This window comes from Macaca mulatta, chromosome 8, assembly GCF_049350105.2.
Source record: "Macaca mulatta isolate MMU2019108-1 chromosome 8, T2T-MMU8v2.0, whole genome shotgun sequence".
Lineage (NCBI taxonomy): Eukaryota > Metazoa > Chordata > Mammalia > Primates > Cercopithecidae > Macaca > Macaca mulatta.
Window position 1 is genome coordinate 118,145,960 of NC_133413.1, and position 288,358 is coordinate 118,434,317.

Sequence of the window (288,358 nt, forward strand, 5' to 3'; positions counted from 1 at the left end):
AGGGCTATTGGTCTGTAGTTTTCTTTTTTGTTATGTTCTTTCCTAGTTTTAGTATTAGGGTGATGCTGGCTTCATAGAATGATTTAGGGAGAATTCCCTCTTTCTCTATCTTTTGAAATAGTTTCAGCAGGATTGGTACCAGTTCTTCTTTGAATGTCTGATAGAATTCAGCTATTAATTCATCTGGTTCTGAACTGTTTTTGTTGGCAATTTGTCTTATTACTGTTTCAATCTTGCTACTTGTTATTGTTCAGAGTTCCTATTTCTTCTTGATTTAATCTAGGAGTGTTTTATATTTTCAGGAATTTATTGATGTCCTCTAGATTTCCTAGTTTGTGTGCATGAAGGTGTTAGTAATAGCCTTGTGTATTAGCCTGTTATTACGTGCTAATAAAGACATATCCAGTACTGGGTAATTTATAAAGGAAAGAGGCTTAAGTTACAGTTCAGCATGGTTGGGAAGGCCTCAGGACACTTACAATCATCGTGGAAGGGGAAGCAACCACATCCTCCTTCATATGGCGGCAGCAAAAAGGAGTGCAGAGTGAAGGTGCGGGGAAGCCCCTTATAAAGCTACCAGATCTCATGGAAAACTCATTCACTATCACAAGAACAGCATGGAGGTAACTTACCCCATGATCCAATTACCTCCCACCGGGTCCCTCCCACACCTGTCAATTCTGGAAAATACAATTCAACAGGAGAGTTGGGTGGGGACACAGCCAAGTCGTACCACCTTGAATGATATTTTGTATTTCTGTGGTATCAGTTGTAATTGTAATATCTCCCATTTCATTTCTAAACAAGCTTCTATGGATATTCTCTTATTTTCTTGGTTAATCTCACTAATGGTCTATGCATTTGCGAGTTGGTTGGCCTCCAAAACATAACCAGCATTTTGTTTCTTTTGTTGTTTGTAGTTTTTTGTTTGTCCCAATTTTATTTAGTTCTGCTCCGATCCTTGTTATTTCTTTTATTCTGCTGGGTTTGGGTTTGGTTTGTTATGTGTTTTCTAGTTCCTTGGCATGTGATCTTAGATTGTCTATCTGTGTTCTTTCAGATTTTTTGATGTAGGCAGTTAATACTCTGAACTTTTCTCTTAGCACCACTTTTGCTGTATCCCAGAGGTTTCAATAAGTTGTGTCACTGTTATTCTGTTCAAGGGATTTTTAAATTTCCATCTTGATGTAATCATTGACCCAAAGATCATTCAAGAGTAGATTATTTAATTTCCATATATTTTGTATAGTTTTGAGTGTTCCTTTTGGAGTTAATTTCCAGTTTCATTCCACTATGGTCTGAGAGGATATTTGTTTATAGGTGCCTCCACGCTGGATTCCTGTGGAGGAGGCCCCAGCTGTGTCTGCCATGGAGTGCCAGAGGAGAATAAGGACCCCTTCCCCAAGGCCCTTCACAATCACAGAGGCTGCCTGCCTGTTGGAGTATAGGTGCAGACTTTCCCTACTGCTTCCAGTGCTACAATTGTGTCTCTGCTATGAGAAACTACCCACTAGTGGAAAGATATGGAACTCAGGGCCTGCTGTTCAGATTCTGTTGTCCCACAGGGTGATCCCTTGAAGTGGTGCTCTCATCCTTCCCCACTATGGATGGGGCTTCCTGAGAGCCAGACTGCAGTGATTATTATTGCTTTTCTGGGTATAGCCATCCCGTGGGGCTGCCAGGCTCCAGGTTGGTGTTGGGGATTGTCTACAAAGAGTCCTGTGATGTGATCTGACCCATCTTCAGGTCTTTCAACCATAAATACCAGCACCTGCTCTGGTGGTGGTGGGAGGGGAATGAAGTAGATTCTCTGAGAATCCTTGATTGTAGGTATGTTTATGGTGCTGGCTTTCTTAACTGCTGTTTATGCTAGCAGTGAAGTTGTCACATGGACAGACTCAGGACCTCTGGTTAGCAAGGATGTTGCAGGCAGTGGTATTAGTTGCTGTTTTCTCCTTCCTAGGGGCATGGCTATTCTGTCATGAGTTGCTGTAATGGCCTGGGTTGGTTGGCCTACAGCCAGAAGGTGGCACTTGCAAGACAGCATCAGCTGTGCTATTAGCAGTGGGATATAAGCTTGCCCTAATTTGGCCAAGAAAGGTATTCTGGTTTCTCTGGTGATGGACAGAGCCATAAAGCTCCCAAGAGTGTATGACTCTTGTGTTCAGCTACAAGAGTTGGTAGAGAAATACCATCAGGCTGGGGCAGGGTATGCAGGTCTGAGCTCAGACTCCCCTTGGGCCAAGCTTGCCATGGCCACTGTGGAGGATGAGGAGATAGTTCTCACGTCAATGGGGTTATGTTCCAGAGAGGATTATATCTGCTTCTCCTGTGCCATATAGTTCACCAGAGAAGTTAGGGATAGCTGATAGCAAGAGATCTCACCCAGCTCCCACTCAATTGGTAAGGCCAGTCTCACTCCCACAGTGCCCCACTAACAGCACTGAGTTGAGATCCAGGTAGCCTGAACGGCTGGCAGGCAGAACTCAGGCCTTGTCTCAGGTTATGGGCTTCCCTGCTGAGCAAGCAAACTCGGTTTTCAGGCCTTACCTCTCCTGCATCTGCCCACAGTGTTGGCTGTGGCTCCTGTCCCTACCTGAAGCAGTTCTTGTTTCCTCCGCTGCTCCTCCCAACCCACTTGTGCCCAATCAAAATTATTGTAAAATTTAGTTTGAAATATCTTATACCCTCTGACCCCTCCCTAATTCCACTGCCTGCCTTCCCCAAGGGCCCCTGTTTCATACATTCAGGAATGGCTTCCCTGGGCTCCAGCTGGAGAATGGGAGTGCCTATAAGTGCTACTGCTTTTACTTCTATATTTCATCCATTTCAGCTCCAGGTAAGGTTAAAACCTTCTGCTGTGATCTGGATTTTCAGATTTCCCAGTGGGAATGTGTGTTTGGAGGCAGCTTCTCCCACCGCTCACACTTTGGGAGCTCTCCATTTTTCACTTGTCTCATGGAATTTGCAGTGGCATGCAGCTTCTTTCAAAGGATCTGTGAATTCTTCTGGTTTTCCCGGTGTGTTCCTGTGCTGGTTCTTGGAGCAAAGGATCGCACTGTGACTCTCTACACACTGGTCTGTCCACCCAAGTGGGAACTCGCTGCACATTAGCCCTGTCTCCTATCCACCGTCTGTTCCCAGGATCTGCATTCGTTGTTTACAAAGTGATATGTGGACTAAAAAATGGCAGTGAAGTTTGTGCTTCATTTAACCTTTCACAGTTAACATACTGTGGTTACTAAAATTTGAACTGTGTTGTTAAGGTAGTGATATTATTTAATTAAACATGATCATTGAAATCCATATATCTCAGCACTATGAAAAATGAGGACTGTAGGTACATTGGTTGTCCAGTTTGCCTTGGAGGACAGATGACCTAAGGTATAGATTGGTAGTGATCCTTAGGCACAGTTTGGACATACAGAGACTCAGAAGGAAGGATTTTTGCACATTAGTGAGAAAGAGATTTGGGGAAGGTTCATGTGGATAGCCCCTTCAGAATAGGCCCAGGATGAAAGAATAATATGTGTGAATGTTCACTGAAGCTTCCCTCTGTAGAACAGTCTCTCAATAACAGGAACAGGATGATTCATCCCATGTATATTAAGTCATTCTTTTTATTTTATTTTTTTTGTGGTTTGTTGAGATTTAGGATTTTATTATTATTTATTTTTAGAAAAAGAAAATTTACAAGATGCAAAGGTCTCACACAATACATTATCACTGATGATTGCTCTCTTGACACTTCAACAAGGGCCCTGGATTATGAATCAGCAATAAGAAGAACATGGACAGTGTGAGTGTGTTGGAGAACCCCCGCCCTGGAAAAGCAGAATACACCACAGTGGACTTGATGACAAATGATGCTAGGCCAGCCTGTTCCAAAAGCAAGCCAAGATGTGGTAGAAACCAACAAAGCCTTTCTGTGAGGAGGCACAAGCGCATGCCTTCTACCACGTGCGCACTCACCCCCGGCCCACCAGCAGTGCCCACTGCCTCATTCCACACAGCAACAACAGAAAATGACAAAACGGCCCTTTGGTGTTTTTTGCAGAGTTATTCAGGTTCCCAACTTCTTATTTCTGTCTTCCTCTTCATGTTTCAGTTCCAAATTCTTAAAGTAGTGTAGGTGCTTAGCATCTTGAATTTTTCAGGATCCAGTTCTGCCCAATGATAACACACTGAATTCTGCCTCCTGAGCTGCAGTTCCCATTCAGAGGACACGTCACCCTCGGCCCCGCTGCTGGCACTGCGGTCTTCTTTTCGGGGAGTGTTTCTTTCCTTGGTTGATTCAGAAGGTCCCTTAGCTCTGGTCTTTTCTTTTCTCTGCTGCTGTTTTTCAGGCTTTGACAGCTGCTTTGGATCAGAGGTAGCAGTGCCGGGAGCTGGCGATTCCAGCTCTGTGGTCACAGGCCCATCATTCTGAATGTACACCTGCATGTAGGCCCCAAACGTGCCATCTTTGATAAGCCCCGGCCTGTATGTTTTAGGCAGCTGCTCCAGGAAGCTGTTGTAAAAGCCCTCTGCCTGCTCCGTGGGCATTGCTAGGTAGAAATCAGGCTTGTTTCCCTTCAGGACACACTGGAGGGTAAACTGGCTGACACACAGAATCTCGTACTGTTTGTCCATCACACTCTTAGACCAGTGCTTCCCGCTGTCATCGTCAAACACACGCAGGTTTAGAATCTTTCGGACCATGTGCTCCAGTTTCTTCTGCGTATCCTCCAGGGAAATACTCAGCAACACACATATGCCCCTTCCAATAGCACTAATCTGCTCTCCTCCAACTGTGACGCTGGCCCGGGTGACGCGCTGCAACACGGCCTTCATGGCGGCTGGGCCGAGTGGGGCGGTGCCGCGCTGCGTCCGGCCTCAGGACTCTGAGGGCGGCTCCGCCAAGTCATTCTTTTTCCCAGTCTCCCTAATGCTTGATCAGTAGATTAATGAACAATGTGGTCACAAAAGCAGAAATGTGTTTTATGCAACATAGATTGCTCTCACCAAGGCTGGTCAGATTGTTCCTTCTTCTGGGTAGTCAATATTCTGTAGAAACCAGCACTGAATCCCTGGAGTGCCAGCCAGCTATCTGGTAGAATGCTGATTATGTTGCAGTCCTACCTTCATAAAAGAAACCATGATTTGTCTTTATGAAATACATACGTAGGCATTTGGGTTTGCCTTACCTCACCACCCAAGACTTCTGCTGAAAATAACATGCCTAACTTCTTCTGTTAAGAGTTTTCTGCATGACATACCTTGAGCAAGACACCCATCTTTCACCAAAAGAAGTGGGCCAGTGGGCTGGTCCTCATGGAGCTCACTATTCTAACCATGTAGGTCATTGCCCACATAAAACGAGATTCATCAAAGAATTAATTATGGTGCCAGCTGATGGTTAAGACCTTACAAGGTTGGGGCACAGCATAAACTCTGAGAGGGACTGATATGAGATGCTACTTCTCCCAGAGAACACATGGGTCTGGAAACCAAGGGGTTGATATAGAGGTGACATCTTCCATTATTATACCTTATTACCTACTTGCAAAAATTCATTCCTGTTTCCAAAATTCTGCGTGTTGCTGGTTGGAGAATTTAGCACCCTAAGAATTGCTTTCACAATGGGACATAGCAACCGTTGCATTGAATTGGGAGCTGAGACCGATCCCTTGCCATATGGGGCCTCTTATGCTACTTGACAAACAGAAAGAAAAGGTTATCCCACTGCTGCCTGGGTGATTGATCCAGATCAAGGATCTGCAATCGTTTTTTATAAAAGGACAGATAGTGGAATGTTTTGTGGCTTTGTGGGCCATATGTTCTCTGTCACAATGGCTGCTGTTGCAATCTGAAAGCAACCACAGTTAATACTTAAATGAACAGACATAGCCATGTCTTTTCCAGATAGGATCAAGGAACAGAATCAGAAAATGAAAGGGGTCTCTTCCTCCTTCTGAGTCAGCCTCATTTGATCATATGAGTGTGGGAGAAGACATCCCTTCCAATTATCTGCATTTCTGCATGGGCCAATAAAACAAGAATTCCTATCCCCTCAGATGAATTGGGAAGAAATGTTCTACCATTTCTTTACCCATTCTTCATTCATACTTCTCCCCAAAGCTTGAGGAATGTCTCAGCACTGTGTGTGTGAATGTCAGCTCCATCTGGCCTCTTTCAGAGAGTTTCATACCTGTACATTCCTCCAAACACACGTTTTTCTGCTCTGGTCTCTTGTCTGTAGAAATTTAGAGAGTCTCAGAACTTGCAAGGGCAGGTAGTTGTGAAAGCGAGGAAGTCTGCAATTTTGCAGCTGCTTTTGTCTGCAACCTTGGGTAAACTCAGTTTCTCATTAATGTTTGTGTATACCCATTTCTGTTTTATTCCCCGATTTCTCTCTCTTAAACCTCTGCCACATGCCAGGCTAGCCAAGAACAAACTTAAGACTCCTCAAATGATAGTTATCTACAATACCTAAAGTGTCTTGCTATTCTGAACAATAATTGTTTATATAATTTCTAAATCTCAAGATCAGGAGCATCCCTTAGAGCAACAACGAGAGAAAATAAATCTCCCATGTAATAAGAAGGTCAGGAATTCTGGCAGGCCAGAAACCCAGTAATAATTGTTTTGGTTTTTATTCATTGTTCTAGCCAATGAGCCTGAGTACTTTAGATGCATTATTTCATTTAATTCTTATAACAACCTGACAAATTAAATATTACATTCTCACTTTAGATGAAAATTGAGTAATCAGACATGTTAAGTAATTTAGTATTGTTCACAGAAACTAGCAAGCAGCAAAACCAGAATTTACACACGGATGTCTTTGACTCCCAAGCCCATGCTCTTAATCACTGTGCTATATCAATATTAGCCAGAAGAGAAACTGTAAATGTAAGCCATGAGATTTTTGTCCATCTCCTTTCCCAAGACAGGAAATACTTCAAAGTAGCAGAAACTATCCAAGAAGATAGATTGTTTGTGGCCATTCCTACATGAGGATGGAAGATTCTGGTGATCAAATATCTTCTGCTTTATAGAAACATAAACCCAGGAATATATAAATCATTCCTTACCAGGGATGCAGTTCCTGGCTTTACACAGTATAGTGATCCATTCATGGCTAGCATAACCTATTAATGAACTGACAGGATAAAAGAACAATAGATGGGATTTTGGTATGAAGAAACCTGAGAAGGGAAAGCTTTCATGGTTCAACAGTTCAGTTTCACATCCTACATACTCTCTACAATGTCTGCTTAACTGGCCCCCTGAAAATCCATGACATGTACAGTTTAGCTGATATTCCACCATCTTTTTATACATCTTTTGCTGGCTTAAGTACCTTCCTCCATAGACACTATACCAAACCTTCACTTTCCTCAATAATTTCAAACCGAACAAATAACTTCACCTACTCTTACTGAGAACTGAGCCATGTGATGTATTTCTTTCTTTGTCCTCTTCAAAATATCTCTGTCTGAATATCATATCATTGGAGAATTTGCTTTGTAAATCTAGAATATTTACCTTATAAAATAAAAAGACAGGGGGCGTACACATTAGATAATTACAATGATTTAAGTTACTTTTGTTTATACAGCTAAAAATTTATGTAACAGTTCAGCCATCTGGCTCACACATGGAAGAGAGTAGACTAACTGAATTGGCTGAGAACACAGGAAGAACCATCTGGTCATCTAGCTAACATTGCCTGAGTGCCTACTCTGTGCCAGCAGCTGAAATCAAGGTCAAAGATAATAGTTTGTTCATATCAGGCTCAGTACAAGAAAGGCTTTTCCCAATTGTTTGAATTATCAGACAGTGAATTAGGCTACCTTAAAAACATACAAATACTTCATTTGTTAACCAAATACTTAACAACCACGGCAGATATAAAGTTTTACTTTTTTCCAATTGCAGAAGAGATTAAAATAATTTAGTTACCTTAAACTCAGTGCTTCTACGGAATGACAATCCTACGTCCTTTTCCCAGTGTTTATTTTCTGCTCAGCATTTCTTCCATGTATTTTTAAAAATGTATCTACTCACAGACTCACCTTTTTGATGATGATGACTCATAAGCAAATGACTCCTAAGTATGACTGCAAGCCAGTCATACTTAGCATACCTATTGGTCATTTCCATTTGGATGTCCTGCTGCCTTCCCAAAATTATTTATTCAAACTTGTCCTTAACTTAAAACTAAGTATCAGTAGCACTATTTTATTCTCTCCGTAATTTTGGCATAAAATCTTGTAGCCTCCATTGATGCACAATGTCTCTCAAGCATTTAGAATTGGTCAATCATCAAATCAGTTGCCTTGATATTTCTAATGATCTCTTATAGAGAGCCCAGAAATAAGGCCACACCCCTACAATCATCTGACCTTTGACAAAGCTGTCAAAAATAAGCAGTGGGGAAAGGAGTCCCTATTCAAAAATGGGATAACCAGCTAACCATATGTAGAAGACTGAAACTGGACCTCTTCCTTACACCATATACAAAAATCAACTCAAGATAGATAAAAGACTTAAATGTAAAACCCCAAACTATAAAAACCCTGGAAAACAATCTAGGCAATATCATTCTGGATGTAGGGGCTGGCAAGGATTTCATACAAAGACTCCAAAAGCAATGGAAACAAAAGCAAAAATTGACAAATGGGATCTAATTAAACTTAAGAGCTTCTGAAGAGCAAAAGAAACTATCAACAGTTAACAGAGAACTTACAGAATCGCAGAAAGTATTTGCAAACTATGTACCTGACAAACGTCAAACATCCAGCCTCTATAAGGAACTTAAACAAATTTGTAAGAAAAAAAACAACCCCATTAAAAAGTGGGCAAAGAACATGAACAGATGCTTTTCAAGAAAAGACATACAATGCAGCCAACAAGCAAATGAAAAAAAGCTCAATATCACTGATCATTAGAGAAATGCAAGTCAAAACCTTAGTAAGATACCATCTCACACCAGTCAGAATGGCTATTAGTAAAAAGTCGGATAATAACAGATGTTGGCAAGGTTTCAGGGGAAAAGAAATGCTTATACACTCTTGGTGAGAGTGTAAATAAATTCAACCATTGTGAAAAACAATGTGACAATTTCTCAAAGAACTAAAAACAGAAGTACCATTTGACCCAGCAATCCCATTAGTGGGTATATACTCAAAGGAATATACGTTGTTTTGTCATAAAGACACATGAACATGTATGTTTATTGCAATGCTATTCACAATAGCAAAGACATGGAATCAACCTAAATGTTCATCAGTGGTAGACTGAATAAAGAAAAAGTGGCACATATACCGTGGAATACAATACAGCCATAAAAAGGAATGAAATCATCTCCCTTGTGGAAACATGGGTGGAGCTAGAGGCCATCATCCTTAGCAACTAACACAGGAACAGAAAACCAAATACCATACGATCTCACTTATAAGTGGGAGCTTAATGATAAGAACACATGGATACAAAAAGATAAACAACAGACCCTGGAGTCTACTTGAGGGTGGAGGGTGGGAGGAGGCAGAGGATCAGAAAAATAACTATTGGGTACTAGGGTTAGTATCTGGTTGATGAAATAATCTGTACAACAAGCCCCCATGACACAGAATGTTGCGTTGAGTAAATTTGTTCGATAAAGAAATCCTAATCTTTTGCTGTGAAGGCATTGCTACAAGAATGAAAAGACAAGCCACAGATGGGGAGAGTAGAGTGGCAAATGACATATCTTATTAAGCAATTGTGTCCAGACTACATAAAGAACTCTTACAACTAATAGAAAACAAACAATCCAGTTTTTTAAATAGGCAAAATATTTGAACAGATACTTCACCAAAGGTGACATAATAGCAAATAAGAGATAAAAATATGCTAACAGCATACAAATTAAAACATGATCATATATCCTACATATATATTAGAATGTCTACAATTAAAAGGACTGACTATATCACATGTTAGTGAGGATGTGAATAAACTGGAACTCATATTTCTGGCATGGATGTAAAATGGTACCATCACTTTGGAAAATAGCTTGTCAGTCTGTAAAAATCCTTAACATACATCTACCATGCAACTTAATCCTTCCACTCCTAGGAATCTCCCCAAGAGAAAGGAAAGCATATGTCCTCTCAAAGACTTATACACACATGTTCATAGCAGCTTTTTTAAGAAGTCCAAAACCGGAAATGACCCAAATGCCCCTAAACTGGTGAATAGATAAACAAATTGTGGTATATTCAAATGTGGAATACTATACAGCAATAAAAAGTAATGAACTAATTATACATATGACAACATAGATAAGTATTATTTAAAAATTGGGGTTTTTTTTTCTTCTAAAAAGAAAAACGGATACATGTGCAGAACGTGCAGGTTTATTACATAGGTGTATATGTGCCATGATGGTTTGCTGCATCTGTTGACCTGTCCTCTAAGTTCCCTCCACTCACCACCACCCAATAGGCTCTGGTGTATGTTGTTCCCCTAGTGTCCATGTGTTCTCGTTGTTCAACTCCCACTTATGAGTGAGAACATGTGGTGTTTGTTTTTCTGTTCCTGTGTTAGTTTGCTGAGGATTATGGCTTCCAGGTTCATCCATGTCCCTGCAAAGGACATGATCTCATTCCTTTTTGTGGCTGCATATTATTCCATGGTGTATATGTACCACATTTTATTTATCCAGTCTACCATTGATGGGCATTTGGGTTGGTTCCATGTCTTTGCTACTGTAAATAGTGCTGCAATAAACATACATGTACGTGTGTCTTTATGATACAATGATTTTTGTTACTTTGGGTATATACCCAGTAATGGGATTTCTGGGTCAAATAGTATTTTTGGTTCTAGATCCTTGAGGAATTGCCATACTGTCTTCCACAATGGTTAAACTAATTTACACTCCCACCAACAGTGTAAAAGCATTTGTATTACTCCACAGCCTCACCAGCATCTATTGTTTCCTGACTTTTTAATAATTGCCATTCTGACTGGTGTGAGATGTTATCTCATTATGGTTTTGATTTGCATTTCTCTGATTATCAGTGATGTTGAGCTTCTTTTCACATGTTTATTGGCCATGTAAATGTTTTCTTTTGAGAAATATCTGTTCACATTCTTTGCCCACTTTTTGATGGGGTTGTCTTTTTTTGCAAATATGTTTAAGTTTCTTATAGATTCTGGATATTAGACCTTTGTCAGATGGGTAAATTGCAAAAAATATTTCCCATTCTGTAGGTTTCCTGTTCACTCTGATAGTTTCTTTTGCTGTGCAAATTTTATTTAGTTTAATTAGATCCCATTTGTCAATTTTGGCTTTTGTTGCAATTGCTTTTAGCGTTTTTGTCATGAAATATTTGCCCATCCCTGTGTCCTGAATGATGTTGCCTAGGTTTTCTTCTAGGGGTTTCATGGTTTTGGGTTTTACATTTAAGTCTTTAATCCATCTTGAGTTAATTTTTGTATACAGTGCAAGGAAGAGATCCAGTTTCAGTTTCTGCATATGGCTAGCCAGTTTTCCCAGGACCATTTACGGAATAGGAGATCTTTCCCCCATTGTTTGTTTTTGTCAGGTTTGTCAAAGATCAGATGGTTGTAGATGTGTGATGTTATTTCTGAGGTCTCTGTTCTGCTCCATTGTTCTATATGTCTGTCTTGGTACCAGTACCATGCTGTTTTCCTTACTGCAGCCTTGAAGTATAGTTTGAAGTCAGGTAGCATGATGCCTCCAGCTTTGTTCTTTTTGCTTAGGATTGTCTTGGCTATACAGGGTCTTCTTTGATTCCATATGAAATTTAAAATAGATTTTTCTAATTCTGTGAAGAATGTCAATGGTAGTTTGATGAGAATAGCATTGAATCAATAAATTACTTTGGGCAGTATAGCCATTTTCACGATATTAATTCTTCCTATCTGTGAGGATGGAATGTTTTTCCATTTATTTGTTTCCTCTCTTATTTCCCTGAGCAGTGGTTTGTAGTTCTCCTTGAAAGAGTTTCACATTCCTTGTTAGTTGTATTCCTAGGTATTTCATTCTCATTGTAGTGATTATGAATGGGAGTTCATTCATGATTTGGCTCTCTGCTTGTCTATTGTTGGTGTAAAGGAATGCTTATAATTTTTGTACATTGATTTTGTATCCTGAGACTTTGCTGAAGTTGGTTATCAGTTCAAGAAGTTTTGGGGCTGAGATGATGGGGTTTTCTAAATATAAAATCATTTAGATTTTCTATTTGTCATCTGCAAACAGAGACAAATTGACTTCCTCTCTTCCTATTTGAACACCCTTTCTTTCTATTGCCTGATTGTCTAAGCCAGAACTTCCAATACTATGTTGAATAGGAGTGGTGGGAGGAGGGCTTCCTTGTCTTATACCGGTTTTCAGAAGGAATACTTCCAGCTTTGTCCATTCAATATTATATTGACTATAGGTTTGTCATAAACAGCTCTTATTATTTTGAGACATGTTACATCAATACCTAGTTTATTGAGAATTTTTAAGATAAAGGGGTGTTGAATTTTATCAAAGGCCTTTTCCACATCTATTGTAATCATAAATCATGTGATTTTTGTCACTGGTTCTGTTTATATGATGGATTACGTTTGTTGATTCACGTATGTTGAACCAGCCTTACATCCCAGGGATGAAGCCAACTTGATTGTGGTGGATAAGATTTTTGATGTGCTGCTGGATTTGGTTTGCCAGTATTTATTGTCTATTGATAAGTCTTAATTATGTTGAGTGAAAGAAGACAGATATAAAGAGTATATACCATATGTTTCCATTTATATAAAATTCTAGAAATGGAAACTAATCTGTATTGTCAGAAAGCAGATGAGTGTTTGCCTAAGGACAGATGGGGTACTAGGAAAGTTTACAAGGGGCTACAAGGAAATTTTTGGAGGTGATGGATATGTTCAATATTTTGATTGTAGTGATGATTTTATGGGTGTTTACGTATGTTAAACTTTACCAAAATACATTTTAAATATATGCAGTTCTTTGTATGTCAACTATATCTCAATATAGCTGTAAAAAAAGTAAGCAAGAGAAAGGAAGGAGGGAAGAGAAGAAATCCCTCCTGTTCGCTATATTTGAATACACTGATCATGTGAATTAATACAGTCTTAGAGGAAGTCTTGCATATTTCAAATTAAAAATCTGGCTAAGGATTATTGCCATGAATGTAATATGGAATTAATTATTCATTCATTTATTCAACATATATTTATTTGAAACTTATTATCATCTAGGCACTATTACAGGTCCTAGGAATATATCTGTGAACAATGCAGGTGAAGTTCCCATCCCTTATAGAGATGAGGGAGTCAACAACTGTCCATAGATTAAATTTTATGAAGAGAGGGGAAGACGTGCTTACCAAAGAGATAAATTGATTCTATGTGATTGTCAGGAAGAGTAAAGCAGAAAAACGAGATAGACAGGAATATTGGGGGAAGGGTTGCTATTTTAGATCAGATGGTCAGGGAAGACCTGGCAGGTGATATTTTAGCAGAAAACCCTTTTTATAATGTTAATGTTTTTATTTTATATGTTTTAATAATTTTATCTTTTTACGATTTTGGATAACAAATAATGATCTGAATAGTAGCTGGTAATTCTTGGACTTTATGTGACTCACCTCCTCGATCTCAAAGAATTTGAGGGGTTTGTTGGTGGTTGGGGTGAGCTATGAAGAGTTAAGCAAAATATACGTAAATTAAAGGCCTGTGAGATTTCTGAAAGCCAAACACCAATTAGAAAACTAGTTTCTAATTAGAATCATCTCCCGTAATTATCACTTTGAAGGGAATTACCTTAACTCCTGTAATCAAATATGTAACTCCCTTTCATTTTGCAGCTGAGCCCAAGTATTCTATTTTTGATTTACCTTTTCTTGTCTGTGCTGATTTTTACATGTTGAAATCAATACAGTCATAGCAATGAATAATGAGGTCATCTCTATATTATCATATTGCCCCATCTATGTTGTTATCTGTTCATTCACTCACCCAGAGTGTATTCAGCACCCACTATGTGATGAACACTGACCACAGCATGAGGCTAGGACAATGAATCACACATAGACTTTGAATACCTGAATAGCTTATTGTCCACTGATCATGGACAACCATGAAAATGAATAAGAAAGGAAATTGCAAGAGGTGATAACTTACAATGTAAAGCAGAAGGAGGAAAGCTTGTCAGGACCTTTATTATGGCGTGTCCTCAATAATTGTTTCTGGGAACTGGAGCTTTTTTTCTTCTTTTTGGAATCCTGGGTCTAGTTCTTCAGAACCAATTAGACTTGGCCAAACCCCTCTTGTATCTTATACTTCAAAGTCTTAGAAAAAATTATGAAATATTTCAGAAACAAAAAAAGTGTAAATAATAAAACAATAAACCCAGCTTCAGAAATGAAACATTATCAACAACAGTTGACATATGCTGTGTACCTGATGCTTATATCTCCCACCTAGCCATATCGGTTTCCCAAAGAAGTAAATTCCATCTTGACTTTGGCTTCTATCAATCCCATGCATTTCTTTCTAATTTATGTATACACACACACACACACACACACACACATACTACATATGTATACAATGTTGGTTTTTGTTTTTAAACTTTATATAAATGATGTCATACTCTAGGTATTCTGGAAACCAGATTTTCCTACAAGTATATAAGATTCTTCCTTGTTGATAACTATAAAGCTAGTTTGGTCACTCCTCTGTTCATGTTCTTCCATCATGTGAGCATCCCATGACTTATTTCTGCTGTGGTTGTTAGACTTTTAACAATGACGCTTCAATAACACCACTGTAAACATTCCTATACAGACTGCCACATGTACATGTGTGAGAGGCTCTCAGGAGTATCCTTGGAAATGGAATTATTGTATCATCAAATAGGCAAAATTTCCATTTTATAGATGTCACCAAATAGCTCCCCCAAAACTTTATAGCAATGTAAATTTCCACCAGCAGCATATAAATTCCTATCTTCCACATTGATTCTTTTCTCACTAATTCCTGGCATAATCATATATAAAAATGCTTTCAAATGAAAGGGTGTGAAATAGTACTTCAATATGGTTTGAATTTATGTTTTCCTTATTACCAGTGGAGTTGAGCATCTTTTCACATGTTTAGTGGTCACTTGGGTTTCCTCTTCTATGAATAATTTTTGCTCATTTCCTCAAAGCATTTTCACATCAGAGTAACTCGCGTTTTTATCTTCTCCAATTTTAAATGTATTAAAGTTTTGATAGGATATACTTGAGCTTTTCTGAAATCTTAAATAAAATTTTTCTTACCGCCCTCATTCCCAAACACCTTGTTTTCCTCTTTGTCATTAACTTTTCTTCAAATCTGAAAACTGAGAGCAATTCATGGAGTAGTTTTTCCTTAATTATGGCTGTGCATTGAGGAAGAGTATAATAGGAAGAGTAAAATTTAGGGTCTTGTGGAAGTTTTTGAAGAGAGAGATCAGAACCAATCAAGAAGTTTTATTACCCTTGAGCAGGCAAAAAAAGATAGTTGATGCTGGGAGGTTGCAGAGAAAATTGAGAATGGATGGTTTCAGTCACAGAATGGGTCAGGCTAGGGCTGTTCTTCCATACAGCTGTCTCAGGAGCCACGGTCTTATGAGGTGAACCTGTCTGTCATCATATGGGGTCCTGAACATAAGCTTTACAGAGATGAGGGAGTCAGGACCTGCCCACTAAAAATGTCTTATGAAGCCTGATCAGTCACGCATAATGCTGGACATTGCTTTAAGGTTCTCTGACATTATAATATACAATATACTGTATTGTAAAAGTATTTATTCCTTTATTTATATTTATTAAATGTTTGCTATGTAGAAATTACTTTACACATTAACTCATTGCATTTCTCAACACTCCCAACAGGTTTTTAAACCATTTCACAGATGAGAAGCCTGAGGTTCATCGTGGGAATAACTTACTTATAACCAGAGTCCCCTATGCCATCATCCTCAGCCATTCTCCTCTAGATCTTGGTAGGGAGAAAAAGTCGCTTTTAAATAGCAACCCTCTGTGTTTATCACAGAAACAGTAAAGCTAAAGATTTAGGTAATTTGTGAGCAAGCACTTTTCATTTCCTCAAGAAACAAAGAAAAAAAGCTAGGTCTGGAATCCTAGCTTTTCGTTGTTAGCCAAAAGAAGTGTCTCCAGTATTTTCTTCCAGAGCTTCCTAAAATATCCCCAGCTTTTCCAAGGTCTCCACTCTCAGAGGCCATGAGTAGTTTCATGTAACTTCAAATGGCCTAACTCCCAGTGCTTGAAGGTAAATTGCTCCTGCCCCTTGAAGAAGTTTCTCAGATGAAAAACTCAATGTCTTTTATAAAGGAATTAAGCATTTGTTTTAAAAGGTGGTATGTTCCCCCTGAAACCCTTTGTACTTTCAGCAAAATTAGTCCAAGTCAGTTTTTATTTTATTCCAGTCAAGTGTTTTATTCAACCTTAAAACTCCTATGGCCACTAATCCACAGAAGCTGTTTATTCCTTTGAAGTTTCCTTTTGCTCAGACTTGACACAATTTTCGCCAAAGTTAGTCTTCAGGAGACCTTTGGAGATTGTTCTCTCACCAGGTTATGTCCTGTTTGTATGGTGGTTGAGACTGTGGCTTAAGTTTCATAGGGAGCACTGAGTTGCTCAAGTTCAAGGAAGAGTGGATAAGTACTTCCAGCACAGGGAAAGGTTAGTGAGAGGGTTGTATATGTGTGTGTGTATGCTTGTGTGTGTGTGTGTGTGTGTGTGTGTGTGTGTTTGTGTGTTTGATTTGCTTTGGTTTTGCTGAAATGAGCCCATGAGATGCATATTGAAAAAGTTAAATTGTATTTAGTGTGTTCTAAACATTTATATTTATCAGATCTAGAAACAACTGTGTTTCAAAATAGTCACAACTATACAATGGTTATGCTCTCTATATCATTATTTTCCAGTGTAATTATTAACTAACTTGAGATAATGATGAAATGATCTTAGTAAATGGTCTAATAAAAAAAATCGTGTCTGCCAAATTGACTGTGAGCGGCAATGAAAAAGTAGCACATGAAAGTGGTTAAGTGTATTACCCAAAGTTCCCATTACTGTATTCAGCCATCTCGCCTTACGATGCACTAATATTTCTCTTAAATAGGGTCATGGACCATTAATTTCCTGGCCTTGAAATCTCTTATTATTAAAAGTGTTACTTAGCAACTTTTAGACATTGAAGTTAATCCAAATAAGAAAAGCCAAAAGGTCTGTTGGTCTGTTCACTCTTATTGTAAAAAACGATTGATGTCCTGTGCTGGAATATTTTTCATTTGCTTTCTTAGAATTATATTGTCTTGTGTGGGTTAGGGGAAAAGAAGTACAATGTGAGTTTCCTTGGCTCCCATAAATTAGGGAACAAAATTACAAACATTTGGTGTTCATCCCCTATGTCTGCCTCACTATTCTTCATATATGAAAATGACTCTCTTCTCTCCTCCAAATGTTGGATTCAGTCTCTGAAACAATACTTGCTACCTATTACCTGGCTAGAGGGTATAGCAGGCCCAAATAAGTCTATTTCTTTTTTTTTTTTTTTGCAATTAAGTCTATTTTTTAAAGTCATTGTCTGCATTTTTTTGCTAAAAGGAGTCAGGTTTATCTTGATCATGCAAATTGGCAGAGCTGCTTGAACTGTCAAGATGGAAGTACCAGTTCCATTGTGTTCCTATTATAATTTAATACACAACTTCCATTGAGGCATTTACCGTCTTGTACTGACTTACATTAGGCTTACGTTCAGGACTGGCTTCCTGGATTGGTGACCCTTGCATTTGCACAAGGCCTATGCTTCACAGGGCTCCAGTCTTGATTTTATTGCATGCTGTGGCTGTCTTGAATTTCCTAATTTTTGAAGAAGGGGCTCGCTATGCATTTTTACTTTGTACTGAGCTCCACAAATTATATAGTTGGTCCCGTTTACATGTTTATCTTCTCTACTGGAGATGAGTTATTTAAGGGAAGGAATTATATTCCAGGTCCGGTTTGGTGCATGGATTGATTAAGCTACACGGACACTTAACAGAAAAACATTGGAATCAGTTTAAGTATGTAAGAAATGAATGATTTATTTTAAAATACTATTCTTTATTTTAAAATACTATCTACACGTTAATAATATTGGTAAATGTCTGATACAATATGTTTTCTAAATAATTATAAATTGTATCTAAATCAGTATGATCTCTATTTTTAATGCATTAAAAAGTAAAAATAAACACATGAAAATGTTAAAAGTAATGGCCTTTTGGAAGAAGACAGTATAGATACATTTTTTAGCATTTCTGTATTTTAAAATCATAAAATGTCAAAATACTAGTTTTTGATAATTTTAAGAACACTTTCACCTTTATTAAAGATATTAACCTCAAATTGCATGCATGTATATCAAAGATTGCATTTGATCTGTAAAACCTCTTGAATTGTATTTGAAATTTCCAAGAAGAGTTGTAATGATACATGAATCTTCAAAAGCAGTGATGTTGAACATGTTATATGCTTCCTATACTACAGCAGTCTTTCAAAAAATATAGCTTGGGAATCCATATTGTGGGCAAACAATATCGATGCAGCTCTGCAAACCACATTGCACCACCTTGGAGTGTGGTAAAACAACAAATCTTCCCTAGAAGGAGGGTGTGAGAATGGCAAATCCTGCAAAAGTACATTTGTAAGACTGTGACTACTGAATTGATAAAAACTGACAATAGAAATGGTAGCAGAATATTTTGTTCATAGCTCTATTTTAGCATTTTGTGTTCCAAGTGCCCAAGTATGCCTTTGCAGCTCTGTTTCAGTTACTTTGATGCTGCTTGAGGGCATGGACTATGTATTTTTTTTGGAATCTCTCCTCCAAATGCATGGTAAGACCTGGTATACAGTAAGACACTGTAAGTGTTTTGAAAATGAATAAGGAATGTACAAAGTCATGTCTTATTTATCTTAATTAGGGTCATATTGCTTGACATTCAAAGTAGAATATGTTTTATAAGTGTTTTTGATGAAATTATTTAAATTAAGCAGAACCACATTTTGGTGTCAAAACATTGAATGAGACGATAGAAACATGCCTTCCATTTAGTTATGATAGTAATTTAGTCCCAGAGGAAACACATTGTGAGGCCTTTTCACAGACCATTTGGCCACCCATTTCAGGTTCAGTTATTGTTGAGCAAACACTAATTTATATATAGCCTTGTATAAAGAAAACTGTAGAACTAGAATAAACTCACTCACTCAACCTCAATTGCCTGTTGTGTAAAATGTAATAACACTGCTTGCTTGTTATACCTCACAATTTGTATAGAGGCCAAGTTACCAAAAAACATCCATTAGACACTGTAAATCACTATAGAAATAGTACTTATTATATGCAAAATACTATATTAAGTGATCTGGGAAAACTGATTTAAACCAAAGAGCCCTGTCTTCAGAGAATTTATCATATAATCTATATATGAATTCTTCAGTCTAGTAAAAGGAGCAACCAACGGTTTTTTGAACCGCAGAGCAGAAGTACCACCATCATGAATTTACCAATGCTCCCAGCCTGTTGTAGACTTGATGCAACTGCACCTTTAGCTGCTGGGACTTTCAAACACTTTAAAACTTTAATTTTGGTTATTTCACACATTTACCACAGTGACAAGGGGCAAGGAGTTTTATTGTTCTTTTTAGTTTGTTCTACTGTGAATAACATATCATTTCCAATAAAAATCATGGAGCCTTACTTTCCCTAAATTGTATTTCTCAAGTTGAAACTGCCTATGTGCAAGCAAAAAGTGAAAGAAAAGGAGAGAAGCAGGGACTAGAGCATTTGGAGGGAAAGAGAATAGAGCCAGGACCCTATGAAAAGGCCCCTTTAGCAACTCACTTTCCCCTTTTTCCCTAGGTTACAACAGTATTCACCACTCAGTTTATTTCCTGGATGAGGACATTTATTAAAGATTTCAGTATCTTTGTACAAAAGGGGAATAAAAGTTATAATAATAATCTCTCCCCAAATCATCATCAGCAGCAGCAGCAGCAGCATCAATACCAACCAAAAAGAAATGGTGAGATTATATTTAAAAGGTCCACACAGTAATATAGAATGGACACAGCTAAGAAATCCTGCCATTCTGGGTAAACTCAAACATGTCCAAGATGTAAATTAAGTCTGCCTTGATCTTGGACAATTTGAGTTTTACCTGGAAGAACACAGAAGAAATTGCTCAGGTAATAACAGCCTGGGGATTTATGCAGGGCAGATGTGGGATGTGAGGTAGAGAGTGAATCACTCCTACCCTTCTTTTATCTGGGCCCCAGTGCCCTGTAGCTCCATTGTCTGGGGAGTCCAGACCAAATTGTGGACTTGCTGTAAACTTTACCCAGCGTTCAGCTATACTCATTTTTATGTAGTTTCATATTAAATCATCTAAGGCCCTCACAGAATCACAGGGTGAGTTTGTGGTAGCTTTTCCCCCAAATTATTCTGGGATGTGTTTAGATTGGCATTTGAGTACCAGTTTTATTTGTTACTGAATATAAATCAAAGAAATAATTTCTGGATAGATTCAGACCCAAATATCTCCAGTACAGCACAAGCATATATATATATATAGCCAGTAGAATGTTATATATTTCAGTTCACTTTGATAAAATATTGTTTGTTCTAACATCAAGAACATGTTTTAAAACAAACCATTTCAGCACTAAACTCAATCAGTATTGTGGAGCCAAAAAAATCATATAATCAGAGAAAATATATTTAATAATTGGTGCCAATTTTTAGATGGTGGTCTTTTGAATTTTCTAAATTTCCTAATTAGGGTGTAGCAATTTTAATGACAAAGAACTACACACAAGCACCTAATTACAGTGGAACACCACTGATATTGAGGAGGTAAAGAAAGGGTAACTAACATACCATCCATTTTGTCTGTTACTATCCCACAAAACACATCAGAGTTCAAAACTATAAGATGAAACACATTCAGCCAGCCTATTTTCAAAAGCTCAACTGTCTGTTTTTGAAATGCACTAATTTAAATTTAAAGACACATATTTAATGTTTTCCCTTTGTAGGTTTTCAGCAGCATACACACATGGAGTCACCATCTGTTTTCAGCCTGGTTCATTACCAATTCATCCTCCTGCTCTGTATTATCAGATCAAGAGGGTGGACATAAATTTGGCCACCTGGGCACTGGTGCCATTAACGTGTACCCCAGCCACACACTCATAAAGTGGTTTTGCTTGGAGCTGTAACGTGGTGGTGCTTCCTTTTTCCATTTGATCAATGTTGAGATTTGTTCAGTAAGCTCTTAATAACATAATTTCAGAACAAAGTGGAGGACACTAAGAACTTTCAGGAGTATTTTGCCTAGAAATCCAGGAGAAAACATCTTCTGTTTTCAGGAACAGACACAGGATGGCAGGACCAAAGGGGCAGGGATAGAATCAGAGAAGGGAGAAGAGAAAGGCAGAAGGAGATACATGAAGACATAAACACAGAATTAAAGGAATACACATAGGATAATTTACTTATTTTAATGAATGCATGTATGAAAGAGCTTAGAGTGGCTCAGTATCATTTTGAGTATAGCTCATCATTAAATGTGGGTGAGCCCACTTTTTTTCCTCTTTGTGAGGGAAAACGTATATCGATTCATCCCAAGTCCTTTAGTTAGTTGCAAAATTGAAGTGTTTTTAAAATTAAAACAGAAGTTTTACTTCCCTAATTAAAACATTAACTGACCATGTGTCACCTTGCAAACTGCACTGGATTGAGAACTCATCTGATAAATATGAAGTACATTCAAACAAATTGCCTTCGTTCCTTTTTACTATCCCTTTTAAACATTGAGCAAGACCAGATAAGTACAGTTAGGTTATAAAAATAATAGGAAGCAATTTATTGTGTAGTAGTCATATATTTTAGAAAAATTTAATATTATAACTGAAAAATCATATAAAAATATAAAAATTATCTCAGCTGACTCTCAAAAACTTTCTTCTTGGGATTCTGGGCTGATTCAGATTTTAGAATAAAAAAAAAAGGTCTTATTATGGTATTAAAGCCATACTACCCTGAACGTGCCTGATCTCACCTGCTCTCAGAAGCTAAGCAGGGTTGGGCCTATTAGTACTTCCATGGCAGACTGCCTGGAAATAGCAGGTGCTATAGGTTTAACCCAGGAGGCAGAGCCGAGATCACGCCACCGCACTCCAGCCTGAGCGACAGAGGGAGACTCTGTCTCAAAAAAAAAAAAAAAAAAAAAAAAAAGGAAAAGAAATCAGGCCAGGCACAGTAGCTCATGACTGTAATTCCAGCACTTTGGGAGGCCAAGGCAGGTGGATTACCTGAGGTCAGGAGTTCAAGAATAGCCTGGCCAACATGGTGAAACCCCGTCTCTACTAATAATATAAAAATTAGTAGAGCTGAGTGTGGTGGAACACACCTGTAATCCCAGCTATTTGGGAGGCTGAGGCAGGAGAATCACTTGAACCCGGGAGGCAGAGGTTGCAGTGAGCTGAGATCGTGCCACTACACTCCAGCCTTGACGAAAAGAGTGAAACTCAGTCTCCATAAATATATAAATAAATAAATTGTTTAAAAATCCAGAAGCAAATATTGAACGATTAACATCCTTTCAATTAACCAATAAGCAAACCTTTACTGAATTGCTACAATATTTGCAATTCTGAAGAAGAAAAAGATAGAACATAAAGCATACAGCTCTCACTTTAAAGGGTTTACAGCTTATGTTGGTGAGATAAGATTATTGAATATAAAAGCTGAAGCATTTTATTTAAAAGTTTTACTAGGTATCAAATTATATTCACTGCAGAAATTCAGAGGAAGATATCAATGATGATAAGTCAGAGCAGTAAGACCACATGAAGGAGGTGATGATTCTGGGGAACCTTGTGAAGGATGGTGCATTAGTTTGCCAAGGCTTCCATAACAGAAGACCACAGATTGGGTGGCATAAACAACAGAAATTTATTTCTCATAATTCTGAATGCTGCAAGATCAAGCTGTCAGCAGGTTAATTTCTCTAGAGGCCTCTCTCCCTGATTGTGGATGACCATCTACTCACTGTGTTCTCATAAGGCCTTTTCTCCATGCACCCGTGCTCGTGGTGTCTCTCTTCCTCTTTTCAAAAGAACAAGTCTTATTGGAAGAGGACCCCATCCTTACGACCTACTTCAGCCTTAATCATTTCCTTAAAGGTCCTATCTCCAAACACAATTGCGCTGGGAGTTAGGGCTTCAACAATGGGTTTTGGAGGGTGAAGAAGACAAATCAGTCCATGATGGATGGAATCTGGGTGAGGCTATGTTTCGTAGGGAGGGTGGGCAGTGATATGCTATTAGAGAATACAAAGATAAGCCTCATTAACAAAATGATTATCAGCCATCACTAATACAATTTTGTAGGTTGCCTACATCTGTTGCATAGAATAGGCACATGGAAAAAACAGAAATCATGTGTTCCCTTGGTCATCTAATGATATATGAATCTTTAAAGAAGTTTGACAACAGATTATTATATCACCATTATTGGAATATTTGTCTATGTCTTGTATCAAAATTAGATACTTCATTAAAAATAAATGTCCTTCTTCAAATTCTTTTATGCACATTGTTTATTCTGGTGAAATATCCTTTGACTCTTCTTTTCTAGATCTACTGATCAGATTTTAACTATAAGTCATATAGTTTCTTGATCCCAAGAAAAAGCAAACTGAAAAACTGTAATACAGAGAATGCCAAGAACTGTACTGGGTTATTAGTTACAAAGGTAACTAATTACTCCAGAATTTTGGTGATTTGAAGTGATAAGCGTTTATTTTTTTGCTCAGAGTTCTATTTGAATTGGGCAACCATTCAAGACAACATTTTCCCCTGTAGTAACTTAGAGATCCAAGCTGCTCTCACCCTGTGGTTCTGTCTTTGTGGTCACAGCCAAAGGAGAAAAGAAATCATGTAGAACATGTCCCTGCTCTTAAGTATCCCAGCCCCGAAGTGACACACGTGGTTTCCCATCAAATCCCATTGGTTAAAATCGGTCACAAAGACCCATCTAATTGCAAAGGGATTGAGAAATGAGATGTTTCTCTGTGGTCAGAGAGGAGAGAAGAGAATGTAAACAAGTACAAGAAGTGTCTACCATATTTAGTTTTCCCAGATAGTATACATAGGAGAGAGAGAGGAAACTCAGGTGAAGCATGTGTGATGGGGAAAAAGATTAGCAACATGTTTATTTAATTTAAAAACAAAATGGAAGTACTCAAAGCTTTAGTTGTCCTATTTTAAACAAACACTGAGAAAGATACTTTACCACGATCTTGCTTTCCAGTTAAATACCACGATTGCATGTGTATACAATATCTAACTCTTCGAACTTGTATGCCCTCACATCAGAGAGCTGCTACCTAAGTACCCCAGTAATTACAAGTTTTAAAAAAGTCCTTGTGTTGAAAATTACAAACCCAAGGACCTGTAATTCGCAGAATGTTGTTTTGTTGTTCACTTGATATATTTTATTAAATTTGAAAGAAAACAATTTGTAGGGTCATTACATAATTATTTCATCATAAATATAGATGACATTGGCAGGTGATATGGTAACCTTAAATTAAGTATCATTAGCACATTTATACAAAGAGCCATTTCTAAAGTTTTTGAACATTGACTTATTTTATGTTCTTTCTACCTCAAAACCATTTTCAAGGAGATTATAAACTATTGTTAAGTTTCACTCCTGCAGTGTACAATGAGGAAATGAATTTGAGAAGACCAAAACCTGAAGTCATTATAATTTTTTCCTAATTGTTTTTCACATCTTCTGATATTTTTATTGTAAAATAAAGGGGAAGGCAACTATGTAAGCCTTGAGTCCCAGATCTTAGTCACTCTTAGTGACTCCTGGCTCCTGGTTTTTTCCTCTCTAGACACTTTTTCAACTTCTTTACTAGTGCCTCATTTGCTGGCTGATGTCTAAGCTTTGAGTGTCCCTAAGTCTCTCTCTTGAATATTCTCTCTCTCAGTCATTCCATAAACTTCCATGGTTCTAAGTGCTATCTACACACTGCTTTATCCCAAAGTCATATCTGTAGCCCTGATCTTTTTCCCTAAACTCCAGATTTATATCCAGCTGCCTTCTTGATATCTCCACATAGATATCCAACAGGCATCTCAAACTTAGCATGTGAAAAACGGGTGTATTATTATCCTGTCATTCCTGTGTCCCCTATATACCCTGTTGCTCAGGACAAGAAGCATAGGAAACTTCTTTAGTCCCTTGTCTTTCTTTACCCTACATCTAGCTCATCAGCAAGTCTCATGGGCTCTTCTACCAAACTAGGTCCTGAATCCAACCACTTCTTTCCTTCTTTATCACCATCTACCAGCTCATGTCACACTAATTCTCATCTGATTATTGCAATAACCTGCCAACTTGTGTTTCTGCCTTCATTCTGAAAACCCACCTTCCACACAGCAGCCAAAGTAAACACAGCACGGGAATCAGCACATTGCTCCCCTGCTTAAAATCCTCCCATACTTCTCCAAGCCCGTAGATCAAATCCACGTTTTCACGACAGCTTTCATGACCCTTCATGACCTTGGTTTTGTTTACTTCTGACCTCATGTTGGTCCCATTCTCCTCCTAACTATGCTCTAGTAACTCTTCCTTTTTGCCTGTACGTTGGTCTTGCTGACCCTGTTTGCACTTTGGGACCTTCACACAGGTTGTTTCCAGTGTCTGGACTGTTCTTAGACTTTTATACATTCATTATTCAGGCTTCATGCAAAATCACACTTCCCCAGAGATGCCTTCCTTGATGCCTCCTCCATTATCACATCACTTATTCTACTGTCTCTGTAGTAGAAGGGCTCAAGATGACACAAAACATCGGCCTAAAAATTACTTAGCAGATGAAATGAACAAGCTAGAGAATGGGGGTACTGCTACCATTGTTTACAAGGTTTTACTCCTAAAAGGCATTCAGCACATGCTCAATTTTCATAGGTTAGGCATAAAATGAGGACCAGACTCTAATAAGGAAAAGATAATGGGAAAAAACAGGTAAGGAATTACAGATTCCAGAGCAAGTAAGGAAGCCAGAAAGGGCATTCAAATAGTTATTTTTTAAAAGCGTTTTCCTGGCTGTTGTATGAGTCCATAACCTTAATTCATGTAAATTGGGCTACGAGAGCACGGAAAGACTGCATCACTGACACATATTACAGAAAGGATGGAGTGGTCTTAATGAAAAAGAGACAGAAGCTATTCTCTTATTGGAATGCAGGGGTAGGGTACACTAAAAGGCAGTGGTACTACTTAAATCAATGAAGAAAAAGTTAGGAGATAACTTATCCAGAAAAGAAAATTCACTTTTTAAATTTTTAACATTTCACTTAAGGTTTGGGCCCAAAAGAAATATCATATCCTATGGCCAGGAAGAATCAAAATAAGAACTAGAGACTTCGAGAATGGCATTATAAAGTTGGAAATTATTTCCATACATAGGGTAGTTAAAATGGCATCTGCATTCAACACAGTTATTGGGCTCCTACCAGAAGCAGAGTGTATGTAGCTGAGACAGAGTTAGAGATAGATAGGCTTTCATAGTTTGCAAAGACATTTCATGAGCCACCGAGTTATCTTGTATACCAGGGGTCAAGAAATCCAGTCTGTGGGCCAAATCCAGCCTGGCCACCTATTTTTGCATGGCTGACGAGCTAACAATTTTACACTTTTTAAGTGGTTGCCAAGAGTCAAAAGAGTATATTATGACATGTGATAACTATGAAATTCACATTTAAGTTTGTATAAAGTTGTATTGCAACATTGTCATGCCCATTCATTTACGTACTGAAAATGGCTGCTTTTCTGCTATAACAGCTGAGTAGCTGCCACTGAGATAGTGTGGTCCACAAAGCCTAAAATGTTTACTCTCTGGCCCTTTACAGAAAAAGATTACTACTTCTTTTCTCGAAAACAGACATAGGGAAGGCAGCTGATGGCTGAATCATAACTAAAGTAGAAAGGAGGAGAAAGGAAGCCAGTAGAAAAAGAATCAAATTAAAGTGGAATGTGCACCTGGGGAGTCTGAGGTCATAAAACCCAAGGAGGAGTTAGTTGGTAAAGCCATTTGTGAACACTACCAAAGAACTACTGTTCAGCTTCTTAAATGAAGATATGCGTTTTTCTAGGGACAAGGAACTACTTGCCAAGGAGTATGCAAAACCCAGGACTGAATAAACATGGAACATCTTCCTGAAATGTGATTTTGCTCCAAGGTTTTTGGAGGGAATGTCAAAGGATAGGGGAATAATTTTGTATTTAAAAATAGCCCTTTTATTGAGTAGAATACAAAATTTGCATGAATTATTTTAAAATCAGGATTAAAATGAGGCTGCTTCAGGTTATAATTCCAGGGTTATTAATTTGCTCTTCTCTGCCTGTAAGGGTACTAGCGGAAAGGTTTGAAAAATACGTCATGGAGTGCTCCAAAGAGTGTGTCTGGGTGAAGTCACTCTCTAGGACATTAAGTTGAACCTGGAAAGCAAAAAGTTGTAACTCCCCTGTCAATTCCAATCTATTGGTAATGTTTTCTTGGAACACCTTTGTTGGGAAGGATTCTGAATCTGTGTCCTGCTCAGAGGTAGAGAGTGAGTGAGTAACAACGTCTGCTAGGGCAGGAGAAAATGGCACATGGCAGTTTTCAGTAATGATTCATCGGAGATGAATATGGAAATCCATCAAAATCTTTATTCATCACACATTTTTCAGCTTCTTCAACCTCTCAGTCAAGGGTATGCTAGAAGGTAGTGGTGCTACCCACATAAATGAGACTGTATGTAGAAAAAATATTTGCTTTTTGAATATTTAATATTTCACTTTAGGTTTGGGCCCAAAATAAAGATCTATTTTGTTTTAATAAGAAGTAAAACAAGAATTGGAGATTTCAAGATTTAATGTTTATCACCTACTTTTTTTTTAAATTGGAAACCAACATGTGCTAATATCATCTACTTTTAAAGCCATGTCAGTCCTTGCATTTCTGTCTTTGTGATTCAAGGGGTATCAACTAATACAGTGAGCATGTCCAAGTTTACCATCAAGGAACCCTTGAAGATTTTATAACACTCATCCACGCCATCCAGTCTTTTGTTGATCTCTGTAAGATACATGGGTGAAGACAACATTAAAAGGGCACTGAAGAATTGTAAAATTTTATTCTATAGGGAATGGGAAAGTATTTTTTTGAAAAGGAAGAAAAAAAATGTTAATAGAAAAATAAGTGGTAGAAATACAAAGGAATAATTGGAGTGAGTGAAGCTGGGGACAAGAATGATGTCTAAGAAGAGTGGAACAGTCCAGAAAAAGAGACAAAGAGGACCAGGCCTTGGGCAAAGAAAGTAAAGGGGTAGGGAGAAAATCAAGAGATATTTCCAAAGTAAACTCGTTAGATAATAGTAACTGACTAGATGTAGGGAACAAAGGAAGTAAATAACAAATACAAGAGCCTTTAATCAACTAGCTAAAGAATTAACTGTCCAATAGGGAAAGCAGGAAAGGGAACAGTTGAAGGCAGGTGTCAGTGATTATGCAGATCATTTGTTTGTTTGCTCTTAGATCTACCCGCTGCCCTTCCCTCAGGCTCTTCTGCACCACAGAAAACTGTGTTACCCAGACTCCCTTGCCTGCTGGCTTCTGGGAAGCTTTGGGCAATAGCGGGCACTGGTGGAAGACTGGAGGTTGTGAGATAGGGAGAAGCCAGGGTATTTCCTCCTCTATGAATTTGCCTCAAGCAACATTTCTCACAGCGACCAGATCATCTCCAATATTTCGGCTCCTACCAAACCAGCTTTCTGTCCTCAGTTCCAGCTCCTTCTGTGGTTATAGCTCTAGCCTTAGCTATGGTTCTAAGTCTAGCTGGGCACCTGTGGCTTCTAGATTCTGGAAACTCCACCTCTTCATGTAATCCCTCTTGCATTAGGGGTAAAATAGTGTCTCCTGCTGTAGCTAATCTCTGGGTCATCTTGGCAACATATTTTGGCTCCGTGTCTCCTTTATCACCTGTATAACCAATTTCTGGTGTTAAATTCCCTGTTTGAAATACCCTAACTGGTTTATTTCCTTGGTTGTACCCTTATTGATACAGGAATGAATTCCATTTTGTGTGTATCTGTGTATGTATGCTGCTTATATCAGGGAGACTCAAGCAGATGTAAACGTTTTAGCAAATAATGCCCAGGCATCAAACAATAGATCAATACTTTTCATAAATGTTCTAGTTTGTTAATAAGGAGAAATCAAAAGAATCTATCCAATGAAAAATGTAATAGATGACCAACTTGTATAGTACTTAGTATATAGAATGCTGTGCTGACCATACTTTACACATTTTACCTAATCATATCCTTAAAGTACAACCTTGTATATATTTTCATTTGGTCCTTAAAACATAACCCTTGGAGGCAGATGATAAAGTGATCCCCATTTCACAGATAGATAAGGAAACAGAGTGGAGGGATTCGGTAATTTTCACAGGCCACTCTCAGTTTGGATTAGAACTCGGGCACTTGGACTCTAATTTATAGTTATCTAGAAAACCAGTTAGTGTTCTAGATGTAGTTACCAACATAGGTTTTTAAAGATTTGTCTTTTTTAAAGGACTGTTATATTTTGGGGGTAGAACAAAGTACTAAGTTATTTCTAAATGTATCTCTAAAGTAAAACAAACTCTACAAAATATAATTTTGAAGTTTTTAATGCACAAAAAAGAACATCCCAGGAACAACAGGTATTGACTTATTAACGATGAAGCACTATATAAGGAGACCCCTCCCCACTTAGTAAATGGGAAAATAGTGTAAATAGACATGAAAGGAGGTAACACTTCAGGATTAAATGCAAACCCTAAAGTTGTATACAACATTCATATATGGCTTATTATCTCATAGCAATATTTTCATAATGATGTATATGATATTTATCCTTATCGGTAAGACGCTTTTGAATCAAAAGTTAAACAAAAACACTGAAGAGGTAGTTTTGCCAATGCAAGGTGAAAAAAATATGGCTTTACCTTGCTTTGTTTAGAAATCCACAACCATTATTTTTCTGTTCTAATTTTCTCCTGGATCTGCCAAGAAGATAATAATGTTTTGAGAAAAAGCCAATTCACAACCTTCTAAAAACTGGTTCCCCCAAGTGAACAATAATGCGTTCGAAACAACTGCTCTGAAAGTCACCTGGGAAGTTTCCATAGTGTTCCTCTCCATCTTGGATCTGAAACAGATTCTGGCTCAATAGAGACTTGTTAAGATCTGACCAGCAGTCACAGAAATTCATCCATTTATCTCCTAAAATTCTATGCACAGGCTCATGTTAGTAACTTCTTCAGTGACCCAAGAACATTGGCAGGTGCCCTGTCATTGAAAGTCAGGGATTGCTTTAAATTTGGGGGCAGGGAAAAAGGCAGTCAGAAATAATGTTTGGACAATTCTGTAGCTGGCCTGTGAAATTGGCTACAAGTGACTGGATATAGTCCCTCATGTTTTCAGTTGTGTTTCTTCAAAGTCATCACATCTTAGACTCAAAGACAGTTTGGGCTTCTGATTGCCAGATGCCACCTGCTGCTTTTTCAATGTGTGGGACATGTGGAGTGGGGAAGGTCTATACAATATGCAAACTCTTTGACACTGGTCATTTGACTCTATATACAAAAACTAGCTTATCCTACCCTTACAATGAGAAATAAGCCCACAATGAGGGGAAAAAAAGTTTCAAGAGACAACAAAACGTGTCAATTCTCCAAACTAGAAAAGTCATTTACCAGACAATGGGTTAGGAACCACTAGAAACAAAGTGACATATTAATCAGGTATGACTCTTTACGCACAAGAAAGCATAAATATACAGTAAATAAGAGCTTTATATGTAGCCCCTGCAGAATATGTACATATTAGGGCTGCTGTGAAACTGAGCAGGAATTTCCAGAGCGTATCCTCAGCTAAAAGCAGTTTCATCGCACAACAGTGTGAAGGTGACAGATGCTGAGAATACCATGTGGTAACCACTAAGCAGATATCCACATAAACATATCCTTGAAAATGCACAACGTGAGAAATAAATGTCACGAGTGAATAGCGCATTGCCTGCCAAGCATCTTCTTTCACATAAATAGGCAGAAGTCCGTCCTCCAACGGTGGTCTGCAGCCTCACACCACTAGCGTGTCCGTGGTGCCGGGGACGGATTCTCTCAGCACATACTGAGCCAAGTCATGGGCTGTGCACTTACTCCTGCCTTCACAGTCTCCAGATTCAAACCAAAGCATAAATAACACAGGGGCCATGCTGGTGGTGCTTCCTTTCACCATGTTACTGGGAACAGATACTGGGCAGAGCAGCACAAAGGCTGCACACCAGAGTGCAGGAGTGGAGAGTAGCTTTGTGCACGTTTGCAAAAACAAAAACCCCTAAAAATCTACCAGATGTGTCTCTTGTTTTATTGGTTGGCTCTGTCTGTAGCTAGGAAGACGCTGTGTTGCTCCTGGGCTCTTTCTATCAGCTTCCTTTTCTTTTTCTTGTTCCTCTTCTCCTTCGCCTTTGGTGTTCTCTTCCCTACAATGAAGGAAAGAAATGAAGAGATGTCAGAAATGGCCCTTTCTCTAGGAAAGAAAACACAAAAACATTGGGAGTTTTGCACAAAGCCCATCTGGAAAACATCACCTATGGAAAAAGCCTCAAAGAGAAAATTGTTCACATTAATTTTGACAGAATAATAATAATTTACTAAATTGGATATGCTGTCTAAAACAGAGACTGATCTTCCTGTTACAGGGAACTGGCATATTGAAAAACCTCCCAGTGGCCTGATCTGTCTTTCAAATATCATCCTGCCACAAAAATTCCATTTATTCCCTCCTACTTTTAACAATGCTACCCTTTACTACACATCTTTACATCTTATTACTGCTCCACATGTCAGTGGGTCAAAAGAAAATAAGCATCTATCTATAGCAAACATACCAGAAGTTTCAAACTCCTCTCTCCCTTCCCCATGGGGGAAAAAGTCTTGCTTTTAACATTATTTCCTCCATATTCCAAATACCAATGTATAAAATGACATATGTGCAATCCTTTATTTTCTATAAAAATTCATGAGGACATCATTCATTATATACCTTATGCTTCTTATCCAAATCCCCTGGACAAGTTGTTGTTATTAATGGAGAACAAGAAGAATGCTTATTTGTTCTGATGAACTGGTGGTATGTGTCTGACTACCAGATGATCATACTAAGTTATCCTATTTCTCTTCTTTGCCTTAGCCACTAGGAAGCCCAGGCTACAAGCTAACTAGTTGAGGTTTTCCTCCATCGGGAATTTTTTAAATGCTGTTTTCCCCTTTGCCTCTGGTATATTTTATTTCCTCCATCTGTGGTTATAGTTTTATAGTCTTACTTTATAAGGTCTCAATGTTTCTAAGTATGTATACATAAGATTTTGAGAAAAAAGAATAAAGAACATGAGACATGTGTCTTAGGTCCATCACCCTCTTTGAGTTCTAAACACACAGAAATCAGGATTTTTAGAACAGAAAAGGGCTTTAAAGGCCTCCTGCATTTTACAGAAAGTAAGTCACCCCTAGACACCTTCAGTACAGGAAGACTTTTGTCTAAATGAACGAGAAAGAATCCTGTTGGCTGTTCTTCCTCTCTTACTTTCCCTACTTCAAATTTTATCTTGTAGTTCTACAAAACCTAACTTTTCTCTTCCGTGTAAGGTGTAGCTATTTGACAGCACAGTGATCAGTACTACGAATAGGGAACAGAACATTAAGTTTTGTGCTCTTCATCCTTCCCATACCTGTAAAATTACATAACCCAGACCCTTTCATTCCAGGCATATAGCTGGCCAATTTTTCAATCTAGCCTATGGAGAAGTAGGCTGATGTCAAAAATGAAAAGGAAACAGACCAGAGTCTAGGGAGATACATGTATTTGGAAACCAGAGTCATACAAGGTTAAGGCAGGCCATGAGATTTCTAAATAAGGTAGATGTTTCTTATTTCTGTTCCTTCTGATCAGACAGGATCTGTTTTAAGGATGGAAAACAGGCTTACTCTTCAAGACCCTAGCACAGTGACTGGCACTTAGTCGATAGTCAATAAACATTTGCTGAGCAAATGTTTTTACATCTTTTTATCACAAGAAAAAAAGATTTAAAAGAATAACTTATGTTTAATAGGACATTGCATTAAAACAATGAGAACATGATCATGCCCCCATATTAAATTATAAAGGTCCTTAAAGCTAACTTCTGCTTCTCATTAAATTCTGGCATTAATGTTATAATGGCATTTTGCCATCTTGAAATGTAGTTAATCCTACGCAATGAAACCTTAGTTCAAGCCATCATTAATCAAAGCAGCTGTAAAGTTACAACTATTTAGTAACATTATCTCTAATGATGAGACACACCAAAGGAGGGCAGAAAAATGAAATACTTAATACAAAATAGCATATTTTAAAAGCTTCAGTTATAAGCGTTATGAAGAAGTTTTTGTTCTGTATTTTCTCTAAATAAACAACAAAATCCTTAGTTTAAAAAATCATTACTGACTACATTTTAAATTCATCTGGTTTATGCTTAATTGATATAAAGCCTGGAGTTTCTTTTAAAAGCAAATTGAAACTAAGTGAATGGAAAAATAAAGCTTATCTTACTAGATTTTAAAAATGTGTTCTGCCAGAATAAAGATATACTGAATATATGTTAAAGAAAGCTTTTCACATTCACAAGAAAGCTTCGTGTAAATTATGTAGTTGCGAGTTAAATATGTACTACTTTCACTAACAGCAAATCCATGCAAAATGACGGGAAAAGCTCATTTTAAGATGGTCAATTTCGTGTCATTTACCCAATATATTATTCTGAAGCAACTGTCAATATTAAATGGTTTTGGGTTTGCTCGCTGATATGATATTGTGTAATAGCGAAGTTACTCAATACTTGCATAAAACATTTGGTATCCTGGCCAAAAATTCAGCAATGCTTCTGAAAGCTTATTTATGTAAAATAATTTTTTAACTTGTACAATTACTCTGTTGGCAATAAGCTATATGGTACCAATTCCAACAAGTAATGTTTTGGGGGCCCTAATTACAACCCTAAAGATTCTCCTCAGAAGTCTCTCTTGAATGACACACCTCTTTGCTATTGTTTGGTTGGTTGGTTTTGCTTTTGGCCCGTCCCATTTCTCACATAAGATATATTGCAAATACCGAGGAATTAAGATGGTTAGCCAAGATTTGACCACAGACAGGCCTAAATTAACTGAAAATATTTTGTGGTCCATACTACATTGTTCTGACTTCAAGCCCAGCTCAAAGTAGTAAAAGAATACTAAAATACAACATAACATACAGAAAGGGTCTTTCATACATATTCTTTTTTCACATTCTAAGATTTTCAAACGTGAGAAAAGAAATTGGTAAGATTAAAGCTAACAAAAATCCTTGTTTTTATCTCTATATTTGAAAATAAGTTATATTAGACATACAAATGTGCTAATTTCTGTTTCCACTTAATTTCTTTTCCTCTGTGGATATGGGATTAGACTTGGAGAATGATTTCTAGACTTCAATTGCTGCACATTCCCAAGCACATATATGCTATACGGGAAGTATTTAAAGGCAAATATGATGCCAGTCACCCAATGCACAATTCAAGTCACGAATTTAACTTTACTTTTTAGCTCATGAGAGAAGACCTGGAATAGATACTGCCCAGGATTTAAACAAACAAAAAAAAAAGGTTTGAGTTTTATGAGAGGATTGTCAACATCCAACATATCCAGTTCTAATGATAAATTTTGCATATCTTTATCCCTAGTGTCTTGAGAATGCAGTGGCCTTAACACATCATAACTAAGGGAATCTCTTCAAAATCAGGTAGAATCAGGTCTACAGGGCAGATCTTTTTAGCACTGTTATGCAGATGCAAGGAGATGACTGGTCCCAATTATTACCATTTTTAAGGGAGGCAATGCAGTGTGGTTTAGAGAAAGGCTACTTCTGGGAAGAAGAAAACCTGGTAGCTAAGCACAGTCTTGTAACTGAGATGTCTGGTAAGGCATATGCCTGACTCTTAGTCTCTCTGTTTATAGAATGAAAATACTACAGTCATCATTCACTAGAAAGTTATGAGACACTGTGAAAAAGTTGTGTCCCTAGGATGAAAGGAAGATGTGTAGAATATCACTGGCAAGACAAGATTATCCTCAAAATGAACAAAATTAGAAAGATACTATCAAAGCCACATTCTAACGTAATTACATTGACTTGCTCACATGTGGAAATGGTCCAAGAGCATAACCTATCAACTCTTCTGCAGAGAAATATGAACAATTCCTTACAGAAATACTGCTACCATCCAGCTGTGAATTGCTGCTATTAGAATTAGAAATAGGGTAGATTATTTTGAACCAAGATATAGGCAGACTCACAAATTACATGAAGCTGTGCAAATGCCAAGTCCACTGCCAGTCAGACAGTGATTTCATTCTTTCATAAACTCTCAAAGTCAAGGAAGGTCTTCAAATGCTTTCTCCTCTCACTGGGTATACGTAAGAATCTTTCCATCACCAGGAAAATGTTTCTTGTACATCCCTCAGAGTAAGGCACAGAGGCTGTCTAGAGTTTCCATAATGCAAGGTATTTTAAGAAAGGCTTTAAGGGTAAATATAATGGAAGAAAACTAAAGAAAAATTTCAGTAGCTTTGACTATAAAAGAGATAAAAGCTTCTCTCTCTCTATGCATATATGTATAAGTAATACGTGCACATACCTACATACATAAACACACAAGCTGCAGAAAGTAAGCGATAATTATGACAAATGTAATTAACTGTAATTACTGTTGTAGCCACAACTGGGACAAAACTAGGACTGAGTTTTACTGATTTTTAAGTTTGTAATGCTCTAACTTGAAACCTGGGCTTCAGTGCATTATAAAATTCATCATGGAGATTTTGAAATCACCTCAGAGAGATTCAGTCATTCTTCAAAGCCGCTAACACTTAGGGACAAGAAGCCTGTGTAACCACCAACCTGGCAGATATTGTCATATTTCATAGAACACTCTGGAACATGAAATGTTCCTTTCACATATAAAGTCAGAAGGACTGAGTTGTAACTGATGAATAGTACTGGACCATTGATTTTTTTTCCATATGGGCAACCTGATTTTGCCCAAGAATGAGTAGCAAGAGAGATTTATATAAGATTAGTGATTGTGTAGAAAACACCAACTGGTTTCTAAAATATTTTTTTAAAAGTTCATTTAAAAATAGACGAGACCTAAACAATTCATAAAGGAAATAAATATATTTAAATAATCAAATCTCACAATTAAAACTTCCAAACAAGATGAGATGCCACTACAAAGATCCTTAAAAGTAAAAATACCTAACACTTGTAAGAATGTCATGAGACAGGCAACAGGATGCACTGACAATATAAAATTGATACAGCCTTTCTGAAAAGCCATCTGCCAATATGCACAGAAGTATGAAAGATATTCTTAACTTTTGACTCAGATCTAGGACTCTATCCTCAGAACATAATCTAAACTTGGACAAAGATTTATGCACAGAGATCTTAAGTGCGTTACAATTTTTTCAGTACTAAAATGTCCTGACTACATTTTTCATGACCTTTTCTTTTTGTGATTACTGAGGGAATAAAGTATATTTTCAACTACAAATGCAAGTATTTTATATTTTAAGTAATAGCAATTAACTTTATATCCAGGAATACTACTGTTGGATATCACTAAAACTTATCATAAATGGCTCTAAGAAAAAGCCTGTAATACAAAAGCATTCCTCCTGTGATGGAAATGACAGTAAGCAGATCCTTTTGTAGAGTGATCACTCGTAATTAGACCTGAGATATAAAAACTTAATAACTATTGACCTAAACCCTTCAGACATTAAGAATGGAGATTTGTTAGTTCTTGAAGCTTTTTTCCCTCTAGAAAGCAGTCCAGGTGGGCAAATATGATGAGCAGGACTGGGATCTACCACACTATGTCCTATGTAGCCTAAGATAATCTTTCTGCTGTCCATATAGTTCAGAATAACACATTTATTTTAGTTGACAAATCAAATTTGTATAGTGTATAACATGGTATTGTGATGTACGTATATAATGTGAAATGGTTAAGCTAATAATCAAGCTAATTAACACGCCCATCACCTAATATGCTTTTTTCTTGTGTGAGAACATTTTAAATCTACTCTTTGCAATTTTCAAGTATAAGAGTTATATAAGTGCCAGGCGTGGTGGCTTACGCCTGTTATCCCAGCACTTTGGGAGGCCGAGGAGGGTGGATCACGAGGTCAGGGGATCCACACCATCCTGGCTAACACGGTGAAACCCTGTCTCTACTAAAAATACAAAAAATCATCCGAGCGTGGTGGCAGATGCCTGTAGTCCCAACTACTCGGAAGGCTGAGGCAGGAGAATGGCATGAACCCAGGAGGCAGAGCGTGCAGTGAACCGAGATTGTGCCATTGCACTCCAGCCTGGGCGACAGAGCGAGACTCCGCCTCAAAAAAAAAATTTTTATATAAGTAAAATGTACAACAAATACATATTATAAATAAGTAAAATGTATATGTATTAAATATATGTATTAAAATGGAAATTAAACTTTTATTAAATTTATTTAAAAATAAATTTACATTTTACTTGTTTAAGTAAGGTAAATCGACATATTTTAATTATTTTTATTTTACGTATTTACATAACATAAAATGTAAATAAAATAAGAGTTACTTATTTACATCAGCTGAGGAGTCAGAAGTGAGAGTAAGGTGGAAAGAGTAAAGGAAATGAATCAACTGTGGCTCTTTACTGACAGTACAAAGTTCCTTAAAAGGCTTTTTTAGTAACAATCATTTGGTTATCTAGAAATGCACCTCTTCTTTTCACTAAAAAGATTCCACAGATAGCTGTGTTTTGAAAGGACTGGCAACATCTAATCCTTCAATAATGGTTTGCTATCATTTTCTTCAAGAAAAAATAATCTAGAGACAAAGCAATAAACATTAAAGTGTTGAAAATAATAACAAGTCACTTACTAAGGAGAGCTTACTTGAATGTCAAGTAGTAACTTAGAAGATTTTTCAAAGGGTCACTTAGTCATTTCATCTTCATAAAAGAGCATGTGCATTTAAAATCTACACACAATCTAGAGGTAACTTATAAGGGTTGTTCTTCTTGCAAGACTATTGATAAAGAGTGACAACTGTCCAAAGTAAATAACGGACAAAATTAAATGTGACAATCATTCAGAATATCAGGATTCAGAATACTTACTACCTTCACAGGTTTACACTAATTTGTAAAAGCTATTTCAATCAGCCAATCTAAATGGGAAGCCTCTATTACTATTCTTTCATCTGTAAAAATATACCATATTTTTGATCTAAAATAGTATGAAATGGCTTCAAGACTTCAATTTTTCTTATAGAAGACATTTTATTAGGAGTCAGATCTGTTACCCATTTTTGTTGACAGGAAGTCCTATTTCGTTTTCAAATTTTATTTCATGTTCAAAACGATGGAAATGGAAGAAAAGCTAACCCTGAAGAAGATCACCTGAACCTTTATAAATGAACTGTATTACCACTATGGTTTCCTGCACATGGTATTTCAAAACTTCTCAGAAGTTCCTCATTTTACAGCTCTGAAGAAAATCTGTTCTTCGAGTCTATGACATGGCTTTTAAAGGGGCAGTAAGAATATTCCACAACCTCATTCAGCTTTCTTGAAGCAATAAGGACTATAATCTGAATGAGATTTGGTCTTGTTTCTTAAATCCCTAGTCCGTGAAAGAGAAACACAAGACAGGATTCTGTGGTATGTCACATAGGTAAGCACAAACAAGAAGAGATAGTTTTAAAACTATCTAAAATTATTTTCATAAATACTTTAGGTTAATTGTAAAGGACAAAGTTTTCAGATTAGTAGAAACTAAAATACCACTCTACTATTTGTGTGAAGAAAGTAAATGAACAATTCTACCACAAGGGGGCAATAATTCACTTTTACAGTAAGAGTACTGGTTAGGAGATGGTTTTTTAAAACAACGTACAGGGCAACTTGGGGACTCTAATTTCTTAAATACTTTTTGTTGAACCCCCATTGGAGGCTTTTTCTTTCTTGCTAACCATAGGTAATCTCTTTAGTGGACTAAAGATTAACAAGACCCAAGTACTGCACAAGGTAAAAATATAATTGTACTGCTGTTAAAAAGATATTTGGGCTAATCAGAGAAAAAAAGAAACTTAAGAAGGAAAATCTGCTATTCAAATACTGATTTAGGAAAAGGCATTATTCACAAATTCTGGTTGTCACTTTCTTATGGGAAAGTTAAACTACCTGAAAAGAACAGGTTCTTATCTTGGATTCCTTATTTGTAAGAATAGAGATGTAAAACTGCAAATGATCTTCAGAGTCTTCTGGTGCAGAAAGTCATAGATTTGACATCAAGGGTGAAAGCTGTTTGGTGGTGATTCCTGACAATTTGGCACGATGAGTTGGCTGCACTGGTGAGGGTGGAAAGACAGCAAATATACTAGGCATTTGCTAGGCCCTGCTGTAGTCCACTTCTGCAAGGTGGTTTAGATAATGAAGCAACTGAAGCACAGAAGATCTACAGTGACCCCTACCCATGCTCCTACAGCTAATTAGAAGGGGAAACCTGTGCTCTGAGCCTAGTTCTGCTACTCTCTCATATACTTTCCCAGCTTTTTTTTTTTTTTTTTTTTTTTTTTTTGAGACGGAGTCTCGCTCTGTCACCCAGGCTGGAGTGCAGTGGCACGATCTTGGTTCACTGCAAGCTCCACTTCCTGGCTTCAAGCGATTCTCCTGCCTCAGCCTCCTGAGTAGCTGGGATTATAGGCACATGCCACCATGCCTGGCTACTTTTTGTATTTTTAGTAGAGACGGGTTTTCACCATGTTGGTCAGGCTGCTCTCAAACTCCTGACCTCATGATCCTCCTGCCTCGGCCTCCCGATGTGCTGGGATTACAGGCATGAACCACCGCACCTGGCCACTTTCCCAGCTTTAAAGGTCAATGGATAAGGATAGAGAGTCATTTTTCAAGTTACTGAGTCATTTTGCAAGGAAGGCAAAGAAGCACTGAAGACAATATTACCCTGACTGAGTTACACACACACACACACACACACACAAAGTCATTGATGTCATCCTAGCTATGAAACCTTGTATGAACTGGTAAATTCTGCATAAATAACAACTTCTCTGTAACATAGATTTTCTGTAAATTTATACTGCATTGATTCATTGCTTATTCTTTTTCTTACATTTTAGCAAGATGCAGGCTATAAAGTTTCCTAAGTAAGGTGAGATGGTGAACATTCCTACTTTGCACCAGGCCCTGTAAGTGCTTTACATGCATTTTCATTTAATTGAATGTTTTTGGGGAAAAGGTAAGTACTCACACTGTGCTGCCAGGATGCTGTACAGGTGCCTGCCCTAAATTTACTCAAAATAAATGCAGATAAATACCAAGCTCATTTGGCACTCGTAAATTAAGTCAGAAAAACCATCAGGTTTGTAGAGAAAATGATTCAGCTGTTTTCATTTGATTAGGAACTATGGGATAACCAGAAAAGCATTAAGTTCCTCCATAGCTGACTTCATACTATAAGGGAAGGTACATTTAAGATAATTCCATTAGAACAAGAAGATGTAATACCTTGCTCTTGGTCTTAAATCAATAACCATTAACTAAATGAAAAACAAAAAGCAGTAGCCCAAGAAATGACATTTAAGACCGTCATCATATGGCAAGCATTTATTTAATCTGGATTCAACACAATTTCTATGGAACTTGACACACAAGTGAAAAGAAAGTAATGGTTTATACATGGCATCTATATAAGATAATGAGACTGGGCATGATGCACACCTGTAGTCCCAGCCACTCAGGAGCCTAAGGCAGGAGGATTGCTTGAGCCTAGGATTTTCAGGCCTGCAGTGAGTTATCCTGATGCCACTGTACTCCAGCCTGGGTGACAAAGCAATATCCTATATCTTAAAGAAAGAAAAGGGTATAGGTTATTGGTCCAAGCCAACAGCTCAGTTAAGTGGCAGGTCTTACATGAACACAGTTAACACAAGATAACATGAGGGGATGTATGCTCCACAAAGGATCATAAATACATTCCCCACTCTGTGCCCTGTAGCACTTTGAACCTCCCTCATTGTAATATTTGCCACCTTCTATTGCAATTTTGTTTGGCTGTATATCATGGCTACTAGTTTGTAAATAATTAAAAATAGGTTGGGCGTGGTGGCTCATGCCTGTAATCCCAGCACTTTGGGAGGCTGAGGTGAGAGGATCGCTTGAGGCCAGGAGTTCAAGACCAGACTGGACAATATAGGGAGATCCCATCTCTATTTTAAAACTTTTTAAAACTATAATTAAAAATAGCTACAATTTAATGTGCCATAGCATCCTGGTTAGAGCCTTTCCAACAGTCAAGTTACAGATATTCACTTACACTCATGTCACCTGAGAGTTGGAGTAAAGATATAAGGGCTACATCTAAACACTGACAGTGGTCAGGAACCAAAGCCATACTTTGTCATCTACTGTAAAATGAACTCTCCTGTTCTTCCCAGGATCCCCCATGGCTTCTGGTCTCAACTTCAGCTTTGTACATGGTCTATGTAGGCTATACTGCATCCCTGATAAATTCTGACTTTTTGCCTTACCTCCCTCTTATAATAGCCTCAGTCCTCTTTTGTTTGAATTGCATATTCTCTAGAGAGGAATTCAATATGTCTTAGTCGCTACAGAGCCATGGATGCCTGAACAGCTCTTGGGTGGATCACTCCCAGGTCTAACCTGGAGAAGTAGCAGGGTACAACATGATACTAGCCTTGGCAGGCATCTAGAATACAAGGTTAAGAACATGAATCTGGGGAGTCAGACGGCCCTACATTCAAAGCAGAGTTACGCCGCTTAGAAACTAGAGATCTTGAACTAGACACTTTCTCTAAACCTTAGTTTTCTCAATTCTAAATTGGTAGTAGCAATGATGTCTGCTCCAGCATCTGTATAAGAAGTGAAAGAGAATATGTATAAAATTTCACATACACCTGGCACACAAACACTAAATAAACTATAGTGCTATATAAGGTGCCTTACTTGTATTATTTCTAATCCTTACAGCAACTCGCAAAGCAAGCATTATATCCATTTTGCCGATGAGGAAATAGGTTTCGAGAAGTTAAGTAAATAGCACAAAATCACATAGCTCAGCAGTGATTCAAACTAAAATCTGGCAGATTCTAAAACCTGAAACCTGTACTCTTTCCACTATAGTCTTTGGATCCCTTGTGTCCAGCAAAATGCCTTGATCTCATAATCATTTAAATGGCTGCTAAACAAACAAACTAATAAGTAAATACTAGGCTGGAGAAAGGCATCAGCTTCCCTGCTCAGTCCCACACAATATCAGGGTTCCCTTAGGTCCCATTAGATCCCTGATAGGCCTGGCCTACAACCCATCTTTCTCAAATCAGTTATTCCCTGGGGTTAAGACATTCAAAGCCTCAGTTTCCCAGGGTCAAGCAACACATTTAGCAGCTCCAACTCAGTATCAACAGTGTGCCTATGGCAAAACTCAAGAAAAAATTTTAAAAAAAAACACAGGATGCTTATTTTTCAGCTGAGTTGGAAAAAGTTTAAACCTGTGGTTCTAAAAACCAGTTCACAGGCCAGAGGTAAAAGATTCCTCCAGGGAACTTAAAAAAGATTCCCTAGTCATGCACCAACTCCTGAAAAGCCCAGAATATTTTTTAAGCGTCACAGATGACTTAGTGCGAAGTTAACTGCATGCGATTCTAGAGCATAAAGTACTGCTGAAAGAGTGTGCAAACCTCTTTCTGCCTGGACTCCCTTCCCTGGGATCTATATGTAGGCAATCCCCCAAGAAGCAAGCAAGCAGAAATTAAGCTTCCAGTGTGGGGAGGCACACCCAGGGGTAGGGCCCTTATCTTTATGTTCTGGCCAAGGTGGGGCAGGTCACTTGTGCTATAGCAGATTTCTCTCTCCTGTGGACATATTCCAGAAACTGGAGTTACTCTACTCTATTCATGAAGAGGTTCTTTTTGAAAGGCTTAGTTCATTTGCAAAAATTCTAAAGAGACCAAGAAAATTGCAGTTGAAAAAAAATCAAATTTATAATCAAGTTTGGGGCTTCTGCCTAACTAGGGGATGCAGAGTTGGCACTTCAAAAACTAAAAAGATGAGAAAAGTACCTCTCAGTCTAGGTGACACAAATACCGGTGGTATCAAGATATTTGTGGGATTACAGAAAAAAGGTTAGAAAGTTTTTCTTTTCTTTTAGAAAGATGGCGAGTTTCTTCCAAAATATTAAAATCAAATAAGTGTAAGTAGTGTGCCGAGTACCAAGTGCTGAGCATAACAACTCATTTCACATTAAAAAATATCCCTTTTTCATTTTGTAAAGTTTTCTTATTGATACATAAGAGCTGCACATATTTTCATGGTACACATGATAATTTAAGATTCATATAATCAAAGAAAGGAAATTGGGATAAATACTTAAGGTGAAGGATATCCCAACTTTTCAGAAGAACCTGAGGATCAGAGAGGTAAAGTAAACCTAAGATGCCACAGGCAGTAAGTGGTAGAGTTGAGATTTGAACTCATGTAGTCTGGTACCAAAGCTTACCCTCTTGTCCATTATAAGACTTACATAAGTATAAGCCTGAGTGGGAGGAGAGGAAGGAAATGGTCAATGTTACTTTCTTCCCTTCTGTTATAAACTTCTGCAAACCCCATGAACTGGTCATTCCTTTAAGTGGCTGAATCTTTAAATTCATAAAATGAAGCCTGGGGCCATTATTGGTTTGATACAAGACGAGGATAACCAGTAGTATATTTTGTTATTCTTACAGGACAAAGAAAGTAACAAATATTTGCCAAAATAGTCTCTATCCACAAGACCAGACAAATATTTTGGTCACTTTAGAATCTTGGTCAACTACCCAAGTAGAGGCAATGGATTTCAATTAGGGGAAAAATATTTTGAGAAGGAACTCTAACATGTTTGGCATACCTCATGATTACTAGAGACATCTACAACCTTGACAGATTATCTTGATACTAAATAACTTTGTCTATAACTACCAAATATTAAAACAGGAGAACATAGTTAATTATCTTTTACAAACAGCCTAATATTTAATGAAATGAGTTCATGTCTCCTCAACTGAAAATGGCATTCTACTCTCCAGAAAAAGTATAGAGACTGTTAAACACACAATATAAACTAAAATCAAAAGAAGCTACTACACATATATACACACATATAAATGCAACAAATATCTGTAATAAGTTTTCCAAGTATTGCTTATTGTCATGCTTCTATCAGTATGTTCTTGTCAGTCTTACTTAACTCAAGTGTTAAAGCATGAGAAACCAAAAGTTTAGCATGTAGAAATTTTAAATGTAATGAAAATTATTTAAAATGAATCACCAGTGAATCAGAGGTATCCAAGAAGAGATTCACATTCCAAACTACCATAATTTTAGTAAAAGACATTACCTGGAGATTGACATATAAACAGTATCAGTGACTTAGGATGAATACAAAACAAACCTTCCATGATCTTAGCAGGACAGGCTCAAGGACCTGTACTGAAACTTGAGCTAAATTGGTCAGTGCCTTTGAGTTAAAGTCTATGCCAGTAACAGTGAACAAGAACAGTAAACATAAGATGGCCACTGAATATTTACTGTGCTCAAATACTGCATTCTATTTGGCTTTTGATTATTTAAGGCAGCAGATCCAAATAAGAGTTTCAAAAAATCAAAATAATCATAGGTACTTTGAGAAGACTACAGAGAATGCATTGTCAAGAAATTTAAAAAGATGTCAATGCTCACAGAATAGGTAAAAAAAATTACCTTTTAATATTACTATTATAAAAATATAAGTGTTTTCTACTGTTTACTATGTCACTAATCAAAAGCAGAATTGCAACTACAAAGCTATAACACAGTAATAATAATGCCTTTATGTATTAGGAAAGCTGGAGACTGAGTTACTGAGAACAGATGTGAAAAAAGCTTCCTCCTTTAGAATTTTCAAAAATTAGGTATCTATTTTCATTACATTCAAATCAGAAGGAATGAATTAATTAAGAAACTTCTGGAAATTGCTTCCAATCAGATTGATTCTAATATAAAACAGAATTTGTGGGTAATAACTTGTAAAGAAGATCAATATATAAATTTTAGTGCCTTTATGTGTTTTCCTAATCTTCCTGTAGAAAAAAAATTTTAATTCCAGTAATACAATGCCCAGGGCTCATCATCTAAATGTTTTATTAATAGACAAATTGGTTCTAACATATATCTTTCTTTGAAAGACAATTATATCTATTTTAATGACCTTTCATTGAATCTTAAATTCTGGGTCACTGACAATTTCGATGCAATGAAATAGGCCACCTGAAAAATTATGGAGACTATGCACAATTTCCCTGAGATGTGTTTTTGTGTATTCATATGTGCATGTGTATCTAAAATATACTTTTCCATAGAACACATCTAGGCATATTGGTGAGAAGACAGTTTACTTCTACATAAATATGTGTTTATCTTATAGTACAGAATTATATTTTTAGGATTATGACTAACAAATTGAAAATATCCTTAAATATAAGGCCAAAAAATCTGGAGATTTAAAAATTATGGGAGACATCCCATAACTGTAGCCCTATTAAAGGGAGTTTGTCTGTAGCTCCATTTTGGGGTGTGTGGGTTGGTGAGTATTCTAGGCTCTGCCAACACCTTCTTCCTTCTCCCGACTGGTTCTGTAGCACTGTGGTGGGGTGCTACACCACACAGTGTTGCACCACACAGTGTTGTGTTGGTTTGTCTCCTGGGAGGTCTCAGTTGGCTCTCCCTAACTAGTAGAAAGAGTCTTGGTTTGGGAGACTTCTCAAACAGGAAGATTTCAGGGAGATTTCTCAGATGGAGAATAGGAGGATAATTTGGAAGGTATACTCTTGGAGTTCTTGGTTAGGGATCTGATTAGGAAGGCCTTCTGTCCTTCTCGTCTTTGTGTGTGTATGTGGAGTGGATCGCAGAAGGAATTGCTCACGGTCCAGCGGGTCTAACTCAGAGAATCCCTCCTTATTTGTCTAGTCACATTCGGTGAGCCCTGAAGAGAATTCAATAGGCCTGTCTCAGGATGACTATCCACTCTTTGCTGGTAACTAGTGTGTGTTTTGTTATGTGTATTTTGCTGCGATGAAAAATGTTAATTTGGTTCCCCATGTGGCCCATTGGGCAACACCTTGCAAAATTGAGAATCTTTTGCCTATGGTTCCATAAAACAGAAAAGGGTGGGTTTATCTTTAGGGATCTGTCTTTGCCCTACAGCTGTGTCTATTTATTAGGCCCTAGAAACTGCATGCTTTCCTGGCCCTGTTCTCCAAGAGCTTCACCCTGAAGCCAGGAATCCAACTAAGAAACTGGCAAATGAAAAATATAACTACTATATCTTCTGTCTATTTATATGTGTTGTATATGTGATGCTTATATATAAAAGAGCTCTGATTAATTGGCTTAGAAAAGTAAGTTCTTAAATCAAGTATTTTGTCAGAAAAACAGAAACTTTAATGACTTTTTCTTCATGTGACTTCAAAATGTAGATATTTGGTCTAAATTAACGTCAGATATCAGATTTGCTAAATGCTTTAAGGTCATAAACTGCCTGACTTTAAAAAAAAATTGTTCAATTTACCTACTTTGGAGCACTAGATTCTAGATGACACCTGGGGACATGTGGAGTTAGCCATGCCCCACCTAGTTACTATGCTGGGAAGAGTCAGACTTTATCTGCCTGAGGGCCTAGACTTCACACCTAGTACTTATAATTAAAATCACTTACTTATCAGGTTTTCACCGAAAATAAAGGTTGCTAGCAGTTAACGTTGTAACATGTAATTGAGACTAATGAAGAAACAGTTTTACATACAAAGTGCATAAGAAAAGTAGAATATGTTTTTGGTAAAAGATTATAAGAAGGCATGGGAATATGGCTTTTGTTAAAGGAAGTGTAATGCTGTCTAGTTCAGACAAACAGAGTAACGGAGTAACAGAGTAATGGGACAAAACTGAAGACTTAAGCAAGAGAAAAGGGTTGGTCTTGTAAAGAAAGTTCTATGGGTATGAGCAAGTTGGCTACGATTTGAAGGGAATTATTTGTTTTTTCATAGGTTAAACATTGAAATAAAAGCACACTAATGAGGGGCCAGAATCTCAGTCTATGTGCCCAAATAACATGATTTTCTTAGAAAATTAATCTGTTGTTTAACAGAAAATTGCAAAGCATCCTAAAAAGTTTATGAAAATGTTACCTTATGGTCAAACTAATTAAAAGTGGATAGATTTGTAAAATTTTATTTTAAAACTAGCTTTATCATTAAAGATGCACTAATGCAAAACTGCAATTTTGTTTTCTCTTTTGAAAGATTTTTATGGAATATTAAAAGATAACAAAAGGTTTTAGTTTGTTTGTCCTTTTGGGTAAATAATATGGGGAAAGAAAGGAGACAGAAGAGACAGATTCCACTGGCCTCATGCTATCTTCATTGGGTCTTGTTTGGAAAGCCAAGTTTCTTCTATCAGAGTAAAGGTTTATGCCTTTAAACATTTTTTGAGGCCAGGCAGGTGGTTCATGCCTGTAATCCCAGCACTTTGGGAGGCCAAGGCAGGCAGATCAGCTGAGGTCAGGAGTTTGAGACCAGCCTGGCCAACATGGTGAATCCCCATCTCTACTAAAAATACAAAAATTAGATGGGCATGGTGGTGGGTGCCTGTAATCCCAGCTACTTGGGAGGCTGAGGCAGGAGAATCACTTGAACCCAGAAGGTGGAGGTTGCTGTAAGCCAAGATCATACCATTTCACTCCAGCCAAAAATAAATAAATAAATAAATTGAGTTACCATTTCAGATAAATGAATAATCTGTGATCCTATTTTGTGATAGCCAGTGTTTTAAACCTTTGATATTTGACAAACTTTCCAGTATCAAATTATTAAGTATGTCATTTTCTGGCCTACCTAATCCTTTAGACATTAGGTCCCCCGAAGTCTAAAATTATGTGTTTGGCTTACTTGATATAAAAGTCATACAGGAAGCATTGTCAAATATGAAATGGTGCTTGGCTTTCTTTGGACTATATTTGTATAAATGTGTTACTAGTATATGTTCCAAAATGATGAGGAACTCCCATAATTCTGATGACTTAGTGTATGTTATTAATAGTTATAATTGTTATGTAAAATTGTTGTATGCCACAGAAGTAACCAAAATTCCTAGTCAATTGTGACTTTAATAATGGCTATTCTAAGACTTTTCGTCCTCCACAGTTGTTATCTTGTTGTGTTCCTCTTCAAAAGGTGATTTAGAATCAGCTATAGGACTTTTTACAGGTGCTATTGAATGCAAGTTTCTAATAATTTTAGAGAATGTGACATTAGAATAGAGAAAACGACTTTTGGGGCTCTCATGGAGAGCTGAAATCTTCATAAATATCAAGCATAACAGGAGTTAATTGAATGGACTGAACTAATAGACAAGTAATCTTGTTTTAAAACTTTTTTACTTAAAACGCTGTTGATCCTTTTTGTTTTCCAGGGCCAAGAAAATGTCTTTTGAGCTATGTACAGCTTTTTAAACAATTGAGTAAAATATACTCCTATAAACAAAATTTTGAGCATATTTATTTTTCTCTACCTGATTCTTCCAGAATTTGGAAACTATTTGTGAGTATTCTCAATTTATGGCAGTGTAGTTGTTTGCATAAGTGCAATAAGAATGTTTTCTTTGTAATGGGGCACAATTGGAGAAACTAGTTATTTTACCAAGGCTTTGACTGGAATGGTATGCCTTCTTTAAAGAATCAAAGTTGACTCAGAGTCAATAAGAGCCTCTTGATAAATCAGGCCTCATATCTTGTCTGTATAGTCCCTGTCCAAGGTTCCTGACCCGTGGTAACTAAAGGATATCACTTTCTAACAGACCCAGGAGCCCCAAGTTATCTTAGGACCTCCAGAGGAGAGGAATTTACCCAATTCATAAGTATCTGAGGATACAAACCCATGGCTGGCCTCAGCTTTTAAAAAGTCTTATCTGAGATTCCTTATGGAACACAGTCCCATCAAAGCCAATTTGAAAAGCCTATGTGAAAAAATAATTATTCTTGCTGTACTTCATGCACATAATCAGGCCAAGCACAATAAGACTACAGTTTATTTTTTAAACAAATCAGTTCTGTCGTGGTTTGTTTTTAATAGAAAATGGGGACTGGAGAGAGAAAAAAATATGCTTCAAAAGAAAAACTATAGTATATCTGTTGTTAGCTGTTCTTGAATTTTTTCTGCAGTTTGGAGTAAATCCTAAATTCTTTGTGGGCTACAAGTCCCCAGACTAATGCTTTCAAATATTTACTTTTAAAACTGGGAATTGCACTTCTTACCCTACTTGGTGCTAAAATTATAGATAACAATACTAACACCTTTGCCATGGAAGCTTTGGAACCCCAGCCAGGCTTGCATGGGTAGGCTCAGACAGTTGCAAAGCAGTTTCACTCCTCTTACCTTGGGGTCAACACCTTCCCCCACTATTCCCCTGATCAGCAGGAAGAAGTTGGAGCAGTTGTCACCCTGTTTCCACCTTCTTTAGCCAATATATTAAGATTTAAGGTGTTATAAAAACCCAAAGGAAGGGATTGAAACTCCTATGGCAAAATTATAACTGAGATAGTGAAAGAGATTTGACTTAACCAGCTCTGATTTGCTTTTAACCTCCAAGCTGTCTTTGTTTATTCCTGGGCCTAGGCTGAACTAACTTTGGGATGAACTTAGTTTATAGTTTAAAACAAAGATGGTAACAACCCTTTCACAAAACAAACCTCCCTCTTGACTGGGGACTAGACTGCCTTTGTAGGACTAAGAAATTAGCCACAAGATTGGAAATTATGATTTAGGAGTCATGCAGCTGAAAGCTACAAGATTCTGACCCTCTGTAAACTGCTCCTAAGATCAGTGCTTGAGATATTTTGCAGACCCTGCACTTGACAGATCAGCTGGCACCAACCAGATTGATAAACTGGCTCATCTGACCTTGTGTCCCCCACCCAAGAACTGACTCAGCACAAGATGTCAGCTTCAGCTCCCTATTATTTCATCTCTGACCTGACCAATCAGCACTCCCGGTTCACTGGCTTCCCCCACCCACCAAGTTGTCCTTAAAAACTCTGATCCCTGAATACTCAGGGAGACTGATTTGAGAAATAAAAAAACTCCACTCTTCTGGAAAAAAAAGTTACAAAAATTATGGGTTAGAGTCAAAACGAATCACTGCTACTTTTCTGGCTGTGATGAACATTTTTCACCGAACAGCAAAGCTTCAAGGGTCCAGTTTTTTATGCCACAAAATAAGGTGAAATAAAGCCTATTAGCTAGGGATGGGGCAAGACTGACCTCTCTCCAAGTTTATATATGAACAAGATATGGAAATGACCAAAAATCTGGGTAAGGCGGGTTATGTGTTAGGAAAAGAGAGAGAAGGAGGGAAGAAGGAAGAAGGAGGGAAGAATGAAGCCTGCCAGATGTGAAGAGTTGATTCTCTTTCTTAAGGATGAGACTTTAATTACTATGGCTACCACTTAAACACATAGTGGCTTGGGGATCATTTTATAAAAACCTTCTAATTTAATAATAATTCACTGAGATCACAAATATGGCAGGTAAACATTTTATTCATGATAGGATATGATTTTTGAAGCTACTTGTTAGAGCTTATAAATTGGTATTAAGATTGCTTTGTCATTGATCCTGTCCAAAATGTTTCCATAATGCCAACTCCAAAAAACTAAATCATAAGGAGGTTCTAAAAACATGATCCTCTATGGAAGTCTGCAATGGAAACGTTAAATGTGGTAAAATTTGGATCATATGCCATTTTAAGTCATTAAAGTAAAAAGAAAAGTAGGACTCAAGCATAAATCCCCTTCCATATTTATTCCATATACTCCATAAATGGTGTATTTCACAATTTGAGTACATTGATTGATTGAAATACTGTGGTTCTTCCATTAAAATAATGAGTGTTTCCCAGTGCCAGAAAGATTTCATTTTAGAAGTAGAAATTAGACAAGTTCCCATAGGGTTATATAAATGTATAATGTTATTCAGGTAAAGAGTTTCTTCCCCAAATGCCACTATGGGAATTTTATATATTATCAATTACAACCAGTACAGAGCTGTATATGTATACATTCAAACTTAAGTGCAAGAAGTTAAAATGTAAAGTATATTAAAAATAATGAAGTGTTCACGTATACATCCGGTTTAAGTGTAAAATGGTACAACCTGTCTGGAATGCAAGAGACAGCTGTTTTAAACTTCTTCAAAAAGTATGTAACTTTTGATTCTTTTAATGCAGTTAGAGGACTAACATGAAAAAAATAGTTGAAAGGCGGAAAAGGATTTTAGCACAGATAATCACTGCAGATTTATGTATATAATTAGACATGGACTCAACCTAGAGGTTAAACACTGAAGGAATTGTTTGGTGGGTACATTATACCCTAAATAGATTATGCAGCTATTAATGTTGTCTGTAGTGACTTTTTAATGACTAGAAAACACAATTCTGATAGAAAATAAGTTTTGAAACGTTTCTAAAACTATAGAAAATTGTTTCGATTAGCAGATTTTATACACACACACACTCCCCTTTAGAAAAAAAGAAGAGAAGAAAAACGTGTTATTTATTGCCATGGTGAGATAAGAGGCAGTGGTGAGTTTTTCAATTTCTGTACTGTCTAGATTTGTGTCACATCACCTATAAAAGTTATTCTTACATGGATTACTGAATTTTCAACAGCAGAGGTCCCAAAATCTAAGTACTGAAAGTAATTATCAACTTAGTTTAGTATAACCAGCAAAACTATCTTTTAGGAGTGAAGGTAACATTCCTATTGAAACCATTCCAAACAATTGAAGAGGAGAGACTGACTCCTCTCCAACTAATTCTGTGAGGCCAGCACCATCTTGATAACAAAACCTCACAACAACAAAAAAAAAAAAGAGAGAGAAAACTTCAGGCCAATATCCTTGAGGAACATTGATGCAAAAATCCTCAACAAAATACTGACAAACTGAATCCAAAGCATATCAGAAAGCTTATCCACCACGACCAAGTAAGTTTTATCATTGCGATACAAGGTTGGTTCAACATATGCAAATCAGTAACAGTGATCCATACATAAATGGAACTAAATACAAAAAAACACATGATTACCTCAATAGATACAGAAAGGGCTTTTAATAAAATTCATTCCTTTACAATAAAAACTCAATAAAGTAGGCATTGAAGGAACATAATTCAAAATAATAAGAGCCATGTATGACAAATCCACAGCCAACATCATACTAAATGGGCAAAAATTGGAAGCATTCCCCCTGAAAACTGGCACGAAACAAGGATGTCCCCTCTCACCACTTTTATTCAACATAGTATTGGAAGTCCTGGCCAGAACAATCAGGCAAACAAAAGAAATATAGGGCATCCAAATAAAAAGAGAGGAAGTCAAACTATCCCTATTTGCAGATGGCATGATTCTACACCTAGAAAACCCCATAGCCTCAGTCCTAAAGCTCTTTCACCTGATAAACAACTTTAGAAAAGTCTCAGGATTTAAAAAAAAAAATCAATGTACAAAAGTCACTAGTATTCCTATATACCAACAGTCAAGCTGAGTGCCCAATCAGGAACACAATCTCATTTACAATAGCCACAAGAAGAATAAAATATCTAGGAATACAGCTAACCAGGGAGGTGAAAGATCTTTCTACAAGCAGAACTACAAAACACTGCTCAAAGAAGTCAGAGATGACAGAAACAAATGGAAAAATATTCCATGTTCATGGGTAGAATAGATAGGAAGAATCAATATCATTAAAATGGCCATATTGCCCAAATCCGTTTATAGATTCAATGCTATTCCTATCAAACTACCAGTGACAGTTTCCATAGAACTAGAAAAAACTATTTTAAAATTCATACAAAACCAAAAACAGAGCCCAAGTAGACAAGGCAATCCTAAGCAAAAAGAACAAAGCTGGAGGCATCACACTACCTGACTTCAAACTACATACTATATACTACAGGGCTGCAAACAACATGGTACTGGTACAAAAACATACATGGAAAATGGAACAGAGAGCCCCAAAATAAGACTATACCTACAACCATCTGATTTTTTTATGAAGCTGACAAAAACAAGCAATGGGGTCAGAACTCTAGTCAATACGTAGAATAACTGGCTAAGCATATGCAGAAGATTGAAACTGGACTCCTTCCTAACAGCATATACAAAAATCAACTCAAGATAGATTGAAGTCTTAAATGTAAAACTATAAACTACAAAAACCCTGGAAGACAACCTAGACAATACCATTCTGGACATAGGAACAGGCAAAGATTTCATGAAAAAGACATAAAACGCAATTACAACAAAAGTAAAAATTGACAAATGGGATCTAATGAAACTTAGGAGCTTCTGCACAGCAAAAGAAACCATCAACAGAGTAAAACAGACAACCTACATAATGGCAGGAAATATTTGCAAACAGCATCTGACAAAGGTCTAATATCCAGCATCTATAAGGAACTTAAATTTGTAAGGAAAAAAACACCACCATTAAAAAGTGGGCAAAGGACATGAACAGACGCTTTTCAAAAGATGAAACGCATGTGGCCAACAAGCATATGAGAAAAAGCTCAGCATCACTGATTAGAGAAATGCAAATCAAAACCACAATGAGATACCATCTCACACCAGTTAGAATGGCTTTTACTAAAAGGTTAAAAAATGTCAGATGCTGGTGAGGTTGTGGAGAAAAGGAAACACTTATACACTGTTGGTGGGAGTATAAATTAATTCAACCATTGTGGAAAGCAGTGTAATGATTCCTCAAAGAGCTAAAAACAAAATTACCCTTCAACCCAGCAATCCCATTACTGGGTATATCCCAAATAATATAAGTTGTTTCATCATAAAGACACATGCACTCATATGTTTGTTGCAGCACTATTCACAACAGCCAAGACATGGAATCACCCTAAATGCCCATCAATGATAGACTGGATAAAGAAAATGTAGTACATATATGCCATGGAATACTATGCAGCCATAAAAAGAACAAGAGCATGTCCTTTGCAAGAACATGGATGACACTGGAGGCCATTATCCTTACCAACTTCAGCAGGAACAGAAAACCAAATACCCCATGTTCTCACCTATAAGTGGGAGCTAAATGATGAGCACACATGGACACATAGAGGGCAACAGCCGACCCTGGGGCCTATCAGAGGGTTGAGAGTAGAAGGAAGGAGAGAGTCAGGAAAAATAACTAATGGGTACTAGGCTAAGTACCTGGGTGATGAAATAATCTGTACAAGCAACCCTCTTGATACAAGTTTACCCATATAACAAAGTCACACGTGTACCCCTGAACATATGATATTAAAAAAAAAAAGACAAAAAAGAGTGAATGTAGCCAAGATACTTTAAGACATACAAAAACTGAGGTTACTACAGACAAACCCTCACTAAAGGGAACATCTGAAGATGTGCTTCAGAAAGTAGAAAATCAGCCACAGAAATAAATTGAGACACAAAAAGGAATGCTGGTGGGGAGGGAGACTTGAACATATGGATAAATCAAAACAAGCATTGCATATATCAAACAATAAAAAATGTCTAATTATGAGGTAAAACGTAAGGTGGAACTTCGTAGTGCACAATATTAACATATTCTTTGAAAAGAGAGGAGGGGATCAGTATTAAAAACTCTTTGAAAGTCTGTGTATTGTCTGGGAAATGGATGCAATTCCAATAAAAATTCCTAAAGGCTTTTGTGTACCTCTATTGGTTTTAACATTTTTTAAGATCAAGGAGTCAAAATGGCCAACACAACTCTGAATTAAAACAAGGTGTGGAATCTTGTTCTACAAAATTTTAAATGTATTATTATAAATGCATAGTAATTAAGAGCAGTAGGGTATTGATGAAGGGATTGATGAACAGACAAACTGAACAGAAAAGAGAACATACCCATACATATATAGAAACCTCATATGACAGAGCAGTGGAAAAAGAATAGGATCTTAAATCAGTCATGCAAGGATGTCTGGTTTTCCAAAAAGGAAAGCAAACAAATTGTATCCCCAGCTCTCACCTAACACGCGCACACACACACACACACACACACACACACACACACACACAGAAAATCAGTTCTCAAGTAGATTTATGGTTTATGCATGCAAAAAATGAAAGCTTTTAGCACAAAATACAGGAGAACATAGAGGTAGGGAAGTATTCTTTAAATCTCCATAAAATACTAGTATATACAATTATAATAAGATTACTATCCTACACTCAGATAAACTTCATAGCTATCTCCCATTTATAAGGGAGAACATATGATTTTTTTTATTCTTCAGTTACAAAGTTGTCTTTTCTGAATGCATTTTTGAATGAATTCAGAGTGATATGATGGATTTAGAGGCTTGGCAAGGGGTGAAGGTTGAGGGGGGAGGGGTCAGAGGTAGAAGAAAACATATTGGGTACAGTGTACACTGCTCAGGTAACAGGTGCACTAAAATCTCAGAAGTCACCACTCAAGAACTCATCCACGTAACCAAAAACCACCTGTACCCCAAAAACGATTGGAATAAGAAACAACTTTAAAAGAGGTATAAAACAAACTGTGAGAAGGTATTTGAAACACACAAAACTGACAAAGGATTTGTATCCAGAATATTTTTTATCAAAAGTCCGTATCACTCAATTTATACAGAACTGAAAATATATAAAACTAAAGAGTATATTGTTTATGCATATAATAAATGTCCTCAAAACTATAAAGAAAAAGGAATTACAGAACTATTAGGACAGTGTTTATACAGCACCCCACCATACTGTGAGGAAACCCAAGCTAACCACAAGGAGAGACTATGTGGATAAAGGAATACCCAGTCAACACCCAGTCGTTCCTTCTACACCAGCTCTGGAGCCAAACATGAGCCTATGAAGCCTTCAGATTTATTCATCTTCAGCAGTCAACAAGCAACAGGATGGGTGCCCCCAAGTGAGCACCTCACACCTGTAGCTCATCAATTCTCAGATGCATGCAAATGATGATAAAATTGGGGTTTTTTTTTTTTGAGTCAGTGTCTTGATCTATTGCCCAGACTGAAGCACAGTGGTGGGATCTCCGCTCACTGCAACCTCCACCTCCTGGGTTCAAGCGATTCCCCTGCCTCAGCCTCCCTAGTAGCTGGGATTACAGGCATGCACCACCATGCCAGCTAATTGTTGCATTTTTAGTAGAGACAGGGTTTCACCATGTCCAGGCTGGTCTCGAACTCCTGACTTCAAGCTGATTCTCCTGCCTCGGCCTCCCAAAGTGCTGGGATTAAAGGTATGAGCCACCAAGCCAAGCCTAAAATTGGTGATTTTAAGCTACTATATTTTGGGATGTTTGTCATGCAGTGATAGACAACCACAATAGATGCTATCCTGCACATCCTCTTTCTTGTGCTTGCGCTCTATTTAAATGTTTTTGCTGATGAGTGCACGTGAACCCATTATGGTAGGATTTGAATAATAAATCTGGAATAAATTTTTTTGCAGGCTATTACAGCACATATTGCAACAGCAACAATTCATGCAGCATGGAACAGCAGTAAAGGTAACTTAATTGGATACAAGATTATAGAGTTGCATTCTTCATCTTTCAACACTTAGATGCTACTCCACTACAATTTGTTTTTCTTTCATTGAACGCTAAAGCTAGAAGTCTGAGGACAGCTTAATTTTGACTTTTATTCTTTGGCTATAGAATGTTGTCCTTCTATATGCTGGCAGGATTTTCTCTTTATCCTTTTCAGTCAGTTGTTTTGCCAGACTCTGGTCTCTATATAGACACCTCTTTCACATTTGAATTCTTGGATTCTATAAACACAGGGCATTTTTAAAAATAAGACATTTTACTAAAATGTTTTAAAAGAAATCTTTTAAGTAGTTTTAAGTTCATGGCAAAATTGAGAAGGTATAGAGATTTCCCACATACCCCTGCAGGGCATTTTTCAAATCAAGTATTGTTTGTTATTAATATCTATCATCTTTTCCATCATTTTTATGACTATCTTCTAAAATTATATTTGACTTTCCCAAGTTTTTCTTCCATATTGTTATTCAATTTTTCAAATGATCAATTCTGTCCTTGACACTCCTCAAATTTAATTTGGCTCCTCTATGTTTAGGCTTATTTCAATTCTTTCTTTCACCTGGCCTCAACTAATTTGATCAGAATGTCCCTTTATATCTCAGCCTATTCACTATTGCTTCCCACGTACTTTGTATATATTATGCCATCCCTGCATTCTATTGGGGACAAACGTTTTCCCCCTGCAGTTTTCTTCTGTTCCTATATATATCATATGCAAAAATAATAGAAATCTACGCTTTGCCAAATTTTTGAATGATTTTCTTATTCTGCAATAATTACTCCTTAATTTTCTTTCCTTCCTCAATAAAAGGTCTGCTCATATCCAACCAATCAATTGTGAGCACTGCCCTGTCCTTTTGTTTATCTAGGTATTGATTATATTCTGTTTTCATTCTAACAGATGAGTAGCCTTCTAACAGATGACTTGCCTAGCCCCCTACTGAGTCCAATGTTTAGGTAGTTTTCTCTACTGTGTCTATGGCTAAACTAGTCTTACTTACTCTCGGAATCTCTAACTCACTAAAGGGAAATAAATTATTGTTTTTAGCATTCACTCCCACCAGGGTTCCTTCCATCATCACCCTGATTTACAGTATTCAGTGGAACCACATGTTCCAAGACACAATGTGCCATCCTCTTCTTATGTGTTTCTTTTCTGAGAGTGGGTTAATATTTGTAGGTAGACGAATACTACTAGGCTTCAGAGAGACACATGTAATAAAGATGAATACAACTTCATAGGCAGTTTATTCTAGTCATTTGGAGCACTCGCTCTGAAGCCAAACTGTCCGGATTCAAATCCTGGCTCCATTCCTTAACTTGCTCAAACCACACAGCTAATACTGATCATCTCTGTGCCCCTATTTCCTCAACTGGAAATCAGGAATAATAATATTACCTACCCTATGCAATTGATTAAGTTAACTATACACTTAATACAATGTCTGGAATATTATCAATATTCACTATTAGTTATATTTATCATTCTGTGGTGGTTACAAATCAGAGGCCATCCAACAAAAATTACCTTGTCTAGTTTTCTAATTGATTTAGAGTTTTCATTTTAACCCAGGGGACAGTTGACTAGGAGTGAAGAAAGCCATTTTTCGACTCCTCAAACTAAGTTCTCTAAGTCCTCAGCAGCATAGCAAATAACCCTCCACTTATGTTTTTCAATTTGGTTCTTTCAGTATTTAGTTGTTGGGCTTCTGGATTCTGACAATAAGTTGGGATTGGTTTTAGTTTACAGTGTTGCCCATTGCATCCTTACAAATATTTCCAAGTCAGAAAAGTTATGGCAAAGGCAAATCCATCTAGATACCACCCTAGATCAGAGGCCAGTGATCATTAATCCTATGTTCAAATACTCTGTATTACAGTACAACTAAGGTTTATATAATGGAGAGCAACTCACAAGTCCAATTCTGTTTTGTTTACACCAGTGGTAAATGGCAAATTCTAAAATTCCTAACTAATCAGAAATATTATAGACCAAAAAAATAAATCACTGTGCAATTAGATGTAGAGGGGTCATCTAATCTCTATATATGCCTTAAAATGTGTCTACATGCATTTATCCTGGAAAAAGTATTTTAGAGGCCCATGAGAATATCTAAGTATTCTTAATAACCTTAAGTGCTAAGGAGTTCTTGATTATTTGAACTCTGAACCCCTTCTGTGGTTACTTCGGTAGTTTCTTAGAGAGAAAAATAGTCGGCCACCAGGTTCCATATAATTTCTATGTTCCTTAAACCTTATTAGATCATCCTTTACCCTTTTAAAAAGTATATAGTTAACAGATGCACTGCTTAGCTGACAAAGTTTGAATAATCAGCTTTTTATATAAACACATACTGCCTATTCTTCTTTTGAAATGTCATATTTATTTTAAACAAAAGACTAAAAATTTAGTCTTGCCAAAGTATTCCAGATTACACTGTAAAGAATTCTCCAACACTGTGCTTCTAGCCTGACCTTTTGATTCCCTTTAGTAAAGGTACTTAGATTATATAAAAGTAACAGAACTGGGGAAAAATGCCATTCCAAATTTTGATGTATGGAACATTTAAAAGTGAGGAGTTCCTAAAGTGGATGCTTTCCAACAATCATCTTAGTTCAGGAGAGCAATATAACAGACAAGTTAAGAACATGCTCTTTGGAGACTGAGCCTTCATTTCAGCCTCAGCTCTGCCACTGTAACTTATCCAAAGGTTCATAGCTGGTATCTTCCCTATGGCTTCAGTTTCTCATCTGTAAAGTGTGGGAAACAGTAGTTCCTACCAGATAAAGTTGGCCTCATGATTAAATAAGGAAATTAAGTAAAAGTTTAGTCCAGTTCATGGCACACTGTGAGCATCAGTACACGTTAGTGGTGGCGATGAGTGCGGTTGGTGGTGATAATAACAATGACAGTGATGGAGAATGTCAATGAGACCAAAAGAAAAAGAATAGATTTTCTTAGCCTTCCTTAAACCAACCATATAAAACAATCTAACTCAGAGCCAAACCACAAGAAAGGCTGGACCACACGCCCTGACACTGTTGCAAGGCCAATGCCACAGCTGCAGCCACAGCTCAGTCACACCATGGACTGTGAGTTGTCTAACTGGTAGAAGTCTCTCTTCCTACCTCTGATGGATGGTAATGGTTGCTTTGGATGGGATCCATTTTACATCCTCTGACTTAAACAGCTTTGCAAAAGTAATTTTTCATTGTTTTGAGAGAATAAGTAACACAACAGAAGTACTCATGTCCAACAAAGTGAGGATCATGCAACAAAAGGAAAACACCCAAAGGAAAACAAATGTGTAGAGGAGATAAATTCACTTCAGGATGGATGTTTACCAAAAAGAAATTACATCCACAGTTCTCTCAGTTGGGGACCAATGGCAAGTTACTTGCCCCCTGTTTAGCAGCTGAAAGCCAGCCAAATCCTGTGGCTTGGCTGTCTCACAAGCTTTAAATACAAGAACTTGCAGAACAGCACCCAAGCAAGCAAATAATATGCACACTGCTCTTGGCTAAGAATAGAGAGAGAGAGAGGACAGAGAACTTTTTCAATAACTACAAGCTTGGAGAGCTTATACAGATAAATGGGTTCAGTTTCTGCTGAGGAAGAAAACATTCAATTAAGACTTCAAAATCTCTGAAGGATACTTCAACAGTGTCAGTGTCTGTCTCTCTGTCACCTTAGAACTACCTAGGATACATTACAGAAAACTTAGAACAGATAGAGATTTTAGTTTTTCCGTAACTGCTTTTCTTCTATTTCTTCCACCTATCCAAATAAGTTTTCTATCATGAAGAAAAATGCAAAGCAATTCCGTCTGTATTTATTAACTCTGATTTTTAAAGAAGTAACATACAAGGCATAATGTCTGCCAGAGTGGATTACTCACCCCAATTCAGTTCTAGTATTCATAGAAAAAAATCTGTGCATCTACTTGCCTACTTATTTTAAGATCTTCAGGTGATTCTGATGTTCTCCTTGGTTTAAGAACTACTTCTCTAGATCAGTACCATTAAGACCATTTTATTTATATTCCTTAGTGGACTGACATTATCGACATCATTACTAATTGCCATTAATATGTGCCCATGTACAACATCAAGCATTTCACATGTATTGGCTTACTTGGTATTCATTACAAGTGTTGAGGTAGGTATTATTTTACAAATGAGGAAACTTTTGGGTTTGTGAAGGGTTGGTGAAGTCACTTAATCGCAAAGATCACAAAGCTACTAAGTAAAGAAGCTTAGGAACCCCCAAAGATTTCACTCTTTAACAATGTGTTGTATTTCCTTGGTTATATAAGAGCTGAAAGGGTTAGGAATAAAGTAGAAATGGAATATAGGGAACTAGGTTTGCAATAAGGTTGAAGATAAAGACAAATTAAACTTCACAGGCTCTATTAACCAGATCTCTGTCACTCTGATTTTCCCTACTTCCAGTTCTGAAGCTGCAAGGCTTCATCAACTGCTGAATGACTGATGAATGTTGTAGGTTTACTCATTCATCTAACCTTTGTTACACCATATGGCTACTAGGATTTTTCACGATATGCAGATACCTTCTGAACCACAAAGCTGAATAACACACCAGTGCAATAAAATTATATAGTCATGGTTTTGCAATGATTTCAAAGTACGTTGTTTCATCCCTAAATAAGTCATCTAACTCATGATGGGCACTCAATAAAGCCTTATTAAATACACAACTATGATCTCACACTTGGAGAAACTGGATTATTGTCAGAAAGGCACACATACCACCCCCAGATCAACAGCAGAGCCAGGCTTGAGATTTGCCCAATTACCAGACACTTGGCTTAACCACTGTGTGTCATTTTTCATCTCATGACCATATAATATGGTTCGAATCCTTACTTAACTGACATCCTAAACTATCAAGTAGGATTTTATAATCCGATTTGCTTCTCATCATTTAGGCAGCTGTTTTAACCAAACTGTGCTAATTTGTTTCAGGGAATACATAAAATCCAGTGTTTTTCTACCCAGGCTGGAAAAATAATATACTTTGCTAGTGAATTTAGAAGTGTACATTACTGCCATAAAACCTATGATATGAAATTGAACTAATTACAAGACATAAAACTTAAGGTTTAAACTGCTTAATAAATTATTATTAATCTTGCACTAAAAATTGATACCAACAACAGACAAGAGTTACTTTGTATAAACTAGCTCTCCTCAAATTAGTGCTATTTCTTTTCTAGTAAAAAGAAGTATTAATACAAAGTGTGTCTTTATTCTCGCCATATCCTCCAAATCATATCAATAGCTTTGGAGTACTTCTGGCTCCAAGATAGCCAAAGTCCAGTAAAGCCCTTGGTAATTTGAGACCTGAAGTACACATTTGACAGAAGCCCCCTTTATTTTCCTTTCTGTCAAAACACATGAATGTTATCACTACATATTACTTCATGTTTGGATACTTAGTGCTCACAAAATTAACTGAATCATTTGTATCAAGGCACAGGAAGAATTATTGTACTAAAACAATAGAAAAATAAAATCACGTAAAATAGAATAAAGTCTGTGGATGTCCAATTACACAAAACTAGGAACAAGCAACATGAAACAACCAACGGATGTATGTTTCAGAGTATTTAATGGCACTCACTACATAGTAGTTCTGTACCATAAGAGCAAGGAAAATCCTAGGAAAAAGTTGTCAAAAGTGCATTCATCTAATTTTTATTATCAAGCAGAGAAATTTCCATATAGCCAGATATTCAATTTGAAGTCCAACTCTGACATTCCTAAGTATTAAAAAGAGCGTATTATACACACAAATGTAAGCTGTTCCTTGTGTATGTATGGGGTATATTTAATGGAGAGGGGATTGAGAATAACAAAAGATGATATTATACATTAACATCTGCATCTGCCACCACTTTGGTTTACTTCATTAACAAGAAATTAACAAGTTACCTGAAAATTTACAGTGAAGTGACTACCATAATAGAATAAATGCAATATATGTTTTTTTAAAAGACTATCACCAAAATACAGTTAATGCTTAAGATTTTGGCAACATGATAAACATAGGTGCATAATTGATTGTTTCAAGGTAATACCAGGATGAATTTAAAGATTTTGCATAATAAATACCTACTCTTCTAGAGTTGGTCTTAGAAAAAAGATCACTTAAGAGACCACTAACGTAGTCAAGGTAGGCAAAGAAGGAGTAGAGCTGGGTTAAGAGAAGAAGCAGCCACCAAGTTGTGAAGGTGGTAGAATCCAGTGGAACTGGCGACCAAATGTATATGGGAAATAAGGATAATACAGGAGTTTTGGGTGACTTTTAGGTTGTGGCTAAAGTGAGTAGGGAGGTAATGCCACCTTCTAAAATAGGGCATAGTAGGCTGAAGAGCCCATTTGAGCAGATAATTAGATGTCATTTTAGATATTGTGAATTCGAAATACATGTGGAATAACCAGGTGGAAATGTGAAGATTAGGCACTGGAGTAATGATGGCATGCAGAAAGAGCTGGTAGAGAAAACGAGGAAAAGATAATAAAGAGAAGGTCATAACAGGTAAATAAGATCCTCTTGGAAAAGAAGAGCTAAGGCCTAAGAATGCTTGGGGTAACCTTAAAAGAAAAAAGTTTGTCTCTTTCACAAGAAAATACAAGTTGGTACAATGTTTTGGGTTTTTTTTGAGATGGAGTCTCGCTCTGTCCCCCAGGCTGGAACGCAGAGCACAGTGGACAGATCTTGGCTCACTGCAAGCTCTGCCTCCTGGGTTTATGCCATTCTCCTGACTCAGCCTCCCGAGTAGCTGGGACTACAGGCGCCCGCCACCATGCCTGGCTAGTTTTTTTTGTTTGTTTGTTTATATTTTAGTAGAGACCGGGTTTCACCGTGTTAGCCAGGATGGTCTCGATCTCCTGACCTCGTGATCTGCCTGTCTCGGCCTCCCAAAGTGCTGGGATTACAGGCTTGAGCCACCGCACCCGGCCAAATTGGTACAATGCTTAAAGATACAGATGGGAAGAAAGATGAGGGGGCTGACTTCCAATTGTCTGTCATAAAGAGAAAACAACATTATCTACTGAAAAGAAACAGTCGAGCTTAGGAATAACTACTGTGCCAAATGAGAAAGAGAGATAGCAAGGTAACCGATTGTTAAGCTGGCCTGAGGGATCAGCTGAGATTGTAAGGACACTCATCCACACAGTCCATGATTTCTGAAACCTTACACTAAATCTGCATTGGAAATCTTTGATGTACTAGAAGGGGATGGGATAAGAAAGTGGCAAGAAGATAGAGAAATTAGTATGCTTTTCATGTCTACTTTATGTGGGTGGCTGAAGGGACAGATCCTGGAGAGCCTTCTCTCTATCCCTACAGAACACCAAAGCACCAGCCTATCTTCCTTAGCCTGCTTATGTTATTTTATCATAGAAAGGCTAATAGCCATGATGCAACTTTCTCATTAACACTGCCTAATAGAGTCTTTCCTTATACATACATACACCTCTCCAATCTGATGTGAGTTTAAATTAACCGTGTCACTATCAGCGTCAGAAATCAGATGGCATCATTTTTCTAGCATTACAACCTAGTCCATGCACATGTTGAGCCTGCTATAAAAGTAAAAGAACACAAAAATAGTCAACTTTTGAAAAGTAACTGGCCAAAAGGATTGCATACGAAATATACACATATCTAAATTATCCATTCTCTTTCATTTACTTCTATGCTCATAAAAATGTTGGTCTTAAATTTATCACCCATTTATATATATAAACTTATCACTCTCTCTATATATGTGTGTGTTTATGTAAAAAAAAAATGTTTTAAGTACCACCACATTAACAACGCTAAAAAATGATGAAACCCATGAACAGATTTCTCATGGAGCACATATGCCAAGTTTTACCTCAGGAATATTTTAAAATTCATTTTCTTACAGCAATTTTTCAAAAACAAGTTGACATGTCCTCAATTCTGTTTGCCTTAGCTGGCAACACTCAAGACTTAGAAAGCTTAGAACTCAAGAACAGAAGCTAAAACTATCATTGTACAACACAACAGGCTATAAATTCAGCATTTTTAGTATAACTTTGGACTTGTTTCAATCCATCTAAAAATTAAAGACCTTGTACTTGGACCCAATAATCTAGTTTTAAATTATCCAACTCTGAAAAGTTCAAAGTTCTTTGTCATTGTGGAAGTCTTGGACACTCATCTTAAAAAATAAAATAACCACATTTTAAATATATTTTTAAACCTATTAAGGAATGCATGTTCTTTGCCTATGGTGGGCAAGGGTTCCAAAGACAATTCACAAAAGAGGAAGTGCAACTGCTAAAGTAATGAAAGAGGAATCCTCCTCATTAATAAATATAACTGAAACAGATCAAGTATTGTTTTATAAAATTATGTTTTACAATACAAAATTTAGTTCTGGAAAGATGTCTTAAGGCTAGTACTCATGCTGGTAGCATAATAACAAATACCAGCTTTTTGGAAAGTCATTTGGCAATATAAATATGTTGGCAAAAAAAAAATCCTTTTATACAGTAATTCTACTATTCAATCTATTGTAGAAAATAATCCAAAATACAGAATGTACTAAAATCTTTAAAAATTTTAGGTATGGCTTAAAAAAAAAAAAAAAAAAAAAAAAAAAAAAAAGACTCATTACATACAAAGCATCTTCTCATTTCTTTCTTTCTTTTTCTTTCTTTTTTTTTTTTTTGAGACTGAGTTTCACTCTTGTTGCCCAGGCTGGAGTGCAATGGCATGATCTTGGCTCACTGCAACCTCCACCTCCCAGGTTCAAGTCATTCTCCTGCCTCAGCCTCCCAAGTAGCTGGGATTACAGGCATGTGCCACCACACCTAGCTAATTTTATATTTTTAGTAGAGACAGGGTTTCTTCATGTTGGTCAGGCTGGTCTCCAACACCTGAACTCAGGTGATCTACCCACCTCGACCTCCCAAAGTGCTTGAATTACAGGCATGAGCCACTGTGCCTGGCCCTGTTGCGGGAAGTCAGGCACCCTGAATAGAGGGACCGGCCGAAGACATGGCAGAAGATCATAAATTATGAACATTTCAAGGACATTTACTAGTTCCCCAAATTAATACTTTTATAATTTCTTATGCCTATCTTTACTGCAATCTCTGAACATAAATTGTGAAGATTTCATGGACATTTATCACTTCCTCAATCAATATTCTTATAATTTCCTATGCCTGTCTTTACTTAAATCTCTTAATCCCGTCATCTTCGTAAGCTGATGATGTATGTCGCCTCAGGATCCTGTGATGATTGCGTTATCTGTGCAAGTTGTTTGTAGAGCATGTGTGTTTGAACAATATGAAATCTGGGCACCCAAAAGGAATAGGACGGCTGTGATTTTCAGGGAACAAGGGAGATAACCACTGGGGCTGACTGCCTGCAGGGCCAGACAGAACAGGGTCATATTTTTCTTCTTAAAAAAGCGAATAGGAGAAATATCACTGAATTCCTTTCCTCAGCAAGGAACAGCCCTGAGAAAGAGAATGCATTCCCAGGGGGAGTTCTGTAAAATGGCCGCTCTGGGAGTGTCTGTCTTACATGGTTGTAGATAAAAATTACATACGACTGTAAATCTTCAAGCTAATTTTTGAACTTCTTTCAGAAGATACATATTAATAACCCAATAGGTATGCATTATGAGATAAGAATAAAATGGATATAATATAAATATTTACCTTAGAATTTTGCAACCTCATGGCTTCCTACTGGGTCCTGTAAAAAAATCTTATCCTCCTGGGAGGACTGTCAAGTATTGGGGAAACCATGGCCAGGTCTCTAATAGAAATTAGAGATAACTGCCCAAGCCAATGGGGACAGTAAATCAAGCAGATAGGAAGAATACGAAGACATGAAGGCTCAGGACGGATGCACCGAAGCCACAAAATCGTGCTCTACTGGGTAAAATGGTGCCCTTCGTACTTCATGAATAAAGAACCTAGGTTCACTTGTCTAACTGAGGAGCTAGGAATCTGGAACAATACTACTTTATGGAAACTGAAGAGCTCTAGTGTCTTAGCAAGCCACCCAGGGTCAGCTGAAAGAGTTACCACACACTAATTAAATAGCTGGAGACATTCAGGAAATGTTAGCCATGTGCAGGCACCATTTTTTTTTAATCAATAACAAAATATTTTACCTATCTATGGGTACATCTGAATATTTGTTACACGCATAGACTGTGTAATGATCAACTCAGGGTATTTGGGGTATCCAACAACTTGAGTATTTATCAATTCTATGCATTGCTAACACTTCAACCATCTCTTCTAGCTTCTTTGAAATATACATGTTGTTACCTATAGCCACCCTACTCTGCTATCAAATATTGGAGTTTATTTATTCTACCTATGTATATTTTTATACCCATCAATCAAACTCTGTATCTCCCTTCCCACCCACACTTCCTTCCCATCCTCTGGTATCCCATCATTCTATTCTCTATCTCCATGAGATCAATTTTTTAGCTTCTACATATGAGAACATGTGATATTTGTCTTTCTGTGCCTGGCTTATTTTACTTAACATAATGATCTCGGTTTTAACCATGTTACTCAAAATGATATGATTTCACTTTTATAGCCAAATAGTATTTCATTGTGTTTATATACCACATTTCCTTTCATCCATCCATCCATCCTTGGGCACTTGGTTTGATTCCATCTTTTTGCTATTGTGAATAGTGCTGCAATAAACACATGAGTGCAGGTGTCCTGTTGATATTCTGATTTTTCTTTGGATAAATACCAGCAGTGGGATTGCTGGTAATATGGTAGTTTCAGTTTTTTGAGAAATCTCCATACCGTTTTCCATAGCTATTGTATTAATTTACATTTCCACCAGTGGTATAGAAGCATTCCCTTTCTCCACATCCTCACCAGCATCTGGTATTGTCTTTTTAACAATAATCATTCTAACTAGGGTTACATCATATCTCGTTTGGGATTTTTTATATTTTTACATGTTTTTAACTTGTAAATTCAGAGGTACAAGTACAGGTTTGATTTGTATTTTTCTGATGAGTAATGTTGGTATTTTTTCATATACCTGTTGGGCATTTGTCTGTCATCTTTTGAGAAACGTCTATTCATGTTCTTTGTCCATTTTCTAATGGGATTGTTTATTGTTGTTTGAGATCTTTGCATATTCTGGATATTCATGTCTTATTGGACAAATAATTTGCAAATATTTTCTCCCTTTCAACAGATCATCTCTTTACTTTGTCATTTCCTTGGCTGTGCAGAAGCTTTTTGGTTTAACGTAGTCCTGTTTGTCTATTTTTGTTATAGTTGCCTGTACTTTTGAGACCTTAGTCATGAAACCTTTACCTAGACCAATGTCTTGAAGTGTTTTCCCTATTTTTTTCCTAGTAGTTTTATGGTTTCAGGCCTTAGTTTAAGTCTTTAATCCATCTCGAGTTGTTTTTGTATATGGGGAGAGACAAGGTCCTGTTTCATTCTTCTGCATATGGATTCTCAATTTTCCCAGCACCATTTATTGAAGGGGCTCTCCTCTCCCCAGGGTATGTTGTTAGCACTTGTACTGAAAATCAGTTATCTGTAAGTCTGTGGATTTATTTCTGGACTATTTTGTTCCATTGGTCTATGTGTCTGTTTTTACAGCAATACATACTGTTAGGATTACCATGGACTTGTAACATATTTTGAAGTCAGGTAATGTTAAACCTCACGAGCCTGCAATGTCAGTTCCATAATCAGCCTCCACAGAATCAGAGATGTGTCCAAGTCCACATACTTACTAAGTGGTAGCCCTGGGGAGAAAATCTGAAGACATTTTTTTTTCCTCTCTGTACACTGCTTTGCTGCCCTTGCTCTTTTTATTTCTTTGCTATTACACTTTCCATCATTTGAAGGATATATATATCTCTCTCAACAGAAGAAAGTGGCCAGAAGTGGAGCCCCAAGGTGGTGTCAAGATTGGAACAGATTAGCATCAACCACAGATGCCAAATCATCAAGGAACTGATCGCAAAAGAATCACCATAATTCTTACCCCAAATATCTAAATTTGCAATTCTACATTATGGCTTTTCTATAAAGTTATTCTCACCAAAACTTTTAGTAACTGGATGCTTCACCAAATGAATTTGATCCATATACAGGTAGTGCTCCCTGTCAATATTTTCAGCAGACCAGTTATGAAAATATATAATTTGCTCATATACACACACTCTGAACAAATGGGGTATATATATTTTTTGTTAGTCTACTGACAATCCTAAACCTGTCCACAATAATATCCTTGAAACGAAATTGCAGCATAGAAGTGCTGTATCAAATAACACTCTGATAACATAAAAACTTAGTGACATTAGAGTTTAAATTTCAAGTTAGGATAAAACATTCAATCAAATTAGGAGTCTTATTGCCACATTAAGCTAAAAATTTTAGTTTTGCTATATTTCTTGGCATGCTTATCAAATATTTTGCCTCTTTTTAAAGTCTTTGTGAATTTAGAGTTTTTAAAACATTAATTAAAATTAACCCAGAAATACGCATGTAATTTCAGTCTTGTGATAGTTCCTAACTATCCACCTTTTCCCAGGCAAATGCTTCAGCCTCCCTCCTTCAAATACTTTATCTTAAATCTTTCATTTATGAATTCCAACAAGAATTATTTAACATATTGAAATAAAAGCTTTTCTTGTCAAAATATACATTCTCTCTGCTCACAACACAAAAGGTCATTTATTAAAGCTGTAATATCCCACCCACTTAGTGAAAATAAATAAGTACAATAAAACAGACTGTAATTCCCCAGTTCATCAACCAAGTAGATTAAAAATTGGGTGGCTCACCTGGTGGTGGCTATAGAAACATGTAAAGTATCTGGAAGCTAAACATAAAGCACAGATTCAGTAAAAAGGAGTCCCTCCCGAGAGGCATATAACCTCTGAGGAGACAGGTGACAGATGTGCCTTTGGACCAAAATAAAATAAAGATCTGGCCAGCCAAGCTGGGAAGAAATTTAAACACAACAAAAGCTCAAGTTAGCACATGTTGGTGCCAAATGCGTTCTGCAACCATAAAGAGTAAAGCATTTTGATGAACTGAGGCAGTTAAGTCCTGGAATTAAAATGAAAACCTTCCAAACATCTACCTTGGACCGCCTACTACGAATGCTACCCACATTTTGCCATAGCACAGGCTAACTGCGGCAAGAAAAACGAGATTTTTCTGTTATTGTATTTTTAATGAATAGTAGGAATCAAAATAAAGCCTTGACTCAGCACAAAATACATTTTGAACATCCCTCCAAGAGTGAAGCCAGGTGTCAGGAGAGACTCACGTATCTACAAAAGATGAGGAAAGGGATTGTGAAGAAAGGAAACATGTTTATGAGCAAAAATAAGATAATTTTTGCTTGTTATTAACTCCAGCCAAATCTAAACAAACATTTTTTTTCCTTCCAGTTATTACTGAGTCATATGGCCGCCGGCAGGAACTGTTATCACTTCATTTTCTGCAGAATGTTTCAGAAACTTGAAACCTCCCACACTTTCCCCATGTGAATACTCTGGATTTTTAAACAACCATGAAATGTTTTCTTCCAAAATTGAATACATTTGATGGCCTGGTGGTATAGCTGATTTACCACAAGCTGAGAGAACAAGGGAAAAAAATATAGAAAAGTAACTAGACCAAAGGGCTCAATGATGGAAAAGTTATTATGGGACAGTTATACTAAACGACAATTTAAATAAATTATTTTTTTTTTTACATTAAAGCTGTCTCTACTGTGCTTGTGCCTCTGGTTCTACTGTTCAATAACTTAAAAATGAAGAATATTTGCAAGAGCACAGCTTGAATTCCTGAGAGCAAAATAGTAACAGTTCAGAAGTTTGTTTTAACATTTGCATTACTGACCCCCATTAAAGCATTTTCTCAACTTGTATAGAACCATAGGCAGAAGACGGCAAGTTAAATGCCAAGCATTTTGCCTGCATTCTGACAACATAACAAGAAAAAAAACATATAGAATCTCAAAGTCTAGTATGTGCTACTAGTTTGGTATTAAAAAAAAAAAAAAATCAATCCTTGATTTTTCTGGGACTGCCTGGCAAGTAAAATGCCTATTTTAAATAAGTGTGGTTTAAACAGTATCTCTCCTAAAAAATTATAGTTGCTTAATATTAATATCATCTTTGAACTAGAGGTAACATGAAGGAAATATCTAATACCAACAGATCCAAACTGACACCCTATAAGTCAACAGAGCAGAACACAGCTTCTCCAAAGTTATAGACTGCAGCCACCCTAGAACCCTTTGATTTTGCTATTATACTATCATCATCAATTTCACCAACCAACAATTTGAAGAAAGTTCTGCCTTTTGCCACTGAACTGGCTAAGGGCTTCGTCTCAAGTGGATTTCCTCTCAAACTAGTCTACTTCTTCCTGTGGTAAGGGCTAGTTCTTAAATTTTCTCAGAGGTGGTCATTTCTGCTTAGCAGATAAAGTGTTGGATTTTGCCTTAAAGGAACTCAAAATGTAAAACACCAGGTTTCATAACTCCAGTCAAGTTAAGTATGTGTGTTTTATAACAGACACTAGCCAGAAATGCAAATTATTTCTACAAAGTTCTAATCCTGTTATCAACCCCTTGAGACATACCCCCTTACCCTTCATCCCTCCCCTGGCTATGGTTCTACATTTTTATTGCATGTTTTAAAAAAGAAAAACACTAGTAAAGCTACCCTAGATTCTGGTTTAGGAGTCCCAAGAGATGACACTGAGGTGTGGACTGGAGCAGTTTTCTAATTAAAAAGTCAGATGGTCTGTTTCTCTAAGGAAAGTTTCAACTCCCAGTGAATGCTTGGCTCATAGCTTCTTGGCCCAAGGCCATTTAGCATCTGCCTCAACAAACCCCTTCGTGAAGTAGAGTCTAGCAAGCAATGGAGATTCAAGTCCTCAAAAACCAAAGAACTTGGAAAGCTAAAGAACCCTTCCCAAGCACAATTTTGAAAGAAAATTAATTTAATAGAAACAGCTATTTGCAAAATTTTAACCAATAGATGAATGAGGAAAAATTGGAAAAATGGAACCATTTTAGCCATTGATGAAAACATCAATCACAGCTCCCTTCTGATACAGGTTTTTTGTTTTAGAAAGACTTATTATATTTCCCCTTTATGAACTCCCAAACAATTGGAATCAGCAGTTTGAGTTCCCTACTGTCAGCATTTGGTTCTTTTTTTAATCTCTGTTGTAGCAGTTTATATACCTTTGCAAATCTTGAATCACTTCATTATCACAGCTCATGGTTTTAAAATATTTGCTATAATGTAAAACCACACATCTTACCCCACCAAAAAAAAAAAAAAAATGTATAGTTCACTGATTTTTTCAGCCTGGTAGATCGGTAGGGACCTTATACCAATCATATCCAGGCTCTGAAATAATTACTTGAGATTCATCTGGGGCTGTGACACAGTCAGAATCCAGAAATGAGGCTCAGAACAGAGCTGTTAGAAATCACTTTCCTACATTCTTCATTTAGAAATTATCTTCTGTGGTGGCCGCCTTCCTCTAAGTCAAACTGCAAGAAGGTCTAGGAACCTGGGTGTTACAATAGACTCATCAGATGCTTTGTCTAGATTACAATGATAACAGACTAATAAATGTGTGCCAAAAAAAAAATAGATGATTGCAAAATGTAAATACTGAAGTTATTTATGTAAAAGCAATTTCTACACTCTATACACAATAAATGTAGACCATTTTTAATTTTTTATTTTGGGGCTTCTTCTGTAAAATCCATTAAGATAGCCCCCAGCTAGATATTTACTTAAACATGAATCAAAACTATCATGAATTACTTAAGATATAAAATAAAATGAAATTTATATCACCATAAGAGACCACTCTGACCACGAATAAATCTAACCACTGAGAGTCAGCATGTTGCTGATCCCGTTCTGCCCACACGCAGAAAGCTGCTTGGTTTCACAGTAAGCAGACTTGGTAATGGTGTAATTCTGAAGTGCTTCTTGATTGAACACTCTGTAAACAATGTAGTAAAACTGTGAAGTGAATTCTTTATAGTTAGTGATTCATAAATCAGGTTAGACCCACTGAAAACTGACAAAGGAAAAAACATGAAAAGGGAAAGATTTGAATTAGGTTCTAGAAAGCCTCGTGATTGTGTAGAAATCTATATAACTTTCCCCCAAGGCCACAGCACTGCCACCAATTATCTGCCTTCAATTAAACTGCCACCATCTGTAGGAGTTTTAGAGTGGGGATGTTCTGTGCCAGCCTTTGAGGGTCAAGATTTGACAGTAACTTACGAGAATCAACTCAAACCAGAAAACTGAGATAAGCAGAGAATAATCTCAAAGTGTACAGACAACAGCCCTGGTCTCCCCAAGAACCTCCAAGGGTGGCTAAACTGCCCATGGTTACCCTAAAAGTAGGGTCTCTCTTCCAATTCCAACCCCAGGACAAATCTGATTTAGAAGCCCTGGGGAAAGGAGAAGGTTGCCGACTTCCTATATTAGGAGAGTAAAATGTGCTGGCTGAACACCTAAATATCTTATTTCTGCCTATGTTAACATTTTCAAAACCATTTGCAGTGCTATGATCTAATGTCAGCCTCTTGAAATTGTCACAATGATCTCCTAAGAGATAATGACCTGTGTCACAATGATCTCCTAAGAGATACAGTGTTATCACATAGTTTCATTACATAAAACTTCAGTAAGCTCAATTTCTTCTACATCTTAAGTATCTGAAATAAAGACCTAAGTTTGGGATATTTTGATTCTCTTATAGTACTGACTTTGTAGCTGGAAATAGCACTAGAAAGTAAAAATTTTAAACTAAATTTCTTTGTTCATAAAATGAAGAATCTTGAATTTTAGTATAAAATACTAAAATCATGTTTGCTCCTCTTAGGAAAATCCAGAAAACAGGACAGTAAAGCTTTTTTTCTGGTCAACAGGAACTACACATTTGCTTTTTCTGGTTGTTTATGGGTGAAGATACTTTTGGCTAATAACTAATCCTGATTATTGTTGTTGTTAAAAGAAACAGATGCTAAAACATAAAAAAAAAAGAAGTTTGTTTCAAAGCTAGCTTGTCCATGCATTCAAAGGTATAAAATGAACTTAAATTATGGTTGTTGTTTTTATTTGACTATCTTTGTTTCTTTCTGGGCTTCCAACTCCAGTAGTGGACAAATGCACTAATTTTCCCAATATGGAAAATGCCAGCATTAAAGCCAAATAAAGTTGGGTTTAAGATGATTACAGTAGATTTCATCAAAGCAACTTGGCACTCATCAAAATTCAGTCCCAGTTAGCTGATGAGATTTCATCAGGCTGCTTAAGCAGCAGGGAAATAAACAAAAGTGGAGAGACAATGAAAACAATGTGACAACTGTCAAACAAAATGCTGATCCCAACATTGAACATTTCCTTAAATGCAGTGCTGAAAATACTAATTCCCTCTCCTCCCCACAACATGCACACATGCACACACGCGCACGTGCTTGCGCACACACACACACACAATAAGTGATCGCATATTTTCAAATTTTCAATCTTTATGCGTTCATTGCATAATACTGATTGTGGAATAATGTTACTAAGTACTGAAAGTTACATAAAATATCAACATTTTGAGAACTGTATGGTTAAAAAAAAAACTTTTGAAATATGGGTGTTTAAGAGGTCACCACCCTTGCTTGAACTCCTTTTAGCAAGTTCTTAATAAATGTAAGCTATTTTAAAAGGAATGGTTCAAATTAGGCTACTACTGATGTTATAGTTTTGCAACTAGACATGCTCTCATGCCATCCGCCTGGTGGAGAAATTTCACATAGCGGTTCTTGGGATATCCAGGTCTTATGTTTCTGATAAAGTAGAAGCAAACTGGTAACGGCAACATAGAGTACACTGCTTCAAACAGAGCTACAGAAGCAACCCAAATAACTCTTAATTCAAAGCATATTTGATGACTATATTAAGTCAATCTGTGCACTTAGAGTTGACAATTATACCAAATAGAGGAAGATCTGAAATGCAACAGACACTTGACATTTGAGGCCAAAATTACTTTAAATTACTCAAGTTAGCAATACCACTCTCACCATGTAAAAGACAAGACTACTACAAGGAATCTGTGCACAGATGCAAGATACAGGCATGTGGTTTTCTTCCACAGGTTTTGACGTAAGATGAAAAGAAGAGAGGGAGAGGGGGATGGGAGCCTACACAATACACATCTTACCTGGATTAATATTCAATTGCTTTTACCATTTCATTTATTTAGAGGTTCATTTCCTTTAGAGTTTTCAAGAAAGAGGTGGAAGCACTCAGTATTTTGCAAAATAGACTCTTTAAATAAGCCAAAGTCTTTTGTATATTTTCTAAGTTTATGGTGATAATCAGACTTATAATTCAAGTCTCTGGTTTATTATCTTGGAATAGACATTCTAATAACTAAATTAAGATTGCATCAATGACTAATAGGATTGTATTATGAAAAAGTGAGCAGAAAATCTGTGAAAATGTTCTCCTAGGACTAAGGAAAGATAATAACTGCTGAATAAAATGTTATAGGGCAATTCAAGATTAAAAAATTTTATTGAGGTATATATCATGTGCTTATCCACTTTATACTATATTTAAGTATATATAATTTGTATATCCAAATGAAAGATTGTAAGCCACTTAAAAAGGTAACTTTTTATTGGTCTATCATAGAATCTTGCAGAATCCACCGCAAATAGGAGACATGTTATTGAATCCAGTCCATGCCAAGTTTCATACTGCTCTTTTGAGAGGAAACACTGCAAAAATAATAGCCCAATCACCACAGTGGTTCTATACCATAACACAAAAAATCTTAATTGCATTACATCTGAGCAATTCTCAGGGATTATTATGGGTTGAAAGACAAAGAAGCCGTATGGGAGAAAGTGCTCTAGGTTTAACATCAAAGCAAGAATTAAGCTTTGCTTCATCATCTACCATCATCATGGGGAATTCACTCTCTCACCTCTCAGCACTTTAGTTTCCAGTCTATAAAGGAAGGGATGCAAATGAGTGCATCTTGAAGTTCTGTTTTTATAGGAAGACATGCTCTTTTTACTCATGCATACAGAATTCCTGAAATGCCAAAGAGAGGAAAAAAACAGAACTACCTTATTCAACCAAGGATGAGAGTCCAGATACCTACTTGCCAGGTCTCTCTCCAAACCCTGAGAAAAACCCATACACAATGATATCTTGTACAGAATCTAGTTTTATCACTTCTGAATCTAGGCCTAGAGTTTCCTTCTCTTCTACAAGCTCCATGCTGTCTGTAAGATTGAATTACTAATATATAATGGTTTAAGGAATTAAATTTCCAAAGGAAAAATATCCTTGTCAATGAATCATCACAAATGGGCAATAACTTTTTCTTCCCTGTGTGAATTCTGCAAACCTCAAATTCTTCTGGGATGGCCAATCTATGAGATTCAATTTGGTAACCAACTGTTACAGATTTTGATTTATCTCCTGAGTTCATTGTTTTTCCTTATTTCTATTATTTGCCCCAATTTTTATTCTTTTGCTACCTAACACATGCATTGTTTCAACAGGCTCTCCATATTTAAGTAAATGTTAGGCTGTATACATCCCATATTTTCACATTTTTGCCCAGTTTATCTTTTTCCTTCACCCTCCTTTTCATTTATTCAGTTGTCCCATACTCCAGGTCTATATTCTGGAGTCTCACCTCCTCAGCCACCATTAGCCTGCCCTGTTCATCCTGCAACCCTCATTCTTTCAATATTTGAGGCTTCCTCTGTTCCAGGCCCTACGCTAATCAGGAGACTCAGTGCCTGTTCCTACCATTTTTAAAATTTAATGTTTCAATTTTACTGCCTATATTACACTGTAGATGAAGTGAAACGAGTTCACCTTTGTATATGTTGACACACCTGTTCGCTGAAATGCAAATTAACATTTGCTCCCTCTGCCCAACAAAAGTTATAGCAACATTCTAGGTAAAGAGAATTAACAGTCTTTGAGTAGAGATGATAAAAATGAAGATGTGTGGAGCATTGAGATGTAAGACTGGGTGGGTAGTTATTTAAAGAACTCACACTTTCTGATCCTTCACCTTGTGCTAGGCAAAGTATGAATGATGTCCTTTAATCCTCATAACAGCCCTGTGAAGCAAGCATCTGTTATCCCTGTAACATAGATGCTGACACTGAAGTTTAGAGAGATTAAGTAAACTTCTCTAGTTCATACATTTTTAGGTGGTTGGGCAGAGCTTCGTCTCCTAATCTGTCTGAATGTGAGGAAAAGATTCAAAGATAGGACTGCGAATCTGCATAACTGGAAGACTAGTGATGCCTTTGTAAAGGGGGGCTGTCCAGTAGAAACGAGGTTTTGCAAAGACAGTTACACTTTTAGCTATGCTTGGTTGCGCACGCTGGCAGGACACCTAGGGAAAAGTGCTCACGAACGGACAAATCTGTGGGACTGGGACACAGAGGAAGGTGCATGTCTGAATGATAGTTGAAGCCACAAGGTAGGCCAAATTTAAAGGAGAGTGAAGAGGCAAAAACAGGCCAGCTATAACAAAGATGAAAAATATTGTATAATGTACAATAGGACTACAACAAAATGTAGCAGAATAGTAACAGCTCACCTGTTTGCATGCATGTCCCTTTACTGCTCTCAAGAATCTTGTTGAGATTACATGTCATACATGACTAAGCTTTGGGAAATAAAGTGACTTGTCATTCAACCCATAAGTGGTCAAGACCAGCCATACACCAAATTTAAAACCCCATTTCAATTTCTCAATTCTGTTTTTTCCAACATACAAACACATCCACCATCACTGAAGGTGAAAAATAAAAGCTAGACGATTATTTGTCAAAGATGTCCAAGTGTGTCCTATAGGTATGCCTGGAGAGTAGGCAGCAGGAAGAGTTGTAAGCAGAACAGGTCAAGGGATTAGAATTCAGAGGAATGAACACAAAATACATTGCTTCCCACTTCGCGCCACAAACTTCAAATTGATTAGCTACATGGTTTTCTCCTGAACACAGCATTTAACTCAGAATCCTTTTTAACTCAATGTTCCAGGACACTGCTTTTGCTAGTCAGCAACATGCTAGATAAAACCATGTTAGATTATACAATTCAAATTGAACTTTGTAGGAACATTTTCATCCTTGACCTGAATAATATTTGATTTGTGTACTTTAAATTTTCAGAGTACTCCAAGCTGGCTGGTATGGGAAACCCATTAGAAGGTTAACATGGCAAGCTAGAAAATAGAAAATACTACATCCAAGGACCTTGGTAAATGGCAGATGAAAGTAGTAGTTAGAAACAAATATAGTTCATTTAGGGTGAAAGCAAATTGTGCCTAGATTTCAAAAAAAGAAAAAGAAAAAACTGCACAAATACAAACTAGGGAATCGCTTGGCTTAGAAAGTTGGCAAAAAGAGATACAGGGGTTACAATGGACCGCAAGCCAAGGCAAAAATCCTCCGCTCTTTAGAAAAGCAAACAACAGAAAAACGCATAAACATCAGAACCCGTAAGTATTCTCTGCTAATTCTCTCATCAGACTCAGACTCTGTTTAATGCTCTGCTGTAAATCAGGGATGTACAGTTGATTCTCTTCCTAACACTTTACCAACACCATTTCAGTCACTTCCGTCTTCAGTCGGCTTTCTACTGAAACACCTTCACACTCAAATGTCTCATGGCTCTCCACAGTGTACAAGGTAAAATTTCAAACTCCTTGTCTTCTCCATGGACACACTTCAGTCAGGCTGCAACTTATATTTTTTGCTGTGAGCTTCTGTGACTGCCATTCACAAATTCTGCATTTCAGCCAGGTTCATTTGCTCACCCTCCCTTGGGTGCATGAGGCACATTTTTGGTGTATCTTTCCTCACAGTGTTCTCTCTGTCTAAAATGATCCCCCTTTTTAAACATGGTTTCTACCCACTCCTCCTAATATAAGTTTTCCTCTTCAGGGACTATTCCTATTCCCTGACAATGGCAGCTAAAAACTCCCTTTTTGTTCTACAGTATCAGAGTCTGTAACAATGTCATACTTACCTGACACTCAAGAATTTAAAAATTAAGCTTTGCCTTTTAGTTTTAATGTGCATTTTCTTATTCCACAACCTGGCTATAAACTCTCTTGTTTGTATCAATCCTTCCTCCCAATTCTCCCATTTCTTTAGAACAGAGGAAGTAACGGATGCTTAGTCAATTGATTCGATGGACCTACAGACATGGCAATAGAAAAATCACAGATTGCTTAAAATCCCAACTCCAACACTGGATTATCTTGGGGAAGTAGGTTGGAAGAGAAATTGGAAGGCATCCTGTAACGTATTTTTTTAAAAGTCAATGCAACTCGGTAAACAGTTACTCAAAATCTACTTGGTTCTCTCATAACAAATAGCTTTGACACAGATTAAGATGATCAAAGGCCAGCCTTGGAGAGGAAAAAAAAAAAATGCAAAAGGTTATCTAAAAATACAAATGCAGGCCTTGAGATAATCACCAGAAACAACTCTGCACCTAAATATGCAACTCCTGACCTTATTTAAGAATATCTTAAGGCCGAGGCGGGCAGATCACGAGGTCAGGAGATCAAGACCATCCTGGTTAGCACGGTGAAACACCGTCTCTACTGAAAATACAAAAACAATTACCCAGGTGTGGTGGCGGGTGCCTGTAGTCCCAGTTACTCAGGAGTCTGAGGCAGGAGAATGGCGCGAACCCGGGAGGCGGAGCTTGCAGTGTGCTGATATCACGCCACTGCGCTCCAGCCTGGGCAACAGAGCAAGACTCCGTCTCAGGGAAAAAAAAAAAAAAAGAATATCTTTTTAGAAAATACATGTTTACTGACAAGTTTGAAGAGTAACTGCCCCCACAATATAACATGTCTGCACCTTTTTTGGTTCAAATTTTGTTGCATATTAGAAACACCTGGGGAGGTTTTTTTTTCCAATAGTTTTTGGGGAACAGGTGGTTTTTGGTCACATAAGTAAGTTATTTAGTAGTGATTTCTGACTGTCACCCAAGAAGTGTACACTGTACTCAATGTGTAGTCTTTTTTCCCTCACCCCCTTCCCCGCAAGTCCCCAAAGTTCATTATTTCATTCTTATGACTTTGTGTCCCCATAGCTTAGCTCCTACTTATAAATGAGAACACACAAAATCTGTTTTTTTGTTCCTGAGTTACTTCACTTGGAATAATAGTCTCTAACTCCACCCAGGTTGCTGCAAATGCCATTATTTCATTGTTTTTTTCTGGCTGAGTGGTATTCCATGGTGCATATATACCTTTTCTTTATCCACTCTTTGATGGGCATTTAGGTTGGTTCCATATTTTTACAATTTTGAATTGTACTGATATAAATGTAGATCTGCACGTTTCCTACATTAACAGATACCATGAAGTTCCAAAGGCATACCATATTCATTAAAATAGCCTACTGGGTGATTACTGCAAAAAACAACTGATAAGTCAAAACATTTTGATTCCATGGAACTGGAGGCCACTATCCTAAGTTAAATATCTCAAACAGAAAACTCTTATGTTCTCACTTATAAACGGGAGCTAAATAAGAGGTAGACATGGACGTACAGTATGGAATAATAGAAACTGGAGACTCAGAATCTGGGAAGCTGAGAGGAGAATAAGCAATAGGAAACTACTTAATGAATACAATGTACATCATTTGGGCGATGGTTACACTAAAAGCCTAACCTTCACCATTATGCAATACACCAACAAACCTGCACTTGTACCCTTTAAATTTATACAATTTTTTTAAAGTCCTGAATCAGTATTACTCATGCCACTATTGAGTCAAGTTCAAAATCACACCTTCAGCTTTCATCCAAGGATAAACACCAAGCTGCTTTCTACCTTTTGGAAGGATGTATGTGATGTGGGTGGTGTGATGACATCATCCACCATGTGATTTCCCACTTGAGAAGTCTAATACTGCAGAAATGTGTTTAGCGTTTGCCTCCCTACTGAGCTATATTCTTATTTTTGTGAGAATTTCCTCAATTCCGTAAGTCCTACTACCTCCCCGAACACACATGCACACTTTAATGTGTCTGAAATTGGAATAAGTATTTGTATATATGTGCATGCATACATGTACCATACATGTGTAAATATGTGTTGTGTATATACATACATATGTGATTTTCCCCTCCAAAAGCTGCTACTAAATTGATATTTTAAAATTAATCATTTATTTTAAATCAACCTAAAACCACATCTACTTTTTCCCTTTGCCTGGTAGCAAACCTAAAGTCAAATTTTTGGCTCAATTACTTCAACCGACATAGATTCAAATAGCCTATTTTTTTCTTTTATTCGGGCCTGAGCTCTTATTCTAATTTAAATTATTCCTAGTTTTAATAGTTTACTTTTTTTTTTACCATGTTATCTCATGTCTTTGTACATTAAGTTCTTACTAAATCTTTTGAGTAATGGGCAGGATATATGGACACAGCATCAATTATTAAATGTCTCTTGACAAGCTCAATTATTTTGCTCCTAGTTTCCAAAGTCCTCAAACACAAGACAATAATATTAATACAAAGTAACATTAGGTCTGAGTATCATATTAACAGGTCAATTGTAAAGCAAAAACTACTGCCTTTACATTTTTAGGTTAATTAATGGTAAAAAATTTACACCTCTGTTACACAAAGTAATTTTATCATCTCAACTACTTCTGTACGATGACATGAATCATGCTGATATTTTAGTAAAATTCGGTCATTCTTTTCAGTAAAATGTTTGTCTTCTGATAGTGAAGGATATCTACACATACAGCTCTAGGTTAATCTACTAGCTAGAGAAGTATTACAGGAAGTCTAAATGAGCAAACTGACCGCTCTTTTTATCAACACCATTTAAAGATCCCAGAAAAGTATCTGATGAGGTGATGGGCAGAATAATTTTTTTTTTTTTTGAGGAGTCTTGCTCTGTCCCCCAGGCTAGAGTGCAGCAGCACAAATTCAGCTCAATGTAACCTCCACTGCCTGGGTTCAAGAGATTCTTCTGCCTCAGCCTCCCAAGTAGCTGGGATTACAGGCATGTACCACCACACCCAGATAATGTTTGTATTTTTAGTACAAACAGGGTTTCACCACATGTTGGCCAGGCTGGTCTCAAACTTTTGACCTCAGGGGATCTGCCCCCTTGTCCTCCCATAGTGCTGGGATTACAGATGTGAGCCACCAGGCCCAGCTGAGAATAAGTTGTTTCAAGAAATGATTAGGGCATTTATACTTAAGACTTTCCTATCTTATAAAAGGGAAAAATGAGTCTCCTGTACAGAGGGGGAAAAAAATCTACCACTGACACCATGTGTGTCCTATTAAAGTTGTTTTTATTTTGGAATATTGTAAAAATTGTTTTACATATATTACCAAAAGAGTAGCTTACTGCATAGAACTTTGGGTCTTCAGTGGCATATGTAGTTGAGCAATTCTTTTTACAAGTATCCATAAAAGAAACTAGTATGTGATGCCCCAGACTACATTGAAATGGGGCTCGTAGAGATTCCAGATGGGAAGCTGTGGAGAATAGCACAAAGGTGTGTCTTCCTCCACTAGTTCACTCACTGCCTGCCCCGCAGGCAAGCAAGGCCAGCACTCGGATTGTCTCAAAATGAAACTGAGAAAAGTTGTCTCATGCCCACCCCCTCATCCTCCACATTCTGAGTGTTTTGCACCCCCTTATATTTATGTCTATGGCCATGTCTATGCCCAAGACTGTGTCTAATTTAGAGACCCCTTTTCTGCCCCCCTCATTTCCTCAGACCCTTACCCTCCAATATGTGAAAATTAGTCAATCTGAAAGAAATTATTCCCTGAAAAGAAAAACTACCACCACCATCACCAGGTGCCACTGGCTATCCTCTGCCCACTTTCAGAAAATGAGCAAAAATATTTTTAAAAGCGAGGGTGGGCTGGGGATACGAAAGGGATTAATCTTAAGATTCTGTTAAGACCCCTGAAGCAGGAATTTCAGACACTTTAGCTAGTGAAAGGAATGTTTGGAGGCAAGTGGATCTTTGTTTAATACCAACTTAATAATTATATGTTAACATTTTCAAAGTGGCTACTTAAGGGTTACCCTCCCAGTTCATAATCCCTTCACACACACACACACACACACACACACACACAACTATTAGCTTCCATGTAGCCAGAGTACCTGGAAAATAGTATCACTTGCTTAATTTAAAATGACTAACACAAATCATTGATTTCTCAGAGAGACATAACACTTTTAGCATAGCAAACAGAAAGGCAATAAGAATTTCCTTTTAGATGCTCTCTTCTTCACATAAAAATTTTAATATCGACATTCTTGACAAACTCTAAAAGAAAAGAGGTTGTCTCTTATCTCTTCTCTTCCAAGCTACTCTTTAGGGTCACATGTACAAAGCAGACCACATAAATTGTGACTCAAATGTAAACAAAATATAGAGAAATAAAGAACATATGTCCATAGCATATTTTCTTGACCCCGTCCCATTGAAAAATGTGCTTATTTCCTGCTCTGGGGTTAATCTATCACAATCTACAACCATCTTTAGTTATATTATCTAATACCCAGTCCACATGTTGCTGTCAGTTTATACACACACACAAAAAAACATAGGTTTGGAGAAGTCTTACTACTACCACCTTTTAAAAAGTAGATTTTTGCAGAGATTAAAGTTCTAAGCGGCTAATTCTTTTGTTTCCTACCAAGAACCACTTTTGAAGAAAGAAAGAATATTCCAAAATTAAAATAGTATATGGTAGCAGATTTCATACTTACATTTTATCAGAGTACTAAGAAAATGTGACTGGAGTTTAAAGAACTACTGTGTGGTTACTAAAACCTGCACTATGGTGAGTTGAGGCCGCCATGAGCAAAAGAGGCAGAAGGCTATCCCAGCATATTATAAAGCATCACCTTAATTACTCTAAGAGTCTGATATTTGAAATGTGTCAAAAAGCAAAAAACATGCTGGGCACAGAGCCTTCTGATGTGGAGATGGGTATCAGGTTACCCAGGGCTTCTGTGTAGGCCAAGGAGCAATGGTCAGAGATGAATGTCGGATGTGGCTCCACACGAGGCAGTCTTCTCTAGAGGGCTGGCTTTGAAAGATTAAGAATGGCAACGACAATCTTGAAGCCACATTTTCCCCCCACCAACCAAGGACCAATGACTCTAAAGGAGAGTAGGGCCTTCACAGGGGAAGCTGAATCAAAACAAAGCCAGTGGCTCAACACTTTAGCTCTTACGCAATGATCATTGGGATATGTTTCACCAGTGATTCCAAATTGGAAGGGATGGCGATGGCAGGGTTGTTTAAAAGCATTTGTGGGGCAAAAGTGAAATGATATTTCTGCATCAAGGGAGAAATGGTTAAAAGTTGGGGAATTTAATGTTGGACAACCATGGCTTTATCTTTGGTCTTTATCATAAAGACCAAGGAAAAAGCACAGGAAAACAGGTTTCCTAAGCAGCAGGATGACGGTCCTACTCTCGGTTCTACCACTAGTAACTTGTTATGTAACACCTTGTACCAGTTAGAGCCTCCATGGAGCTCAGTTCTTTCCTCTTCCCTAAAATATGGCAGGAGAATCAAGGATGCTCCAAAAATAATTTCCCTTAAAGCTTCAAAGTATATCCTTCATTTAGATCTCTGATCAAATGTAACTTCCTCAATTTTCCTGATCACCCTACATAACATAGTATACCCTGACCCATTCACTAGCTCCCTGTCCTACTTGTCTCCACAGCCCTTGTCTCCACATGAGATTATGTACACTCGCCCACTTCTTTATTGCAGCTATTCCTGCTAGAAAAAGCTAAGGACTCTTTGAGCAATCCCATGCCTAGACTTATGATTGGCACATAGCAGTGCTCAACAAATATCTGATGAAATAAATTAACAAAATGAGTTGTGATGAGGCTTGACAAAAAAAGCAGGGAGTCTTATACAGAGAGAACAGAATATTTCTGATTGAGATCATGATGTTGGTCAATCCTCTTGTGAAAGGGTAGAAGACCATAGCCACCTACAGATGACATTTTGTCCTGTACATGAGCATCCTCCAACATAATACCTTAGCAACCACAATTTGTTCTTTCATGTGTCATTTAAATATAGGACAAAAGGCATGTTCATACTTTTGTATTAAGATATTCCCTAATGTACAACATGGTCCAGACTTGAAATTCTTTCTACTTAAAGCTTTAGGTTATTCATAAATTGGTCCCAACATGATTTTCTTAATTAGTATACTCAGGGAGAGGGCAAAGGGAGTGGAGACAGTTATATCTGCAATGAAGTACAGCTTTCATTTTCAAGTTATTCACTCTTTCTTTCACTTGTTTCCTATACTCAGTGTTCAATATTTTTTTTCTCACAGTATCCATCTTTTTTTTTTTTTTTCGAGATGGAGTCTTGCTCTGTCACCAGGTGGGAGTGCAATGGCGCGATCTTGGCTCACTGCACCTTCCACTTCCCAGGTTCAAGCCTGTGACACTCTCCTGTGTCAGCCTCCCGAGTAGCTGGGACTATAGGCACCTGCCACCATGCCCAGCTAATTTTTATATTTTTAGTAGAGGCGGGGTTTCACCATGTTGGCCAGGATGGTCTCGATCTCTTGACCTTGTGATCTGCCTGCCTTGGTCTCCCAAAGTGATGGGATTACAGGCATGAGCCATCACGCCCAGCCTCTTTTTTTTCCATGGTCTTTTATGCTCCCTTTTCTCTTCTGTCATTCTCCATAAATCAGTCTGCTATGTTGGTAGCTAATTCACAGGTCATGTACAGATTTAAAAATAATCTTGGTTAGTCTTTGAAGGACTAAGCAGAGTCCTCCCTGAAGTAGGAAGCTGAAAGCTGCTGGATGTGGAAAATTTGGCAAATGCAGGGGGCAGCTAGCTACTGGGAAAGTGTTCAGATCCTTTGTTGTGAAACTATGCTACTGGCCTTCCAAGTCTCTTCCTTAACTTCATATGACAGCCACAGAACTTGCCTGCATCTTTTGGCAATTAATCCTAGTATATCAGATTTTGGAACAGAACAGGACCTCAGAGATCACCTAACCCCCGCCCCCAAACCCTCAATTTTGCAAACGAGGAAATGGAGGCCAAGAGAGGTTAAGTGACTTGTCAGGGCTCATGGAATTAACAAGTTGACACGATGTAGGGACCCAGATAGCTCCAGACCAGGACCCTGAAGAATGATTGTTGGAAAAGCCCAAGAAACCTTACAGGTTCTGCTATCAAAAATGAAAAAGCAAGATAACTGATCTAAAGGAAAAGTTTGGGAATGAAGACTGAGTGTTTCAAGTGTAAATTGATCTACTACTTAAGACATTTCCAGATATTCTTTGATTTTTTTTTAAAAAAAAGGAAAGCAAATAAGCATATAACAGTTAAGGAAAAAACTAGGCTAAGCATTACACTTAAAAAAAACCAAACTCTTAAAGCCATTTATGTTTTCATATTTAATAGTTTTCAATGTAATATCTTATATGCATAGTGATGACTATACCATTACACTGACCTCTAACTTGTGCCTTTCAGTAATCAAAAGCAGCTGATTTTAATGTGCTGCCACTTTAGTGTGAAGGAGCTTAAGGCTGCGTTTGTGTGCAATCAGGTTAAGATTGGCTCCAACAGGAGAAAAATCCATACATATGTTGCAAAGATCTTAAAAATGCCTGTATTCCCAACCTGATTACAACTTACATTTTTGCATGGTTTGTCAAAGCAGATCACTGAAATCAAATCAAGATGTAAAAAGGGATAAAGTGGCTTTCTTCTCCATTCTTCCATTAGTTGCCGTGACCTATTGAAGAAAGGAACTTTTCCCTCTCTCACCTGAGGCAAGGTGGGATACTCCCCTGGAAGTTACGCCAATTTTTATCAATCGGTGCTCAAGTTACAGAGCTAATTTTCTAATTTTCATTTCCTACATTTGTAAATATAAGTTACTTTATTACAGAATAATTTGCCATTTCGCTCAGCAATTATATTTAGCTTCCTTTTAATGAAACAGTAAACAAATTGATATAACTTTGAAAACCTATTTAAAGGTTATATAAAATTGATTTTATTAAACTGAAAATGTAGATACAAGAATTAGAGCTATAGCTAGTCTTTCCTAATAAGTAAAACTTGGTAAAATGTCAATAAGAATTAAATCAGTCTGTTACTGGTTTGTCAAAAAGAGAATATTAGCAGATGATACATAAGCATTTATTTTGGCATCATTTAAATTGCTGACAGTATCAAGTTGTATTCGACTAAGACAGTATGTTGTTGTTAACATGAAAAATACAAATGAAATAAATATCATGGTTAACAGTCTAGCTGTTATCTAGAAAATTCTCAAGTCAGACTGTGGCTAGGTCAAAATAAAGAGTTTTGGAGAGGAGGGAAATGTGTTGCCTCTTTTACACACAAGCATGTTTGTTACAGGAGCATTTTCAGTTTAATTTTTGCTATTAATGTAAACCACAATTGGGGGACCACATTGCTGGAAGAGGAATGGGGGAGGGGCTAGTTATATAAACAATATACAACAAAGAAAGTCTTTATTTCCAATACCTGAATACATCAGGTTTGTTTTTAGGGAGAAGGTTGCAGGTTAAATGCTTTCAGCTATCCAAGAAGTGGCTTATTAGTTTTGTAAGAAAATATTTTCTTATATTTTGACTGAAAAATACCTAGTTTAAGTGAACAAAACCATCCTTGTTAGTGAAAAGCAGACCCACAAAAACTTTGTTTCAAAGATCCAGTAAGGAAAAGCAAAACTAATTCAAGAGGAAAAGCTGCTTTCCTAATAGTAGCTTCTGAATCTGGATCCAATAGTTCTCAAAGGTCGACTGGAGTCTTCGAGTCTTAAAAGTTTTGTCTTTCTCCATGGATCATAGACATTCTCTATGAGGCAGCATAACACGGATATAAACCTGTTTTAAGCAGTTATATATTCTCTTTCTGGGCTATGGTCATAAAGCTGAAAAGTTATGCACCCACAGAAAGAATGAAGGCAAGCAAAAGTTATGATTATTTTACAGAGCAGTTTTCCAAACACAACTTTCTTTTTTGCTCTTCTATTTTGAGCGAATGGCAATGTAGCATCCGCCCGTGATAAAATAAATGTAACCCAGTGATTACTGCTTTAGGGACAAGCACAGTGACAGGGCTCAGACCCGCACTTCAACTTACTGATTCTGTGTCGGCCAGCTCCTCAGCTATGTGCTCTTCCAATTTCTAAATGGGCCTAATCCTGTTATTACAGAATAATTACTGCAAATCAGCACAATTACTACAAAGATTTGAGTAAACACACACATACCAGTAGCTGTTTTCTACAAATTATTATCAAAACAAAGAGAAACGGCTAATTGTGGTAACATTAAGACAATGTTTATTCCTCCCAGTGTTTGGGCAAGTTTATTTTAAGTTGTCATCTTCAACTAGTAACGATGCAGATGATTTTACAGACTCCATAAACCTTTCTAATCTAAACTCTTCTCAACTGAAAGTTGGCCGCTTCCCTCAGAGCAACATCTGCAAAGGCCTGATTTCATAAGAACCCGCTTTTATGGTACATTTGCAGAAAAAGCCACCAAAACACATTTAGAAACCTCATTTTAGAAAGCTCATTACTAAGGTACTCTCCTAAGTTATGTTTAAGGTATTATGAAAGTAATAAAATATGCCCTTCATATTTTTCACAACTGAAGCATTTGTTTTTAAGTAAGTACAACAAAACTTTATCCCCTCACCAATATTATCGGATTTCCTTCAAAGATAAATACTTATTTTTGGAAGGGAGGGTGGTTAGGAAGCAGGAGAATTCAGAAAGCACACAGCACACAGTAGTGATTATATCGAGACCTACCTCCTGGACAGTGCCTCATTGCCATCTTGCATCTCCTGGATTCAGCAATGGTTGGACACGGTATTGTGTCTTTCGCTGGCTTTTTAACAATTTGCCGTGTTCTGGTTTCCAGACCCCATTTAAATCCACATGTGCGATTATTTCTGCTACAAGTTCCCCATTCGCTCCAATGACCAACTTCACATCCTTCTAGTAAAGATTTTTAGAAAAAGAAAAAAACACAAGCACATAAGTTAGTATCTATTTGCTTTACTGTCATCAAATTTACATAGCAGTGTTCCTTCACTGGCCCCACCTTGGGATATCAAAAATTAAGTGGTACAGTCTTGAAGACCTATACTCGCCTTTTGGGAACTTTAATTTTTTGAACCATAGAATACTTCTATCAAAAAAAAAAATACCCCTTAAGTAATTCATAAGCTGTTACTTTCCATTTGTCTTAGTTCAGTTTTCAAAGGATGCTATTGGTCAGTTCTGTTTTTTCCTTCAACTTTTAAGTTCAGGAGTACATGTGCAGGATGTACAGGTTTGTTACATAGGTAAATGTGTGCCATGGTGGTTTGCTGCACAGATCAACCCATCACCCAGGTATTAAGCCCAGCATCCATTAGTTATTCTTCCTGATGCTCTCCCTCCCTGCATTGCCCCCATCCTGATAGGCCCTAGTGTGTGTTGTTTCCCACCATGTGCCTATGTGTTCCCATCATTCACATGTGAGAACGTGTGGTGTTTGGTTTTCTCTTCCTGCATTAGTTTGCTGAGCATAATGGCTTCCAATTCCAACCATGTCCCTGCAGAGGACTTGATCTCGTTCTTGTTTATGGCTGCACAGTATTAGATGGTATATATGTACCACATTTTCTTTATCCAGTCTATCAGTGATGAACATTTAGGTTGATCCCATGTCTTTGCTATTATGAATAGTTCTAATGATACTAAAATGTGTAATCTTTAAAGAGTCAACAGTTAAAACCTAAAGTAGAAGACACTATTTCCTACCATGACAGAAGACAACATTTTACAGGCTGGTTCTGAATGTGCCTCCACCAAACCCATAAATGTGTTTTAGTTTGGAAGCACTTGGTGAAAAAAATGGGGAGCTTGCTTTGTATTTTCTGGCTTTTTCTTTTCTTTCAGCAGGTGTCTGGAGACCACAGTTCTTATTCCCCATATTGGTGTACATTACTATAGTTTGAAAAGTAAACAAATGTGATCAATCATTTGAAAATGTATGTTTTTACTACATACGTAAAAGCCTTTAGCATCCCCTATGTTAAGTCCACGTAGTGGAAAACAGGCTATCCCTCAACTCCCAGGGGAGGGAGAGGAGGAAATAAAAGGATAAGCATATACAAAGCTAGACCTCCTCATTAACTTCACCATTAAAACTCCTCTTCACACTAGTGGATGAAGGCTGAGGTCCAGAGTCTGCATAAAATTAATATTTCCATCTTCTAGACATCAGTGGGTATCATAGCTGCTTCTTAGACTTTTCAAAGACATTTAAGATTTTTTATTCAGAGAATGCATAAGACTCTATTTATAATATGCTTATAGTTAAGGATTTCAGCGTTTCCACTGAACATTTGTAATGTGTGTGTCCTGCCTCTCAAAAGAAAATTCAACATTCTGAATATGTTCTTCTAGTGACTTTCTTATTTTAATAGTGGTGCCTATATAAATGTGTTAATTCACACATAAGTAGAAACACAAATGCACATATTTCTTCAAAAACCACTTATTTAAATGTCTTCTCTGCAAGCTCTCAAATACACAATTACAGACTATTTCAGCAATATTTTCATAGAAAAATTTCAAATTTTCTTCTAAGTCTCCATTTTAAGGGATGTAAAGTCTAATACATAGCTGTGTTATATATCATATCAGATATATAACAGCAAATGAAATTCTGGGGAGGCAGCATGTCAATACATCCATGATTAGATTAAGAGATTCATCATAATGCAGCCACTGACAGATCTTTACCTTTCAATCAGTGGTATAAGAATGTCAAGGTATTTTACGAACACGCAGAAGATATAAAATTTATAAAATATGTTACTATTTTCACAGATAGAACATATATATCAAATTATGCATTCTAGGTGTATAAATTTGGTAATCATTTTAATGCATTTGTAACATATAATCAACAAAATATGGCACAAATAATTTCTTTTCAAGTTTTTTTTTTATTTTACACAAACAGCTAAACAAGCAGTTCTGTAATTCTACACATAGCAAAAGTAATAGAGTAGTTAGCTGATGTGGTAGTGCTTAAAACTTCTCTTCTGAACAAAATGTTTTTGTCTAACAGTTACTAATAATTTATTAAGAAATAGATGTATTACAGATGATTAAGAAAAAACTTTGTCAGCACTTAAGTAGATTAACGTAGCAAATGCACAACTAGCAAATTTTACAGCAAGATATGAGACTATCCAATTGTCATGATACTTAAAGTCAGCAAAGAACTTAATTTTCAGTTCTACTGAACAAGAGAACCAATTTGTTTCTTAGTTTAAATATATCTAGCATGCATATTTTTAAGAAACAGGTGTTAAAATAAAAGTTGCAGTTTGAGAGTCACATTAAAAACTACTCACCCACACATTCCATGGTTTCTTCTAATGGTGCAAAACCATCTGGACATTCATCAAAGCAACGGCCTCTATGCAAATAAAAGCCTACTTTGCACTTGGTACAAAAGTCTTTGCTAAAGCAAGAATCGCAGTTTTCTATTCTGCATCCTAAAAATAATTTTAAAGAGAAAAAAGAAAATTTCAGTCAAAGAAAGGTACTTGTTTTACAAACAAAACTTTTGTAAACTCATATGTTAGCCCATTTGAAATTCTCATCATCAGAGAAATATTGTTTAACTCATTTGTTTCCTAGAGCCATCTCATTCTAAATCATTCCCGTCTCTTCCAACAGCTTACTACATCAATAACCCAAGAGAGAATGCCAGCCCAGGGTCCCACGCGCCATGAGAACTTTCGGAAATGTTAGTAATCTCCAGATGGGATTAAAACAAAAAATTCAAAAGAAAACGAAAACACTCCCTCTGCAAATTACTTGCTGCCAGTATTGAAATCTGTCCTGCCCTCAAAAGGCCTCCAATGGGAACACTGTAATAAGCATTTGTGTATAGGAAATGAGTTAAGAATTTTAATTTTTAAAATGTTTTCAAATGCATGGTCTATTTTATAGGGCACTGGTCAACACTAGCACCTACATTCATCAGAGGGTGACCTGGGTGGGGCTGGGGGCGGGGTGGAAGTTTAGGTCATTTTGTTGAAAACCTACAATGTGTCAAAGGTTTTACACATATTTCCATTGAATCTTCACAATAATCCTACATGTGGACATTAGAAACTCCATTTGGCATATAAGAAACCTGGGACTAACAGAGTAGCAGCTGAATTGGTTCTGAAAGCCGCCAAAACCATCTGTCTTTTAAATCCATTCTCTTTCTCTCTATAGCTCACTCACTGAAGTCCGCTAGGAGTTTGTGAAACAGATGTGCTTTCAGGTCTGTTACATCTGGGTGTGAATACCAAGCTCTGCCCTTACCAGCTCTGTAACTTTAGATAACTATATGCCTCTCTGAGCTTCTATTTCCTCCTGTATTAAACAGGGGCATCACTGACCTTACAAAACTATTGTAAGGTTTTGTAATAATATATGTAAATTTACAGGCTCATAATAGGTAGTCTGCAGATAGAAGCCACAGTGAATTAGAAACATGTATTTTTCCACTAAACCACATACATTACAATAAGGTATAAAAAGCAGCAATAATTTATGAGCTTGTATTCTAGATCAGATTCCCTGATAGGCCAGTAACATCTGGGTCAGAAATCCTTGGCACGCACAGGTGAAAATAAATACACTCTCTTAACTACTCCTCAAGGAAAGGAGAGAAGTTTGGAGGACTGGTAAATTCCAAGGTCAAGTTTTCAACAGACTGTAGTACATTATTACTTGTAACAGTTTTAACTGATGCAATTGACAGCACGTAAAGTCCTATGAAAACTCTGTGACATCACATGTATTCATTTAACAAGCCTCCAGAACTATACTTCCTGCTTTAAGCATTCAGGAAGCTTTAAGACATATAGTTCCCATAAGCAAAGAGATAAAGGGATAAAAAAACAACAACAACAACAACAAAAAAACGCAGCCAAGATGTTAAATCACTGAAGATTTCAGTGCTTTAAAGGCTACATTTAAAGGCTAAAAATAACTTTCATTAAAATAGATCACATAAGAAATGACTGTGTCTAGACCTATTAAAAATGGCAACTCTTTGCCTTTCAATTTTGAGTCTAAACAGGCTTCTGTGTATTAAATGACCAGTATGAAGCAGCTAATGCAACTTCTAAAATGTTACCAAATTTATAAACAGAACACCAAATATGTGTGGGTTAAAGTCCACATACAAATCTACACTACTGCGCCTTTGGTGGGGAGGGAAATGGTCAGCACAGAAGAACAGTTTATCACCCCATAAAAGGTTCATTTGTAGTCTTAAATGCTTTAACCTATATTTGAATAAAATCATGGTCCATAGCTGGTCGATAACCTCTTAATCATGGTCAAAATACATGACCATTATGTCCACAAATTGTTAGTTTTCTTGCTATATTTTTTTAAAAAACAAGCAGCCCTTCCTGCCGTAGTTATTTTCCAAGAAATAGTAATGAGCATTCCAAAGGATAAAACAGAACTAAAGGGTGAAGAGAAAAAAAAAAGAGCACTTATACTTAAAGAGCAAAAGAGGACTTTACACTTTGTAAATCAGCTATCATCTGCAAGGTCTGACTTCTCTTTAAAATAAAGCCACACCAATAAGCTTTTTGGCCAAAAAGTTATAGCATTTGGAATTAATTTTACCAGGCCCTTTGCTGATCTTTACTGTTACTTGTAGCTCCCTTCCCTCATTTCATTCCATGCTCCTAATACCAGTTCATAGAATATGGAATTGCTGAAATACCTATCATTCTCTGTAAAGTCCCTGAGGACTTCTTCAGGTAAAAATCCTGTTGGATGAAAGCTTAATTATTTGTTCTTGAATTCAAGTAGAATATAAATATGGTATGTTCAAACTGTAGAAAATGATAACCATTTAAAAGTACAAGGTGAATTATAAGTAATGACCTGGAAAACCCATTGTTAAGTTAAAAAAAAGAGACAAGTTGGCTGGCCATGGTGGCTCACATCTGTAACTCCAACACTTTGGGAGGCCAAGGTGGATGGATCACTTGAGCTCAGGAGTTCAAGTTCAACCTAGGCAACATGGTAAAACCCCATCTCTAAGAAATCAGCTGGGTATGGTGGTGTGTGCCTGCAGTCCCAGCTACCTGGGGGGCTGAAGCAGGAGGATCACTTGAGCCTAGAAGGTCAAGGCTGCAGTGAGCTGTGTTTGTGCCACTGCACGGTAGCTTAGGCAACAAAGTAAGACCCTATCCCCGCCCCCCCCAAAAAAAGGTACGTTGCGAGATATATATAGTATAACACAAAACTACGTATGCGTGCATGTGTTCATCTGTATGAAGTAGCTCAGGGAAGTTAATTTAGGGAGGGGATAGAATTTTCAAGTATGTTAGAGTTATTTTTCTGACTCATATCCTTTAATTACATTTATGTAATTAGTATCATAGAAAGGGTTATTACAATATGTATTTGTGACCTACTTAAGTTTATTCAAAAAGTGCCACTCCATTAACATTGTAAAATTAAGCTCTTTTGATTTTAACAGGCAAGAATAAAGGCATCTATCCCATCTAAAACTTTTTCAGATTTGAGTGCATGAATTATACCCCTGATTTAATAATGTTGAACCTGCAATAACCTTCAACAAATACCTTCATTTAGCCATCTCTTGCCAGTATCCTTTGTTTTCACATGTTCAATAGTGTTGCTTTTCCTTCACTCAAATTTTAAGGGGAAAAAACTAAATAAAATATTGTCTGTGTAATAAAGCATTTTTAAAAAAGCTTTGATCAGTGCCAAGTCCTAGCACCTGAAGCTGTGCTGACCATCCTGGCCTCATTTGCTCTTTGCCACTACATAAAACCAACGCAGGCGGCCCATGCATTTGGCAGCCTGCACTGACAGAGCTCATCTGCTCACAAACACCTACGAACCCAATACTTTTTATTCTTTTATTTTTATTTATTTAGAGACAGACTTTCACTCTTGTTGCCCAGGCTGGAGTGCAATGGCACAATCTTGGCTCACTGCAATCTCCGCCTCCTGGGTTCAAGTGATTCTCCGGCCTCAGCCTCCAAGTTGCTGGGATTACAGACATGCACCACCACGCCCTGCTAATTTTGTATTTTTAGTAGAGACGGGGTTTCTCCATGTTGGTCAGGCTGGTCTCAAAGTCCCGACCTCAGGTGATCCGCCCGCCTCGGCCTCCCAAAGTGCTGGATTACAGGCGTGAGCCACCATGCCTGGCCAAACCCAATAGTTTTGAAAGCAAGCAGCACCACAAGCCACCTAATCCAGGAGGTCTCCTGCTTGACGTGCTTCACAGTCCTTGATGACCTTTCCTCAGCAGCTCCAGATCCAACCACAGCCCCCTGCTCTGTTCAGCCATTTCTCCAGGAGGTAACTCTTCTGCTTTGTGGGGGTCGGAGGGAATTCCTGTGTAGTCTCATAGTCCTATATTTTCTCCACCGGCTTGTAGCCATTTCCCAAAAACTACTTAAGCATTTTATCCTTAATTGGGATTCATATCAACTCTATTAACTCATTTTTATATAAAAGTAAAACATTCTCATTATAAGTAAAAACTCAAAGCAGTACAGAAGGTTTACAGGAAAAAATAGAAATCCTTTTTCCCACCTGAATGGCACATCAGGCCTACTCCCCAGAAATAGCCACTGTGTTAACGGTTTCTTCCATACACTTTAGAAAACCTCTATGTAAATCTTATAAATGAGTTAGTCACCATTGAAACACCAGTAGGATCATACAATAGATTGTTAAACCTTAGAAAACTGTATACTACATAATAGGTGTATTAAAATTTATTAAACATAGGCCTTTTCTATAAAAATATGGGCTTTAAGTCCTCGTTCAAATAAAAGATCCTAGTTTAGCCAACTTACATGCTTCTAAATTACAGTGCCTCCTCAAAAATGTAACCCACCAAATGAGGACTGCCAACATTGGTTTAAGTAAAATTACTGTCCAAGTGAAACTGCATCCAAATGCAGTCTGTTGGGGCTGCCATTTGGCAAGAAGGGCTTACCCCTGGCCAAGAAACAGAAAAATAGGCTGAATACCCTCTCTCCTATCCTCCCACAGTACCCTGTACAGGCTTTAATAAAACATTTTTCAAATTACACCATAGTCCAGCTTAACAGTTCATTCCCAGCATTCTCAAGGAACACAGTATGTGCCAGACCCTAAGAACCTAAACCCATTCCCTATCCTGGAGGTGCTAAGCCAGAGGGGTCCATGTGGCACTAACAGTGCACCACAATGTAACAGGAGATATAGAGTCATATCTTGGGTACATTAGAGACAGAAAAGGGACCCATTTCTGTCCTGCCATTCAAGTTTTTTTTTTCAATCTGTGAATTCCCCATTCCTAACACAGTATAGGAAACATGGTGGAGTTTCAATGCTTGCTAAATAAATGAGCATGAATGTCATTTAAAGTTCAATTTCTGTAATATTTGCATGCTTAGTGAGAGATTGACTGCACATGTACTATGTATTAAAAAGCCATAGTTGTTGTAAAGAACTGCAAATCATATGGAAGAATCAACAGTTAAACACCTGCAAACAATTATACTGGAGAATGTAACTATCAAAGGAAGGCGGGTGATGTGTGCTATGAGTCGGAACCTCAGATGAGCAAGTTTTAGGGAGACAAGGAGAAGCAGAGTCCTGGCAAGGGTAGCTGCCCTCATGACGAGGCAATAGAGAAAATCCACATGGCAAGTTGACGGGCCCAGTGAGCAGTGGCTTGGAGGAAGAGGAGGTTAGGTGATGGGATGGTTACTTGGGTTTAGAGGCTGTGGGTGAGGATTATAAATTATTCATACTTTGAGTGGCTTTAAGTATTTAAGTAATAATTAGTATTAAAAATGAAGCTCGGTTCAAGATTAGGGGCTTGGTCTGACTAGCAGTGAGTAGTCCCTGTAGATTCTGGCCATGAGCATAGCATCACCATGTTTCCTCATTGAGACAGGTAACAGTCCCTAAGGGCCAACCATCCTGACAGGTACATAGAAGCACAGATGAGAAAACAGTCCTTACACCTCAGGATCTTCAGTCTACTGAGGGGAAAGCTCCACAGAAAGGCAATTAGGGAATAAAGTGACTACCCTAAGCTAGATGTATAGACAGAGTGAGCTGGGGAGTGAACATTTTCAGAAAGTTAACCTTCCTGAAAGCAGAAGAGAGTAGAGGTCAGGAAAACCACTGGGAGGCTCAACACTCTAAGAGGTAACAGTACCAGGGAGAGGAGTTATAATGAATCCATAAAAGTGACAAACCAAGTGGAAGAGAAGATGAAAAACTGAGAGAAGCCAAAGATCACACAACTATCCTCTCTTCCTTTGGTCTCAACAGGGCTCTTAGGGCACTCGGCAAATGGACAGAGTTCCTTTTGTTTCTCTTCCCAGCTAAATTAAGATGGCAAGAACCATCTCTTAATTGAATATCTCAGCATAGTCAATCAGATAAATGAGAAAAGTAAATCCTTAACAGCAGAGAAACATCAACCTTTGTTAAATCTAGCTGTCAAAATGTAATTATATATATAATGATCAATTATTGGAGAAAGGGAAGAAGTCAATAAAGTAGAGGGAACCTCAAATACCCCTAGGAATCTATGTTCTTATTTCTTCATGCCCATCAGGGTTGTGAATGTCAGATTGCCTTAGCACACCATGAAAATCCAATTGCTTGTTGCTCCAACTACTCTTACTTTAAACTAGCATCTCTGTTCAGAATGTGGCAGTCACTGACAACAATAGGGCATTTATTTAGTCCTCAAGTAGCAGATGCAAGGATCAAAGAACATCAAGCCAACCTCTAGAAATCTCTAGAGATTTCTATGCCTATTACGTGCTAAAATTTGAATAGAAATTAAAGGCACAGTTTGTTCCCAAAACACTCAAAATTAGACTTTTAGCAAATTTTCACATGGAAAGCACTAGACTATGGAACTTAATATAAGGTTTTTAAAATTAGTTTTAGTTTAAAAATCTAACAATTTCAAGTACTATTTAACATTTCTTCTCAAAATTTGCAATGGGGTTATAAATATTCCTAAGTTTTCAAAATCATGCATTTCTAATATGTACCATTGCAGTAATTCCATTAGACTATGTATTGATAAAAATTACCTAAAAGCTAAAATTACATTTTTTTGTAATACAGTCAAGTAACATGCAACTCATTAGAACTTCATTATATTTCAATCTAAATAAAAGATGGATCCAGAAGTTTCAGGACTAGATGTTTTATATTTACAATTAAACTATTTGAGTGATGACATAGAGAACCAGCATTACTAAATTAACAGAAGATCAGAAGATCCAGGGTTAAAGTCTGTTTATAACCCAGTAGAATGAGTTTAAGTCAAGATTGCCTTAATTAGGATAGTTGGTATAGGATGAAATTCAACTATGTCAAATGCAGAACAGGACACTTAGAATTAAGAGCAAGGGGCGGGAATAAGAACTATGCTGAGAATATAGTGGCCACTCATAGTACAGTGGTTAGCAGATCTGAGGTTAGAGTCTTGGACCACTTACTATTGTGTGACTGTGGTCAAGTCAGTGAAGCTTTCTCTGTCTTAATGTCCTCATGTATTTTTTTTTTTAAGAAAAGGTATTATCAGTCTCTATCTCACAGGCTTTTTGAGAGGATTCAGAGGCTTAATCAGTGCAAAGATCTCAGCATAGTACCTGCTGTGTAATTAGTTATCAAAAAGTGAGATTTTATGAGTATAAAAATTTATTACCATGCGATCCAGCAATCCCACTGCTGAGTATATATCCAAAAGAAGGGGAAATCAATATATCAGAGAGAGATCTGCACTTTCATACTTATTGCAGCACTATTTATAATAGCCAAGATATGGAATTAACCTGAGTACCCACCAATGAATGAAAGGATATTTTATGTATATACACACAGTAGAATGTTATTCAGTTATAAAACTAGAATGAAGTCCTGTCATTTCCCACTACATGGATGGAACTGGGGGACATTATATTAAGTGAAATAAGCCAGGCACAGAAAGACAAACATCAAATATTCTCATTTACCTGTGGAAACTAAAAAAAGTAGATCTCATGGAGATAGAGAGTAGAATGGTGGTTACCAGAGACTGGGAACGGAAGGGGATGAAGAGAACTTAGTCAAGGGCTACAAACATATAGTTAGATGGAAGGAATAAGTTCTAGCATTCAATAGTACTGTAGGAAAAACTACAGTTAGCAATCATTTATTATACATTTCAAAATAGAAGAGAAGAACTGTAATGTTCCCAACACAAAAGATAACTGTTTGAGGTGATGGATATCCTAACTACTCTGATTTAATCATTTCATGTGGTATTCAGATATCAAAATATCACATGTACTCCTAAAAATAAGTGCAACTATTAAATATGAATAATAAAATAAATTTTAATCTAACAACTAGGACAAAAGAATTGCAGTCCAAGATGGCGAATGGAAGGAAGCTCAAATAGGATACTCCATATGGAAAAAAAGATATAATTTTAATAAACTGTATAGATGTAGTTATAATAAAATACATATATATGCACTACTCAAATAAAGGGCATTACCCACTGTCTAGAGTAAACTTAGTGACTTCACCCTTGTTTGGGTCACACAGCTTAACCAACTGATCACAATCATTTGTTGGGCACCTACATGGAAAATCACCTGCCTTGAACATTAGGAACCAGGAGTTAAGAAACCAAGATCTAAGGGCAATTTTGACCTGGGGTGGGGGGACAGATGGTAGAAATCACATTCTCTTTGTGCCTTACTCCCTTAACCATCAGATAAGAAGGCAGAAATACCTGACTTACCTATATCATACAATAAAATCCTGACCTAGGCTGTGATTTAAATCCTCAAGTTCCCATTAGGTACAATGAATTTCTATCTAGAAATTTACATGCTGTTCCTTTAGATAGCTATAGAGTTCTATCTTATATGCCATAGTATCTTTTATTTGAACTTCTGAGGATATATATGCTGTCAAAAAACATACCAGGAAAAAATATTTAACTTGAAATATTGTAACAGTTCACTCTTTAAAAACTCCAAATTCACACTTTGCAATATGCTGCTAGTAGCTTCACTGTAATCTTTTAATGTTTAAATGTTATATCTTGCCCATCCACATAGAAAAAATATGAAGAAATATTGAGGCTTGTGTAAAATTATGTGGTCAAATAATGAACTCTGAAAATATTGGCTTTATTTCTCATATATTCAAGTGATGCATACTTGAAATCATTCTCAAAACAAATGAAATCAAAATAAACACATTTGCTAAGAATGTTAAAGCTTAAAGAGAATTTTTTTTCCCATGGTGGAGGTAGGAAACAGTGGGAGAAGGACAACTACCTCAAAATAAAATAGGAAAGGAATGTGATAGTAATTAAAAGTTTCAAAGATTGTAAACCAAATTAGTATCTCATATCAGATTTTAAATTCCTGCCACTATTAGAACTCTCATCTTGGTTACTTCTTGTGCTTTTCCTTTTTTGGTAACTTGTCACCCTTTTATATTAAGGTAGAACTAGAGCAGTTTAATCAACTTCAGACCTGCATCTTAGTTGGATTTTTCCAAATGTTGGAAAATGCAGATCTCTCCACCCAACTAAATGGAAAAGCATATGTAAGCCAATATATGTGTTGCCCTCCACTCAACCCTCATCCAAGGAAAACAAGAAGAATCTCTTAATCCCTTTACACTCTAAATAGGCTACAGCAAACTTTTCCTATAACGAGCCAGATAATAAATATTTTAGGCTTTGCAGACCATACGGTCTCTGTCTAAACAACTCATCTCTGTCGTTACACAAAATGAAGCCATAGACAATATGTAAATGATTCAACATGGCTGTTTTCCAATGAAACTTTATGAACATTGACATTTAAAAGTTAGTATCATTTTCATGTGTCACAAAATATTGTTCTTTTGTCTTAAAATCTCAATGACTTAAAAATCTAAAAGCTATTCTTGGCTTAAGGGCCCTACTGAAAAGATAGCAGTCCAAATTTTGCCCCTGGGTCATAGTTTGCTAACCCTTAGGCTAGAAAATTACTGAAATCCCTGGGGTACCTTGATAGAAAAAAGGAAAAAAAATAAAGAGTTTTATTTTGAAAACACCAAATGGTAGCATTTAAGCTTGGGGAGGCATAGTGATGTCTTCCATATACCATCTGGCTGTGGGCATAAGACAAATATCAGATGAACATAAGGATGCTGGAATTCAGTTATCTTGACATAGGAATACTTTTATTTCAATATTTTTAATTTTATTCACACTGTATTGATAAATCAAGAATGACAACTCCTGATCAGTTGTCAGTGGGTCAATATTCCATTCTATTTTAATAAGTTTCTAATTTTTTTCTTGCTGTGGCACTGACTTTTGAACGAAGTTGCTGGTTGGAAAGAAAGGAAGAGAGAAGAACTTTACAAAGCCATGTGTTTGGGCTGCAACTAGCTTGACATTTATGTCCAGTCCTATAGTTTATGTCCAGTCCTATAGTCCAGTATAGCAAGATATTTTAATTGCTCTGTTTGTGAGCATGGCTTTGTCATGTATGCCAATTCAGTTTGATGATAAAAGTAGATACAGTCTTGATTGTACCATGCAGTGGCAGGCAACCCTTGGGCCAGTTAGTGGACTTAACAGAACGCCTGTTATCTGCTCTGTAAATGAGGATATTAACTGCCTCGCAGGATTTCCAGATGTGATTTAAAAGATGCAGGTCAAAGTGTTTTTAAAACTAAAGCATTAGGCATATGCTTTATTTATGTAAAAACAGCACAAGGTGGCATCCGCCTTGGAAATGTAATAATAGAATGGTGTTGCCAAACTTGGGTCTATATTGAAATAATAGGCTCACTTACAAGGACTACCAAATCCACAAGAAACAAACGTAAGTTTGAAAAATACAATTACCTCTATTAAATGGAAAGTCAGGACTTTTACTTTCCAACCATTAGGACTGTTACTAAAAACAAAAGTAAAATCTTTTGTAAAGAGTATCGAAAATGATATAGCCATCTTTCTCACAGAGAGAAAAATGTTTATTCTAGCTTTTAGAATATCTATTTGATATAATCTATCTTCCAGGACAAATTAGGAGAAAAGAGTGCCCTTTGAGTTTTCCATAAAGGGTAATGGAATAGAAATAAAACAGGGTCTACATCTCACAACAGGCAGCTACTGCATTGCAACTGTGGACAAGTACATTAAACAGTGCACTGTGCAGGTGAATAACCATTACTGAAGTTGTTAATATCATCCCTGATCTGGCCTACTGAAATCTTTGATGGTTTATCCATACAGGTGCTACAGATCACAATGACAAAATTAAGATTGCTTTATTGCAGCTACAAAAGGAACACTGTGATCTTGCAAAAACACACATTTTTCATGTCATTTCCCTACTTTAAAATGCTTCAATGGCTCACTTTCACGTGCAGAATCAAGTACAAACCCTTGATTTTAAAACACAAGATCTTTCTTGCTAGGCATGTCTATCTACCTTCCTAGCCTCATCTCCACATGTACCTTTCACCTTAGCCATGTTCAATTACATGTGTGAAGTTTCTTGAAAACATCCCCTGCCCTCCCAGCATCCAGCTACCTATGATAGTTCTTCCCTCATGGTTTTACCAACTCTGTCCATCATAATCCCCCTATTAAATGTAGAAAACAGAGCCTGTCTTATGCTAGTCTATATTCTTAGGTCCCAGCATGGGGGCCTGGCATGGTAGATGTATCTGCTGAATGATTAACAAATTTAATGCTAAATATCTATCAGTTTAGAATAAACACATTTTTTTTTTTTTTTGGAGACAGAGTCTCTCTGTCACCCAGGATGGAGTGCAGTGGTACAATCTCAGCTTACTGCAACCTCTGCCTCCCAGGTTGAAGTGATACTCATGCCTCAGCCTCCCAAGTAGCTGCGATAACGGGTGCCTGCCACCATGTCTAGCTAATTTTTTTCCTTTTTGTAGAGATGGAGTTTCATCACTTTGGCCAGGCAGTTCTCGAACTCCTGACCTCCAGTGATCCACCCTCCTTGACCTCCCAAAGTGCTAGGATTATAGATGTGAGCCAGTGTGCCCAGGCCATTTTTTATATTTTAGTGTAATAGCATAATATTGTAACAAACAAAAATATTTCAGATTATACAGAGGTACATTTTCAAATTAGGCACCAAATTACTAAATATCTTATTAAAGTTTTTATGTCTCATGTTTTGTCTTTAAGAAACAAAGGTATGCACAGTCCTTAACCATAAGCCAAGCAGAAATAAGAGTGGGAGGGAGAGACTGAACAATAAACTAGACTTAAAATACACAGAAGGTCATAACATGACCAATACTGTAAAAAGAAACTGCCAACATCAGATATTAATCCTTTACTGAGATGTTTCCATAGACCCAAGTTACTAGGATGCTATTATTCCAGAGTGTGTTACATACTTTGTCTAAGCTTACAGAGCTAGTTACTGTCGGAGCTCAAATCGGAGCCCACCATTTCTTCCAATCCAGTGTTCTTTTAGAGACAAGATTTACCATAAACTGATTTCTCTTTTTAGAAGATAAAATTGAATGTTTTGATATTTTTAATGGGATTTGAAACACTTAAACTGACCATTTGCTTAAGAAAGAACTAGGCAACAAAATTCAGATTTTTCTAATACTTGCATTTATAACTGCATAACAATTTTGTCTGTATTACATCATTTAAGGTACAGTTGACCCTTGCACAATGCAGGTTTGACCTACATGGGTCCACTTTATGAAAGAAAAAATAAATTGACAAATGTTTTGTTTTATCCCAGTCATAGGTACATCCAAATATAGCCAGTTGTCTTGCAAAGATGGATTTTCTTCAGAAGAAAGCATAAAAGACCTGAGAGACTCAGCATGTAAGAGTATCCAGCTATCTTCTAATAAGCGGATAGTAGGGTGTCCACCTCACCAAGTGATGTCCAGTGTATTAACCAGCCGGTAGCACCTCCTGCATAGTGATGTAAAGCCACTTCAGGGCAATGAGCTTTCTCCAGCTGGCAGGACCCTGTTAACCCATGGAGTGCCTTCTGCAGACTGGGCTGTAGGCAAGGTCCCTTTCAATTTGGGAAAGAAACCAGCACAAAAGAATGCTGAAAGTGTACCACTTCAAAGTGAAGACCTACCTCTCCCACCTTCTGCCAAAGGGGAACAAATCCTAACCCTATCCAATGATGTATTTCTTTTTTATGATAGGCAGTTGAACAGGGACCAAATGATGCATTTTTTATTTTGTTTTCTCCAAGAGAAGCTGCATGGTTTAATTAAAGAAACATGGGCATTAGAGTTAGAGAGAATCCTAGATCCTATTCTTAGCTCTCCATACTTGTGTGTCCTTGGGGTAGGTTTGCAAAACTCTCTGAGCTTGTCAGATTCAGGTTTAACCATATATTAGCATCCTGGTAAGCATTTAAAGCATAATAAATATTCCTGGTAATATCTGCACCTGTGATCAGTAGTTGTGATCAGTATTAATAGGATCATCAGATGTGACAGGATAGCAAGGAGATACTAGATCCTAAGTGGCTTGTATCTAAAACAGACTCAGGTACCCGACTCTCCAATGCACATCCCTACACAAGTCAACATTTCTAAACCTGAACTCCTTTTGCTATCTATCAATCAAAACCAAAATCAATAATATCCAATAATACCAATAAATCAATAATATCTAATAATCCAATAATAATAATATCCAATAAACCAGTATTTGTACAATTCTTTAAAGCAGAAACCTGATTGGGCATGGTAGCTTACGCCTGCAATCCAGCACTTTGGGAGGCCGAAGCAGGCAGATCACCCCAGGTCAGGAGTTTGAGACCAGCCTGGCCAACATAGTGAAACCCCGTCTCTAATAAAAATACAAAAATTAGCCAGGCGTGGTGGCAGGCATCTGTAATCCCAGCTACTTGGGAGACTGAGGCGGGAGAATTGCTTGAACCCAGAGGGTGGAGATTGCAGTGAGCCAAGATCGTGCCATTGCACTCCAGCCTGGGCGACTAGAGTGAGACTCTGTCTAAAAAAATACAATACAATACAGTACAATACAATACAATACAATACAATACAATACAATACAATAAGCAGAAACCTGTGAGTCATTGAGGTCTCTTCCCTCTCTGTTACCCTTGTGTCCAGTGAACCACCTTCTGCTGGTTCTATCTTCTAATCTCTTGAATCTGTCTCTTCTTCCCTACCTCAAGTACCACTGCCTTAGCTGAAGTCCTCGTTTCTGGCCTGGGATTAGAGCAACAGCTTCCTAATCGGTCTCTGTGCCTCCTCTCTGGCTCTGCTCAACCTATTTCCTCTGCTGACAACAGACGATATTCTACAACAAGGGCATTATATGTCTTCCCAGCTTACAAATCCTCCATCCTCAGCTTCCAAGATTTCATTTCTCACACTTTGCATTCCAACGCTCAAGTAACTCTCTGCTATGAGTACCCTTTACCCTCTTGCTGTTACTCACCCTACTCCTCCTTCAAGATAGTTTTATAACACATTCTCTGGGAAATCTGAAGACTCACCCATCTCCAAGGGCAAGTCACTGATGCCCCATGGGTTCCCTGAGCAGCCGATGTGTCACCCTCACAGTTCTTAGCACATTCAATTCCCTTCCATTTTGTTTTTTATAAAAACACACATTGGCCCTGCCTAGTATATAAGCAGTAAATGTTTGCTCAATGTGTACGCTATATCAAGCAGCCTAAGACATCCCCTAAATTATAGTCTTCCCCTCTCTTTCCTCAGCAGATAAATACCTACTAATACTGTTGGGAAAACCATGCAAGTGGCTGTTTTCATCAGGCTTCCTTAATTCTACCACTGCCTGTATTCCAAAATTAAAGAATATTATAGGCTTCTAAAATGTAGTCCTTATCCATGTGCTGGTTTCATAAAGATTAAACTAAAGTAAAATAACTCTAACACATTATTTAGAACATTTCTGGTTTAAGTGTAATCAGAATACAGTCCCTGAATTTGAATCCTATTACCTTTAGTTGGTCAACATTAATCACTCATCTCCAGGTCATCTATCAGGTCTTGTCACTGGTCCTTTCACCCCTCATGCTCATGCATTTCCTCTAAACCTAGAATGCCCCTAACTCTTCACAGCCTCACCACCCAGGTTAGATGGTGAAGGAAGGGAAGGATACAGCTGAGCCCCACAATTTTTCATGACTGTTCTAACCTAACCACTAACTTGTCCCTTCCGTGATCCCTTCTATAACTGTGCAACACACTGACCCCACTGGCCGATTGGGCTTCAGCATCACTTTATGTAATGATGTTATCTAATACTGTTGTCTAATTCTGTATCAGTTTCATATGCAACCTGATGGTCTCCAACCTAATGGTCCAAGTATCTTCCAAATAAAGACATTTGTTATTTTTATTTCTCATGTAATCCCAAACATACTGGGGTTCCATCAATATATTTGGAGGTCTGCATCTTTATAGATCTTCAAACACATTATATAGAATTTATGGTACTTAGAGTAATTATATGTGTGTCCACAGTTGTCCAGATTTGACTAAAGACATTTCAAAGACATTTATGTTAATTCTAAATACCTAGACTTTTTTTATCCCCAAATGCATCATTAAATTACATTATTCAAGAATGACAGGCCGGGTGAAGTGGCTCATGACTGTAATCCTAGCACTTTCGGAGGCCAAGATCGGTGGATTTCCTGAGCTCAGGAGTTTGAGGCCCGCCTGGGCCACGGGCAAAACTTCATCTCCACTAAAAATACAAAAAATTAGCCAGGAGTGGTGGCGCATGCCTGTAGTCCCAGCTACTCGGGGGGGCTGAGGCACAAGAATTGCTTGAACCCAGGAGGTAGAGGTTACAGTGAGCTGAGATCATACCACTGCACTTCAGCCTGGGAGACAAAAAAAAAAAAGAAAGAAAACAGGTGTTTCTAAAGGCACTCAAACTTGATGACATGTAGTAATTCTTTAAAAACACCTAAATAGTGATCTTGGAGTTCACAAATTAAAAGATGATTATATTTAACTTTGGATTTTCTTATATGTTAAAAATGACTAGTTTTTAAAACCTGTGTCATTTTATTTCAAAAGCAAAATGTAGCAGCTCACACCCGTGATCTCAGCTACCTGAGAGGCTGAAGTGGGAGGACTGTTTCAGGCCAGGAGTTAGAAACCGGCCAACATGGCAAGACCTCATCTCTAAAAATATTTAAATAAATAACAGCCAGGCATCTCTAAAAATATATTTTTTAAAAAATTAGCTGGCTATGGTGGCGCATGCCTGTAGTCTTAGCTACTGGGGAGGCTGTAGGGGGAGGATCCCTTCAGCACAGAAGGGATTGAGGCTTCAGTGAGCTATGACTGTGCCACAACAACAAAAACAACAAAAAGGAAGCAAAGAAAGAAAAACAGGAAACAAAACGTAGTGTTCTCTTAGCCTAAATACCTATTTCACAAAATGTCAAAACAAGGATAGAATCATAAAACGTAGCAGAAATAGCTGAAATGTAGCAAATTCATGGATCCAGAATTATAAAAGAAGTCATTTCCGTATTTGTTTACAGATGATTTTTCAAAATACTACTTCTGGCAAAAGTATATTGTTTTCTTATACATAAATTTGGAGGTTAAAAAAAGTTGACTGCTCCTTTTTCCTTAATTTCAGCATATTTCTGATACCTTCCTGGTACTTGACATAAAAGAATCCCTAACCTTGATTGACAGGAGGTAGATACTTCATAAATTGCTGAATAAATGTTTTCCAAGGCTAATTTCCTCACCTATGTTTTAGACTCTATCCTCTTCTGTCCCTTCAGTGATCTTGTTTCTTCATTTTTTTTTTTGTCTATCCTCCTCAGCTGGCTCTTTCCTAGTTATGTCTCCTGTCACTCACAGACACACACACACACTCACACACACACACCCCAACTTCCCCATCTGTGTAAGCCTTCTAGTGATCAGATACTCTTTTTAAATATACTTAGAGGAAGAAGAGAACGAGTGGTATAATCACTGGCTGCTTTCCTATGACTCCATGTGCTCCCCAAAACCATAGCAATCAGGATAGTGCCCCAACAAAAACAATGAAATGGCTCACATGAAGGTCAGCACTCTATTGTTTAAACAGTGCAACGTTAACATTGACCACTTTCTTCTTCTCAAATCTTCCCACTTCTGCTTCTGGGACATCATCCTCTCTGTTTTCCTAGTGACTTGGTCATAGCCTCCTCCCCTGGCTTTTCTTTGCTTTCTGTTCAATGTCAATATTAATATACTGTATTTTTTAGGTATTATACTGTTTGGACATTTGAGTTGTTTCCAAGCTGTAATTAGAATAAATAGTGTTGCCATGAATAATGTTTTATATGTGTTTTGTTTACAAGTCAAGATAGTAGTTATGCCAAAGGAGAAGACAGTAAGTGAATGGGAAGTTAGTGAGTGGGTAGTACTAACATTCTTTCTTGACATCAGTGGGAGTTAAATGTATCTATTTTGTAATAGTTCATTAAACACTCCATTTATTATTTGTGAATTTATTTCTGCATGATACATCAAAAAGTTTATTTTTTAATAACTAAAAACATGACAGTTGTGCAAATAGAAAAAAAGGGGGGCAGTGACTCTGGTAAACATCCTACAATGCCAATATTTAAGTGACAAATACATGTTCAGCTTCATTTGTATCAAAGAAAAAGCATATTAAGAAAAAAATGCAGTTTTATCCTTGTTATTAATAACCAGAGAGATGCAAGCAAAAATGTCCACTGTTAGTGAAGATGTAAACTGATACAACTTTTCTAGAAATTCATTTGTCAATATATATCTTTAAAACATGTATGTTTAAACGTTCATCTTATAAAAATAAACCAGGCAAATGTGTAAAAATGTGTATGAGAGAGCAAGAATTTATGTATAAGGATATTTTTCACAGAACTGCTTATAATTATGAAAAATTAAAACCAAAATTTCAATAGGCAATTAACTAAATGTAATCATTCAGTAGAATATTTGCAGCCATATTTAATGGCATGAAAATATGTTCATAATTCATTAAAACAAGTTACAAAACACAATGACACATTTGTAAGGTGAGGAAAACAACAAATACTCATAGAAACAAAAATGTCAAGAACAGAAGATGAAACGGTTTTTGTTATCTTTTGTTAACTGTTGTTATCTCTTGTTAACTGTTGTTATCTTTGAGAGACGTGTTTGCTTTTGCGTTTTTTAGGCCTAGGTACTCTTCTAAGCTTTCTGCAAGGACTATGTAGAACAATTTAAAAAACAAAGTTTTATGTAAATGGTTTCATTAATGAATGAGAAAAACATGAATGAAATAACATCTAACATAGTATCAGGGACAATGGCAGCTTCTAGTGTCTGTTAGTACATGTATTTACAGAATTACTCAGATAGTTGTTGGATTGGTTTCCGTAAGTGTGGTTGAAGTTTATAAGCTTCATACTATGTGTACCAAGAAGCCAACCTCAGACAACTTTTCAGAGAGCAAATCTTCCTTCAAAAGAAGGAGATTAATTTACATTGGAAATCACACTCTAGTGATTAGGAAACAGATGAGCAAGTTTCACTTATAAGATTTTTTAGGCTACTATTGCTAAAAGTATAATTTTCTTCTCTACTATTGAGGAATAATCTTTTAAGGAAGTGAAAAGTAGATATGATCTCAAATTCTAAGTCTGTGACAGCTTTTCCAATTTAAATCTTTCTCATCCCCTAAACAAAATACAAACATCAATGCAATATATGCAAAATAGTCATGAAAAAGAGCAAATAATTGGTATGAAAGAAACATGATTATCCAAAGTCATATACTGATAAGAAATAATTTTCCATTTTTCACTTTGCTCCAATGGGGTCTTGTTAATAGCACTTCCCGCTTGTACCAGGTAACGATTTCCTCTAGGTCAGTAAACTCCAACATTGATTGTATTCACTTACAAGAAGTCTATCCATAGCAAAGCCTTTCTCATATGCAGATTTTCTTTCTAAGGCTGATTTACAGTCACTGCTCTCCTTTCCATTTCTGAGAAAAGAAAACTAAGCCAAAATGTGCTATTAACTCCTGCCTGAGAGTATCTCTCTAAGGAAGACTCCACTCATATACTACAAAGTATTGCTGAGGTGACCATTCACACCAGTTTGCACAGGATGGTCCTGGTTTACATCCAATCTCCCTGCATAGTTGTTAATGACAGCCTCTTTCACTTCCCAGTGTCCCACATTTAGTAATATATTATATGGCCAGCCTCTTATCCATATACAGTACATACAATGCCAGCTCTAGAACTTGGAATAAATGCCTCTATCCACCTACACTCTTGCCTTGTCTTCCTTGTGCACTGGTAGTCCAGAATGAAAAGCATAAAGAATAAAGTTGTGGACTCAAACCATCCCCCGATAGGTAGTCTAAAGCAATCTGAACAGGAATCCTTTCCAAGGTGGACCCAATCTCCTTCTGGAAGTTTATAAACTATGAGAGATAAACTATCAGGTAGCCTAAACCATATGCCTTAAGAACAAAATTCATATTTGCAAACAATTTGCAAGCCAGTCTATTAACTGGTGGGGAGTTGTTTCCTTTAAATGTTAATCCAAACAATTCCATGAAATGAAGGTAGATCCAAGTTTCCTGTAAGCCTAAATATTTCTAACTCTGCTAATGACATAACCTCATCCAGTACCTCAGCTAGAAAACCTTACGATCAAGTTTGATTGTTTCTCTTAGCCCTGTCCAGGTAGTTACCAGGCCCCATTGTTTCTATTTTTAAAGCCTCTGCAATTCATTACCCACAAAAAAAATCATCAGAACAAGATTTCTAATCTGTATTCATTACAATAGCCTTCCTCTACTTTTTGTTCCTCTCCAGTTCATCTCCCTCACTTCTGCTAGAATTATCTTAAAGCAATATCTTTAGTTCACTGCCTACTCAGTACCTCAGATAATAGCAAGACTTCTTAGCCTGGCAGGCAACACGTTTATCAGTTACACTGCAGCCTCCTTTTCCATCCTCAATTTCAACCACACCTCCCACTAGGCATAGGCTCTTCAATGGATTTCATCCAGCTACCGTACTGCTCTTCCAGGAAGTGTTTAAAAATGTTTGGGGACACGTTTGCTTATAACAGTAGTTTGAAGACACAAAGGACATTTAATGGGCAGGGACCAAGGACACTAAATGTCCAGCAATGTAGGACAGGTCCCAAGAAACAGAGAACTGCATTGCCAAAATGCCAAGTAACACTCCAGGTTCTTGTTCTTGTTCCCCAAACACATTATTTTTACATATATGTGGATCCTTCTTTCTAAATTTATTTAACCAGCCCCCACTAGTTCTGCCACCTTCCAAAATAATATTGTCCTTGGATGATGTAATTCAAACTCTTCTCACCTAAAGACTGTCTTGCCTGAATAGTCACATACACAGTGTGTTAGTGGGAGATCATTAAATCACTCTCAGAAATATGAGATTTAATTATCTCACATATATACATATATATGAGAGTGATTTAATGATTACTGACACAGCACTTAATATATTAAATTATGAATAACCTGCTTACCATTTGTCATTTTATTCTGTGGTCCCCTTGTTCTTATCCCTTCTATCCCCTAAAATTTGAGTTCCTTAAACAAAGGGATGTTCCTTTGGTATCTCATTTATTTTTTTAAACCACAATTTCTATGGCTGACCTAGAAGATGAGACTCATTCTAAGTGACTTTTGGATTAAAAGATGAAAAACTGCACCCTCATTCCTATGTAAAAAAAATGCCATTCCTTAAACTTTTTAAAATAGTTGTTAAACTTATACCTCAGATTACTTTAAAATAACCTAAACATTTTAGTTACATCAGTAATGCTACTTAAAGAAACCACCTTTACCATATGTTTAATTGCAGGTTAGACTAGCGAAGATTGCCAACTCACATAAAAAGAGAAAAAGAAGCTATAGAAATTGGTAAACCAGAGAGATTGTTCTCAGCATAAAGTACTTAAATTCCTTTGTGGTTTGTTCTTTTATAAGCACTAAGTACTCTTTACAAAAATCTGTCAAACAAGATTGTGCTTGAGATCCTTATGATTAAAAAACTACTTACATAATCTAAAATAAAGTGTGTATGTGTGATTGTGTCTTACAGTTCTATACAAAACAAAGTAAAAGTGCTCTTATCCTACCACACTCATTTTTTGCAAGTTTGAGCTTAGACCTTTTTTTTTTTTTTTAGATGACATCTCACTCTGTTGCCCATGCTAGAGCACAGCGGTGCTACCGCAGCTCACTGCAACCTCTACCTCCCAGGTTCAAGTGATTCTGGTACCTCAGCCATCCCAGTAGCTGGGATTACAGGTGTACACCATCATGCCTAGCTAATTTTTGTATTTGTATAGAGATGGGTTTTCCCCATGTTGGCCAGACTGGTCTCCAACTCCTGGCCTCAAGTGATCCACCCACCTTGGCCTCCCAAAGTGCTGGGATTACAGGCATGACCCACCACACCCAGCAAGCTTAAACTATTTCTATCACCTATTACATTTTTTTAAAAAAAAATCAGTCAAGATCTTCAACTTAGCTCCTCTCCTAAGTTACATATCCAGCAATACAGGATAGACAAAGCCAAATGCTCACTTGCGCATCTGTTCATATCTGGGGCTCGGTGTCCATAGTACCCAGATGGGCAGGAATGCAGGCACTCTCCATACTGGCGCATCCCTTCTCTTCGAAGGAAGAAGAACAACTTCTGTTGACATCGGCTGCACCCATTGTCCTTTGAACAAGACAAACAACCCTTGCAAATGGGATTTGATACATAACTAGCTGTAAAAGAAAAACAAAAATTGTGTTTAATTGTGAGTATAATCAGACTTTTGATAAATACACCCTGCTGAAAATGTTTCTTTTCTTTCTGCTATACTTACATAGAAGAAATACTAAATAAAATATCCCTGCCCTTCGTGTCTCTACCTCCCCCACCCAAAAAGTGGTTAATACACAACCAAACTTAGAAACAAAGAGGAAACTCAGAGGCAGAGTTGAGTCCAGAAGCTAAAGCTGAATGGCTCATGGGAATGTCAGACCAGCCAGAGGTAAAATTTAGGGCAAGGTCCTCAACCCAGGCCAAGAAATATTTATGTGAAGATCTGGCACTTAGCTCCTTTTATGTAGACGGAGTCAAGAGGGCTGTTTGTCCATGACCCCCTGCCCTAACTGGACAGAGCAGAGAATTCTGACCCTAGCTTGGGAGGACACAGCAGGTAAGCACAAGAGAAAATATAATTCATGAGACATAAGAACACCAAGTCCACAAGGCTGGGATCCAAATTAAAATTATCATTGTAGTATGATGTTAACAAGTTAAAATAAGAATTTGTCCAGATCCAGGAAAACCCAGAAAGAAAAAATAAACATAGAACTACTCTCTAGACATTTTCTACAATCCTGAGACCTGGACTTCCATGAAATGCTACCTTAACATCAAAATGAACAAATCACATGAGCAAGTAAACCTTCATGAGAAACAGTCATCAATATCAGCAACAAGAAAACTTCACACCTAAAAAACCAGAAATAAGGACACTCTGAAGGAGCCTTTAAAATAAGTATTTAGAGATTATCTGAAGAGATAAAGGGATAACTAGAAATCACATGGGAAAAAGCAAGAATATGCACATTACAATGAAATGAAAATTCTAAAACTTCACAAAAAAATTCTATGAACAACTTGTATGGTAGAAGAAAATGACATAACCAAAAACACTTTTAAAGAACTGTATCACAAAACAAGATAAAAAGGTACTAAGCATGTAAGAAAAAAACAGAAACATTCAAATACATGATTAGTAGTTACTACAGAAGGAAAGAGTAAAGAGAATGAATAAAACACACCTTAAACAGAGAGGCAACTTCAGCAAAGTCTCAGGATACAAAATCAACATACAAAAATCACTAGCACTCCTACACATCAACAACAGTCAAGCCAAGAGTCAAATCACAAACAAACTCTCATTCACGATTGCCACAAAAAGAATAAAATAACCAGGAATACAGGTAACTAACGAGATGAAAGATCTCTATAAAGAGAACAACATAACACTACCCAAGAAATCAGAGATGACACAAACAAATAGAAAAACATTCCATGCTCATGAATAGAAGAATCAACTGTATTAAAATAGCCATACTGCCCAAAACAATTTGTAGATTTAATGCTATTTCCATTAAACTACCATTGACATTTTTCACATAACTGGAAAAAACTATGTTAAAATTCACATGGAACCAAAATAGAGCCCAAAGAGCTAAGGCAATAAGAAGTAAAAATAACAAAGCTGGAGGCATCATGCTACCTGACTTCAAACTATACTACAGAGCTACAGTAGCCAAAACAGCATGGTACTGCTCCAAGAACAGATAGGCCAATGGAACAGAATAGAGTACCCAGAAGTAAGACCACACATCTACAACTGTCTGATCTTTGACAAACCTGACAAAAATAAGCAATGGAGGGCTGGGTGTGGTGGCTCATGCCTGTAATCCTAGCACTTTGGGAGCCCAAGGCAGGTGGATCTCCTGAGGTCAGGAGTTCAAAATCAGCCTGACCCACATGGAGAAACCACATCTCTACAAAAACTAAATAAACAAACAAACAAACAAACAAAATACAAAATTAGCTAGGCATGGTGACGAATGCCTGTAATCCCAGCTACCTGGGAGTCTGAGGCAGGAGAATTGCCTGTACTTGGGAGGCAGAAGTTGTGGTGAGCCAAGATTGCACCATTGCACTCCAGACTGTGCAACAAAAACGAAACTCCATCTCAAAAAAAAAAAAAAAAGAGGAGAGAAAGAAAGAAAGGAAGGAAAGAAAGCAAAGCAAAGCAAAGGAAAGGAAAGGAAAGGAAAGGAAGAAAGAAGGAAAGAAAGACACACACACGCACATACACAAACACACACAAGCAATGGGGAAAAGATTCACTATTCAATAAATGATGCTGAGATAACTGGCTAGCCATATGCAAAAGATTGAAACTGGACCCCTTCCTTATACTATATATAAAAGTTAACTCAAGATGCATTAAAGACATAAATGTAAAACCCAGAACTATAAAAACTCTGCAAGAAAACCTAGGTAATACCATTTAGGATATAGGCACAGGCAAAAATTTCATAACAAAGATGCCAAAAGCAATTGCAACAAAAGCAAAAATTGACAAGTGGGATGTAATTAAGAGCTTCTGTACAACAAAAGAAACTATCGTCAGACTGAACAGGTAACCTACAGAATGGCAGAAAACATTTGCAAACTATGCATCTGACAAAGGTCTAATGTTTAGCATCTATAAAGATCTTAAATTCACAAGGAAAAAAATCATTGACAAGTGGGCAAAGGAAATGAACAGACACTTCTCAAAGGAAGACACACAAGTGGCCAACAATCATGAAAAACTCAACATCACTGAATATTAAAGAAATGCAAATAAAAATCACAATGAGATACCATCTCACACCAGTCAGAATGGCTATCATCAGAAAGTCAAAAAATAACAGATGCTGGTGAGGTTGTGGAGAAAAAGACACGCTTATATACTCTTTGTGATAGTGTAAATTAGTTCAACCATTATGGAAGATGGTGTGGCAATTCCACAAAAACCTAAAGACAGAAATACCATTCAACCCAGTATCCCACACATACACACATATGTTCATTGCAGCACTATTCTCAATAGCAAAGACATGGAATCAACCTAGATACCCATCAACAACTGACTGGATAAAGAAAATGTGATACATATATTATATATATATAAAATATATTATATTCAATGCTATTACTTATATATTATACTTATATATTACCTATAATATTACTTTAACATATAACATATATATTACTTATATATTATAATGTATATAATATATAATATACATGATATATCATATCATATATGGTATATAAAATATGATATATATGTATCATATGCTATATTATATATTATATATCATATATTTTATATATTATATATGATTATGTGATATAGTTTATATATATTTTATATAGATTATTATGTTTTATATATATTACACACACACACACACACACACACACCATGGAATACTATACAGTCTTAAAAAAGAATAAGATCATGTCCTTTGCAGGGACATGAATGGAGCTGGAGGCCATTATTCTTAGCAAACTAACAGAAACAGAACAAAATACCTCATGTTCTCACTTATAAGTGGGAGCTTAGTGATGAGAACACATGGACACACAGAGGGAAACAACAGACCCTGGTGCCTATTGGAGGGCAGAGGATGGGAGGAAGAAGAGGATGAGGAAAAATAACTAATGGGTACTAACCTTAATACCTAGGTGATGAAATCATCTGTACAGAAAACCCCCATGACACAAGTTTACCTATGTAACAAACCAGCACTTGTACCCCTGAACTTAAAAGCATATGTTAAAAAAGGAATAAAGCACACTATTCAATGAGATAATGGCTAATTTCCAGAATTAAAGACATGAGTTCTTAGATTAAAAATTAGGAGACTGAACAAAACAAATAAGTCTACATCTAAATACAGTACATTTCCATATCATGAGAATAAAGTCAAGCCAGAGAGAAATAGCAGATTATCTAGAAAGGGATAAAACTTTGACTGACAGCAGACTTAGAAAAAAATAAAGTTAGATAGCCGAGATACTATCCTCAACATGTTGAGGAAAAATTATCAAACTATAATTCTATAAGCAGTTATAGTTTAACAATGTGAGCAAAATGAAGATATTTTAGCCAAAGTAAAGGCAAAGAACTTAATTTTTTAAAGCATTAGCTAAAATATTAAACTCTGAATATTGGAGAAAATAAAATAGAACCCAGAGGAAGTAGATTGCAAGAAGCAATAGTGATCACACCAATTGAAAAATACGTTCATGTCTGTATGCAACAGAATACCATGTAGAAAACATATGATTTTCAAGTTTTGAAAATAAATATCTTATATTCACAAAAATAACACAGAAGACTTGAGAAGGAAACCAAAGTTAAAACATTCAGAGTTTCCGCATTATCAGTGAGGAAGACCAATGTAAATTAAAATGTCATTACTATAACTTTAAGGTCCCAACTACAAAAACAATAACAGAATCTGTAACTTCTAAACCAGTGACAGCTACAAAAGATGTAATATATGTCTAAAATATGAGTAGGAAGAAACAATCTGAGTATCTATGAAAAAATGATGGTATATTCTATAGACAATATCTATAGACAAATGATGGTATATTCAAGCTATTTGAGTTTCACTCAGTAATAAAAAGGATAATACAGATACACATGACATGAAATTCACATACATTATGCTGATCAAAAGAATCCAAACAGATACAAAAAGAACATGCTCCAGATAATTTCATTTATATTAAGGTCAAAGGCAGGCACAGCTAATCCATGGTGATAGAAATAAGCAAACTACATGCCTTTGAGGATTGAGGACTGACTGGAAAGGGGCATAACAGAATTTTCAAGGGATGGAGGAGGTATATTAGTTTCCTTGGGCTGCTGTAACAAACGACCACAATTTGGTGACTTAAACAACAGGAACTTATTCTCTCAATTCTAGAGACTAGAAGTTTGAAATCCCAATATCGTATCAGCAGGGCATGCTTCCTCTCAAGGAGTCTGGCAAATCCTTTTCTGCCTCTTTCACCTTTGGTTGTCCAAGTCATTCTTTGGATCATAGTTACATAAAGTTAATCCCTGCCTCCATTGTCTTATGCCTTCTTCTCTTGTATCTCTGGGTCTTTTTCTGTCTCTTACGGTGACACTCCCATTGGATTTAAGGCCTACCTTTATCCCATAGAACCTCATCATCATCCTTATCTTCGCTGCATCTGCAAAGACCCTTTTTCCGAAAAAGGTCAGCTTCTAAGTTTTGAGGAGGACATGAGTTGGGGTGGTGGGGTGGGAGTGCACTAGTCAATTTGCTAAAGGGGGTGGTGGAGATATGCTATATCTTGCCTGGATATTGGTTACACAAATGTATACATTTGCAAAACTCAAAACTAGGCATTTATCTAAGTATACTTGTATATTTTTACAATTAATGCGAACAATTTACAAGTAAATTATATCTCATTTTTAAAAAGTAAAGCATATAGAGGCTATGTGCTAATTTCAGTACAATGTACTTACTTATAATTACATCTCTTTTGAAGATTCCATAAATTATATTACTCATCAATAAGATATCATTTACTTTTTTTTTCAAACTAAAATATCCTACTGATGGGACAAGGTGGGAGAAGACAGTACTAAGCAAATGTTGAAATAGCATCTAGGATAAGTTAATACCTGAACCATATGAAGTTTACTGAATCTGATGGGGACAATGGTACCTTAAAAGAAAAGACATAAAATACTCTTTCCTATAGCTGGTATAACATGTAGAAATGATACAATCTGAAATATTATAATTTCTAAAATATGAAAAAGTCATGTAACTTTTAGTTTTCACTACACCAAGCAAGGTCATAAATACAACAGAATACACGAGGTCACAATGACTTCATTTTATTGAGTTAACCCAAAAAATAATTAAGAGAGAATAGAAAACTCATCAATTATTGAAACTTTCAGCTTTGAGACTACCTATTGCTTGCCCTCCATATAATCATTCTTGTGTATAAAACTAATATAAAGCAATAAATGGTCAGACTGGCAGCTATACAGAGTACATTGTATACCATGTCATTCCTTTATTTATAATAATTTAATGGCCATTATATTTATAGCAACTTGTAGCAAATCTATATAGATTTTAGATCCACAAGAGTCTTCCTTCTTCCCCCAAGCTCCCACAGCCCTGATTTGGTCTTACAGCCTCTCATCCAGGGAAGTCCCAAAACCAGGGCTTACTCTACCAAAAGGGCCAAACAAGAAACAAGGTCCTTCAGGATCAGGAATCAAGGCCAATATAACCCCTTGAATTGGCCAGAAAGATCTACTTCTTCACATCTATTCTAGGACTCTTTTCTATCAACTGTTCTCTTTTATCTGTATGTTGAATCTATTTCACGGACGTTCTCTCACTTGAAAAACTATCTATGCTTTCCAAATAATTTCTCATTTAATACTTTATTTCCCTAAATCTGCAATTGTTGGGGGGCAGAGCTAGGGAACCAATTCAGATGAAAAATCATCCCCTCAGATAGTTACCAATAAAATTCTGGCAAACAACTTTCCAAATATTCATATATATATATGCATGTATATAATTTGTGTTTTTCATACACATCATACTGTACCTGTTAGGTCATAACTTGTTCAATTTCAGCTAAGTGGTTAGCATCTTTCCGTAACAATCAACCAAACCAATGTCACCGTCACATTGCTTGAAAACGTCAGTTAAACCTGTTGCCTCTACTTACCACCATCCTCTGCTGCGTTATCTCCAAAACTGCTTTTATGAAGACCACAACCAGTTTTCTCATCCTTCAAGATCTCATTCTCAATTTCTGATCCTCACAATTCCAATAGCCTAGGTTGCTGAAGGTTTTCTTCCTCCTTTAGCTTCTATGATAATATCTTCTCCTACAGATTTGATTCTGACCCTCACCCTTGTCATTTCCATGAATCTTCTCACAATTCAAGCCTTTATCACTTCTCATTTGGATAGTTATGAAGTCCCAACCCTAGACCTACCTCTCCCTACTTCACTCTACATTCTATTGCTGAGTTAATTTTCCTGCTTTTATACTCACTATAGTATTTTGTTACACCTTAATATTGCCAGATAATTATGATTTGTAAATCACTTTGCATAGCTGATCAAAAATAGGCTTATACTATCTACAATTTCTCCAGCTGCCTTCCAAAGAGGTTTTATTCTGGTATCATTCTTAGTATCGTGAGTAGGGTGTGAGTGAGGTTCAAAACATTAGGATATCATTCAACTTCTCTGTGCCAGAAAGGGTAAAAAATTGAGGGGGATGGGAAAAGCTGGAGAAGAGACATAGAAACTGGGAATACTGACAGGTTGTGTGAGGAAATGGCTATGGTGGAGGAAAAGGTAGCCAGAGAGAATCCAATTCTTTTTCATTTTCAGGGTTGTCCAACATTGTAACCCACCTTAAGCACAAAGACCCTACGGAATGATATTTAGAGAAACAATTTATGACTCTTTCATGAAAAAGCCATCCCGTTAACATGAACAACTGAGACACTAAGACAACGGCAGGGGTTGTTGAATGGAGCTACATCAGAAGTAGCCCCACACTACGGAGCCCTCTGAAACATATTGACAACCTTCTGCTCTAGAATTTATACACAGATTTGAAAAACCAAGATCAAGCAATTACCCAAGGAAATATCCAACCCAACCCTAGCTTTATAAATAAAAGGAGATTCTGGAAGGTTTACAAGTACACAGCAGAATGGTTCAAGGAGGAGGTTCACTGTTCCACAGTCATCACATGCTAAAGTTGAAGCTATACTTTCAGTTCAAAAGTTAAACCAGAGCTCTTTATCACCATAAATCACGCTCCACAGTAAGAAGTGTAGAGAAAAGAGAATTACAGAACCAAGAGAATCAACACAAATTAAAGGCTTTGTTTTGTTTTTATGTATCAGAAGCCAACTTTCATCTTGACCACAAAGATCTCAGAGTCAACAAATTGTGCCCTAAATTTTTTTAAAAAGGTATTATTAAAAGCATTGCTTTATTTACTTGAACCTCAACAGACTTAAACAATGAAAATGAATTAGGGAATACTTACCCAAGTCCTTATCTTAGGTATCTTTATAACCCTACACACGAGGAATTCTCTTAAAGCAAAAGTGATGTGAGCCACACCTAACCTGAGTACTCTCTCCCCCCTTTCTCCAATCTTCAGTCATGATGCTGCTCAATGCTGAAGGACAAGAGTCCATGTGATTTTTACAATTTGAAGCTTCTTGCCCCAAACCTCAAACAGACTTTTACATTTAATTCACCATTGTCCACTATTTTAGTGGCCTTCTCCCTGTTATAAATCAATAGTTTAGTAATTCCACAAGAACTTCTCCATCTACCATATGGTCACTACACCCACCTCTGTGTCTAAACACAGGCAAAAAATAGACGTTTAAACATGCCTAGAGTAATTTATTTTGTCAGGATCTTCATAAGTCAAATGGCTCTGCCCATTGCTATGAGATTTAATTCAAGTGTGCAGGTGGATAAACAGATCTTAATTCTCAGCTTTGATGACCATGTTTATTTGCTCTCTCTGTGAGCTTCAACTTTTCCAACCCTAAAGCCCGCTGAGATCCAGAGCCTCATCATTCCAACCAAAACAGTTTTCTAAATCTAGACCCACCCAAAATTCTAAAGATGAAATATATCTCATAAAACATGGAAAATCCTGAAAACAGTCATAAACAGTGATTCTAGCACAAACCCACACATATCCCCTTGATGGGAAAAGGAATATTTCAGGGATTTGGCAAACAGGAATTTAGCAAACAAGAAAAACCATGAGGCTGAAACAAGTTAACAGTATCTCGATCACAGTTATTTCAAGAAAGAAAAAAGCAGCATAAGTATTACTCTTTATTATTAATTCTAATTAGTTGATTTGTGTTCCCCTTAAATTACAAAGTAAGTTTAGCCTTTTTATGAATTCTGGTATTTTAAAGTCTAGCCCTTTGTTAAATACAGTTATTCACATTTATCTCATAGAGCATTTTATGTAGGTGTTGAATGCCCATGTATTTCTAATGGACTCCTGACTTTTAAAAAATGTGTTCCCTTGTTTCTGCAGTTAGCCCTTGCCAAAAAGGAAGAAATCTGAATTCCTTCTAGGTGAAGGCATCCATCCTGACAAAGGTACAGATTTCTAATTCTGAAAATAATAAGACTGAACAGTGGGCTGTTGGCATCTTAGCCTCACTCTATATTTGCTGGTCAAATAATGTTGCAAGTTCAACAAATTTTTTAAATGAATTAATATTAACTTCATCAATTAATATCACAAAATTGCTAATGTATGCCTCTTCTTAACCTCAAGTTCAAGATATGTATTTAAGGAAGAAAAACTCATAGCAGGAGCAGGATTGAGAGAGGTGGTGGGAGAACCCACCTCTGGCACCATTAACAGGGAACTTGCATGTTGGATGCTATACAAATCAAGTTGGATACATTCTCCCCACTAGAGCTTGGCAGCAGTGGTATAAAAATCCTGTAATCATGTATACTACACCAAGCTCAAACTCAATTAATCAATCAACATAATAAATGTATGTGCCACACAAGATTTGACCAAAATGGAAAATGCCTGTCTTAAGATACTTTGCTTAGTTTTCTATAAAATTATAAATATTTAAATATCAAACCCAGTAGTCTAATTGTGAATGTAAAGACAACAAATTTTAATGCTAGACCATCACCATTATAAGCATTACGCCTTAGATAGAAAATAAATACCACAATTAAAAATGTTAATAAAGCTTAAAGGTAAATTTCTAAATTTACTTTAAAATTTTAGAAGGGCTATATTAACATAAATTTAATCTAGAAATAAATGATAATCAAGAGCAAAGCTTGTATCAAAAATTTCAAAATTCTAGAACTCCTAGAATTAAACTGTATTTATGGCTGGGCAACGGTGGCTCACGTCTGTAATCCCAGCATTTTGGGAGACTGAGGAGGGCAGATCACCTAGAGGTCGGAAGTTCAAGACCAGCCTGGCTAACATGGTGAAACACCATCTCTACTAAAAATACAAAATTAGCTGGGCATGGTGGCACATGCCTGTAATCCCAGCTACTCAGGAGGCTGAGACAGGAGAATTGCTTGAGCCCGGGAAGCAGAGGTTGCAGTGAGTTGGGATCGTGTGCCACTGCACTCCAGTCAGTAAGACTCCATCTCCAAAAAAGAAGCAAAAATTAAACCATATTTTCTCAGAATCTTATCTTTTCTTGAGTTCTTTAATAGAGAATGATTTATTTTTAGGTACAAGGCTTACAAAGCTTTGACTTCCCAAGAAGCATTAGCTTTGAGAAAGTCATATTGTTACCTAACAATATTATTTAAAAATTAATAAATCATATCAATTAGGAATGAAAGATTGGAGATATAATTGTCTAGCAGTATTTCCTTGGGAAAGTGGTATTTCTAAACATTTGTAAGCCCCTCAAATATGGAAATCATCTCTACAAATGAATATCATTAATGACATCAGGATTAAAGGTCTTTAATCAGATCATTTGGTTTCTCCTATTAAAATATGTATTTCACTGTACAAAAACTCAAAGCTAGGAGAAACTAGGAGTTTTTGTTTGTTTTGAGACAAAGTCTTACTGTGTCACCCAGGTTGGAGTGCAGTGGCATAATCTTGGCTCACTGCAACCTCCACTTCCAGGGTTCAAGTGATTCTCGTGCCTCAGCCTCCTGAGTAGTTGGTACTACAGGCTTGTGCCACCACACCCAGCTAATTTTTGTATTTTTAGTAGAGACGAAATTTCATCATGTTGGCCTGGCTGGTCTTGAACTCCTGGCCTCAAGTGATCCGCCTGCCTCAGCCTCCCAAAGTGCTGAAATTACAGGCATGAGCCACCATGTCCAACCAAACCTAGGAGTTTTTAAGTATTGGAGGAGAGAGTTAGAGTCACAGATCTATTTTTAACACATGAAGTGCTAATATATTCCAAAAAAAAAAAATGAAGAAAATTACCAGAACTATTAGTCCTTAAATACTCTCCAGTGCCAGCACCGTTCCAGTTGTAATTCTCATACATTGGCACCTCTGAAGGACATTCACAACCTGAATTAACTATGGCCATAGCGTGGGTCACTGGAAAAATATATGTATTTAACACAGCACAAAAAAACAGAAAGGATCTATGAGGTACGTGTCATGAATCTTCAAAGTCTGATTTAATTAAGATGTCATAGGGCAGCTCAGAATACTTAATAACTATGGTTCAAGGAAAGACGATGAACTGAGGTATGGTTGCAAAACAAATGTGGAGTCTTAGATGGTTCTGTTTGAGGGCACAACGAACCTGCCCAGAACATGATAAACACATTCTCATTCTGACCATGTACAGACATTATCAACGCTCAAGATAATCTACCAAACTGGAGGAGATTGAAAGGATACAGACCAAAGCAAATAATCACGATGGTCATCAGAAGAAAAATAACTTTGGTTTAATACATTTTACCTTGAAACAAAGCAGTGTCCCTTCAACATTTCTCACCCAAAACATAAGCAGTACATGCGGCTTGTGCATCTGGTGGGGGAGTCAGAGAAGATACTCCAAAGGAGCAGCTGATGCATATCAATAGTAATGAAAGGTACTTTTGAGAAAAAATTTTGGTGGGGGCACATCAATAGCAATGCAAGATACTTTTGAGACTTTTGTGGTTTTTTTTCTTTTTTCTTTTTTTTTTTTTTTTTTAAATCATGGGCTTGGCACCACAGAGAGAGTCTCAAGGAAAGCGAAATTTAGCACTTTGCCTGGCCAACTGAGAACCAGTCAGAGTGAGAAGTTCAAGTAGAACAGGATTCAATTGAAATAAGTGGAACTTAGAAATTCTCCAGGGAACTGCCGGGCACGGTGGCTCACGCCTGTAATCCCAGCACTTTGGGAGGCCGAGGCGGGCAGATTACCAGGTTAGGAGATTGAGACCATCTTGGCTAACACAGTGAAACCCCGTCTCTACTAAAAATACAAAAAAAATTAGTCAGGCATGGTGGTGGGCGCCTGTAGTCCCAGCTACTCAGGAGGCTGAGGCAGGAGAATAGCGTGAACCACGGAGGCGGAGCTTGCAGTGAGCCGAGATCGCGCCACTGCACTCCAGCCTGGGCGGCAGAGCGAGACTTCCTCTCGATAGACAGACAGACAGACAGACAGACAGACAGACAGACAGACAGATAGATAGATAGATAGATAGATAGATAGATAGATAGATAGATAGATAGATAGATGGATGGATGGATGGATGGATGGATGGATGGATGGATGGATGGATGGATGGAAGGAAGAAAAAAATTCTCCATGGAACATTTCCAAAAACAGTCATGAATACCCCAAATCAAGAAAAAAGACAAAACACAAGAAAAAAGTAATCTATAGGCCCCAATAAGAAATTAAAATCGTGAGACCTCAATTTAGCATAAACAATTCCCCCAAATAATGATGCCCTTCCCATAATTAACACTTTGGGAAACCAAGCCCTATAAGAATTACTCCCCTTTTTCCCCCTAGAAACTCTTTTGACACAAAAATCTTAATGCATATCCCTACAATAGACGAAAATTTTCACAGGTAATGAAAAAAGTGTACAATTAAGGATCACAACACATGCATCAGCAAACTAAACTATTTAAGTGGGAAAATGTGCCACCGGAATCACGAGCTCCTCAATTTGTACGACTGCTAACACCAATAATATTAATTAGTTGATGAATTAGAAGCAAAACATAGGATGGTTGGGTGTTGCTTATTTTTCCAGAAAGAGATGATGTTTTTGAAACAAGGGAAGAATCACATCCTAAGTTCTATAAAATAAACCACCTGCTTGAATCAGTGAGAGAAAAAAATGTACTCCATAAAATTCTTCTAATACCAAAAGAAAAGTATGCTTAAAGTTAGCATGTGTGCATTGAACAACGAGAACACCGGGACACAGGGAGGAAAACATCACACACCAGGGCCTGTCCCGCAGGTGGCGGGGGCGAGGGAGGGATAGCATTAGGAGAAATACCTAATGCATGCGGAGCTTAAAACCTAGATGACGGGTTCATGGGTGCAGCAAACCAACATGGCACATATATATCTATGTAACAAACATACACATGCTACACATGTATCCCAGAACTTAATTAAAAAAAAAAAAAGTTAGCATGCGTGCAATCCTGTAAGCCTTAGCTTGAAACTGCTGTGTTATACAGATTACTTATGCCAAGTGTTGGCTGGAGTTTTCACAACATACTTAAAGGACCCTGTGGAAATGTTGACAGACTGCTGGTGCTAATGGTAACCCCAACATGAGCAGATCTAAATATATACATTTATGAAGATTGCAAAACCACCACCCTCACATGGTTCCATGTGTACACAGGGAGATAATCCAATTATTTAAATAGAAGAAAACAAACTGCTCACAAACAGAGCCAGATTTTTGTTCCATAAAGTACTTAAATACTTCTTACACTAACACAATTTTAAAATGGTTTTGCGTACTTCCTAAGAAATGGAACATAAGTGCCATAGTGTCTGACCTATCCAACTGCCTGTAGGAAAATCTTCCCCTCCTGTCTATCCAAAATTAAATTGTTTTTTGAAAAAGAGGGGTAGGATGGACTCTATTTAACGTATAATTCTCACTGTGTTTAAGTTATTAAAGTATCTCTCATATATCACCTACTTCCTAAAATAGAAACAAGTTGGTCACTCCTGCTTACATCACTGTCTTAATATTAAAACAATAAATGGAAACAAACTAGATGACTTATTTGGTGTGATAAACACAGCCCTCGAAAAGAATCAGTGTCATAACTAAACAGATTAAAGACTCCATGTGTTTTAAATGTGGAAACTTCCATGGGTTTTACCACTGTGTTTGAAAATTGAGAATGGACACTCTTGTTAACTACATTATTTAGAGAAAGATTTCTTTAAACAAAGATAATTTTGTTAATTGCCTTAAGAAAAAGCACACTAACAGACACCTAAAGTTGACAAATGTTATTATGGAATACTATACTATGATGCAAAAAAAGTGAGTTTTCTATAGTGTAGGTCACTGTTGGTAAAAGTCACGTTAACAAAAATCGGAATGATTACTAAATCTCCAGACTTACACAGAATTTGGACCTCAAAATTTTTTTTTTTTTTTTTTTTTTTTTTTTTTTCTTGAGAAGGAGTTTCACTCTTGTTTCCCAGGCTGGAGTGCAGTGGTGAGATCTCGGCTCACTGCAACCTCTGCTTCCCAGGTTCAAGGGATTCTCCTGCCTCAGCCTCCCAAGTAGCTGGGATCACAGGCATGCACCACCACACCTGGCTAATCTTTTTTTTTTTTTTTTTTTTTTTTTTTTAAGTAGTGACAGGGTTTCTCCATGTTGGTCAGGCTGGTCTCAAATTCCTGGCCTCAGGTGATCCACTGGCCTCAGGTGATCCTCTGGTCTCAGGTGATCCTCTGGCCTCAGCCTCCCAAAGTGCTGGGATTACAAGTGTGAGCCACCGTGCCCAGCCTAGATCTCAATAATTTTTAAACCACTGGTCTGCATTTAACATTTATAAGCAGGTTCTTTTTACATGCTTTGTTGATTTGTTAACTTCACAGCAATCTATACCTTAGACCCAGTTTGAAATCTAATTGCTTAACTATCCTTATTCTAAGAAGGTTCTGTCTATTATGAATAAGAAGAAATAAAAAACCAGCAACGTCAAAGTGAGAGTTAAAAAGAAAAAAAAATTAACCGTGGGGAACATGCTACAGGACAGATTGCAGGCTACATGCTTTCATACTTTTTGAAAGTAAAGCTTCGTATGTATAATTTTCATTTATCAAAGTGAGTAAACAGATCAGAGAGTTTTAGAAAATCTTTCCAAGATCATAGTTTGTGACAAATTTGAATGCAGTTCTGACCTTCAACTTCAAAATCCTGGCTGCTTATTTCCTCATTAAACAATATATGTACAGCACCTAGAGGAAGAAGTGCATTATACCGTAATTAAATTGTGAGAACTTTCTTTCAAATTAGGCCATACCCTCATAATTCGTTCGCTGATCCTTTCCTCCATTTTTAGCTACCACAGAATAATCAAAGTTCCTTTTGATGATTAGTCACTAAAAATACTATGCTAATTTTTCCTAATACAACTGGAACTATAAACCAACAAAATTAAGATATCACCCACAAAAACACTTCAGAGTAAAACTGCTGATCCATCAAAAAGGATAATGGGGGAAACTGAGTTACAAGTTTCCTCTGGCAGAGGTTAAAGAGAAATCTTCATAATTATAAATGGAAAGTCTTTTACTGTTTGGGCATTCAGCAAAAGGCCAGCATGTTTTAAAGAGGGATCTCCACTTGACAAGTTCAAAGAAAACAAAAAATCACCCCCAAACCATGCAATTTCCTGCAAATGGGCCACTCTCCTCACTGTCTTTGAAGACAGATCCTGCCCTGGCTAAGGGGCCTTTGAAGTAACACAGCAAGCATACCTATGTAATTAGAAAGCCTGAGTATACCACTCAAATGATCAAAACTAGACTTTACAAATGCATGAAAGCCAGAGGAATGAAATGAACAGTTTTGAAGAGGAATTTGTCACTGCTTATTGACCATGATTCTCCTCTATCTTCTCCAATTCTTGGAAGCCAAAAGCAACCTGTATCTACATTCATGGAAAACTGTAAATGGTGCTTGATCACTCTCAAAAAGTGGCAAAACTCTATGTGTATGTATATGTAGCCAGATATGTATACAGACATGTAAGTTTATACATATGTAATATATGTGTATACAAATGTATACATATGATTTTCTGAGTCATTTAAGTATAATTTACAGATATTCTGCCCTCTTATCTCTAAATTTTTCAGTAATCAGTACATATTTCAAAAAACAAAGACATTGCTTTACATCAGCCATATTTGATATACCATGTTTTAATCCTCACTCCATAATTATGCCAACAATGTCCTTTATAGTTCTTTATTTTTTCCTAGATTAGAATCCCTTTTAAGATTATGTATCATATTAGGTTTGAAATCTAACCTAATATGATGGGTTTGAAAATCGTGTCTCCAAGTCTCCTTTAATCCGGAGTTCTTTCATGAGCTTAACAGTTTTTAAGAGAACAGGTCAGTGATTTACAACGTGTCTGTCTGGGTTTGTCTGATGTTCCCTCATGATTGGTCGTATATTTGGGGGATAATGTAAAAAGCGATTTTTTTTCTGTGCATCATGTTAAGAGGCACACAATGCCTTTTGGTTCCATTACTGGTAATGCTAACTTTGATCGCTTGCTTAAGGTGGTGTCTGCCAGGTTTCTATACTATAAAGTTGCTATTTTTTTCTTTTGTAATTGGTAAGTATTTTGAGAGGTGACATAGTAAAACTGTGTAAATATCCTGCTATTCAAACTTTCACACACTGGTTTTGGCATCCAAGAATTGACAATTCTTGCCTAAATAAACTATTACTGTCGGGTTGCCAAAGGTGATTTTTTAACTCCATAATTTCCTCTCCGTTTATTAGTGGACATGCTAGTTTTAGGGAGGCCTTTCCCTTCTCCATCATTTGTCTGTCTGCTTGTTTGATGTAAGCAAACAAGCAGACAGAAAAGTACTCATAAATTTTATTCAATGGGCTATAGTCTATTACTGTCTTCATTTAATACTCAGATTATTCCAGATTTGTTCAGTAAGAGCTCTCCAAAATGTTGTACTTTTTAAGTTGTATTTTATGTGCATACTATCAAGTGCTTTGGGGCAGAGGAGGAGGAGATGTAATTTATCCTGGAAGAGCTAAGAAATACGCAGCGACAGGACTTGGGTCTTGAAGAGAATATAGGAGTTTGCCTGATGGAACAAGATTTCCAAGTCCAAGGTACAGCACGTACATAAACATACAGACGTATGCACAGGATCAGGGAATGTAAGGATAAAAAGTTCACTGTGTCTCATACACCTTGGCTGATTGTATTGGCCATTTATCTTTCAGATAAATAGCAAAAACGAAAGGAGTCAATCAATACTTGAATACAAGGAAGAAGTGTTAACACAGAAATTAAATGTTATCGCAGGCCTTTTTAGAATAGCATATAGAAACTGTGATCCTAGAAGTATAATCCCATACTTTAAGAATGTAATTTTAAAAGTTCAGAAGAAACAGGCTTGTGTTTGCAGCCAAAGTTTCTAAATTAGAATGTAAATTAGAAGGACATGTACAAAATAAGAACATCTTTACATAATCCCAAAGGGGAAAAGAAGAGTGATATTCTAGAGAATTCAACACGGTTGCATAGCAAGTTCTCTGATGAATTCAAACATTTTAAACAACATGTACAAAAGGATATATTCGGGGAAAAAAACAATATCAAAAGAAATGTGAAGGTTAAAGTTTCTTAATATTTATGAAAAATTATTTTTAAAGCAAATTTAATTTTAAAAAATTAAGTTCACTTACTAAGATATAATGTAATATTAGATGAAAGAGATAGGAAGACTATGGGGGTTCTTTGTCTATTAAAAATAGGGACTTTCAAAGTGAAAAGGAAAAGATCAAGCATAGCTTAAGGAGACGATATTAAAATATAAGACATTAGGTAGGAGATATACCTAATGTAAATGATGAGTTAATGGGTGCAGCACACCAACATGGCACATGTATACATATGTAACAAACCTGCACGTTATGCACATGTACCCTAGAACTTAAAGTATAATAAAAATAAATAAATAAATAAAGTAAAATATAAGACAGACAAGAAGGCTCTAATTATCTACATTTTTATAGATTTTTTTAATACTGGCAAATTGATTCCGAAAAAAAAAAAAAAGAAGAAGAATTCAAGAAGAAAGAAGGATAAATATCTGATTTTCAATATGTTGGGAAAAGTGAACTTTACAAACTCCAAATTCTGAAAGAGATTGTAGGACACCAGGATTATAAAGAGTTTATGAACACCTTACCTGGTGTAAGTCACTAAGTCATATTAAAACTATCATTATTTAAAAAATAATTTCCCCTGCATTCTCTCCCTCTGTATACGTCAACATTTATATTTGTCTATATCTATATACACACAGATCTAAAGGTAGTGATAAAAATACACACACATAATTGTTTTGGTGAACTATTTGAAAGCAAATTGCAGACATCACAGTATATCACCCTATATTCCTTCAGCAAGTACCTTCTAAAAATAAGAATGCTGTTTTATATAACCACAATACCATTGCCAGATCTCAGACATTTAACATGGACTTAAAGTATTATGAGTATGTTATCCATATTCCTATTTATTCATTTCTCTCCAAAAATATTGTGTTTTTCCCACTTATCTTTAGAAACCTATCAAGGGCTATGCATTGCATTCAGTTGAGTCTTGTTTAATTTAGAGCTGTTCCTCCACTATTTTTTGCCTCTCTTGACACTGAGATTTTTAGACTCCAGGCTAGTTGTCCTTTAAAATATTCTACAATCCACATTTGAATTATTGTAGCCACATAGATTCATCATTTTGCCATCAGTAATACTATAACTTAATTCAGACAAAAATCATCACCATCCAAATACCATTTGGTGAAAGTTTATTGGGAAAAAATATAGCACCCAAGAGATTATGTATTAATCACAAATGAGAAAAGTTGCCTTTACAATGCAGAGATTTGGCCAAACTTACATTAACCAAGTGATCAAAACTAGAATCACCAATAATGGGATGAACTGCCTTACACGCCTGCTGATGTGATGCAACAGGGAGTACATGCCTGCAGAAAAGTCTTGTCCAAGACACATTCTTTCAGTTACTTCATAATCACTAAGTCTCCAATTTCATCTTCAGGCAACCAGAACTTGATACTGTAGAAACCCCATTTCTTCTTCTTTAAAAACTCTCCATTTTTATTCATAGTACCCCCAAGAACAATGTATTTCGAAAAAAGAGTGTGCAGAAGGAGAAAATAAAGAGCCAGTAAATAAAGACTATGAGGAACTTGAGTTTAGCTCAACATCAGAGCTAATCAAGCTGTGCACATGCCTGTAGTCTCAGCTACTCCAGAGGCTGAGGCAGGAGGGTCACTTGAGCCCAAAAGTTTGAGGCTGCAGCACACCATAATCAGGCCTATGAATAGCCACTGCACTCCAGACTGAGCAACATTGTAAGACCCCATACATATAAAAAAAAAAAAATTAAAAATACACCTTGCCTGTCTCAAAAAAACTAACAGAGCTAATCACTAGGTTCATACACATAGGCATTCACATATGCAGCACACACATACACCCAAGTGAGTGGAGTAAAGGGAGAAACTAGCTATTCTCTGGAAAGATCAGTTCATTGTCTTGGTATATAAACATTTCTAGGGTCACCACATATGTTTATGTACTACAGAGCTCAATTTTGTTTTAGCTGCACCAATTTTTTCCCTCTAGAAAAACTGCAATGTGAAAACCCAGATTTCTTGCTTTTTTCCCAATAGTCAGATGGCATGGCCCACATTCCTGCTTGATAATCATTAACCAGAGCTGAGTAGCAGCTGCCTGCATTAGAACCCATCTATTTAATGCAGAGTTCATCACTGTTGGGAAGCCTGTGACCTTCCTGACTCACAGAAGTAACTGAGTGCCTGGCCTCTGAGGATTCAGCTCTGCAAAGGGCACAAGACACTAGAGCTCATATTATCACAGACAACCTCTTCCTAACATCCAGCTCACTAAACTCATGGAGAGGTTGCAATCATCTTACAAACTACTGCAATCTCCTCACTGTGAATTATTCATCATGAAATGATGGCTTCTTAATTATAGCCTTGTAGAGTTGGCATAAAAATATTGATGTTATCATTAAGTAATATGCTTAAATTATGTGTATTAATACAAATTAAGATATTATAAACACATTTAAAATGTACCCTAATTTCATAATATATCAAATATACTTTGTACAGTGGTTTGCTCAATGTAAGTCTATGTTCATAGGGTAATTAAAGAGTCTCCTGAAAGGCTATCTAAAGAGGTCATAAACTGCGAAAAATAAATAAATAAATAAAAAGGTAAATTTGACTGAAACAACAAACTTCTTTGCAAGAAAGTACATAAAGAAACTTTAAAAGGTCATTGAAACATACAATAACAGTAAATTTTTTTGTATAGAGAATACTGGCAAATTAAAATGAAGAAAAGTCCTTTCAGAAAAGGAAGTAAAAATATAAATAAGCTATTGAAAAAAAGTAGAAATTAATCAGACATGAAAAGATGTATAATATATCCAATCTCATTGTTGAAAAAATGCAAATCAAAATAAAGAGTCACCCCTACACAAAATTAAGGTTTAAGGGATGATGATTTCAACAATTGGTAAGCATTCAGGAAATAAGCATCTTATATACTGCTGGTGGTAATGTAAATTGGTATAAATCTCCTAGAATATAATTGGAATTACTGAACTTTTCCTTTGTAATATTACTTCTATGAAATATGAATTTCACAGAAATTTCATGTGAATTTCATAATATTAATTCTAGGAATCTAGCTGAAAGAACTGAATAAAGAAAGAAATATATACAGTTTATATCACAGCATTTGCTTTAATGGTGAAAAGATAGTAAACAGCCAAAATGTCCATTAATAAAATATTGAATAACTTACATTAGGTATAAAATATTGACTACAAAGAACCACTGATTATGCACAGCCATGTTAGTTAATACATAGACAAGGCTCTATTTAGAATGGGGGGTAGATTATACAAGCAGTGTAGGATCCTATTTTAAAAAGTCACACACATTATGTGTGATTAATATTTAAATATTAACTGATCATTTAAAAATTTATTTTTAGCTCTTAGCTTTTTCTTCATTCAAATGCTCAAGTGGAATTCACTGGTTCAAAGGAAAGTTTCTCAATAAAAAGAAGTACAAATGCTCAAATTTTGAGTTTCCAAACAGAAATTTAAAACTCTTAGAAGACACAAAAATCTTCCCTTTCCTTTAATTTTATTGCATTATAAGACACTGAACAGGCCAGATACGGTGACTCACACCCGTAATCCCAGCACTTTGGGAGGTTAAGGTGGGCAGATCACTTGAGTCCAGTTCAAGACAAACCTGGATGACATGGCAAAACTCCATCTCTACAAAAATACCAAAATTAGTCAGGTGTTGTGGCACATGCTTGTAGTCCCAGCTACTTGCGAGGCTGAGGTAGAAGGATCACTTGAGCTTGGGAGGCGGAGATTGCTGTGAGCTAAGATTGTGCCACTGCACTCCAGTCTGGGCAACAGAATGAGGCCCTGTCTCAGAAAATAGAATTTTTTTTTTTAATTAAGAATAAAAACGATATTGAATTATGAGTATCGAAAACCAGAGACAAAAAAACTACTCAGAGCAAAAGTTTGTCATAAGCAAGGGCTAAGTAATCTTTCAGAGCCAATTATCTGCTTAGACAAATTAAGACCCCATGAGTCAGTCGCGGAGCGGGGAGAGAAGAAAACACTGAGTTTTGGTTGAGTGGGTCTCTACAAAGGTACATGTGCTATAACCTTCAGGAAATGGAACAAAAGATAATGCATATCCTGCCCTGACAAATTTGGGAAATGAAACAAGAAGACAGCTGCAAAGCCCAAGGAAGCAGCAGCATATAGGGATGCTCCTTCATCTCAGACACTTACATGAGCAGGACGCCAGACATGGTAGTAAGATGTTCAGGGCAAAGAGGGCCTGAGATGTCCTCTTGAGCCCGAAGCAGTATAGGAGGCCATCCAAAATATCTTATACTCCAAGAAGAGTTCAGAAGTGGCTTAGAGAGAGAGCAAGAAGTGAAGACAGCTTCACAGTCAGGACAGAGATGCAGAGAGCCTGGACACATGAACAGAGGCCTTGTGAATGTGTGATATGCAGGGGTTGACACAGGGGCCGATGCAGAAGAGTGAAGATCAGTAAGGTCAGCACACGCAGGGGAGAGGAGCATCAGGATGACACGAGGTCTCCATCGCTTTCCTTCCCCGGGCAAAACTTGATGCAAACCTTGGTGAAAAGGCAGGGAAGGAAGGAAGAGCATACCCACAAACAAAAATGAGAAAACATTTCATTAACAAGACACAAGATTAATTTACCAGAATTCATTTTCCATGACTAAGAGAAAGACCAAGAAAGAAACTAACTCAAGTTTAGAATGTAAAGTGCCAGCGTGAGCAACATAGTGTGACCTTGTCTCTACAAAAAAAATAAAAAAATTAAATTAGTGGGGCATGGTAGTGCACACCTATAGTCCCAGCTACTCAGGAGGATGAAGTGGGAGGATGGCTTGAGCCCAGGAGGCAGAGGTTGCAGTGAACCGAGATCGCACCATTGCACTCCAGCCTGGGTGACATAGTGAGACTCTGTCTCAGAAAAAAAGGAAAAAGAAAAAGAAAAAGGAAAGGAAAGAAAGAAAAACAGAAAAGAAAGAAAGTAAAGTGACTTGGTTTCACCCATAGGTATATGTCTTAGGACATTTCTACCTTTTATGTACACACAAAAAAATAGTAAATTTTATGTTTTTAAAATCTTGCAAAAAAAGACAAAAATATTAACAGTGATTACTACAAGGTAGTATGAATCTGTTTTCTTTATTGTGTTTGGCACTTCATAAACGTCTTGCAATGAACTCATATTGCTTTAATAGAGAACAGAGTGATTTTGCAATAAAAGGTAAATGACAATTATTCTCTCTTCAAATGTTTTAAAGAAGAATAATTTGGCTTTTAAAATAATTTTGGTACCAAAGTACATGGATCATTTCTCAGTTTTTGCTTTAAAAGTTATCCTGCGTTTCATATATGGCAACTGAGAAAAGAAAGAAGTTCTTAGCTTAAATCCATGATTTACCTGAAAGAACAAAGTAGAATGTGTGTCGTTTGAACCACATGCACGGAATGCACAAGGTCATCTGTGCAGAGGAAATAATTGGGCAGGGAAGAGTTACTGTCTCTTTAAAAAGCACATAAAGTCTTAATTTGCTTAAAATACAAGAAGCCAAAGGCCTTAATAACTTTAATTACAATTTCCTCCAAGTAGAACATTCATAAGCCTTAAATCCCTTTACTGAGTTTTACTGCCAGTAATTAAGCAAAGTACACAGAGCTGAAAAAGTGAGTGTGTTTAATAGAATCAAGAAACATTTGTATCATTTAAGTTTCCACTTGTCAATAAGAATGGAAATAAGAAAAAGAGAGAACTGGGAAGAATACAGAATAGGTGGAAAGAAAATATTTCTAGATAAATTCAACATCCAAATAACGATAGTATTTGGACCCTGTTTATATAAGTAATTTGTTTTCATTATTCCTTTATCTTTCCAGAAACATAGTTAGTGGAAAAGCTGAAACCAAGACTGGTTTTTTAAACTACAGCACTAAGTTGGCAAGCAATGCTTTAAAGCCTTGCTATACAAAATGTGGTCCTCATACCTGCAGCATCTGCATCACCCAGAAGTTCAATCTCAGACCTCCCCCATCCCCCATCCCGTGATTGTGTATTGCAGAATCACGGGCCTCACTCCACTGGCAAATCCAAATCTGCTTTTGAACAAGATTCTCAGTTGATTCCTACACATTGCTGTAAGGCATTCAGATCGAAGTTTTGAATTCAGCCCTTCTCCCTCAAAACAGATCATCTGACCCCAAAAGTCTAAAATTACATGTGTGTTTTCCTACATATAGATGAAAATCCATTCAAATGGGAATTTCAAATATCTTTCTATTAGAAAAGTCAAGAATCATAACTGAAGTAGAAACTTTTTTTATAATCTCAAACTGCAAATTGAAAATGGAGTGATGAGAAATTCCTAAAGTAGGGGCTCTATTCCTATGGCAATTAATTGATCCTATTCAACCTATAGTATGGGAAACTACGAGTTCAAGAAGTGTCACTGTACTCAAGTACAGGATATATAATAAAAATATCTTCCAAGAAAGTTTAAGCTTTAACAGTACACTACACAAATGAGAATTAACACAGATTAGGAAATATAAAAGTTAAGGTTTTCAAGTTTTCATTCATTGACATTTACAACCCTCATGTTGGAATTTACTGTAAATTTACAACCCACACAAACCTGGCACAGATCAGAGCCTAATCCTGTCCAGGTTTCTGATGATGGCACCAAGGGATATGCTGTGGGAAGAATGGCTGTTCTTTGATATCAACCTCAAAGGTTAGGAGTGAACCCAAAACATCCTAGTTCCCTGCAATAACCCATTATGGATCTGTCATCTACAAATTTAGTTAAACCATTTTTGAGGTTATTTGTATTTTCCACCCCTACTTCCTCTTAGAGTAATCGGTTCCATAAGTTCACACTCATTGAATAAGGTGATATTTTCTAGTCCCACTGTTCACCAAACCTTAGAATAAGGGCAATATTCTTACTATCAATACTATTTATATCATCCGTAATGTCAAAAACAAGTGGCCATATCTCTTTATAGAACTGTTTCTACATAAATCCCTATTGTTTTTCTTTTCTCCTCACAAGCAGGTACCTCCTTATCCTATTTTAGAATCCTCTTTGTGTCTTCTCCAATTCCATTATATGTATTTTTAGGGGATTATCAGTCTATTACAAGGAGAGGGTATACTATTAATTTAATCAAAGAGAATGTTCTCTACATGATTTTGAAATTCATTTCCTGATGAGACAAGATTCAATCAATGCACAAAGAAAATGTGGTACAGATACAAAATGGAATACTACACAGCCATAAAAAATGAACAGGATCACATCCTTTGCAGCAATATGAATGGAGCTGCAGGTCATTATCCTAAGTGAACTAATACAGGAACAGAAAACCAAATGCCACATGATCTCACCTATAAGTGGCAGCTAAACATTGAGAATACAGGGACACAAAGAAGGGAATAACAGACACCAGGGCCTACCTGAGTGGGAAGGGTGGGAGCAGGGAGGGGATCAAAAAACTACCTACCAGTACTATGCTTATTACCTGGCTGACAGAATAATCTGTACACCAAACCCCCATGACATGCAATTACCATACATAACAAACCTGCACAAGTACCCCCAAACCTAAAATAAAAGTTAAAAATAAAACTTCAATCAAAATCCTCAGGGATGCTATAACCTCTGATCAATACTAGTAACTTAAACTAGAAACTTAACTTCTCATACTTATAGATTTGCTTTTTCATTTTTGGCTGGTTTTTGCACTCACCCTTATACTTTTCCACCATTGTTAATAAATTCATTAGCCTGTTTCTGTTTCTTTACACTCAAGCAAGCTCAAAGGCTTGCCCTAAAATTTCTCCCCATTGGATTGGGCTTCTACCATTAAGTAGAGATTGGTATTAGTGGCCAATAGCAAAACCTGCTGCATACTCTTTCAAAATAGTAAACTGACTTAAGACTACACTAATCATTACCAAAACAGATATACAGACCAAAGGAACAGAACAGAGGCCTCAGAAATAACACACAGCTACAACCATCTGATCTTTGACAAACCTGTCAAAACAAGCAATGGGGAAAGGATTCCCTATTTAATAAATGGTGTTGGGAAAACTGACTAGCCATATGCAGAAAACTGAAATTGAACCCCTTCCTTACACCTTATATAAAAATTAACTCAAGATGGATTAAAGACTTAAATCTAACACCTAAAACCATAAACACCCTAGAAGAAAACCTAGGCAATACTATTCAGGACATAGGCATGGGCAAATTCATGACTAAAACACCAAAAGCAATGGCAACAAAAGCCAAATTGACAAATGGGATCTAATTAAACGAACGAGCTTCTGCACAGCAAAAGAAATTATCATCAGAATGAAGAGGCAACCTACAGAATGGGAGAAAATTTTTACAATCTATCCATCTGATAAAGGGCTAATATCCAGAATCTACAAAGAACTTAAATTTACAAGAAAAAAACCACCTCATCAAAAAGTGGGTGAAGGATAGGAACGGACACTTCTCAAAAGACGACATTTATGCGACAAGCAAATGTGAAAAAAAGCTCATCATCACTGGTCATTAGAGAAATGTAAATCAAAACCACAATGAGATACACCATCTCACGCCAGTTAGAATGGCAATCATTAAAAAGTCAGGAAACAACAGATGCTGGAGAGGATGTGGAGAAACAGGAACACTTTTACACTGTTGTTGGGAGTGTAAATTAGTTCAACCATTGTGGAACACAATGTGGCGATTCCTCAAGGATCTAGAACCAGAAATACCATTTGACCCAGCAATCCCATTACTGGGTATATACGTGAAGGACTATAACTCATTCTACTATAAAGACACATACACACGTATGCTTATTGCAGTACTGTTCACAATAGCAAAGACTTGGAACCAACCCAAATGCCCATCAATGTTAGATTGGATAAAGAAAATGTGGCACATATACACCATGGAATACTATGCAGCCATAAAAAAAGGATGAGTTCATGTCCTTTGCAGGGACCTGGATGAAGCTGGAAACCATCAATCTCAGCAAACTAACACAGGAACAGAAAACCAAACACCGCATGTTCTCACTCATAAGTGGGAGTTGAACAATGAGAACACATGGACACAGGGAGGGGAACATCACACACTGGGGCCTGTCTGGGGGTTGAGGGGCTGGGAAGGGATAGCATTAGGAGAAATACCTAATGTAGATGACAGGTTAATGAGTGCAGCAAACCACCATGACACGTGTATACTTATGTAACAAACCTGAAGGTTCTGCACATGTGTTCCAGAACTTGAAGTATAATAAAAAAAAAAAAAAAAGAAAAGAAAATGTGGTAGATTGGAATAAGTTAGGGATGATGGAGCATTTGGGGGGAAAAAACACTGCAGAAAAGCATGCAAATGTAAAACAAATAAATTATAAGCTCCTGGAAAAACTAAGGGCCATATAAGAATTAAAGCATAATATAGCCCACTTCTTGATTAAAAAAAAAAAATGTTTAACTTTCTACATATTTACTTTGTAGAAAAATACCCCACATTATACCTGTGATTCGTATGTTGGTTTGTTGGCCATAATAGAAGCTGCATAATTACACCCTCCAATTCTATGCTGATAAAGTATTTTAGACATAAAGTTATATCACATTCTTGTGATGTACATACATATTTAGATTATTTAATCTGGTTAATGGCTGGGCATAACTAGCCTTAGGGGAAAAAATAACCCATATCACCATTCTCCTGAGCAGGTTATGTACATGTCAATAGTACTACTATTTATCTCACGTTCTAATCATATGTCATGTACACACACAAATAAACAACACTAGTATGAAAAGTGTCACAAACCCTATCTTGAGAATTTTTGCTAACACCTGAACACATGTGGTATGGTCACTTGAACCACAGAAAAGAGTCTCTCCTTGAGCAAACAGTAGTTGGGTTCCTCTGAGCCCTCTTCTCTGGACTAGGCCTCAACTGTGACCCCTGTCCTTGTTGGGTCTACCTTGCAAGAATCCCACTAAGTCAGTTTAGAGAGAATCCCCCATCCTGTGTTTCTGATCACTCTTGTTATCTGATCAAATGCCTCACCCCCAACCCTTGATATCTGATCTTAAGTCAGATTAGCAAGAATCCCCCTACCCTTAATGTCTCCTCGTAGTAACTTTCCATCCAAACATCCCCCAGCCCCACTCCTTGTATATAAATCCCCACTTTTCCTTGTGTATTTGAAATCAAGCCCAGTTCTATACTGAGGTATCTTTCCTCCTATTGCAATAATTTCTGGATAAAATCCGTTTTTAATCACTTTCACTACTGTCTGGCTCCGATACTCTTTGACAGCCACCAAGAAAAATAAGACACCAACTATAGGCACCTATGATAAATTTTGAAGGTGAGGGTAAAGAGTGCAGAGAAAGAAAAGATACTATTCCAGTGGGGGACACAGGCCCCTAACTTCCACCACCCACTTGGGTGCTGGAGAAGAATGGGGAGGAAATTAGGAGTTAGATGTAATGAATGCTAGAGGAGCACACGTCCTGAGGTTGAAACCTGGGAGAGAGGATATGGGTACAGAAAATCTCTAGTAAGAATCCAGGACCATCCAAAATAGTTAACTGCAAAGCAGAATAAAGACATTTTCTGGCATATAGGGTCTCAAAAATATATATCCCAGGTATCCTTTCTTGGTAAGCTACTAAAGGATATATGCTCCACAAAAACAGAACAAACAACAACAGTAAAAGAATCAAGGCAATAGAGTTCCCAACACAAGTTAGAGGCAGAAGGAATTCCCCAAGATTATGCTGACAGGAAATCCCAAATAAACACCTGTGAAGCAGGCTCTAAAGCAGCCAGACTAGACTGCTGCAGACCAGCAATGCTGAAAGGTGTTTCTCCAAAAGGATAAAATAAGATAGCTAATATATTCAGAGACTAGGAAGGGATTTAGCAAACTGAAGAGCATTTAGAGTTGAATTTGAGAAGCACACACAGAGAAAAAAACCACCTCCAGAGAAAACAATAACTATACAGGATATGAAATGTAACCAATATTTAACATATTACACACACTGTGTGGCTCAGCTTTGGATAATCTTCTCAGAGTTGACACGGTTTGGATGTGTGTCTCCACCAAATCTCACATTCAAATGTAATCCCCAGTTGTTGGAGGTGGGGCCTAGTGGGCAGTGCAGATTCTTCATGACTTGGAGCTGTCCTGGCAATAGTAAGCTCTCTTAAGATGTGGTTTTTAAAAGCGTAGGGAACCTACATCTTCCCAACACACACACACACACACACACACACACACACACACACACACACACACTCTCTCTCTCTCTCTCTGTCTCTCTCTCGCGCTTGCTCACTCCTGCTCTGGCCATGTGATGTACCTGCTCCCACTTCCCCTTCCACCATGAGTAAAATCTTCCCAAGGCCTCCCCAGAAGCTAAGCAGATGCCAGCACCATGCTTCCCATAAATCCTACAAAACCACGAGCCAATTAAATCTCCTTTTAAAAAAAGTAAATTACCCAGTCTCACATATTTCTTTATAGCAGTGCAAGAATGGCCTAATACAATGATTATAAGAATATAAATGCCAACTATTCATCCCTACAAAATGACAATCCAACACTACTGGGACGATGGGGAAAAGAAGTAGGCTCTTGTGTAGTGAGGACGGGAAACAGTGGAAGTAACCTGAATGTTTCTCTTCCATAGCAGCAATTCAGTAGATAATGCCCCAAATTAAAAAGCAGAGAAGGAGCAATAAAAGTATGTTATGGAAAGTTATAAACATAAATACTCAAAGGTTCTGAAAGTAGTCAAGGTGGGTGGGGAAGTAACAAGAAGGCATTGGAATGGAACAGTTTTTCATTATAGGCCTGATAGAACCATCTGTCTCCAAACAATGTGTATGTACAACTTTGATAAAAACAAAGTTTTAAAACAAAGGATATGGTTATTTCATTTTAATATTAGTAATGAACGATTTGCCTATCTAGGGAAAATTTCAGCCTTATGGAAATAAATTTCAAACTAAAGATTCAATTACATGGAACCACCAAAAATCAAAGGGAGGGAAATATACAGCTGAATGTTAATAGCCTGTGGGCTGCAAGCACTTAACATTACAATCTTTAAGTTCCTAGATTTGTTTCCCTAATTGCTACCAACAAAAAAGCCTTCCTAGATTTTGAAGTTTCAGTCTACAGAATCTTGCATCATTCAGCAATTGAGCAAAACTTAACTTGCTTGATGTGGAAAGAAAATAAATTATTTTACATAATATTTTTATTTACTTAATGGCAGATAAAATTATACCCTCAATTCATATTTATACCTTCTTGCTAAAAGGGGACTTCACTTAAATCTGACAGAAAACAAGAATCAGACAAATTCACCTCATTCTAAGGTGAGCCCTTTTGGGGAGTCTCTTATTTTATCCAGGAAAAATAAGAAAATTAATCCTAGTTATCATACACATTCTTATGTAAAGTATTGGTTTATAAGGGAAGAATGCCTATAGTAATGACACATGGCACTTGTAATAAATCCTTCTCACACTGTGGTATATTAACCAATATTTCCCAAACCTCCCTTAGGTCAACACAAGAGACCTCAAGTAGCCAACCAGCTTAACTGAGACCACATCAAGTAAAACCAGGCCACAGACAAGTACTTTCCTACATAAGAGACAAAACAATACAGTATGATTTTAATAGTTTAAGCTATTCCAGCATTGGCTAAAATGTACATGTTTCCAGACTTAGCAAAAATACAGACATTATCCAGGCCTAAGGAGTTTCATATTCAGTAAGAATTAAATCTCTTTGTTCCTCTTTGCCAAATGTCTTAAATAGTAACAGAAAAGTAGGAGGCACATGATAGAAAATCTGGATAAATATTAAAAATAAATTCACGTATTACCAAATGCTAAGATATTTTTCCTGTAAAACACCCATAGTTAAAAGTGCCAGTACTCTGAATTTCATATCTTCATGATCATTTAGTGAATTTGGCCTTTAATGATTCAGATTTTAAGAAAACAGAGTTCGGCCGGGCGCGGTGGCTCAAGCCTGTAATCCCAGCACTTTGGGAGGCCGAGGCGGGCGGATCACAAGGTCAGGAGATCGAGACCACAGTGAAACCCCGTCTCTACTAAAAATACAAAAAAAATTAGCCGGGCGCGGTGGCGGGCGCCTGTAGTCCCAGCTACTCAGGAGGCTGAGGCAGGAGAATGGCGGGAACCCGGGAGGCGGAGCTTGCAGTGAGCCGAGATCGCGCCACTGCACTCCAGCCTGGGCAACAGCGTGAGACTCCGTCTCAAAAAAAAAAAAAAAAAAAGAAAAGAAAACAGAGTTCATGCCAGCCTAAGAACTGCATGTATGTTATTGCATAGATGCTTGATAGAGTTTTAAAACCTGACTTGTAGTACTATATTTATGTGTAGCTAATATAATGTAGATCATTCTAAAGATAAATACTAAAAAGATGTATACAGAAGCAAACTTGGTAGAAGATTATTTTATTTCTGATCCATGAATCACATAGTCTCGAATATATCCAAGTTTAATAAAATGAATTCTTCTCAAAACTCTGAACTACCCAACACTGATTCTTATTTTTTGAAAAAACACAGCCTGGCCAACATGGCGAAACCCCTTCTCTACTTTAATACAAAAATTATCCGGCTGTGGTGGTGCACGTCTCTAATTCCAGCTACTCAGGAGGCTGAGACATGAGAATTGCTTGAACTCAGGAGGTGGAGGTTGAGGCGAGCTGAGATCACACCACTGCACTCCAGCCTGGGTGACAGACCAAGACTCCAACTCAAAAAAATAATAATAAATTAAGGTAAAATAATTAAAACACGCACACACATGACCCATAAAACCCTTTCCCATTTCTATATTTATCTCATCTTCTGCAAAGCTGACCCGTTCTCCAAGGTAGGCGTTCTGCTTTGAGGGTTTCTCTCAGCCTTTCAGTCTGAGCCAATTCTCAGTCACATGTTTTCATGCTGCTTTTAAACTTTCCTTTAATGGTTTGTTTTTTTGTTTTTCTTTTTTAACTTTGCCCTCAAATCAAGCTGGGTGAGAAAGACCACAATTGTCTCCCTTCCCTTTTTATTTTTTTCCTTTTTTTGTTAACCTGTGTGACAAGAACACTAGTCAGTCTTAGAAACTGCCAAAGCACCTGCTGATTGAGTGCTTTTTAAAGAAATAATAGTGACATTTTTCTGACAAATACAGTAGTCCCTTATGGGCATATGATGGTTTTTCCCAAATGTTCTTTAAAAGGGTAGACTTTGTGCTCTTGTTTAGTGCTACTAGCAGTAGCAAGACTAACAGGTAACTTTGTGTCAGACATTACTAGTGGCTGCTCTTCCTTCAGGACTAATTCTCTTCAGGGCAGCAACATGCCTGACAGAAAAAAACTGCTTTCCCAGACCCTCTGGCGGTTAGGAGGCATTTGTTGCAGAGCATTCTAGACAGGAATGTGGTGTATACCAGTTGATCTATTTTGTTCATAAACATTTAAAAAAAAAAGAAGAAGAAACAGTAGCTTTTCCAGAAGCCCTCTCCAGGAGATGCCTTCTTACCTCTCAGGCAACAAAAACTTTTCATCCATTTCAGAGTCTCATCCCCTCACCACAGTCAGCAGCTCTTATCAATCTTCATTCTCCAAAGTATCTTTCACCCCATTCTTTCTTCTGCATTTTTATCACATTTCTCACTCCAGAACTTGGGCAACTCTACCAATGTACATGCTTTCATGCTCCCAACTCTCACATCCATCTAATTCATTCTCCACTACACTGTCACTGGGATTTCTTTTAAAAATTAAATAAAATCCTATCGCTTTGGCTCTTTAAAAATCCACTGTGGTCTCTACTACCTAAAGAACAAAGTCTAGTCTCAAGTCTAAGCTATGTCTCATCTGTGCACATAACAGCAGCCTCAAACTTGAGTTTGTTTCTGCTCATCACTATTCATGCCTAGAATACCTTTACCCGCAATGTTCTTATGTTTTTAGTTTTTCCTCACAATTCAAGACTCATTTGAAGCTCTTTTTCTTACATTTGTTTATTCATTTACAAACATTTATGATTACTTGCTATGTCCTACACATTAGGAACACAATAATAAGTATTAAAATGATATACATTTCCCTAACCTAAAAAGGAACATGCAGTCTCCTCCAGGAAGCCTTCCCTGATACTCTAATCACTTTTAAGAGCTAAGGGCCACCATAGTATCACTCTGAGGCATGCTGGAGTCTTCTATTTCTATATTTTACATTATAAAATTACCCAGCTATATGTATGTCTTCCCCAGTAGACCGTAAGATATCATCTCCCATACATTTTCATGTGCCCAGAGTCCACTTCAGTACTCAGCGTCAAGTATAGACATTTGCTACTGTGCAAGAACATATTGCTAAAATAAAGTTCCTTTCAATTAGCAAGTTTTAGCACATACTTTTACTTGGCTCCTTAGAAAATAAAATAAGGTTCCTGGTCTCCAAGAACATACAGTCTAACTTAAGATATTTATGCAGAATATTCCCAATTTAGTGCAACATTAATAAAGAAAAAAATCCCTAAAGCTTAGTCTCAACCATTTTGAACAATCTTATGTTATATAAGTCATTGACTTGAAAGGCAAATCAAGTATACTCTGCCAAACAAACCATTAACTAATTTACTCAGACAGTCTGACTCACTGGGATATGTAAATAAATGAACTTTTTTCTCAAAACCTTTCCCCTTTTGCTACACTGAGCCCCCACTTCCCAGATGGGTATCAGTGACCTAAGTAGAATGAGCAGATTCTATAAATGAAAGCAAGTAGGAATTTAATATAGTAGTCCTTCCTGCATACTTGAGGCCCATTCCTTTTCAGTTTAAAGCATCAATGTAAATTGAATGCAAAACCTCTCCTCTTGGCAACACAGGTGGGAAATGTCTAATTCCAAACAGCCTGAGGAACATGGGGATTGAAGGGATGTGCTAATACCCTCCAGTGTGCTAGAGGGAAAAAAAGGGGGCATATCTTCCACCTAAAAGGTGAGGACTTAACCCTCTCCTTGGTGGCCCTAATAGTCTCATTGCCAATGGGCTAAGAAAGAAAAAATGATGTCATAAGTGGGAGTTGAGTGATGAGAACACATGGACACAGGGAGGGGAGCATCACACACCAGTGTCTGTTGGGGCGGGGGCGCGGGGCAGGGGTGGTTTGGGGGCAAGGGGAGGGATAGCATTACAAGAAATACCTAATGCATGTGGGGCTTAAAACCTAGATGACAAGCTGATGGGTGCAGCAAACCACCATGGCACATGTATACCTATGTAACAAACCTGTACACTCTGCACATGTATCCCAGAACTTAAAATATAATTTAAAAAAAGAAAGAAAAAGTGATGGCTTCATCACTTCTATCATCAGAAAGGAGAGAGGAACTGCCATCCATGATGACTTCCATAGGCCTTGGCTGACCATTAACAAAACTCCCACCACATCTTCTAGCTAACCCACAGCTGGCAGTACTGACACTTTATCCCTCCACTATGTGCTTTAGGTGGTCACCTCCCCACACCATGCTACAAAAGTCCAGTCAAGACCATAACCCCAATCTCACCCACCCTGTAGTCAAACAGCCACGCTCCATCTTTAGTACCTTCCAGAGGCAGTCCCCACCTCATAACGTCTCCTTTCTCTTCTTCAAATAGCAGAGAGAGAGAGTGCAACAGTTACATTGTCTAAGCAGATTTCCAACAACAGAAGGAGTGGCTATTCTCCCCTTTCTAATAGTAGCACCAAAATTTAGGCATAATTTTCTTAAAGTCGTCAACCTTGCCTCTGGAGAAGAAAAACATTTCCCCTTAATCCCCAAGTCCCCAAACATGTATGAGAGTTTATATGTGCGTATAGGTATAAACACAAGAAAATACCAGAAATTTATATTCTCATTGCCCTTAATACACATAACTATGGAAAGTGATGGATATGTAAATCTGTTTGGGTAATCATTTTACTCTGTATTTATATATCAAGACATGTTGAACATCTTAAATACAAACAATAACTTTAAAAACACAGTAGTTGTATGGGGCGTGGTGGCTCATGCCTGTAATCCCAGCACTTTGGGAGACTGAGGTGGGCGGATCACCTGAGGTTGGGAGTTCCAGACCAACCTGACCAACATGGAGAAACCCCATCTCTACTAAAAATACAAAATTAGCCGGGCACGGTGGCGCATGCCTGTAATCTCAGCTACTCAGGAGGCTGAGGCAGGAGAATCACTTGAACCCAGGAGGCAGAGGTTGCTGTGAGCTGAGATTGCACCATTGCACTCCAGCCTGGGCAACAATAGCAAAACTGTATCTCAAAAACAAAAACAAAATCAAAAAACAGTCGTTGCATCTGGAGAAGGGAAATAAAAGGGACACAAGAGAGATGCTTTTTATTCTCCCCGCCCCACACACCTGAGGATATATTTATGTATTACAAGTGTAACTAAAATGAGAATGAAGAGAGATGAAAGGATGGAGGGAGATTCATTGATTGATTTCTTATAATAAAATGACTCAATCAAGTTTTCAAATTAAACTCCTTTAGCATTCATACTGCTATTAGTTTACTCTTCAGAAATACTAAGAACAATCTCTCTTCATAGTTATTTGAGGGAATAAAATTGTATCACTTTAATCAAATTCAGGAAATTCCACATTGAGAAAAATGTCCCAGTATTTAAGCATCCCTGAGGAGCATGCCACATTACTCCCAGAACCCATTCAAATACAGAGCTTAGAAAGCACCAGCTTCTGGTTAAAGTCAATCCACCTAGAAACAAGGGAGTCTTTGTCAAGGAAACCCGAGTTCAAGTGCATGAGGATCAGATAAAGCACAACACATGGCATCTGAACTAAAATGATAGGCTTTGATTTTCAATTCAGAGTTAATAAACCAGCAGAATGTGAACACAAGAGAAAGGATGTAAAAATAAACTTAAGATTGGCTTCCTCTTAGGTAGTGAGAGTTGAATAGAAAAGTGGGGTTACTGAAGGTGTTGCAGAGCAGCTCTGTAAATATCTTTATTTGTAAATCTATAATATATATGGCTCTATTCATAAATAGGACACTCTGTTATGGCCACAGGTAATAGATATTAGACAAACAAGTGTTTGGGAAATACATTGTCTCTAAGGCTACTGACAATAAAAGCACAAGTATTAATTTGGAGAAGTAGATGGCCAGGCTTGTGTTCTTTAAGGCCTGTGTCCTGTATGGGGAGGAGGAAGTGGTGGATGGAAGGAGTTATGCAGAGTTGTGTCTCAATTACAGCTATAAAACCAGTTACCCAAATTCTTTTAGAACCTCTCGTTAGAAGCCACTCAGATTACCTAAGATAATAAAAAGCCAGGAAGCATAAGGGCTCTTTTGACCACACATTAAACATGAATTAAATTACTAAAATTTCATGGTGTGTTGTCCAAATATGGTGTGTCCCTGTATTTAAAAGTAGGGGAATTTGACAATTTTATTCCAAAGGTATTCAAAAGAAATAAAAGAGGGTACTTCCAAAGAAATAAAAAAACAAGCTGACATATATATAACTCTAATTCTCTTCAATGACAGCTTGAAAAAAAGTTGAATTGAGTTGCTTCAATGAAATAAAAATATTAACCTGAAAACACACTTGGTACAAAGTTATTCTTTGCAGTCTGCACCTGCAAACTACTAGAAGCAACCTAAATGCCCATATGCAGGAGAGTAATTAGATAAGCTGTAGTACTTCCATGCAGCGTAGTACACTGCAACCAAAGCCACTAAAAAGTAATAAGGAAAATCTACAAACTGATGTGGGGTTATTTCCAACATATACTATTAAGTAAAAAAAAAAAAAAAAAAAAAAAAAAAAACTCAGTACAAATGAGTATCTAATGTATGTTACCTTTGATAGCAGAACTAAAGGGAAATAAAATATACACATCTATTGATTTGTACAAAAAGATATCTAAGATGAATAAACAAGAAACAAAAGAAATTGGTTACCTACAGTGGACAGGTGGAAACAGAGTGAGAGATACGCAAATGTGAACAGAGTAGAAGGGATGGGGTATGGAAAGCACACACACCTCTATTGTTCTGATCTTCAGAATCATGTTAATATTTTACGTACTCAACACATAATAAACACAACAAGGATAGGCTGGGCATGATGGCTCACACCTGTAATCCCAGCACTTTGGGAGGCCAAGGTGGGTGGATTGCTTGAGTCTGGAAGTTTGAGACCAGCTTGTGTGACATGCAAAAACACCGTCTCTACTAAAAACACAAAAATTAGCCAGGTGTGGTGGCACACACCTGTAGTTCCAGCTTCTTGGGGGGCTGAGGTAGGAAGACTGCTTGAGCCCAGGAGGCAGAGGAGCAGTGAGCCAGTATCATGCCACTGTACTCCAGTCTGGGCGACAAGACCCTGTCTCAAAAAAGCAAGGATAGGGAAGAAGCAACTCAAGAATGGAATAAAAACAGAAACAAATTTATAAGTGTATATATGTATAAATGTGTATACACACACACACATGCACGCAAACATACATATACACACTTATACTTCCTAGCTCTGTTTGCTGAGAAGGCATAGAAGTAATAACACCCCAATAGTAATAAGCATATCCAGCAACCAAGTTTTGTTTTCTAAATACTATTCTCAACTAAAAGGAGCTCCTTGGAGAAATGCTTATTCCAAGGCTAGGTCAGAGAATGTAAAAATCCACCTAAAACATATTGTGCCAGAGAAAACCAAAGTGTTCAAAAAATGATGGAACACGTCAAACAGAAGTTTAAAGGAGGTCCAAGTGTCCATGTCCATCCTGGGACAATGTGAGCAACAGAATAAATGACAGTAAGAGATTATAATCTATTGAATAAAACAAACCATGAATCTATACTGCTATAAATAATAAGGACAAGGAAAAGCTCTTCCTGATTTTTTTATTCTTTGAGACATATCTCATTCTGTCCCTCCAGCTGGAGTACAGTGGCATAATCACAAGCTCACTGCAACCTCAACCTCCTGGGCTCAAGCAATCCTCCCACCTCAGCTTCCCAAGTAGCTGGGACTATGGATGCACCCCACCACACTTGGCTGATTTTTTAAGAAAGAGGGTCTTACTATGTTGCCCAGGCTGGTCTCAAATTCCTGGGCTCAAGCAATCCTTCCACTTCAGCCTCCCAAGGTGGTGGAGTTACAGATGTGAGCCACCACACCTGGTCAAAAACTCTTCCTTGCAGAATTCCAGTTAATAAAATTAATGAGAAATTAGAAGACCACCACTTGGCAATCATTACAATAATAATTATTTCAGGTACTAGCTAAAACCACTGAGTAAATATACAATGAGAAACAAGATTTTATATCATATCAAAGTATCTCCCACAAGATACTTACTCCACAGGGAAATCTAGTAACTTTACAAACAAGAAACCTTAACATAGTGATCAAAGTTAATATCACTAGAATGCGCTTCCTGTTATGAGGCACTGAAAAGAACACAATAGCATGTTTGTTGTATCCCTGGCAAAAACACAGAACTTCAATCAAATCATGAAGAAACAGCAGACAAATCCAAGTTGAGGAATACTGTACAGAAATAACTGGCCAGGATTCTTCAAATGTCAAGGTCATAAAAAGACAAAGAATGGCTGAAGAATTGGTCCAAATTAAAGAAGAATAAAGTATGACCACTAAATGCAATCTATGATCTTGAATTAGATCTAAAACAATTTTTTTCTTGTACTACAAAAACAGAGGTGCAATTGGCAAAATGTGAATGTTATCTAGACTAGATGACAGTATTGTATCAGTGCTAGTTTCCTTATTTTAATGAATTCATTGTGGTTATAAATGAGGTCCTTTTTGTTTTTAGGAAATATGCACTGATACTGAGAATCATGTCTCCAACTTATAAAATTTCAGAAAAAATAGAGAAATAGATAATATAGCAAGTATAAAGTGTAGTAAAATACTAACAAGGCCAAGAGCGGTGGCTCATGCCTTTAATCCCAGTACTTTGGGAGGCCGAGGCGGGCGGATAAACTGAGGTCAGGAGTTTGAGATCAGTCTGGCCAATATGTTGAAACCCCATGTCTACTAAAAATACAAAACTTAGCCAGGCATGGTGACAGGTGCCTCCCAGCTACTTGTGAGACTGAGTCAGGAGAATCGCTTGAACCCAGCAGATGGAGGTTGCAGTGAGCCGAGATAATGCCACGGCACTCCAGCCTATGTGACAGAGCAAGACTCCATCTCAAAAAACAAAAAACAAACAAACAAAAAAAACTAACAATTAAGGAATCTGGATAAATGGCATGCAAGAATTATGTGCATAATTTAACTTCTCTGTAAAGTCTGAAGTTATTTCAAAGTAAAAAATTAAACAATATAGTCAATCCAAGTATATGCAGGAAAAGCAATAACCAACCAATCCATTTCAAAATAATGGACAAAATTTCCTTTAGGAATCTATAGCAATTAATATGAAGTAGTTTTGTGAAACTGCTCCTGGTTTTTTCAAATCATCAGATTTCTACATCATTTCTATGTTACATAAAACTTCTGATTACCTAAGTTCAACTTCTGATATTTCTTAAATAATAAAGCTCATCATTTAAAAGACAAACATGCTCAAACATGTCACATTTTCCTCTTCGGATTCTCAGTAGTTAGATTGATCCAACTGATTAACTCATTAACAAGTAGTTATTTAATGAAAGACATTGTCTAGATGCTTAAACTGCTATATCTGGTTCATCCTGTCTATTAGTTCGGTGCCAATAACAAGCCAGCATACACGCTTTACTTGGTAGGCTTTTCCAAATGAAGTATCTATCTGGTACAATGATCAGATTCAGGTGTAACATACAATAATGATAATGAAAACAATCCTTAAGTAAAAATTCAAGAAACTTACTAGAAATGCATTCTTTATTACCAAAGCATTTTTATTTGGGAAAATACAAGAGCAAAGTGTTTATATTTTTTTTAAAAAAGTTCAATTATACAACTATTCATTCCAAACCAACAGTATCCACTAGAATGAACATACCAGGATAGTTTTGGGGATTGAATTCTAAATAACTCTTTTTCAGAGCCTGATGGGAAAATAAAAAATGATTCATGATAATTAATATTTCATCTTTATCAAAAAGAGAATACATCTCAATATTTTATTTCACCCTAATATGTTTTCCTCTGGTTTTATATTAAACAGTTTCCGAGTTTCTTTCTATACATTTCCATACTCTAAGAGTCAATGTAACCTTCATACATTTCAAAAACCTTCAATGATTCCCAATGTCGATTAACAGCTTTTGGCCTCTCACCTTTCATTCCCAGCCTAGTGACTCACCCCAGGAAGTAATGATATCAAGAAGTTCAGGGTGTGGTAATTTTGACCAGCCCTACATGAAGCCATTCTACATATTCTACCACTCAACGAATGGGAGTTCCAAGTTCTTAGGCTGACACTCAAGAGACCAACCATCTGGTTCACCCAGGACTGGGGGGTTCCCACAATGTGAGATCTTCACTACTGATACCTAGAGTCTTAGGCAAATCAGGACATTTGGTCACCTTAACTCTGACCTAGCAACTGACCTTCTTGACCCCCCTAAACTGCTCTGTGCTTCTGACATTTCCTTTCTCTGGCTTACCTTATCCCCCTCGCCTCACACATCCAAGTGAAGATTGTTCAAGAATGTGTCCAAATGCCACCTTCTCTGTCAATTGCTTCCTTTTCTCCAATCCTGGAAGTAATTTCTCTTTACTGTAAATCCCAAAGCAACTTATTCTCTCCCTTCTACTGCTTGCTCTACATCGCACAGGAGGAGGCAGGACACTTTCTCCCCACTCCTGATCTTTCCTTAATGGGGAGTAGACACCTGTTCACATATTATTCACATTCTCCTCCCTCTCACTGATGTTTCCAAAGGGGAGGAGAGTTCTCTATCTGGGAAATTTGGAACAAGGAACAAATTTTGGAACATGGTAGACCAGCAGCTCTCTCCATCCTTCTTTGGAATTTGCTTGCCATTTCTGAAGTGTTACAGAAGCTGGCCTCCATGTGGAGCCCTGTGGGTCATCTACACTGTCTGTGCCTAACTGGACCAGCCTGTCTCATTTGTTGTAGTATGTTCTCTATTACCAACTTTACAGGTAAGAAAACTGTTCATTTGTCATCTGGAAATCATGATGCCTTGTCATCCTTCATAACTTGGACAAGTAAGAGGAATGCTGTTCATTGACTACCTCTTCCTGTAAACTATAGGAAGCTGTAAACTCGGCCTGTCTCACTTTCATAGCACATTGTACAGGGCCTTGCAGGCACCAAACATTAATAACTGAGTGAACAAATATAAATATCTTACTGATTTTTTTTAATCATGACGTGAAGTCAGTTCAAATTCTACTGCTGGTACTTACTAGAGGAGGGTAAACTTGGGTAACTCTTAACATGAGTCCTTTTTTTTTTTTTTTTTTTGTGCCGATATCAGGGATTAGCAAACTACAATCAACCAGCCGAATCCAGCCCACCATATATTTTTAAGTAAAATGTTGCTATCTGAATACAGCCATACTTATTCCTTTACATATTGTTTGTGTCTGCTTTTGCACTACAGTGGCAGAAATGAGGAGTTGCCACAGAGATCACATGATCTTCAAAGCCTAAAATATTTCCTCTCTGGCCCTTTACACCAACCCCCTTCTCAGGATTGCTGCAAGGGTTATGGTTAGATGCTGTTTATTACTAACACCTAGCACATAAGTGGCTGTTATCGATTTAAATACCATAGCAAAATGCAAATTAATATTTTTGAAAGTAAATTCCTGTAGACATACAAAATCAACAGCTAAGACGTGCTCTACTCATACATTCCACACCTAGATGAGTGGGGGAGAAAGCCCACAAAAGTCATTTTTAATTTGCTACAAATTTGGAGGCCCAGGAAGCATCACCTACCACAAAGCTCTTACACTGCAAAGAATCTGCTAGACAACATTTATCACAGCATTCCCAAGAACAATGACGACTCAAGGGAAACAAAAGATGCACCAAACATTTTTTCCACTAAAAGGAGTCCTGAAATAGAACTTGAGCAATAAGAATATTTACAAATTTAATATTTGTATTCTTTAATATTCTTTAGTGGACGAGAAGAAGAGGGTACTGACAGGAGTTATTACAGCTTGAAATGAGTTGTGAAAACTATTAAGTCTGACTGAGACATTGCAATAATTCTTCCTTCAATTAATTTTGACTCTGAACATTGTATTAAGTGCCAGGGATCAAAGATAAAGATAGTTCTTGTCCTTGTAAAGTTCAGGATCTAGTGAGGAACACAAGCATGTATTTAAAACTTATCTAAATTTGAACATCTAGAGTTCAAACGTTTTTTTAAATAACAGAAATGACCCTCTCCCTTCGTCTCAGCTCCATGTCAATTTTGTTTGGTACCTGGGTTGTAGAGAGAAGTTTTGAAAGTAGGGTCCTGGGATAGATGGGAAAAAAACAAAACAAAACAAAAAACAAAAGACAGCTAGGCATATGATGTTAGCCAGGCCCTCTGGATTTGATTTCAGTTCCAGTCTAGGAGGGTGAGAAACTGCAGCTGGATGAGCTGGTTGAGGACACACTCTGCTGGAGAAAACCAAGCAGTATTCATTCCTGTGACCCAAACTACAGCTTCAAGTTTGGGAGGGTGCCAGCGTCTCTGACTCTAACTGGAAGCCAGCATGACCCTGGCATTAGTGACTTGAGACATTTCTGAAGCTAGACTCTGGTCTTGCCTGCCTGGTATCTGTAATGTATAAGCAGTGGCCATGATGGGGCTCCCCTAAATGACTTCATGCGCCACAGACATTGACAAGTGGGTGCCCAAGCAAGGGAGGAAAGCCATAATGACTGCCATGTGGTGACTGCATGTGATGCCCAGAAATTACTGGGGAAATTAACTAGAGGTAGAACACACACCATCCTTTAATCTGCTGGGTTAAATATGCCCTACTCACTTAGGATTCTTATGAAAATAAAACCAAAATGCTGGGTAAGTGCTATGATAAACGTGTATCTAAGCATCTATGGGAAGTCAGTGGGTCCAGGGGTGGAGGGAGGGACTCCTAATCCAGCCAGTTGAAGAAAATAAGAACTCTAAGAAAGCCCAATTAAAACTCATAAGAAAAGCCATTCCATTTTATGAAATTGTTCCTTTTCTTACATTTCTGTTAACGACTAAGTTTGCTTCCTTCAGAAGGTATAGTATTAAAATAGGTTACATTTTATCGAGCATATTTCACATTAATGGAAATCACTGGAGGCTGTCCAAGGTCCCTGAAAAAATGGCAAATATTTTGCCACTGATGATTATACTACTGGATTAATATTCTTTAAGGATCAAGATGACTACTTCATACAACCAGGGAGAGAAAGTATCTCCCATTGATTGATTTTGTTCAGGTTCAATCAATTCCATTGTTAAATTATTCTTATGTCTCACAGGATATGCACGTAAGTTACATTTCTAAACTGAAACAAGCATAATTTGAACCAGTCTATTTATAAATCATGGTGTTATAGGCTTGAACATACTACCAGATTAATCTTCCTTCAAATAGTGGCTATAAAGAGGGTACTTAAAAGATCCCAAAGATCTTGCATCACTAATGGATAACCATTACACGGTGCAGAAAACATGACTCAGGAAGTTGTAAGAGTAAACAGATGGAGTCCATTATGAGTTTTCCTTTCTTGTGGTGTAACTAAATGGCCTTATTATGCTACCAACTTTTTAAAAAATTGTAATGTTTATTACTGATCATTAAAAGTACTACACATCCCATGCACTTTGAAAAACTCACAAAGTAGATTGTCAATTCATTTTTTAAAAGACTAAAGCTTTACATTTGCAAAAGCTCTTGTAAGATAAGATAAATGTAATTATTAAGTATCACCTGAATGAGATTACATTAAAAAAAACGGTAAAAGGCCATAACTTCATACACTGAACATTTAATATCAACCACAAATGAATAGATTAAAAACAATGTTTACTGATACTGGGAATGTTAAAGTTTGAAGTTTTGGTTAGTGAACTTTGTTTCCAATTTGTTTCTCTCTGTAAGTGAAGGAGGAAAGAAAATGACCTTGAACAGGAGATACATCAATCTGCAGAGGTTATTTGCAATGTTTTGGATATAGTGACTAGCTTTCTCCATTTCTAGCACAAGTGGAAAAGAAGAGGGAAAAAAAAGAAGAGGAATAGAATAGGATTGATGCCCCGCACCTTACCTGTAACACAATTAGTTGTCCCACCAGCTACAGTGGTGGCTTAGATTGGCAGGGAAGAGTAGGGGACGGGGGGAAGGAAGGTAGTCATCACACAGCTTGTACAGGTTGTAGCCATAGCTACAGCTATGGCTGGACCACAGGCATACAGACCAAATACAAGCTCTGACCCTATCCTGCCCTTAAATTCAACAACTTCGGTATAACATCTTGCACACTTGTCCTACTATAAAGTTAAGAAATTTATAAAGAAAAATAATAGAATAGGAAAACAAGAATGGAAAAGGAAAGCAGAGGAAAAGAAGTTTCAGAAAAAAAAAAAAAATCTATTGAATCTGCCAGATTTAGAAATCACTATACATAAGCATTTAATAACACATATAGTTCTCAGATTGTCTATCCAAGGATCCATTCATTCATCTTTGTTCTCACTAAATGATGAACTCCTTCAGAGCAAACACTCTTAAATTTGTATCTCTGTCACCTTAATACAGTTTCTGGTACATTAATGTAGTTATATAAATGAATAAATGGATAAATAGCTTTACTTATCTTCCAAATCCATAATTCCAGTTTCTATTTTGTGTCCTAGCCACATACCCTAGATACATACTGAATATTTCCCCTTATCAATTATTTCAAAATTAAGATATTAGAATAAATAAAAATCAGCCTCCCACTACCAACCTGCTGTCTCTTTTCAGAAGCATCATAAGCAGGGTTTTTTTTTCCTTTTTCATTTTTTAAGAGGCAGGGCCTCACTCCGTCACCCAGGCTGAAGTACAGTGGTGTCATCATAGATCACTGCAGCCTCAAACTCCTGGGCTCAAACAATCCTCCTGCCTCAGCTTCCAGAGTAGCTAGGACTATAGGAGTATACCACCATGTCTAGCTAATTTTTAAAATTTGTTGAAGATACAGGGTCTCACTATGTTACCCAAGCTGGTCACGAACTCCTGGCCTCAAGCAATTCACCCACCTCAGCCTCCCAAAGTGTTGAGGGTACAAGTGTGAGCCATTGCGCCCAGTCTAGCATTTCTTATTGTATACTGCAGCAAAAAAGTATTGATCACCACCACCTTCTTTCATCTCCAAGGTCCTGTATGTCATCAATGTGAGCAGACATTTCTAAAGCTTTCCAGCATCTCTTATTGGTGCCCAATGCCATGACCCCAGTCCAGCTGCTAATTAACTTGCGCCTGGATCACTGTAAGAATATCTAACTGGCCTCTCAGGTTCTACCTTCCTCCCCTCTAAGCCACTAATCTTCTCTATAACCTGCGTTCATCCCTCCGTGGAAGATAAGCATGCCTGAGAGGCAGGTGCCACGTCTTTTTCAAGTCAGAGTGTCCTCTCACATATTTGGAATAAAAATATTCGATTACCCCAGAGTCTGAGGTGCCACATGGGCATCAATTTATTTTCAACAGTAGACCTCTTTGGAGTCACTGAATTATCTTTTTAAAGTATAGCCTTACAAGTCTTTGTGATGACAAAAGAACTGAGAACTTCTTATTAAAAAGTAGCTCTTGGAATGGAGTTTTTACAATTTACTTGTATACTGTGCTTTCCAGACCCTTTTCAATGTCTTGGAAAGGAGGCTGGGCACGCTTGGTGCTGGTGGCAATGTGTGGAAAGAAAGGCATGGGGAGTAGAAAAAATGCAACACCAAGTTGTACATTCTTTGTGCAATTCCATCATATCTGAAACCTAAAAACTACAACCCACTGGCAACACCCTTCGCTGAGTCACTGTATTCTTTGTGTGCATTTTTCTAAGAGCAATCAAAACAGTAATTGCAGGACTAACTTTAGAACATGAAATCATGGCATCTGTGCTGACATGGAACGCAATGTGAAAAGTAATCTCTCATTAAACCAGAAACTGTGGTTTACATTGTTTAAAAAGTGCATCGGATCGCTCATTCTCAGGGGATAGATCATAATGCTCCTTAAGGACAGAAAATTGAAAGAAAGTATTAGTTCCTTCCACAAAATATCTAAGAAATCTCATGAGGTTCTGGGGTTTTTTCCCCCTCCTTACTTGTTCTATTTACATAAGGAATAAAGTGTTCTTTAAATATGTATTTAAAATGTCCTTTTCCCCACCTAAGATTCTGATTCAAATAAACTATTTTAAACACACACACACATGCCTATATATATATATATATATATACACACACACACACACACACACACATATATTTGAAATAGTCTGAGGAATTTGGTTGTGGTGGGTATTCAGTGACATTGAGGAATTACTGTTAATTTTTATAGTAAGTGTTATGATGGCATCGTGGCTGTAAAAGAACATTTTATACATAAAGAAGGAAGTATGTTAGGATAAAGTACATTATATCAGAGATTTGCTTTAAAATGTTTTGCCAGAGACAAAAGGGAGAGGACAGATGAAGCATGTACAGAAAAACATTTTAAAACATTAAATCTGAGTGATGGATGTAGGAGGTATCTCCTATTTGTGGTTTGACTGAAATATTTCATAATAAAATTCTCAATTCCTGTTTTGTCCCTTCTATTTAAGACTCAGAATAACAATTACAGAGGCTCAGCCAAGAAGGTGTGGGTCCACAGTAGCATCAAAATAGGAGATTTTGCTGTCCCCTGGTTGTGGTCGAAGCTATGTCATAACCAAATTGTGAAATGGCCAGTCTGTGAAGTGCACTAAATATTAAGAAAAGATGGGTGTGCATGCACAGAACACTTAACCTTGTGATAACCTGTGACCAGTCGCACTCCTACACAGAAGCTAAGCTTTATTATCTTCATGTTTTAAGCAATATTACCAACTCTTTTCCCTAAATACTGTTTTGCTTTCCATTCTATGATAACATATAAATGTTTTACATTAATAAAATTGATTGGAAGTTCTCTCTAGGGAAATACATCTTCCAAGTTTTGACCTTTGCTTACTTAGTAGGAAGAGAAAAAACAGCTGGGAAACAGAGATGGAATCCTTTTCCAATGAAACAATATAATGGAGACAAAAGACCAAATGATTACCTGAGTATCTAGAAGTAACAATAGAGCTTTAGAATGCTTTTCTGAATTGTACTATTATCTTGGAATTACTGTCTCTTACAGCTCCTTTTTAGTATAAGTGAGTCACCAGGTAAGAACAAGTCAACAATTTGGTAAGACTTCCTACTGTGCATCAACTCTTTTTTGGGGGTTTCTTACGGTGTTTAGTCTCACCTTTGGGTATGAATTAATAGTAACACAGACACAATTAGTAGTTTCCACATCAGTAGCACAAGTTTATAGTGAAAGTTGATTCCTCACCAGTTTTTGTTTTTTGTTTTGTTTTGTTTTTTGTTTTTTGTTTTTTGTTTTGAGATGGAGACTCACTCTATTGCCCAGGCTGGAGTGCAGCGGCACAATCTCAGCTCACTGCAAGCTCCGCCTCCCAGGTTCACGCCATTCTCCTGCCTCAGCCTCCCTAGCAGCTGAGACTACAGGTGCCCACCACCACGCCCGGCTAATATTTTTGTATTTTTTGTATTTTTATTTCACCATGTTAGTCAGGATGGTCTTGATCTCCTGACCTCATGATCCGCCTACCTTGGCCTCCCAAAGTGCTGTGATTACAGGTGATTCCTAGACATAGAATCTGAGCTTGCCCCAGAAGAGACTGTTTCAGTTTCCCTGGATTGGGAACTGGGCTCTCCAGTCACCAAATGCTCCCTGGTTTACTCCCACCATTTTCAGGTTTGGGAACCACCAAGTCTATCTATATGCTAGCTAATGAAAACATTTTTCATGATTTTGGTAAATATATTACAAAGATAGAGACCCAGAGGCATCTTATGAATCTAGGCGTACCGTCCTCCAAGCACTAGACAGCAACTTTTCAGTTTGTTCTAAAATCCAAAGTGTTTTTTTGAAAACTTGGTAGAATCAGCAATAGGCATTTCCTTCATGCCAGGTAAATCAATACAGGTGATGTGCTATCCTTAGGGATACTGGTAAAGCAAATAAAACCCAAAACCTAAAAAACACCCCACTTCAGGCTGACTCTCATTAGGAATGCAGCTGGTGACTTTAAATGAAACCAATGCTTATTTACCATTCCAAAAATCCTAGATCCCTTAAGAATTATACTAAATCTATTCCGCCTGTGTGCTATAAATGGAGCAGCAAAGCTTGGATAACAGCACATCTGTTTACAGCATGGTTTACTGGAAATATGCTAACATCTATAGCAAAAGATTCTCTCTGCCCCCTCTGCAAAATTCTGCCATCTTTCAAGTTTCTGCACCTATGACGACCATTTCTGTCAAGACCTCAACTGTCATTCAGGCAAGGAAGGTTGTGGCACATCACAGAGACCTGTGTGATGCCTGTGTCTATGGTGTTTTTCAATGTTAGGCTGTAGCTATACATTTACCTGCTCATCCCACAAGTTTGAACAGTCCCAAAACAAAGACCACATGTTACAAAGATATCTCATTTTCTTGCATTTCACTCTATTGTCTTCACAGATATTGCAGGATTCTTGCTGTGGGTGAGGTGGGAGGAAGGTTGTTTTATATATTGAAGGATTCTGGCAACTTTACGTCAAGTCTATTGGCACCATTCTTCCAATAGCATGTGCTCCCTTCTTCTATCACATTTTGGTAATGCTTGCAATATTTAAAATTTTTCATTATTAATCTGTTATCGTGATCTGTGATCAGTGATCTTTGATGTTACTATTGTAATTGTTTTTGGGCACCACAAACTGCACCCACATAAGATGGCAAACTTGATCAATAAATGTTGTGTGTTCCGACTGCTCCACTAACTGTTGCTATCTCTCTCCCTCTCTCCTCAGGCCTCCCTATACGTCAACTCTTTTTTGGGGGGTTTCTTATGGTGTTTAGTCTCACCTTTGGGTATGAATTAATAGTAACACAGACACAATTAGTAGTTTCCACATCGGTAGCACAAGTTTATAGTGAAAGTTGATTCCTCACCAGGTTTTTTTTTGTTTGTTTGTTTGTTTTTGAGATGGAGACTCACTCTGTTGCCTACCAATTTACCTACCAAAGTAAAGACTCACTCTTTACTTTGGTAGGTGAATTAGGTCATGATGGTAGATCTCTCATGAATGGGATTTGTGCCCTTAGAGGAAGAGGCCAGAGAGTTAGTCAGTGGTCTTTCTGCCATGTGAGGATACAATGAGAAGTTGGCAGTCTACAAACCAAGAAGTCCCTCACCAGAGCCTGACCAGCTGGCACCCCAATTTTGGACCTCTGTGCCTCCAGAAGTGTAAGAAATAAGTTTCTGTTGCTTACAAGCCACCTAGTCTATGGTACCTTGTTATAGTAGCCTGAATAAAGACATCCTATCTCACTGTCATATAATATATAGTATAATCAAGGGGTTAATCAAGAAAAATGATACTAAACACCCATATCTAGAAGGCTCTGAGAAACAGGAAAATAGATAAGGCTGAAGTCCTCGAAAAGCACCCAACCAGAAGGTTGTATAAACAGGCATTAAAATAGCTACATTAACAGACAATGTGTTATAAATATTGAAATTCCCTATTTTAATCCGTGAACTTCTCCACTGAAGGCATCTAGACTGGGTCTTACAGGCTAGACTTCAAAAAGCAGAAGGGAGATGAAAAGAAGGAAGGACACTTTAGACAGGAAGAAACCAATGAACGCAAAAGTACAGGGAAAGAAAACCCAAGGCAGCTTGGGAACAGTGAGTGCTGCAGTTCAGCCAACATCCAGAGTAAATCCCTGATGGTCTCAGAAAAAAGTTGTAGATTGGGTCCAAACCAGGCAGAACATGAACTATCACACTGAAAATGAGAATTATCTTCCAGGCACTGAAAAAATCCAAAATCCGAGCAAGAAAACAACATGACCAAAGAGTAATCAGATGATGACTAATGTGGTTTGAGGTGTAAAACTAATGGAGGAAGGGGGCTGATAAATACAGAGGAAAATTAGTTACGAGCCTTTTGCAATAATCATAGCTAAAATATTGATCTGGGCAGGAGTGCTGATAAGGTGAAATTTGGCAAAGAGTGGATTTGATTCCTCATGAACCAAAACCTAGCAGGTGTTGGTAACAGATGGAGTGTGGAGGTCTAAAACAGAATATTTGAAGATGTCAAATTTCCAACCTGGAGAAAAGAACTGAAGTATCACTCAAATCAACAGCAAATTCAGATGTTGAGCAAGATAGTAATTTTGGAGACATGGGTTTTTACATTAGTTTTGGCTGGGGCAGGGTGTACAGAAAAGAAGTCATTTTAGGACTAATTGGCCAAGTACATTGAGCTTTCCAGCATCAAAGGAAAATGCAGGGCTTGCCGACAGATTTGAAAGTTAAACAATTGAGGAAGAGAGCCCTGAAACGTGAACAAAAAAAAAATCAGGTTTCTTCTCCTCACAACATTTTAGAAAGAGTTAAAAAAAAATGTGGCAGAAAAAAAGAAGAGCTCTATGGCCCTATGAGGATAATAATTTTCCCCCTCAAGTAACTGGACAAAGAAAAAATGGTAAAAGCAAATATGCTGCGTCTTAAGGGCTGTAGAGTCAACGGAAATTTTTATTTAACGTATGACATTAAGAATACCTAAAACTCTTTGAAAACAAAAAAGCAGATGGTGCTGGGGAATGAGAGATGGAAGATACACATGGAGGAGATCATATCCAAGAACCAGGTTTAGAAGAGAAGTTGGGATCAATAGCAAAAGCAACAGGCCCCACCTTCATCTGAAATAGGAAGAAAAAATAAATTCAGAAGAATTGATGAATAAAGCAGCTTTTAAGAAGACAGTGGGATATGCCAACAGAAAAGTACAAGTGTGGTAGGAATGAGAGAAAAGATCAGTGGGCTTTCAGTGAACATCTTTAATCTTACTAGTAAATTAAGTGACAGGGTTGTTATCAGAGTGATAAAAGACACCACAGAATAAAGATCAATACTGCAGGAAACGATTTGGAAGAGTCACTATTGGGAAAATGCAATAAAGACTCCAAAACCAATGACGGAAAAAGAGGCTGCAAGGAGAGTACATCCCAACTGAGACCAAAAAGCACACTAAACCTCCCTAGGCGGCAAGGGGTTGGCATCACAACAGGTCAAAGGGGAAGGGAGTAGGATAATAAAGATGGCAGCCTGGAAGATGACCATGAGTCCATTTAGAATCCTGGGTCTACCAATATCTAACAATGTTAAGAAAGAAAAAATAATAAAAGGGCTGGGCGCGGTGGCTCACACCTGTAATCCCAGCACTTTCGGAGGCCCAGGTGGGTGGATCACAAGGTCAGTAGATCGAGACCATCCTGGCCAACACAGTGAAACCCCGTCTCTATTAAATATACAAAAAAATTAGCTGGGTGAGGTGGCAGGCGCCTGTAGTCCCAGCTACTCAGGAGGCTGAGGCAGGAGAATGGCATGAAATCAGGAGGTGGAGCTTGCAGTGAGTCGAGAATGCGCCACTGCACTCCAGCCTGGGAGGCAGAGCAAGACTCCGTCTCAAAAAAAAAAAAAAAAAAGTAAAAATAATAAATAACCAGAATGAAATTTAAGAACCTGTAGTTACAACAAGGCCAAAGAACAAGTGCATCTAAGCAATGGTAAGGAACAGCTGAGCAATGTAAATTGTATTCAAGAAGAGATTCAAGTTTGAGAATTGAGAGACTGAAGGGTCTCAAGGTCACTTCGTCAGGTAATTGAGAAGAAAAGAAAATCAAGGACAAGCTCATGAGTCACCCACATGGTACCTACTGGTGCTGAGTTTAGAGAAACCCTATTGAGCTACAGTGAGGAAGTTAAAGGAGGATCATGAAGGAAGACCCCAAAGGTCTGTGGACTGGTGATAATGTGGGGGAAGACAGCACGAATGAATGCAGTAGACTACAAAGGAGACTGTCCAATAATGATAGTGGGAAATAATGACTAAGAAGGGCTACAAAGTAATGAGAAGCAGCCCTTCCCTTCAAGGAAATCTGGAGATATCAGAGGAGCAGTCTTCACAAGAGGAAGGTTCCCGAAAAGAGTCATGATTACCTGCAACCCAAATCTCATTACAGCTCAATACCCGTGCTCATTAACTGCCAAGTTAATTAGAATGGCAATAAGATGGACGAACTAGCTGTAAAAATAAATGAAGCAACTCTGTGATTAACATAGCTGATACTTAGGGACTCCAAATGACAAAGTGGAGAGCTTGGAGAAATAAGGAGCCAATGAGTGCTTCAGGAGGATTCACTACTGGTAAGTGCTGGATGGCTTTATGGCTGGGGCAACAATGAAGGGTCACAGATGAAGGATGCATGAAACTGGCAGATGAGCAAGCAGCACAAAACTGGGAAACTGCGAATCAAAGGCTTCGTTTGGAGTCAGGCCCAGCTTTAGACCCTCGTTCCCTCACATGATAGCTGTATGAGCTTCTCACCTCACCTCTTTACTCCCTTAACCCCTTGCCTATGAGCTTCATACTCCATACCAACTACATACTGCTGTTGCAAGAAGCAAATAAAATAAACACTTATAAAGGACACAGCTAAAACATCCTGAATATACAAAAAACAACAAAAATACATAGTTGCTATTACTACTGGAGGGGAAGAGGCATTAAGTAGCCTTGGACAGAGGCTGTGAAACTGCATACAGCCTCAGGCAGCTTGTGAGTGAGGAAGAGTGGAAGATAAGAGCCATTATGGAACAGCAAGTGCCTTGATAAATGGGGCTTTTAAACCTTAAGGGTAAGTGTACTCAAATTGTAGTGGGAAGTTTGTTTTGATTAAAATACTTGCTCTGTTTACATAGAATGTTAATGTTTTGTCACTTGAAAATCCAGCATGTTTTTTAGTGTAAGCCTCAGAGAGATAAAAGCAGGAATAGCAACCCAGTGAGAAGCACTGGTCTGCCCATATAGAGACCTCCATTGTGGTCTTTCTGGGTCTGGCAAGGTAAAGGATTACATTTCATCTGTTTTATTTCTCCAGCAGTGCCAAAGAAGTCATACTTGGTTCATACTAAGGAACAAAAGAGAAATTATTTTTAAAATTGTGTCAACTCTTTAGCTAAGTTGCTATAAAATGGTTAATTTGGTTTTATTTTTTTACTTATATACTTTCGGGGGGAAAAGTATCTTGGAAAAAAACAAAAGATAATCTTAGCACCTCTCATCCTGAGGCATGCCAACATTCTCTCATTCCATGTTTAATTTGAAAGAAAATTAAAGAGATACCCATGGCAACTTGGCTGAACTTTACAACTATGATAGCCAGACAAGAAGCAAAGGAATGTAAAAGTTCTGCAGGCTGGTGCTGGCTGTCCGCGCAGGGATGAGGAAAGGAAAGAAGTCTCTGAGGGGCAAAACCAGTGACACGAAAGAGCCACTTATGCAAAAACATTGTCTTAATGACCAGGAATTATTATCAAACTCAGCTTTAGAAATAAGTTTTAAGAAAACCTCAGTTTTCTACTTTAAAAAAAAAAGTCAATACAAAAGCAATGTTTTTACTGGCTTATAAATAATAAGAGTAATAATAATCACTCCTAGCACAATGCCTGATATCCAGTAGCAGCTTAATAGATTTTTTGTTCCATGAATCCAAGCTCCATGCAAAGTCTGTAGGTCCCAATGGTTATGCCACTATCCTACCTAAAGTGAGTTTACAGTCATAAAATATCACTGATTCTGTAGTATGAAAAAAAAAAAAAAAAAGCTAAGTGCATTTATTTAGGAAGTGATCAGGATGGGAAGAAGTCTTTTCTAGGGAGAGGTTTTGTGTGTGTGTGTGCTGTAATTATTTTAAATTCAGGGGATACACACGCAGGTTTGTTATATGCATATATTGTATGATGCTGATGTCTTGGGTACAAATAATCCCACCACGCAGGTAGTGAGCATAGTACCCAACAGGTAGTTTTTCAATTACCGCCCCCCCTGCACTCTCATAGTCCCATCTTCATGTCTATGCGTACCCAATGTTCTCACTTTTAAGTTAAGAACATGCGGTATTTGGTTTTCTGTCTCCACATTAACTCACATAGGATAACAGCCTAAAGCTGCATCCATATTCCTGCAAAGGACATGATTTTATTCCTTTTTATGGCTGTGTAGAATTACATGGTATATATGTACCATATTTTCTTTATTCAATTCACCAATGATGGGCATCTAGGTTGATTTCATGTCTTTGCTGTTGTGCGCAGTGCTGCGATGAACATACACATGCATGTGTCTTTTTTGTAGTTATTTTTCTTTGGGTATATACCCAGTAATGACATTGTTGGGTCAAATGATAGTTCTGTCTTAAGCTATTTGAGAAATCTCCAAACTGCTTTCCACAGTGGCTAAACTCATTTACACTCCCATCAGTGTAGAAGCATTCCCTACTCAATAAATGATGCTGGATAGCTGGTTAGCTATATGCAGAAGGATGAAACTGGACCCCCTACCTTTCACCATATACAAAAGTTAACTCAAGATAGATTAAAGATTTAAATGTAAGACCTCAAACTATAAGAATCCTTGAAGAACCCAGGAAATACTGTTCTGGACATCAGCCATAGCAAAGAATTTATGACTGAGACCTCAAAAGCAATTGTAACAAAAACAAAAATTGACCAGTAGGACCTAATAAAACTAAACAGCCTCTGCAGAGAAAAACTATCAACAGAGTAAACAGACAGCCTACAGAATGGGAGAAAATACTCACAAATTACACATCTGACAAAGGCCTAATATCTAGAATCTGTGAGGAACTTAAACAATTCAACAAGCAAAAAACAAATAGCTCCATTAAAAAATGGGCAAAGGATATGAACAGATGCTTCTCAAAAGACAACATAAGCGGACAACATGAAAAAATGCTCACTATCACTCATCAGAGAAATATAAATCAAAACTACAAAGAGATACCATCTCATATCAGTCAGAATGGGTAACGTCAAAATTCCTGTATAGGTCAAGAAACAACATTAATAGTTTTATTAGACTATTTTTAATAAAATACATTAGTTCATGTATTAGACACTTGGGTTCAAAATTCAAACATTCTGAGAGCATTAGTTCCTTTCTCCATTTATTATATAACATGATACATTCAGGAGTTTAAAGAAGTATGTTTCATTCACTATCCACAAATACTGAAACTCACAAGTATTACAACTTTTTTTGTTGGGAGGGCAGAAATGTCTGAGCCATATGTAGCTGCAACACAAGGTTAACTGAGTAATGTTCACCTTTTCTAGATATTAAAAGATAGCCATCTTGTCTGTATATGTTACATTGATACATACATTGAAAAGACTTTTACATTAGTGTGTCTTGGGGAAAACATGTAAACAATTTGCTAACTGCATTCAGCCTGCCACAGAGTCGACACTCGAGGATATATATCCAACCACATATATGGTTGGAATTAAACTGTGTAATATAAAACATAGCTACTTTTCAGGTCTTTTCCTTTTTACCTTGTCAACTTTATTCGCTGAATTGGAGAATCTCTACATCTCAGGCATACATTAGTAAATATTCAATAAAACATGAGACACCTCTTAGAGAGGCAAAAAGCCAAGACAGGTATCATTAAATGCTAAATGACCCACTACTACTCCAGACAATGCAAATGATGGCGGCTGCTGCTTGAATAAGGCTTGCTTGCACACATTTCAGAGTATGGAAACCATTTGTTAATGGGCAGCTATAATTTAGGCCTATGGTTTTATGAAAAGAAAACATTTATACATTTGCAGAACAGTGTAATAAGATTTCACAAATGCAAAGATAAAATGTGCTATCATTTATCTTGGCTTATAATATCTGGGGTTTGATTGCTTTGTGAAATGTCCAAATCAAGAACAATTACAGATTTTTCTCATACCACATACACCATGAAACATTTAACAAGTATTTTTAGACTATTCAAAAGATTAGAATGGAAAAAAATTATGTATTCAGTGGTAGACTAAACCATTAAGATGTGACTATGATATGATATAAAGGGTAAAATAAAGAGAACTAAGACTAGCAAAGAAAATGATCACTGATCATTTTTTTAAACCATTCCTTAGGGACAGAATAATCTCGTAACATATCCGACTATGTGAACTTTTCTCTTGGGCTGAAATTGGGCACCTTGAAACAAAAGCATCATTTGCAAACAAACAAACAGACAAGCAAAAACTGCTCTATTTACTACACAGGCACACCAGTGGTTTGAAACAGTGCATGATTCAAGTCATATCAGGGCATGCAATTTTGCCAAGTTACACATGAAATAAATAAGAATTTAAATATTCACCCTATTAATTCCCCCTCCCAACACAATTGTTAAGGGCAATTCACAGTACAGGTTTTCTACAAATAAAATAAAGCATTCAATTATACAGGCAAAACACCTTTTACCCAGTCAGAAGATACAACTGTAAATATATAAATATATATATATACATATATATAGAAAGAGAGAGAGAAAGAGAGAGAGAGATCATTCCCAAGGAAAATAGTTAATTCCAAGTATCTGGAGTGGGAAAAAGTCAATAAAGGTTAAAGAGAGAGAAAGGAGAAAATCATAAAAATGAGCCTAGAAGCTCCATGAATTGGAAGCAGAAAGTAGCACGTAGAGGCATGAGTGGTAAGCAGGGCTGAGCTGCCAGAAAGCCATTTCCTTGCCAGTGGTCACTCCAAAGGAGCAGGACTAGCAATTGGTAATATATTTATCACCCTCCTGCTCTTCAATATTATAATACTTGTTATGAGCATTATCTAGGATATGAAGTATTATTAAAGAATATGACATTTAATCATGTAACAGAAGACATTATTCAAAGCTTTCAACCCTATTATACATATTTAAGCAATTCTTAATCCTTCATGTGTTCGAGGCCATGCCTAATATACAAGGAAACTCTGGGGATTTTGTGACTTCATGTCTTGAAAGAAGTGCTATCTTGCGATAATGATGAAGAATTGGCACACTTTACCATATATGCTCCTCAAAACACCTTAGGAAATTTTTTTTTAGTAAAATTAAAGTTGTACAGAGATATGCTCAGGAAAATTCTTGAAAGCCTGCTGAGCAGTGCTTCTATTCATTCAAGTGAAGTGGATGCATTTTAGAAGCCTGTGGTCAGGCGTGGTGGCTCATGCCTGTAATCCCAGCACTTTCGGAAGCCAAGGCAGGTGGACCATTTGAGGTCAGGAGCTTGAGACCAGCCTGACCAACATGGTGAAACCCCATCTCTACTAAAAATACCAAAAAAATTAGCCAGGCATGGTGGCACATACCTGTAGTCGCAGCTATTCGGGAGGCTGAAGCAGGAGAATTGCTTGAGGCAAAACACCTTTTGGTTCACTGCAGAGGTTGCAGTGAACCAAGATCATGCCACTGCACTCCAGCCTGGGTAACAGAGCAAGACTCTATCTCAGGAAAAAAAGAAGGAAGAAGAAGAAGAAGAAGAAAGAAGAAAGAAGAAAGAAGGCGGCTGTGATCCTACTGTGTCTATAATATTCATTCAAGGTAATGGGGCAAGTTAAGAGATTGACACAAATAATTTTTCTTTATTTTTTAGAGAACAAATATCTATGTGCAAGGGACCTGCTTTGGTGTATTTGTTAAATAATCCTGTAGAAGATTATTAACAGAAATTTTTGCCTTTATTTTGTGCTAAGTACTATGCCAGGTGCTTCTTAGGTGTTGCCATTGAATCCTCACAATTATCCTAAGGAGGTAGGTACTATTCACCTTCATTTAGCAGGTGGGAAAATTAAGGCCAAGAGAGGTTGAGCAACTTCCTAAAGACATATAGCTGTGACCTAGGATGCTATCCAGTAAGCACCTTGCCTCTCATTATATATTTCACATCAACTTGTAAGAAAGTCATGGGGGACTTTTAAGAAAATCAACTCCAAAACGCTGACAAGGGGGAGTGGAACTAAGCTGTCAACCTCTCCTGCCCTTTGCATCCCTCACTAGGTTGCACAATAGCATGACAGCTGCAACTAGAAATAACAAAGTCACAAAGTAATCTCAGTGATTCTTACCCTCATGTATTAAAACCATAGCACTTTAGTAATGTTAAAAAAATTGATGTGTTTCTTAAAGTTCCAACACTTAAAATATTCATTTTCTGTGGGATTGGCGATGATAATCTCCTTTATCATTTGTTATTGCATCTGTTTGATTCTTCTTTCTTATTAGTCTTGCTAGTTGTCTATCAATTTTGTTGATCTGTTCATAAAACCAGCTCCTGGATTCATTGATTTTTTGAAGGGTTTTTTGTCTCTTTTAGTTCTGCTCTGATCTTAGTTATTTCTTGCCTTCTGCTAGCTTTTGAATTGTATGCTCTTGCTTCTCTAGTTCTTTTAATTGTGATGTTAGGGTGTCAATTTCAGATCTTTCCTGCTTTCTCTTGTGGGCATTTAGTTATATAAATTTCTCTCTACGCACTGCTTTAAATGTGTCTCAGACATTCTGGTATGTTGTATCTTTGTTCTCATTGGTTTCAAAGAACATCTTTACTTCTGCCTTCATTTCGTTGTTTAGCCAGTAGTCATTCAGGAGCAAGTTGTTCAGTTTCCATGTAGTTGTGTGGTTTTGAGTGAGTTTCTTAATGCTGAGTTCTAATTTGATTGCACTGTGGTCTGAGAGTTTGTTGTGATTTCTGTTCTTTTACATTTGCTGAGGAGTGCTTTACTTCCAAGGCCTATCGGAGGGTGGGGGACTGGGGGAGGGATAGCATTAGGAGAAATACCTAATGTAAATGAGTTTATGGGTTCAGCAAACCAACATGGCACATGTATACCTATGTATCAAACATGCACGTTGTGCACATGTACCCTAGAACTTGAAGTATAATAAAAGAATAAAACAAATAACATCAACCCAACCACACTATATATACACACACACATATATACACACATACCCACACATATATACACATATATACACATATACACACATATATACATATATATACACATATATATACACGCATATATATATATTCATTTTCATCTACCTGGAATCTTAGCTTTCCAAAATGATCCTTGTTTGGCTGGGACTTTTTTTTTTTTTTTAAAGAATACATACATCTTTTTAAAAAATATTTACTTTAAGTTCTGGGATACATGTGCAGAACGTGCAGGTTACATAGGTATACATGTGCCATGGTGGTTTGCTTCACCTATCAACCCATTATCTAGGTTTTAAGCCCCGCATGCGTTAGGTATTTGTCCACAGGCTCTCCCTCCCCTTGCCCCTACACTGACAGGTCCCAGCGTGTGATGTTCTCCTCCCTGTGTTCATGTGTTCTCATTGTTCAACTCCCACTTACAGGTGAGAACATGCAGTGTTTGGTTTTCTGTTCCTGCGTCAATTTGCTGAGAATGATGGCTTCCAGGTTCATCCATGTCCCTGCAAAGGACATGAACTCAGCCTTTTTTATGGCTGCATAGTATTCCATGGTATATGTGTAACACATTTTCTTTATCCAGTCTGTCACTGATGGGCATGTGGGTTGGTTTCAAGTCTTTACTATTGTAAACAGTGCTGCAATAAACATACGTCTGCATGTATCTTTATAGAATGATTTATAATCCTTTGGGCAAAATGACACATTCTATAGAGTTGCATATATCTTAGGCTTTACTGTACCTTTAAAATACTAACATTTGGAAAGAACCCCCAAAACTATTTCCATCCTGTTTCTTTTTTTACCCTAAGCTTGAAAATATAAAACTTAAAATTCTCTGTTATGTATATAATTCCATAAATCTCATGCAGGAGGGGTTGGGGGAATCATTAGACCACTCGCTGTTCTACTTTTTCTACTATAATTAGTCAACATTAGGAAATCTTCAGTATCCTTCAAACCACTTTTGTTTCTAGGATCTATTTGCTTTATACCTATTGCATTTTCAGACTTTCCACAGTCCTAGAAAAAGCCTCCCAGTGAAAACAAGTTGCTGGAATATTGGCTTTCATAAGATTTTGGACTTGAGGTATGGATCGGTTAATTACAACAAGGCTTAATTTTAAAAGAGTTTGTGCAAGAGTAAAATTTATCATTTTAAATACTCCCTTGTTTCTTTCATAGGATCGTTCTAAATATCTACAGTTTACTTGCTAACAATGAGTAATGAAGGTATGTATACATAGATTGATAAAATAAAAACAGAAATGTATTAATTTTTTATTCTAGACCATAGGTATGTAGATTTTGATTTTGCTATTCTATGCTCCTGGTTATTTCCAGTTTAACAAAAAGAAAACCTCACTTTTAATTTTGAAGTAACAAAAGGAGGCAAGTTGGCATTAATAAAATCCCATTTGGAATGAACAAAGCAAAGAAGTAAGTTGCAAGCATGAATAAATGAAACAGTCTGCAGGGAAAACTGCTGCTACTACCTAGTAAATGTTGAACAGGACCTGAAATCTGGCTCCATCTCACCACCCTCCACGTTGGTGGTGGGGAGGGCAAGGCAGGGAAAGAGGCAGCAGAATATGCTCTTCGAGATCAGAGAGAAAGACTACCTCCAACTCCAAGGACAAAAGAATCCTCTGGGTTGGGGGAAAATGTTGCTAAGCTACTTGTTCCTGGGTTCACTTTTTTTAATTGACTTGAACCTTCAGATTTCTTCCTGGGAGATTAATTACAGTGATGGCTACAGCAACATGCCACAAATGAGTCAAGAAGTGAAAAACCCTCTTATGCCATAAAATCAAAACCATGTGTAAGGATGTATGCAAGAGCTGAAGAACACTGCAGGGCTTTAAGCAATGAGCAAAGTCTTCTCTAGCCCCACTGTACCCTTTAACTTCAAAATTAATGCATTTGGTAAAGAAAGAGAAAAACTAATTCAAATGTAAGGGAGGTAATAGAAATTAGTTGACTTTTTAAGAGCTCATCTAAATGTTAATATAGGATGCTTATATTATTACTATAAAGTAACCTAGAATACGTGCCACTGGCAGTCACCAAGTTGAGAGTGAGCATGACAAAGTTAGCTGGAGGGGAGAGGAAGGGGTAGCAATCAAGACTCCAAATTTGGTATAGTGAAGGTTTCAGGTTATGCAGTTCCACCAGCGGGGGGGGGGGGGGGTGGGGAAAGGCTACAAAAAAAAAATGTTTTCTTTGGAACTGGCTGCTTCCTGCAGTGTCAGAAGATGTGTAGACTAGGAGAAGTCAAATCACGTAAAAGAAATGTTAAAAACACTACCAATTACCTAAAAGCCTAAGCAATAAAAATAGCAATGCATGAATGGTTTGAGAGCAGGGCAGAAGACTTGAGGTCTTATCAGAACTGGGATATAAGATATTGTGAAAGGACAAGTGGAACATCTAAACGAAATAGTTCTGAATACCATTCCAGTAAATAAACACAGACAGTGAATATTCAGAAACAGAAGAGGGAGCATCAGTCCAATACTCAGATCCATTCCTTCAACATGAGGCCCAGAAATATTCCAAGACTGTAGTCATGATGAGAGCTGACTCCCATCTGGGGCTCCAGCTCAAGATTCTTGTCTCTGAAGTCTGCACTTTGAATTAAACTATCACCAAAGAACTCAAATCACATGCACAACCAGGATTAAGTTTGTTTCTTAAGGGGTTTGGTAGGGGTTGGGGGGTGGTGGAGGCAGGGGCATTTCCATCCTAGTTCATTGGTAATTTGTACCAAACTAAGCAATGCACATGTTATGTTGGTTTGTATGTATATTTAAGTAGTGAAAATGCTATGATAATAACTATGGAAAGAAAACTTTTAGCTTTTTCAGCTGGTGGAGTATTTCTAAAATGACTCATTCTCCCAGTGAAACAAACCTATTTATATCAAGCTAGATCATACAGAAACTGGATCATATAGAAAGTCAGGAAATTAAACATATGCAGACTTAAGAGTTCTAGATTTGCACGTTTCTATGAAGTGATTACTTTTTATAAAGTGTATTTTGCACCTTAGATAGCAAAATTTGGCCTCTCTATACATGCACACTTTCTATTCTTCACCAGAAGCACCCAGTTTAAAAGTAAAAGCTCGTTCTTGTGAGAAACTCAAACTTACCTATGATTTTGACACAGACTTCCAACACGGATGTATTCCTCAGAACTATGATCAATATATGTTTTATTAATACTTAATATTTTATCAATGTTAATAAAATTGTACCTTTTCTCAAATTTCTACATATTTTAGAAGTATTACTTTAGTAATTCATTGGAATTAGAATGAATTTTAAAGTGTTTCAGGGTATTTTTCCAAAGCATGGAGAATTTATTAGTAACTTGGTATGGGAAGCAAATATGAGCAAGAAAATGTCCACAAAGTAAGCAACTGGGAAATTCAACTAGCAGCAGCTAATGGTCACTGCACACTTGCCGTGTTCCAAGGGCTTGGCACACACCATCCAATTAATTCTCATGACAAAATTATAAACTAGATAACTACTATTACTCTCATTTTAAAATTAGGAAAACTGAGGTACAAAGATATGAAATAATTGGATCAATATTACACAAATAATTAGGAGATGGAAGATTTTTAAATCAGTGTGAATATCTGGACCAAAGAATGAATAGAAATATGAATTTTATTGTTAGAACGGCTCTTGAGATTATTTAGTCCAAACTTTTATTTTAAATAGGCAAGAAATATGGTAAAAAGGTGCCTTTAAGTTATCTTTCTCTCTTACACACATATATACAGTTTGTGGCAGAGCTAGTGAAGAGTTGTTAGTGCTAACCTAGGTAGGGCATTCTTTTACCAGTGACTTCAGGGTGTGAGTAGGAATAAAGGTCTTGGATTTTATGTATTCTAGGTCTCTACTGGGGGACTGAGTGTATCTTGATCTGACAGATAGTACAGCCTCGGTCATCTGCTGCTACTCCACAGTCTGTCCACATGGCTTGCAGGAGAGCCTCTTGGGGAAAAGGCACCCACAGTTAGCACTGATGCACTCCATACCCCGACCCACCCAGAAACTTCATCAGCAGAAGTCCTCATCTCCTCTGGTCTGTCTTCCTCCATACCTAGAATCTCAAGGCTTCCAAGAAATTAAAAACAGGTTCTCTTCTTAAAAGAGTTGGAAATCCTTCCTCTTGACCGAAAATCCTTCGCATCAACAGTTCAGTGTGAAACAATGCCCTCTCAGAGTCCACAGATATTCCTAGAAGGAATGCAACCAAGCCCCACCTAATGTTTCTATAACTAGGCAAGCAAAGCAAGCTAGCGAATCTTGAAAAAGTCAATGATTTACACTATATAATAAAAGCAGACATTACTTCTGTTACATCAATTAAGAAATTTTTAAAATAAGAGTTCAAACATACTGCACATAATCAGTAAGAAATAAAGGGAAGAAATTTAATATTTTCTAGTTATAGGCATGTAACTATAAAAATGATTTGGCATGGCTTAATGTGATTAAAATACTATTATAAGCCTAAAAAGCCTATATGTTATTACAATTCCATACTTTTGGTGTGAAATCACTGCTCTATGCCTTTGGAATATGTTTTCAAAATACTCCTGGCTGAGAAATGTAAGAACCACTTTATATACAGTGAATACCATATACTTAAGAGTTAGCACCCCGGCCTGGGCAGCAGAGCAAGATCCTGTCTCTACCAAAGAAAATTTGAAATAAATAAACTAACTCAAGTCCCCATTTTCATGAAATCCACAGTACTCCTTCCCCTTTGAACCCCGAATGTATTTCCTATCTATATCATTATTTCAGCACTCTCTCTTGCGTTGTTTTTACGTTAGCATTTATATGGTGCATTTGTTGAAAAAATTACTTCTTGGATATCTGCAACATGCACTCTCCTGGACACTGGTGATATAATGTAAACAAGGCTCTCACCCTTTTAGATCTTACGTTTCAGAAACTCTGGTGGAGATAAGACAGCCTGTATTGGTTAGGGCGCACAGTGCTAGCTTCTTAGAGGGACAAACCTCAATGTCTCGGTGACAACACAAAACTTCCTTTCTCGCTCAAGCAGAGTCCAGTGGAGATTTGCAGCAGGAAGACTTTCACAAAATCATTTAGGTACCCAAGCTCTTTTCACCTGGTGGCCCCATCATCCTACAGAGGCTCAGAGAAAGGGCTAGATCCTCTGCACCAAGGTGGCAAACACCAGAAGAGAGGCTCTTCTACAGGAGGTTTACTGGGGCCAGGCCTGGAAGTAGTAAATACATCGCTTCCACTCAGATTCCATGAGTCAAAACTCAGGCCTACAGCCACCCCTAACTCCACAGTCTAGGGACAGCCCCAAGAGACAAAAGAAAAGGATTTTGACAGACACACAGTGTTCTCTGCCACAGGAACAAAGAAAATTCTACAGTGCTTAAGAAATAAGCAGTGGATACAACAGAGCAGAGCTGGGTGTAGGGCACGATAAGTGAGGCGCCTAGCGTGTAAAGAGCAAACAGGCACTGGCTCTCAGGCTGGCAAGCACACGCCTTCCATTTTGTGCCCTAAGGCCCCCTCTTGGGTACCCTAGTCCTGGTCCTGATAGTTTACTACAGAAAACGGAAAAGGGCTGGGCAGAGTGACTTGTGCCTCTAATCCCAGCACTTTGGAAGGCTGGGGTGGGCAGATCACGTGAGCTCAGGAGTTCAAGGCAAGCCTGGGCAACAAGGCAAAACCCTGTCTCTAAAAAACAAAACAAAACAAAAATTAGCCAGGTGGGGTGATGCGTGCCTGTAGTCCCAGCTACTCAGGGGGCTGAGGTGGGAGGATCGCTTGAGCCCAGGAGGTCGAGGCTACAGTGAGCTGAGATCGCACCACTGCACTCCAGCCTGGGTGACAGAGCAAGACCTTGTATCAAAAGAAAAAGAAAAGAAAACGGAAAATAAAAATGTGCTGCTTTAGATACAGTTACTGTGAAAGGAACGAGCTAGTTGTGAAAAAGATGGGGAAAGAGCTTTCTAGACAGAGTGAACAGCAAATGGAAAGGTCATGAGACAGGAGGAAGTCGAGAGTGTTTGAGAGATAGAAAGAAGCCCAACAGGACTGAGATAATGAAAGGAGAGTTGGAGGAGGCAGCAGCAAACAGGTCAGAGAGAGGCTTCCAGGCTGGGGGAGGAGTTTGTTTTATTTGGGGTGTAATAGAAATCTACTGAAGCATTTAAATGGGGGGAAAATGTGCTGGCTTTCATTTTATAAGCAATTCTTGGCTGCCCAAAGGAGAATGGATCACAGAAAGATCAATGGGAAGGCCATGGAGAGGTTCGGAAGACGGTGACAGCCTGGCCTACAAAATGGCTGCCGACTTGGAAGAAACGGAGTTCAAAATATACTGAAAAGAGGGTGTATGAATAATAGGCGTTGAGGAGAAAACAAGGACTATTTAAGCAACTAGGTAGATATTCATGTTATTTGGAGCCAGGAAATATGGGAAAGAATGCTTCGTTTCCCTATTTAAATACCAAATCTCTTGGGGATAAGGGAGCTGCTTATTTTTATCCACAACAGGAACAGGCCAACAAGACGTTAAAAAAAAAAAAAATCATCAACGACTCAAGGCAAGATGCCCAACATCTCCCACCATTAGAATTAGTACAATATCCTGGAGAACACCTGGCAGTGAGATTGACAGCTTCACATTTCCATCTAGTGGTTAAGAGCATGGCTGGGTCAGAATGCCTACATAGAATTCTAGTTCCATCACTTATTAGCTCTAAACTTAGACAAACTATTCATCCTCTGGTCCCTCTGATTCATCTTTAAGATGGGGAGAAAAATAGGTCTACCTCACAAGGTCATTTGAGGATTAAATAATACATAACCTTAGAAACTATGCTTGGCTGCAGAGATTATGTATTATAGGGGAATTGGTTTTTTCTTGACTGCAGTCTCACCATTGAAACACAACATTTGTATTATTGGACATTTATAATCAAATGAGATCCTGCAGCAGAGAGGTTAACTTAGGCTATGCCCAGAGTCTTAATGCTCCCCAGAAGCTGTAAGCTAATAAACATGTGTGTCCTTTAAAAAGGCAGCAACAACAACAACAACAAAAGGGCAAGCATGGTGACTCACACCTGTAATCCCAGCACTTTGGGAGGCTGAGGCAGGCAGATCGCTTGAGCTCAGGAGTTTGACACCAGCCCATCTCTACAAACATATACAAAAAAAAATTAGCCACACATGGTGGTACACATCTGTGGTCCCAGATACTCAGGAAGCTGAGGTGGGAGGATTACTTGAGACCAAGAGGTCAAGGCTGCAGTGAACCAAGATGGCACCACTGCACTCCAGCCTGGGTGACAAAGCCAGACCCTGTCTCAAAAAAAAAAAAAAAAAAAGAAAAGAAAAAGAAAAAAAAAAGAAAAGAAAAAAAGAAAACCAACACTATGCCTAGCACATACTAAATGCTCAATAAGTGATTATAGTGTATTAATTGGTATTTCTAGTTCCATAAATGATTCCTAAGATAAAAAAAAAAAAAAAAAAGATGTGGACCAGGCATGGTGGCTCAAGCCTGTAATCCTAGTACTTTGGGAGGCCAGTGGGGGGCGGATCACTTGAGGTCAGGAGTTTGAGACCAACCTGGCCAACATCATGAAACTCCATCTCTACCAAAAAATACAAAAATTAGCTGGGCATGGTGGCACATGCCTGTAATCCCAGCTACTCGGGAGGCTGAGGCAGGAGAATCTCTTGAACCTGGGAGGTGGAGGTTGCAGTGAGTTGAGATCACACCACTGCACGCCAGCCTGGCAACAGAGTGAGACCCTGTCAAAAAAAAAAAAAAAAAAGAAAGAAAGAAAGAAAGAAAGAAAGAAAGAAAGAAAGAAAGAAAGAAAGAAAGAAAGACAGATGTGTAAAATATAAGTTTATTGATAGCATATTAACAATCTTGAAAACTTTTTAATACTGAAATGTTTAACTACCCAACAATAAGAAAACTGATTTTAAAATTTCATGTTGAACAATTATGATGCAGACTTTCTAAATGTGATTAAAATCGGTAAGAATATATACTTATGACACAGTAAGTTTCAAAATTTTATATTTATGTAGAAGGGAAAAACATCTGGAAGGATAAAGCACAAAATGTTAACAGCAGCCACTGAGCAGAAAGATTATTGGTAATTGTATTTCCTTCATGGTGTTGTTCTCTATTCTTCAAATTCCAATAATTTTCAAAATTATCAATTGCCAATAATTAATAAATTTTCGGCTTATATTCATTTTTAAAGAACTACAGTAAGTGGCTTTTTAAAAAATCACCTATATATACAAGGATAGTGTAAAGTCTTTACTACTTGCTTCTAAGACAAACACCTAAATGTCTCAACAATGCAGGGGGTTATTACCAAAATAACATTCAAAACGCAAAATGTAAAAGGCAGGAGGCATATAAATGACATCAACTACAGACCCCAATTAGTAGATACAGATCATTTATTTTCTTACTTAAAAAACACTAAACAGGTTGAAGAGAAAAAACAAAAAATCCCAAGAATCTTTTCATTTGTAAAAGCTATGTGTATTCCTAGTTCTATTCCCTGACTTGCAATATAACCAGTTTCTTCAGTTTGCAATACTGTTTGTTCTCTTAAAAGTACTACAATACCTAGATGACAGGTTAATAGGTGCAGCAAACCACCATGGCACATGTATACCTATGTAACAAACCTATACATTCTGCACATGTATCCCAGAACTTAAAAAAAAAAGTACTACAAAGGCACTTTACTAGTAAGAAAAGCACACACCTCCAGTGTTGTCTTACTCCAGCAACAGGGTTTTATGAGCCACGTATTAAATGTTGTATATTCATAATACTTACGGTCAAAAATGTCTAACAAGTCCTTTAATCCTCTCAATAGGCATTTGTGTGAATTAAATTTTTGACTTCACTGGATAGTAAAACTGTTAAATGTACATATTATGGGTATCTTTCAACAGGTCATACAAAAATTATGCCAATAGTAATAATTCAAAGCAATGAGCTAAGTTTTTAAATGAATAAAGGAAAGGTTTCTGTAATTAGAAACAGCTAGTTGCACCTAATAAGCAGAAGGAATTAAAAAAAAAAAAACTGTCACTTGCCCACAGAAGACATGTAATCTCTTCTGTAGGCCCTTTGTTTATATGTTACGTTAAAGACTGCACACCAGACTGGGCGCGGTAGCTCACGTCTGTAATCCCAGCACCTTGGGAGGCCAAGGTGGGCAAATCACCAGAGATCAGGAGTTCGAGACCAGCCTGGCCAACATGGTGAAACCCCATCTCTACTAAAAACACAAAAATTATCTGGGCATGGTGGTGGGTACCTGTAATCCCAGCTTCTTGGGAGGCTGAGGCAGGAGAATCGCTTGAACCCAGGAGGCTGAATTTACAGTGAGCAGAGATCGCGCCATTGCACTCCAGCCTGGGCAACAAAGAGCAAAATTCCATCTCAAAAAAAAAAAGAAAAAAGGAAAGAAAAGACAAGACTGCACAGCAACAGACAAGCCCTGATGGGCTACAAGGGCCAGTTCTAAGTGGCTAGCTGCCATTCAAGACAAGCTTTGAGAAAACTTAATCCTTCTCAGGTGACATTACTTGTATTCTTCAATATCCAGTTGATCTCCTCTAATATTTTTCTTCCTCTCCTCTCTAAGCCTTCCAGAGGGTGTTTAAGTAGCAGAAAGTACTGTTTTTCCATCCAATGAGCCTCAGATTACACCATACTGAAGCTACTGTATGTTCAACTTAGTAGCTTCTCTGAAAGCTATTAACAGAAAACATCAGAACATATCTAATAGAATTCAGGTTTCCAGAAGGTTTGCATATCATTTCTGTTAGCAAAAACCAAAAAGTCTTTTTTTAAAAAATGTCATTTTACTACTACTGTTTCAGTAAGCAAGAAACTGTTGGAAGACTTCACCTCCTCCATCTGACAGGGAACGGCTTGACACAAAGCAAAGCACTTTATTCACTTACATGAGGTTCACCCACCATCCCAGCTAAACACGTATCAACTCTCTTTTCTAAGAATCAGCAATTAAAATGGAAAAAAATAAGCTAATTGTCTGCTTTACCTGTAAGAATTGTGTTTCATAGTACAAAAATACCTATAGCTGAAAAAGGAACAGTTTTTAATAGAAAATTTTCAGCTAATAAACGTGGTAGTAAGAATTTAAAAAAAAATCACCATTTTGCAACCCCTAATGAAACTGATAATTCAGACAAATATCATTAAAATGGAGGGTGATAGGGCTGGTACCACATGAATCCACTGGTTAATCTCAGCATGACTAAGAACGGCACAACGAGACATTGTGTGCCTCCTGGTGTGATGTAATATGAAGCACTCACCATCACCTGCAAGGTGTTCCAGCCAAAAAAGTTGAACCTGAATCTAATCCAACCTTCAAGGAGAACTTCTAGTTCACAGAAATTGTGGAAGATTGAGGAACAAGTTAAACAACCCCAACAGGAGAACAAATGGAAGGATGTTATTCTGCAGAAAATTGACCTTTTTTTCTTTTTCAATAAGTCAATGGCATGGAAAAATGAGTGGGAAGGAAGTACTACCTAGGATCAAAGATACTTGAGGGACATACCTACCAAATGCAATGAGTGGTGTTATTTCAATGCTGATTCAAGCATAGCCACAGTATAACAACATTTTTGAGGCAACTGGGGAAATCCATTACATACCGATTATTAAGAGGTGTTACCAAGGAATAACTAATTTTGTTAGGTAGATTAATGACATTGCGGCTTGGAAAGAAAATCTACATTTGTAAGAAATACACTCAGAAATATGTAGGGTGAAATGATGTAGTATCTGTGATTTTCTTTACAATATTTCAGCCAATACAAAGTAAAACAGAAAATAAAGAATAAATAAAGTCAGTGTGGCAAAATCTCAATATTTGTTCAGTCTGGGTGAGGGATATATAGGGATTCATCACATTACTATTTTATGTTTCAAATATTTCACAATAGCTTTAAAACAATGTTCCTACTCGCCCTTTATATGCAGCACACAAGCATGAATAGATCAAGCCCCTTGGCAATGCCAGCATTTGACACTACTCAAAATCAGAGAAGACTAGTTTAAGACACTCTAACACCAGAAGTCATGTATAGTAGGCAATATTGAGATTTCACTAATGCTTCATAAAGAGTGTTAACAGCTCTTAGAGGACAGCAGACTTCAATAAAAACAGCTAAGGCCAGGCGTGGTGGCTCACGCCTGTAATCCCAGCACTTTGGGAGGCCGAGACAGAGAGATCACAAGGTCAGAAGTTCGAGACCAGCCTGGCCAACATAGTGAAACCCTGTCTTTACTAAAAATACAAAAATTAGGTGTGGTGGCGGACACCTGTAGTCCCAGCTACTCGGGAGGCTGAGGCGGGAGAATCGCTTGAATCAGGGAGGCGGAGGTTGCAGTGAGCTGAGACCACGCCATTGCACTATAGCCTGGGTGACACAGTGAGACTCCATCTCAAAAACAAACAAAAACCAGCTAAATGGAATGTTCAGCTTCAGCTGATAGAGATGAACAGTAAGAAGCCAAGTTGATGCATAGATTTGTTTGAAAAAGTAATAAAGAGGCTGTAATAAGTAATAAAGAGGTGACTCTTTGGGTTTGTGTAGTTTCACACAACTGTAGAGGCAGAAAGGAACTTGAAGTTACATACTCCAAACACCGTACACCTATAAACCATGTCTAAAGCATCCCTACCCTCAGGGCCATGGCACGCACAAGTCCAGGGGGTGCCATTAATATCATTCTTGCTTTATGTCCAATATACAGTCTGTAGCTATATGCAGTGATCCTTCCTCTACTACGCATTCCGCTTCTACTACCACTACTTGTTATATTAACAATAATTATTATAATAATATTCCACAGGGTTAGGAAAATGAGGATTTAAAAGACTACAGGGTCTGATGCAAATGGTATTTGTTATGGGTTGCATTGAGTACTCAGAGAAGATATATTGAAGCCCGAATTCTCAATGCCTGTGAATGTGGCCTTATTTGCAAATAGGGTTTTTGCAGATGTAATCAAGTTAACATTAGGTTATTAAGGTGGGCCCTAATCTAATAGAACTGGTTTTCTGTCAAAAGAAATAAAACCAGAGCTAAGACAGCCACGTGAACATGGAAGCAGAGATTGGAATTCTACTGCTACAAGTCAAGGAACACCTGAGGCTACCAGAGGCTGGAAGAAACAAGGAAGACTCCTCCCCTAGGATCTCAGAAAGAGCATGAACTTCCTTACATCTTGATTTTGGATTTTTAGCCTCCAGATGGTGAGAAAAGAAATTTCCGCTGTTTCACACCATCCAGTTTGTGGTACTTTGTCACAGCAGTCCTAGGAAATTAATACTGTATAATAACGTGTGCTGCCAATGCACTTCTTAAAGTAATGACTCTAGAAAAGAATGTAAGATAGGCTAAGAGCCTTCATCTGGTTTATTCTTGAATCTAGGTAAATATTTCTCTTAATGCAGGCCGGGCACGGTGGCTCAAGCCTGTAATCCCAGCACTTTGGGAGGCCGAGACGGGCGGATCACGAGGTCAGGAGATCGAGACCATCCTGGCTAACACGGTGAAACCCCGTCTCTACTAAAAATACAAAAAAAAAAAAAACTAGCCGGGAGAGGTGGCGGGCGCCTGTAGTCCCAGCTACTCCGGAGGCTGAGGCAGGAGAATGGCGTAAACCCGGGAGGCGGAGCTTGCAGTGAGCTGAGATCCGGCCACTGCACTCCAGCCCGGGCTACAGAGCAAGACTCCGTCTCAAAAAAAAAAAAAAATTTCTCTTAATGAAATGAATTCTTTTTGCAATTACATTATATTATAACCTCAGAGTAAGTCAAAAATCAATGAGAAAACGTTGTGTCCAACATCCTATTCTTCCATTGTTGGGGTGTGTGTGTGTGTATTTGACACGGAGTCTCACTCTGTCACCAGGCTGGAGTGTAGTGGCGCAATCTCAGCTCACTGCAACCTCTGCCTTCTGGGTTCAAGCGATTCTCCTGCCTTATCCTCCCGAGTAGCTAGGACTACAGGTGTGTACCACCCCGCCCAGCTAATTTTTGTATTTTTAGCAGAGATGGGGTTTCACCATGTTGGCCAGGATGGTCTTGATCTCTTGACCTTGTGATCTGCCTGCCTAGGCCTCCCACAGTGCTGGGATTACAGATGTGAGCCACTGCGCCCAGCTAGTTCTTTGATTTTAAACAGTAAACTCTACATGTTTCTGGTTAAGGTTTCATTTGTAAATTCATCTTGTCATTCCTAGCCATTGAGATCTTTTTGTAACCAGTCATCCCACATCCTAAATGTACTGTTCAACTTCATATTACGCAAAAGTGTGGTTGGTCTACCACCTGTCTTCAATGAAATCATTAAGAAAATATTGTTTCAGACAAGGCTGAAGACAGGATCCTTCTGTAAACCCAGGATTCCCACAGAGTAGACATCAATCCATTACTCACCACTCTCTACCAAATGTAACTCAAGAAAGTAACTTAAGATGATATACTTGCATTTCTCTACCTTGTCTGAAAGGGTTTTTAAGTCCATTATGCCTTCATAGGTGCCAGATATTAAAATTTCGTCCAATACTTCTTTGTCTTCCAGTCTAGCAACCCATTAAAGAAAGCAAAATATCTGTCTGGCATAACCCATGTTGGTTATAGTTATATTGAAATCTCAAAGTTTCTTATAACGAAACATTTTACAAATTAACATCATGGTCATGTAAGAATTGAGGTATACACCTTCTTTCAGAAATTCATATTGAGTGTCAATATCTATCACATTATTACTGAAGTTTACAATAATGATGCAGAAGCGCATGGTGCAGAATCTCAAGAAGCAATTTTAGCTGAGAGTGGTGGCACATGCCTGTCGTCTCAGCTACTTGGGAAGCTAAGGTGGGAGGATCACTTGAGCCCAGCCTGGGCAACACAGCAAGACCTCATCTCTTAAAGTAGTTTTGTTTAGTGTCCTGTCTTCAGGAAGGAAGAGTCTTGTATTTTGAGTTCAAGCGGCTGTCAACAAGACTTTATATTTAAGTACCTATTAGATACCACATGCATTACAGATGGCTGTGTGGTGGCTCTTACGGTGTGAAAGGTCCTTAGAGTTCACTCTTGAGAGTGTTGTAAAGTCACCAGCTTTAAAACATTCTCAAGAGATGCTCTTTGCTGTTGGAAAGAGGCAGCTTCCAAAGTCAAAATTCCAAAGAAGGTTCTCTTCCATTAGTGGATAATTTTCTAAATATAAACTTTAATCTTCCTCTTCATAAAATACCTTCATTTTGCTTTAATTCCAAAAATTAATCACATTCATTTTTCACAGGATCGACCTCAAGTCTAAGAAAATGATCTTGTTCCTGCTCTTTCCTTTCCCTAGGTCCAGCCTGTCACATTTCTTAAACTTTTCTCTCTGAATTCAACAACAAAAAATGACTGCTTGATGTGCAGAAGCTTGCCAAGCCTCCTGAACAGTTATTCATTTGAGTCAGTTTCAAATCAAAATCATGTTAAGATCACCCATAGTAGCTGCAAATAACTCCTCTGCATACAGAACAATTAAATCACACTAAACTCATGATTTGGGAAATCAGTTTTCAAGGGGGTAGTTTCCAAAGTTCTAGATCAATTTTCAGGATAGTATTATTTAAATGAGGGGAAAAAAGAACTTTCATAATTGACAGGATTCAGTCAAGAATCATATCAGCCACTGCTGATGTGACTTACTGACCACCAGGAGTGGTGCAAATGGCTTCTCTATCACCACAACAAACTAACCTCAACCCACTAATAGTGCTTCTGGTAACCACTGCTGTACACTTATCAGACACCAGTGGTTTTTCAAATTACGTAGTTTCTTGACCCTAACAAAGTTTCTCAATTACACTATGCTGGGTGAAGGAGGGTGGCCACAAGATATCTTTCATCAGGGGAAGGAATGCTATGCATAGGACAGCTCTGATTTTTCTGAAGTCATCAGATACCAAGATCCTTGGATAAGTAAAAAAAATGTTAAGCTAGTTTCTTCATTCCACTTACCCAAACTACAGCTATTCTCCCCCACTTCCTCATATCTCCTCAGAAGAGCCCAGAACTAACAAGCAAGAGTTTCTCAAAATTCCCTTAAACACACACACATCCGACGAAAGTGAACCTCTAGAACGTCATCAAGAAGCAAGTATCAAAATAAACATAAGTTCTTGTAGATGTTCTTCCACCTATGAGAACCACCCAGAAGATATGACAAGTTGAAGACCAGGGCTGCCTTCTTTTAATGTCTATTTAGGTATGGTAACATGGGAGCTGCAGGAACAACTCTTCCCAATACACTAGACCAGCAAGGTCTCTCATCCAGGGCAGAGTTTTTAAAGATCATCTATGACAGTAAAAGAGCAGGGAATGACAGATACCATAGTTACCCCCCGAAGAGTTATATTTTGGGGGATGGGCAGATAACATATCATTTGCTCATAGGACATTAATCCCCTATGATTCAGCTAAACTTCATGGGGCACGCACAGGAGGTCTGCCAGCTGAACCAACAGGGCAAAGTAAGTCTTCAAAATCTTGGAGGAGAAAGAGTGAATAACTAAACATGCAGTTTAATGACGACACAGCGCAGATCATTCAACATTAAAAAGCCTGCTTTTGACTACCAGGAAGAAGCATGAGAACACAGCATGTGAGGTGAAAAACAATGAGATGCCAGAGAATTTTTAAGCCCTAAGTCATACTTTATTACATAAGGGGGAATGAAAACTTAAAAATACTTTGGCTGGGTGACAGAGCGAGACTCAGTCAAAAAAAAAAAAAAACTTTGGATTTTCAGAATATTAGACAATTTTCACAATTCTCAAAGGGCCAAAGTATGAGAGAAGCATCGAAATAAATAGGTCTCTCTACAAAGATTAAAGAATTTGAAAAACAATTAATTAGGAAGTATTAATTTGGAGTCATTTGGGCAACTCCAAACTTTACCAGTTGCTTAAATTTTAGGGCATTCATCTTATGGAACACATCTGAATTGAAAACATAAAATAAAACCAACTGATGCTTTTCAAAGTGGCTGCAGAAGCTGGAACCTACCTGCATGTTAATTAAATCTGTAGCTTTCAACATCTGTGTCTCACAGATATTAAAATAGTGAGGTTGGTTCAGTTTGCCTCTTGGTGAGGTCTTGTCAAAAGGAGATTAGCGATCAAAACCAGAAATGTTCAGTAAGACCGAAAAGTTCTTTTTATTTGTTCCTTTGTTCTCTCTGTGATGACATCAAGATGATCACAGTGTCCATGGAGACAGCAGAGCAGGTTTCGCCCCTGAACCAATAGGGCAAAGCAAAGGAAGCACAAATACCACAAAATTTCAGAGAACAAAGCATAGGGAAAAGAATGCAAAGTGTGCCCTCTATTGGTCCATGTGTTTTCATTGCTGAGGTGATTAGTTGGCAATTGTATCCAGCAACAGGAGAGAGACTAAGGCCATCATGACACAAAAATTCTAAAATGTGCTGACACAGAAACAAAGATCTAGCAGGAGCCCCCTTGGCCAGAATTGAAGAGTGCTAAGCCCCAGTTCTGGCCATTCTATGAACTGGCAGCATGATGCCTCAAGTCAGATCAATGCCAGCACAGCATGTCACCAGCTGGAAAGCTACAACAGCTATTTCTAAAACTATATATTAACTGTTTTCTTAATGAGATAAAAGTTAGATCACATGATAAGTTTTAACAAAACCCCTATACTGTATATTTATGTTGTACTTTTATAAACTCTTTAGTGGGATGGAGAGAATTTAACAACTATTGTCTTTGAGTAAGGAATTACTTGCCAAGTAATTATTTACTGAAATAAATCTTGAGATAGTGCTTCCAATGTGGTTTCATATTGTCAAATATAAACATAGCAAATGGCTGAAAACTCACACAAGGAAAATAAATTTTTAGAAAACAAGTATCTATATCACTTTGAAGCAGTCATTTGGCATCATGCTAATTTGGAAGGTCCACCTCCTATTTTTTAAGCCAATGCTGCTTAACCTATTGAAGGAAAGAGGTGAAACTTGGACTTCTTTGAGACTTTAGTGAAAGCTCTATATTGTCCTTCTACGCCACAAAAAGCAACAGAAATCAGAAAGCTTCTAATTTCAGAAAGCTTGCAAAAACCCTAGCCCTACCTCTGGACCCCAAGTTAAGAAACCCTTCTCAAAACAAATGTGCTGAACTGGATAACTTCTTTTTTATAAGTGCTCTTAATATCTTTCAGCAAGAGATGAAAATTGAAAAAGTTTTAGGTAAATTGTAGAAGGTTTTCTCCAAATGACTAGATGAGAAAGGCTACCTATAATCACTTTCTCTACATTTTAGAGTAAAAATAAGAAATATTTAATACCTTTGCTCTAACCCTTATTGTAACATGTGTGTTAAACACAAAATACACATACACACCAATACACACATACATGAACACATGTACAGGCAAGTACACACATGCACACACATATTTGTTCTGGCTACTACAATGCTAGAAATGTTTCTATAATTCATATTCAAAAATAATTTTAAAAATTACCAATGCAGGCCGGGCGCGGTGGCTCAAGCCTGTAATCCCAGCACTTTGGGAGGCCGAGACGGGCGGATCACGAGGTCAGGAGATCGAGACCATCCTGGCTAACACGGTGAAACCCCGTCTCTACTAAAAATACAAAAAACTAGCCGGGCGAGGTGGCGGGCGCCTGTAGCCCCAGCTACTCAGGAGGCTGAGGCAGGAGAATGGCGTAAACCCGGGAGGCAGAGCTTGCAGTGAGCTGAGATCCGGCCACTGCACTCCAGCCCGGGCTACAGAGCAAGACTCCGTCTCAAAAAAAAAAAAAAAAAAAAAAATTACCAATGCAAGTATGCAAAATTTTACTAAAATATACTTATGGTTCTACCCATCAATTACTCCACCCCTCAGCCTTCAGTTATTTAATATTCATTACTTCATTAGCATAATTATGAGTTGTAGGAAGTTCTGGGGCTCAATAAAAGTCTGTGGTCTGAAGAACTTTTGAATGGGTTCAAAGGGAATTTCTTTTCTTTGAATTAATGTTTATGTTGAAACATACCATGTACAGAAAAACTCAGTGAATTCAGGAAAGTTGAATTCTAGCTCTATTCTCTTAACTGTTAGTTTTAAAACCACACAGTTCTGTAAGCAGCTCACCTTCTGTATAAGTCAAACAGGTCCCACTTCATTCAAAGGACACTAAAATGTCAGTGTTCTCCTGGAAGGCACTACACAGAACTATGTGGTCTCTTCATATTTACAGAACTTGTTCTAAAATACACACACATCTGTGTGTCTCATGGGTATGTGCATGTAGCTATATTATACTAAAATCATAAATATAACTAGGATTAAATTTTTCCTGTATTAACTTATATTATTAACATGAGTATCTTTTTAGAAGGCAAACACCACTTTCTTTTATTTTCTCCTAAATTATTATTCATTCATATGGACAAACTGGGGATAAAAATCCTTTATTGCCCTTTTCTATAAAATAAGTATTTTTTAAAATATGGGTTACCAGCCGGGCACAGTGGCTCACACCTGTAATCCCACCACTTTGGGAGGCCAAGGCGGGAGGATCGCCTGAGGTCAGGAGTTCAAGACCAGCCTGGCTAACATGGCAAAATCCCATCTCTACTAAAAAATACAAAAATTAGCCGGGCATAGTATCAGGTATCTATAATCCCAGCTACTTGGGAAGCTGAGTCAGGAGAATCACTTGGACCCAGGAGGAGGAGATTCAGTGAGTCAAGATCGCAACAGTGCACTCCAGCCTGGGTGACAAGAGCTAAATTCTGTCTCAAAAAAAAAAAAAAAAAAAGTGTTACCCCACCACCACCAGTTTTCTCTACCCTACCCACAAATCACCTGTCACTTGGAATACTCCATCATTCAAATAACAAACAAGTATACAGACACTAGTGTAGTCTGAGAAATTCTGAAGTAATCAGAAGAGACTTCAGAATGAGTACTTGGCTGGGAATGCTTTTATACCTCAGTTTTTTTTTAATTTTTCTTTAAATTATAAAGAATTATAAATGATGAGAATACCCATAATATTTAATCATTCCAACTTCAACTATGTGCAAACAATTTCGATTTAAAAAAAAACAAAACAAAACACCATTTCTCATTAAGTCACCAAAATAATTTTAAGGGCAAACAACAAAAATCTCGTATACAATGACGTTTTGTTCCACTACATTTTGTGGAGAAAGCACTCTAAAAGGTCTAGCTTGAGGAGTACAAAGATAAATGTACCGTAGTTCTGCCTAAGAGAAGCTTAAAATATGACACATAAGGCAAGATAACCAGAAAAAAAGGAAAAATAAGAGTCCTGTAAGAGTAGCCCAGAAAGCTAAGAAACTATGAGGGAATAATTTATTTTGGCTTTAGAAAGGAAGGCAGAAAATTCTAGGAAGGCTTCACAGAAGCAGTGGCATTTTAGGTGGGCGCCACGCCACACACATGCTCAACAGCGCAAGAGCTTAAAAACACATGGCATGCCTGGAAATGAAGTAATCTGGGATAGCTTAAGTGAAGTGTGCTTTCAAGGTGGTGGAAGGTTGAAAGCAGGCTGTGGTCAGATGGTGGGAAACGATGACTGCTACAGAAGAAGCTGGTGTTTATTCTGCAATCAATATGGAGGTCTGGGAGGTTTGGGGTTTATTAGCAGAGAAGTAACATGATCAGATCTGTGGTGGAGAAAAATGGAATGTGGCAGCATTGTAAGGGATGGAGCATCGTAAGTGGATTGAAGTAGATGCTGGAGGATGAGGAGTCTATAAGGGCCTGAGCTAGGAAACACCTTTGGGAATGGAAAGGATGAGATGGATATAAGCTCACTAATCCGATATAGTTTAGGCAAGAATAAAATGATAAAGAGGCAACAGAAAAGTCAAAGACTATAGCAAGGCTCCCAGTCTGGGCACCCAGAACTCCATGGATAACAATAAAGAATACAAGCAGAGGAACACATTTGGGAGGGGACACAAAAGAGGAAGTGAATTGTCAAGTTTGAGTATGCACGGAATATCTATCCATATTGGCAGTAGTTGGGAGACCTGAGTGTAGGATAATCTGAAGCTAAAAAAGAAAAAGAAAAGAAAAATTGAGCCTAGAATTAAAGGACTTTATGTAGAAATGAAAATTCAAGAAACAGGGATGGGTAAAATTCCCCAAGGAAATGAATAAAGGTGAAGAAACACTAGTCTACATTCTCAATGAGACTAGTGTAGTGTCACTGGCCAAAGGAAAGAGGTGATAAGATATCACCACAGGAACAAGTCCCAGAGGACTGTACCAATGCTGGACTTGGAAATGAGGTGAGTATGACTGGCCATTAAGAAACCCCTTTCTAAAATCTCTGTACCTTCCACTCAATTTCACTGTGAACCTAAAAGCACTCTAAAAATAAGTCTAACGTTTATAAACTTTTAATATTTTTCTTTTTTGTTAATTTCTGTGAAGGCATAAAAATATCTTTAAAGAAAAGAAAATATTTTTATTAAAAGGGTGACGGTAGAAGCCAAATAGTAACAGATTGAAGAGTGAATGAAACAGGATTATCAAGCCAGAGAAGGGAATAGAAGAAGTGAAGGAAAGCAGAAGAGATTGGAAAGCAGTGTGAAGAGGGAGGAAATAAGGAATTTTGGGATTAGAGGAACAGCAGCACGCTTGAAATAAGGGTGACTGACACAGAAGGGTCCTAGAGGAGGTAAGAACAGGTGGAAGGTGGGCTTTGGAAAGAGTAAAAACACTATCCTTACCCAATCTTATTCTCATTCTCTCCCTGCCACTCCCTTTCCCACCCACTCCCATCTTTTCATCTTGTCGAAGAGAAAGATGAAAAGGACTAGAAAAAAATGAGTGAAAAATCTTTTAGTTCTGAAATCCCAATCCTCCATAATTATAGCATCTTCGTCGCTTTCCCTACACGCACACCCACATATACAGGTATGCATATATACCTTCCCTAATATGTATAATATACATTATGTATACACTTTAGTATTAATTAGCATGTTTTCTACTTATTCTGGATGAACACATGAAAATGTATAAATATAGATATACAACACTGTCTTCACCTGATCAGCCCTTGATTGCTGCAGTTAATGGAGAAAAAGTAAGCTTCATGGTATCTTAAATACTGAAATTTTAAAACTTTGTCATCCCAAAGTCTATCACCTCCTTTTATCATAGTTATCAAGCTTATATCAAATAAAATCTGTCTGTCCCCTATTTCCTGCACTTGGGATGGATAAGGATACGTATTTCCAAAAGAAATAGTTTAAAGGCAGTCAGTAAGTTGGAAGGAAAGAACTACGCTGGATATTCCACAAACTGGCCAGTTTGTCTCTAAATAAATCAAGAGGTGGCTTTGCATTAAGGAACTAGAAGTGTCATTTCCAACTTGTGATTTCTGTGAATATTGGATTCTACCCAAGCTGGATTTTAAAAGCAAATAAAGAAAGCCCAGGGCCTAGGGGAATGTCACCTATTCTGAATCACTTCCAAATTTCTGTGGCAAAATAAGGTGTTAGTTTGAGCACAGCAACTTTCTGACCTCTCTGTACTAGTAAGACCCTGCCTTAAAAAATTATGCAGTTATGTTGGAAGACAAAGCAGCCAATCAAAATAGAGAAAAGGAAAGAAAGAACATGTTTATTTTGCAAAGTTAAACATCACATCAGCTTTTCTGAAATACTTTGGAACTTAAAGTAAGCAAGCATACAAAATGTGTTTTGAAACTTTTTCATTTAACTGTAGGTTAGTATGTTCCATGTGTCATTTTGTATTTTGAAAGAATATCAGGAAAAGTAAACTATTTAAGAAGTACTTGTAAAAAAAAAATCTTCCAATCTCAATAAATTTTTAAGAACACAAACATAAATTAATTTAGCTCTATAACGTTTAAGAGAAAATGTTTACTTTTTCCAGCCTCAGTTACCAGAAACATGCCACACTATTTGTGATAAACCTTTCCTTTTTATGGAAGAAGCTAAGTCTAATTTTGTGAAATGAGGAGTTATTAGAGGAAGGAGAAGCTGAGGATTCAATGTGGAAAAGGCTATAGCAGGAAACACTTGTCATAGCACGCCCCCTGCCATCAGACCACCAGAAACATGAATTATACATTTAGAAACCTTGCTGCATTGAGAATTTTATCAAGAAGTTTTCATAAATCCCTGGTTAAAATATCACAAGGTATAAAAATAGAATGAGGGAGATATAAGATTAAGTCATTACATGCCATGCTTGAGAAATTCCAGGAGACCACAATAAAGTTATGATTTGTCTATCCACCTTTCAGTAATTCAGCCTGAAATGTAGCTTACGACCATTCCAAAAAATGAAAGTAATCAAATAACTCCACTTACCATATAAATCAATCATAAGTGGTCTCCAGACCAAGATAGACAGTAGGGGTTAACAATAGCCAATCATGACTATTTTGAAGGGGGAGTCAGGGAGACAAATCTTAGTATGTTACATGGAGAGGAAAATAAGGGTTGTCAATAAGCTTTACAAAATGTTGGCATGTGTCTCCCCCTCTCTAAAAGATATTCATTGTCAGTATTGTATTGTGTTTGTGTCTAACTTTTACAAAATATTGCAACCAGGCCCCATTAGTGACTATCAAATGCATTTTTATAATTTTTCAAAATAAGGGGAAGAAAATATGGTAGGTGGGTAGTGTTATTGTTCGTGATGATCTCCCCCATTTGAAGTTTTGTCCAAAAGTAGAGAAGGTCAAAATTCTATTTTCTCAATCTTCTGGCTATATTCTGAAATAAAATATACCGTTAAATGATATATTTGCTCCCCATTCCAAACTGGATGCAATTGATTTTAACTGACTAAATTATCTAATCTCTGCCAAGAATTTTATTTCATTAAGAAAATGATATTATGGAGCATGTGAGATCATAGCGCAGACTAAACATAATGCCAAAGGAGTTCGGAGAACGCTCCACACTGAAGGTTTGATTATTTGCAGATGGAATATGGGAAAAAAAAAAAAGAATCAGGTCCCAAGGGTAAGCCTAACCAATCCTGGTACCACTGCCACCTACCTTGTAGCACAAAAGCCAAGAAAATAACTAATCTTCCAAGCTACAACACCTTTTTGAAAAAATACCAATTACTTTTCTTCCTGGAAAATAATACTTAACTGACACTATCCAAAACAAAGGGGAAAAAGGGAAATGTTGGTACCACATAGGCCCTAACATGTCAACTGTCACTGCTGACATGATTTGGCCAGTAGTCAAGCATTCACTGAGGAACTAATTGAAATCAATCTTTTTGGGGAAAGCCAATTGTTTGGTATGCACAACAATTGGTGTAGGATCAATCAGTGGACATGAGATCAATTAAAACCAGCTTAAGTTTGTGAAGAGGGACAATTCACACAACTTGAGTTAGATCTCTATTCATTTCAATACTCTCACAATGCAATCCTTAAGCTTCCTTGCAAAGCAGAAAAGCTACTATCACCCTACACTGTCTGGCCAGCCCTTTAAGTAGTTCCACTTTTAATTAAAAACACAGTACACCCTTTGTTGGTACAGATAGTGTGGTCACTTTTAAGGACCACAGTTATTTTAACCAGAAACTTGGGATTTGTAAAGGGACATCTGTTGAGAAGAAGAAGAAAAAAAAAAAAAAAAAAAACAACTTTGATAGTTTTTTTACACCCTTACCAATTTACACGTTCTTGAAAGCATTTGAATTTTATTAAATCGAAAGGTTGATTTGGCACAAGCTACTACTGCACAGTTTAGAGTTAGAATGTCAGTGCTTTGGGATGTGGATAGTAATCGTTACAAAAGATTCTGCTATTTGAGATAAATAGGTTCTGCTTCAGATACCTTAGAAGGCATAGGAAGATTCTTAGAGATGGCACTGCAGAGAAGGCATGCAGTATCCCTTCTGGCCGCAGGAGTGCTGTAATGTCCCTTTCCACCAAACAGCATCTCTGCATTAAGTTCTACTAAAACAATATGCTTAGTTCTTCCCCACTCAACCACAATGGGACAGGCAGTGTGGATCAGAAAGCTATCACTGAATTAGTAAGTCATCTAATGAGGATCTGGCAAAGGATTTTAGATATTTCTATATTTTGCAGACTTCAAGCACTTTAGTTTTTCTAAGTAGACTGCAGCTTTGACTTATAAAAAGAGGAAAAGCCTCTCCAAACACTTTTGACCATAGTGTAATCAAAACTTGCTGGCTCTGCCGAATACTCGAAAGAAAGTACTGGGATTGAGAAAGGAATCAGTTAGGAGGGGAGGAGAGAGGAGATGAAAAGGGGCTTTTTCAAGGCAAGTATCAATATCAAACTCTCATGGCCTTTGGGAAGAAATTTCTAGTATTTTTAAGTAGAATAATTTCTGAAAATAAACAATTTCCAAAAGTCAGAAATCGGGGGAGAGGGAGGGAGAGAAGTTGGAGAGGGTTTATCCTTACCAGCCGCAGATACAGAGACAGTTGAAGCGCAGGGACTACAGAAGTCGCACACCGTCAGTTATTTGGAGCTCTGCGCTCAGGTGGGCCAATCTCTAGCTCTACCCCTAGGTGAGAACAGCTTAACAATGTCCTAAAAAGCCATCAAAAAAACTAAGGTTCGGAAAGTCCTCCCTAAAATCTGGATGCAGGACCGGAGTTTACATACAATGAGTTATAAACAAATCACGTCACAGGTCCAGTGAGACGTTTACATTTTGGAGAAGAAGAGAAAGTCAAGATTCATGAACCCGGCGACAAATTCTAATTGCGCAAAAGTCCAAAGTGGCAAAGTGCCGGATGAAAACAGACAGCTCTCACCATGTCCCTGGGAAGCGGCTGCTGCGTACCTTTCCTGCGCGGGTAATTCGATGTGCGTGTGGTGGGTGGTTTATGTTTAAATCCCCCCAGAAAATTGAATCGTGTCTAGCCACCCTTCTTCTAAAATGCACTTGGATTAGCTGCATCTCCAGCAGACTCCGAGACTCCGAGACAGAAATATGCACTAAATCTGCAGGAAAGCGAGTTCCCAGAAACCTTTCTGGAGGCTTCTACCCGCCTTCTCCGCTACGCACAAGTGATGGAGAGGAAGGGAGCAGTTAAAAAGCCGCAAGTGAATTTCATTGAGAACAGAAGCCTCCACCGGTGTAGCTGCTTTTGCAAAGCAAATGGAGAGAGCAAAGTGGGGCCTGTTTTAAAAACAAACCTCTGCAGGCGAGGACTCCCCAGAAAACCAGCGCGGGAATTGCTGCTCAATTCAGAAAGTTCCCATCTCGTCGCAGGTTCCAGAAAAAAGATCTGTTTGCCTTTTTCTGGAAATGGAGGTCCTCCCCCTCGACTTGGTACCCCTCCCCAAGCTCCGGAATACAGACACACGCGTGGGCACACCCACACACCACACACACACACACTGTGCTAGGTCAAGTCCAAAGAGATCTGAGGCCGGGTTTGGGGCGCACGTGGATGGGGAAGGTAAAACAAATGTGCTACAGGGAAGATGGTTAAGAGGACAGAGAGAACAACGACCAAAAAAAAAAAAAATGCATGCCAAATAAGAAATACGTTCTAAAGAGACAAGTTCAGGTGAGGAGGTGGGGCAGCGAACATGAGTGCGGACCGCACGACTTGGCCCTGAGCGCCCAAGTGGCGCCCAGCTCGCCCAGCTCCCAGCGCGTCTCGCTCCGGCTCCCTGCGCCTCCAGGGTACAGAAACACGGAGTGTTCTGTAGAGCTCCAGGGTCCTAAAGGTGGGGAGTGGGGACCCGCAAAAGCTGGGGTGGAGAGCACAGCCCTGCCCATCTGAGTCCCTGGAGCCAGGGCGTGAGTGAGCACCGCCACAAGCCACCCCTGAAGCCCACACACCTTTGGCAGAGAGAGACCCACCTCGCTTACTGCGTCTCCATCGGTTGCCTTGGCAGTGGCTGTAATCCATGCAGTTCAGAATGATGAGGGCAAAGGAGAAAAGGCGAAACTGCATCTGGACGGTCGGGCGGGGGAGAGACGCCTCTCAAAGTCTAGGAACTGGAGGGCTAGCCCAAAGAGCCGGCGCCGGCCGCGCTGCTGGGGAGGACTCAGAGGGAGACTCGCCACTCACCCCCGGGCCGCACCGGTCAGTTCAGCGCGATCAGCATCTCTCCGCCACGAACCTGAGAGATGAGGGAAGCGAAAACAGGGTGTGTGGGGGATGGAGAGAGCCCCGGAGAGGCAGCTGCGCCTTCGCGCGTCCCAATTTAAAGAAGAGAGGGAAGGAGGAAGCGAACCCACTGCCTAGCACGAGCCGCGGAGCGGCTTAATCCAGAGCAGGCAGCTGCGGACGAGTTGGAGAGCAAGGTGATTACAATCAATGAATTAGCAACCTCTGCCGAGCCCTAAGCTCCAACCCGGGGGCATAGGGCGTTGTGCGGGCGCTCCGAGGAAAGGAAAGAGCTCCAAAGACACTGAGAGTGCAGGGCTAAAAGAACGCTCTTAGGCCATTTGGAGTCCACTGCAGGGTACCCAAGCGCCGCGGCTGCGGCTGCCTTGGGGTGGGTTGCCTACCGTGCGCACGTCTCGGGCGGCGCGGCCTCCCTAGGCGCGGTGCTCCATGACGGGCTCGGGAAGCGAGCCGCTTGGTTAGCACGTGGGCTGGGGAAAAGTTTGCCGAGACCGGCCGGGAGCGCCTGGCAGCTCCGGGATTCCAGCGGCCGCCACGGTGTTGGCGGCGCCGGGCAGAAGCGCGGAGCAGCGGGTGCAGCCACTGGGATGCTCCGTCCCCGCCCGCGAGCGCGGTCCCCGGGCTAGGGGTGCGCCGGCTCTCACTCTCTACGTCCCTAACCAATTGTGTCGCTTCCTGCGCTTTCTCCACGCTCACTTCACAGCTCAGATTTCGTTCTTTCCGAGCTGTAGAAGGCAGAACGCTCCCGGGAAGACGAAGTGATCCGAAGGGATGTGGCTAACGCACTTTCCGATGGAGATGCAGACTGGCTGAGGCTCGGGATGCTTCTATAAGTAGGTGGTGCTGTGGTCCAAGGCATCTAAGTCTAGGCTGCCTTGCAGTTCCTGGGTCCTAAAGCCAGAAACGCCCCGGTTTCCCTGAGGTCCTAAAGAACGTTGACCAGCCAACAGCTCGCCTAACTCCGGGCGAATCCTCTTCGGGCTTTCCAAAGTGCGAGGGATAAAGAGTAGCTGGGATGGAGACGCCCCCTGACCTTGCTGGGTCCCAGAATCCGGCTGTTCACCCCCAAGGAGTCCTCTCCAGAGCTCTAAGGTCAGTTCCAACGGCAGCGCCAACCTTTCTGCAGGGGGATCTGACCGAAGGACTGATGACTCCTTTAAAGTTTTGCAATATTCCACACCTCTGCCACTTTTTAATTTACATCTTGTCCGTGTTTTGCAGGAAGGTATGGTAGCCGGCTGAAATTATTCATAAAATGCGCCCCCACTTTGAGGAGTGAGATGGGTATTCTCGATAGCTTTCGCTCATCCTCAGAACTGTTATTTACTTTGTTTCTCCTCCAATAAAACTAACAAAAACCTGTGATCCATTGCCTGAAGTACTCAAGAAGTTGGGGCCTTGATTCTTTAAAAATAATTTTTAAAAGTTCACTTCCCACTAAAGTATTTTTCATTCTTAATCCTCCTCTCTCCTCCTCCCATTTCCAAAGTCTCCTGAATTAAACTTTTAGGTGCTCTGGGTTTGGGGGAAATATTCTGTTTAACAAAGTGTTACATTAAATAGACTTGATGCCATCCAATTTCATTCTAGTGAAATCTGTCCTGCATTCACTATTGTAGGAAAAAATGTATGTATTCCTTAAGCAAAAGATAAGAATTTATGCCACTAACCGTTAGCAGTATGAATGTCTATAGATATGCCCACCGTTACCATATTATTATGATAGCATTTTATACTAAATTCCCTTTTCTATTCCTTCAGTTTCAGATGTTCAGAAATTTGATGACTTAAAAGACAATCATATAAAAAGAATATTGCAGTACTCATATTTATTAACTATTCTATTATTGCCTATTCTTAACTATTTTACAGACTCACAATTACATAGTGGTATTTATGTGCTAAGAATTTCAGCAGTGTGCCTTTGATGCATGCCTGAGAACACCCAAGTAAATCTGAGTTGAGGTCATTGGTCCCATTTCATAGATAAGAAAATCCAGCCCTGAGACTGGCCCACAGGGCGCAAAGAGAGTTGACAAAACACATTTCAGAAACAGTGGATCTGTTTCTTGACTTTTGAGTCCTTGATTTTTATCACAGAATTTGGAAGCAATTGGAAACATTTCAGTGTAGGGAGTGGCCCCAGTGTTTGGCATAACTTGATATTTCTTGATCATCTTGTTATGATGCTGAATATCTCTTCAGCACCATAAATACTACTTCTTTCCAAATATAGTCATATATGCACATAACAAATGAATTGTACTTATAAAGGAGTTAAATATATGGGAGAAAGGAAGTCTTCCCTAAGTAAGTCCCCCTGCCTCCTTGCAAGGCTTTGAGATCCGTTCCAGATAAATGGTAATCAGTGTCCTTTAAAATATTTAAAGGCAAAAGTAAACACAAGACCAAGCAGATCTAGCACTACCATTAATCACCTGGGTCACTTTGGGCAATTTTCTTGGTCTCAGTTTCCTTGGCAGTATTTTTAGGAAATCTGCCCAAGGTCTCTTTCACTTCTACATGTTCTGGTTTACAATCAATTTTCTATTTTTACTAGGAAGTTTGCTGTGGTATCTAACCAGTGTGAGGGCAAACTCATCAGTGATGGTTCTTTCTGTAGAAAGAATAGGGTTAGCCATTGCTGTCCTTAGTTAAATTTACAGACCACTTTCACCCTTATCCCTTCAAAGACAACTTTCCATAATTTTAATTTTAATCCTTTGTGTTGTACAGTTGATGCATTTTTAGCCAGAGATACTTTTCAGTTTAGTGAACCCCAAGATTCAGTTCATGAGGAAGAATTTTGATAGCACCACTTCTGTAGAAAATTGGTTAATTTGTTTAGTAAGAAAAGAATAGGCTCTGAAAGAAAGGAAAATTCTTAATTCCTTCTTTTGCTCCCTCCTGGTCTATCTTTGCCTCTTAAAAGATACCAGTGAACCTTAAAACTCTGTCAGATTTAGTTCTTGGGGTACTTGGAGTCTCACACTTAATCACTTTGGGGCTAATTTGTTGATAATGCAGACTTTTTTTTTTTTTTTTTTTTTTTTTTTTACATTCACTGAATATTTTTCCTGACTTCAAAATCCCAGGAATGTTCTTGTTACTAAAAAATACAACCCTAACGGATCCTAGACTATCATTAACTTTAATCCCATATCTCTGCTTCCTTTCATTTCTAAACTCTGAATGTGGTGTTGTTGAGGCTCACAGCTCACAGTTTCTCCATCTTGGAGACTTAATGGACTTTTTCTTCAAACTGAGTTTATATAGTGATTTCATTAACCCGGCTTTGTAAAGAGACTTGTGCCTGGGTTCTGTTTATAGAGAAGTATACCGAGGAGGTTGACTCTATACCACTCATTGGTGATAGGGAAAAATAACCGAGGGCAGAAGTGGGGGATGATGTTATAGATAGGAAATAACTTCTGTATTTTATTTTTTGACTTGTAATTGTTCATACAGCTCAGAATTCAATCCTTACAAAAGAGCATAACAGGGCAAAGTCTCTCCTACCTCCTTCTCTCAGGCATCCAGTTTTCCTTAGAGTCAATCAGTTATTCTTATACAAACTTTCAAGGTTTTTGGTATACTTCAGGAGATGTTTTGTGCTTATCAAACGAGTAACTTGATAATCTTTTTGCTTATTAAGCAAGGAGAGAAGGAAGAATGTATTATATATATGTATATGCACATATATAGGCATACATATATGTGCATATACATATATATAATACATTCTTCTCTATTTTATAATATATTCTTCCTGTCTTTTATGCAACTAGTAGAATACTGTATTCACTAATCTGTACTTTGATTTTTTTGTTGTTTATTTTTTTGAAATGGAGTCTTGCTCTGTCACCAGGCTGGAGTGCAGTGGCATGATCTGGGCTCACTGTAACCTCCGACTTCCTGGTTCAAGCAATTCTCCTGCCTCAACCTCCCGAGTAGCTGAGATTACAGGCACACGTGACCATGCCCAGATAATTTTTGTATTTTTAGCAGAGACACGGTTTCACCATGTTAGCCTGGATGGTCTCGATCTCCTGACCCCGTGATCCACCTGCCTCGGCCTCCCAAAGTGCTGGGATTACAGGCATGAGCCACCATGGCATCAGTTCATAGAGAACTGTCCTGTTCTTTTTATACAGTCACATATTATATCATTGTATGACTGTATTTAGCCAGCCTCCCTACCAATAGACATTTAGATTGTTTTCATACTTTTTATATCTTAAGCAATACTTCAATTAACTTTTTCATGTGTCATTTTACCCTTCCATTATAAATTCTTAAAAGTAGAAAAGTTGAATCAAACAGTTGGATATATGTGTGTGTGTTCTACGAATTGCCTTTCACAAAGGTTCTTTCATATTACACCATGTGAAAATGCCTATCTCTAGATGCCGGCCAACACTTTTTGACTTTTGACACTTGTAGGCAAAAAGTGGTATCTCAGTAAAGTGCTAATTTGTATTTGTTTTCTTTTAGATGAAATTTTGTGTGTCTTTAGTATGCTCCACCCATTTGTATTTTCTTTTCCATGAACTCTCTGAAGATATAATTTGCCTATTTTTCTATTGTGTTCTTGGTCATTTGTTTTTGTTTGTAGAATTTGCATATATTGATATATATTATCTTTTGTGACTTGAGTTGCAAATATTTTTCCAAGTTTCTAATTTATCTTTTGACTTTGTTTTTGATGTATATTAATATGTAAAAAATTTTAAATACTTTTACATAGTACAGTTTCCCGGTCTTATCTTTTATAGCTTCCTGTGTTATACTTGAAAAAGCTCTTCCTCACTATTTATGACAATCCCACAACCAATATCATACTGAATGGGCAAACGCTGGAAGCATTGCCTTTGAAAACCAGCACAAGACAAGGATGCCCTCTCTCACCACTACTATTCCACATAGTATTGGAAGTTCTGGCCAGGGCAATCAGGCAAGAGAAATAAATAAAGGGTATCCAAATAGGGAGAGAGGAAGTCAAATTGTCTCTGTCTGCAGATGACATGATCCTATATTTAGAAAACCCCATTGTCTCAGCCCAAAATCTCCTTAAGCTCATAAGCAACTTCAGCAAAATCTCAGGATACAAAATAAATGTGCAAAAATCACAAGCATTCCTATACAACAATAGCAGGCAAACAGAGAGCCAAATCATGACAGAACTCCCACTCACAATTGCTACAAAGAGAATAAAATACCTAGGAATACAATTTACAAGGGATGTGAAGGACCTTTTCAAGGAGAACTACAAATCACTGCTCAAGGAAATCAGAGAGGACACAAAGAAATGGAAAAAAAAATTCCATGCTCGTGGATAGGAAGAATCAATATCATGATAATGGCCATACTGCCCAAAGTAATTTATAGACTCAATGCTATCCCCATCAAACTACCATTGACTTTCTTCACAGAATTAGTAAAAACTACTTTAAATTTCATATGGAACCAAAAAAGAGCCCATATGGCCAAGACAATCCTAAGCAAAAAGAACAAAGCTAGAGGCATCACGCTACCTGACTTCAAACTATACTACAAGGCTACAGTAACCAAAACAGCATGGTACTGGTATCAAAACATATATAGAGACCAATGGAACAGAACAGAGTCCTCAGAAATAATGCCACACATCTATAACCATCTGATCTTTGACAAACCTGACAAAAGCAATGGGGAAAGGATTCCCTATTTAATAAATTGTTTGGGAAAAAGTGGGTAGCTGTAGGTAGAAAACTGAAACTGGACCCCTTCCTTACACCTTATACAAAAATTAACTTAAGATGAATTAAAGACTTAAACGTAAGACCTAAAACCATAAAAACCCTAGAAGAAAACCTAGGCAATACCATTCAGAACATAAACGTGAGCAAAGAATTCATGACTAAAACTCCAAAAGCAATGGCAACAAAAGCCAAAATTGACAAATGGGATCTAATTAAACTAAAGAGCTTCTGCACAACAAAAGAAACTATCATCAGAGTGAACAGGTAACCTACAGAATGAGAGAAAAATTTTGCAATCTATCCATCTAACTAAGGGCTAATATCCAGAATCTACAAAGAACTTAAACAAATTTACAAGAAAAAAACAACCCCATCAAAAAGTGAGCAAAGGATATGAACAGACCCTTCTCAAGAGAAGACGTTTATGCAGCCAACAAACATGAAAAAAGCTCATTATCACTGGTCATTAGAGAAATGCAAATCAAAACCACAATGAGATACCATCTCATGCCAGTTAGAATGGTGTTCGTTAAAAAGTCAGGAAACAACAGATGCTGGAGAGGATGTGGAGAAATAGGAACACTTTTACCTTGTTAGTGGGAGCGTAAATTAGTTCAACCATTGTGGAAGACAGTGTGTCGATCCCTCAAAGGTCTAGAACCAGAAATACCATTTGACTCACCAGTCTCATTACTGGGTATATACCCAAAGAATTGTAAATCATTCCAGTATAAAGACACATACACGCATATGTTTACTGTGGCACTGTTCACAATAGCAAAGACTTGTAACCAACCCAAATGCCCATCAGTGATAGACTGGATAAAGAAATGTGGCACATATACACCATGTAATACTGTGCAGCCATAAAAAAGGATGATTTCATGCCCTTTGCAGGGACATGGTTGAAGCTGGAAACCATCATTCTCAGCAAACTAACACAGGAACAGAAAACCAAACACTGCATGTTCTCACTCATAAGTGGGAGTTGAACAATGAGAACACTTGGACACAAGGAGGGGAACATCACACACCAGGGCCTGTTAGGGGGTTAGGGGTTAGGGGAAGGATAGCATTAGGAGAAATACCTAATGTAGGTGATGGGTTGATGGGTGCAGCAAACCGCCATGGCACATGTATACCTATGTAACAAACCTGCACATTCTGCATATGTATCTCAGAACTTAAAGTATAATTTTTAAAAAGAGAAAGAAAACGCTCTTCCTTCTGCCATTCTTTTTAGATTTTCATTTAGGATTTTTCCAATATATTTTGTCAATGTTAACAACCATAGGGTACTAGTGATTTTATGACTGTACACTGTGGGCTACAGTAGAATAGATTTAAAGTTTTCTGAATCTTTCATAAACATTTATGCTCATAGATTTGGTTGACTTTGGCACTGATTCTTGTTTTCATTAGCTAATTGATTTAGAGTTCTCTTATCTTTTATGTTATCTGATACTCATTCTCAGATTTCAGATTTCTCACAATCTTTTTATTCATTGTTGATATTTGTTGTATGCACTCTTCCAGTCTAGAATTTATCCTTTAATTGCTTTGGAACAAATTATGGCATTTTTGCCATTGTGTTACTATTGATAGTTTTTTCCTGTTAAATGTAGCAGAATGTCTGTTTTGCTAGTTTCATGTGATAGCCTATGTTCATTTAATATATTTTGTATGAAGTAATTATATTAATATGAAAGGTCTTCAACAAGGTCACTGACCAGTCCGTATCTAGGCTAATTGGTTGTTTTAAAAAGCTACATCATAATCACTTATTTAACATTTTAAAAATGTGTAAATATTTGACTCCTCCAAATGTTAATACTGTCTTCTGCCACTTCAAAACTCATCTGTGGACTGATGTGATGAAGCCTATTTCTCATTTTGTGCTTCATCCCCATGGAAGAAGTCCAGGAGGCAGCTTTGTTGACTTCAAAGGAAGGCCAACGCAGACCAGCTCAAAAGAGAAAACTCAAGATTTGACCCAAAGTTTTCAAATCATTTCCCTTATTGAATCTTGTGTGCCCTGAGCTCTTTGAACTAAAGTAATATGTGTAATTTCCATTATTTGTGATGTGAATGTGGTTGCTAGAAGGAACTATTACTCCACACAATTAACAAGAGATTCTCAGTTTTCTTAAGAATTAGGCTGAGTTTTCATTAAATGAATAGAAGGTCTGGTTTTACTGTATTCATGAACACTCAGCTTGCTATGCTAATAGAAGTAAACAATACAACAGGTAATTCCTAAAGGCAGGAAATACCCTCCTCTGAACTTTTTTCTGTACTAGTATCCAAAATAGATATGCCTCCCCTAATCATTCCATTTGTCTTTAACTTATAGTTGTAATGAATTGTGTTACTGCTCAAGAGCAAATTTGTCAGCCACCCTCAGCAAATGTACAAAAGTATATGTCACACATTTTATGTACTAGTTTTATTTCTTGCTCCATTTTATGTTTCTAGCCTTATTTTCCCTTTCCCACACTTTCCTCAGCTATTTGCAATGTATTTTACTTTGCTACTTTGCAGTATCATGTGCATCTCTAGAAGCCCTTTCAACCTTGGGACAGTATGGAAAAATTGTATTGCAGATAAAAGAAAAAATACATACACAGGTCAGAGAACAAATGTGGGAATTCTTCTAGTTGCAAAACATGTCTATTCTAACTATTCATTCCAGAAGTGAAGAAATAAACATGGGGTAGGTTTGGGGATCAACTAAGCCCACTAGGGCATAGGTGCAAGCCAATACTCCAGAAATCATCCAGTCTTCATAGGCCTCTCTAGTGTGGTGAATCACAATGACATTTTGGGCATCAAGAAACTAATGTCCGTTTAGAGTTAATCTCCAGTCATCCCCAAAAGTCCAGTTAGTTCCCCTTCCCAGAAACAGTCATCTGAGTAAATGGACTGAGGTCCTATTGTGGAAGACCAGGAAAAAGATTTACAGTGAGGATGCTGGTTCCAGAGACTTGATCTCTTCATTCAATGAGCTCAGGGGCTATTAACTGGCTCAAGTCTGGAACTGGTTAAGCTGTGGCTCTCTGTTGTAGTGACTCAAGTGATACCTCTGTTAGCCAGAAAGGAAGTACTTCTACTATCCAAATCAAGAAAGACATTAGTAAGCTGCTCATCTATTTCAGTCCTAGAGAAAAAATGAGTTATAAATACCAGCTACAGGCCGAGTGTGGTGGCTCATGCCTGTAATCCCAGCACTTTGGGAGGCTGAGGCGGGTGGATCACCTGAGGCCAGGAGTTCGAGACCAGCGTGGCCAACATAGTGAAATTCAGTCTCTACTAAAAATTCAAAAATTAGCCAGGTGTGGTGGTGCGTGCCTGTTGTCCCAGCTACTTGGAAGTCTGAGGCTGGAGAATCACTTGAACCTGCGAGGCGGAGGTTGCAGTGAGCGAAGATCACGCCACTACACTCCAGCCTGGGTGACTCTGTCTCAAAATAAATAAATACCAGCTACGATCATATGACTAGTTGCAAAACACAGACTATAGTAGTTATAAGTATTTCCTCCTTGATTTAAAATGAATATCGAATATCAATATTTTTCATCTCATAATTCCTCCATTATCTAAAATAAGATGTGTTAACTGTAGTTAACCTTATATCTCAGTATTTAAACTATAGAATATGAAATAGTGAGTGTAACTCAGATAAAAGAATGAATATTACCCCAGGATTAATAAATGGGCATGTGAGACTTTCAGATTTCCCAGAGATTTCCCAGAGAAAAGTTTGCCAGGATTCTTCCAAAAGGGTAACTCCTGGAGGAACAAGGAGGGTTGGGGGTGGATAGTGATTGTCTTCTCTTTTATTCTTCTTTTCCTTGTGGACCCTTCCCCTTTTGAAAAAAAGGTATTTTGCTGAAGATTTAATGGAGTTTCTAGAAAGAGCAAAAGTAGAAGCATGCAGAGCTGTTCTATTGTTGTTTTTCTTCATGTGTTTTGCCTTTATTCATTCAACAAATATTTAATGATGTCCTTTATATTGACATTGTTAGGGTGCTGAGGATACAGCAGTGAGAAAGGAAGACAAGAACTTTCCCCTTATGAAACTTACATCCCAACTGAGAAGAGTTAAAATATAAAAAGTAAATAAATAAACAAGAGATTGTCTTTGACTTTCAAGGTTTTTATCTTATTTTAGTACTTTTGATTCTGATACAATATTTAAAAGTCCCAAATAGCCTTTACTAAGTATCATCAGTTACTTAAAATTTACTTCATTTCTTTTATCATTTACTTTATAGCTATGCATTTTAAAAATATAAACTATTGATGAGTAAACTTTAAACATGGTCTGTTACTCCTAAATACTTCAGTGTATACTTCCTGAAACAGTAACACTTACTTATATAACCTCAATATTATGAAAATTAGAAAACTTAATATTGATGTAATATTATTATCTAATACAAAGTCTATATTCAAACATTCTGAGCTGTCCAATATGTCCAATAAGTTACAAACTTGTTCCAAACCAGGATTGAGTCAAGAATTATATACTATACCTAGTTGTCATGCTTGTTTGTCCCCTTTAGCCTAGAACTCAGGCTTACTTTGTCATTCATGTCCTTGATGTTTTTCAAAACCACAGTTCATTTTGTCCAGTGTCTTTTAGTTTGGCTTCTGATGTTTCCTCATAACTAGATTGAGGTTATGATTTTTTTTAGGAGAAATGCTATGGAATTGATGCGGTATCCGCCGTAGGACATAACATCAAGAGGAACATGATGTTGGTCTATCCCATCATGTCAAGAAGAAGAGGATGTTGATCTGTTCCGTTACCCAGTACTTGGTTAAGATGTTGTCTGTCAGGATTTTACATGGTAAAGTCACTATTTTTCCTTTTGACATTAATAATTAATATATGGAAAACAATTTGGGACTATGTAAATGTTCTCATTCTCATTAAAATTTCACCCACTAATTTTGGTATCTATTAGTAATTTTTGTCTGATCAATTATTACTCTGATGGTTGTTGATTGGTAACTTTCTAACTATATTATTTTTTCCACAATTCTTAGTTGTCACTCTACTGTAAGAAAGAGCTTTTTCAATTGGGTTCAGTGGCTCATTCTTGTAATCCCACCACTCTTGGAGGCCAAGGAAGGAGGATCACTTATGGACAAGAAATTGAGACCAGCCTTGGCAATATAGTGAGACCCTGTCTCCACCAAAAAATAAAAATAAAATAAAATAAAATAAAATAAATGTTTAAAAATAGCCAGGCATGATGGTGTATGTCTGTAGTTCTAGGTACTTGGGAGGCTGAAGTGGGAGGATCACTTGAGCCCAGGAGTTGGCGGTTGCAGTGAGCTCTGATCATATCATAGCTCACATGCATTCTGGCCTGGGTAAAGAAGGGAGGGAGGAAGGAGGGAGGGAAGGAAGGAGGGGGGAGGGAGGGAGGGAGGGAGGGAGGAAGGAAGGAGGGAAGGAAGGAGGGGGGAGGGAGGGAGAGAGGGAGGGAGGAAGGAAGGAAGGAAGGAAGGAAGGAAGGAAGGAAGGAAGGAAGGAAGGAAGGAAGGAAGGAAGGAAGGTTGGTTTCTCTTTTCCAGGAGTGATTGATTGGTATCAGTATGGACCCATGGATTCTTATTTTGTTTAACGAGTTATATTGTATTATTATATTTATTTTGATGCTTGATTTGTCCCAGATTTGGCCTGTGAGAAAATTTTAAACTAGCTTCTGTGTCCTTCTCATATGTTCTCAACATACTTTGAATGCTTTTTTACTTTTTTGTACAGCCCTAACTTCCAGACTCATCTTGTATTTTCCCTCTTCAAGCCTTGGAATGTATCTTTCCTCCAGGTAGTCTTGGCTTCTTTTAGTGGAGAATTATATTATGAAATGAAAATCTGGATGCTGAGTGTATACATTGCTGCTGTAGTGTCATAGCTTCAAACTCTTTTCAGTGTCAGAGTTAAAACCATGAGTTCTTTATGTACTTCCCTATTCCAATCCAACACTAAGTTTATTCTAGCCTTTCCCCTTCCCATATTTGTAACTACCTCTGCAACAGTGATAAATGTGATTTGGAAATAAATATAAAGAGCCATTACTTCTTTTGTGTAAGTGTCAAGAAAAGCATTACAGAGATTATATATGAGCTTGGTCTTGAAGACTGAGTAGGATTTTATCAGAGAAGTTAGAAAGGGCATTTAAGTCAAAAGTGATAGAAGAGGGAAAACAGAGAGCTATAAAATCAAATAGTTGTCTGGCCAATGTGTTATTTGGGTGTGGCACAGAGTGAAGGAGGGAAGATGAAGGCTTATATTGGCAAAGTAGATTACAAACAGATTGTAAGTGAACTGGACTTCCATGCAAACAAATATAAATTTTATCTTCAACGCACTGAAGATTTTCAGTTTTAAGTAGGAGTTGTAACATATTCGATTATACATTAAAAAGATAATTACTTTGGCAATACTGAGAATGCATTGAAAGAAAACCAATTAAGAGGTTGGTTACAAAAAACTATACATACAAACACATGTATATAATAATATGATTCATTATATATTATATCACCATATTATATATATTATATATACACATACATTACAGTTGACTTTTATTATTTATGATGGGTATATTCTATAGAATCACTATGAACACTGAATCAGTGAATACTGAAATATTGTTCCTATGAGAAATACAGGCTTAGGTTCCTACAAGCCTTTGATCACAACATTTTCATCAACTAATCACTACATAATCATTTTTTATGTATGCTTCTGTTCAAAGACACTTTATTTAATATATATTATTAATACATTAACACCAAACTCGTGGCAACAGTACTATGTCTCATGCCTGTAGGAAGCTTATTTAACACATGTATTTTCTTCCATAAGGCATGCATATTCTTCTTGCACTTAGGAATACTGGACAGTACTTTAACATCTCAGTTGGGAACCATTTTAAAGAATGAACCCATCAGCAGGGTACAGCAGCTCATGCCTGTAATAGCAGCACTTTGGGAGGCCAAGGTGGGTGGATCACCTTAGGTCGGGAGTTCGAGACCAGCCTGACCAACATGGAGAAACCCCATCTCTACTAAAAATACAAAATTAGCCAGGCGTGGTGGTGCATGCCTGTAATCCTAGCTACTCGGGAGGCTGAGGCAGGAGAATCGCTTGAACCTGGGAGGCGGAGGTTGTGGTGAGCCAAAATCACGCCATTACATTCCAGCCTGGGCAACAAAAGTGAAACTCCATCTCAAAAAAAAAAAAAAAAAAAAGAAAAGAAGAAAGAAAGAAAGAAACCATCAACAAAAGCACACAAATATAAAAAGCCTGGTACTAAATAGATTGAAAAAAGGACACTTGTTTGCAGTATGAAAGCCGAAACAAGAAGGCAGAACAGCATCTTATCAACACATATTGGAAATGTGCACATTGAGAGTCTCAAATTTTTCAACACTCCGTGAATGTCCATGAATCCCTGTGAGTACCACAAATATTAATTTTGGGGTTACATTTACAGAGGACATGTATAGCACAGCCACTAATGGACTTCAGATACCTCTGTTGTTCCAAGTGAGAGGGCAAATTTGCAAATATGGAATCTGAATAATGAGTACCAACTTTATATACAGAAATACATACATACATATAAAACTAAACCAGTGTAATGTTAGTGGAAATGAAAAGGAAGGAAGATGACCAGTTCAATGTGGGAGTAGGAGAGGTAGAAAACAAAGATGCTGCTGAAGTTTCTATTTTGGAAGACTGGGCAAATGTTGATGTTATTACCCCCAAAAAACATAATCCTAAAGAAGATTAGGAGTGTCTTAGGGGTCTTAGGAGAAAAAGAAAATACAATTTTAGAAATGTAGAATTTTAGAACATGAACAGCATCCTAATAGAAATAGCAAGAAATCAGTTGGAAATAATGTGGAACTGAAGCACCTTGCAGAAGCCATAACTAGAGATATAAAATTTAATTATGAAGTACACATAGAATACAATGAGCCTGTGAAAATGGAAGAGGTTGTCTTAGTATGGAGGCAAAATCCAAAGAGAAAACCTTGAAAAAACAATTAAATGTAAGGGTCCTACAGGAAGAGAAGCAGTGAATAAGCCAAGGAGAAAATTGGGAGGAAATAACTCAAATCTAAAGAACCTAAAAGGACAATAACAAGGAAAGAAGGCTGGCCAATGTTTCCTAAGAAGGATAGAAAGTAAAGGAAATATTTTACATGCAAACATGTATGTAATACAATTCTAAATATGTAGCATTATTTGTATCTTTGCCTGTGTCACACTGTAATTTTTATCATGCTTCCAGATGGTAGAAATTAAGATCAGAAAGGTAGGTATTCCCAAAGCATACCAGAGTTCAAATGGACTAATGCAATAGTGTATTGTAGAAATCAGAAGTAACCTATTACTATCAATCTGAAGACAGAGGAAGAAAGATACACATCAAAGATCATGAAAAGTTGATTCATGAAGCCACATTAAGAAACAGAAGTTTGAGTATCTCATCCTAGCAGGGCCTATCCACAAGTAGAGTATGATGAGAGAATAAGAGCAGAAAACTGGGAAAGAAGACAACTGAAAGAGAAGATCAAGCATGATGAAGAATAGGCCAGAACTTCCAGAGAGAAGACTTCTAGATCCCAGAAATGGTAAGCTAGACTATTTGAACCAACCCACCTGCTGAAAACAACTAAAAATGATGAACATAATATTAATAAACAGCCAAGGAAGCATTAATATAATAAGGAAATTACAGGCCAAACAAGACCCTAGGAAGGTAGGTAACCACAAAAGCTACTTTCATCCTGAGGGTATTTGCCCAACTTAGGAATTTTGAATTTTACTTTTCTCAAAACGAAGAAAGTCCATTGTGGCAAGAGAAATAGAAGCACACACCAGTTGAGGAATAAACTAGAAGACCTGTCTCATAATAAACTGGTACAATAGTTATACCCTCAGCGTCAAGGTAGCTCAGTAGTAAATTGGTCCTCATCACATCTTGCATCCCATATTTACATCATTTGGGTGGTTTAGGGCCCTGAAGCACTGAATTTAAATTACGGTGATCCTAGACTGATAGTGTCCACAGGTGCTGGCAGAAACAAATTCAAAACCTGTCTGGGAATAAAGTAATTTCATCTTGGACTCCATTATTCCTGCAAATAATTTTTCAAACACAATGACTAGCATAAAATAAAGGATAATCAGATACATACACACAAAAAGCACTTGGGTACGAAACAACAAACAAACTAAAAAGATCCATGAAGATCCCAAATGTTGGTGTAATCATACTTACTATAAAACAGTCATGCTTTAATATATTTAAAGAAGTAAAAATGAAGCTTGACGATACCTACAGGGAATAGATTTGGCAGCGAGTAAGATAGAAAGAAAAGGCTAAGGACAATAAGGTTTTGGGAAGAGAAGAAAGGATTTTCTTTGCATCCATACATGCCTATATAATGAATAAAAGCAATAATATCATTTTAATCAAAATGCATTAATAAGCCCCTGCTATGTAGCACATATCTGTTGCTTTTGCATGTCTACTTTCCATTTCCCCTTCCTCTAAAAAAGCAATCTTATTTTCCTTAAAGTTACCACCCATCCAACCCCATCCATTTATAAATAAGGCTTACCTTTCTGTAGACAACAAGAGTGGTAACATGACCCCAGCCTGACCAATTAAAACATTCCACTTTCATGATTTAAATCATGAAAACAGGTTGGAGGCTGGAAGCAACCCATACTGACTAGTAATGGGCTTATAGAAGTTCTTGATCATTCTGGTAGATTGTACTGTGGTTCTTAAGTATTTACTCCCCATTTTCTTTAGAGTAATTGTTAATCTTACTCATTGCTATGGAACTTAGTAGTGACTTCCTGTGGGAGAAACAGTTTCCTGCCTCATTGGTATGTCTTGGCCATGCAACTTGCTTTGGTCAGCAGCATGTGAGACCCATGCCACATCCAAGCAGAAGCTTTAAGAACATAATGTGTTTTTCTTTTCCTTTTCTTTAGGTGTGAGAATGGCATGTTGCTATTCTATCGTGGATCCTGGAATAAGAGGACATGTGCAGCAAAGCCACTGATGGACCTCAGATACCTTTGTTGCTCCAAGTTATTGAGATTGAGGGATCATTTGTTACAACAGCAAAGCTGACTCATGTATCATTAAATTACCTTAGAGGCATGAACACCAATATTTTTTAAAGTAAATTCCTGAGTTACTTTCCTTCCAGGACTACATGCTCTGAAATTAAATTGATTCAGGAAAAAAATATTTGAAATACAATTTTGTCTATATAAACATTTTTTATTTCTCAATACCTATGTTGTACATTAAAGAGAATGCCAAAAAATCCATTGTTTGTGTACAAAATTTCATAGATCTACAATGCCTGAGAATGTTAAAAAAAAAAAAAAAAAAAAAAAAGAATCACCATAACTTCTCCCAGCAGAGACTTAGATTGATTTGCTCTCATTGCAGGAAAAATAGACTTTATTTATAAATGTTGAAGAAAAAAAAAAAAAGAGAGAGAGAGAGAACGGGGACCTGGGCAAGATAGCTGAATAGGAACAGCTCCAGTCTGCAGCTCCCAGCGAGATCAACACAGAAGGTAGGCAATTTCTGCATTTCCAATTGAGGTGCCTGGGTCATCTCATTGGGACTAGTTAAACAGTGGGTGCAGCTCACAGAGGGCGAGCAGAAGCAGGGTGGGGCGTTGCCTCACCTGGGAAGTGCGAGGGGTCGGGGAACTCCCTCCCCTAGCAAAGGGAAGCTATGAGGGACTGTGCTGTGAGGAACTGTGCATTCTGGCCCAGATACTATGCTTTTTTCACAGTTTTCACAACCCTTAGACCAGGAGATTCCCTTAGGTGCCTACATCACCAGGGCCCTGAGTTTCAAGCAAAAAACTGGGGCCATTTGGGAAGACACCGAGTTAGCTGCAGGAGTTTTTTTTCTTACCCCAGTGGCTCCTGGAATGCCAGTGAGACAGAGCCATTCACTCCCCTGGAAAGAGGACTGAAGCCAGGGAGCCAAGTGGTGTAGCTCAGCGGATCCCACCCCCATGGAGCCCAGCAAGCTAAGAATGACTGGGTTGAAATTCTCGCTGCCAGCACAGCAGTCTGAAGTCCACCTGGGACACTCAAGTTTGGTGGGGGGAGGGGCGTCCACCATCACTGAGGCTTGAGTAGGCAGATTTCCCCTCACAGTGTAAACAAAGCCACCTCAAAGTTCGAACTGGGCGGAGCCCACCGCAGCTCCACAAAGAAACTGTGGCCAGACTGCCTCTCTAGTTTCCTACTCTCTAGGCAGGGTGTCTCTGAAAGAAAGGCAGCAGCTCCAGTCAGGGGGTTATAGATAAAGCTCCCATCTCCCTGGTACAAATTACCTGGGTGGCAGTGGGGATGGCTGTGGGTGCAGCTTCAGCAGACTTAAACATACCTGCCTGCCAGCTCTGAAGAGAGCAGCAGATCTCCCAGCACAGCATTCAAGCTCTGCTAAGGGACAGACTGCCTACTCAAGTGAGTCCCTGACTCCTGTGCCTCCTGACTGGGAGATACCACCCAGCAGTGGTTGACAGACACCTCATACAGGAGATCTCTGGCTGGTATCTGGCAGGTGCCCCTCTGGGACGAAGCATCCAGAGGAAAGAAAAGGCAGCAATCTTTGCTGTTCTGCAGCCTCCACTGGTGATGCCCACGAAAACAGGGTCTGGAATGGACATCCAGCAAACTCCAGCAGACCTGCATCAGAGGGGCCTGACCATTAGAAGGAAAACTAACAAACAGAAAGGAATAGCACCAACATCAATTAAAAGGATGTCCACACAGAAACCCCATTCGAAGGTCACTAACATCAAAGACCAAAGGTAGATAAATCCATGAAGATGAGGAAAAACCAGCTTAAAAAGGTTGAAAATTCCAAAAACCAGAATGCCTCTTCTCCTCCAAAGGATCACAACTCCTTGCCAGCAAGGGAACAAAACTGGATGGAGAATGAGTTTGACAAACTGACAGAAGTAGGCTTCAGAAGGTGGCTAATAGCAAACTCCTCCGAGCTAAAGGAGCATGCTTTAACCCAATGCAAGGAAGCTAAGAATCTTGAAAAAAAGTGAGAGGAGGCCTGTAATCCTGGCACTTTGGGAGGCTGAGGGGTTTGAGACCAGCCTGGGCAACATGATGAAACCCTGTCTCTACTAAAATCCAAAAAAATTAGTGGGCCAGGGTGGCATGCACCTGTAGTCCCAGCTAATTGGGATGCTGAGGCAGGAGAATTACTTGAACCCGGGAGGCGGAGGTTGTAGTGAGCCAAGATCTCGCACCACTGCACTCTAGACTGGGTGACACAGCAAGACTCCATCTTTTAAAAAACAAAAACAAAACAAAAAAAGCAAACACACACACACACACACACACACACACACAAAGTTTAGAGGAAATGCTAAGTAGAATAAACAGTTTAGAGAAGAATATAATTGATCTGATGGAGCTGAAAAACACAGCACGAGAACTTTGGGAAGCATACACAGGTATCCAAAGCCTAATCAATCAAGTGGAAGAAGGGATATCAGAGATTGAAGATCAACTTAATGAAAAAAGCATGAAGACAAGATTAGAGAAAAAAAAGAATGAAAAGGAATGAACAAAGCCTTGAAAAAAATATGAAACTATATGAAAAGACTAAACCTATGTTTAATTGGTGTGCCCGAAAGTGATGGGGAGAATGGAACCAAGTTGGAAAACACACTTCAGTATATCATCCAGGAGAACTTACCCAACATGGCAAGACAGGCCAACAATCAAATTCAGAAAATATGTAGAACACCACAAAGATACTCCTCAAGAAGAGCAACCCCAAGACAATAATGGTCAGATTCGCTAAGGTTGAAATGAAGTAAAAAACTGTTAACGTCAGCCAGAGAAAAAGATCGGGTTACCCACAAAGGGAAGCCCATCAGACTAACAGCAGATCTCTCTGCAGAAACCCTACAGCCAGAAGACAGTGGGGGCCAATATTCAACATTCTTAAAGAAAAGAATTTTCAACCCAGAATTTCACATCCAGCCAAACTAAGCCTCATAAGTGAAGCAGAAATAAAATCCTTTGCAAACAAGCAATAGCTGAGAGATTTTGTCACCACCAGGCCTACCCTACAAGAGCTACTGAAGGAAGCACTAAATATGGAAAGAAAAAACCGGTACCAGCCACTGCAAAAACATACCAAATCTTAAAGACCATCAACACTATGAAGAAACCGCATCAACTAACAGGAAAAATAACCAGATAGCATCATAATGACAGGATAAATTTCACACATAACAATATGAACCTTAAACGTAAACAGACTAAATGCCCCAACTAAAACACACAGATAGACAAATTGGGTAGAGTCAAGACCCATCAGTGTGCTGTATTTGGGAGACCTATCTCACGTGCAAAGACACACATAAGCTCAAAATAAAGGGATGGAGGAAGATTAACCAAGCAAATGGAAAGCAAAAAAAAAAAAAACAGGGGTTGCAATCCCTGTCTCTGATAAAGCAGACTTTAAACCAAGAAAAAAACAAAAAAAGAGAAGGGCATTACATAATGGTAAATGGATCAATGCAACAAGAAGACCTAACTATCCTAAATATATATGCACCCAATACAGGAGCACCCAGATTCATAAAACAACTTCTTAAGAGACCTACAGAGAGATTTAGTCTCCCACACAATAATAGTGGGAGACTTTAACACCCAAATGTCAATATTAGACAGATCAATGAGATGAAATTATCCAGGATATTTAGGACTTGAACTCAGCTCTGGACCAAGTGGACCTAATAGACATCTACAGAACTCCCCACCAAATATCAACAGAATACACATTCTTCTCAGCACTACATCACACTTATTCTAAAATTGATCACATAACTGGAAGTAAAACACCCCTCAGCAAATGCAAAAGAACACAAAATCATAACAAACAGTCTCTCAGACCACAGCGCAGTCAAATTGGAATTCAGGATTAAGAAACTCACTCAAAACCACACAACTACATGGAAACTAAACAACCTACTCCTGAATGACTACTGGGTAAATAATAAATTCAGGCAGAAATAAATAAGTTATTTGAAACCAATGGGAACAAAGACAATGTACTGGAATCTCTGGGACACAGCTAAAGCAGTGTTTACAGGGAACTTCATAGCACTAAATGCCCACAGGAGAAGGCAGGAAAGATTTAAAATTGACACACTAATACCACAATTAAAAGAACTAGAGAAGCTGGGCATGGTGGCTCACGCCTGTAATCCCAGCATTTTGGGAGGCCAAGGTGGGCGGATCACAAGTTCAAGAGGTCGAAACCATCCTGGCTAACACAGTGAAACCTTGTCTCCACTAAAAATACAAAAAATTAGCCAGGCATGGTGGCGGGCACCTGTAGTCCCAGCTGCTAGGGAGGCTGAGGCAGGAGAATGGCGTAAACCTGGAGGCAGAGGTTGCAGTGAGCCGAGATTGTGCCACTGCACTCCAGCCTGGGCAACAGAATGAGACTCCGTCTCAAAAAAAAAAAAAAAAAAGAAAAGAAAAAAAAAGAAAGCAAGAGCAAAGAAATTGAAAACCTAGCAGAAGACAAGAAATAACTAAGATCAGAGCAAAACTGAAGGAACTACAAGCATGAAAAACCCTTCAAAAAATCAACAAATCCAGTAGCTGTTTTTTTTGAAAAAGATTAACAAAATAGATAGACCGATATCCAGACTAATAAAGAAGAAAAGATAGAAGAATCAAATAGACACAAGAAAAAAAGATAAAGGGGATATCACCACTCATCCCACAGAAATACAAAATACCATCAGAGAATACTATAAACACCTCTATGCAAATAAACAAGAAAACCTAGAAGAAATAGATAAATTCCTGGACACACACACCCTCCCAAGACTAAACCAGGAAGAAGTCAAATCCCTGAATAGACCAATAACAAGTTCTGAAATTGAGGCAGTAATTAATAACCTACCAACCCAAAAAAGCCCAGGACCAGACAGATTCACAGCCGAATTCTACCACAGGTACAAAGAGGAGGTGGTACCATTCCTTCTAAAACTATTCAAAACCATAGAAAAAGAAAGACTCCTCCCTAACTCATTGTTTGAGGCCAGCATCATCCTGATACTAAAACCTGGCAGAGACACAACAACAACAAATTTCAGGCCAATATGTCTGATGAACAACAATGCAAAAATCCTCAATAAAATACTGGCAAACCAAATCCAGCACCACATCAAAAAGCTTCTCCACCATGATCAAGTTGGCTTCATCCCTGGGATGCAAGGCTGGTTCAACATATGCAAATCAATAAACGTAATCCATCACATAAACAGAACCAAAGACAAAAATCACATGATTATCTGAATAGATGCAGAAGAGGCCTTCAATAAAATTCAACACCACTTCATGTTAAAAACTCTCAATAAACTAGATATTGATAGAACATATCTCAAAATAATAAAAGCTATTTATGACAGACTCACAGCCAATATCACACTGAAAGGGCAAAAGCTGGAAGAAATCCCTTTGAAAACTGGCAGAAAACAAGGATCCCTCTCTCACCACTCCTATTCAACATATTATTGGAAGTTCTGGCTAGGGCAATGAGGCAAGATAAATAAATAAAGCGTATTCAAATAGGAAGAGAGGAAGTCAAATGTCTCTGTGTGCAGATGACATAATTGAATATTTACAAAACGCCATCATCTCAGCCCAAAACCTCCTTAAGCTGATAAGCAACTTCAGCAAAGTCTCAGGATATAAAATCAATGTGCAACAATCACAGGCATTCCTATGTAGCAAAAACAGACAAACAGAGAGCCAAATCATGAGTGAACTCCCATTCACAATTGCTACAAAGAGATTAAAATACTTAGGAATACAACTTACAAGGGATGCGAAGGACCTCTTCAAGTAGAACTACAAACCACTGCTCAACAAAATAAGAGAGGACACAAGCAAAGGGAAAAATATTCCATGCTCATGCATAGAAAGAACTAATATTGTGAAAATGGCCATACTGCCCAAACTAATTTATAGATTCAATGCTATCCCCATCAAGCTACTACTGACTTTCTTCACAGAATTAGAAAAAATTACTTTAAATTTCATATGGATCAAAAAGAGCCCATATAGCCAAGACAATCCTAAGCAAAAAGAACAAAGTTGGAGGCATCATGCTATTTAACTTCAAACTACACTGCAAGGCTACAGTAACTAAAACAGCATTGTACTGGTACAAAAACAGATATAAAGACCAATGGAATGGAACAGTGGCCTCAGAAATAATGCCACATATCTCCAACCATCTGATCTTTGACAAATCTGACAAAAACAAGCAATGGGGAAAGGATTCCCCATTTCATAAATGGTGCTGGGAAAACTGGGTAGCCATAGGCAGAAAACTGGAACTGGACCCCTTCTTTACATCTTATACAAAAATTAACTCAAGATGGATTAAAGACTTAAACATAAGACCTAAAACCATAAAAACCCAGAAGAAAACCTAGGCAGTACCATTCAGGACATAGGCATGGGCAAAGACTTCATGACTAAAACACCAAAAGCAATGGCAACAAAAGCCAAAATTGACAAATGAGATCTAATTAAACTAAAGAGCATCTGCCCAGCAAAAGAAACTGTCATCAGAATGACCAGGCAACCTACAGAATGGCAGAAAATTTTTGCAATCTAAGCATCTGACAAAGGACTAATATCCAGAATCTACAACGAACCTAAACAAATTTACAAGAAAAAAAACAAACAACTCCATCAAATAGTGGGCAATGGATATGAACAGACCTTCTCATAAGAAGACATTTATGTGGCCAACAAACATGAAAAAAAGTTCATCATCACTGGTCATTAGAGAAATGCAAATCAAAACCACAATGAGATACCATCTCACATCAGTTAGAATGGCAATCATTAAAAAGTCAGGAAACAACAGATGCTGAAGAGGATGTGGATAAATAGGAACACTTTTACACTATTGGAGGGAGAGTAAATTAGTTCAACCATTATGGAAGAAAGTGTGGTGATTCCTCAAGGATCTAGAACCAGAAATACCATTTGACCCAGCATTCCCATTACTGGGTTTATACCCAAACAATTATAAATCATTCTACTATAAAGACACATGCACATGTATGTTTATTGCAGCAGTGTTCACAATAGCAAAGACTTGGAACCAACCCAAATGCCCATCAATGATAGACTGGATAAAGAAAATGTGGCACATGTACACCATGGAATACTATGCAGCGATAAAAAGGATGAGTTCATGTCCTTTGCAGGGACATGGATGAAGCTGGAAACCATCATTCTCAGCAAACTAACACAGCAACAGAAAGCCAAACACTGCATGTTCTCACTTATAAGTGGGAGTTGAATAATGAGAATGCACGGACATAAGCAGGGGAACATCACACACCAGGGCCTGTCAGTAGGTGGGGCCTAGGGGAGGGATAGCATTAGAATAAATACCTAATGTAGATTACAGGTTGATGAGTGCAACAAACCACCATGGTCCATGTATACCTATGTAACAAACCTGCACATTCTGCACATGTATCCCAGAACTTAATGTACAATTTTTAAAAAATCATAAGGGAGTCTGTGTATAGGGGAGACCACTCCTCTCTTTACCACTATCACCATAAAAATATTTACAGACTATAAATATCTTGGTTTCAGGACCCAACTGGTCATCTGATAGTTTAGTTATGGTCTCAGTGCAGAAAGAAAAATATGTTTCTTGGTTTTAGAGGAAGGAAAAGGAAAACAACTCAAATGGTTATATTTTTTAATTCCAAGCTGCAAAGGAAATGTTTTCTTTTACAAAAAACCAATGAAGCAAAACTCCTCTGAATTTTTACATAAAGCTAAAAAAAGTAATATTATTTCAGAAAAGGTGGGCTTCTCATTTGAAAATATAATGATATTAAGTCAGAGTACCACCGGCAATACAGCATGTAGATGAATGTAGATGAAATGTGTATAGATGTAGCCAACCTGCTACACAGCTTTCCTACTTTAAAAAAATCAAAATTACTTTTCTCCTAAATCTAAGAAAGAGTAAATTTTCCCACCGCCCCCTGTTTTTTAAATCACAGTAAAAAAAGAAAGTGAGAACTAGAGAAAACCTGAAGGGATGGCATTTGTAATTCATTTGAGTTTCAGTTCCAAGGAGGTTTTTCTAATTTTTTTTTTCCAAAAGGCTAAATATGCATAAAAAATAATAAGAAAAATATGCTGCTCACTGCATCCTGAATCCTCATTTTTCAAACTGGACCTGTTTGCGAGTGTCAGTTAGAGCCTGCCAACTGTAGAAGCTGTATTCCTGTTGGAAACTCCTAGTGCAAGAATATCATATTTCTTTCAGAGTATAACCATTGCAATTTGCTAATATTCTTAAGGTAAGAGGGAAAACTCAGTTTGCTAACTGTACCCACCAAGTTTGTGTTGGAAGTTGATGATTGTTGGGTGCACAGAGAGATTTTTTTTTTTAAGATTCCAAATGTTTTCTATTTGTTTGTTGTTGTTTTCCCTTTTTAAAGACATACTCATCCATCAAATGAGTAGGTTAAGATTTTCTTTCCTGGTTGGGAAAGAATCTGTTCTTTCCCCCTTTTTTGTGGCAATTCGTTATATTTACAAGATTGATCACTGGCTATAAATCTCATGTGTCAAAGATACTTTGGCCTGTTCTTTGCTGCATCATTGTGAAATATTAGTAAATCAAATATAACCGACTGTGTCATCCAATGTGTGTGTTTCTGAAAGTGAAAGCCAAATGTAAGTAAATTGAATTGGCTGACTTCTAAGAACCAGAGAGCTGTAAGAGGTAGTTTGGACTGAGTACAATCCCAGTCCTCACTCATTGTACTCCTTCCACTTCAGTAACCAAGTTCTCTAACTACAAACCCCTGCTTTGGAAAGGCTAGTCTTTGTTTACAATGATGCACCATTATGCAGCCAAGTGAAATGGAATTTGGAATCTTCCATCCCTTCATCTCTCAGTGCACAAACAGTTGTATCAGCTTTGCCTCCAAATTCAGTCATGCTGCAGGTGTGTGTTCCTTCCAACTACAACCACATCAGGTCCAATTAGACTTCTCACAGTATTTTTGGAAGAGAAGAAGATATCTCCCTTCTTTCCCATATGCTGCAGCTGCTGCTTCTTCTTCTTCTTCTTCTTCTTCTTCTTCTTCTTCTTCTTCTTCTTCTTCTTCTTCTTCTTCTTCTTCTTCCTCCTCCTCCTCTTCCTCTTCCTCTTCCTCTTCCTCTTCCTCCGCTGCTGCTGCTGCTGCTGCTGCTGCTGCTGCTTCTTCTTCTTCTTCTTCTTCTTCTTCTTCTTCTTCTTCTTCTTCTTCTTCTTCTTCTTCTTCTTCTTCTTCTTCTTCTTCTTCTTCTTCCCAGGTTATCATCTGGTGCAGGGGTCACAAACTCAACCATTATGGATTTGATAGGTCACATAAATTAGGAAACTGAGTAGGTGGGAACTACGGTGAATTAGAGATTGCATGTCCGATTTATAGAGGGAAGTCACTGCTTTATTCTGACCAAATTTATTTCACATAAGTATTTGAACTCCTGAAGCCAAATCTTTCCATTTTTCAAGAGAAATTGTCTATCAGGCAAGATTCAATCAAGATAACTATGCAAATCCAAATTTTTATAATATACCCCAATTTCTACATGTAGCCAACTAACAGCTTTTTTTGTATTTGTTATTGATATATGATAGCTGTACACATTTTGGGGGTACATGTGATATTTTTATACATGTATACAATGTGTAATGATCAGATCAGGTTAAAGACATACACACATATATGCCCTGCTTATCAATTAAGCTAGTGGGGCTCCAATTTGTGATAGTATTATAACAATATTTCTGTAGTCACACCAATGAATAAAATTAGCCCCAAAATATTTTACCGAAGTTATAATCTCAACCTTCTCAGAACTGTAGGACACATTCAGCTCAGCAACTGCAGGCCACTTAATTTTGTGATCATTCATCTATTTACTTGTTTATGCACCAAACATTTACAGAGTGTCTATGCTAGAGGAAGGGTGTATAGAGAGAAATAAGACATAGTACTTGTCTTTAAGGAGCTTATAAACTACCCAGGAGGTCTGACCTGTAAACTAAATTAGGCCAGGCACAGTGGCTCATGCCTGTAATCCCAGCACTTTGGGAGGCTGAGAGATGGGTGGATTACTTGAGCTCAGGAGTTGGAGACCATCCTGGGCAACATGGTGAAATTCTTTGTCTATCAGAAAATACGGAAAAAAAAATAGCTGGGCCTGGTGATTTGGCCTGTGGGCTCAGCTACCTGGGAGGTGGGAGGATTGCTTAAGCCAGGGAAACAGAGGTTGCAGTGAGCCAAGATTGCACCACTGCACTCTAGCCTGGGCAACAGAGCAAGACTCTGTCTCAAAAAAAAAAAAAAACAAAAAAAAAACTAAACTAAACTAAATTAATATGTGCATCCAACAGCTTATTACAGGAATTTATTTAATGCAAAGAAACAAACTTGGGTCATTTAAAAATTAAAATCACAGTTCTGCTTACCGTTTCCCCAATCTCCCATGCACAATTCTCCCCACCTAATCTGCATGTCACATATGCTAATTATTGCATAGACTGAAGGAGTTGGGAATATTTGCTGGCTGTTTCACACTTACTACTGACTAAACTTCATTACTTAAACTGTGCATGCCAAGAAGCCAGTTACACACCCACCTTCTCAGACACTCTGTATATGTGACTGGACGTATATAACGTAAGATGGAAGAGAAATAAAGACTGTTTCTTGTTGTTTTAACTTTTCTCATCTTAACTTCTCCCGTATCCCCTACACCTCCTAATCCCCTCACCTTAACACTCATTTCTATGTATGGGTAGAACATAGCAAAATACCTGGCATGATTTTTATCCAACAGAAAATAATGGAATAAGATTTAATCTCTCTTTAAAAAATGAAAGTATGTCATTTGCCTTTGAGACTTCCTACCTTGAGCCCTACAGTGTAAATAGGTATCCAAATATACTGGACTGAGGAAGGGAGTTAGAATAGTAGGGTTTTTCAGAGTTTTGGAATCATTCAAATTGGAATCATACAATTGGCTGCTGTCATGTGCAACTGAGTTTGGGGGTCCCTATATATTTCTTTTTATTCATAGAATAGAAACTATTTATATCCTCTAGAATAAATTATAAGCTATATTTAAAGGATAGATTATATTCATTGAGCATCTTCTATGTTTTAGGCACTATGTTAGATTTACTATTGAATTTAATATTTACAGTTACTAGGTAGTATTACCACATTTCCAGACCTGGGAAACTAGAGTAACTTGTACAAAAGGACACACTAGTCAGCGACAGTGTCAGGGTAGACATACAGATTTGTCTAACCCTGGGCCTTGCTCCTCTCACTAAACCACACTGCTGCCCTGAAGTATATCCTTGTTCACTTGGTCATGATTTCACATTTATAGATCCCTTAGCTGCCACTTGATCTTTAAGCCAAAGAAGTAAAAGAAAGCCAGAGAACAGTTAACAATTTCAAATGCAGCTGTACCTGTCCAATTTTCTTAACAAAGCCACAATCTGATTTCAGCCATGGTCGTAGCAAATACCCTAGCTAAAATGCTTGTGAATTGGCTTCCCTGGTAATAAGTAGGATCTGGTAACAAGTACAAACATAAGATAATATTGGTTATTCTCTTGTAATTTATTGTGGGATGGAGTGGCTTCACTGAGACTGAAGATAGACACATTTAATATACGCCATTTTACAACGCAAAGAGACAAATTGTCATTGGTTGCTATTAACATCAACCATCAATGCAACAGTGCTATTCGGTCTCCCTAACGTCCCTCTTGGCCTAGCTGCCTATTTAGCCTCACCCACTAGATATATCGTATACATTAATAAATGCATATACTGAGGTAGTTATGTGTGCTTGTTGTATGCTTTACACACAGTAATTTTCACTCCTCTATCAAATTGAGCATGCAAATAAGCCAATTATATGCCACTGTATTAGTCTGCTTTCACACTGCTATAAAGAACTGCCCAAGGCTGGGTAATTTATAAAGAAAAGAAATTTAATTGACACACAATTCCACAATGGCTGGGGAGGCCTCAGAAAACTTACAATCATGGTGGAAGGGGAAGCAGGCACGTCTTACATGGTGGCAGGCAAGAGAAGAAGTGTGAAGGAGGAACTTCCAAACATTTATAAAACCCATCAGATCTTATGAGAACTCACTCATTATCATGAGAACAGCATGAGGGAAACTGCCCCCATGAACCAATCACCCCCCTCTCTTGATATGTGGGGATTACAATTTGAGATGAGATTTGGGTGAGAACACAGAGTCAAACCATATCAGCTACCTTTACAGATTCTCAAATGTACATTAAAGAACATAGATTCTACAGTCTCAAATCTACATTAAAGAACATAGATTGTACAGTCAACCAGAAGGTTGAAGAGGGTCTAGTGTGAATCAGGTTCCCTCTTACCCACCCACCTCCCAATCTCGCCAATCTGTAATCTAGAACTCTAATGAGGTGGGTCCTGTACATCTCCTCTGCAACTACAGAAAGAAGTAGGAGAGTAAATATTAAGTATTAATTTCTAGTGTAAATAGTCTAGGAAGGAAAAGAAATCAGGGCAAAAATAGAGCCTCATATCACTCTCCCTACTGCTCTGAGCCAGTCCCTAACTCAAGCTTTTTTCCAGATCCCAAAACCCTTCCATTCAAGGTTATTTCACCACTCCCTCCACGTATGTGTTCACTAATTTTTACTATTTAGGATAAATCCAGGTACATGATAAGCCTTTGTCTGTTTTCCTTTCTAAAGGGGCCCATGGTGATGGGAGAATCTGCTTCCTACCTAGTATGACCACATTTGCCATTGGAAATTCTGCTTCCAAACTGTAAGAATCTGTGCTAGTGAAAGAGATTCCCCATGAAATTCCCATGATCCATTCCATGGTGCCCCATTCTTTAATTCCAGCCCTGGCCCCTCAAAATTAGGGGATGTTGATAGTATTTTTTTTTCTAGCATATTTGTCTATTTACTCTGTGAAATTACTCTACTTTATTAAAAGGGAAGTTTGTAGATCCCTTAATGATTTTTTTAAATTTGGTCCCATCTGCAATTAATCTAGCAAATTTATTAAAGCTTGTAGCATATAGATGACCTTCTTCCAAATTTCATGTACAACTTCTCTATTTCTGTATTCTTTTATTCTTTTTAATTGAGAGTAGGAAGATTCTATCATACCACTGTTCATGCTTCCATTTTCCCAGTCTTTCATTGAGACTTCTACGTTTCTTTGTTTAGAATGCCATACTCAACTTCCCCCATTCTGAAATTTTGATTAAAATATTAATTTTCATCCATGGGAGTTTTCTGATGCTCAACGAGGTCTTTTGTGCCCAGAAAAGACTATTTTGAATTATGTGTGATTTAAATATTCTATGTAATGAATTTCCCAACTAAAACCACAAATTTTCCTTAAGCTTTTAAGTCCACCTTAAAAAGTTCTTTCATCTGCAAATGTAGCAACTTTTATACGAAACAAGAACAATTTTCAGGAGAATCTTTATTTAATGTTTGGCTAACTAAAGTAGAATAAATTCCACATAAATGTTCAATTTATGGATTTAATTAATTTTTATAAGTATTTAAATTTCACTTTTTAGATTAGTATTTTTTATTTCCTTTTGAGGAACTTTAAATGCTTGGGTAGGCAAGCACACAGTACTACTAAGAAAATCCTTCCTAGAACTTATACAATTCATTTGTCTAATAAATTGTGTGTGTTTTTAAGTTTGTGGGGTAGGAAGAAAGAATGAATTAATCTGAAGTTCTTAATAAAAATATTCCAATAGTGTTTTAAAATTAGGCAAATTATCTTAACTTTCAACTTGAAGTCATAAACCTAATATCAATTACTTTTTTAAACTCGGAATCACAGGATTCAGCTTACAAATTCTCTAAAATTTCAAATTCCCTTTAACATTATAAACTAGTTATATAACATATATACATATTATTCTTAGTTCAGCACAAAATGATTTTTAAGCTATGGACTTAATTTCCTCATCATCTGAATAATATAATTAACAAGATGAACTCAAGAAATACATATCAAACTTCAGATCTTTAAAACTGAGACTGTACATTCTTTTCAAACAACAATGGAACGCTGACAAAAACTGACTATATACCAAGCAACCAAAAAAAAACTTCAATAAGTTTCACAGAGCATGTAAACAGACTATGTAACATTGCCAAAATATTACAAAATTCAAAAAGAATAATAAAGAACAAATAAAAGAAATCCATTGATTTGGACATTTAAAAATATTTCAGTAAAAATTGAAACATAATTAAATAATTTTTTAAATAACAATACTGGATACCAACACATAATCATTGGCAATATTCCTTACTGAACCTCCTTGCAGCTACCATCTACCTTTTAATTAGTCTTCCTTATTCTGAAGCATGTTAGTACTGGGCTCACCATTTTTATCTCCAGGGCTTATTCTCATCATTCTTAGTAAAGTTAACTTTATATAAACAATTTATCCACAATCTTAAAGTCCAAGTTCTAGACTTCCTCAATTGCAAAGTGGCTTCTTCCACAGCTAAAGAAAGAATATTCCTTTGAATTTGCATTGGAAATTTGTTACCAGAGTATCCTCACAGTACTATATTATTCATTCCATAATAACTACTCTACTAAGATATAGTTTACTTAGGTCCTATAAGGTTGCCCAACTTCATAGTTTATCTAATTATTCTATTTTAACACGGAATACTGAAAGTACAAGTATTCCTGAGAGTATAGCAAAATATAATAAAATTAAGTACTGAGATGTAACTGAAAAGACTCTTAGCAACCATTTTAAAACAAATACATTTTTAAAACCCATCTGCAGGGATCTGATTTCTAGTGTCACAATGAAACTATTCCAAAACTCAAACTCCCTTAAGTTGGTATGATGCCTACTATGCTGAACACATAGTTCATATTATTAAAGAGTTATTGACTGATTGATGTAATTTATTTCAATAGCATTTGCACAACATTTACTTATTAGACTCCTCAAGCAATGTCTAAGAAGAATAGTGATGAAATATAAATAAAGACATTTAAAATCACATCCATCTACAAAGCAATAATATCTAGTTGGAAAGAGAAAATTAACAAAGATGAAAGAAAAAGAGAATAATTGATTTATCATATGATATTGACTCTGAATATATGTCAATATTAGATAAAAATTGTATTAAACTGTATAGATTATCCACTGACCTATCGCGAATTACCCAATAGGGGTTTACATTCCTTATATAAAAAGAAACGTATGGCTATAGATAAGTAGAACAGGGCTGGGACAGTAGCTCCATGATGTTGTCAACATCCCAGTTTCCTTCCCTCTTTCCATTTTGTCATGGTTAGCATTTAGCTTTCATTCCTTTGTTTATTTTGTAAACATAAAATGACAGCTCCATCTGCAACTTCAGGTTTAGATGTTAGAAAGAATATAAAGGAAGCACCAAGAAGGAAAAGTCGTGCCAGGTCTATATTGGCAGAACAATTCCTAGAAACTCATTTATGTTTCAGTAGCCAGAATATTAACATCCTTGCTCAAAAAAAGAAAAAAAGAAAAGAAAAGCTGGCCGGAATAAAATTGGGATTCCATAAGAAGAAGGAAATGGAGGAGGATGTTAGGTGGATGATCATTTCTGTATGAAATCTAGAGAGTTGGAAGAAGGGAGAAAATTCTTGGCAAGTGTTACTGGAAAAGGTTTCATGGAGGAAGTGGAACAAGAGGTAGATCTTAAGAGATGGCAGCATTTAGATGTCCAGAAGAAGATAAAGTTTTTCCAGTAGTGTGAACAGCATAAAGAAAAGTGAAAAGTAAGTTTGAATGATTAATCTGACATATTTAGGGAACAGATTAAATTGGAGACAGTTCCAAGGAGCTACGGATTGGTGGAGAGTTCAAATCATGGTGCTCTTTGACAGAAAGACTTTGTACTTGACATGGAGTACATGAGGAATCTGTTGGAAGTATGAAGCAAGGGGAAGAATGTATTTAACTAATAGTTTAACAAGGCTTGCTGTGGTTGCTGAATGTAGTATAGATTAAAATGGAAAGAAACCAGACCTATGAAGTCACTGAATAACATTAAAGTGCTTTCGCTGCAACAATTATGGTTGTTGCCCAACTCAAAGTCTTAGCATTATCGTAACATAGTGTTCCCTGACTGGTGATTCATAAACTGTCAATTGTCCATGACGTGCTCTCTGATCCTCTCAGAAAATGTACCATTCATTCTTGAGACGTCACTAACAGTCAATATCAGAACAATATTGTCAGCATATTTTTCAACATATGAGTATATTCTACATTGGATTGCTGCAATTGAGCTTTCGAGGAGCAAATACAAGTGGCGATTTTTTAAAAGGAGGCTATTTTTATTTTGGTCAGCATGTTTAAAGTTAAGTGTTGACGGCATCCGTGTGTGGAGAAGTGTGTGAAGACTAATTTTTATGCCAGTGTCCTTTTCAAACACTGTGCATCCAGAGTCTGGTTTAATGGCCTGTCTGACTCACTCTTCACTCCTTCCCCCACCCCTCCACTCCCCATCCCTGGGGCAACTCAAATTTCTGCTGCAAGAGTTGACCCCCACCCCCAGCTTGGGGACCAATCTTGCTTTCTTCTATAAGAGGAGGAATTCTGAAACCATAAGCAAGTAGCTCAGTGACTCAGCAACCCAGCATGAAGTCATCCTTGCTTCTGGACAGGGTTAATCTTTGCATCTCTTTCCGGTAACTAAATTTTTCCTTCTTGAACACCCTATTGTGATGGTGACTCAGTGTCCTCTTTTTCCAGAGCCAAAATCTCATCTGGATGCTGTTGGTCGTCCTGAAGCCAGTGTTCTACCCCTGAGTCCTATCCATCCACCCTCTGGCAATTCTTCCTCATGCTTAAATTCCCAGGAGCTCAAATGCCAGTATTTATTTCCTGTTTTGTATTGCTTGGAGTTGTCTGGTCTCCTGAGTCAAGCCATTAAGATTTGCCCTTCACTTTTATAAATGTTTACATCTCAGAGCCAGTCTATCAACCTTTAATTTGTGGAAGGATTTTCCACCCAACTACATTTTCATTTATTATAGTTTCCCTTCCCCATTTCAAGCAGTTAGCCAGGCCCTTACTATTTCCTTGGCTTTGATAATTTTGATGAGAAGAAGGCAGAAACTGCTTGACGAAGATGAATTTTCTGTGGGTGGCTTTAGAAAAACTTACTGAAGAGTTTATGTTAAATATTTTAAATGGGTAGAAGAAAGAAATGTAGACCAGGCAGTTTCTTCATAGTGTTGATGCTCTTTACAATTTGGTATGTTTTTGCAGTGGCTGGTATTGGTTTTTCCATCCCATATTTAGTGCTTCCTTCAGGAGCTCTTGTAAGGCAGGTCTGGTGGTGGCAAAATCTCTCAGCATTTGCTTGTCTGTAAAGGATTTTATTTCCCCTTTGTTTATGAAGCTTAGTTTGGCTGGATATGAAATTCTGGGGTGAAAATTATTTTCTTTAAGAATGTTGAATATTGGCCCCTACTCTCTTCTGGCTTGTAGGAGTTCTGCAGAGAGATCAGCTGTTAGTCTGATGGGCTTCCCTTTGTGGGTAACCTGACCTTTCTCTCTGATTGCCCTTAACATTTTTTCCTTCATTTCAACCTTGGTGAATCTGATGAATATGTGTCTTGGGGTTGCTTTTCTCAAGGAATATCTTTGTGGTGTTCTCTGCATTTCCTGAATTTGAATGTTGGCCTGTTTTGCTATGTTGGAGTTCTCTTGGATAATATTCTAAAGAGTGTTTTCCAACTTGTTTCCTTTCTCCCCATCACTTTTAGGTACACCAGTCGAACTAGGTTTGGTCTTTTCACATAGTCCCATATTTCTTGGAGGGTTTGTTCATTTCTTTTCATGCATTTTTCTCTAATCATGTCGTCATGCTTTATTTCATTAAGTTGATCTTCAATCTCTGATATCCTTTCTTCCACTTGATCAATTCAGCTGTTGATACTTATATATGCATCACGAAGTTCTCCTGCTGTGTTTTTCAGCTCCTTCAGGTCATTTATGTTCTTCTCTAAACTGGATATTCTAGTTATCAATTCCTCTATCATTTTTTCAAGGTTCTTAGTTTCCTTGCGTTGGTAAGAACATGCTCCTTTACCTCGGAGGAATTTGTTATTACCCACCTTCTGAAGCCTACTTCTGTCAATTCGTCAAACTCATTCTCCATCCAGTTTTGTTCCCTTGCTGGCGAGGAGTTGTGATCCTTTGGAGGAGAAGAGGCATTCTGGTTTTGGGAATTTTCAACCTTTTTGTGCTGGTTTTTCTCATCTTTGTGGATTTATCTACCTTTGGTCTTTGATGTTGGTGACCTTCAAATGGGGTTTCTGTGTGGACATCCTTTTTGTTGATGTTGATGCTATTCCTTTCTGTTTATTAGTTTTCCTTCTAACCATCAGGCCCCTCTGCTTCAGGTCTGTTGGAATTTGCTGGAGGTCCACTCCAGACGCTCTTTGCCTCACCAGTGGAGGCTACAGAACAGCAAAGATTGCTGCCTGTTCCTTCCTCTGGAAGCTTCATTCCAGAGGGGCACCCGCCATATCCCAGCCAGAGCTCTCCTGTATGCAGTGTCTGTTGACCCCAGCTGGGAGGTGTCTCCCAGTCAGGAGGCATGGGGTTCAGGGACCAATTGAGGAGGCAGTCTGTCCCTTAGCAGAGCTCGAACACTGTGCTGGGAGATCCACTGCTGTCTTCAGAGCCAGCAGGCAGGAATATTTAAGTTTGCTGAAGCTGCACCCACAGCTGCCCCTTCCCCCAGGTGCTCTGTCCCAGGGAGATGGGAGTTTTATCTATAAACCCCTGATTGGGCCTGCTGCTTTTCTTTCAGAGATGCCCTACCCAGAGAGGAGGAATCTAGAGAGGCAGTCTGGCTACTGTGGCTTTGCGGAGCTGCGGTGGACTTGGCTCAGTTCGAACTTCCAGGCAGCTTTGTTTACACTGTGAGGGGAAAACCACCTACTCAACCCTCAGTAATGGTAGACGCCCCTCCCCTCACCAAGATTGAGTGTCCCAGGTTGACTTCAGACTGCTGTGCTGGCAGCAAGAATTTCAAACCAGTGGATCTTAGCTTCCTGGGCTCCATGGGGGTGGGATCTGCTGAGCTACACCACTTGGCTCCCTGGCTTCAGCCCCCTTTGTAGGTGATTGAATGGTTCTATCTTGTTGGTGTTCCAGGAGCCACTGGGGTATGAAAAAAAACTCCTGCAGCTAGCTCAGTGTCTTCCCAGATGGCCACCCAGTTTTGTGCTTGAAACCCAGGACCCTGGTGGTATAGACACCTGAGGGAATCTTCTGGTCTGCGGGTTGAGAAGACCTTGGGAAAAGTGTAGGAACTGGGCTGGAATGCACAGTTCCTCATGGCACAGTCCCTTCACGGCTTCCCTTGGCTAGGGGAGGGAGTTCCCTGAACCCCTGTGCTTCCCAGGTGAGGCAGCACCCCACCCTGCTTCAGCTCGCCCTCCATGGGCTGCACCCACTGTTTAACCAGTCCCAATGAGATGAACTGGGTGCCTCAGTAGAAATGAAAAATCACCCACCTTCTGCATTGATCTTGCTGGGAGCTGCAGACCAGAGTTGTTCCTATTAGGCCACCTTGTCAGCATCAACTAATGGGTAAAATAACCAGTAGCATCATAATGACAGGATCAAATTCACACATGCCAATATTAACCTTAAATGTAAATGGGCTAAATTCCCCAATTAAAAGACACAGACTGGCAAACTGGATAAAAAGTCAGGACCCATCCGTGTCCTACATACAAGAGACACATCTCATGTGCAAAGACACGCATAGGCTCAAAGCAAAGGGATAAAAGAATATTTACCAAGTAAATGGAGAGCAAAAAAGCAAACAAAAAAAAGCAGGGATTAAAATCCTTGTCTCTAATAAAAGAGACTTTAAACCAACAAAGATCAAAAATGACAAAGAAGGGCATTACATAATGGTAAACGGATTGACGCAACAAGAAGACCTAACTATCCTAAATATATATGTACCCAATAAAGAAGCACCCAGATTCATAAAGCAAGTTCTTAGAGAGCTACAGAGAGAATTAGACTCCCACACAATAATAGTGGGAGACTTTAAAACCCAACTGTCAATATTAGACAGATCAATGAGACAGGAAATTAACAAGGATAATTAGGATTCGAACTCAGCTCTGGACCAAGCAGGCCTAATGGACACCTAAAGAACTCTCCACCCCAAATCAAAAGAATACACACTCTTCTCAGCACTACATTGTACTTATTCTAAAATTGACCACATAATTGGATGTAAAACACTCCTCAGCAAATGCAAAAGAACAGAAATCATAACAAACAGTCTTTTAGACCACAGTGCAATTGAACTAGAACTCAGGATTAAGAAATTCACTCAAAACCACACAACTACATGGAAACTTAACAACCTGCTCCTGAATGACTACTGGGTAAATAGTGAAATTAAGGTAGAAATAAATAAGTACTTTGAAACCAATGGGGACAAATACACATGTACCAGAATCTCTGGGACACAGCCAAAGCAGTGTTTAGAGGGAAATTTACAGCACTAAATGCCCACAGGAGAAAGGAAAGATCTAAAATCGACACCCTAGCATCACAATTAAAAGAACTAGAGAATCAAGAGCAAACAAATTGAAAACCTAGCAGAAGACAAGAAATGACTAAGATCAGAGCAGAACTGAAGCAGATACAGACATGAAGAGCCCCTCAAAAAATCAACGAATCCAGGAGCTGGTTTTTTGAAAAGATTAACAAAATAGATAGACTGATATCCAGACTAACAAAGAAGAAAAGATAGAAGAATCAAATAGACACAAGAAAAAATGATAAAGGGGATGTCACCACAGATCTCACAGAAATACAAAGTACCATCAGAGAATACTATAAACACCTCTCTGCAAATAAACAAGAAAACCCAGGAGAAATGGATACATTCCTGGACACACACACCCTCCCAAGACTAAACCAGGAAGAAGTCAAATCTCTGAATGAACCAATAACAAGTTCTGAAATTGAGGCAGTAATTAATAGCCTATCAACCCAAAAAAGCCCAGGACCAGACAGATTCACAGCTGAATTCTACCACAGATACAAAGAGGAGGTGGTACCATTTCTTCTGAAATTATTCCAAACAATAGAAAAAGAAGGACGCCTCCCTAACTCACTTTATGAGGCCAGCATCATCCTGATACCAAAACCTGGCAGAGACAAACAAAAAAAGAAAAATCAGACCAATAACCCAGATGAACTTTGATGCAAAAATCTTCAATAAAATACTGGCAAACTGAATCCAGCAGCATATCAAAAAGCTTCTCCACCACGATCAAGTCAGCTTCATCCTTGGGATGCAAAGCTGGTTCAACATATACAAATCAATAAACATAATCAATCACATAAACAGAACTAATGGCAAAAACCACATGATTATCTCAATAGATGGAGAAGAAGCCTTCAATAAAATTCAACACCCCTTCACTTGGACTCAGGAAGGGGAACATCATATACTGGGGCCTATCATGGGGAGGGGGAAGGGGGGAGGGATTGCATTGGGAGTTATACCTGATGTAAAAGACGAGTTGATGGGTGCTGACGAGTTGATGGGTGCAGCACGCCAACATGGCACAAGTATACATATGTAACAAACCTGCACGTTATCCACATGTACCCTAGAACTTAAAGTATAATAATAAAAAAAAAACCTCTCAATAAATTCGGTATTGATAGAACATATCTCAAAATAATAAGAGCTATTTATGTCAAACTCACAGCCAATATCATACTGAATGGGCAAAAGCTGGAAGAAATCCCTCTGAAAACTGGCAGAAGACAAGGATGCCCTCTCTCACAACTCCTATTCATCATAGTATTGGAAGATCTGGTGAGGGCAACCAGTTAGGAGAAAGAAAGAAAGGGTATTCAAACAAGAAGAGAAGAAGTCAAATTGTCGCTGTTTGCAGATGACATAATTGGATATTTAGAAAACCCCATTGTCTCAGCCCAAAATCTCCTTAAGCTGATAAGCAACTTCAGCAAAGTCTCAGGAATCAAAATCAATGTGCAACAATCACAAGCATTCCTATATACCAATAATAGACAAACAGAGAGCCAAATAATGAGTGAATTCCCATTCACAATTGCTACAAAAAGAATAAAATACCTAGGAATACAACTTACAAGGGATGTGAAGGACCTCTTCAAGGAGAACTACAAACCACTGCTCAAGGAAATCAGAGAGGAAACAAACAAATGGAAAAAACTCCATGCTCATGGATAGCAGGAATCAATATCGTGAAAATGGCCATACTGCCCAAAGTAATTTATAGATTCAATGCTATCCCCATCAAGCTACCACTGACTTTTTCACAGAATTAGAAAAAACTACTTTAAATTTCATCTGGAATCAAAAAGAGCCTGTATAGCCAAGACAATCCTAAGCAAAAAGAACAAAGTTGGAGGCATCATGCTACCTAACTTCAAACTATACAACAAGGCTACAGTAACCAAAACAGCATGGTACTGGTACAAAAACAGATATATAGACCAATGGAACAGAACAGAGACCTCAGAAATAAGGCCACACGTCTACAACCATCTGACCTTTGACAAACCTGACAAAAAACAAGCAATGGGGAAAGGATTCCCCATTTCATAAATGGTGCTGGGAAAACTGGGTAGCCATAGGCAGAAAACTGAAACTGGACCCCTTCCTTACACCTTATACAAAAATTAACTCAAGATGGATTACAGATTTAAAAGTAAGACCTAAAACCATAAAAACCTGCGAAGAAATGATAGGCAATATCATTCAGGACACAGGTAGGGCAAAGATTTCATGACTAAAACACCAAAAGCAATGGCAACAAATGCCAAAATTGACAAATAGGATCTAATTAAACTAAAGAGCTTCTGTACAGCAAAAGAAACTATCATCAGCGTGAACAGGCCTACAGAATGGGAGAAAATTTTTGCATCTATCCATCTGATATAGGTCTAATATCCAGGGTCTACAAAGAACTTAAACAAATATACAAGAAAAAAACAAATAACCCCATCAGAAAGTGGTCAATGGATATGAACAGACCCTTCTCAAAAGAAGACATTGAGTCTGTCAACAAACATATGAAAAAAAATCTCATTAGCATTGGTCATTAGAGAAATGCAAATCAAAACCACTGTGAGATAACATCTGACACCAGTTAGAATAGCGATCATTAAGAAGTCAGGAAACAACAGATGCTGAAGAGGATGTGGAGAAATAGGAACACTTTTACACTGTTGGTGGGAGTGTAAATTAGTTCAACCATTGTGGAAGACAGTGTGGCAATTCCTCAAGGATCTAGAACCAGAAATGCCATTTGACCCAGCATTCCCATTACTGGGTATATACCCAAAGGATTATAAATTATTCTTCTATAAAGACACATGCACACGTATGTTTATTGCAGCAGTGTTCACAATAACAAAGACTTGGAACCAACCCAAATGCCCATCAATGATAGACTGAATAAAGAAAACGTGGCACATATACACCACGTAATACTATGCAGCCATAAAAAAGGATGAATTCATGTTCTTTGCAGGGACATGGATGACGCTGGAAACCATCATTCTCAGCACACTAATGCAGGAACAGAAAACGAAACACTGCATGTTCTCACTCATAAGTGGGAGTTGAACAATGAGAACACATAGACAGAGAGAGGGGAACATGACACACTGGGGCCTGTCAGGGGGTGAGGGGCTAGGGGTGGGATAGCATTAGGAGAAAAACCCAATGTAGATGACAGTTTGATGGGTGCAGCAAACCACCATGGCATGTGTATACCTGTGTAAAACCTGCATGTTCTGCACATGTATCCCAGAACTAAAAGTATAATTAAAAAAAAAAAGAAAAGAAAAGAAAAGAAATGTAGGCCAGACACGGTTGCTCCCACCTGTAATCACAGCACTTTGGGAGGCCAAGGTGTGTGGATCACTTGAGCCCAGAAGTTCAAGGCCATTCTGGGCAACATAGAGAAACCCTCTCTCTACAAAAAATAAAAAATTAGCTAGCGTGGTGGTGCATACTTGTATCCCAGCTACTTGGAAGTTTGAGGTGCAAAGATTGCTTGAGCTGGGGAGTTCAAGGCTGCAGTGCACCATAATGCTGTCACTGCAGTCCAGCCTGGGCAACAGAATAAGGCCCTGTCTCAAGAAAAAAAAAAAAAAAGAAACAGGAAGGGAGGGAGGAAGGGGGTGAGGGAGGGAGGGAACAAAGGAAGGAAGGAAGGAAGGAAGGAAGGAAGGAAGGAAGGAAGGAAGGAAGGAAGGAAGGAAGGAAGGAAGGAAGGGTGATCGGGTGAAAAAGAAAGGAAAGAGAAGGGAAAGTAATGGAAAGGAAAGGAAAAGAAAAGAAAAGGAAGGAGAAGAGAAGAAAGAGAAGAGAAGAGAAAGAAGAGAAAAGAAAAGAAAAGAGAAAAGAAGTCTATGGAAAGTAAACTCATCTCAGGTCAGTCTCCCTAGGAGTTGATAAGACCAGAGTGGGTAGCTTATGGGATACCAAGAAGCCTAGGCCCAGAAATCCCCCATGCCCAAACTTCCCACACTTCGAGAGTGGTACAGACTGGACACTGCTTCAGAAATGGAAAGGACCAGTACAGCTAGAACAAGATTGTCATGGCAGTGAGTGAATGGGAGGCAAGCATAAGAATGAGACTGATGATCCTTCCGGCCTACTGCAGTTGGGGTTCAAAGATGGACTCAACTTAAATTTTAAAAAATAATTTTATAAGACATAAATATAAATAAAATACAAACTCTGCCTTTGAGGAATTTTAAGATCAATATGGAAAATAAGACAAGGTCATTAATACATTATAAATAAATAGGTCAGACATGGTGGTACACATCTGTAGTCCCAACACTTTGGGATGGTGAGGCAGGAGTATTGCCTGAGCCCAGGAGGTCCAGGCTGCAGTGAGCTATAATAGTGCCACTGCATTCCAGCCTGGGTGACACAGTGGGACCCTGTCTCAAATAAATAAATAATAGCATAACATAGCATAGCATAACAACATAATATCTGTGTCATTAATGATGTAAAAAAAAATTACCTCTGATAGGAAGGATCAGTAACATCTTCATAGAGAACTGATAAAACATAAGAAAGAATAGTGAAACCCCACCTCTACTAAAAATACAAGTTAGCTGGGTATGTTGGCACACACCTGTAATCCCAGCTACTCGGGAGGCTGAGGCAGGAGAATCGCTTGAACCAAGGAGGCAGAGGTTGCAGTGAGCCAAGATCACACCACTGCACTCCAGCTTGGGTGACAGTGAGACTCCTTCTGAAAAAACAAATAAAAAAACATAAGAAAAGGCTGGGTGTGGTGGCTCATGCCTGCAATCCAGCACTTTGGGAGGCCAAGGCAGGTGAATCACCTGAAGTCAGGAGTTCGAGACCAGACTGGCTAAAATGGTGAAACCCTGTCTCTACTAAAAATACAAAAAAAAAAAAAAAAAAAAAAGGCGTGGTGGTGTACTCCTCTGATCCCTGCTACTCAGGAGGATGAAGCGGGAGAATCGCTTGAACTTTGGAGATGGAAGCTTCAGTGAGCCGAGATCATGCCACTGCACTCCAGCCTGGGTGACAGTGAGACTCTGTCAAAAAAAAAAAAAAAAAAAAAAGAGAGAGAGAAGGAAGGAAGGAAGGAAGGGGAAGAAAGAAGGAAGGAAGGAAGAAAAGAAGGAAGGAAGGAAGGAAGGTAGGAAGGGAAGAAAAGAAAAGAAAAGAGAGAAAGAAAGAGAAAGAAAGAAAGACCTCAGGTTGGGAAAGCAACATTCAATAGGCAGTCTATTTGGCTGGAACATACAACATCTAAAGTGTCCTGGGAATGATAAAGTTCAAGATGAAAGAGGACATGTTGACACTCTGAACAGAGCACCCAAAGGGATCCAAAGAGCTGACTTAGCAACATAGGAGACTCACTCCTGAGGCAGTGCTATCCTGCAGGGTGTCAAGAATTAGCTAGGACATAAATACAAGCTACCATGTTTTGTCCTCTTATAACAAATGGTAGAATCAGTCAACCTAAAATAAGACCAGCAACAGTTAAAGTGTGAGATCTTCAATTTTACCTGTGAGTGTTAGACTTAGTAAAAATATGGGTCTAAAGGGGGTTAAAAACATAGAAATGAAAGAAGACATATTTGGCAATACTAGATGTGGAAAAAAACTGATGAATCAAATTTCATTACAAAATTTTCACAGGAAAAGAGAACTCAACAAAAGTAAGAAAATAAGAATGAAAATGGAAATATTAGAAGTGGTTTCACTATACTCTGCAGAAAAGTGATCAGAAATTAAATTTATTTGGTGCAATTCACTCCAGAAAAAAAAAAATACTTTTTCAGCAAAAAAATGCATTGCTGTGCAATAATTAGGATGAAATTCTCCACACTAGCACTACACCATGAGAATGGAAGCACTGCCCTAAATCAGGGATTTTGTTTTATTCACTGCTGAATTATCAGTGTCTAACCCAGTACAGGTCTCAGACTGACTTTTCCCATTTTATTTTACTGAGTTTATTCAACAGTTATTTACTGAGTCCTCACTGGGTAGCAAGTCTTCAATAATAGTCCCAGATAGAGCTATGAACAAGAGCTATGAATAGCTCGCTCTGCCTTTGAGCTCAAGATCTGACAGTGTCTCAGAATCCCCCAGGAAATCTCCCAAGCATGCTGTGCTGTCTGGAGAAGCCCACTAGGATTCTGAATCCACTTAATGTTCCTCTAATTCTCAACATATTAAAGCTGAAGCCACCTTCTCCAACTCAAGCGTTATAATGAGCATTGTAGACCAAGGCTTCATAATTGATTTGGTCTTTTCAAAATTCTCCTTTTTTACACTTATTTACAAAAAAAAAAAAAAAAAAAAAAAAAAAAAAAAAACCAACCTTTAGTCTTTATTAAACAAAGGAAGTAGAAGACAGATAAGGGAACAGGTCATGACCGCTCCTTTCCCCTACACATATGCAGACTTACAAACACGGACGCACCCGAGTGAATGTCAGGGACTACCAGGGGACAGACTGATGGGCAGAGGGAGGCAGAACCCTCCGAGAATGGGCCTGGATCTCAGGCTGGGCTGAGACCTGGGCCAGGGCAGCCGTTCTGAGGAGTTATGCCTGAGCAGCTTGGAGATGAGGTCCTGGGGCTCCCATGGGCACAGAAGGGGGAATTTTAGGACCACCTGGATGATTCCCCCATAGGCCTCATTGTGTGTGGGGTTCCCCACCAGCGGCTCATAGCCGAGTACTCCGGTGTACCACAGATCCACCTTCTCTGTGTGCGCGCGCCCCTCAATTGTCTCCGGGAACAGGTAGTCCAGGGCGCCACACAATTGTCTTCCTCCTCAGTGAGGGGGCGTGCACAAGGCAGCCGAAGTCGGCAACTTTCAGCTCGCTCTCAAGCCCTGAGAGCAGATTCTCTGGCTTTATGTCTGGGAGTCACCTTCTTCCCGTGGCAGTACATCAGCGCACCTGCCACCTCCCCCATGATGCTGGCTGTTCGTTTCCTGTCAAAGGTGCGGCTCTTCCGCAGCTCCTGGTACAACTCCTCGCGGGTAGAGGTGACGGGGGCGTACTCTATAATTCAGTAGATTTTTCTCAGGTCATAAAAGTAGTTGTAGCAACTCAGTATATTTGGGATGCTGAACGGGGGCCTGGATTTCTATCTGCCTGTGCAGCTGGTGCTCCCCACGCCCTCCTTCTCTATCTGAGACTTGAAGGCCTTGAGGGCCATGATGAAATGGCTTTTCTTCTTTGGAGCTAAGTACACATGTGCAAACTTGTCTTTGCCAGGGGGACGCCCAGTCTCAAGGTCGTCGACCGTGAAGGGCCGCGTTAAGATGCTGCTTGTCCCACAGCTGTTCTCCACCACCTCATGGCAGGGGTTGCTGCGGGCTGTGCGTCTGCGCAGCTCAGGAGCTCAAGCGCAGCTTTGGTGCGGATCCTCGAGAAGCCTCGCGAGGGCAGGCTGCTTGCCATAGGGCAGGGGTAACTGTTCTCCTTCTGGGCCATCCTTGGAGGGAAAGCAGGAGGAGAGCTGAGGCCCAAGGCACAGCTGCTCTCCCAGCCACCACAAACGACGGAAATCTGCCTTAAAAAAAAAAAAAAAAAAGGCAGCATTTTCATAATTTTTTCTCACTCCGGAAGTATTAAGCACAACTGTGTATAAAATTATTCTGACGCCCAACTTAGTAAAAAGCTTGAAAAATGACTTTACAACAGCTAAGTTAGAATTCAAGAGTTCAAGCACAGCTCCAGTAAGAATGTACGTAAGCACCCCACACATTCAGAAATCATGATCCTAACTGTAATTGTGTATTTTGTCATTTAAAAGCAATTGTATTATTTTCATAATTAAAATCAAGGCAAGTGGAGCTATAACTAGGAAAAAAATAAAATAAAATGAAGGCAATCCTCTTTCATCATCTCATATATTTCTCAAAAATGTTCTTTTCTTCTTGTCTACAGAAATATAGTTGCTGGGCCCAAGAAACGATAAGAGGTTCCTCCTCACACCGTTGGGGGCAGTTCTGAGAAGAAACGTGTCCAGGGACCAATCCTGACCAGTGCTGATTCACATGACTGTGTCATGAAAATAGAAGATGTCATTGGGTTTGGGTTCCTCTTGGAGCACCAAAATAAACACAGATTGAAATTCTCCTAAAAATACTCCCCAACCATTTTATCACAGAGAAAGGCTGTTCTCCATGTGGACGTGTTGAGCATATTCTGATTGTTCAAGCCAGGATCTCAAAGGATTTGGTGGGTGGAGACAGCAGAGCAGGTTATGACACCAGCTTGTCTTCCCCCGTGTGGATCAGCATTCTCTTCCTCACTCTCTCCAAGCCCTTTGCCCCCATTTCCACTGTTTCTCCAAATGCCCCCATTTCCACTGTTTCCCCAAATCCCAGATCATCCATTTAACATGCATTCACTGGGCACCTACATCAGTAAGAATGTTTGTCACTGAAGGGAAAATACACTTATTCATCTTCGGTTCCCCTTATCAAGGGCATCTGCTGTTTTGTGTGTCAGGAGTTAGGGGAGTGTAGGCATGACACAGAGTCTAGGAGGTACCTGTGAGCTTGCCCAGCATTGTGTATCAGGAGAGTGCTAAAAGTCCCACAAGAAAAGTAAAGCAACTTAACAAACTGTCCCTTCTCTATTCTTCATAAGTTGCCACATCACAGTGCTTTGAGGTGCCAGATCATGCGTTTTATTAATCTCATTACCAAGACTCAGTTCCTTCAGAGTAAGAGCTAAATCCTACCCCAGTTGTGACACAATAGAATTCTCAGAAGCAAAAACTTCTCAGGGAAAGAGCAATAAATCAGGACGCAGCACCTCCTCCCTGAATCTTCTCCAGCAAAAGTTACATTTTTCAGGCGAATAGGATCAAGCAGCAAAAAATAAGTGCACTCAGGTTTCTCTGTGATGTGATTACTACCCTGTGGGAGGGAGAGGACGGTAGATGGAGAGAAAATTTGACCCTACCTTGGGTTTTTTTTTTAAGCTGGCATTTTGGCAGTCTATCTACAAGTGCTTTCAGAATGTCAAGTCCACCGTAGAGCCCAGCCAGAAACAGAGACCTCCGGTGCCTTTTGATAAGCCACTGTTTCACTCGCTCTGCTTTTCAAGGGTGTCAGGTGAACAGAGGCTTGTGCTGCAACCTTAGAACTGGGAGCACAGTGGCTTTGAGGCAACCAAACACCCCCGCCACCACGGTGCCGCACCGCCAGGTTGGGGGAGGAGGAGGCCCAGCTTTCTTCTTTTTAAAGAAAGATCTTGCTACTTTGCCCCTGTTCTTAACCTTCCCTTTTCTGCCATGTACTCTACTCAGGCTTATCAGTCAGTGAGCCAAAGTGGACCAGATCCTGCCACAACTTTGCCCAGGCTGTTGTATCCTCAGGGCTTTTCAAGGGTGGAGAGCACCTGGCTTCTACATCATCCATCCTTCCTTTATGCTTTGCAGAGTGTTAGGACCACTAGCTTGGAGACGAACAAACCAGGTTTGGACTTCGGCTGTGTGTTCTTGGGTAGCATGCTTAACATCTCTGAACCTCAGTTTCCTCATCTGTAAAATGAGGATCATTATATCTGCCCTTCAGTGCCTTGTTAGGGATGAATAAGAGAATACATAAAGTGCTTACTATAAGGTCTAACATGCAGCAAGCATTTGCATAGCAGGTATCAAATGCAGGTATGTGCATAGCACATATGCAAAAACACAGATTTTATTTTACCAGGAAAGTACCTTAAATGCCATTACTTCTTTTGATAATTCCCCCTTGTTCATTTGCCCCTCTTACTGAACCATCAGGATTCAACCCAAGCCTCTTTGCCCCCAGAAAAATTTTTCCCAAGTGTATAGAGTTCAGTGTGTCTTGCTCCATGTTCTCAAAGCAAATTGTTTGAGCATCTTCGCTACAGTGATTCCTGGAATGCTGAATGTAGTCATCTCCTTGTCTGTCAGTCCTATCATACCATACCCTGAACACTTGGAAGGTAAAAGAGAGATTGTTTGGTGTGAGGGTCTAGGTGCAGAATTCTGAAGCCAGACTTCCTGGGACCACATCTCATCTTTCTTTTGCCAGTTAACTGTGTGCCTCAGCATTCTCCCTCAAACCAGGAGTGAGAATAACAGTACCTACCTCCCAAAGGTAACTTAGAAGTGTGCCCAGCACATAGTAGTCACCATAGAAGTGTTAGCTTTTATTTATTTATTTAATTCTTCTTTGAGTCTTCAGGTTCTGGGAGATACCAGGTGTTTGATACAGAGTGGCTGGAGAAACCAGGGAACCACTACAAATTACAAGGAGAATGAGTCTGGCATTTCATTCAGGGTAACACATCATATAATGGTTCAAAATAATGAAACTGGTATCCAAAAGATTTGAAAACAGGATCTCAAAGAGATATTTGCACACCTATATTCATTGCAACATCATTCACAATAACCACAATGTGTCCATTCAAAGATAAATGGTTACACAAAATATGGTATATACATATAATGGGACATTATTCAGCTCTAAGAAAGAAGGAAATCCTTGTCATTTGCTACAGCATTATGAACCTTGAGGACATTGTGCTAAGTGAAGCAAGCCAATCACAAAATGACAATTACTGCTTGATTCCGCTCATATGAGGTTGCTAAAGTAATCAAACTCATACAAACAGTGAGTAGAATGGTGGTTTCCAGGGGCTGGGGGTGGGGGAAAAGACGAAATTATTATTCAATAGGCATAGAGTTGTGTCATGCAAGAGCAAAAATTCTTGAGGTCTGCTGTATCACAATGGGCATATACTTAACAATACTGTAATATACACATAAAAATGATTAAGTAAACAAATCTATGGTATACGTTTTTAACCACAATTTAATTTTTTTAAATTAAAAAATTTAAGCCAAAAAATAACTGCATCAGGCATGTCAAGCTCAACACCATAAACTTATTTCTGTTTATTCCCACCTCAGGTGACTACTGTTCTGCATGAGACAGTCAATTCTTAGTAAAAACTAAAAGCGGGTCATGGTTCTTTTTTTATGACATATACCTATGTCGCTATGTCTGCGCCAATGTGTTTATTTTTACTGAACACACATTGACATCATTTGGAAGTCCTGAGGGCAATCAGGGAAAAACTATATGGAATGAACGTTACCTGACATTTTAATGCTTTACTTTCTCTCTACCCAAGGAGTAGTTTGCTTTCCAAACAAGTCTTCTACTAGATAGCCTGTTTTATTTTTCTTCATCACACTTACTTCGCTAGCACTATACAATATAGTGGGCTATTGATCTACTGCATAATAGTATAATTTAATTCCATGAGAGCATAAATTTGGTTTTTTTACTACTACATCCTCAGCACATGGAAGAGTTCCTAGCACATAGTAGGTGCTCAATTAACATTTGTTGAATTAATTAATAATTCCTCTGGTAATGGAAGGACAGGAAAAAAAAATAGATTGTCCCAAAAAAATTAGCCATCAAAGTAAATGTGCTTACATTGAATAGAAATTTTCTTTGGAAGGATAGAATTCTTTGATCTTTTTGCTTGCATTATTTATGCCTTTGAGTCAGAGGATGAGAGCCTTAGTGAAGTTCTGCAACCCAGCAAATACGAATGTAGTTATGATTCTTTAACTAGATATGTCTAGAGCACAGTGAACTTTATACACGTCTTAGCCACCAGATAATTCAGGAATTGAATTTAGTGACAAGAATTCTTTAGATGTAGGAAGAGATAGTGAGAGAATCACTCAGGTGGGACCAAGAAGACAAGTATAATTATATCCTGAGCCATTTTAATACACTCCCAGATAACATCGCTTGAAACTGTTTAGGAGCAAAAAGAGAGAGGTATTGGAAACACACAGACTTAGAGTATTACTCAGGCATTCATTAAATCAGCCTACGAACTTGAGCCCTCACCCAGAGTTAAAGCTCTTCCTCTTTATTTCTTTTTGAAGCTAGCAAAATTTTCTACCATAGATGTCTGCCAGTTTTTTATGGCTTAGGATCCTTGATTGCAGAGTCATTCTTTAGGTGCCTGATGCCTTCTTCACTTGCTTTCTAAGAGGATAAACCACGTTTTCCTTATTCTCACTAGAGAAGATCCTGTGTCTGTAATCATCAAAGAGGTACTGCTCACACTAAAGCTTCAGTTCCTTTGAGCCAGCATTCAGTTTGTAGTATCTAATGTCATCCCCTCTGTTGGCCCACAGCTTATTTTTATGTCTTCTTTTGGGTTTCCTTATGGAATCCTGAGTCAGAACTCTCTCCAGAATGATCACTGGGAAAACTACCATAGCTTCAGAGGGAGAAGGTACCAGCAACATTTTCTCTCTCTTTTTTTTTTTCTTTGAAACAATCTCAGAGAAGAAGTTTGAGGGAAACTTGGTTGGATTTATAATCCTCCTGCATCAAAAAACAGCAATGAAACTTCCAGTAGCTGACTTTGCACAGCAGTTTCAAAACCAGACGCCAAAATAAACTTCCAATAGGAGCCCATCGATGGCAAGATTTCATGCACTTTTTCCTGTTGTGTAACCTAGCCTCCATTTCACCTTCCCTCCCAGAGATCATTCCATGTGGAGGGATCAGTTCTCCTTTCCTGCTTCAAGCAAGTGGCCAGTGAATGCATCTGCAGTTTATAAGATTCCTCAGTCAGATTGGATGGGACAGAAAAAGACTTTGGCAGGATCTGGGGTTTTTGAGTGACAAGGATCTGGGACTGTGATTTCTCTGCCAGCCTTACTCCTGATTTGGGAGGGTGGCTCAAGGAGAGCGCAGAGTTCAGGGAACATATATGTAAAAAAGTGAGCACTTGGATACAAGTAAAATCTAGATTAGAAGTGAAATTGTTTGCAGCATTTAAGAGTGAGTGGAGTCAACAAAGGTCAGCAGGTTGCTGCCAACAGATATGAGCGAAAAAGGAATGATTTAGTCTTAGCAGCGGCAGTGGAACCCACTGAATAGTAATATGCATGTGACTTTAACGTTTATAATAACAAGGGTAGAATAAAATTAGCTACCATTGACTAAGCAACTGCCATGCCCCACTGTGGCAAGCTTTTCCCATCTGTTAACTCAGGCACAATACCATATATTCAATCGTTTTAACTCCGTCTCTCAGATGGGGGCCTCAAGAAGCAGGAAGGTTAATAGATTGAGCAGGGTCATTTAGTTGCAAAAGAAAGAAGAGCTGGAATTTCAACTAAGGTCTATCTGACTCCAACTTAGCCATCCTTGCCCCCTGTGCAAGGCTGCTGTAATGGGAGCTTTGGAATGGCCTCTGGATGGAGGGTTCAAGCTTTGACTTTTGTCCTCCTTCCCAGCTATTTGCCAGTCATGCTATTGCATAAGGGGAAAGGAAGGGAAAGTGGGGAGGTGATTCCTACTTTATTCCTCTCTTGGGAGTGGCTTTGCTCTATTCCTAGAAATGGGGCAGACCGACCTTTTCTATAGGATGATGAATAGCAAAGAGAAGCCCATAGACGGGCATCTTGCCATAGCCTCCACCACTATATATCTACCCCAGGGCCCCTGGATCCACAGGGCACCTACCTGGACCTGATCTTGATTGCTTTATCTTCCTGTTGGAAAACTCAACTCGTTAGTAATTCCTCTGTTCTAATAAGACTTCATCCCTGCTCAGCGTTTGATGACTCTTCACACGCCTCCCCGTGAGTATGGCTTCCTTCAGCTGCCAGCATGGAGAGCAACTGCAGGGACACCAGGAAGCCCCAGGGCCACGGCTTCCTTGGCAGCAGCTCCAAAGAACAAGAATATTCCCATTTGTCTTTTTGGCAGAAGTAGTAGCAGAAGTGGTAGATAAGCGCATTAACAAAAACAGGAACATGATGAAGGGAGGCTGAAAAGAAAGGGGTGAAGAGGAGAAACTCCTAACCAAATAAGAAGCCCACAGGGAGCTTGTCGCCTGTGCTGCTGTGTGGTCTAGATTGTGTGTTTTAGACTCATGCAGACGAGAGTCTTATCTCCTGTGTTCTCAGCAGTTGCTACCACATGGACAGAGCTCCACACATTTTGGTTTTCCGTGGCGGTGACAAAAACACTTCTCTTCCCCACAGCTAACTATAAAGACAATAATGATGCCTGTGATTATAGCTATCATGTATATGACCCTGTGCTCAACACTTTACAGGATGATGATGATAATTCACACTTTTATAGTTTACTATGCACCAGCAATGTTCTAAGTGATCAACAGACAGACAGGTTAACTCATATGTCAATATATGAGTTAACATATTAACCCTTACTGCAAAACTATGAAGTTGGTACTATTATCCTATTTTATGGATGAGAAACTGAAGAACAAATAGTTAAGTGACTTGCCCAAGGTCATGAATCTGAAAAGTGGCTATTTATCCCCCAGGAAACTAAGGTTCAGAGGGGCTAAGTCACCTGCTCAAGGTCACATAGTGAGAAAGTGGTAAAACTGAGTCTCAAACCACATCTGCAGGACTCCAAAGCATATACTATTACCTGCTATGCTAGATTAAGTCTCTCTATACACACAACCACATAGATAGATAGATAGATAGATAGATAGATAGATAGATAGATACGCATATGCACACACATCCTAGAAAACTAGAAGTTTTTATCCAAAAATTGGGACTCTTGGATTCTAAGACAGTATTTTTTAATGGCCTCCAAAAATTGTATATCTTAGTATACACAGAAAAGCATTACATTTGAAGGTGACTTGGGCTACATAGAAAAGGCACCTTGAGGCCCTTTTTGACCCTGACCTGTGAGCTGAAATATCAGTATCTTGGCACACCTGTAATCCACTTTGTTCGGAAAGTTCTGCCTTAAGAGAAATGTTCCAAACATGAAAGCAAGAAGGGAGCTGAGAACCTACCCCATCGTCCCCTTCTCACCTCTCCCATTTCTCTGATCCTTCACTTGCTCTGCATTTCACTGTACCCAGGAATAAGAAGAAATATGTTGAATAAAGTCAGTTTCACTAAAAACAAACAAATATGGCCCACCACCTGAAAGATTCCCATTTCAACTCTCCTTTTCCTTTCTTATTCCTCCAGGAAAGCAGAATGATAGTAATTAAAACGGAAGCATGAAGAGGCCCTGGGCATATTGCAAACACCATTTGCCTAAAAGACTTCCAAGTTGCAGAATACCCCTTTTCCCCCGTGAATGACCAGCAACTACTGTCTTGCCATGCCGTCATCAAAACCGGCCTGCTGGATGTGCAGCGCAGGTGGGTGACGTCGCTGGCTTTCCCTCTGAGCCAAAGCAGTGGGAGCTGCCCCCACTTGGGGCTTTTTTTTTTTTTTTTTTTTTGCCAGAAAGAATAAACATTAGCATACATATCATTGGGGGCAGGTGTACCCTGGCAGAAGGGCACATTGTGTGACTGGCAGTCTGCCCTCTCTGGCTTTCAGTTTTATATTTCTCAAATTCTAATTGACTTGCAGCCGCACTGGGAGGACTTTTGCTTCATTTCTGTATTACATAAGATTGGACGGCCTGAGGGCATATGGGCTGTGGAGTTCTCCGGAGCCCAGGCTTGGAGTGAGTAGAGCTATTCCCAAAGCCGCCTTTATGCATGGCCAGGGGAGAGAAGAGGACAGCAACTGTAAGCCTTCTCCTCTTCTCTGCCATTTTCCCTCAGAGGCCGTGCAGTGATAGAGGCTCCATAGACCCTGTTGCTCCTAATGCCAGATGCGATGCACATGTGTTGTCAAACTAGGATTAGTTTGTTATTTCTCCTTTAAGTAGGTTAAGCTTTTTAAAGCAGGGGTAATTAAGATTATGACTAGACAATGAATGAAAGAAATCATGGGGCTTAATGAGGGTACTGTAGTTACCCTAGAATGGAAAGGATAACAAGTTTGCTTTTATTGGTATGAGAAAAGGAAAAGGACAAAAGAGATGGCAATAAAAGATATATATACACATATATATCTATACATGTATAGATATATATATACAGCTTCATCCACACTAACACCTGGTAGAACTGGGAGCTCACCTGACCATTAATATAACTCACTGTCACTTTGGGAACTGTTTTTATAAGACAAAAGGGTTTTCTCTACACATATTCCCGCAGCTTATTGGTTCCTTAACTTTTCTGTGGTTACTAATTTCAAAATATTAAAAGCATATTCTTACCCTGAAAGATAAAGGTGGTCATGATGTGAACACACATCCTTTCTGATCATAGACTCTGGGTATCTCCCAAAAACAGCATAGAGGAAAACAGAAAGGTGCAGGAGACGAAACAGGAGCAGTCAGAAAGGCTGTGCAAACCCTTTCTCAGTTGACTCTGTTTGTAAACTCTTCTTCTAATCTGTCTTCTGCTCCTAATGCACACCGCTGGTACTTTCAGCAGCTCTCACTGTCTCTCTCCTGAAGAAATCAAGAGACTCTTGACCAGTCTCTTGCTTCTAATTGCTCCTTCCTCCACTCCATCCTTCACACAGCTGCCAGATTCATAGCTTTAAAAGGCCAGCTTGTTCATGCCTTTCCTCTCTTTAAATTATTTTCTAGAGGCACAAAAATTCCACTTGGAGAAGGATCTCCTATAAGTAATATCCACATGTTTTGAAGACAAAAACATTCAAATCAGCATTATTTGTTGACTACAATGTATTTAATGTCTATCATTAGTTAACTGGTTAAATAAGACATGGTTCAACTACATAATTTGAAAACATGGAGCTGTGGAAAAGAATAAGATAGATCTAAATGTGCTGATAGGGACCAATCTCAAGATACAAAGCAAGATTTCTGTAGTATCCTCCTTTGCATGCAACAAAGGATAAATAAAGAAGATGCTTATACATACACTATTTCTGCAAAGATACATAAGCAGTTAATGATCATGGCTGTTTCCTGGGAGGGAAGCTCTGGAACTGAATATTTGGCATGGTTTTTTATTGTATGCTCTTTGCAGATTTTAAAATCATAAATAGGTGCTACTTTCATAATAAGAAACACTAATTTAAAGAAACAAAAACAAAACCTTCCACGTAATAAAAGCACTTATCACCTGAATAAGTGATGAGGGCACTTCATCACCTGGATCCAACCTAGCTTTGATGTCTCCAATGTTGACTTGAGGTCACATCATGCCATTGCCATTGCCTGACCTGCTCGTGCTACCCAATAGTATTCCACACATGTGCACACAGCTGGGTTTCTTCATCTATATACTGAGGATTACAACAGCACCCATTACACAGAGTTTTTTAGAGCGAGAATTAAATGAGATAAAACGTAACAGGTGCTTATAATAATGCCTAGCAAATAAGTTCTCAGTAAATGTCAGTTGCTATTATTGTTTTATACGAAGGTGACACCTCTTTATAGAAAGGCCTTTGCTGCATTCTCTGCCTGGTGAAAGGCTACTTACACACTAAGGCTTAGCTCAAATATCATCCTTTCTGTGTTCTTCACACCCTCTGAGCTCTGAGCACTTTGTTCATACCCTTGGTTAGTGCCTTTCATATTCCATCATAATTAATATCGTACCAGTCCACGTCTAGCTAGCCCTTATAAGGTATATTGAGCAAGGACCATGATATGTATCTTTTTTTTTGAGTCTAATGTAGCTTTTCAGTAATTATTTAGAGAATTTAGTGCAATTAAAGCAGTAAAAGAAAAAAAAATCCCCAGAAAATGTAGCATATATGCATTGCAGCAATCAAAATCTTCTCGCAGTGTGTCTGCTAATGGTTTCCCCACTGTATGACACTAAAGGAACCTTCTGGGAAATAGAGATTAGCATTAGTGCCAAGATTCCCCCAAAGGTGATCTAAGCACTTCACACCATTTTGGTTGTCAGGCTTCACTCTTCACAGCTCATCTTTCTTGCCAGAACTCTGGGCCAGCTTTTAGTACTTAGCAATATAGATTGTGAGCTAACGCTTGGCTGATGTCTAATTTAAAAGATTGACTGTGCATTAAAAGCCCTAGCAGGCTTTAAAAAAAAGACTTAAACCATTGCAAAAGGAGTATCTTGGCTGATTATTGCTTTGGATTTGATATTGGATTTAATATTAACACAATAGGATATTCGATTTTCCTCCACGCTCATGTGAGAAATAATATATTATTCATAGGTTTAAAACACAATTCCAGAGTTAAAAGATCTGAGGGAGAAAATGTTATTTAGACTGATATTTCTCCATGGATCATGTGTTATCAGCATCAACTGGAGGTACTTACGACTCAGGTTCTCAAAGTCTACCTAAGGCGATGAGGACCCTCGAGTCTGCTTTTCCATATAGGATGCCTTGGTGATTCTTAAATACATGAAACTTGGGAGCCACTGATTTACGATGGCATTTAGATAAGCCTCTTGAGGCTGGGAGCAGTGGCTCCTCCTATAATTGCGCATTTTTGGAGGCTGAGGCGGGAGGATTGCGTGAAGCCAGAATGTAAAGATCAGCCTGGCAACATAGTGAGACCCCATCTACACACACACACACACACACACACACACACACACACACAAATTAGCTAAGCATGATGGTGTACCTGTAGTCCCAGCTACTCTGGAGGGTGAGGCAGGAGGATCCCTTTAGCTCAGGGGTTCAAGGCTACAGGGAGCTGTGATCACACCACCACACTCCAGCCTAGGTGATGGAGTGACAGCCTGTCTCCAGAAAAAGAAAAAAAGAAAGAAAGAAAAGAAAGAGAAAAATCAGCTTGAATAAGAAAGTACAGCAAATGTAAAAATCTCATGAAACAAGCTTCACCAAGTCACAAAATACCTGCTGTGTGCTTCTCCCCACCTTTTGTACCTTTTAAGCTGGATTCTGTATCCTTGGTTGCCTATATGACACCATGCTTGCAAAGAAATCAAGGATATAGTGTGGTTTGGTTGACGGTGGAGACTTGGAATGTGGTTAATTAGTGATTGATTCTCTTTCTTCTTAGGCTCCACCTTGAGTTTCTCAATTCTAATCAGAGCTACACTTTCCTAGGTTTAAGGCCTGACTGGGGACAATGGTCATGAGGAGGAGAAGAAAAGCATCAGTAATGTTCAGGGCGATCTTACTAACTTGCTAAGTACTGTTCAGGGTGATCTTGGTAAATTGCACTTTTGGTCTTTGAATTATTCCTTATTTGTCTATTGCATTTTTTAGTTCTATCCTTACTCTAGCAATTGATCACATACTGCCTCATGCAGTGTTCAGGGTGGTCTTAGCAAAAAACATAATGTGCCTTTGGTCTCAAGTAATGGGGAACACAATGAAAATGGACTCAAAATCATTCTTTACCCTTTGTGACCCCCTGCTTTGCATTTTTAAGTGCCTTCTGAGTGCAGTCAATTCCCTTTCCAGTCCTTCTTTATACCAAGCACAAGACATAAAGGTAATCATCAAAAGAAACATACTCCACTAAGCATGTTCTTTTCCCCCCACAGTATACAAGTCAGCTCAGTGTGGTTTGGGAATCATTGAGCTTTATAAGTAAATCTTTGTGTTAACAGAGATGTATGGCAAAGCTATGGTGTCTAGTAGAAAGAGCATTTGTTTTCCAGTCAGTATCTAGGTTTAAGACCCATTTTACCTTTACTTACCTGTACAACCCTAATTAAGCAAGTCACTCCTTGCTCAACCGTAGTTTTCTTATCCACAAAATGAGAATGAGAATTCCTACTTCAGATTGCTGTTAAAAGGATAAAAGAAATAATATCAAAAAAGCACTTAGAATACTGTCTTGCACATAGTAGGTATTTAATAATATGTCATTAGTTTAATCATCAAATATCAAAGTGGCTATTGATTTCTGCTATGTGGTATCACAAGAACTGTGTTGCTATGGGAGATACTAAGAGTAGTACAGATCATGCTTAAGTTACTGTGATGCTTGTCAATGAGATAAAAAATAGAAACACACAAATGATAGCAATATTGTACAAAAGTTATTTAAGTAATATGAAATATATCATGAGACAGTATGTGATCAATTGCTAGAGTAAGGATATAACTAAAAAATGCAATAGACAAATGAGAAGGAATAATTCAAAGACCAAAAGAGTAATTTGCTAAGATCACCCTGAACACTACTGAAGCATTTGTGAAAGCACATCTTTATTCATTTGACAAGTGTCTCCTGAGTTCCTACTCCAACCAGGCACTCTTCAAGACCCTGAGATACAGTGACAGACAAGACAGAAAAGATCCTTCTGTCCATGGAGCCTATATTTAAGTGGCAGGAGACAGACAAAAAGAGACTAAGTTCATGTTAACACTACTATAATTTCAGGTGGTTTGTCATAAGTTCAATGAAGAAGAATGAATTGGGGTAAGGAATTAGAGTGGGACTAGCTGACAGTTATTTGAGAAATACAGAATCAAGGGAGCCCTCTCTTAAGAGGGAATGGTCATCAGAGATCTGAGTGAAGTAGGAAAGTGAACCAAGGAAAGATCAGAGAGAAGACAAGGGAGAAGCAAGTGCAAAAGCAGGAATGAACTTGGTGTGCAAGGTCCTGCAGGAGGACCAGTGTGGCTGGAGTGAGGTGAACCTGCAGGACAGGGGAAGGAGACAAGAGGAGAGAGAAAAGTGAGGGCCAGATCATGCAGGACCCTCTTGGCCATCAAAAGAGGGAATTTTACTCTAAGTTGTGATGTAAGCCTATTGCAGGATTTTGAGCAAGAAAGTAGCATAATGTATTTCCTTAACAATGATCATGGGTAGAGAACAAAGAATAAATATGAGGCCAATTATGGGTTAATACACTGGTAAAGAAAAAATGGCAATGGCTTAAGCTGTTAGAGACCAGAAAGGAAATCAGAAATACAGTTATTTTAAAGGGTATCAAAAGGAGAAATGATTAAGAAATATGAAAAGATGGCAGATGACATAAAATGGCAAGGTAAAGGAGATAAATAAAAACAGAAAGTTCAGAAAAATATTATTTAGGTTACAAAGTATAAAGAACTGGTATCTGGTGCCAGCACACTTGGATTTGAATCTCCAGTTTATGACTTATTACTCATGTGCCATTAGAAGTGTTCCTTAACCTTTCTCGTTTCCTCATTTATAAAATAAGAATAATGAGATCTGCATCATAGAGTTGTGAGTCAGATTAGAAAACATATCAACTTTCTGACGGGTAGTAGGTTCTCCAAAAATATTTGTTCTTTCCCTTCTGCCCCTGGTTGAATTTATACTTTTTTCACCAGCTTATGATGACAAAAAAAACTTATAAATTTAATCTTCCTCATTTAGAAGCATGTATAACTTCCTCCTGGAGACTTTATTTCATCAGATTAATTATTATAGTTTATTTTTATTAATTATTGTATTCTCCAATAATATGAGTTCTGAAAACTGGCCCAGCATTATGGCAAGAAGGGAGAAGACTTCCAGCAAACAATGTGGTGTGGTCAGATCACCTTAAGGAAAGAAACCGTGTGCCAAATGCTATTTACCAGATGGCTCGGTCTTGGGCCCACTGCAACTGAACTGCTGGCAGGCACATTGTGGGGCGATTTTGATTGTCTGGGACAAGTATAGTGGGAGGCAGGCTTTAAGGTAATCAAAGCATAAACTGTATAGGGCTTTATGGATTAAGGTCACAGTCCCTCAATGAATACATAATGCCCTAAACATGATTCCCATTTGCTCATGGAAGAGGAAAAATGGAACAACAGAAGGGAGATGACTTTTATTTCCGTTATATTGTATTAAGTCACTCCAGGACTCACTGCAATTCCCACTTAGGACCTCCGTTACAGGAGAGCTACCTATTCATCCTGTGGCATGTAGGAAAATTGAATGGTTTTCTAAAAATTAGAATGTACTCCATCAAGCAATTGAAAATGAAATGTTGAGTTAGAGTCTCCAGGTATGAAATACAGCTCAAGGCTTGGACTTTAATATCATTGGAAGTACTTTATGGACATCCAAAGTACTGATGTGTACTATTTGGTCCGAGGGGACAATTCCTCAGTCAAAAGGAAAGGGCTCTAGGGAGAATTTCCTGCAAGGAGGAAGGCAGAGTCCCCATTCAATGTGTCAGCAAACTCATCAAGGTCCTAGTTGGTGCTCAGAACCATGCGGAGTGCCAGGGTTACAGAGCAACATGTCTCACTATATGACCTCAGTGGTTTAGAGTCTGATGCATGGGTTTAAATGCTGGAGGGTTTTACCTTCAGTTTGCATGCTGGAAACTGACTGTACATGTAACAAGAAGGTAAGTGTCCTTTCCTACCTTGTCCTGTCTGGCTGCCTTCCTCTTACCCCTTGCACTCACATATCTCACTGTCCAGATGTCCCCATGTGCCTTCCTATCTTTCCTTCTTCTCCAAACCCATCAAATGTATTTGTTCATCATTACATTTTATGTGTCTTGCTCTTCTAGAATTCAGCTGAACTCTGTTATTTACCTAATGTGTGCTTTCTCCGTCTAGGTAATAAGTGGTCTTACCTCCCTTAAAAATGTACATGGTATACACAGTAACTGTCTGGTCATCTGTAACAGTGGACTAAATTTTCTGTTGTTCTGCAGAGTCTGAGTTTATAGTATTATTCAGTATAGTTCTTTTCTTCAGGCACTTTTGGAAGTATCAAGGGTAGAATAAAATTTAGGTTTTCAGTTAAGAAATAAACCGATAAATATTTTCTTTTCCTCTGTACTAACATCTCAAATACTTTTATATTGTTTTACCATCCATATGAAGGCATCTGTAGACTACACAAACTTCACTTATCGAATAAACATTTATGAGCTTCTATTATATGATTAGGTGATAGAAATACAAAGATAAAAGAACATCATGCATGTCCACAAGGACCCTAACTTATAGTAGATAGAAATTAAATTGGTTTTAGGGAAACTGCCAGATAAAGATCCATAAAGGCAAGAACCACCAAATCACCACACAGCAGATTTGATTTTTTGTTTGTTTGTTTGTTTGTTTGTTTTGAGACAGAGGCTCACTCTGTCACCCAGGCCAGAGTGCAATGGCACGATCTCAATGCCAACCTCAATCTCAGTGGCACAACCTCCAACTCCCAGGTTCAAATGATTCTCACGCCTCAGCCTCCTGAGTAGCTGGGACTACAGGCATGCACCACCATGCCCAGTTAATTTTTGTATTTAGAGACTTGAGTTTTTCCATGTTGGCCATGCTGGTGTCAAACTCCTGGCCTCAAGTGATCCACCCACCTTGGCCTCTCAAAGTGCTGGGATTACAGGCATGCACCATTGTGCCTGGCCCCAGATTTTTTTTTTAAATTGAAGAATCATTTGAGTATAATTACTTAATTATAAAAGTATAGATCTGGGAAGAAGCCTTTGCCCTCATCTAAGGGCAATGGAGAGTACTGTGGTTGCCAAGGTAGAGATTCTTTACATTGTCCATTAAGAGGCAGAGCTCCTTGCTAACTAGCAGACACCAATGCTCACAAGGAGCACAGAAACTTTCTGGGAGGGAAGAAATCAACATGCCAACATCCGCACCAAAGATACAAAGATAGGAAAATAGGAAGTCCTGGTCCTGGGTGTCTCTTACTAAGGGTCACAGATGGAGTACCTCTGGAGGGCAGTGAGAAACACAGTTTCAGCACAAGGGCCTAAGCCTTCATGGGGAGAAATACAACCTGGAAAACCATCTTACTGAAGTCTCCTAGAGTACATCAGTGACAAAGGAGCCAGACGGTTGAGAGGAAAGTACAAAATTCATTCAGCAGCCCAAAAACTAGGGTCTGAAAGCAACACTGCTTTTAGTGCCAAATGCAGACAGCAGAGATTATTTATCTTCCTTAATCACTGTCACTGTTCTCTTCCCCAACCGCTGATGTTGGCAATCATAATTTGAGGTTCTCAGATAATCTATAGTCATATCTCTCCAAGAGGTGCTACTTAAGTATGGGACCTAAGTGTGTTGTAATCATGAGTGATAACACTCTTTCTTCAACTTTGTGGATTAACTGTTGTGCTTTATATCAAGACAGTGCTAATTTAATTTTTAACATTGTGAATACTGTGACTATATTTTCCAAGAGTGTTGCAGCAACCTCAATTCTTGTTTCCTCACAAGAAAGAATTCGACTGAAGCTCATAAGACAGAAGATGAGACCGAGGCAAGTTTTAGAGCAGGAGTGAAAGTTTATTAAAAAGCTTTAGAGCAGGAAGACAAAGAAAGTAAAGTACACTTGGGAGAGGAACAAGTGGACATCTTGTTCAAGGTCCATTTGACCTTAGAGTTAGGGTTTTATATGTGGGCCTACTTCCAGCATCTGGCATCCAGTTTCCTTTGATTATTCCCTTAGGGTGAGCCGCCTGCATGCACAGTGGCCTGCTACCACTTGGGAGGTTAGCATGCGCAGTGTTACTGGAGTTGTCTGTATGCTCACCTGAGGTGTACTTCCCTGTCCTGGTGGAATACCCCCAGGTGGTCATATACCAGTTAAACCCCACCAGAAGGTCATATACCAGTTAAACCCCACCATTTTGCCTCTTAATGTGCATGCTCAAGCCCACTCACCCAGTTCCTGAGATCTTCCTGGGAAGCTGCTGATTATCAGTTTCAGGTGTTTGTACCTACTGGGAAACTGCCTTTCCCTGGTGCTGGCTGTAACCTATTACTATTTTAGAGAGACAGTTACCAACTGCCTGACTATCAGCTGATGGTTATCTGACTTTCCCGGTGGGGTGTGGGGAGACCTCTCCTGCCCTGCTCATGCGTGACTCGCTACCTACTGTAACAAGAGGTCAGATAGTGGAAATGAGATTGATCACATTATCTCCAACATAATCCAGACATCACTGAAAAAATAAGGCTAAGTGACTATGCTATTTAAATGACAGATGAAAGCATACAGGCAAGTGGTTTGGGGAGGTAAATAACCAAAACAGCATACTGTTGGTACAGTATCAGTATAATATGTAGAAAAGGATTTGAGACTGGACATGGTAGAGAAAGAGAAGTGAAAATGCATATGGAGGCTAACTCTCACAAGTCCAGAAAGAAACAGCCAAGTACCTCTAAATTAATTAAAAGTTTTTTCATCTCCCCAAAGACACCAATACTCAGTGGAAAACAGTGACTATTGGTGCTGAGCCCCTGGGGGAAGGAGCAGTCAAGGTCTCTTTAGATCAGCAGACTTAGTCTTTCCCCTTGCTGGCTCTGAGGAATTTGGGTAGTCCAAATGAGTGGGATTCCCCCCAGTGCAGCGCACCCCCTCCACTAAGGGCAGCCAGTATTTCATTAAGCAGGTCCCAGATCCCATGCCTCCTGACTGAGTGAGACCCGCTAACAGGGGTTGCCAGACACTTTATGCAGGAGCATTCCCGCTGGCATCAGGTCAGTGCTCCTCAGGAACAAAACTCCTAGAGGAAGGAGCAGGCAGCCCTGTTTGCTGTTCTGTAGCCTCCACTGGTGAAACCTCCAGGTGTGGGAGGGACCCAGGTGAATAGGGTTTGGAGTGGACTCCCAGAAAACCACAGCATTCCTACAGAAGAGGGGCCTGACTGTTAAAAGAAAATCAAACAAACAGAATGCAACAACAACAACATCAACAAAAAAGTCCCCACGAAAAAACCCATTCAAAGGTCAGCAGCCTCAAAGATCAAAGCTAGATAAACTCAGAAAAATGAGAAAGAATCAGCAAAAAAACACTGAAAACTCAAAAAGCAAGAGTGCCTCATCTCCTCTAAATGGTTTCAACACCTCTCCAGCAAGGGCAAAAAACTAGGTGGAGGCTGAAATTGATGAATTGACAGAAGTAGGTTTCAGAAGGTGGGTAATAACAAACTTCGTTGAGCTAAAGGATCATGTTCTAACCCAATCCAAAGAAGCTAAGAACCATGATAAAACATTACAGGAGCTGTTAACCAGAATAAGCAGTTTCGAGAGGAATATAAATGACCTGATGGAGCTGAAAAACAGAACACAAGAACTTCACAATGCAACCACAAGTATCAGTAACCAAATAGACCAAGTGGAGGAAAGAATTTTGGAGCTTGAAGACTATCTTGCTGAAATAAGACAGGCAGACAAGATTAGAGGAAAGAGAATGAAAAGGAATGAACAAAAGCTCCAAGAACTATGAGATTATGTAAAAAGACTGAACCTACAACTGATTGCGGTACCAGAAAGAGATGGGGAGAACAGAACCAAGTTGAAAAACAAACTTCAGAATATCATCCAGGAGACCTTCCTCAACCTAACAAGACAGGCCAACATTCAAATTCAGGAAATCTAGAGAACCCTAGTAAGATACTCCATGAGAAGATCAACCCAAAGACATAATTATCAGATTCTCCAAGGTTGAAATGAAGGAAAAAATGTTAAGGGCAGCCAGAGAGAATGGCCAGGTCACCTACAAAGGGAAGCCCATCAGACTAACAGAAGACCTCTCAGATGAAACTCTATAAGCCAGAAGACACTGAGGGCCAATATTCAACATTCTTAAAGAAAAGAATTTCCAACCCAGAATTTCATATCTGGCCAAACTAAGTTTCATAAGCAAAGGAGAAACAAAATCCTTTTCAGACAAACAAATGCTGAGGGAATTTGTCACCACCAGTCCTGCCTTGCAAGAGCTCCTGAAGGAAGCACTAACTATGGAAAGGAAAAACCATTACCAGCCACTGCAAAAACTCACTGAAGTATAAAGAACAATGACACTATGAAGCAACTACATCAAAAAGTCTGCAAAATAACCAGCCAGCACCATGACGACAGGACCAAATTCACACATAACTATATTAACCTTAAATGTAAATGGGCTAAATGTCCCAATTAAAAGACACAGAATGGCAAGATGGATAAAGAGTCAAGGCCCATCGGTGTGCTGTATTCAAGAGACCCACCTCATGTGCAAAGATACATAGGCTAAAAATAAAGGGATGGAGGAAAATTTACCAAGCAAATAAAAAGAAAAAAGCAGGGTAACAATCCTAGTTTCCAATGAAACAGACTTTAAACCAACAAAGGTCAAAAAACACAAAGAAGGGCATTACACACTGGTAAAGGGATCAATTCAATAAGAGCTAACTATCCTAAATATATATGTACCCATTAGAGGATCACCCAGATTCATAAAACAGATTCTTAGAGACCTATAAAGAAACTTAGACTCCCACACAATAATAGTGGGAGACTTTAAGAGCCTAGTGTCAGTATTAGACAGAAAATTAACAAGGATATCCAGGACTTGAACTCAGCTCTGGATCACGTGGACCTGATAGATATCTACAGAACTCTCCACCCAAAAACAACAGAATATACATTCTTCTTGGTGCTGCATGGCACTTACTCTAAAATCAATCACATAATTGGATGTAAAACACTCCTCAGCAAATGCAAAAGAACAGAAAACATAACAAATAGTCTCTCAGACCACAGTGCAATCAAATTAGAACTCAAGAGTAAGAAACTCACTCAAAACCACACCACTATATGGAAATTGAACAACTTATTCCTGAATGATGCCTGGGTAAATAATAAAATTAAGAAAGAAATCAATTAGTTATTTGAAACCAATGAGAAGAAAGACACAATGTACCAGAATCTGACACATCTAAAGCAGTGTTGAGAGAAATTTATAGTACTAAATGCTCACATCAAAAAGCTAGAAATATCTCAAATAAACACCCTAACATCACAACTAGGGCACCAAGGGCAAACAAACCTCAAAGCTAGCAGAAGACAAGAAATAACAAAGATCAGAGTGCAACTGAATGAGATACAGACATGAAAACCCCTTCAAAAAAAATCAATGAATCCAGGAGCTGTTTTTTGGAAAGAAAAATAATAAAACACACAGCTAGTTAGACTAATAAAGAAGAAAAGAGGCAAGAATCAAATAGATAAATGATTTGATAAAAATGATAAAGAGGATATCACCACTGACCCCATAGAAATACAAACCACCACCAGAGAATATGATAAACACCTCTATGCAAATAAACAAAAAAAATCTAGAAGAAATGGATAAATTCCTGGACAAATACACCCTCCCAAGACTGAACCAGGAAGAAGTTGAATCCCTGAGTAGACCAATAACAAGTTCTGAAATTGAGGCAGCAATAAATAGCAGACCAACCAAAAAAAGCCTAGGACCAGACAGATTTACATCTGAATTCTGCCAGAGGTACAAAGAAGAGTTGGTACCATTTCCTCTGAAACCATTTCAAGCAATTGTAAAGAATGAACTTCTCCCTAACTCATTTTCTCCCTCATCAGCATCATCCTGATACCAAAACCCAGCAGACATACAACAACAAAAAAGATTTCAGGCCAATATCACTGATGAATACTGATGCAAAAGTCCTTATTAAAATATTGGCAAACCAAATCCAGCAGCACATCAAAAAGTTTATCCACTACAATTAAGTCAGCTTCATCCCTGGGATGCAAGGCTGGTTCCACATATACAAATCAATAAATGTAATTCATCACATAAATAGAATTACATACAAAAAGCACATGATTATCTCAATAGACACAGAAAAGACCTTTGATAAAATTCAACATCACTTCATGTTAAAAACTCTCAATAAACTAGGTATTGATGGAACATACCTCAAAATAATAAGAGCCATTTATGACAAACCCACAGCCAATATCATACAGAATGGGCAAAAGCTGGAAGCATTTCCCTTGAAAATCAGCACAAGACAAGGATGCCCTCTCTCACCACTCCTATTCAACATAGTGTTAGAAGTTCTGGCCAGGGAAATCAGGCAAGAGAAATAAATAAATGGTATTCAGATAGAAAGAGAGGTAGTTAGACTGTCTCTGATTGCAGATGACATGATCTTATATCTAGAAAACCTCATTGTCTCAGCCCAAAAGCTTCTTAAGCTGATAAGCAACTTCAGCCAAGTCTCAGGAAACAAAAGTCAACATTCAAAAATCACAAGCATTCCTATACACTAACAAGCAGACCGTCAAATCATGAATGAACTCCCATTACAATTGCTACAAAGAGAATAAAATACCTAGGAATACAAATTACAGGGATGTGAAGGACCTCTTCAAGGAGAACTACAAACTACTGTTCAAGGAAATAAGAGAGGACACAAACAAATGGAAAAACATTCCATGCTCATGGGTAGGACGACACAGTATCAGGAAAATGGCCATACTGCCCAAAGTAATTTATAGATTCAATGCTATTTCCATTAAACTACCATTGACATTCTTCACAGAATTAGAAAATAAAAACGACTTTAAAATTCATTTGGAACCAAAAAACAGTCCATATAGCTAAGACAATCCTAAGCAAATAGAACAAACCTGGAGGCATCACGTTACCCAACTTCAAACTACACTACAAGGCTATAGTAAGCAGAACAACATGGTACTGGTACAAAAACAGACACACAGACCAATGGAAAGAATAGAGATCTCAGAAATAAGACTTCACATCTACACTTGTCTGATCTTTCACAAACCTGACAGAAACAAGTAATGGGGAAAGGACTCCCTATTTAATAAATGGTGTTGGGAAAACTGTCTAGTCATATGCAGAAAATTGAAACTGGACCCCTTCCTTATACCTTATACAAAAATTAACTCAAAGTGGATTTTAAAGACTTAAATATCAAACCCAAAACTATAAAAACGCTAGAGGAAAATAGAGGCAATACCATTTAGGACATAGACACAGGCAAAGATTTCATGATGAACATGTCAAAAGCAATTGCAGTGAAAGCAAAAATTGACAAGTGTGATCTAATTAAACAAAAGAGCTTCTGCCCAGCAGAAGAAACTATTAATGGCTGGGTGCGGTGGCTCACACCTGTAATCCCAGCACTTTGGGAGGCCGGGGAGGGTGGATCACCTGAGGTCAGGAGTTTGAGACCAGCCTGGCCAACATGGTGAAACCCTGTCTCTACTAAAACTACAGAAATTAGCTGGGCATGGTGGCGGGTGCCTGTAATCCCAGCTACTTGGGAGGCTGAGGCAGGAGAATCGCCTGAACCTGGGAGGCAGAGATTGCAGTGAGCCAAGATTGCACCAAGAAACTATCATCAGAGTGAACAGACAGAATGGGAGAAAATTTTTACAATCTATCCATCTGACAAAGGTCTAATATCCAGAATCTAAAAGGAACTTAAACAAATTTACAAGAAAAATCCAAACAACCCCATTGAAAAGTGGACAAAGGACATAAACAGACATTTCTCAAAAGAAGACATTTATGTGGCCAACAAACATATGAAAAAAAGTTCAACATCACTGACCATTAGAGAAATGCAAATCAAAACCACAATGAGATACCACCTCACACCAGTAAGAATAGCTATTACTAAAAAGTCAAGAAACAACAGATGCTGGCAAGGATGTGGAGAAATGGGAACACTTTTACACTGTTGGTGGGAATGTAAATTAATTCAACCATCGTGGAAGACAGTGTGGTGATTCCTCAAAGACCTAGAACCAGAAATACCAATTACCCTAGCAGTCCCATTACTGGGTATATAAGGAATATAAATCATTTTATGTATAGACACATGCACGTGTATGTTCATTGCAGCACTATTCACAATAGCAAAGATGTGGAATCAACCTAAATACCCATCAGTGAATAAAGAAAATGTGGTACATATATACCATGGAATACTATGCACTCATAAAAAGGAATCAGATCATGTCCTTTGCAGGGATATGGATGGAGCTGGAGGCCATTATCCTCAGCAAACTAGTACAGGAACAGAAAATCAAACACTGCGTGTTCTTACTTATAAGTGGGGGCTGAACAATGAGAACACATGGACACAGGAAGGAGAACAACACACAGTGGGGCTTGTTGGGTGAGGGGAGCAGTGGGAGGGAGAGTTTCAGGATAAATAGCTAATGCATTCAGGGCTTATTATCTAGGTGATGGGTTGATAGGTGCAGTTAACCACCATGGCACACATTTACCTGTGTAAAAACCTGCACATCCTGCACATGTTCCCTGGAACTTAAAATTCAAGTTAATTTGATTAAAAAAAAATAAAACAGTGGCATTGAGTTAGCTTGGACATACTTCATAAACACACATATTATGTCATTCCCTTAATTGCTCTATGAAGTTGAGTCAAGTTACATGACCTGATTCAGAGGTTCCGGCTGAAATGTTCTGTGGGCAAACAAAAGGGGGAATTTTGATAACAGATGTGTTGGCTCCTTAGTAGAGCTGATTCTGTCAGATCTTACTAATGATCATGCTTTCTATGGTATATGTGATTAGTTGAATAATGGCAAGAAATGTTTCCTCTCGCTCTTAGGAACTTTGATTTGAAAAATGGAGTTTTAGATCATTTTCTTGATTTCTATGAAGATTTCATATCAATGAGACTACAGAAAATGCAAAAGATTGTTATCTTGTCCAAATAAAACCCGGTTTTGCTCATCTATTTGCAAATTCAGCACTATGCAAATGTAAGTTTTGGAAAATTCCACTGTCTAAATTTATTATCAAAGAAAACAATAAGGTCCCAATTGCTAAATGTCTACATACCTTGTACACAACATTATTGAAAAGGGGGAGGAGGAGTGGCCTACTTACCTGTAATATTGAGGCTTTCATCATAAAAACCTTGATACTTTTCAATTTCCTCAAAATGTGCAGAAACATCTGATAAGATTTTTTACTTTGGAGAAAGGAAAGGGAGGTTGCCTTTTTAGACAGGTGCCTACAAGATGTATGTCATTGTTGACAGCCATAAAAAGATGTTATAATATTAGCCTACCATAAATTATATTTTCAAAGTGTGGGACAAGAAGAATGTCCTTCTCTAATTTGAAAATGCATTGAGGGTGAGGATGAAGAAAAAGATTTACATTAAAACAGAAACTTACATATTGTCTCTTCAAAACCAATGACCTTCGAATAGGTGATAGCAAAGGATGAACTGATTGCCATTATTGCTCGATGCTGCTGAAATTGCAACAACACTGTATATTTTTTCATACAGTGAAAATAAAAGTGACTCCATTTTTCAAAAATAAGATTTCTTTAGAACTTAGAAAACGGCAGCCAAGTTAAACAGAGCTTTCTCATTTCTTTACTAAAACTATACCTTATTTGGAATCCATCTTCAATTTCACAAGTTAAAATTACCTCTATTCTTTAAAATCATTTTTTCCTGATAAAGAGAGGTTTAACTTATGATGATGTCCAATGTGCTTAAGAATATTTAAAAATGATGGACAATTTAGACATGGATAACCTACATAATTAACTTCTAGATGCAAAAAACCTGACTGATAAGCAGCTGTTCTACCAAAACAAGTCTGTAGACACAAAATGAATAGACAAAGCAGAAAAGTCTAAAAACCCATCGTAGGTAGTCAGTGAAATCCCAAGGTATTCAATGCTAAAATTATTTTGTTGAGAAGATATTTAGATCAATGTTATCACAGTAGCTTGATACCACAAATCAGTGTAATGTGGGCTTGATAAGAGCAGAGGTGCAAGGCAAAGTGAATTTTGCATTTGACTGTTATTCACTCTTATCACTACATAAAAGAATAAAAGCTTGCCCCAAAGTAAAGGTTGTAGGCAGTTCTCAGTATTATTGAAAAAGGAATTGAAAGAGTAAAAAATATCCTCCTGTATCATGATACAGAAAGAAACATCTCATTATTGTTTTTTTATTAAATATACGTAATATATGTTTAATTATGGATCATAAAATATACACCAACATAGCCTGAAATCAATTACTATCAAATAAAGAGATGACAAGAGTTAAAATAAATCATTTTTTCAGAGGAAAGAAATATTATCAAAATATTGTTAAGTCTTCCTCACACATGATTTTTTAAATTAGTCCTACTATTAATTACTACTAATTGCCATTGTTAACTATGTTGTTTTGGCTTAAATGATAGTATTTATATAACAGAAAAGTAAATAATCCAGAATTTAATACAATTTCAAAGATATGCCCATTTTAAATATTTTTATGTTGAAGTCATAACACAAATTATTTGTTCTATATTATTTATGGCTGTCTCCCAGGTTGTATCTCTAAAAAAATTTTCACGCCATTTCTCTCCCAGCCCAATCCATTTCCCTCACCCACCTAGTGTTCCCAAGAGCACTGCCCACTAAACCTCCTTCACACAATTCACAATCCACTACAGTCTGATTCCAGGAAACCTAATGACAATGACCAACACAGAAATAGTTTCCTTCTTCAATTAACTTACAGTCTAGTAGGAACAAAAAGCATCAAACATGTAATTACCAAAAAAAAAAGTGTATAGAAAGGAAGGATGGGGATATACAGAAGACTAGAGAAAATACAAGTGCAGTAGCCGATCTGGCCAGGGAAGGCTTCCCTGAGGAAGTCACAGCTAGTCAATCCCCTGGAGGATAAAATGAAAACCACTTGCAAGCCCAGGTTTCTGGCACTGGAGTAAGTCAGGGGCTACAAACCAGTTGACTACAGAGCAGATTAGGCTGACGGCCTGCTTTATGTGGTCCCTACAATGTTTTATAAAAACTTAGTTCCAAGGTAGTCTTTTTTTTAATCAAGATATTTTTACCTAATAGTTGGATTTCTGTCCCTTTTGGAAAAATAAGAAATGTAGCAAGACTGGATCAACATCCAGTGGATTACAACTGGATTACAACTATCAACAAGACATGAGTAGCTGCTGCCCCATTTTCTAGTTCACATCATCCACATCACTCCCAATTCTTGTCCTGCACTGAGACTGAGTATTACAAGCCACATGTCCTCCTGCATGCATGCTGTGACTTATGGTAGAAACATACTTTCTATCAGAATGAGAAAACAAGAGGACTGGGTGGCCATTTTCATTCAACTCGTTTTACTCATTGAGGTCACTTTAGGAATTTGAGTTTATAATGTCCATCATAGGTACTCTCTCTCTCTCTCTCTCTCTCTCTATATATATATATATATATATATTTTTTTTTTTTTTTTTTTTTGAGACAGGCCTCACTCCGTTGCCCAGGCTGGAGTGCAGTGGTGCTGACACAGCTCACTGCAGCCTCAGCCTCCAGGGTTGAAGTGATCCTCTCACCTCAGCCTCCCAAGTAGGTGGGACCACATGTGAACCACCACATCTGCCTATTTTTTTTTTTTTTTTGGTAGAGTTGGGGTCTCACTATATTGCCCAGGCTGGTCTCAAAATCCTTGGGCTCAAGTGATCCTCCCAACTCAGCCTTCCAAAGTGTCCAGATTACAGGTGTCAGCCACCATGCCTGGTCAAAACAAAGGTCTCCACATTTTAAAATTACAGGCATTTTTGCAGAAGAGCTGTAGTTCAGAACCCACGTGGCATCTCTGTCTCCTAACCACCCCCCTCATAGTATTGCTAAAGCCAAATACTTTTCTCAGCATAATTGACCTGGCTGATCTTTTGCCAAGGTAAAGGCCTCCAGTTGGAAGTGCCATTCTCCAAGCCTTATCCTATTCAGCCCATGTCCCTGAAAGCCATGGGTGGTAAAACAATTCAATGAAGTGCAGGAAGAAAACATTAGCACTTCTTTTTATGTTTATTTTTAATCTTATAAAAAGAAATAAATTAAGATTTATAAGCATTTCATATTTAGATTGATGTGATATCTTTACTCCTTCTATGTGCCAGGCTGACATGGATCTAGGTATCCTCACTCACTTCTTCAACTTCAGTACATTATGATATGTTGCGGTTTATATTTGTCAAGTTGGTGAAGTGACTGCACAAAGTTCAATAACAATTTAGCGGCAAATATGGGACCATAATCAATGGATATAGATGACTATATCCAAATATACTGTGTTAAGTCTTTCCAGTTTGGGGATCCACTATCACTTTCTTCCAGTTCTTTCAAGGGCTGCATCTTTTTTTTCCTTAGGAGGCGGTCACAGCTTTGTTCTTCCCAGTAAACAGCCTCACCTTCCAGTCTTTCACTAGTTAAGAAAGACTTTCCCTAAATAGAGCCATCCCTCTGGGAACTGGCCTTCCACCTCTCTGACCAGCTTGGATAAAGCTCCCTGTAAAGTCCTCTCCTTTCTCTTCTTAAGAAAGTAGCTATCACCTCTCATTTTTGCTTTTAGCTCAGACAGAACTGAGTTGGCCTCCTAGCTTCACTATATGTTCTTAGTCAAGTTATTTAACTTCACAAAGTCTCCGCTTTCTTATTTAAAAACCAACAATTTTGAAAGGTGGTTGAAGGGTTATGTAAAGTATCTAACACTTTACATACTACAACAACAACAAAATAAGTATCACAACAAGGCAAGACTTATCTGCTATGGTATTCTAATGTTCCTTTTATTTAGTCTTGGATATTTACCTTATTCGCAGAATAATTATGAGAGAGAGACAGGTTTTAATTGAACCCAAATAACACGAAAATATTTTCAAATATCCAGCTTTTACCTGGTTGGCCATTAAAACATTTAAAGAGCTCAGAATGAATCTTTTTGTTGCTCATTAGATTGCAAAAGCATTCACATACAATATAAACTTTTTGCTTCTAGTTCCCACCTGCTCAGCTTACATCTTATTTCCTTGACAACAAGTTTAAAAGAAAGACAGCAATGAGAAATGGAATGTCTGGGGCAGATTTTTGGACACAGGAGATAAACTCCAGCTGTCTAAATTTGCACATGTATCAGCCTGTGGTCTCGTTCTGATCTTCATAGTAAAAGTACATTCCTTTGGTTTATCCTCACTCGATCTCTTCTTCCATTTCCCCACTGAGGACTGATCAGACTCTACTTCAGCCATAGCCTCGATAGCGAAATGAATTCCATCGTCCTTTTCAGTGAGGTGTCATTTGTCAACTGGAATAAGGGCCTCAATTGTAAGGCGGAAGCCCTTCATATCGATAGACAACCTCCGGCTATCAACGCCTCACTCTTGCTCTGTGCCGGATACACCTGCCAGGCTAGCTAGGTGTCAGAGGTAACATTCCTCTCGGAGGATTCAGTACCTTTGACCCCTTGACTCTGTTCGATGACTTTCATTATTTATCTCTGGATTTTGAGGAAGGTGAGATTTTTAAGCTTAGTGAGGGTGGTGGAGGGAACAACCAATTGGATGCTGCTTAGCACTAACAAAGAAATGGATTGAGGATCACCTTATTTGTTTTAATGCCTGCTATTCACAACATACTGTACCCTCTGGTTGGGTTTGCTGACTTCCCAGACCTCATTCACACTTACTTTTAAGTTATTTTTTACTTGTTAAAATAACGGTTGTAAAGCAAATGCTCAAGTTCACACACAGGCACACACACACAATGAAATGATATCTTAGAAACTCATTCTTTGCCCTTCTCTCCTCTTCCCCAGATGTAACCACTGTCCTAACTTTTGCGATAATCATTATTAATAGTTTTATTATTTACATATGTTATTCCTTAACAATGTAGTTTAGTTTTGCCTTAGAATTTTATAGAAATGGAATATCAGTTTTCTCTTGTGATTTGTGTATTTCACTCCATATTCTGTTTATGAGATTTTTCACATTGATATGTGGTATAATTAGTTAATTTTCTCTGCTACATAGTAATCCATTGTATTACTTTACAATCTTGCAATTTCTTGTGTCTATCTTACTGCCGGTGAACACGTTTTTCTCCATATGCACTTTGTTCCACTTGTCCCAGTGTAGGAAACTTTCCTTTCTTTCCCCCATGTATTCAGTTCTCCCAAAATATTAACTATTGTTCTTACTGATTATTCCTGACTAGTTCACAGTCCATTTTCTGAATTACTAATGCATACATTGATTAATCAGTCAAATACTTTGAGTATTTAGTGCTACAAATTTAGACTCAGTACCACGTAGTTTAATATTCAGTATAGCTCACAAATCTTTTCTTTTACCAACACTGTCAGTATAATAGTGCTCAATTAGTACTTGTTAATCTTTGGTTGAGAATAATAATAATAACAATAATGATAATAATAGTAGTAGCAGTAATAGCTAACACTTATTGAGTACTTAGCTACATTCCAGGTGCTGTCTATCTAGAGCTTTAGAAATATTAATTTATTTAATCCTCACAAAGATATTATGAAATAGGTACTACTAGACTTATTCTCAGTTTACAGATAAGAAAACTAAGGCCAGAGAAATTATATACTATGCTCAAAGTCATACAGCTAGTAAATGTTATAATGGAAGGGATGATAGAAACTTAAATATCGTCAACTTCATTATTCCACAGTGATTTAGAAAGGTATAATTATAAATAATAACAGCCAACACTAACAACTATTTCTTGTTCTGTATTCTCACTAGGCCAAATACTGAATTCAGTCTATTATGTGATCTTCTTAATTCTCACCACAATTTATTATGATGGGTGTTATTTTTCCAATTTAAAAGTGAGGAAAAATGAGGCTCACTGGGGTTGAGAAATTTGCCTAAATAGCTGGTAAGTGACAGGCTGGGGTTTGAACCTAAATACTGTATCTCTGATCCTAACATCTGTGCCCTGCTGTAATACCATGCTGCCTCTCTGTAGATTTCACCAGCCCTGTGATGTTGACACTTTTCCCTGTTAAATCCTAATTTCTTTTCTTTTCTTTATTACTTTTCATTACAGGATGTGATGGGAAACAAAAGTTAAGAAGTTCGATTTTCCAACTTGCAATGATGTTCAGAAAAGAAAGGTCATCACTGGTTGAAGTGACAGTACTGGATGTGACATGGGAATTTTATCCATACTATTCTGCTCTCTGTGTCACCATAAGTGACTGGATGTAGTACAGGAAGAAAAATAGAACGTGGCTAACAGCCCTGTTCAGAAAAACTTGCTGGCAAATATCAAGACATTCTCTTCTCCCATCAGTCCTTCAGATGACTCACTTCTTCCTTGTTTCCTGAGAGTAGAAGTTACCAATTAGATCTCTGTTCAATCTCCTACATCCATTGCTCTAAGTAGTGAAAGTGAAACAATACTTTTGGAACCATTGTGTGGTAAGTACAATTACAATCACAAGTCAATATTATTTTATAGTTTATAATATAATTAAATAATAATTAAAACCTTATACTTTCAGTAAGAATTATCAAATGTAGCTCAATCTTAGCCCCCCAGAAGGCACTTGGCTTTTGTTCTGTTGCTTATATTACTGCAAAATAATTTGTAAACTGAGAGAATAGAGGTGCCATTTGACAAGCTCCTTTATGAGTCATCTGTGGAGAAATTTAAAAGTTAATATGGAAAAAAATAAAAAGTCTACACAGAAATGACCAGAGGATGGTACAAGTTTAAAAATCCAGAGATGTAGATGGATTCTTTTTCTATTTAATTTCTAAACAGTAAAAATTACTCTTTTTGGTGCATAATTCTATGGGTTTTGACAAAAGTATGGCGTTGTTTCACCACCAGCATGAACAATGTACAAAATGTTTTCATCAACCCCACCCTCACCCCAAATCCCTTGAGTTACACTTCTGGCTCCTGGCTGCCACTGGTCTGTAATTTCGCTTCTCCAGAATATCATATAGATGGAATTGCATGAAATATCATGTTTTGAATATCATCTCAGCATGATGAATTCGAGATTAATTCATGTTGATGTGTGTATCAGTAGTCAATCTTTACTGATGAGTAAAATTGGTATATGGTACATTGTATGGGATGTACCATAGCTTTTTTATCCATTTTCCAGGTGAGGGACATTTGCACTATTTGCAGTTTTTAGTGAGTAGGAGTAAAGTTGCTAAAATATTCACATACAGCTTTTTATGTAAACATAGGTGCTTATGTCACTTAGATAAATGACTGAGTGGGATGACAGATTATAATTTACAAATGTATGTTTAATTTTATAAATACTGCTCAACTGTTTTCACAGGGTCCTAGTTTGCATTCTCACAGCCATGTATAAGAGGTCCAGTTCCTCCACACCTTCCTGTGCACATGGAATGGCCAGTCTTTGATTTCAGCCATTCTGATCTATGAGTAGTGATGCCATATTGCAGTTTTAATTTTCACCGTCCTAATGATCAATGATGTTGAACGTATTTTCATGTGTTTACTTGTCATCTGTATACCTTCTTAGCTGAACTGTCTGTTCAAATCTTTTGCCCATTTTAAAATTAGATTCTTCGTTTTCTCATTTTTGAGTTTTAAGAGTTCATGTATATTCTAGATCCAAAGTCTTTGTCAGATATGAGATTTTCAAATAATTTCTCCATGTCTATGGCTTGTGTTTTCATTTTCTTAACAGTGTCATTTACACTAAAATAATACTTAATATTGGTGAAGTTCAATTTGTCAATTTTCTTTTTGAATTGATTTTTTTTTTTGTACTGTATCTGGAATTTTCGCCCTAATTTAAAATTAGGTCACAATAATTTTCTCCTATGTTTTCTCCCAAAATGTTAATAATTTTACCTTTTATGTTTATGTCTATGGTACAATTTAAGGTAAAATTGGTATCAAGCATAGGCTATAGGTCAAGGTGAATTATTTTTGCATACAGATGTTCAGGTGTTAGAACAGACTTACTGAAAAGATTATTTTTCAGACCTCATCCAGCTCAAGGAAAAAATAAGGTTTTTTTTTTGCCTTCACATCTTTGGCAAAAATCATTTTACCATATATGTATGGGTCTATTTTTAGACTCTTCAGTTCCATTGATATATTTACACATTCTTTCACAAATGCCACACTGTCTTGATCACTGCAGCTGTAAAGTAAGCTCTGAAATCAGGTAGTGTTAGTCCTCCAAAGTTCTTTTTAAAAATTGTCTATTCTAGATCTTTTGCCTTTCCATATACATTTTAAAATCCGTTTGTCAAGATCTGCAAAATATCGTGATAGAATTTAGATTGAAATTGCATTGAATCTATAAATCAATTTGGAAAGCATCAACATCTTAATAATATTAAATTTGTTAATCCATAAACATAGTATATACCTTTATTTATTTTGGCCTTCTTTGAATTCTTTCACAAATAATTCATGATTTTCAGCACACAGATGCTGCATATATTTTGCTAGGCTTATATCTAAGCATTTTTTGTTTTGTTTTCAGTGTTATTGTAAATAATACATTTAAATTTTTTTAAATTTCCAATTGTTCATTGCTAGTATATAGAAGTAAAATGGATTTTTAAGTGTTGACTTTGTATCTTGAAACTTTGATAAACTCATTTAAATAAATAGTTAGGTTTCTTCCTTTCCAGCCTGTATACATTTTATTTCTTTTTCTTGTCTTATTGCATTGAAAAAGATTTCCAGAAAAATCTTGAATAAGATTTATGACAGCAAACATTGTTATTTGTTCCCAACCTTAGAGGAAAAGCATTCAGTTGTTTGCCATTATTATGTTAGTTGTAGTTTTAGTAGAAGCCATTTGTCAAGTTAAGGAAGTTTCCTTCTATTTCTAGTTTGTTGTGAATTTTTATCATGAATGGTTATTGAATGTTGCAAGTGCTCTCTGTATAACTACCAAGAAGATCATATGGTTTTCCTTTTTTACTCTGTGAATTATATTGATTGATTATTGAATGCTAAACTGGCCTTATATTCCTGGAATAAACCCTACTTGGTCATATATTATCTTTCTGTATGTTCCTGCTGAGGATTTTTGAGATAAGGGCAATAAGAAATACTGGTCTGTTGTGTTCTCTTGTAATGTTTTTGTCTGACTTTGGTATCAAAATAACGCTGACCTCATAAAAAGAGTCTGGAAAGTGCATCTTTTTCTTTTATTTTCTGGGCCAGTTTGTATAAAATTAATGTTACTTTTTCCTTAAATGTTTTGGAATTTGGCAATAGAACCATAGTTTTCTTTTTTGGAAGGCTTTTGACTATAGATTCAGTATCTTTAGCACATATAGGGCAATTCATATTGTGTATTTTTTTTCTGAATGAGTTTTGTTAATTTGTGTCTCTCAAGGAAACTGTCAATTTAAGTTGCAGAATTTATAAGTGTAGAGATGTTCACAGTATTACTATTCTTTTAATTTATTTAGGGCCTGTAGAAATATCCCCCTTTAATTCCTGGTATTAGCACTTTAGGTTTTCTCTTTTTTCTTAGTCTTGCTAAAGATTTATCAATCAGAATAATGTTTTCAAACAACGCATTTTAAAAAAGAATCCCCCAAAATTCTTATATTGATAGCTCCAAGTGGATCTTTAGGAGACCCCAACATATAACATACAAGGCACTCACCATCAGTAGGAGACAGCAAATCCAAAATAAGATTAGGTTTGAATAAGGCTCTTATAATTTGCCTAACTCAAACCTGTTTCATCACCTATGATATCATTTTAATATGGTTACTTAAAAATCAGGCTGGGTGCAGTGGCTCATGCCTGTAATCCCAGCACTTTAGGAGACTGAGATGGGCAGATCACTTGAGGTCAAGAGTTCGAGACCAGCCAGGCCAACATGGTGAAACCCCGTCTCTACTATAAATACAAAAATTAGCTGGGCATGGTGACGGGTTCCCAGCTACTCAGGAGGCAGAGCCAGGAGAATCACTTGAACCCAGGAAGCAGAGGTTACAGTGAGCTGACGTTGTGCCACTGCACTCCAGTCTGAGCAACAGAGCAAGACTCTGTCTCAAAAAAATACAATAAAAAAAGTCATTTAAGCATTAGAAAACACTTTGGCTGTTTGGGAAACTCAGCAGCCTCTTCAAATGAGTAAATGGGGGGTTTTCATCTTCTCCAAATACACCTTTCTAAATCTTTGTTTACATTTCAAATAGTTGCAAACATTTTTCAGAGTAATATATTGTAAATATCTTAATTATTAATTTTCCTTAATCAAAAGAAGTTACTATGATTCATGTGATCCTGAATTCAAAATAAAATTATGGCCCAGACACAACTTCACTCAAAGGCAAAATAATATTTAAAAAATAAATAAATAAATTTATGGAAATCTCAAGAGATGGTATCAAATGTTTTCTAGATGTCTTTTAAAATTAGTGATTGATTCATACACTCACATTGACTTAAGAAAAATAAAATAGAGCTCAAAAAACGATTCAAGCATCTAAGCTATTAAAATTAAATTGTCTATTGACCCTAGTATGATAAATGCCAAGAGAAATGAGTTGGAAAATGCCCAATGCCCATCCTCTTTCTGGAGGTTCCAAATTTATGATAAGTTATTTCTGTAAGTCTAGGACCAATTCCTGCTGTTTCCACAATGTTTAAAGCAATGCTACTATTGTACGGGATTCAAAAAAGATTGATCTGTATTTTAAGGCATGGCTATAAGTATCCAATTCCGATGTGGTGGAATAAAAGAAGTCCTAAGAAATATTTATTAAACTTCCACTTTTTATTTTAATGAAGTTTTTTTTTTCCACAAATAAAAATTTACCTTGAGGTCCTCTAAAATCAGATTAATTTTTCTATCCTCTTATTACCATTTAAATATCCTCAGAGTACCTGTATACTGCCCTGTCAAAACGCCTTCTCTGATACACCACCTAAAGTTAGGGCAATTATATATTCCAGCTTAGATGGTAACTTATAATGCCACTAGGTTTAAAATGAGTTTGAATCAAAGCAATCAATATAAAATCAAAAATTCATTAGAACAAGTACTAACTAAGCAAAACTAAATGCATAGCAGTTGAGAGATAAAAAGGATTAATGCTTTCTGCTTTTAAGAAAATAACACTACCACAAGATAATGTATATAAATACTATAAACTAACAAGATGAAACTTTTTAAAGTTGTATTACTTAAAAGAGTATAACTGAAAGAAGAAAGTTTCTTACAAGCTAGTCTCTTAGAGGTATAAGAACCAAAAGCATGCCTGTTTTGGCCCTCACTCTATACTTGGTACCTACCACAGTGCTTAGAATATAGTAGGTACTACATAAATATTTGCCTGCTGACTGTACGCCTAGTGGTTAAGTACATGGTCTTGGAAGTCAGACAGATGTGGGTCAAAATCCTGCTTCATCCAGGTAGATATGTACTAAGACTTTCATTAAAGGCAATTTATCCAGTTTATTCTAACTTCTAAGTCATAAGACATGAATTCAAAAGACTTCTATTTCTGAAAATCAAATCTATTCTAAAAAGTTAAGATTACCACCAATGAAAATAGCTACAGGTCATGTTTTAGGCTTTGAAGGCAACTCATAAAGGAGATTTTCAGTATTTGGAGCATGTTATATAAACAATTATCTGTGCAGAAAGAACACCTCAAGGAGGATGTGCTTTGGGATACATAAACTCTAGTATATTTGTTTAAATTCAGTTTCAGTCACTGATGGCAGAAGACTAAATTTAATAAAAAATGGAATTACATATCAAAAGCCTTATTATAAATGTTTTTATAGATTGACTCATTAATTCCACTTCTGAGAATCTATTCTAAATCAAAATCCAGAGATATTAATTGAATTTCTTGAAACAATTACAATAAAAGGAATAACCTAATGTCTAACAATAGAAAAATTACAGTAAAATTATAGTACCTCAATGTCATTCACTATCATTGTAAGAAGTTTTTACAAGGAAAACTGTTTTGTTACATTGCAAAACTGGAAGCATGGAATAAAAATTAAATAGTAGTCATTCAAATATATAAAAACCTATGAAAAAAATAACAAAAAATTAAAAATTTTAAAACACCAACCTACGTAGAAACAGCACGGAAACTTTCTCACCTTTTTGAAAATCAGACTTTCGGATTAGATAAAAATAAAAAACTAATTCTTCAGGTAAGGGGAGCAAATAAAAAATAACATACTGGTTTAAAGTTAACAGATGGTTTGAAAAATATTAGGCAAACAAATAAAATAAATGTCAAGACATTAATAAAAAAGAGAACTCAAGGAAGAAAGCACTAAATGGGAAAAAGAGATACACACACACATGTATGTGTGAGTGGGGGGCGTAATACATTATAAAAAGCAATAATAGTTATAAAGGTCTGTGTATCAAATTACACAGCACCAAAATATAGAAAGTAAAGATTATTAAAATATATGAGGAGTACATAGGAATAAATTTTATATAGAAAATTTTGACATGCCACTATAAATTCTATATCATATCAAATAGAAAAAGCAAATAACATAGAAATGTGAATAATTAATTAATAATTAAATTTCCCTTATGATCTCACTTATATGTGTAATCTAAAAGAGTCAAATTCATAAAAAAGAGCAGAATGGTGATTACCAGGGGCTGGGGATGTGGGGGATATGAAAGAGTATTGGTCAAAGTATACAAGGTTTCAGTTAGACATGATATGTAATAGGATCTATAGTACATGATGATGATAGATAAATGTTCTCAACACAAATTTAAAAACTATATTAGGTGATAGATATGTTAATTAGCTTGATTGTAATCATTTCACAATGTGTGTATATATACACAATATATAAAAACGTGTATATATACATAATATATAAACATGTGTGTATATACATCTGTAAATGTATATGTTTTCATCAATTATGCCTCAAAGAAAAAACTCAAAAAAAAAATTAAAGTATCTATCCACATTGTAAAGGCTTCATAGCATTTTTTAAAGCATCCAAGCAAAACTGATACTCTGACCTCTAGCAGACCAAAAAGAAAATTTAAATATATTCCACAAAAGTAAGATATATCAGGGTAATTTCTAAATTGAAAGCAATGAATTTACAAATTAATAATAGAAATGTAAACAGAAAACTTCAACAGCTTCAAAATTAAGAGTGCTTCTCCTATTAGATCAAAGTTTATGGAATATAATCAGTTAGTCAAAGGGACAAGTTCATAATCTTTATTATTTTTTAAAAGATGAACACAAGTAAATGAACTAATATTCAATTCTAGAAGCCATAAAAATAAGCTGTTTCCTTCACTATCAAACTATTAAATGTTTCTCAGGACTAGACTCTTTTCTCCAACTGTTGCTAGGCAATTTCATCCATTCATCCTTCCAATTTCGCTTACCATTTATTTGGCAAGTGAAATAATTTTTTTTTTTTTTTTAAAAAAGCAAAAGCAAATAGACAACAAAAACAACAAAACAGAAGACTGGAAACCATCCCCCAAAAAGAGAGAAGGCAAAAAACAGAAGAAAACTTAAAGAAACAAAGAACATACAAACAACTTTCTCAGAGGGAAAAGGATAAGAAAAGCTACTGCAGTTATTAAATAGAGTATGCTATTAAAATGATAAAGAAAAAATATGAAAAGGCACTTCAAATTTAAAGCAAAAATAAAAGATATAATGAAAATTTCAAACAAAAGATCAAAAGGCAAAGCTGAGACTTTTAGTTTCTTCCCTGACATTGGAGGTCATCTCACCTATCTTCACAAGAAAAGAGCTGAACAAACTGAAAATCAATGACTTTTCTTCGATCCCTCAAAGAATTGAAGTCATAGGACAAGCCACCATCCTAAAAAACTGGAGAGACAAGAAAATATATGAAATACAGATCAGCTTACTCAAAGCAGATGTCACTGGAGACAGGAACTAGTAGGAACACTTAAATGGTAATTTTGATAAATGACTAAAGGCTTACTGTTTACTAGCTTGAGCGTTAAAAACTCCTGGGGGACCAGTCTATGGGGGCACCTCTACACTTCTGCAGGTTGTACTTCCAAGAGTCCCACCAGGTAAAGATGGGAGATAAAATCCACTTGTGTTCATCCCAGGTTTGGGGGGAAAACAACCTTTTGAAATAGGCTCAGAGCATTCTCCACCAAAAAGGCATATCGAACAACGGAAAATACTTCCTCAGAGATGAACCTTACTTGAGGAAAGAGAAATTACTCAACTCCAGCCCCCTCTAGCCCTCCTATCTCACATAATGGGGAGAAAGGTTGAGAAGCATTTGTGAAAGTCACAGCCCAAGGACACAGGCCCACTAAAAAACTGAGACTTCATGGGATTATAGAATGTTTGCACTCTCTCTGCACTTATCATCAGATCAACCGGACTCCTGTATAACAACACTAAATTACTGCCAAAAGAATTGCAAGACTCAGTCTTTACTTAAGAAAGAGTTTCTAGGGAAATTCAAAGATAACAAGGGAGACAAAACAAAATCATTGTAAAATATTGAAGCCTCTGATATGTACAACTACAGCAAACAGTAGATACAACCCAACTTCTAGCAAGATAAACATAAAACCTCAAACTACTAAAGGCCTATCTACCTCAGTTCCTATTCTGAGATAGCTCATATACAGCTTTCAACAAAAAATTACAAGTCACGGTAAAAAGACAGGGGAACAAAAAGCAATCTCAACAGAAGAAACAAACATCAGAGATAGACATAGATATAGCAGAAATTTTGTAACTAACAGACTGAGAATTTAAAATAACAATGGTTAATATGCTTAGGGCTCTAATTTTTTTAAAAGAGGACAACTTGCAAGGTCAGATGCCTAGTGTAAGCTGGGAGATTGAAACGAAGAAAGAATCGAAAGGAAATGTTAGAAAAAAATGCTAGAAAACACTGTGTAGCAGAAATAAAGAATGCCTTTCATGAGCTCACCAGTAGACGGGGAATGACCAAAACACAAGAATCAGTGAGATAAGATGTGTCAAAAGACAAAGTTGCAGGAATCTATCAAAAAGTAGAGGAAAAAGAAAGAAAAAAGGATGACAGGAAGGAAAGACAAGACAAAAATAGAGGTCGGTCTGGGAAATCCAACATCTGACTAACAGAAATAACAATAAGAACTAGAGAGAATGAAACACAAGAAAATTTCAAAGTATCAATACAATTTTTTTAACAAAACTTAAGGATGTAAATCCCCAGTATGATAGAGTCCACCACATAAAGGCATCATTATGAATTTTCAGAAGCCCACAGAGAAGAAAATCAACCATAAACCTTCCAAAGAGAAAAATCAGTTCATGTACAAAGGAATAGGAATCTGATATTTCTCAGGAAAAATTCACGTGTGTAGGTTGATAAAAGTATCTTCAGGCATACAAGAACCAAAAACTTTACCCTATGCAAACTTTCCATGGATGACAATGGAGGACAAATTCTAGGAAAATCGAAGAGAAATTTAGAAAAAAAAAGAAATCATTAGGATGAGGAAACTGGAGATCCAATGCAGAAAAATAATGAAGGAAAATCCATGACAAGAGCTGCTCAGGAGTTCCCAGAGAACAATCTGTACAGATTAGAGCAGAAGAATGGAGGATCCAAAATCTTTTCATAAAAAAAACACAAGGCCCAGCATGGTGGTTCATGCCAGTAATCCCAGCACTTTGGGAGGTCAAGACAGGAGGATCACTTCAGTCCATGAGCTCAAGACCAACCTGGGCAACACAGTAAGACCCTTCCTCTAAAACAAAAGAAAAAAACATAGCCAAGCTTGGAGGGGCAGGCCTGTAGTCCCAGCTACTCAGGAGGCTGAGATGGGAGGATCACTTGAGTCCTAGAGGTTGAGGTTGCAGTGAGCTGTGATCATGCCACTACACTCTAGCATAGATGACAGAGCAAGACCCTGTCTAAAAAAAAAAAAAAAAAAAAAAAGGCAATTATTTGTGACAGGTAGTGCTTTCCAAAGATGGCCATGTCATAATGAAACTGCAGAACATCGACGATGAAGAGATCTTCAGAGATATCTGAAAAATAAGATAAATGATCTCCAAAGAATCAAAATTAGACTGACAGTAGAATTTTTATAACAACAATGAACTCAGGAGTCTATGAAATGAGTTCAATTTTTCCACGAGAAAGTAACTGTCAGCCAGAATCTTATACCCAGAAAGTCCATAAAAAGTTATTAAAAACAAAGATGAAATAAAAATGTCTTCTGAGAAGCAAAAACGCAGTGACTTTGCCACCAACAAACTATCACTAAAAGAAATTCCAAAATATATGCTTCGGTCATATGGAACATGATCTCTCAAAGAAAGTTTCAAGTACAAGAAGGAAAAGCTTATATGGATAAATTCAAACAAATATAGATGGTATAAAAGAGCAAGACTAATGTCTTTGTAGATTCAAATAAAAATAAGAATAAGTTATTATTAAAATATATTTATAGGGTATAGGTTGATTTCCAGGTGGCTAGAATCAACCATGCTAAGATTCATGTATTGTTTAGGAGATGGGTAAAGATTTTAATTAAACCAGATCTTGATTACTTAATATTCATGTTAATATTTCTAAAAAAGTCCCTGGAAGAATATCTGTTTTATTACAGATATAGACAGGTTTTTTGTTGTTGTTGTTTTTTTTCTTTTTCTTTTTGAGACAAGGTCTCACTCAGTCACCCTGGCTGGAGTGCAGTGGGATGATCACTGCTCACTTCAGCTTCAACCTCTTGGGCTCAAGCAGTCCTCCTATCTCAGCATCCCCAGTAGCTGGGACTACAGATGCAAGCCACCACACCTGACTAAGTTTTGTAGTTTTTTTGTAGAGAAGGGGTTTTGCCATGTTTCCCAGACTGATCTTGAACTCCTGGGCTCAAGCCATCTGCCTGCCTCTGCCTCCCAAAGTACTGGGTCTACAGGTATGAGCCACCACGCTGGGCCTGATCTAGGCAGTTACTAAAAAGAATGATCCAGGGCTGGATACAGTGGCTCACATATGTAATCCCAGCCTCCTGGGAGGCCAAGGCAGCTGGATCACTTGAGCCCAGGAGTTTGAGACCAGCCTGAAAAACATAGTGAGACACTGTTTTTTTAATTTTTAAAAAATTAGCCAAGCATGGTGGTGCGTTCTTGTAGTACCAGTACTTTGGAGACTGAGGTGAGAGAATCGCTTGAGTCCAGGAGGTCGAGGCTACAGTGAGCTGTGATCATGCCACTGCACTCTAGCCTGGGTGACAGAGCGAGACCCTGCCTCAAAAAAAAAAAAAAAAAAAAAAGATGTGTCACTGAATTCCAGCCCAGGAGACAGAGCAAGACCCTGCCTCAAAAAAACAAAACAAAACAAAACAAAACAAAAACCATGATTCAGAATAGTAGGAAAAAACCAATCACTTAGAAAAGAACAAAGAAAAAGCAACATAAAAAACATAAAACAAAGAGGAAGTACAAAATAAATGTTAGAAAAAATATCCAAATATGGTGTATAGTAATAAAAAATATATTGTATCAACAAACATTAATACTTAAAATATATTTATATATTTATATATCATGTATTTATATACATATATTAATAGTAATTATATCTATTTACCATGTAGTAAGTAAATCTTAATGAACTGAAAGCTCCCATTAAAAGGAAAAGATCATCAGAACACATTTAAGAAAAAAAAATCTACATTCAAAATATATGTTAGAAAAAATACCAGGAAATACTGACTAAAAGAAAACTGAAGTCACTATATTAATATTGTACATAATAGAGTTTATGACAAAAAGCATTAAAATACAAAGGCTCACTACATACTAATGAACTGGAAGTTAACAGTTCTAGACTTGTATGCCCTTAATAACATGGCCTCACAATATGTAAAGCAACAATTAATAGACTTTTAGGAGAGACAGATAAATCTGCCACAATAGTGGAATATTTTAACAGAATTCTCTCCACAATTGGCAGATTTAGCAGGAAAAAAATAACGAAGATACAGGCCATTTGAATAACACAGTTCATAAGGTTTTTCTAATGTTAGTCTAGAAAGTACACCTACAACCACAGAATATACTTTTTTATCAGACAGATATGAAGCATTTATCAAAACTGACCACACACATACAGTAATTCTTAACCAACTTAAAAAGAATGGAATCACAGACCTTATTATCTGGCTACAATGTAATGAAGTCAAAAATCAATATGAAGATAATAAGGAAATAAAGAACCTAGAAACAGACATCTTTTTTTTTTTTTTTTTTTTTGAGACGGAGTCTTGCTGTGTCACCCAGGCTGGAGTGCAATGGCCAGATCTCAGCTCACTGCAAGCTCCGCCTCCCGGGTTCACGCCATTCTCCTGCCTCAGCCTCCCGAGTAGCTGGGACTACAGGCACCCGCCACCTCGCCCGGCTAGTTGTTTTTTTTTTTTTTTTGTATTTTTTATTAGAGACGGGGTTTCACCGTGTTAGCCAGGATGGTCTCGATCTCCTGACCTCGTGATCCGCCCGTCTCGGCCTCCCAAAGTGCTGGGATTACAGGCTTGAGCCACCGCGCCCGGCCGAAACAGACATCTTTCTATGGTCATTTGTTATACGACAGAGATAGGGTGGCAAAGCACGCCTACCTCACTTTATATGCAAAGTCAATTCCAGGTGTATTTCACAGCCACATATGAAAGGCAAACTGTAAAACCTTTAGAAATCAATATAGGAGAACATTTTTATGTCCTCATGCAGGAAAAGATTTCTTAAATAAAACACAGACAGTAAATATCAAAGGAACAGATTAATAAATATGACTGCTAAAATTAAGAACTTGTATTTATCAAAAGTCTCCATAAAGAAAGTTAAAGATAGACATTAGCAAAATATATGACCAATGAAAAATCAATAATGTATAAAGAACATTATGGAACTACCATTTGATCAAGCAATCCTATCATTGGGTATGTACCCAAAGGAAAATAAATTGCTCTACCAAAAAGACACATGAACTTGTATGTTCATCGCAGCACTATTCACAATATTAAAGACATGGAATCAACCTAGATGCCTATTAACAGTGAACTGGATAAGGAAAATGTGGTATATATATATATACCATGTAATACTACACAGCCATAATAAGGAATAAAATCATGTCCTTTGCAGCAACATGGATGCAGCTGTAAGCCATTGCCCTAAGCAAATCAAAACAGGAACAGAAAACCAAATGCTGCATGTTTCTACTTATAAGTGAGAGCTAAACACTAGGTACATATGGATATGAAGATGGGAACAATAGACACTGGGAACTGCTAAAGGGGAGAGAGAGAAAAGAGGGGTAAGGCTGAAAAACTACCTATTAGTTATTATGCTCCCTACCTGGGTGATGGGATCATTCATACCCCAAACCTCAGTGTCCCATAATAAAGCTATGTAACAAACCTATACAATGTGCCCCCGAACCTAAATAAAAGTTGAAATTGTATTAGAAAGAATATTGTGATTCATTTTTCAAAAGACAACCTAATAAGAAAATAGAAAAAAATGAATTTCACTGGAGCAGAAACAAAATATACATATAACAAAAGATGTTCAATCTAATGAAAAATCAGGGAATGCAAATTAAAATCACAATGAGATAACATTTAAATCTACCAATCCATTTGAAACGACTGTCACAAAGCAGAAATTCAAGTCAATGCTGTTGGGAGCAGGACTGTGCAGCTTCCAGAGACAGAGACTTGAGTGACTATATCCACTGCCCAGTGAGCCCAGCTGCAATATCTGCTTTGTGACAGTAGTTTCAAAATGATGGAAAACAATGGGTCTATGTCATACGCTGGACAAGCTGAACACAGCAAAACCCTGCAAGGAGTCCTTCTCATTGTGGTTTATGTGCAAGTCATCTTCTGAAATTGTGCAGAACAAACAGGCGTTTGCAGGGTCCTGGCATATGCTCAAAATGTCAGTTTCTGGATTCTACCATCTCAAGGTACACACTCCTGAAGTGGGAAACTCCCCAAAATACAGGAAAGGTGTTCAAAATTGTTGGGTGGCTGTTAAGGGCTGAATCGTGTCCCTCCAAAATTCCTATGTCAAAGCCCTAAACCTCAGTACCTCAGAATGTAACCGTATTTGAAGATAGGGCCTTTAATGAGGTGACTGAGTGAAAATAAGGCTGCTAGGGTGGGCTGTATTCCAATCTGCCTGTGTGTCCCTACAAGAAGAAGAAATGTGTACATATGAGAAGATACCAGGGATGTGTGTGCACAGCGAAAAAGGCCATGTGAGGACACAGCACGAAGGTGGCCATCTGCAAGCCAAGGAGAGAGACCTCAGAAGGAACCAAATCTACCGACACCTTAATGTTGTTCAACTGTGAAAAAACAAATTTCTGTCGTTTAAGCCACCCAATCAGTGGCATTTTGTTATGGCAGCCCTAGCAAACTAATGCAGCATCCTAAAAGGACAAGTGTTCACTGAAACTACTCACTAGAGAAAAATAAAAGGTAATATTATAAAAATTATTAGTCAAATAATTTTAATCAAATCAAATACCTTATCAAATAGATAAATCTGAATAGTGATTACTTCTGGAGAGACTTGGCTGGGATGCTGTCAATCAGCGGTCCCCAACCTTTTTGGTACCAGGGACTGTTTCACAGATAGCGGGTGGGGATGGTATAGTTTCAGGATGAAACTGTTCTACCTCAGATGATTAAGCATTAGTTAGATTTTCATAAGGAGCATACAACCTAGATCTCTAGCATGCACAATTCACAATAGGGTTCGCGCTCCTATGAGAATCTAATGCTGCCTCTAATGCACTCAGAAGGAGGCAGACAGAGCTCAAGCGGTAATGCTCCCTCACCCTCGGCTCACCTCCTGCTATGCAGCCCATTTCCTAACAGGCCACCAACCGGTAGTGGTCCTCAGACCAGGGGTTGCGGACCCCTGTTGTAAATTATCTACACCTTGATTTGGGTAGTTGTTACACAAATGTGTGTTTCTGTATGTGTGTGTAAATGTATACAATTTCATGGTGTTATTTATATATATGTTAGGTTTGCACACTTTACCACATGTATGTTTTCCCTCAAATAAAAAGTAAATTTTTAAGAACTACCACAAAGGAGGTGAGCAGGTCACTTAAGATCAGGAGTTAGAGACCAGTCTGGCCAACATGGAAAAACCCCGTCTCTGCCAAAAATACAAAAACTAGCCAGGTGTGGTGGTGCCTGTCTGTAATCCCAGCTACTCGGAAGGCTGAGGTAGGAGAATCACCTGAACCCAGGAGGCGGAGGTTGCAGTGAGCTGAGATAGCGACAGAGTGAGACTCTGTCTCAAAAAAAAAGAAAGAAAAAAAAAAACCTACCACAAAAATGCTTGGCACTAATTTTACTGGTAAGGTCTTTCATATTTTCGAAGAGTAGATATTTCTCAGGCTATACAAACTGCCACAAGGTTTGTAAGTAAACTTATTAAATTCTTTTTATGAAATTAGCATAACTCTGAAACTGAGACAGATAAAGAACTGGACCAATTTCACTTAGAAATTAAAATTTTTACATAGTAAATTATTAGCAATACATTTCAACAGTACATTTAAAAAATAAATCTTTTACTAGCAAAATTCAGGATTTATTCCAGAAATAAAGATAGTTCAATTTTGGGAAATTTATTAACATATTCCACCCCATATGTCAGTAGATGTCAAATGACATTCCATACAAGATTCCTGATTTTCAAAAAAAAAAAAAAAAAAAAAGAGAGAAAGAGAAATAGAAATAGCTTTTCAAGATAAAAAATACATAATGGTAAAATAAGGAAATTCAAAGGATGCCCACTAGCCTCACTATTGGTTAACATTGTATCAATCAGAGATTGCAGAACAGTAAAAGTGAATAAAAATAGAGTTAGAAGAATAAAATGTTGTTTGTGAATAATAAAATGATATCCTTAGAAAATGAATGAAAATCAACTTTACAAAGTTCTAAAATTAACAGGGTTTCAGCAAAGTAGCAAAATCTAGATAAATATGCTAAAAATGATAGCTTTCCTTTCAATTGGCTAAAAAAATAGGGAGGAATGATTTCATTTGCTTTAGAAACAAGAAAAAATAAAATAATCCTAATAGAAATTATATAAGGTTTATACAAAATTATAGTACTTTTCTTTTATAAAATCAGATTTGAATGCAGAAATACACCATGCTCCTG

General features: G+C 37.8%; 1 protein-coding gene and 2 pseudogenes across 3 annotated transcripts; all 3 read right to left on the bottom strand.

The window, feature by feature from the left end:
* Window positions 1-3,809: 3,809 nt before the first annotated feature.
* Window positions 3,810-4,833, bottom strand: LOC697256 (D-aminoacyl-tRNA deacylase 1; annotated as a pseudogene).
* Window positions 4,834-29,829: 24,996 nt separating this feature from the next.
* Window positions 29,830-198,950, bottom strand: RSPO2 (R-spondin 2). Of its 3 annotated transcripts, none has more exons than XM_015145873.3 (6): window positions 198,505-198,950; window positions 197,851-198,113; window positions 113,002-113,190; window positions 91,652-91,795; window positions 89,046-89,231; window positions 29,830-31,698 (listed from the first exon to the last, which is right to left on the bottom strand). In XM_015145873.3, the coding sequence occupies exons 2-6, from the start codon at window positions 197,942-197,944 to the stop codon at window positions 31,583-31,585; spliced, it is 729 nt and encodes a 242-aa protein (XP_015001359.1). In that variant the 5' UTR covers window positions 197,945-198,113; window positions 198,505-198,950; the 3' UTR covers window positions 29,830-31,582. The 3 variants fall into 3 exon arrangements, with proteins under 3 accessions (XP_015001359.1, XP_015001358.1, XP_077798982.1); XM_015145872.3 differs by having other exon boundaries at window positions 89,046-89,234; XM_077942856.1 differs by lacking the exon at window positions 198,505-198,950 and having other exon boundaries at window positions 197,851-198,185.
* Window positions 198,951-241,045: 42,095 nt separating this feature from the next.
* LOC100425166 (aurora kinase B pseudogene) lies at window positions 241,046-244,210 on the bottom strand (annotated as a pseudogene).
* Window positions 244,211-288,358: the final 44,148 nt, after the last annotated feature.

Excerpts from the sequence above, each read along its gene's own strand:
- RSPO2 (XM_015145872.3), bottom strand. The coding sequence starts at position 197,944 with ATGCAGTTTCGCCTTTTCTCCTTTGCCCTCATCATTCTGAACTGCATG. Across the intron at positions 113,191-197,850 it reads ATGGAGACGCAGTAAGCGAG|CTAGTTATGTATCAAATCCC; the intron begins GTGGGTCTCTCT and ends TTTCTTTTACAG. Across the intron at positions 91,796-113,001 it reads AGATATGAACAGATGCGCAA|GATGCAGAATAGAAAACTGC; the intron begins GTGAGCATTTGG and ends AATTATTTTTAG.